The 286,177-nt window shown below is 52.7% G+C and overlaps 2 protein-coding genes across 33 annotated transcripts in view; both read right to left on the bottom strand.

The window, feature by feature from the left end:
* The window catches only part of CNTN2 (contactin 2), a gene marked incomplete at its 5' end in the record, with an annotated part of 29,151 nt that extends 1,271 nt beyond the window's left edge, over positions 1-27,880 (bottom strand). Inside the window, 25 exon segments of the mRNA XM_080647301.1 lie at positions 342-510; positions 942-1,054; positions 1,387-1,573; positions 2,733-2,845; positions 3,162-3,396; positions 3,670-3,740; positions 6,051-6,200; positions 6,641-6,799; positions 7,299-7,419; positions 8,061-8,236; positions 8,535-8,662; positions 8,782-8,932; positions 10,263-10,392; positions 10,848-10,984; positions 11,384-11,559; positions 12,607-12,706; positions 12,982-13,191; positions 13,569-13,664; positions 13,826-14,001; positions 14,404-14,548; positions 18,525-18,659; positions 27,661-27,733; positions 27,735-27,767; positions 27,769-27,850; positions 27,852-27,880. Of these exon segments, the coding sequence (XP_080503427.1) occupies positions 342-510; positions 942-1,054; positions 1,387-1,573; positions 2,733-2,845; positions 3,162-3,396; positions 3,670-3,740; positions 6,051-6,200; positions 6,641-6,799; positions 7,299-7,419; positions 8,061-8,236; positions 8,535-8,662; positions 8,782-8,932; positions 10,263-10,392; positions 10,848-10,984; positions 11,384-11,559; positions 12,607-12,706; positions 12,982-13,191; positions 13,569-13,664; positions 13,826-14,001; positions 14,404-14,548; positions 18,525-18,659; positions 27,661-27,733; positions 27,735-27,767; positions 27,769-27,850; positions 27,852-27,880 (3,295 nt within the window).
* A 19,113-nt stretch (positions 27,881-46,993) lies between these two features.
* NFASC (neurofascin) lies at positions 46,994-227,585 on the bottom strand. 32 transcript variants are annotated; one of them, XM_080648756.1, is made up of 34 exons: positions 227,397-227,585; positions 148,516-148,646; positions 129,002-129,182; positions 120,699-120,716; positions 119,862-119,967; positions 117,877-118,073; positions 117,292-117,414; positions 114,113-114,283; positions 110,064-110,114; positions 102,698-102,809; positions 102,145-102,329; positions 100,552-100,683; positions 98,088-98,231; positions 97,350-97,461; positions 96,815-96,981; positions 96,182-96,329; positions 94,865-94,989; positions 91,805-91,849; positions 90,586-90,687; positions 90,098-90,295; positions 89,333-89,403; positions 86,634-86,856; positions 84,316-84,431; positions 82,456-82,660; positions 80,705-80,827; positions 78,912-79,085; positions 76,464-76,478; positions 71,004-71,222; positions 67,541-67,705; positions 66,265-66,417; positions 58,642-58,773; positions 56,602-56,671; positions 52,940-53,213; positions 46,994-52,618 (listed from the first exon to the last, which is right to left on the bottom strand). In XM_080648756.1, the coding sequence occupies exons 3-33, from the start codon at positions 129,090-129,092 to the stop codon at positions 52,982-52,984; spliced, it is 4,125 nt and encodes a 1,374-aa protein (XP_080504882.1). In that variant the 5' UTR covers positions 129,093-129,182; positions 148,516-148,646; positions 227,397-227,585; the 3' UTR covers positions 46,994-52,618; positions 52,940-52,981. The 32 variants fall into 32 exon arrangements, with proteins under 32 accessions (XP_080504882.1, XP_080504855.1, XP_080504885.1 ...); XM_080648729.1 differs by having other exon boundaries at positions 46,994-53,213; XM_080648759.1 differs by having other exon boundaries at positions 46,994-53,213; positions 67,541-67,657.
* Positions 227,586-286,177: the final 58,592 nt, after the last annotated feature.

Genomic DNA, 286,177 nt, shown 5'->3' with positions numbered 1-286,177 from the left:
CTCCAACCACCACACCCCACTCTTGGGAGGGGACCCAGGCCTTTCTATGGAGACGCACGGAGGGCAGGCTTCAGGACGGAGAGGTGTTTCAGCCCCACTCCTACAGCATCTTGCAGGGCCTCAGGGGAGCACACTCACCTCCCCAGCTCTCCGAGGGGTGAGGGCTGGGGAGGGGGGGGCAAGGGCACTTCCAGGACTACTTTGCACTTGACTTCTGCCTGCCTTCCCCTTTCCCCTTGGGGTCTGGCTCCATGGGGGTTGCCTTGGGCAGGAAAGATTCCTCATCAGGCATCTGAGTGGACCCTGAGCCTCCTGGGGGACGGGGTGGGGGGAGGCAGCACCTCCGTTCCTCACGATGTGGACTTCTGCCGGGGTTCCGTCCCCTCCAGGCCCCGTGGTCCGAATCTGCACCAGGGCATAGCCGATGTCTTCGGGAACGGCAACTTCTATCCAGTTCTTGCTGGTGAGGTGGAGCGTGGGAGTCGGGTGTAGGTCATTCTGGTACAGCATCTGTGGGGAGGTTAGGCAGGTGGCGTCACTTACACCAGGGCCGATTCTTCCCTCTTCCTCGGCCCGAGGCACTGGGCCCGAGAGGGCCTGTGTCCTCACCCCTCCTGTTTCCTGTTGACCAGGACCAGGCTCTTGAACAAGCGCTTCATTGGTGGAGAAAAGCTGGCAACCAGCTGCACTGTTTTTGCAGACCCCTTAGGCTAGAAGGACCCCAGACTCCCCCCCAGTCCCTCACGGCCCCCCTGAACCCTGCCTTCCTGCAGCCCCCTTTCTTACAGTGGCCACTACAAGTGACCTGGAGACCCATTTGTGTATCTCCTGCTTACATCTAACGCGGGTCCCTTCTGCTACAAAGTGTAGCCCTCTTGTGTTCCCTGCGAATGCAGACGAGCAGTTCCCCACCGTCCAGCGCTTGGCCGACCCCTTCCTACCTTATAGCCAGTGACCGCAGACTCATTGCGGAGAGGGACCACAGGGTCCCACTTAATACTCAGACTGGAGCTCGAGAACGTCCAGGAGATGTTGCCGGGGGGTTGCCGTGGAGCTGCCAGAGGAGGGAGGAGTTGGGCCGACCTGGGAATGTGTCCTCACCACCCACCCCTTGCCTTTGGCCAGCCTTTTTCTGAGTGTCTGCCCTAGCCGCTGCACCCAGAACATCGCGCCACAGCTGCCTAAGGTACACACCCCGTGAGAATCCACCGGCGGGAGGAGAGAGGCTGGGAACTCCACGCCCCATTTTCACGAGGCTGCTGCCTCGTTTCCGTCCAGCCAGGCTTGTGGGCTAGAGCATTTGTCTTGCACTGGGGGAAAGGGGGATCCTAGAGACACCCCTCCCCCCAAACACGCCTGTCCCCCACCCCGGGCCGGCAGACTCACGGGGCTTCATGGTCGTGGCATTGGCAGAAGGGCTGGCAGGCCCAGTGCCCGCCCGGTTGTAGGCCCGAACGGTCACGTGGTACTTGGTGTTGGGGTGCAGGTCAGTGACTCGGGCACTGGTGTCCAGCCCTGCTGTCCTCACACGGTCAGCGGCTGCTTCTTTGTCCCCAGCTTTCCAGTAGCGGATCTGAAGGGGCCGGGATACCCTAGGTTCAGCCGTCAAGTGCAGGACTGCAGGGCTCCCCTGACTGCGGCCCTGGCCGCCACGTTCTGTCCCTCTCCTGCTCCCTGAGTGGGGAGTTACTCCTCAGTGGGGCCTGCTAGCCTGTTGTGCTAACACCCAGCTGACCGCTGGAGTGGCATTAACCACATCACTAGTGACCGGGCGGATGACTTCCTTAGGCAGTGACATCCTTGCTTCTTCGTCCCTTCCTCTGGGCTTCCTCGCCCCATGTCCTGCACAGGCACCCTAGGGTGGACTCATCGGTGGGCCCAGGGCTCAGGTCAGTCAGAAACTGCTGGCTCCAGAGTTCCATAGGGACAGGATGATCAACGGGTACATAGAGGGGGCCATGTGGTTCCCTGTAGCCCTGAGGATGCCAAACTAGCTGGGCTCTGGCATGAAAGGGGCAGGCCATGCCCCTTCAGAACCTGCCCCTCATCTCCTAGCCCCTCCTCTCCTCGGCCCCTCCTCCCCAAACTCCTCCTCTCCTCGGCCCCTCCTCTCCTTGGCCCCTCCTCTCCTCGGCCCCTCCTCTCCTCGGTCCCTCCTCTCCTAGGCTCCTCCTCCCCAAACTCCTCCTCTCCTAGGCCCCTCCTGCCCAAACTCCTCCTCCCCAAAGCCCCTCCTCTCCTAGGCCCCTCCTCTCCTAGGCCCCCCCCCCCCCCCCCCCCCGTAGCTCCAGTGCAGGTGCTAGCCTAGCATTACCTCAAGGCTGTCTAAAGGCCTGTCTTCCCCGTGGGCACCAGCCATCGGTCTCAGCTAGGGTTGCATTCACAGTGCTGCACAGACTGGGTGTTGTCTGCCAGGTTAGTGAATGAGTGCTCCAAAGAGGAATGACTAGTGCTCCCACCCAATCTGTATTTTTTTGTAATTTTTATTAATTTCAGAGAAGAAGGGAGAGGGAGGGAGAGAGAACCATGGATCGGCCTCCCGTCGCGGGCCCCACATGGGGGAGACCAAGCCCGCAACCCCGGCATGTGCCCTGACCTGGAGTCGAACCGCGATCCCCTGGTTCACGGGTTGACGCTCAACACGCTCAACCACTGAGCCCCGCCGGCTGGGCGCCCTCACCCAACCTTCAACCCCAGCATCCTCCCTCTCCCAGGCCCAGGTCAGTGCTCACCTCGTAGCCCAGGAGGACCCCATTCATGTCCTGCGGCACCGCTTCCCAGGTCACGTTCATCTCTGAGGCTGAGACCCCCTTGGCCCAGACCTTGGTCGGGGCCACCCTGGGCTCTGGGGACCGATACAGAATGGATTTGGATTCCCAGGGTCTCCTCGTGTCCTACAGAGCAGCCACCAACCCCAACAGCCCTTGCTAAGAACTTCAGGGCCCAGGGTCCAGGACAAAGGCTACGGGGGTCCCAGAGGGCCTCCCTCTCCTTCCCAGGCCTGAGGGGAGACCAGGTGACAAGGGCTAGAAATGAGGCCAGCGGCCTAGAACCCCAGGCCTGTCTTCCCCGTGGGCACCCCGTGTCCTCTCCACCCCACGGTGGGACTGAGGGGGGAGTAGCAGCTGCGATGGGGCAGAGGGTGGGCCGGGGTCTCCCACCTTCCTCTGCCGAGTACACAAGGGCAGTGAGGCTCTCGGGCCCATCCCCTCGGCGGTTGTAGCTGCGGATCTTGACCTCGAAGGGCGTGTAGGGCCGGATGCTCTCGTTGCTGTAGACGAAGTACTGGGCGTCGGCGCCGGGCACCCGCGCGCTCTGCCAGCCGGCGCTGCCCTGCCTGCGGAAGGACAGCAGGTAGCCGAAGCCGTCTCCGTTCTGGTACTCCCGTGACATGGGCTGAGGGGCAAGAGCGTGGCATGGGTGAGGGGCCGTGGGTGCGTTTCCTGCCCATCCTGTGCCCCTACCCAACCTTCACCAGGAGGGCAGCCCAGGACTGCGTGCGCGGCGGTGGTTTGTACCCTGTGTGGGCGCCCCTGCGGGAGGCAGCGGGTGCAGGGGAGGGAGAGGACGGCGGCTGCGGGACTGGGCAATGGCTCTGTGAGGAGGGGGAGCAGGACTTGTCCCCCCAGAGAACTGGAAGCACGTTTTTGCCTCTGTCCAAGCGCTTACCGTCCAGTTGACAATGAGCTCGCCAGGGGCTCCACCACCTCCGCTCAGCCCTGAGGGTGCCACGAAGGGGGCTGTCAGGACCAAGGGGCACAGATGTTAGTGGGCAGTGAGGGAACCAAAGCCCTGAGCCTGTGCCTGCAAAGTGACCTAGGGTGGGGACCCCCCTTCAGGTGGGCCCTGGCCTTGTCCTCTAACAGTCCCTCTGGACGTGGGCCCTGGAGTCAGGCAGGCCTGAGATCAAATCCCACCTCTGCCATGTGCTACTCTGCTTCCCTGAGCAAGTTACTTAGCCTCTGCGCCTGATTCTCCCTCTGGAAGATGAGGGTACTGTTTCTCTCAAAGGGCTGTAAAGAGAATACAATTAAAAAAGACAGCGGCGAGTGTGTGTGCGCGCGTGTGTGTTTCTCTGTGTGTGTGTGTGTGTGTATCCCATCAATGATCATTGCCTCCTTCCCTCCTGTCGCTGAAACTAAATAAGAGACCAGCTCCAGTGTGCTTTGAATTCAGGGGAATGAGTAACTCAGAATGCAATGGACACAAAAAGCATTTATTTTGGGTTGCAGGGTGTTTTACTTGTTTTCTTTTGTGGCAGAATTAATTCCCCAATCGTCTCTATTAGTCAGCTAGGCTGATACTAAAACAAGGATATATTTCATCAGCTCAGAAGCTTGACAGGGGGTAACTTGGCTGAGGATCAAAATATTTCTGCTGATGATCCAGCAATTAGACTTATCACTTGGTTTGAAGACCACAGCTTAGGGCCTTGTCACCTGCAAGGAGCACTTAAACTCCTTGGGTCCTGCGAGCTGGGTGTCCCCCTTTTCAGCGCGGAAAGACTAAGGGCCAGTGCGGTTAAGCAACTCGCCTAGGGTCACAGAGCAAAATGGCACAGCTAGAATGGGAACTCAGTCCTGATTCCGAAGCCTCTCATCTTTCCTCCGCATCCCAGCGGCCTCCGTGCTCATGAACTCGCGGGGCGCCAGAGTGAGGACACTGCTGCCCACCCACACCCGGCCCCGCCGGAAGCCAGGCCACGTGCTCCTGGATTCCTTACTCAGGAGGGTCCCGGTCAGAAAGGGCCCAGAGTCAGCCTGGGGCATCCAGGAAACTATGTGGAAGGGACAGGAGAAGGCAGACCCTCGCTACCCCTCCAGGGGGCAGGCCTGTGTGGGCAGGAGAAGGGGAGGCTGGGGCCTGGTTCCCTGCTGCCCGGCCGGGGCTCCAGGGTTCTGCTCTAGGACGTGACCACTGTCTGTCCTTCAAGCCAAAGGGTCCTTCCAAAACCCTCATAGAGACGGCATGGTGCCTATTCTGGCATACATCAGCACTCCTGCTTCTTGCTGGTTCCTGGAACAGGCCCTTGTCCTGACCTGGTCAAGCAGGGAGAGTAATTTCCGGCATCTGCACCTGTGAGTGCCTCGTTAGGACCTGCGCCTACTCCCCCGTGTACCCTCTCTAGCTCTGGTGCTGTCAGGCAGCACAGAATATCCACTTCCTCCTGCAGCTGCCAAGGCCACGCCCGCGTTGGCTTCCCTTCGTAAACTCTGTTCACGGCCAGGCAGTGTCCTGCCTCTTTCTCGGGCTTTTCCCTGCCCACTTCCCGAGGTAGATGTCCAGTCCTGGGACCCTGCCTGGGGCTGGTGCACTGACGGGCTCTCGCGCTGGGCCTCTGCCTGGGACAGGCTCAGAGGGCGGGCAGGCGCCTCTCGGCAGATGCTGACCAGGCTATCTCCCCCTCCTGCCCCACTCAGGTTCGGACACTGCCTTTCAGGAGGGCTGTGGGCAGACAGCCATTCCTCCTGCTCCCAAAGGAACCATCGGAGGACTGGGAGACACTGGCTGCTTCCCGAGGCCCCTGCACCACACACACACACACACTCACACACACACTCACGCAGTCATACACTCATAAACACTCACACATGCTCACACATGTTCACACACACTCCCATGCTCACACACTCGCACACACACACCTTCCTCATAGCTGATTTCTGCAGCTCGTGCACTTCCAGGGAGGACATCTGCCCACCACCCCAGCATCCTGGGTTCAAGTCCAGACTCTGCCAGTGTGACCCTTTCCTTCTCCAAACTTTTTTTTTTTGTTCAGTAAAAAACCCTTTCTGTTTTGAGATATTGTAGATTCACATGGAGCTGTCATGTGAATGTTTTAACGAGGGCCTTGGCCAGGCCGTGGTCAGTACAGAGGGCCGTGTGCAAGACAGTGGCCCGGCCCTGGCCTGCATTGTCTCGTGTTGCGTTAGAGTCTGAAGCCTGCTCAGCGGGGCTGGGACTCTGCGAATTGCTCTTGGCCGGGGCTCCCTCGAAGGAGGGTGGTGCCTGTGCCGGAAGCTACTTCACTTTGGGACACCGTGGCTGACCTGCTTCCTTGGTCCGGATTTTGCTGGAGGGCCCACTGGGCTCCCCAGTGCCCAGGATGTTGCTGGCTATGACCCGGAACTCATAGTCCATCCAGGGTGTGAGGCCCAGCACCTGGGCGGTCTCCGCGTTGCCCTCGATGTTGGCGGGATCTGCAAGGCACGGAGGAGTCGGGGGTCTGAACGGGGCGGGCAGGGCCTGAGCCTGACCCACCTTTTGGGCCCAGCCCTCGGGTGGGGCCTGGCACATACAAAGCACTCAATACCTCTTTCAGAAACGACCAGAAAACGAGTCCTCCCCGCCCACCCTGGAGCCTCTGCTGGCGTCGTGGGCACCCTGTACCGCCGTGCATGCAGTCAGTCATTGCCCAGCAACATTCCCGCCAGTGCTCAGGGTGCACACAGCGCCTCCTCCTCCAACTCTCCCCACGCTCCTGCTGTCCCCATGCCACTGGCCTGGGAGCTCTCTGCAGGCAGATGGCCCAAGCTTGTCCCTCTTTGAAGCTCCAGGCTCAGCCCCAGCCCTCTGCCACCTGCCCCCACTGCTGGCACACAGCCAGGCCTTGTCCATCCTGACAGTGCAGGGCACTTACTGGTCCGAACTTGCTTCCACTTCCCTGCAGGCGGAGTGCGAGCTTGCAGGGTGTACTTGGCAATGGGGCTGTGGTTGTCAAAGCCACGGCTCCAGCTGAGCTGGACAGTGGTGTCGCTGATGTCCCGTACCACCATGCCTCCCGGGGGACCCGGGGGACCTGCACCAGAGGTCAGAGCATTGTGGGTCAGAATTGGGCAGCTTCCAATTGAAGCCAACCTCCCCCGGGCTGGTTTGGGCTGGTGAAGTACCAAGTGGAGGCAGCAGAGGGCGCCACAAACACAGGCTTGGTGGGAGAGTGAGGAATGGGGTTTGCGTGGTGGGTGGGGCATGTGCAAGGCTGGAAGGGTCACAGAGACCCTCACAGAGGGATGTGTACTGACTTCCCAGCACGGAGAACTTCTGGCCTCAGCAAAGTTCTCCACTCTTGGGAGGTGTTTAGGAATGCTTTCTAAGATACTGGCTTTGGAGGAAGAATATTCTATTCATCTCTAGAGGATCTATAAGGAGCCGCCAGATAAGTTCAGCTCAGCGAACTTCTGTCAGAAACACTTCCCCACAGCTTGGGGAGAGGCGGGGAATTAGGGAGCGAAGATCAGAATAGCCCAGCTGGCCTCTGAGGGAGTTGGGGTGGGGGTGGCAGTGGGAAACCCCGTCACCTCGGACCAGGACTGTGGCCTCCTTGGATGCACTGTCCACCACCGTCTGGGCCATGCAGGTGTACTTCCCGCCATGGCGCAGCTGGGCATTCAGGATGGTCAGGTCTCCAACCATCTCCTTCTGCACACAGGGGACAGGGAGAGGGCAGGTCAGGGGGTGCAGCTCCGGCCCTCCCCGTATCTCGGTCCCAACTGTTCAGTGGAAGGAATCAGCTTTTCCCCGCTTAGTCCCACTGGGGACTAAACACAGTCTGTGACACCAGACAGTCAACAAGGGCCCAAGTTACTGATGCCATGGGCCTTGGGGGCAGGATCACCACAGTGGGAGTGAGTGGCCGAGTGCCTTCCGGGTCTGTCCTCATCTCTCCTAAGCCAGTGGTCGGCAAACTGCGGCTCTTTGGCCCTTTAAGTGTGGCTCTTCCACAAAATACCACGGCCTGGGCGAGTCTATTTTGAAGAAGTGGCGTTAGAAGAAGTTTAAGTTGAAAGAATTTGGCTCTCAAAAGAAATTTCAATCGTTGTACTGTTGATATTTGTCTGTGTTGACTAATGAGTTGGCCGACCACTGGCCTAAGCACACGGGCTCCAGAGAACCCAGGCAACTGCCATTCCAGGGAGGATGGTTATGAATCCGAGGACGAGTTTGCCCTGGCTGGCATTCCTGAGGGAGTGGGGAAGGGCTGTGGGTGGTCAAGGCCATCTTGGGTCCCTTGTCTACCCAAAAGGAGGGAGTGGCTCTGGGTTCTCGGCCTCGGGCCTCACCACACTGGCCCTCCGGTAGTGACCCCCAGGCTTGTCGGGGTCGATGGGGAAGTCGTCCAAGGCCCAGATGAAGGTGAGGTCCATGGTGGGGTCGTGGGAGGCATGGCACTGCAGGGTCAGGTTGTCGCCCAAGTTGATGTCGGCGCTGGAGGGGGCTAGAGTGATCTTGGTCGCATCTGCCAAGAAATACAAGGCCCCTGGGTGGATGAGGGGAGGGGTCTGTCCTAAGCCCCAGGAATGAGAAGGGGCAGCGTGGCCAATGTATCCGGACCTCCCAGCAGCCCCACCAGCGTGTGGGAGGGAGGGGGACTACATTCTGGATGGCGGCGGGAGGGTGATCCCCAATGAACCCGGTCCCGGGGTAGTCTCACGACCAAGCTGGGAGGAGCGTGGGAGGGACTACAGGGCACGGTGGTGAGGGGGGGTGGTGCCCCCTGTGGCTGAGTCCACCGGCCTCAGCCACCACACCCTTACCTCGCACCGACAGGATGCCCGTGCTGTTGGCTTTGCCCATGAAATTCTCCGCGAAGCACGTGTATTTGCCTTCATCTGACCGACTGATGTTTCTTATGATCAAGGTGCCATCCGGAGTTACTGTCACTCTGCAGCCAGGACAGAGCAAATGGGGCCACCCAGGGACACACAGGGTCCGGGGAAGGGACTCGGCTCCAAGGAGAACGCGGGGGAGCAGGAGTGGCTTGGGGAGGGGCGCAGGCGGTACCTGCTGCTGTTGACCAAGATCTCAGTGCCTTTGCTCCAGAGCACCACGGCCTTCGGGGCTGCCCGGGGCTGGCAGGGGATCATGACCTCTCCCCCGCGGGCTGCAGGGATCAGGCGCCTTACGGGATTCAGCCTGAAGTCGGGGGCCAGTGCTGGAAGGAAAGGGGAGCACCCCACAGTCATCCAGGGCGTCATGACAGGACCCATGACTAAGATGTCTCCTGGCCATGTGCTAAGCACTATGTACCCTTGTGGTCAGTCCATGAGTGACCCTTAGCACCACTTCCAAAATACACCCGGAATCCACCCCTTCCGATCACCCACTGCCCCCGCGCTGCTACAAGCCCCCACACCTCCTGCTGGACTGTGAAAAGGCCCCCTACTCGGTCTTCCTGTTTCTGTATTTTCTTTCTGCAATTCTTTCCCGCCCAGCAGCCAGGGATATCCTTTTAAAAATGTGAATTAGGCACTCAGAATGAAGTCCAGCTTCTCACAGGGATTCAGAACTAAGTCCCTCTCTCCAATCCCATCTCACTCCACTCTGCCCCTCATTCAGTGTGCTCCAATCACCTGGGCCATTTTTGTTCTTTGAAAATGCTACCCTTTTTCCTGCCTCAGGACCTTCGCACTGGAAATCCCCCAGATCTTCACATGGCTGGCTCCTTCTTAACACTTGGGTCACATCCTCAAAGCGACTGCCTCAGAGAGGTCTTCTTTGACCACTCCATCTCACTGGCCCCCCTCCTCCTACCTTACTACCGGCTTTTCTTTAGTCTGTTTTTTGTTTTTTTAGTCTGTATTTTTAAGGGCTGTCTGAAATTATCTTATTTAATGATTTGATTTTGTGTTTATTTGCCCTCTTTCTCTATTGGATTGTAAGATACTTGAAGGCAGAGACCTTATCTGAGGAGGTACTGAATAAATATTAGTAGAATGAATGAATGAATGAATGAGCCTTCCGTAAGCCTCACTACAACTTGATGAGGTAAGCATCACTGTGCCCATTTTACAGATGAGAAGACTAAAGTTTCATGAGCTCAAGTCACACAATAAGGATATGAACAGCTGCCAACAGTTACTGCGCACCTGTTATGCTTTGGGCAGGTCCCTTTCGCTTTACTTCTGTCATCTCATTGAATCCCACAACAGCTGTGTGAGGGCAGGACTACTGCCCACATTTTATAAATTAGTAAACCGAGACACAGCGCTGAAGGGGCCAGGCAATCTAATTGATCTGGTTTCCAATGACTTTTGCCATCTTTTTTTTTTTTTTTTTTCACTGCAACACAAACATTTAAATTGTGCCAGACATAGGACAAGCCACCTTATCTCCTTTCTTAAATCCCTGAGTTCTACTCAGAAGCTGTTGGAAAACGAAGGGAAACTGCCAGGTGTGTTGTGTGTTTAGTAATGCTGCATGTCGACTCCTAGCGCCCCACCTGTGCCCCCCGGGGGTGTCCCCAGCCTCCCTGGGCCCTTTACCTTGCACGGCCAGCTCAGCGCTGGCGTAGATGGTGCCATGCTTGTTCTCTGCCACACACTGGTACATGCCTGAGTCCTCCAGGCTCAGCTTGGAGAACCGCAGGTCCCCGGCCAGCACCTCCACTCGGGTCTGTGCAAAAGAGCCGGGCGCAGGGTGGGGCAGGGGCGTCGGGACCACTGGAGGCCCAGGATGGAGGGGCCCACTCCCTGGAGGAGGGGCTCACATGCCCAGTCCCATCTCATATGTGGTCTATACTGGAAGCTGACTGGCCCTCACGCACCCCCCCCCCCCCCCGCGCTGACCACTGTGCCTCTAGTTGTTAGTCCTGGAATTCAGGGCTTGATTCGCTGGGCCTCCCTGTACATCAGCACTGAGGTCAGAGGGGCGAAGTGACCCACCCAGGACCACACAGTGTTTCTGTGGCTGAGCTGTGCCTGGACTCCAGTCAGGAGTCTGTCCAGTTGACCAGCCTGTGGCCAAGTGACGCTGGGATGGAAAAAAGCACCTAGAAACACCCTTTAACCCAGAGGTGGGGGGTGAGGTTGGGGAGTTAGGGGTGTGGGAGGAAGCCCCAAGTCCCTTACCTGGGAGGCCAGAGGCTCCCCATTCCGCAGCCAGCGCACTGTGGGCCGGGGCTTGCCGGCGGCCGCGCAGCCCCAACGCAGGCTGGACCCGATGTCAGCCTCCATATCCGAGATCACCTTGAGCCACTCGGGCTGGGCTGTGGGTGCAAGGGAGAGAGAGGTTGGGGTTGAGCAGTGAGGAGCCTCTAGCTCATTGAATGGGCCGGGATTGCAGCACTGCAGTTCCTGTGACAGACAGCAGAGGGAGCTATCAGCACCCTGGGATGTGGTGAGAAGCGGCTCTAGCAAGTTGGCACATGCAGCCCGTGCCACTGGCTGTCTTAGCAACTTAAATCCTTCTAACGCCTTCCGCGTGCTTTCTGTAACACCAGCTGCAGCGCTGAGCTGGCCACGGCGCTAGCCTCTTCTGTCCCCACATCCAGGGCAGTCCTGGAGCCAGAGGCTTAAGCAAGGGGCCTCCCAGGCTCCTCCCTGACTTTTGGATGGACTTCCTCAGCCGGAGGCCAGGGTGAAGGTGGGGAGAGGCGTCCGCGTACCCTGCACGATGATGCGGCCCTGGACACTGTCTCGGCCCTTGGAGTTCTCCGCCTCACACTCGTAAGTGCCCTCATCCTCGAAGCCGACGCTGGGGATCTGCAGGGTGGGCTCGGCCGTGGCCCACTGAGGGGACAAGGAGCCATCCACTTTGCGCCACTTGATCCTGGGAACAGGGCTGGCGGGGAGACAAGGACAGAGGGGGTGCACTGACTCCCCTGTGCGGGCAGCTCTCCACACCCGGACCCTCAGGTCCTCCTGAGATGCTGGGCAGATGGGGGTGGGGAGGAGGGCATTCACCGGGGGCCTGGGAAGGAACCGAGGGAGGGAAGGGCCTCTCCCAGGTGAGCTTGGAGCACACACAGGGGAGGGGCAAGAATGGGGGTCCAGGGGGCCTCCTCCTCCCTCCACGCCCCTGAACAGTTGTGACACCCGTGAATGTGGTCTTCCGTGTGGTCAATACTGGAAGCTGACTGGCCCTCACGCCCCCACCTGCGCTGACCACTGTGCCTCTTCTGGGCCTGCCCTCGCCAACAGTGGCCTTGACCTGTGTCTTTATGGGCCCTGTCCCCCTCTCGCCAACAGGCCTGGCCTCTACTTTCCACAGGGCCTCTAGTTGTTAGTAATCTGTGCACTAAAATGGACTGAGGTAGCAGTGAGTCTTTACAGAAGGATTATCTGGAAGCCCAATAACTCTCCACAAAGCAGGGGGCAGCCTGGGCTTCCTCAAATGCAGGAGATATTCATTCTACAGACATTTATTTATTGAACACCCACAATTTGCGTCGCCCATTCCAGGGAACCCTCTTCCTGGGAGAGCATGATTCCTATCGCAGTTTTTAAAAAGGTAACGGTCAGCATCCCCAGAATCCTTACTGAACGCCAGGCTCTGTTCTGAGCACTTTACGTGTATTAACTCACTGCCGCCTCATAACGACCCTAGGAGGTAGGAGCTATTATGATCACCACGCACAAATAAGGGAACGGAGGCACAGAGAGGTTAAGTCATTTTCCCAAGGTCTCCCAGCCAGCAAGTGGCGGAGTTGGGATTTGAACCAGGCAGGCCAGGTGTTTAGGGCTCGGTGAGTGGTCACTGCAAACTGTGGGCCTGGCACCCTGCTAGACCCTGAGAGAGGCGCCAAGATGACTGAGTGCTGCCCCTGCCTGCCCCCTTTCTCTCTGGGGTCACCCGTGTCCCGACCACCCGCCCTCCTCCGCCACTCACTTCCCGAAGGCAAAGCACTCCAGGGTGACCTGCTGTCCCAGCAGCGCGTACGTCTCCGCTGGGAAGCGGGCCTTGATGCTGGGCGCGAAGAGCCTGGGATCTGGGGAGAGAGGGTTTGGCAGGTTGGATGCTAGAGGTCCGGGTCAGGTGCTTCCGTGCCAGGATCTCAGCCCAGCTCGGCGCTGACTCCATCCTAACTCCCTTTCCCCTTGGGGACCTGGGCTGAGCGGCTGAGGTCTTGTAGCAGGAGGACCCGGTGGTCTGGGCCCCAGACCCTGTGCCCTTGAGCTGCTTCACAACCTCTGAGGGAAAACCCCTTTCTCCACCTCCCCTGCCCCTCAGCTCTCTCCGCCCAGCCTGCCCGCCGACCCTGACCTTCAGCGGCCAGGTTGAGCTGAGCAAACTTGCTGAAGACGCTCTTGGTGGAGAAGTCCATGTGGCTGGTGGCCAGGCAGGAGTAGTTGCCCAGGTCGGAGGCGTTGGTCCGGGCGATGTACAGGTTCCCCGTGGTCTGGGACACGAAGTGCCGCCCGTCCGTCGGGATGAAGTTGGGGAACTCATTGAGGAGCCAGCGGTAGGACAGGCCTAGGACGTGGGGAGTATGAGGACACCAGGGGGTGTTGGGCTAACAGGCGACTCTGGGTGGGACCCCGACATGCTGGGGGGTGTCCTGAGAGCTGTTCTCTGAGCTGGGCTGAGGGGAGACCTAGAGGGAAGATTGCCCTTGATTCCTGCCCCTGGGGAGAGCAGTGCACCTGACAGGGAACGGCCCGCAGGGACCTCCCGCCGGAAGGGGAAGGCAGGGCTAGAAAATGATGGGCCCATCAGGGAGCTGTCACTTAAGGCTGAGGGCCCAGGGTGAGCTTCTGGCGTCACTCACCACCTTTCACCCACCCTCCTCTGTTGAGCGGCTGGCGCCCTCCTGGGCCCTCCGTCTAACTGCGGGCCAGGGCCCGACTCACCTGGGTAGTGGGCAGGGGGGTTACAGGGCAGCATCACTCCCCAGCCCTCGTGGGTTTTCACGGGGTCCCGCTCCTCCTTGGAGAATTCCTGCAGGACTGGAGTGAAGGCCAGGCCGTGCTCAGGCACCGTCCTCCCGCCCGCCGGGCCCTCCCAGCTCAGCCTCTGTGGGGGGCAGCCACCTGCCTCTTCTGGACACTTCTCCCAGTCCCTACCCCTCCCCCAGAATGTCCCGGCACCCCACGGGTCTGGGTCTCACAGCCGAAGCGCAGGACGGCCTCCCTGCTGACCACGGTGCCCACGGGGTTGGAGGCCAGGCACTGGTAGACGCCAGCGTCCTGGGCCTTGGTGGGGCTCATGATGACCAGGTTGCCGCCCACCAGCTGGTGGCGGGAGCCCGGCTCCAGCTTCATCTCGGTGCCGTTCATCTTCCACCTGCAGCGGGAGGAGGGCCCCCTGAGTCCTGCCCGTACAGCTTCCCGAGGTCTCACCACCGTGGGGTCTCACCACCGTGGGTCTCACCACCGTGGGGTCTCACCACCGTGGGGTCTCACCACCGTGGGGTCTCACCACCATGGGTCTCACCACCGTGGGGTCTCACCACCGTGGGGTCTCACCACCATGGGTCTCACCACCGTGGGGTCTCACCACCTTGGGGTCTCACCACCATGGGGTCTCACCACCGTGGGGTCTCACCACCGTGGGGTCTCACCACCATGGGTCTCACCACCGTGGGGTCTCACCACCGTGGGGTCTCACCACCACGGGTCTCACCACCGTGGGGTCTCACCACCATGGGTCTCACCACCGTGGGGGCTCACCACCGTGGGGTCTCACCTGTAGGTGGCCGGAGGGCTGGCCCGGGCACGGCACGCCAAGGTCACCTTCTCCTCCGTGGACTCCTCTGGGAATAGCAGACTGAGTGGCTGGTCTTCAAAGACAGGGCCAAAGGTGGCCGGGGATCCCCGGGCTGAGCTCCCAGCTGCGGATGGGACACAGGCCTCAGGGACTGGGGGCTGCAGCCTGGCCTCTGGGGCGGTGCCGCCCAGTAGAACTCTCGCAGGGTGGGAGGTTCTGTTTTCTGCACTGTCCAGTCCGGCACCGCTAGCCACCATGGAGCCTCAACATGTGGCTAGTGCCACCGAGGAACTGAATTCTTAATTTTATTTAATTGTAAGTAATTAAACGCTGAATTTAAATAGGGTGGGCAGGCCCGATCAGGGCAAGTTAGCTCAGTCGATCACCCATCCTGCACGGGTATTGAGCACCTGCTGTATACCTGGCTCTGGGCTATAGATTGTGTTGCAAACATGAGGAAGACACAGACCCTGTTCCCCCCAGGAGCCTGCAATCCAGGAACGTGGACAGGAAGGGCCAGCATGGGGGCAAGAGCCACGCCAACAGGTTAGATTCAAGATGCAGGGGGCCCTCGAGCGGAAGCAGGGGACACTGCCCAGGGGCTGTCAGGGATCTCTCGGGGTAGCTGGTCTGCAGGCTGTGAGGTCGGCCTTGGGGATGTGTGGGAAGTCACTGGTCAGAAGGGGAAGAGGGAATCTATGTCCCTGGGACAGGTTGTCCTGAGAGAAAGGGCCCTGGTTTTGAGCTTCTTACCAGCTGTTCTAGAACCTTCTGAGCCCAACATCTCCACCTGTGCAATGGAAAGAAGGTGCACGCCCCTCCCAGGGTCTGCGGGAGGCTTCAGCCTGGCACAGGCGTGTGCTCAGCAGATGTCCGCTGGACCCAGGTGTGGGTGGGGGAGGACGGGGGGAGGAGGGGAGGCTTTCTGATGGGTGGATGGTGTGCACGTTGCTTTGGGGGCATTTGTACTCAATCCCAGTGTGACAGCTCAAGGAGGAGAGGCACAGCCCTGGCTGGTTTGGCTCAGTGGGTAGGGCGTCGGCCCGAGGACGGAGGGTCCTGGGTTCAATTTCGGTCAAAGGCACGTACCCCCTGGGTTACAGGCTGGATCCCAGGCCCCGGGCCCCTGCAGGAGGCAACCCATCGATGTGCCTCTTTCACATCCATGTTTCTCTCTCTGTGTCTCTCCCTCTCCCTTCCATCACTCTACAAATCAATGGAAAAATATCCCCGGGTGATGATTAACTAAAAGGAAAGGGGGAAAAAAAACACAAAAAAGAAAAAAGAAAGAGAGGCGCAGAAGAGGGAACGTTATGCCGGGTCATGGGGCAAGTCTTACGCATGCAGGTCTGCACCTCGGTCTCCTGAATTAGCTGAGCGAACGGGCACCTCAGGGCCAGTGTGCAACCTCACCAGGGCAGGGCCCCGGGCGCAGAGGGGAGCGAGTCGAACCTGCCTTTCCTCGGGGGTGGGGAGCGGCTCCGTGTGCCGATTCCTGCGGCCAGGCTCATGCGCCTTCGTGGTGTCAGCCAGGAGCCAGGCCACCCCTAATTGCTCCACCCTCCGTGCAGCTGATTCCAGGCCCTCCGTGGGGGGGTCATGGGACTGTGGGGTCTCCACGAACCAATTAGTGCCTCCTCGCCCAACGCACCCAGCTGTCAGGCCTCTTCCAGGGATGGGGCTTGGTCCCTATGCTACAGCTGAGGCCCAGCCGGGACCCTGGGGAGCGAGGGCAGCTGTGAAGCAGCTCTCAGAATGAGGATGGAGGCAGGGCTCCCGAAATGCATCCCTCACCCCCCTCCCCACCACCCATCACCACCCTTCACTGCCGCCCCAGGCCTTGGAGATGGCGGCTAGGGCCCAGCCTAATCCCAAGTTAATGATGGTGGTGGAGGGGAGGGACCCCTGCCCCAGCTGGGACTGCAGAGAGGGGCTGGGAGGGGAGGGAGGGGGGCGGAGGCAGCCAGGCTGCTGGGAACCATCTTGCTCAACAGCAGCTTCCAGTAACTCTGTCTTCCAGGAACCCTGGTGGGGGCGGCTGAGTGGGCCCAGGGGCACCGATGCTTTCAGACTGGCCTTCGTCCTGGTAAAGCCTTCTCCTTGCACTCAGCTGCGTGCACACCCTCACCCCTATGTCTACAGATGCACGTGCCCACACCTCTCACCTGCTCGCACTCCCTTATGTGCACCCACATCGCGCGCACACACACACACAGGCAGGATTCCCTGTCCTGGCAGCACTGCTCCCCAAGCACAGGGGAGGGGCGGGCGACATGAGTGTGGAGGGGAGTCCTCTGGCCTTTCCCTGCACCAGGTGCAGCCCCGGGCAGGGCAGCGAGGAGGTGGAGCCCAGGCACCTTCCTGGGAGGGTGGGAACAAGCCACAGAATGTTCCACTCCAGTCTCTGGAGCTCTGCCACGTGGCAGACCGGGTCCCCTCTCCTGTGGCCTTCCCTGCATCTCTGGGTCTAAGGACCCCGGAGGCTGCCCATACCCCTGCCTCCAGTGATGGGGTCCCAGCACTGAGCTCTCCCTGAGGGCGCAATGCTGTGCGGCCCAGGCCCCTCTCTGCTCTCTGCAGGGTGGGTGACTCCTGCTCCCTCAGCCAGGGCTCCCCAACCCAGCAGCTCCTGGGGACCTGGAGGGCCCTCCTAGGCAGCTAGGCCTGGGGCTGGGGCTGGGAGACTCCTCCCATCCTCGGGCCATTCCTGTTTCCCAGCAGCCTCACTGGCCCGGGTGCAGGACTGAGAGGCACTGGGACACACAGACGGTGGGAAGCATGCCAGCCGAGTCCTTCCCTGGTGACACAGAACCTAGAATGTGTGGCTACAGCCTTGAGGGAGGGGTGGGTGCAGCCTGAGCTGGCGGGGACTCCAAGAGGACAGAGGAGGATGGGGAGCACGAGCACTCTTTCTCCCATGGAGATCTTAAGGAGAAAGGACCGCCTGTGATCCGGGCTGGGGGTCGGGGCACGAGCACTCTTCCTCCCATGGAGATCTTAAGGAGAAAGGACCGTCTGTGATCCGGGCTGGGGGTCAGGGCAGAGAGGCCAGTGGTGGGCCTAGCGAACCCCTCGAGTTGCAGCAGGTGGCCTGAGCACGCTCCAGCTATCAGAAGGGCTGGGTCTCCGGCACCCTCTCCAGAGTCCAGCTACCCTGGCCTCTCAGCCTACACTGCCCTCTTCTCCACGCGCCCCTCCTCCTGCCATCAGCCCGTCCTCCTCTTCCCCCACTTCTCAGCACCCCTGGCATGAGAGCCTTTGCTGGGGTTTTTCTTGCCTTTTGCCTGGGCCCCCGGGGCTCTGCCTCCCCTCTCCCCACAGCCTGCTCCACATGGTCTGCCAGGGGAGGGAAGAAAATAAATGTCACCCCCTGCACCACCCAGTAGGACTTCCTCTGGCCACGGGAATGTTCTGTAACCTGTGCTGTTGTCCAGTGTGGCAATTAGCCCTTGAAATGTGGCTAGTACCACTGAGGAACTAATTTTAAAACTGAATTGCTCTTCATTTTGCTCGTCCCGTGGCTATTGGCTACTCTACTGAACAGAGCAGCCTTTCGAGGCCTCCACTGGGGGCTGATGCTGTGGGGTCTGGTTGTGCCTTAATCCGGCTGGGTGACCCAGGGCAAGCCTTTCACCCTCTTTGATCATGCTTCTGTCTTTTTAAATATATTTTATTGATTTTTTACAGAGAGGAATGGAGAGAGATAGAGAGTTAGAAACATCGATGAGAGAGAAACATCGATCAGCTGCCTCCTGCACACCTCCTACTGGGGATGTGCCCACAACCAAGGTACATGCCCTTGACTGGAATAGAACCCGGGACCCTTCAGTCCGCAGGCCGATGCTCTATCCACTGAGCCAAACCGGTTAGGGCTGATCATGCTTCTTTCATCTCTACGTGGCAAAGACTCAGTCCATCTCCTAACCTCAAAGGGAAGGAAGATCCATAAATGGGGAAATTCTAGCCAGGAAATGCCTCAGAAACGTTAAGTGCCACAGCACTACAGAGCCAGTGACTTCTGTAGTCATCACCCCAATAATAGCAATGACATAATCCTAGAACCACCCTGCTGGGCTTCAGGGACCACACAGCCCTCTTACCTGGAGAGGAGACGAGGGCCACAGCCCGCAGCAGCAGCAGCAGCAGCGGTGACTTCCTCCCGGAGCGTGTCCCCATGGCAGCGTCCAGGCTGAGGTGGAGAGGAGAGGAAAGTGCGGCAGGACGCTGAGCAGGACCTAGGGAGGCAGGAGGGCAGGGGGCCCTGAACTGAGCGCCCCCCCAGCTCCAGGCTGTCTGGGTCTTGCCTGGGCGAGGCCGGAACTGCTCAAGTGCTCGTCCCCCCGGGGCCCAGAAGAAGGGGCTTGGCTATTACCAAGGAGCTCTTTCATGGCTGAGTGCCTCCTACGGCCCCCTGGGAGTCTGGCTCAGTCACTGCCCTGTCCTCCTCTACCCCCTCGGCCAGCAGGGACCTCAGGAGGGGAAACAGTGACCAACTGGGGTCAGGAGGCAAGGGCCAGCCGCCAGCTCTCCTGTAATAGCTCTTGGTGTGGGTCCTGACGCGAACAGGGCCCGGGCCTGGACTTGGGGAACTAGTAACATCTTTCTCTAGTAATGGGGGCCCACTCCCCCCATAGCTGCCTGGGCGGGGGCAATGCACCATCTCTCAGACCCAGCCTTGCTTCTAGTGAGGAGGGGTCTCACTGATCACCCTCCCTCTCCCCGGGCCCCCAGGTAAGGCATCACTCTTGTGCGGGTGGAGCCATATGGCCGGCTAAGCGGTGCTCCCGACCACATGGGCGAGTGGGCCAGAGAAGCCTGAGCTGAAAGCGTTCGTGTAGCTCCCAGGAGCCTCCTTCTGGCACGGAGATGAGCGGGGTCTTGGCTAAATCTTGGGAGCTCAGGGCAACCTGTTCCCTAGGGTGGGGGCCCCCGAGAACAACTCAGAGCCCCCTCTGCCAGTCTGACAGATGGGGCTGCATCCCTAGAAGTGAGGACAGGGACAGCCTCTCCATCCACTCCCCGTCTCCGGGCCAGCTTTCCAGGTTCTGGAGGGAGCGTGGCATCGCAGGGGGGTGCTTTCGGTTATTTGGGTCCCTGTCAGAGCTGCCACAGGAGCCAGTAGGCAGCCAGTCTGCGTCTCTGTCCTGCCTGCCCCCTCGCAGACACCTAAGAGGCGGGTTGGGGAGGGGTGGGGGGGCTTTGGGCGGGAGGAGAAGCGGGGCCTGGCTTGGGGCTCTTCCACTCACTGTGTCTGCAAACCCGTCCCCCTGGGTCTCGGTGCCTCATCTGTAGAATCGCTGCTCTCTACGGTCCCTTCCAGCTCTGAGACTGGGAGCTGGGAGCTGGCAGAGTGCAGGGCACTGAGGGCCTGGATGCTGTCCCCTGGGCGGGGGTGGCCAGGGAGAAGGCAGGTGCAGGTGGCTCTAACTCGGCCCCGGGTCAGCACAGGGTTTGAAAACCAAAGCATGCTCCGTACCTCCCAGTCTCACTTCATGCTGTGTTCTTGGAAAGAGAGTCCCCAAACCCTCTTAAGCCTCTCCGCCCAACTCCAGCCTCATGCCCACTTGCCTTTGTCAGGAAGGGCCTTGGGGCCACCTCTCACGACTACCTCCCTGCCCCCCCCCGCTCCCCCCCTGTCCTGGCCACGTTCAGTTCCAGACTTGAACTGAGAAATTCAGCACTTCTGGCCCCATGACCTTCCCCCAACACCCCATATCTGTGCCATTATCACGTGACTCTCCTCCTCTGAAATGCCCTTCCCAGGCCGGGTGCATGTCTCCGCATCCCACATGGCCCCATTCAAGCTCACCCAAGCCCCTAACATGCCCCACGAGCACGCAGTTAGAATTCAGCTCGCATCCTGACTGTGCCGTGGCCCTGCCCGAGGAGACGAGTCTGCCTCCACAGGAGGCTGTGAGCTCCCCAAGGGGAGAGACCAGGTCTCCTTCAGGTCTCACCTGAGCCTGGCGAAATGCCTGGCACGTAATAGCTCTTACTTGTGTGGTGCTGTTTGAGGACAGCTGTGTTATGTGCCTCCAGGAGCCTGTGCACATCACACTCACACTCACACTCACACGGTGGAGCTCAACAGACAACTGATTGGGCTAACCAGGCTCCAGCGCTCCCCAGAACAATCCCAACTCGCACATCCTCTCACAAACTCACACTCTTTCTCCCTCATACACACACTCACGTGCACACACTTTCACCCTCACACACTCTCTTACACTTTTTAAAAAAAGTTATTGATTGATTAGAGAGAGAGAGAGAGAGAGAGGAACATCAATTTGTTGTTCCATTTATTTATGCATTCCTTGGTTAATTCTTGTATGTGGTCTGACTGGGAATCAAACCCGCAACCTTGGCGTATCAGGACAATGCTCTAACCAACTGGGCGACCGGCCAGGCTCTCACACACTTTTATACACACTCTCTCACATATATTCTCACACACATTCCCTGTTTCACACTCACCTTCACACCTCACTCTCGCACACATTCTCTCTCCCACACACACTCGGGTCTCTAGGGTCACAGGGGGTTCGGTCACAGGAACCAGGAAGTATGACCCCAGATGCTGCACAAAAGCAGGGAGCTCTCCCAACAGGGAGGCGCTGGGGCTCTGTGAAGTGTCCAGGTTTGGCCTCCGCGGACAGGATTCGGTGACACTGACTTCATCTCCTAAGGGCTTTGTGAGCTTGGACAAGTTATTCCCCCGGTGGAGCCTGTTTTCTCACCTGCAAAGTGGAGATTACTTTGCAGAGCCGTTCTGGTGTTCAGTGAGGTACCGGAGTGCCTGCCGGGGGAGTTTTGGGGCCAGGGTCACAGCGGGAATGGGGCCAGAGAGAGGATGGGCTGAGACCTTCCTCAGGTCCAGCCAGAGCGGCCTCACTCAGCTCTGCTTCATCTACTGGACTTCCCCACAAGGTTCCCTTTAAACCAGGGGTGGGGAACCTTTTTCTGCCAAGGGCCATTTGGATATTTCTAACATCATTCATGGGCTATACAAAATTATCAACTTACAAATTAGCCTGCTGTATTTGATCAAACATTTAATTAACTCACCCCTAATGCCTTGGCAGGGCCAGACCGAATGGTTTTGTGGGCCTTAATCTGCCCAAGAGCCGGATGTTCCCCATGCCGGCTTTAAACCAAGGATCCCATGGTTCCAAAACGTTTGCAAACACCCCCTTAGCGCTAGTGTGGCACATCCCGAGCCGGGCACAGAGAAGGGGCTCCATCATTGCTTGCTCATTCCCGCCCTTTGTCTGCCAGTCTGGGAGCTCAGTGAGGGGCAGGGTGCTGGCTTGGACTCAAGGCACTTACCCTGAGTGTGCCAGGGCCAAGCAGAGACAGACTACCAGGGAGCTGGGGGCCCTGGACAGGAGCCACTGCTGCTCCCGCAGTGCTGGAGAGAGCGGGGTGGCTCTGCGTGTGCGTGCACGTGCGTGTGTGCATGTGTGTGATGTTGGTATGTGTCTGTGTGTCGTGCCTATGTGTCCCTGTGGATATGTGAGGTCTGGTCTTTGTGTCCCTATGTATATGCCTGTGTCTCTGTGGGTCTGTGTTTGGATATGTCTGGTCTTTGTGTGTGTGCCCATGTGTTCGTGCATGTGTCTGTGTGAGTCCCTGCCTGCACGGGGCATGAACCCAGCCCTGCCGTGTCCTCCTGCGGCCCACAGGAGGCCTGATCCCGGATCACTCACCTCCACCCACAGCGATCAGAATGATCTCACCACAGGTAATTATCAAGCTCTGTGAATAATCCAATTCTACTGCTCCTCCTAAAACTCAGCTTGACCCAGGCCTTTGTCAGTCACCTAAGGGCTCAGGGGCCCTGGGCACTCTTAAGGGACAGACCGGGGAGGGCTGGGCAGGGGCTGAGAGGGAGGAGCACCTGGGTGGCACCAGAGAGGCGTGGCAGCACTAGGGGCCCATCAGCCTGTCAGGTGTACACTGAGCCCCACTGTGTGCCAAGGCCTGTGTGAACACTCACACACACACGTGGAGTCTGGGTCAAAGGTTGGAGCTTATTGCTCCCTGAAGGTGAGGCAGTTGGCATCCAGTCTTGCCCTGTGTCCACCTCCTCCCAGCATTTATTGCCATGTGCCAGGCACTGTGCCATGCCCTGGGAGACAGTAACAAAACTGCCTTTACGGACCAGCCGCGCCACGAGGATGTGCTCATGAGCTCCACGGACCAGTCCTCCTCTCCTCACGCCATCTGCCCTGTGACATGTCCTAGAATGCTCAGGATGGAGGAGGCCTTTTTGTCAGGAGCAAGGCCAGAGTGGAGCTATGCCAGGCCCAGAGCTGGCCCTGTGAGCCCCGAGCCAGCCAAGCCTGGCCCAGGCCAGCTGCCCCGGTACAGGAGAGCAGGCACAGGCTGGCACAGGCGGGCACAGGCTGCAACCATCAGGGGGCTGGGCCTATGAGGCACTAACACATGGGGAAGCGGGCTGCTTTGGGGTTCAGAGGCCGCAGGGGGAGCTGGCTGGATTGCTGGCCCAGGGAACAAAGGGCCTGGGGGACAATGGGTGGGGGGAGACGGAGAGCTGGACTCTGGCACATGGCAGGGTCTGCTGGGCTCAGGGCCCTGCACAGAACAGCCGGAAAATGAGACACACGCCTCCTAAATGCTACCACTGGGGACACCCAGCTCCTGGCCTGAATCCGCCTCCCCACCACCCCCGGGGGAGATGTGAGCACCAAGGGCTGCTTTCTGATGGGTGGGGACAGACAAAGGGGGAGTTTGGGGTCCAGTGGAGGGCAGAGACTGTGATTTATTTTAAGGTGACGAGCACCGCCTGAGCCCTCAGGTCGCCCCGCCCCACCCCGCAGCACAGCACAGACTAGCAGGGTGGCCCTCAACCAACCTCCTTGGTGCTGACGAGCTAGCACAGCCCTGGTGACTGTGTTCATTACTTAGAGTCTCTGAGCATCAGTCTGCAACATGGGGGTGAGAAGGGGTAGCCACCCAAGGGACTCTGGTGAGGTTAGCACCATTCCTGGCCCATGGTGAGTGTTGGGTGGGGGTGGGGGGGCACAGACATGTGTCCTCAGACGCTGTGCCTGGCTGTGTCAGGCCCCCCTCCACACAGTCACGATGTGGGGGCTGCACTCACATGGGTTTAGGATGCTGACAGCCTCCCACATCTCCTGGGCAGGTGCCTTCTTCCTCTTCCGCATCCCAGGTGCGGGGGCCCGGGCAAGCCAGCACGCACACCACCCCAGAGGAGGGCGCAAGGATGCACAGTCACATCTAGACACCAGCTGTTCAGGAGAGCACCTGGCGAGGACCCACGGGGCACCCCAAGCAGTTGCTCCTCCGTAACCCGCCCCACCTGCTGCCCTCCCTCAGGTCTCAGAGAGGAGGGGGACTCTGCCTACGACAGGAACCGCCACCTGGGACAGGACCACTCCACGCCCCTCTGGGAGGACAGGGTCAATGGTGGCCTGCTGGGGCCACGTGGCAGGCAGGGTGGGTGCGGGCAGGAGCAGGACCGTGGTTGAGAGGCCTCGGTGAGGAAGGCAGGTACCCCCCTTTGGAGGAGGTCCTGAGGCTTGGGGACCTTCTCAGTCCCCAGGGGGGGGCAGGGGAGCTGTGCAGCTGGGTCCCTCCTCAGCCCCCTCTAGTGCCCCCTCCCTCCCCACACCCAGTGCTTCCCGCAGGCTCTTGCATTGGCAGCTGGTTCCCTGAGGCCCAGCCCTGGCACTGACTGCCCTGCCCTCTGAGGAAAACTGGGTGTGTGAGCTCTCAGCCTCGGGCCTGAGGGAATCTGGCCCTTGATCTTCAGCCTGAAGACCTTGGCCCTCCTGCCTCTGCCGCTGCACGGAGAGGCCCTCAAAGTGGGATGTGGACAGAGGGAGGGCCTGCATCCTCCTGGGAGGGGCTGGGATAGGGGCAGGCACGGTGCCTGGTATGATGGAAGGAGCGAGGCGTTGGGAGGAGGGTTCGTTTTTGAGATGTCAGGAGTAAGAGCAATTGTTTTAATTTGGTTCTGAAGAACCAAATCGGGAAGAAATGAGTGGAGTGATTTTGCATGTCCCCTCAGGTCTGCAGAAAGGAGACGCCCCAATTCCTAGACAGTGTCCTGCAGTCCGGTCAGTGCCAGCCTGATGGGGTGCGCTCTACCTGCTCCTCCCCTCAGGCTAGCTTCTGCTCTGGAGCCCAGCTGAACGGCTCCTCTGGGTTACACAGCAAGAAGGCCAACTTTGGGGCAGACACAAGGTGGGACAGCCTCTTGGTCTGAGGAGGCTCCAGACATTGAGAGGATGTGGGCTGGGGCCAGAGGAGGCCCCAAGGTTTCATCTGGATGGGTGCTCTGTGTGTGTGTGGGAGGGGGGGCGGGGGGGCATGGTTGTGTGGCTCATCAGATAGGAAGGACACTGAGCTGTACTTGGGGCTGCACAGGTCCTGGGATGCCACGGGCTCAGTTTTGGGGAGCACATCACACATCTTTGCTTCTGTTTGCATCCTCCTTTGATAAACAAGAAAACGGGCTTATGTTGTAGCAAGAGGACTCATGAACCCAAGGAAGGACTGCTTTACTCCAGGATGGCGGCCATCGAGACACAGAGCCCACGGAAACCCCACAGGGTGCAGGTTAGCAAACCATGGGGGTGGGGGGCCCAGGTCAGGGTGGCCCAGAAGAACGAGAGAAGGCTGGGAGAGATGGCCCGCATGGCAGGCAGCAGGGACTGAAAGGAGTCCTAGTCACCCCGCCTCTTACCAATTGAAAGAGGGTTACCTGAGCCTGGGAGAAATGTACAGGGTCATCCAGCCCAACTCCCACCCCCAAGCTACACTGTTTCTAACCTTGGACCAGACCCCCCGTTCCCCATGGCCTCTTTGGAAAGACTGCCCCGCCTCGGGCTCATCTTTCTGGTGAGGAAGTGCCTCCTGCAGTCTAACTTCAATCCCTCCTGCTTCACTGGACTATTCTTTGCTCTGGTTCTTCTTTCCATGAGTATTGACCACCTCTTGCTCAACACCCTGGTTCTGCCCCAGGAATCCCTCCAAAGGTGCAAACACCACCCACTCTCAGACCTAGATTGTCTCTGAGGTGCACTTTCTCACAAACCTTTGGCTTGAGGATATTCTGGGGGTGGGGGGGGGGTGGAGGACGTGCACCCTCCAAATCCCCCCTGATGAATTGCTTCCCTGATAGCCTTAGCGCCAGAGAGGATGCCTTGGGGTGCCCTCCCCAGTGCTTACTCCTGAGGAGTAAGTTTGGGTCAAAGACGGTCTGTAAAGCACCCCATCGAGCACAATGCTCAGAGGCCCGTCCCGCATGCGTCTCTATTTGAGGGCTGAAGGTGGAGAGCACATTTGACCAGGGAAGAAAGTGTGAGGGCTTGGCCAGGTGGGGCGTAGAGGATGAGTGGAAATGAGGGAGAGAGAGAGAAGGGGGGAGAGAGAGAGAGAGAGAGAGAGAGAGAGAGGAGCCTTGTGCTTCCCTCACTGCTCATGCTGAGCACCGGAAAGACAGGTGGATCTTGGTGACTGATGTCATGTGCTCAGGGGCCCCCTTCCCATCTCTCTCCCTTCCTGCCTCCCCTTTGCTGGCTGGGGACTCCTGATAGACCCCACAGGCGATCAGGAAGAACTTTGACCTTGTGGCAAAGCCTTGCTTGAATGGGTCTGCAGCCTGGCTGGAAAGGGTTAACTGGTGGTCACCCTGGAGAGGGCTGCTGTCCTGGCCAGGAGTCTGGGCTCCGCCCCCTGCCCCACCCCCAGGAGCCCAGGTCACACCAGCCTCTCACAGGTGGCCCACCTCTGGCTGCCCTGGATCCCCAGTGGCTGCTCTGGTCCCTCTGAGCGCAGCTGAGAGGAGGCGTAGCTGAGGGGACTGAGGGGCTCTCTGGCCAGAGAGCTGGGAGGGGAGACAGAGTCGGCTGCCCAGAAGGACACCAGGATGGCTCTGATGGGCTGGGATACTGGGCTGTACCCACTCCTGCCACCCTTGGAGCAGAGGAGAAAGGATGCTGGCTGGGCTGGGAAGGAGTGAAGCTGAAAGGAAAGGCGGGTAGGTCTGACCAGTCACAGGTTGGACATGGAAAGGGGGCAAAGCTAAGGACAGGTACCGTGGGGCTGGAAACCCATCCTTCTCCAGGGTTGGGCCACGGGCACTCACAGCTCCTCCCATCCTGGTCTGTCTGGATTCCCAAACCTCCAAACAACCTTGACTGACAGCTTTTCCTCCCGGACACAGGCTCAGCTCCCAGAGGTCTATGCTGAGCGTCCCTGGCTTTGTCCCGTGCGGCCCTGGGACTCTCTTCCCACAGGCACTGTCTCATCTCGCTCCCCCTTCTTCCTTCCCGGGCCTTGGAACCCCTCCTGGACCGGGTGACAGGATTCCGCTCGGGGCACTGCCTGGGGCTGCTTCCCCCACCGCAGATCCATTATGTAAGCCCCATGGGTGCTGGGGAGAAGGGTGGCCCTCTTTTCCTAGACCCCGAAACTGTGTCCCTCCCCATTCTAGCCCCAGCCCCTTTTCTTACCAACTTCATGCAAATCTTTCTCTCCCACCAGTGAAGATGAGAGGGAGGGATTTGGGGGAAGATAAAGTTGGGGAGGGGTGAGGGGGGAGGGAAGAAAAGAAATGTCAGCCCCTGTGGGCCCAGTCCTTACCCTTTGGGATCTGACTTGCCTCAGTTTCTCCTCCCTAAGTCCCAGCTCCTGGATAGGCCTTTGCCCAAACTTGTGGTCCACTCCCTCCTCTGTGGAACCAAAGCAAGACTTTGCAAAGAGGTCACCCTGCAGAGGCAGACCGGGGGGCCTCCAGCCTAGACAGTTAGTACCATTCCATCCGGGAGATCTGGGGGCAGGCCAGGGTCTGGGGCATGGCCTCTGGGACTTTCTGGTCCTGGACTGAGGGCCGGGGCAGGGTCCACAGCCACTGGCCCCTCTTAAGGCATTTGCTGCTGTCAGCCAGTGGCCGGACCGGCTTAAATTCTTGGACACACTGCAGGAGGCCAGCTTCCTGGCCAGGCGGGGCCTGCTGGGCCCTGCAGGATGCCACCCATGTAGACAGGGCAGAGGGGACTTCCAGTCCCAGTGGTGAGAAGTCAGACTGGCCCCCCGCCCAAAGCGGGGGTTCCCTCCCTGCCCCTGCCCCTCCTAAGTTGCAAGGGCACTGAGTGCCTGCCCACAATGACACCCTGGGGAGTCCCCCGGCAGCAGCCGCAGCGGCAGGCAGCGCAGCGAGAGGAGACAAAATTGGTTGGCACCTACCTGGGGTGAAAGAGGGGTGTTGGCTGGGGCAGGTGGACACTGCCCGAGGCGATGAGTCAGAGCTAGCCCGGCCACCAGCCCTCTGGGCCGGCCGCTTCTCCTCCCCGGCTCCCTCAGCTGCTCGCTGCTGTCCTGGCGCGGTGGCGGCAGCCCTGGCGGCGGTGGCGGGCGAGGGCGCTGGTGTGTGTGCGCGCCCGGAGCCACTGCAGCATCTCTGCATCAAGATGTGCTCCTCCCTCTCCCAGGCTCCGCTCACTGGCTGGCTCCTGTCCTCAGCCAACGCTCGGGCCCTGGAGATGACTTCCTCTGCCCCCCTCCCACCCCCTTCCCGTCCCCACCCTCCTGGCTTTACCTCATTTGCTGTCATTTAAGGACCAGAGCGAGCCAGAGTGCCCCCGTCTTCCATATGCATGGGCGGCTCAGCTCAAGGGCGCTGTCTGGCCTGCTCCCTCCACACCCGCCCCCCTCCCCCATCCCACCCAGCCCAGAGCTGAAGGGGCTGCAGAGGGGTGGGCTGCAGAGGGAGAAGAAAGTGGTTCTTGCTCTTCAAACCCCTGGAGACTCCTGGAGCCAAACTCCTCGTTTCCCCAGAAATCAGAGGAAGGGATGCAAAGCAGAAATCTCCAGCTTGTCGAGCAGGGCGGGTAGGGTGGAGGGCTCCTTCGAGGTCACCCCACATGTTCATCTTTATTGTTTCCCTGATCAAAAGTCACACGGCTCTTTGTCTAATGATCCAAACATGAGAGGAAAATTAAAAATAAATAGTAAAAGTCCCTTAACAAATTTGAGTTTCGTGCCTCCGTGTTTATTATTCCATGTATATCATTACATGGATTATTAGTATTATTTTATGAAAATGAATCGCACAATGCATCATGATTTGCAAAATACTTTGAACTATAATAGATCTTGGGACACGTCCCACATCAGCACCGATGGATCCACGCTTCCTTTTAATCAACCAGCAGTGTGGTGCCACAGAAAGCTCCCTAGGTGGGGGGCCTGGTGCTCTGAAGGGTAGGCTGGGCTCTGCTGATTGGCTGTGGGTGCTAGGCTAAGTGCGCTGTCCTCTCCGAGCCACACTTGGACCCGAAGGGCCAAGTTCACTGCCAGCTCTGAGATGCTGGGTGCTTGCCCAGGTGGGCAATATCTCTCCTGCTCTGCTCCTGTCATGAGCGGGGGGTGTGTGCCCAGAAGCAGAGGGACCAGCCATCTGTGGCAGCAGTCGGCCCCATCAGGCTGTCACTGTTGTCTCACCCCCCTCTGTCCACCTGCTGTCCAGTCACACAGGCAAGACCCGTGAGCGGTCCAGATGCTGAAACAGGACCGGCAGGACCAGGCTGGTCTCAGAGCCTCAATGGCTGTACCTGTCCAGCCTGGAGCGTGGCCGCGTGTCTTCCTGAGTAGAGCGGGTCACAGGGGCTTGGGACAGAGCGGGGCTGAGTGGGGAGCCTGGAGAAGGAGGAGTCGCTGCCCAGCCTCCCAGGGCCAGGATGCCTGCCCAGGTCCCAGGTGCTCTGCCCTCCATCTGTCTGCTCCCCTCCAAGTGCTTTCCCAACTCGGGAGACAGTCTTCTTTGTTTCAGGCGGAGAGACGTCCGATCGATCATGCCAGTGACCGCCTTTAGCTGGGAATGCCTCTCTACAGATCCCTCCCAGGTGCCTTCCCTTCCCTGCCTCTGCCCACTGAAGCCTTGTCTCTCTGTCTCTCTGTCTGTCTTACTGGGGCTGGCACATTGGCCCTGAGCGCCTGTGGTGAGTCTTGCCCTCTGACGCTGCCCAGGTTAGCCCAGGCCCTGCAGAGAGGCTTCAAGTCTCCCCAGGCAGAAAGTGGTGCCCAGGGAAGCGGCGGCACCTCTGCTGTGTGTGTGGGTGGGGGTGGGGAGTGGTGCTGGCCAGGGGCTTGGCTGACTCGGGGACCAAGGGTTTGGAATGCTTGCAAGGGCTGATTTCGATGGAGACAGCTGTTTTTGTGGTTATTGTCGGACAGCTGCTGCCCTGTGGTGAGGGCAGGGCCCTTGGGGTGGGTCACAGCTCCCTCCCAGTTAGGGCAGGTGACTGGTCTCAAAGGTCCCCTCAATTCCTCTGCAGCCTGCACACCCCCCCTGCGCCCCCGCCCCCCCCCCCCCCCGCAGGTGGGCTGGGCAGCTGCAAGAAGTGAAATCTGCCCTAGCCGGTTTAGCTCAGTGGATAGAGCATCCCTTGGTCTGAAGGGTCCCAGATCTGATTCCGGGTCAAGGGCATGTCCGTTGGTTGCAGGCTCGATCCCCGGCTGAAACCAATGGATGCATCTCTCTCACATCAATGTCTCTCCCCCTTCCTTCTCTACGCTCTCTGAAAACCAGTGGGAAAATGTCCTCAGGTGAGGATGAGCAACAACAACAAAAGTGAAAACTGAGAGCAGTGCTAAGCCCAGGCCTGGCTTTGGGGAGACACTTCCCAAGTTCTCTCTTCTCACTGGTTCCAAGCTCTCACCTGAGCCTGGTACAATGAGCTTGGAGGGTTATTGGGGTCCTCACTGCCAACCCCTGTGGTTTCTGACAAACAAGTGGGGTGAACATTTGAGGGTCCAGGCTGAGTTTTGCTTGTGGGGTCCATTAGCCTGATAACAACCAGAATATTTTATGATGTCGTATTAATTTTGTATAAATTATTAATAATTATCTGAGTGTCTCCAATGTGTCAGAAGCTTTGCTAAGTGCTTTACCGGAATGATCCATCACGGCGTAAGGGTTGTTGCTATTGCTTTCATTTTACAGGTGATGCTGAGAGACTGGGGAACTTGCTCCAAGCAAACAGTCGGCACATGGAGCCTGCTGGTCTGGCTCCAGCCTCCATGGCTTAACCACGATGCCCTGGGCTCTAGCTGCCGGCACCTGCCTTCGGAGGGGCGCAGCCGGGGAGGACGCTTTCCTCTGTTTTGGTGTCTGCCAGGTCCCGGAATCCTCAGTACAACTGCCTGTAAGGGGCACCTCTGCTCTCTGTGGCTAACCAATGCGTCTCCATGTTGTACCGAGCGGGACGTCCCATCCCAAGTGGAGTCCCCACAGACTCCCAGGCCGGACAAAGAAGGGCCAGTGAAGATGAGTGGGCAGCTAATCAAATGGGCCACTGGTCGCCTGTAAACATGAATTGGCTTCAGAGTGGGAGCTCCCAAAAGGCTCCCCGCCCCACCCCCCTGCAAAAAGCTTTATTGTTTCCATTTGGTCCAATGCCTGGGAGAGGGCTTCAGGGTGGTTAAAAGAATGGCTAGTAGTTTCGGGAGAGGCTCAGGCAAAAGGCAGACACCAGGGGATGCAGAGGGGCCCCTCAAAGGCCTCTGGGCTCCACAGGCTCCTAGCTGTGCTGGAGGGGGAGCCTTTCCAAGAGACACTCGCCCAGCCTGGGGGCCGGCAGCCTGTGGAGGGGAGCCAGGTGTGGCCCCTCTTCTTGATGAGTTTCACCTCCTCACCCGGAAGTGGCTCTGCAGGAAGTCAGAGCTGAGGGTCAGTGGGCAGAACCAGGGCACGCAGGTCCACAGGGCCTGGGTCAGGCTCCTCTCCAAGGCCAGGGTGGCTTCCCTGGCGCCCTGAGTTCTGCCCACTCATCTTGGGGGGGCCTCAGCACGTCCTGGGAGAGAGTGCGGCCACCGCGCTGGGTTTGCAACTTTAAGAGACGCTCAGCGCCCTCGCGCTTTTCAGCCAACTCGCAGAAGAAGTGGCCCAAGCCCTCCAGAGCCACATTGTCCAGGTCCAGGTCGAAATAGAAGCCCAGAGAGAGGTAGGTGTGGGGGGCCCGCAGAGGCAGGGGGGCCAGGCGGCTGACCACAACCTCCACCCTGGTAGAATAATGCTGACGGATTTGGGAGCTTGTGGTGGTTCGGCAATGAGGATTAAGGTAGAAATAAATCAGGTGTGTTGGCTGCTCTCAGAGGTGGTTCTGAAGGTGGTTGACTGGATAAGACGCAGGAGAGTGGCCGGAAGCTGGAAGAAGGGGCGTCCCTGGGTCTGTTCCATCCAAACACTGTCTGTTCCATCCCGGCAGAGCTGGGACCGCCAAGGGCACTGCCTCCCAAAAGGCATCTTGAGGGTCACCCAACCCTTCTCAGATCATCTGCTCCCGCCTCCCGCAGCCCCACCAAGTCAACAGCAAGGGAGTGCAGGAAGGGCCTGGAGCCCAGCCCAGGGACAGTGGGGCTCTGCGATGTCTTTCCTCATCAGTCTCAGCCTCACTCTCCTGTCCTGGCCTCTGACCACCAGCACCGTTGTCTGGGGTTCAGGCTTCAGTCACTTTTCTAGAGCTCCCGGAGACCACAGGTCCATGGAGCAGCTTCTGGGCCTCAAGCGGTGGGGGTTCGAGAGCCATAGGAGGTGGCCTGTCTTCAGTCTTTCTGGAAGCAGCCGGATTGTGGTCCCAGGACAGTTCACCCGCAGCTGCAGGGAAGAGCGACGAAGCAGGTTGGGCAAAGCTCCAAACTCAGGCCAGCTTAACAGGCAGGCGTGCTATTTATGAGTTGTGTGGCCCTGGGCCCAGCCACTCACTTCCTCAAAGGCCCAGGTCACTCACCTGGAAAATTGGGATTAAGACACAAACCTCACTGAGCAGCTGTGAGCACTGAGTTACCCTTGAAGTATCTAGCCCAGTGCCAAACACATAGCAAGTACTCAGTAAATGTCAGCTCTTCCCTTTGGGCCTTTTTGGGGTTCAGCCTCCCAGCCGCAGCACAGGGATGTATGCCTGCTGCCGGGCTCCTCTCTGCTGCGATGGCTGGGATGGCTCAGGCTTTGAGGGCAGGAGAATGGACTCCTCAGCTCCGTCACTCCTAGTGGATGACATTGGGCAGACCACTGAACACACTTAATGGATGGAGGAATCCTTTTCCGCATCTGTAAAATGGGAATAATCCTATTCCTACTTAGGATGGCTTGAGCATTTAGCCAAATGTCATACAAAATACAGATTTTATTCCCTATGCAGTCTCCCCTAAGAAGTCTCTGAAGGTAGCGATGATCTCATTATTGTCTCTGTTTTCCTGCACCCCTCCTGCTCAGCACAATGCCTGGCGGATGGTGGAGACTCAGTGAACACTGGCTGATGGGGTGATGAGCAGAAGGGAATAACCGCTGGAACAGTTCAGGTGGTGGGGAGAGAGCGAGCTGGGCATGGGTGAAGGCTTCGGTTGGGGTGGGGGGCACATCCTAAAGTAGGCCTGGACAGGCAGAGGGGGGTGGGAATGCAGTCGTGGCATGGGGTGTAGGGGGCTGGAAAGAGCATGAGTTGTGTGGGGCCAGGAGGAGCCGCGTTGAACTGAGCAGGGGCTGCTGAAGGGGAAATCTCATTTGCCTTTCTAATTTCACTGGAGGACCTGAAAGGTCTGTGGCCTGAAGGGCCTAATTATTCTCTTAGCCATTTCTACCCAGGGCTCTTGGAACCTCTTTTTCAGGCTTATAATAGACAATGCTAATGCCATTATTAATATTTAATAGTAATGATGCTAATAATGCCTTGCGTTTATGTGGTCTCTCCAAAGAGCTCAAAGAAACCCGAGTTCTTTTTTCTGAAATAATTTGGCCAGTGTGAGAGATGGAAGAGGTGGGGGAGGGAGGGGAGAAAGCATAGGGAAACCAGAGCCCAGAAGGTCAAATGATTGGGGTCAAGGTCACAGAGCAGTGGAGGGAGAGCTGAGACTAAGGTTGGGTTCCCTGATCTGAGCTCCGCAGCCAACATCACTGGGGCAGCTGGGTCTGCCAAGGACATCCGACATCCGGCCGGGTAGGGAGCTGCTGTGACCAGGCATGGGGGCTGGCGGCAGAGGCGCGGCCGGCGTGTTCTTCCCTCAGCCTGCATAGGGTGGCTGAGGGCAGTTGTGAAATGTGGGAGCAGGGAGGGGCAGGTGAAGACACTGGGAATCCTTGGCCAGATTCTGCAGGCCTCCCCGAGCCTCCGGCCAGATCCGTTTCCCTGCATGTCTGATGTCCAGCCTCCTGGAAGCCACTGCAATCAACCATGTCAGTGCACAGACCTCTCTCTAATTACTCCGACTTCCTGTGCCGACGTGGCTGTCTTTATATTTCCCCAATGCAATGTGTCGGGGCCAAAAACATACCCAAAATATGTAGCTACACAAAAGCTAGCACGTTAGACTTTCCTGGCTGCTGGGTCGCATGCTACCTGGGAAGCTGTATTTACTAAGAACAGGGAGTGGTGCCTGGAAGGAGACTGTGCAGAGCACAGTGGGAGTCTGTGGCTTTGAAGTCAGATTCCAGTTGTGCCCTCTGTTGACTGGCCATGTGGCCTTGGGCTTCTCATCTGTAAGCAGAGGTGAGACTGCCTCAAAGGGCTATGTGGACCAGGTGCGGTGGACAGTGGTGGAGAGGACAGTGGGGATGGCAAGGTTCTGGCTCCCTTGGGAGGAGTGTCCAGTGAAGGGATGTCATCTCTGATGGTTAGTCTCCCTCGGTTTCTGCCCATTTCAGAGTTGGCTCCTTTAGTCTTCCCAGGGATTCTGCAATTCACCTGATGGACTTCTGGTGAAATCTTTTTTCTGTTGTGGTGGCCAAAGTCTGCTGCTGTGGCCTGCAACCAAGAGCCTATGTTTATTCAGGACTTAGAGCTCCTAGCACAGTGCCTGGAACAAAGAAGTGTTGGCCAGAAATGATTAGAAAATTGTTGTATTCATCCATCAGTTCATCCATCCATCCATCCATCCATCCAATAGGCAAACACTGAGTACCTCTTGTACCAAGCACTGGACCAAGTACTAGGAGAATAAGACATGGTCTGTACTCATTTTTTAAAAAGAGATAAGCTTAATTAATTAATTAATTATTTAATAGAGGGAGAGAGAGAGCTAGAGAGAGAGAGAGAGAGAGAGAGAAACATCGATGTGAGAGAGAAACATGGATCAGTTGCCTTCCATACTTGCCCCAACCAGATATGGACCCTGCCACCCAGGCATGTGCCCTGACTGGGAATTGAACAGGCAGCCTTTTGGTGCACAGGACATTGCCCAACCAACTGAGCTACATCGGCCGGGCGTGGTGTGTCCTCTTGAGGAGATCACAGTGTAATGACTGGATGACATGTAAACATAATCAAAACACAATCGGGTCTAAGTTCTGTCACCCAAGTTTGCACAGACTATCATGCCTTGGCCTAGCGAGTCTCAGAAACAGAGAAACACATTTTAGCTGAGCTCACCAGGTAGACCAGGTGTATGTGGCACGGGCTGCGTGGAGGTAAGGAGGCTGTGGTCCCAGGGAGAAGCAGCAGCTGGGGCAAAGGCAGCCGCTGGCAGAGCATGGCGAGTTTGGGGAAGGAGTCCGTCGGCATGTCTGGAGCGGAGGGTTCGAGGAAGCAATGAGGCTCGGGGAGGGAGACAGGCCAGTCCAGGAGGAGCCTCATGAGCCCTGTGGGGGCTTTGCCCGAGAGCACCGGGGGCTCCTGGAGGGTCTGACCAAGCAAAGACTGGCTGGGATGTGTGCTTCGGAAAGTCCACTTTTGGTGGCAGGGAGGGTGGAAGGAACAGAGGCGGCTAGTCTAAGGAGAGGTGAGGAGGACCGGGAAGCACCCTGAAGCCTGGCTCAGACCTGCACTGGCCAGCTAGACATCTCCTGGATGCTCCTGGGCCTCTCACATCTCTAGAGGGAACCAAACCCCCACTCCCGTGGTCAGTTTTATGTGTGGGCTGGGCTAGGCGACCGTACCCAGCTGTTTAACCAAGCACTGAGCTAGGTATTGCTGAGAAGGTATTTTATAGATGTGGCTAACACAGCCGTGGGCAAACTACGGCCCGTGGGCCGGATCCGGCCCGTTCAGCTGTTCTATCCGGCCCGCGGAGCCGAAAGAGCAGAAGGTTCTCTTGCTCTCCCCTCCGCTCCTTTACTTTGAATTTATATTAGTTCACACAAACACTCCATCCATGCTTTTGTTCCGGCCCTCCGGTCCAGTTTAAGAACCCATTGTGGCCCTCGAGTCAAAAAGTTTGCCCACCCCTGGGCTAACATCATAATCAGTTGACTTTAAGTGGAGAGTTCCTTTCATAATGTGTGTGGGCCTCATCCAATCAGTTGAAGGGCCTTAAAAACACAACCGAGGTTTTCCTGAGGAAGAAGGAATCCCGCAGCACCAGCTCTTGCCTGAGTGTGCAGCCTGCTGGCTGCCTTCCGAAAACGAATCGCCAGCCCCCACAATTGTTTAAGTTGATGCCTCGAAATAAATCGTGTGTGTATATGTATCTATGCACACACACACACACACACATTATATATGATATGTGCGTATGACACGCACACACACACCCTCCTGGTTCTGTTTCTCAGGAGAACCGTGGTGACCACTGCTTAGTCCTGCCCCCCTGCCTCCCCAAGGCGTCTCCCACACATGCCCCCCAGCCTCCTGCCACAGTCTCACCCTGACCCTTTCCAGTTCCACCTGAACTCTGCCTACCTGTCCTCACCAGGCTCCTGGGGTCCAGGATCAGCCCCTCCCACCACCCTCAGGGTTCAGCCAGAGTGAGCTACCTAACACACAAGTCAGACCGGGTCACGCTCCTGCTAACAGTTCTTTAGCTTCCCTTGCCCAGGTTGCCGGGCTCCTTCCCAGGACACGGGCCTCACTGCCACCGGCCCCCTCTTTCGCTCTGCTCTCTTCCCTTGCCTTTCCCCAGCTCACTGCAGCCCTCTCGCCCTGCCTGTCCTTCCGGGAAGGGCCGGAGTCTCTCGTGTTACTCTCTTCATCCTGTTTGGATAGTCACCCCTCCCTTAGGTGTACCTGGCTCAATCTCCTTGTCCTCAAGAATTGGCCCAGGGGTCACCTTCAGGAAGCTAACGTGCCTGGCTCTCTCTTAGGCACCAGGTGTCCCTCTTTGGTGTCCTTGTCCCTTCCTAGGCTTCCCTCTGACTAATCTGTACGGTGATGGGGTGTCTTCACCCTGCACCTTGAGTGTTTATGTCCTCAGAAAAGCGTCAGGGGCTCTGCATCCATTTATTAAATGGATTGATGAACAGGTCATCTATTTCTCTCAGGGGATTAGAATGGGGGTAGAAGAGGACCCAATTGGGTGGAGTGGGCGACTTCTTTCCACTTCCTGGGTGCCTGGAGGCAGGGCCAGTACCTGCCCATTTAGTGCAAATTCCCACAAGCGGGTGTGGCATTGAACTGGATATGCCGCTTGGCAAGGGGAGCAGGGCTAGCTTCACGCCCCCATTCACCAACTCAGCCCATGTCACCTGCAGGACACAGTCGCATATGGCAGCGCAGCCTGAGGCCTGAGGGAGGAGCTGTCCCCCAGGGTCAGAGAACCAGCCTGAAGTGCCAGCCCCCTGTCCGGCCGAGGCTCTGAGCAGGACGCAGGTCTTCCTGGGAGAAGGCTGAGCGCTAGGGCCGCCTCATCGGTGTGCAGCCTGTAGCCTCACGGGTCTGTGCTCAGAAGGTCCCTGCTTGGTTGGACGCTCTCCTTTTGGAAGAAGGGCCCCAGCATTCTCCTTTTACGCTGGGCGCTGAAAATTATGTAGTGGGTCTTGCTGAGGTCAGTGGGGTTACCCCACTAAGAACAGTACCGGCATTTCTGGGCCAAAGCGATCTGGGGTCATTGACTCCCCCACACTCTCAAAGGAGCAGGACCCATTTTCAACTTGAGCCTCTGCCCTTGGCTTTGTTAAGGGGCCGTGATGTTTGATCCCTCTGAGATCCTGGAAGCCAGGGGTGTGGTATATGTGCTAAGCCCGGGTTTTGCATTTTTAAATGGTTGGAAAGAAAGGAAGAGAAACATGTTTCATGAAAATAATATGAAATTCAAATCTCACTGTTCATAAATAAAGATTTATTGGCGCACAGCCACGCTTGTTCATTTACGTATTGTCTGGCCGCGTCCGTGCTACACCAGCAGCTGAGTAGTCACAACAGGGACTGGATGGTGTGCAAAGCTGACGATATTTACCATCTGGCCCTTCACAGGAAACCTTTGCCAGCCCCTCCCTAGGCCATCCCTCCGTCACCTGCAGCCTGGGCATCAGAAAGGCGGGAGCTGGGGTGTCAATCACTGACACTCAGCTGTCAGGTTTCCTTTGTGCCTTAGCTCAGTGATTTTCAGCGAGGGGACATGTGGCCATGTCTGGAGATAACGTTTGGTTCTTGCGATACGTATTTCTGGCCTCTAGTTGGTAGAGGCTGTAATGCATAGGGCAGCCCACACCTAGGAATTACCCAGCCCCGGGTGTCAGTGGTGCGGAGGGCGAGCACCACATGCAGAAGCTCGGGACAGGGGCAAGCCAGATTCCTGGGGGGCTTTTGGGCTGAGGAACCAGCCGTAACTTCCACTGCTTTGGAAGCGAGCAGCCCAAAGGCCGTGTGTAGAGAGGGCAAGGCAAAGGACCAAGCATGAGACACCCTCTCTCCTTGGCCCCCCGAGGCTCCTATATCTAGAGGGGCCTTGGGCAGGCCACCAATGGAAGAATAGCCTCTTTCCCTGCAGTCCCCCGAGGACCAGGAACAGTACCCATCCGCTTGGGCAGGTGACATGGCCCCAGAAGGGGCGATGGTTATCAAGCCTGCCAGCCCTGGCCAAGGGGGTGCCGTGTCAGGGCACAGGGATGCAGAGAGGCACTGGAGGTGCTCCCAGGGGACCAGGTGAGCAGGGCACCCAAACTGGTGGAAGGAGTGTGAGGCAGGGGGAGCCTCAGGGAAGGGGCTGGCACGGTTCCCACCCGACCTTCTGGAGAGTGAGAGGAACAGATGCGCTGACTGTCAGATGAAATGCTCCTGGCACTTTGGGAAATTGCAGAATGAACAAAAGGACGGTTGCTTTCGGGGGACACGAGCAGGGGCGCAGTGTGTACAGCTGGGACGGTCTCTGGGGACTCCCTTTCCTTGAAGGGCGAGGAGCAGGGGTCCTCCTGCCTGGCCCCTGGCTGACTGTGGACTGGGATTGGGGGGAAGGGGGCAGAGGCAGAGCTGTCAGGCCTGGGGGTAGAACGGGGTCAGGTTAGGGTCAGGGCCAGGGCCAGGCCAGGCTGTGCAGAGCGTGGAGTCTGGTAAGTGGCAGGGCTGTCGGGAGGTCATCTCATCCATCCTCCTGCCTCTGGGTCCAGCCCCAGCAGATGGCTTCTTGCCGGCCGAGGACCCAGGCAGAGGGACCCTCAGCAAGAATGAGAATTCACCAGCTGCTCTTTGCAAAGCCCCAGCAGCAGCAGCCAGCTCTCTCGGACGCTGCATGGACAAAGAGGCCTGGGTCTGAGGACCTGCAGGAGCCTGCACCTTCTCCTGTGGAGGGCGGGCAATGGGAGTGGCCGGAGCTGGCACATCCTGGTGGCTGGCGGTAACTGAGGGAGGTTCTGGGTAGAGCCAGCTAGAGGCGGGAGGATTGGACTCCATGCCCTAAAGCCTATTAAAAGAATAGGAAAAGAGGACAATAAGCAGTTTCCCAAGGGGGGATGGTTTTAATTGCAACCTAATTGGCCTGAAGAAAACTCTTTCTAATACTGAGGTGTGGGATGCCTGGAAAGTGACAGAGAAGCAGTGGCATCTCTCCCAGGTGCCAGGGACCTGCCTGCCTGGTCTGGTGGCCGAGGCTGACCAAGGTTCTCCCAACCAACTGGTCCTGGGGCACAGCGTTGTCCTTAGGTGGCAGACCCTCTGCTTCCTTGCCCCTGGCATTGGGGGAAGAGGAGCCAGGGGTGCTCTGGAGGTCACTGGGCACTTGCCAGAGGGAAGTGCCCGGCCATCCGCAGAAGGCCATCCTGTGATTGGAAGGGCTAGCAGGGCCAGAGGGGCCGCAGACAGATGCAGGGGTCATGCCTCTCATTTGCTGGAGTGCCATCCTTCTTCCTGTCAAAAATCTCTCCAGGGGCCAGCCAACCAACAGATGCGCCGCCAAGGAGGGGGGCGAAGGGCCTCTCCCCCTTGGCCAGCCATCCCTGGCTTCTTCCCCTTTCCAGTTTCCCTGGGGCCCTGCTGCATTGTTAGCTGCCGCCCAGGGGACAGACTTCAGATAAAGGGAAAGCGGGTGTGTGTTTTGTTTTCTGGGGGGAAGTCTCTGAACCAAGAACCTATTTGGCTAATGAAGTCATAATTACTCCCGGGCTCACTAATAGGATGAAAGCCGGGGCCTCCTCTAAAAGCCGCTGATGGACCCGCGAGAGCGTGCCTGACAGCTCTGAGGAAGGGCTGGGGCATCGGAAATGGAAGGGGCGGATGTGAGGCTCGAGGAGAGGGTGCCCAGAGCTCCACCCTCCTCTGGGGTCTGCCTGCCCGTGGAAACTAAAGTTATACCTACATAGACTTCAATTTAGGATCGGATGAGATTGCTGAGAATTCCCTCTTTCAACCCCCACCTTCCCCAAGCCCAGCACAGCTCCCGTGTCTGCTTCCGTGGGAGGCTGGAGGACCCCAGAGTCTAGGGCAGCTGGAAATCCCAAACTCTCTCTATCTGGCTCAGAATGAGTATATTTGTAAATTTGTGTATTTTTGTTGTTATTAATCCTCACCCAAGGATATTTTTCCATTGATTTTTAGGGAAAGTGGAAGAGAGAGGGAAAGACAGAGAGAAACAAAGATGTGAGAGAAACACATCCATTGGTTGCCTCCTGCACGAGCCCTGACCAGGGCCCGGGGCCAGGGAGGAGCCTGCAACCAAGGTCTGTGCCCTTGACCCGAATCCAACCAGTGAATAGGCCGACACTCCATTCACTGAGCCAAACCGGCCAGGGCTGTGTGTGTTTTTTTTAAATAAAACAAAATCATTGTTTATCTGACATTTATCTGTATTCATCTGTCAACCTACTTTGGAATAACAGGAAGTAATTGCTTCTCAGGACATTTCATCTTTTCTTTGGGTGGTGTCCAGGCAAAGGAGGGGGGGCTCGATGACATCACAGTGAGGGTGGGGGACAGCTTATCTCCACATTTAGTCTGTGCTGGCTGCTGGGGACCTCTGGTTGAGGTGAGCTTATCCTGTAGCCCACGGGTGTGGGTTTATCTTTTTTGATCCATTGATGAACTTGTGATCATTTGCTTGGCTTGGGCGGTGCAGGGACAGCTCTGAGAATCTCACTGTCACCCTCTGATGATGGGCTCCCCTTCCTGGTACTGCTCGGGCCCAGGAGCATCCTCCCTCCTGCCCCAGCCCGGGGACCACGTGGGACACGTCACTGTGTCCTGACCCTGCAGCTGGGGTGAGGGAGGCTCTGAGCTGGACAGTCAGATTTTTCGGATGAGATCAGTGGTGAAACTAACAAACAGGGCTCTTTGATACTGGACTCACGGGCTCTGAGCTCCAGCGCTGGGGCAGCAGCGCGAAAGGTGCCAGGGACGTAGGGGAGGGACCGAATTGTCTGGCTTCAGGCCAAGAGCTGGAGGGGCAGCTTTCTCCCAGACAGAAGTGCTGGCAGAGGCCACTGCCCCTTTGCCCAGCATTCCCCACAGCTTGGCAGCCTGGCGCCATATCTGAGTCTCCATCAACCTCAAGTTTGTGCATTTTTCCCCCTAGAAAAACTCTCAGCCCTTTCAGATGCAGTCTAGTTGGCCATCCTTTGAAATGTGGCCATAATTTGAAATTCTTTCCCAAGGAGGCATTAGCTAATGAGGAAGGGAGGGGGGTTTACTTGCTGTGGGCGGGGCAGTTTTGGATGCAGCGTTAGATAATATTGGGAAACAACAGAACAAGGGGGTGGACCAGGGCTCGCCCCAGCCCTGGAGTCTGTGCCTCTGACCTGCGGCACATAATTGAGGGCCTCTCTGAGGACCCTGCTGACCACACTGCCTCATGGCCTTGGGCACGTCCAGTCCAGCCCGTGTCCCCTGCCTGGAGTTAGCCGGCGGCCTCTGCAGCCCAGCCACACCAGGGCACAGCCCTGCGGAAAACTTGGGAGGGAGGCCAAGGCTGTTCAGGAGGAAGGAACAGCCTTTTTGCTTTGTTTTAGCTCCTCTGGACCTCAGAGCTGACTGCGTGGATGACGGGCTACTCCCCTACCGGGGAGAGGCGCGGTCCGTGTGGAGAGTCTCATGCCGTGGTTTCTCTCCTGTGTTTAAATGGGAGAGTTGGGCTCCTGAATCTCAGGGCAGATGACCACAGGGAGGTTACGGCACCTACTGATTCCATGTGGACCGGAGCTGTGAGAGCTCAGGGAGGGGATCGCGTGCAGTGGTGAGAGCGGAGGCTGCAGCGTCAGACGGCCCTGGCAGCTAGTTCTGGCTTTGTCACTTACTTTGGGCAAATTACTCAGCCATTTGGAGCCACGGTGTCCTCTTGTGCGGCAGGATGTAGAGCTACCTGACTCCAAGGGCAGGTGTGAGGGTTCAAGGAGATCATTTGCATGAAGTGCACATCACTCTTCCTCACACAGTCAGCGAGCGTCAACATTATGAGTTCCCCTTTTCCCTCCAGTCATTAAGTGTGTCGTGACACACATGCCATCTGGTGCCTCTGGCCTCTTCGCCATCAGTCCCTGCCAATCCCATGGTCTGTGGAAGTCAGTCTCTCCCACCATTTTTGCTAATTCCGGGGGCTTGTTCTCTGGCCCCCACATTCTCCAGTGGTCTCTGCCTCACCCTGCATCCATGTGGATGTGGACTTCCCCGACTCTGTTAGTTTGTATAAAGCATCCACTCACATGAGGCCAATTCACTAACTGGGTAGACTTGATTGACAACTTGGGGGGCACAGGGAAGGGTCACACCCCAGAGTGCCCGGTGTTCTCAGGGTGTCTCTCTAATCGAGTGGTCCTCACACTTGGGCCTGCAGCAGGACCACCTGGAGGGCTTGTGAGACCACAGATTCCAGTTTCCCACACAGGAGACCAGGGCAGGGCCCTGGCATGCGCATCTCTGTAAGTTCCCGGTGATTCTGTGCTGTGGGTCCAAGGACCATACTTGGAGAATCACAACTCTTAATCTCTGCCAGTCTCGGCTCTTCATCTGCCCCTGGAGTTGCAAAATCAGCCCCTTCCCCTCATTATATAGGACTCTCGCCTGCTGCTTATCTGCAAACTCCCTGCCCGGATCAATCCCTGAACCCTCTATTTTATAGGATTCAGCCCTGTTAGAGGGTATTGTGATGATATATATATATATATATAGTAAATTTGTTTGTTTCACAGTGAAATACTCCCCTGCCCTCCAGCCACACAGCTCATCCTGTGAGGCTGAGGGGTCTGAATTCTAGTTCCCACCGAGTGTGGGTAAGGTGAAATCCTATTAAACCCAAGCCAGGGCTGAGAAGGTTCATGGACCCTACAAGACTGCTTCCTGGTCTACACAAAGCCAAGCTTCTCTGCCGTGGGGTCTGGGGTTAATCAGCAGCAAGTTCTAGGGCGGGGCTGGGGGTGGGGGCTGGGGGCCAGGCTGTTGGGCCGCAGCTGTGGCTCCAAATTGCTCTGAGGCCCACGGCCTGGCCCATGCTCCAGAGGAACCAACATCAAACAAATGGGCTCTGATGCATTAAGTGGAGAGGGGGAGGCTGAAATGGGCCCCCTTGCCTTCCCCCACCTAATAGGGGGTGAGCAGCGAGGCTGTCTTGATGAGCGGGGCTATAATGAATTCCCAGATTCCATCCCTTTGTAGGCAGCTGGGCAAGAGCGGGTTATAGCCTTCACTCCTAATAAAGATTGGACGATGCCTGTCCCCTCCCACTGGGCTGGTTAATCCAGCTTGGAGCTGGAGATCAGCATATCTAATGGGCTGGGAGGCGCAGCATCCAGGAGACAGGGATGTGAGATGACATATTCTGGGGGTCCCCTGGGCGCCGAGAGGCAGGGCTTTGTTTGGCCTCAGTTGAACTGAGGTTGGCTTTCTTCAAGTAAGAGGCTCGCTTGTCTCTTTACTTCTGTCCCCCCGAGTGGGGCTCCTGCTCTGAAGTTGGGCCAGTGGACCACCAGAACCCCGTCATGTCATATCCGAGTCCAATACCCAAATAGCCAGTAGCCGAAGAGGACGACACACAAATCTCGAACCCACCCAGCCACTTCTTCCGAAGGAACAGCTGTCTCCTCATTCATTCACTCATTCATTCCTTTTGTCCTTGCTTCGTGCCAGGCACTGGCCTGTGGACAGAGATGTTAAAAAATGGTCTCCTATAATGAGACAGGCGTGCATCTCCTAAGCTCTAAGGGACCCCATGAGACCTGCCACCAGGGCAGCAATGGGCAGTGGCGGTTTGTCCCAGACAATCCCCCTGACCCTGTCCCCAAGGCTCCCCTTTCTCTGACGTCTTAGCGAGCAAAGCAGCCCAGCCCAGGCTCACTCCCCCAGCCTGTCCTTGTTTCACTGTCCCAGCTTTAATCAACAGCCTCTAAAGTTCACCTGGATGCGTATTCTGAAACATTTCCTTCCTGCACGAAGTCAAGAACCCAGACACTTACCTGCTCAGGGCCAGGTCCCCTTTCCGGTAATGACGTTAAGATGCTCAGACAATAGTGGAAGAAATCGAAAATAGGTGTGCTGGGGCATAACGAGGGGATTGTAAACCAGACCTAGCAGGTGTGTGTGTGTACTTGTGTGAGTCGTACCAGGTATCAGGGAAGGCTTCCGAGACAGTGTCACCTGAGCTAGTGGTTAAGAATGTGTGATGCAGCACAGAGGCCGCAGCCTGCCTGCAAGGAGCCCAGGAGAGAGGATCTGTAATGAGAAAGGGGTAAGGGGTATTGGAATGAGAAAGAGGAACAGCTTGCCATCATTGTGGCCAAGTCTGGTCTCCATTGACCATGAATTATCCGGAGGAACACGGGTAAGGGAGGTCAAGAGGAAGCTGTGCCAAGCAGACCCACCTTTGGGTCATCGTCCATTTGTTGAACCCATTGATTGAGCCTTTTGTCCCAGACATTATAACGTTGCTTTTGCTTACTTGACTGTCTCCCGTAACAGTCTGAGCTTCCCGAGAACCGGACCTCTCTCCAACTTACCTGACGTCATTAATTGGCAGAGTAGGTTATTAATAGGTGCGTTTGAGCTGAATTAAATTGCAAAGCTGAGAAGTATATGAAATCATTGCATATCAGCAGGAGCTGGAAGTAGCGTGGAATGGTTAGAATTTGAGATATATGTAAGGAGTGGGGGAAAGGAGGTTTTAGAGGTAAGGGTCAGATCATGAAAGGTCTAAGATGCCAAACCAAGGAGTTTACAGCTTACTCAATTGCAGCAAGCTGAAGATATTGTAGCAAACTTGAAGGTTTCAAGTAAAGGAGTGACACATCAGATTTGTATTTTACAAGATCCTGTTGGCTGCAGTTACAAGGGGGGGAGGCCACAAAGGAGGCCAGGAGATTGTCAGGTTAGGACAAGGACTTGGAGTAATGGTGGCACATGAGTGCAAATGGACACAAGGGACAAATTCAGAGACAGTGAACTTGAGAGTGATGAGAAAGGATCTGTCTCATATTCCAAGGAGTGAATAGGGAGGTTTAGGGGTGTTGTGAGACACACCCAAAGAGTTATCCAATGATTCAGGAAGAGTCAGACCTGGACATAAGGTCTTATTTTTTTTTCCTTCTTTTTTTGTTTTGTTAATCCTCACCTGAGGGTATTTTGTCATTGCTTTTCAGTGAGTGTGGAAGTGGAAGGGATAGGGGAGGAGAGAGAGAGAGGAAGAGAGAGAGAGAGAGAGAGAGAGAGAGAGAGAGAGAGAGAGAGGGAGAGAGAGAGGGAGAGGGAGGGAGAGAGAGGAACACTGATGTAAGAGAGACTCATCAACTGGTTGCCTGCCCTGACTGGGAGCAGGGAGCAAACCCACAACCCAAGCACATGCTCTTGACTGGTTATCGAACCCTCGACCCTTCAGTGTGCGGGCTGACACTCTAACCACTGAGCAACACAGGCCAGGGCCATAAGGTCTTATTTTAATGAAGCAATAAATCCTCCCGTCAATGTTCTGTTCTGAGTATTAAAAATTTTTTTTTTGTCTTTATGTTGAAAGTATTACAGATGTCCCCTTTGTTTTTTGTTTCTTCATTGACTCCCTACACCCTGCACCCGCCCCTCATACCCTTCACCACGTTACTGTCTGTGTCCAGGGCTATGCCTCTAAGTTCCCCGGTTCTCTCTCTGTTCTGAGGAATTCTGAAGGGAAATTAAGCAGGTGGGTTGGATGGTTACTTGGCAGTCTTTTATCCAAGAGGCTTGGGTCTGCATTTTCAGGGAAACCTTTTTGCCCCTTCCTCCCCAATACTGCCTATAAACAATCATCTTTCCACCTGAGCAGAAGCACCTCCCAGCCCTAACCACTCGCAAGCCCCCCATCTCTCTGAGGACAGGGAGGCAGTCACATTGTCTGGGGCCCCTCACCATGCATCCTCAGTGAGAATTAGCACACTACAGGCTCCCAACCTTCAAAGCGGAGACGTAGAGAAAGGCGAGCAGGGCCCCTCAGCCACCAGCCTCTTTCCCCCTTTTCCGTTTGCTTGTTGATTGAGATTCCTTTGAGGCGATTGAGAGGGGGTTGGCCTGTTTCAAGCTATTGTACGCCATGAACGTCTGTAGACGCAAGCGAAGGACCTTCCCCACACGCGACGTGCATCTATTTTAAAAAAAAATGTTTTCCCTAAGTGGCAGCCCTGACCAACTCTAAACTCACTTTTCGTGAGAATTTTCAGCTGAAAATATCCAAGAACACCCGAATTGTGAGTAACATATTTATTTTATTATTTTTTAAAAATATATTTTATTAATTTTTTAGAGAGAAAGAGAGAGGAGAGGGATAGAGAGCTAGAAACATCGATGAGAGAGAAACATCAATCAGCTGCCTCCTGCACACCTCCCACTGGGGATGTGCCCGCAACCAAGGCACGTGCCCTTGACCGGAATCGAACCCGGGACCCTTCAGTCCACAGGCCGATGCTCTATCCACTGAGCCAAACCGGCTTCGGCTAACATATTTATTTTTATAATATTCATTGCAAATTGATTTTTAAAATGAAATTCAAAATATCGTGGCCTGTGGGGATGGTTTCCGTTTTGGACGCGTGGCAGTTAACTGGTTAAGCAGTTTTAATTACTCAGCGATATTCAATGTCCTCTGTGCCAGGCACAGTGCAGGGCATATGCTGGTGTTCTCTCCTCTGAGGGCAGGGGTGCAGGGGGAGGAGCGGCTGTGCGCGTTTCTCTCCTCCAGCCCCCTGCACAGCGCCTTCTCCATGGTGCCTGAGCATGGAATCCGTGTCTCCATGCCGGACACATTCAATCACTCTGCTTAAAACAGACTGCGCCAATGTTCTTGGGTAAGACCAAGTTCAAGATGGGGCTGGGATCACAGAATTCCAAAAGTGCATGCTGTCTCGGGCCCACGAAGAACCCTTTGATCTGTTCCTATTATTAACCCCCTGACATCTCTCTCCCACCCGTTAAGGAAAACGAACACATGGCCAGGGTCCATTTTGAACAACTTTTATTATATGTTTAGTGTTCTCTATACAAAAGAAATCAGTTTTTTTACAGTGATTCAAAAAAAATTCTGATAATTTGGCCTTTTCGTTGCTCATGCAGTCAGTTTATAAGTCCGTGTATTAGATGGTCCTCCATGGCCCAGACGTCTTCCCTGCTGAAGGTCGTGCGTGACACCCTCAGTCGCATCTGTCGCTGACAGAGTTGGTTAATGCAAAGTAACTCACAAAAAGGAAAGAACAGGATGTGAGAGGGGTTAAATCAAGGTCTGCATGGCGAGTGAAATATTTAACCCATGGAAACAAAGACCAGACAATTGGTGGGCGTGGGCAGGTGAGAAGGGATGGAGACAGTGGGGAAACGTTTTCCCGCTGAAAGGAACAAACTGGGATGGTCCAGCGCGGGTGGGAGGTGGGACCAGGACAGAAGGCGGCCACATCCCTGGCGACTGATGCTCAGCTCAGAGGGGTGTGAAGTTGGCAAAGAGCTGGAAGCCGGGTGGAGGGACAACACTGACTGGAGATGTTGCATTTGAGGATCAGAAAAAAAAAAAAGAGTGGGGCAGGGTCATCTGATCGGCATCATTTTTGGGGGGAGAAAAGAGAGTGCACAAAATCCTGGATTTCTTTTCCCAGATTTTTGTGTTTATTGCTTCGCTGAAGTCTTCACATGTGCTGCAGCCCAGCCAGTCTCAGGGTGCCAGAGCTTCCCAGGGCCCTGCTGCCCCGTGGCACCTCGAGGCCAAGGGCGGGGTGGACAGAGCCCTTGACACCCTCGCTTCCGAGGGACACAGCGTGCTGGGGGTCGATGCGCTACGAGCAAGAGGCAAGTCTGGGCTTCACAGTGACAAACGCCAGTCACCTCGTCACCCTTCCCCTGGCCTGGGTCTGCCCTCAGCACCACAGGCTGGCTCACACTGACTGGTCGTGGACTCAGAAAAATCCTTTGTGTCTTTCACTGTGGGGGATGTGGGAGAACAGGAAAGGGGTACAGAGGGTGACTAGCAGGGCGGAGCTAAGTAACACCAAGGAGGCAGCTGGGGGGAGATGCAAGAACACTGGACAGGGAGTTCGAGGGCCCGAGCTCAAGCCCTAACCTCCCCTTGATTACTGGCTGTATGGTCCTGGGCAAACCCCTTCACCTCCCCGGATGTTCGTGTCCTTGTCTGTACGATGAGTCATTTCAATGAGATCAGCTCCGATGCCTTCACCCTCTGAGATCTGAGCCCCATCCTGCGCTGGATGCCGCTGCACCTATTTCCCGTCCACCCTTATTTCGACACACCATTTAATACTAATTCACTGACGGAGGAGCACTGGTTTGGGGTGTGTCTTGAGACACTGGTTGGTGGGGGCTGTGGCTTCCCTGGAGGGTGGCCTCTCCCTCGGATCCGCCGCCAACCCTGTCTCAGAGAAGCCTGCTGACGAGGGGAGGGAAGGGAGGTCCTACTCAGGCTGCGGGTGGCCCAGGAGCTGGGCTCTGCCCAGAACCCCGAGTCTCCTGTCATTTCAAACTCTGTTTCACTTGTTTGACTCTGATTAAAAAAACCCCACACAAAACCCAGACACCTCCTTCACGCTACTCCTAAATCACAGCGCAAAGCTCAGCCAGGGTCTGTGGGGCGTTTTCTTTCTAGTGGACCTTTTTGGTTTGGCAGGGCCCCCCCGATTCGTGATCACGGTGTCATGAGTGGGGAGTGCTCTGTGCCTATACTGCGGGCACTTGCCACCCTCGCCCCGAGAAGTGGTTCCCTGGCACCAGCCCCTGCTGACTGAGAGCCCAAGGAACCTCACCTCTTCAGTGTGAGGGAAGCAGCGTCGCAAAGACAGGCCACGGCAGGGCAAGTCCCCCCCACCCCCGTCAGTCACTCACGAAGCTCTGTGACTTGGCTCTGACCTTGCAAAGGGCTCCCGGCGCCTTAAAGGGCCACTGCCTGCGCTGTGCCTGGGGCAGGCTCACTCTCCTTTGCATCAGACTTGTTCTCGCTTGGTTCTGCCCTCTGTGGTGGCCCAGAGGGGGCCCGGGCTGGGCAGCCTTTCTTCTGCCCCAAATCGCACACTGCACCCCACACAGCCCTTCACATCTCATCTCACGCGGGCTTGGGTGTGGACCCAGCCTCTTCGAGACGATGTCATAATCTGCATCGTTCTTCCCGAGGAGCTGCCCGCCGTGTGGCCTCCGTCTGCCGCGTGTGTCCATGTGAGGGTGAGCCCATGTGAGGGTGCTGGGTGGGGATGGGGGAGCAGGCCCTTAGCTGGGAAGCCCATAGATACTCCTGGGTCTGTTTCCACCCCTTTGCTAAGGCCAACTGCTCAGGGAAACGATGAAACTGTTTGCCAGGCAGCTGACACCCCTCTCAGGGCGAGCAGTATTGGCACCGGCTGCCGCTCAGGCAGGTGGAACCTGCTCTGGACCTTGGGCCTGGCCAGGAAGGGAGTGGACCCGATACTTCCAACCTTGCCGGCAAAGGCAGTGAACAAGGGAAGGAGCCAGTCTGGTTTTCCCTTAGGCTTAAACTCAGCCCTCTCCTCAAAAGCAAGGCGAGAAAGAACCGGTCCCATTCTCCGGGAGCTAGGCAAGGTGGGGGCAGCTGCCCGCTGGCGCTACAGCGGGATGCTCCTCTGACATTGGCCTCCTTGCTCCCCAGGTGGGCCCATGCCCCTCTGTAGGGAGAGGTATTCAACAGGGGACTGACTAGGGGAGACCGAGGCACCAAAATACACTTGCCCAAGGGGCAGAGGCTCAGGAGGCGGGCTGCTCCTCAGTGCCCCTGGGGGTCTGGATGCCCTGTCTTGCCCAGCCTTGCAGACCAAGGTCTCTCTCTAAAGCGTCTCCCTTTGAGCCTGGGCCACTGGCAGCTCACACGCTCAGAGGGCTCCCAATCAATGCCATTCTGTCCCAAGCTAGGCCAGGTGGGGGGCAGCTGTCCCGGACACTGGCCAGCAGCCCCGAGAAGGCAGGGGCCATACCTGACTCCACCATGGTATTCACGGCTCAGAGCCCGGCTCACAGTCAATGTTCAAGAGGAGATGCCAGTGTGGCTCAGTTGGTTGAGCGTTGGCCCATGCACCAAGAGTTGCCGGTTCGATTCCCGGTCAGGGCACATGCCCAGGTTGTAGGCTAGATCCCCCGTGGGGGATGTGCAGGAGGCAGCTGATTGATGGATCTCTCTCTCTCTCGCTCTAAATCAATAAAAACATAAAAGAGTAGATGCTGAGCGATCGTCGCAGCACAGGCAATAAACTTATAATAAGTCACTGTGAGATGACCTAGACTTCTCCCCACTCCGGGCCCCCCCGCCAGACAGGCCGAAGCACCAATGGTATTGCCCTCTCCCGGCATGGTTGTTGGGTGTTTTGGGGTGACTGTTTGAGAGCCCTGGCTGGCAGGGAGTGGGGACAATACTTTTCTCCTGCTGAGCTGGGTGGATTCTGGCACCGTGCCATGAAAAATGGGCTTTCTTCTCCCTGGAAGGGCTGCCTCCCTAACCTTGACCCTGACCCTGACCCACGTCTCTCTCTAAGCACCTGCCACCTGTGCGTGGGGAAAACTTGGTTCTTCAGGCCCAGGTTTGCTCTTGCCTGCCATGATGGCATGGTGGTGTGGGCGAGGGGTAGTACAGAGCTGAGCAGGGCGTAAACGAGGAGTGAAGACAGGCTGAGGAACCACTGCTCCCCAAGACCCAGTGGTAGCGGGGCCCTTCCCTGGCCACCAGCTGTGCAGCAGACTTTGTAGAAGCAGGGGGATGGGCCCGATGACTTCTCACAGTCCCGCCTGCCCTAAGAGACTGTTTCCGGTGCAGTAAGTTCATCAGTGTGTGTGGTGCAATATGGATGCAGGGCCTGAGAAACGATCTTGCTCGGACAGCATTTTCTGAAAAGGCTGGTCCTTTCATTCAGGCCACGGGCACTCTTCCCTGGCACTGCCTTCAGGGGCCCGGGGTCCAGGCTGCAGGAGTACCTGGCTGTGTCTGGGCAGATGTCAGAGGGAGGCCAGGGGAGGGGTCCCCTGAGCTCACTCCCCAGCCCCCTGCTATCCACCCTGTCCCCGTCCCCATGGGAGAGCTGCCCCTTGGGCTTCTAGGTAGCAAACCTGCCCGTGATTCCCAGGTTCAAACAAACCACTGGCTCAGCTCTGGGCTATGGTTTCTTACCTGCGGACAGAGTATGTGTATCTGTGGGCTTGACCTTCACTGACTGGTCACTAAGTGATGCAGGCATAGCTAATACCTTTGCGGCTTATACACGTGGCAAATGCTGCTTCAATAAAGTCTGCAGGACACAGCCCCGTTCCTGCCCAGGTCCCTGTCCAGCAGCTGGAGGCTCAACTCAGAGGCTGTGTCTGTGGCGGGTGGCCCATCTCAGGGTCAGCGTCCCCCTCCTGAACCCGACGCTAGCTGCAGCGACAGCTAAAGATTCCTCTCAGGCTCAAGCTCTCTCTCCTCCGAAACTAGGTACCTTTGGTTTCAAGAGCAGGTTAGTGGGGTGGACGAAGGCAGGACCTTCGGTCTTGGAGCACTGCAGGCAGGTCTGAGGATGTCTCCCCCGGGCCACGGGTCGCAGGGCATGTGTGAAGTGGTTGTTTCTGGTTCTGCTGTGATGCTTGCATAGGCTGCCCGTTCTCCTTGAGATAGACCTTGCTGGAGGCTTGCGGCTTGCAGGGAGGGCTGGTGCCCGGGACTGCAGGGACACGGCAGAGTTGCGTAAGGCATACGAAGAGAGGTGCACCGAGTCCTCCAGCCAGGCTTCACAGCACGGCTCGGGTGCTGTCCCGCGGGGAGCCGATAGAGAAACCCCCTACGGGAAGGACACCCCATCTGCACAGTTGCAATGTTATAGAGAACTGACCGAAGAGATGACACCGGCAGAGGTGAAGGGGGAGCAGTGCTTTACACCCCCAGACACACCAGCCAAGCTTCTGCACCACAAGGCCCCACCTCCTGGAGGGCAGGTGCAGACCCTGGCCAGCTGGGGGGCATCCTCTCCTCTGGGATACAATGGGCGTGGCCCTCACGCCTAGTCCTGGGTGTCCCCGATGGGGAGGAAGGAGTCCAAACCCAGTCTTCTCCTCCTCTCTCGAGGTGAGCACAGCTCCCCAGGGACCGGGAGCCTGATTTTCTGCTGCTTGAGGCCCCCGGTCACTGGAGTTGAAGTTCTTTCCATCAGCACCCACTCCTGCTCCTCACAGGCCTCCATCAGTCAGCGCAGCTCTTGTCCCGGACACTCTGGAGGATCGGGCAGGGTAACGAAGGAGCAAGAGGTAGCCCACCTCCCTCCCAGCTGAGCCAGAGCCAGGCAAGAAGCCCCGTCCGCCCTCTCCCTGCCAAAAATACTGCCATTTTTCCGGAAAGGAGCCAAGCCCAGCTCAGCAACTGACAAGGCCGAGGCGATGGGTCGCGGGCACAGGGAGGCATACGGCGAGAAAGGCATCCTTCGAAATCACGGGCCCCGCGCGGTTGGAATACTGCGGCTTTTCTGTATGGTCCTTTAGGGACCAAAGCTTTTTTACCCATCGTTGCAGTTTTTTTGGGGTTGGAGGCGGGGGTGGGGAGAGAATCCACCTCTTCTTTCTTTTCCCAGGGATACTTCAGAAGGAAAGTGGAGACATTGGGTCTGAAGGGGAAGATGCATAAAGCAAAATAAAGGCAATGAAGAGTACCAGAACCGACAGGGTGTGGTGAGTGTATGCTGAGGTCAAGGGCAGGCAGTGTGGGGGGGAAGGCTCAGGGTGGCTGTGAGGCCGAGAAGGGGCCCGGGTGCCCTCCAGCTGAGCTCGGCTGTGGCTTGAGCTCTCCCCCACCGATGGCACCTGGTGTGTGGGTCATTGGGAGGGGGCTTATGGTTGGCTGGGTGGTCAGTGGTCCTCACAGCTTGGCACACCCCCACGTTGTACCCTTGTCCACGAAGGTAGCAGTGGCTCTGTCGCCCGCGCACCTCTCCTCCCACTTGGAAAGCAGTGGCTGTGCCTGGGCTCCGCTAGGCCAGAGAGTAGATGGCGTTGACGGGCGACGTGGCCTCCGAGCTCTCGTTGCCTTCGGTCTCCTCCTTGTCCTTTTTGACCGTGTACTGGCCGATGAAGGAGCCGTCCTCATTGAACTGGCCCTCGCCGCCCTCGCCATAGTCCACCAGGCTGTCGTCACTCTCCTGCTGCTTGATGGTGCCGTCCAGCGACGTCTGGCTCCCCTGCAGGGGCTTGTTGTCCTCGTCACTGGCCGGAGAGAGACAGGGAATCAGAGCTGGCCCAGCCCAGTGCGGCCACACCCTGGGGCGGGGCAGGGCTGGCCTCTTGCCACGCACAGGCACTATGGGCTACACGGCGCCGAGAGGACCGGTCCTCAGGGACCACCCAGTCCGGCCCTCCCCGTCCAGACAGTTACAGACGGGAAACTATGGCCCGGAGGCCAAGCAGCTTCTCCAAGTGAGGGGGGAAGTTGGTGCAGAGCTGGGACAGGAGCCCACACTTGACTCCTGGTCTGGGGTCCTCTCCATGGGGCTGGGCCACGCTCTGGGATGGGGGGGAGCAGGCAGAGGATTGTCACCCTGGATGAGGCAGAGCCAACTGCTGGGGGAGCAGGCGGATGGGGAGGAGCAGGCAGAGGATTGTCACCCTGGATGAGGCAGAGCCAACTGCTGGGGGAGCAGGCGGATGGGGAGTCAGGATGGGCGAGCCCTTCTCTTAGCCTCTCCATCGAGAGGGGTTGGACTAGTTTAACTCCTGGTGAATTGTGACTCGTTTTTTATTATTAAACTTTTTTTATTCATTGATGAGGGGGGGAGAGAGAGAGAGGTTTGTTGTTCCACTTATTTATGCATTCATTGGCTGACTCTTGTATGTGCCCTGACTGGGGATGGAACCCGCAATCTTGGTGAATCAGGATGATGCTCTAACAGTGGTCGGCAAACTCATTAGTCAACAGAGCGGCAAACCGCGGCTCACAAGCCACTGTTTGCCAACCACTGCAACCAACTGAGCTACCGGCTAGGGCTAATGTGTGACTTCGGAAAGGCTCTGCCCTTGACAGAAAGCCAGGGTCTGGGCCTTAAAGAAACAAACCTCTGCCCTGCCCCTCCCCTTCTCAGCCCAGGTGTTGTTTCTCTCAGCTCACTCTCTCTCTGGTTTATTTACAAACAGATGCTGTTGCTTCAGGCTAGCAAGTGAAAGAGGGCATGACATGCAGATTAACAGGTGAGACCAGAAACACCGCTCAAAGGATCCTGTAGCTCCCTGAGGCCCCTCTTGTGCAGGGAGGGCTGGGAGGCTGGTGGTGAGAGTGACAGCTGCCCACTGTGCCTGTGGTCCCCCAGCAGGTGAGGCACCCGATGGGCCAGCATCTGCTCAGGCACCACATCTGGTCTCCCGGCTGGGAAACTGCCCTTTAGGTTCAGAGGGTGGCTGGGTGCTGCTGGCTGCGCTTCAGAGGGGAACCAGCTCCCAGGCAGGAGGCAGTGGGACCAGCAATGAGGATCTGGGTCCCGGTAGGCGGGATCATAGTGGTGCCAGGTGCTCTGAGCAGACACACACTGTCCCCTCCTCCGCAGTTCCCAGGCCACACTCAACACTCCTTCCTGGGTGGGTGGGAAACAGGCGGAGTGGCCATTATCCTGGGGAGTGCGGTCTGGCCTCTAACAGCAGTGCTGGGCGAAGGCAGCTGCCAGGAAGGCGCGAGTGAAAGCGGAGGTGCTGGGCATTAGCGGATGGAAGGCTATCAGCCCACGCCCCACAAGCTACAAGTGATGGAGTGATCGAGGCCCCATTCATAGCCCCACTGTGTTCTCTGAGGCCGTGCTGCGGGAGAGGGCCCGAGTGAGGGAAGTGGGGCTCTGGGGTTTGTGCGGGAAGTGGAGCTCATCTTTTGAGACCTAGCAGAGTTTTAAAAAATTTGAAGATCTAAATTGGTTTTATTAAGCGATTCATAAATTGGGTTGCATCCCATCTAGCAACTAGATTCTAATTACCAGGCCCCTTACCCCGCCCGCCAGGATCTTTCACATGCATTCCCTCCCCCACCCGCAGAAACACGAGGTTGTGTCTGTGACGAGGGAATTCCAGGCACCGAAGGAAAATGTGAGCACTGGACAGGAAAGGGATGCCCTCTCCGGGGGGGAGGCAGGTAAGAGGACGCAGGTCTGGAAGGGACAGCCCTCTCGAAGGGAAGATGAGAGAAGCCAGCATGACGGGGGACCCTGCTCTAGCCTCCTGTCGGCCTACCTTCCAAGAACCCTTCAAGGGCAGGTAGACGAGGGAGGGGGAGGCAGACGGAGCCCCAGCGAGAGGTGCTCCCCTTGCCCCAGGCCTGTGCGCCTAGAAACTTGTCTTTTCCTCTGATGTATTCATTTCAGCCCTTCGTCAGTGTAGGACTCTTGGACTCATCCCAGTAGGAGCTCTGGGATGAATGCTGCAGACTCCACCCCCGGTGGGGGGCGGGGGAGGTGCCTGTGCAAACAGCTTCTCTCAGCACAGGCTGCCTGGTCCGGTGTCTGAGGGCCTCACCCCTCCGCGGTGGCTACACTGAGGGTCTGGGGGAGAGGAAGCCCCACAACCTTGGGAACTGATGACCAGGGAACAGCTTGTGGAGGAGCTGGGCCCCACCAGGGTCCTGAGGACCATCGGGAGGGGCCTCTCCTGCCTGCCCCTTGGGAGGCTTACAGGGATGTTGGATGGATGTGGTCCTTAAGCCGCCAGACAGGCTCCAGTGTGGGCAGTGACTCTGCTGCCCATTGATCTGGTCTGCTGGCCAGACTGCTGATGGGCAGAGTGGCGGAGGCCCAGGAAGGGATAAGGAGGTCAGAGGAGGACAGGGATGACCTGGCCCCAGAGAGTGACTGGCTGGGGTGGGGAAGGAGGGCTCTGATGAGAGCATTTCCTCCCGCCCCACTTGGTCTGGGAATGACCCACCACACATTGTTCCTCAACTCAAAATACACTCGCCGTCAAAACAGGCAGATTGCCACTCTGTAAGCCAGACATGAAGGCCTGTCCAGACTGAGAGGGAGCGTGGGGTAGGACAACGGCAGTAGCGGGGCACTGCGCCCCAGTCCTCTCATTTGGGGCAGTCACTGGGCCAGATGCTTCTCTAAGGCCTATTTCAGCCTCAAGCCCTGAGATATTGTTCATGAGGAAAAGGCCTAGGACACCCCGCCCCACTACCACCCGTGCCCTTTACCCCTCACCTAGCCCACCCTTTAGGACAATCCAGCTTCCCCGGGGCATTGTCTTCAGGGTTGGAATGGGGTGTAGGCAGCGAGGAAGCCGAGAGCCCAGCTCACTTCATAGCACAGAGGACCCAGGGCTTGTTTTCAGAGTGAAAAGCTGGGAACACGTGTGAAGAGCCTGACCGATCTTAGCTGCGCAGCGGACCGATAAGAGGCCGTGCACGTGTGTCGGGCAGTGTGGGGGCAGCCTTGTTCGGCACAATCAGGATGAGCAGGTGCTGCCGGGGACAGGGGTGAACTCCCAATGGGCGATGGGGGAGGACCTCAGTCCAGTGGCCGTCAGCCAAGCCCCGCTGCTGAGGGGAGGGCCCTGCTCAGGGCAGCGAGGACAGCCACCTGACAGGGGGCACTGCGTGCCTTCAGGAGCCAAGGAGACCACCCACCTGTAGTCGAATGAGCCATCCTCTTCTTTGGGGTCTTCGGGGCCAAGGGGAACATCCTTCTTTTCTCGCACTTGGTCAATAAGAGAAGCAAAGACACAGACATGAGGACTGAGTGTGTCTCTCTCTGCAGGGCCCTGACCACCAAGCCAGGAGATGCCACCTTTGGGTTTATTCTCCCTTTCAACAGGGCGCCAGCGATGCCTCCCTTGCTCTTGCTTCCCCATTGAATCAGCTGCCAAGTGGATTCTGTTTCCTCCTCCTCCTCCTCCCCCCGCACCAGGGGCTTCCTTACATCTCCACCCACAACTACATGCTCCTCCCCCTGGCCCCCATACCTCTCCCTGAGGTCTTCCCTAAACACCAAATGGGTGAAATCCTCTCTTTGGCACCTTCCTTACTCTGCTCTGTGTTGTTGTGTGTTTCTTATGCCGGTGACAGATGACAGTTCTGTCCCTGAGGGTGGGGCACCATGTGCCTCTCCAAAGCTCCTCACCGCATGCTGTGGCCTCAGGTGTTTGCATGGCTCCCTCCCCTCCCCTCCCCTCTGCGATTTGAAAACATCCACCAAGGCCCTGTCTGGTGCTGTGCTCTTCCTTCCGTGCCCGCTGACATGTCCTTGAGGGAGAGGTGCCTTTCCTCCTAGAATCCTTAGCACCCAGCACGTCATGAAGGAATGACTCTCTATGTATCCTTTTTGGGGTGTAAAGAAGGATAATCACCCCCATTTTAGGGGAGGAAAACAGGCGTTGAGAGGTGAAGAACATGTCACCTAACAAATCGGCAACGAACTGAGTGTAGCGTGAAGACGAGGGCCCAGGCTTCATGGCTCCTGGGCCCTCAGCTTTCTAAGGGGGCCCCTTTCTCATGGACAAAGGCAGGCCCGGCGTCCACCTGAGAAGTTCTGCAGGGGGTCCAGTTCCATTTGGAACAGGGACGTGAACTCAGTAAGGCCACCCCTCTCCCTAACTCTGGCTTTCTCTCTTACAGAAGAAAAACAGTCCCAACACAGCACAACAGCGTGAAAGAAAACATCATTCACCGGAACAAGAATGAGGATTTCCTGCCCTCCCTCACTTCAAGGAGAGGCACAACTCTTCAGAGTCCGAGGGTCTGCGGGTAAGGGGGCAGGGGAAGGAGGAAGTGTCCGCTCTCTGAGTCTGGAGGAGGATGTGTTCTCTAGGATGGAGACAAGCAGGCTCTGGGAGCATGGGGCATGTGTGGCCACCGGGGCTATGGGGGCAAGGGACAATTTCACTCTGCAACCAGGCAGGGTTTTCACTCTCAGGGTCGTCCGTTACCCTGACTCCTGTCACCCTGCCCAATCCATCGCAGACAGAGGGCTGTCTTGCCCATTTGAAAACAGTATTTCCAGAAATAAGAACACCAGAGGTCCTTGTCCTTGACCTTGGTTTGTCTGGGCTGGAGGATCGTGAGGCCCACAGAAGAGAAATGCCCCCTTGGACTCTAGGGAAGCCCAAAGCCCTTGAAGGGCCAGGAGGGACCCTGTCAGTGCATCCTGCCCCTCAGCCTCTGCCTGCTCCTCACGTCGGACCTGCTGTCCTGTTAGGGTGTCTGCCATGGTGTCCTAACCATGCGGAGAGACCAATGCTGCAGCCTCTCTCCTGGCTATGCTGCTTCTGTCCAGACCCTCCTCACTACTCTCTCTCTCACGATTAGAGCATATACCTCTCTTCCTTCTTCTTGGACACAGGGTTCTAATGAGATTCGGTCTGAAAAAAGCCAATTTACCGAGCAGATGGATGGTGAGTCAAGGGAAGGAGGGTCATGCTTAACAGAGACCAGGGCTCCTCCCATGCCCTCTCTGGAGCTGCCTGGACTGCTCCATCCGCCCAACTCAAACAACTTAATTAACTCGAGAGCTTTCTGGAAGGTCTAAGATGCACAGAACAGGCAAGAGGATTGCTTCTTGGCTAGGGTTAGGCTCACTGAGAACAGAGCCCCCGATTTGGCAGGGGACCTGGTGACTCACAGGAAAGCTTGCTGGCCAGTCCCCAAGCCCCCTCCTCTGACACATCCTACCTGGGTACTTGCCACCACGGCTCCTCTTGATGAAACAGACAATGAGCAGGATCAGCACCAGGAGGGCTATGGCGCACATGAGCCCAATGAACCAGCCCTGGGTGGCGATGTCGGCCTGGTTGTTGGTGTAAGCTGCGGGGAGGCCAGAAGCAAACACGTGAAGGATTTTGCATGGGCGAAGGTGAGGAGGGAGAGGTGAGGAAAGAACTTCAGCTATTTCACATCGATGTTATTCCTAGAGCCTCATGCTACCATCTAGCAGCCCTCTGGCCCGAACTATGCGATACAGAGACAAAGAAAAAGTAATTCAGGAGCCAAGGTCAAAAGGTTGGAAAAGAGGCCAAGGAAGGGGGGCAGGGAGCAGAATAAGCGGCAGAAGGCTGGCAGGCCCTTTAGGAAGGAAGGTTCGTTCCTAAGGACAAGGCATGGCATTTGTGCAAACCACATGCTGGTCACAGCCTGGCGGGGGTTGAGGGAAGGCCAGGGATAGGCCCGGACAGGCCACAGCGGTACGATTCCCATGAGTGAGCCTGGGGGAGGAAACGAAGCCTGGGTGCCACCCATCAGGGAACAGGGCGTGGTCACGATGCAAACCCCCACTTATAAGAACACAGGCCCAGAGCAGCGGGTCGGGCAGGGTGTAGTGCCAGGACACCCTTGTTTTCTCAAGTCTCCCCAACTGGATTGCGTGCTCCCTGACAGCAAAGACCGTCCTGCGTCGGTAACCCAGATGGCTGGCGGTGAGGTTGGGCCATGCGTTCAGCGCACTCCAAACCACTTCCACACGTGAAGACCGCCCCCCACCCCCCTAGCTGTGACTTGCCCCCTGCCTTCCCCTGTGACAGAGAGTCTCTCCCTGTCCCTGCCTGGAATACGTAGAGACCTGTCTCCAGGTGGACAGACTCCTGTGTGATTGGAGGCCCATGTGGGTGATAGGCGTTGAGGCATGTGCTGGTGTCCTGAGGGCCCAATGGCTGCGGCTAGGGCTCAGGAGGGGGTGCGGGTTGGGGAGGAGCCACTGGCCATTCTCCTTTCTATGGAATGGAGAGCAAAAGCGACCCCTCCTGAGATGCAGCCTGCATGGAAACCAAGATGCAGAGGAGAGGAAGGACCTGAGAGCATGTGGAGTCAGAGCCCAGGCTCGGGGCCTCCTCTGGGGAGGAGCACAGGGAGCAGGGAGCGTGCTCCAAAGTCTACCAAGTGCTATTTGGTACAGCAGGCACCTGGATGCAATTGCACCCTTTGCTCCCCTTGGGCTGAGAACTGTCTTCTCAGCACCGTGCCAAGGACACTGTGCCAAGAGGGTCTCAATCAATGGTGAAGACCTATAATCGACTGCTGCCATGCCCTCTGAGCCCTGGCTGCCCGGGGGACAAGCAGGTGAGTTCCGTCAAACATGGCTCATTACCCTGACCTATGCACACTGTGGGGGAAACTCCCATCCCTGCTTCCACTTCTATTCCTATAGGCCAACCCCACAGTGTCAGAGAGACCTTCCCCATGTCCCCATAGGATCAAATCACCTCCTGCTTAGCCTCCAATACGTCTCATTCCTGAGGAAAGTCCCATTCCTTATCTGGACCCGTCAGGTCCCATCGAGCAGGCCCTGGCCGCCTCTCTAGTCCTAGTTCCTACTACGCTCTCCTCACTCTATACTCCAGCCACACCGGGCACTCTCATTCCTGCCCAGGGCCTTTGCTCTGTCTTCAGATCTATCTGTGCCAATGTCATCTTCTCAGAAAGGCCTTCCTGCATCTTCCAGCTAAAGCAAGTCCCTCCGCCTGACCCAGGCACGCGGAACACTCTAACTTATCTTCTTCGTAGCACTTATAACCGTTTGATAGTCACACACAAGTCCCTCTTATCAGCAGGAGATACGTTCCAAGACCCCCAGTGGATGCCCGAAACGGTGGATAGAACCAAACCCTACGGTTTTTCCTATCTATACATAACCTATGATAAAGCTTAATTTATAAATTATACACAATAAGACATTGACAACTAATAAACAGAACAATTATAACATACTATAATAAAAGTTATGTGAATGTGGTCTCTCTCAAAGTATCTTATTGTACTGTACTCACCTTTTTCGTGATGATGTGAGATGATAAATGCCTCCTTGAGACGGAGGGGAATGGCGTAGGTATTGTGACTTAAGGTTAGGCTCTACTGACCTTCTGACAACATGTCAGGAGGAGGATCCTCTACTTTGGGCGATCCTGAAGCACGGAGCCATGATGCTGTGGATGGTGGGATGTCAGGAGCGGGCGTTGCCGATGGTTGGGGAAATTTAATATTTCCAGATTGCAGTTGACTTCAGATAAGGGGGGACTACTATATTACTACCACTCACAGTTTTCACTTGTAAGCACTTCCCGTGGGCTAAGCTCTAAGTACTTTCCCAGACACTCTCTGATATAACCCTCACAACAACCCCATAAAGTGGGTTTGCATTATTATCCCTACTTTATAGGTGAGGACTGAGGCCCCGAGGTTAGTGATTTACTCAAGGTCACGGAGCTAGTAAGTGGTAGAGTTGAGAAGTGACCCCAGTCTGTGCTCTTTCCCGCTCTAGTCCTTCTCCCCAGAAGGTCAGCTCCTTGCAGGAGGGACTGTCAGGTTCAGTGCTGTCTCCCCAGTGCTAGGACCGAGCCTTACACACAGGAGGCACGCGATTTACCACCCACCTCTACTTCCTTCCCTCCATTCAGCCCACTCGCCCTCTCGGGGCCTGATGGGGCCTCTGCTAACCTTAAACTCCTCTGTCCTCCCTTTTGCCACCCATTCCAGCACCAACTCAATTCCAGATGTGGGTCTCCTTGGCCATTTCTACATTTTATTGCTCTTGCCATGCACCCTGCTGGAGGAAGAGGCAGACCCAGGCCCATCTCAGATTCACTGTGTCATGCTTCAATGGGGTCTTCACTGCTGCCTGGCAATCCCTTTACCATCTCCCACTGCTCTTCCCAAACTGTTCCCCTGACATCACCCCCAACCCAGTCAGCGTTGATCCCACTTACTCCACCCTGGAGGCCGGTGAAATCTTCTAGCCTCCACCACCATCCCTGCTCCTGTGTCAGACAGGGCTTTCTCTCTTTCCTCTGAAGCTACTCCCCCTCAGCTGTGGGACCCACGCCTCACTTTCTTGGCAGCTCAATCCTGAAAGGATTGCTGAAAACTCTAACATTTTCAATTTCCTCTTCTTTGCTCTCTCTCCTCCCTTCTGCTGTTACCAGTAAGTAAGTTGAAGCTTCCTGTATCTTAAAATAAAAACCCCGAGGAACCTGCCAAGCCTTTCAGCTCATGCACTGTCCTTTTATAGGTAAACTCAATCTTCCCTTGTCTCCAGTTTCTGCCAACTCCTTTTCCCACCCCCAACAAGCCAACTTTAAGTCCCTCTATGCTTGGCGCTTCATCTACCACCATGGAGTGGCTCTTTCCCAAACCTACCTCTGCATCCTTGACTCTTACCTTCACTGGCAATCCTTCTATTCATCTCTCATTATCCCTCCAGCCAGTTCCACCCCATAAGCCCAGCACTTCCTCCTAACAGCTCCTTGAATGGTCCATCTGCTTGAAATTCCTGCCCCTCCCTTCTGCCAGTGGCTTCACCATTCTCCCCATCTCTAAGGGCTATCATTTCTCCTTCCAAAGTGTCTCTCATATTCCCCTCACTGCTCCATTCCAGAGGGTCCCCTCACCCTCTCCTGTCAAATCCCGAGGATCCGATGACCATTATGTTGTATGTTCCTAGGACACTCCCATGAGGCCTGGCCTTCCAAGTGCTCCGGTCTTCCCTCCCTGCATCTTTCCCACCCTGCCCAAGAGCATCTGCACTGCCATCCCTCTTGCTCTCCTTCATTCTACCCACCTTCCGGAATCTCCCCTTCTTCCAGCTAACACCAATCTCTGAACTCCATTTACTTCGGGCAACATAATATTTAATTGCCGTATTTCCTGGGTCCTGCTTTCCAAGGATACTGTGAAAAGTTTGGGAACAGGGGGGTTCTTTGAGCCCCCTAGTACTTAGTATGATGCTGATCATATTAACAATTAGTCAGTGACTATTTATTAATGACCAAGTTAACCCTAATATGACATGATGAACAGCTTTCATTTCTGCCCCGATACTGCCAGGGGTCACAGGGATAATGGCTGGACAGAGAGCCACACCTGGGCGCTGGGATGAAGGAATCACATCCGCCTGCGTTTGGATGAGGTCCCCACCTTCTGCAGAGAAGCTGGTTTGCATGTCTGCAGTGGCCTGTTTGATCCGCCTGATGCTTGTTTGGATACAAGCTGAGAGCCGTCTCTACAAGTCCCCCTTTCCCTGGGGAGAAAGTCACCGTTCCAGGGCAAGTGGCCATATGGGCAAGGTGAAAAGCAAATGCAGCTTTTCATTCCTGACTTCACCTTGCAAAGCTCAAATGTTACCTTTAGTCCTTGCGAAAACAGTCAAAGAATTTTCCATGAAGTCTGGACACAGAAGGCTGTTCAAAACTAAGTGGGTTTTGTAACTATGTGTGGTGATGGATGTTAATTAAACATTGTGGTAGTCATTTTGCAATATATACACATGTAACAGATCATTATGTTGTACACCTAAAACTAAGTAATCAGTGTTATATGCCGATGATATCTCCATTAGAAAAAACAAACCCAAGCCAAGTGGGATCCGGGGTGAGGTGGGCTTCACCTGGCCAACACAGGCCCCAATGCCCCTTACTGTGGACCAGAGACCATATGCTATGTCTTCCACACTACACCCTACAACCCCACTCAGAACGAGCAAGTCAGCTGCAAGGTAGACCATTCCCATGACTCCTAACAGACCGGGAGGAGTTTGGTTTGGCCACGGAAGAGAGGGCAGCCACTCAAGGACGGCAGGAGAATTGTGTTTCAGAAATAAGGATAGATGAACAAATATGATAGGGATGGACTGTCTTCAAATGCAATTTGACTTGGCTGCTTTCACTGAAGCATCGGCTTACACCTCTCCATTCCCACCTCATCCTGTCCTGGGTCTCTCCTAAACACAGCAGAGATGAGGCAGACTACAGTTAGGGCCCCTAATGTCCCTCCTTCCCTGACATTGACGGTGGATGCTGTCTGTCTCACTGACCCAGCATCAGCATCCACCACGCTGCTGCCTCACCCCATGCCCGCCCCCGCCGCCTCCCATGATAGAAGAGCTGACTGGCCTCTTAGAGTCCAGGGCTGTGTGTCGGTAGCCCCTCGGGCCTCTTGGACTTCAAGAGCTCCAAGGAGATGACTGACTTCCCATGTGGGATCTTGTAGTGAGGCTCAGGGAGCCTGTCACACCCCACTGGTCTTCCTCCACCTCCTTCCTGAACCACCAGAGCATGTTTGAATCTGTGGACTAAAGTGATGGCCTGCGGTTGCCTAAGTGACCAGTGGTCAGGTCCAGAGATGCTCACAAACTGTCGCTTTGATGAGACACAGGCGCCTGGGGGACTGTGTGGACGGGGCTCTGGACTCCACCCACAGGAAACACTATATTTTCAAAGGACCTGGACACACTCACAGGCACACACGAACTTCAGAAAGTGACATTATTTTCCTTCCATGTAATTTCCAGCCAGCCAGGGAGGTACGTGAGCACTCTGCTCAGAGCTAGGGTCCTGCATTGCCGACTCCAGCTAAAAGGGAGCCACTGGGGAACATGTAGGTGCCGAGTTTCTCACTCGCTCTGAAAGCAGGCTATCGGGACCAGCCTCTCCCAGCCAACCGCAGGAAAAGAGAAACAAACATCCGAGTCAATGCTCAGAAGTGGATTATCCATCATCTTTTTTTTTTTTCCCTGTCCTATGAGTTTAATACCCCAAAGCAGACTGGGACATCCCTGAGGACAGGGCCTGGTCCTTTTCCCTGGCTCTCCCAACCCTCCCCCACAGCACGGAGAGCCTCACTCTGAAGCAGGCTGCGCAGGTGTCTGCAGCATCCCCAGGACAGAACCCAATCCTCGAGTCTCGTCTTTGCTTCCTGCCTCTGTGCGGGACTCAATTTCATAATGAAGCCACATAAATGCATGCACTGGTGGGCAACAGCTTGGGACCCCGACTGGGCCAGACAGAATCCAGCCACCTGCTCCACTTGGTCAACTGTCCAGTTCCCTGGTCTGTCTCCAGGACAGCCTGGCTGCTCCCAGACATCCTGCCTGAGTTGGCCTGGCTAGCTTCAAGTGGACAGCTGGACTCTCAGAGTCCCTGGGTCTTTTTTTTACAAAATATATTTTCATTGATTTGAGAGAGAGAGAGAGAGAAAGAGAGAGAGAGAGAAACATTGACGTGAGAGAGAAACATCAATCGGTTGTCTCCCATATGCACCCCAACCAGGGATTGAACCCACAACCTGAGTATATGCTCTGACTGGGAATCAAAACATCAACCTTCTGGTGCTGGGATGATGCTCAACCAACTGAGCCACATGGGCCAGGATGACTCCCTGAGTCTTGATGGCACAAACAAATGCAGGACAGGCGGAGACACAGGGAGGATGACAGGGTACCCAGACGAGGAGGGACCGGGCTGGAAAGGGTAGAACCAGACACTGATACAGATGGGCAGTGACCCACAGATGCAAGCTGCCAGGAACAGCCTCACCAGCCAGGCCCAGGAAGAGTAATGAATATTTAAGTCAACGTACAGAGTTCATATAAATCATCGTGGCATCTTTTCCTCTGTCCTCCTGTCTACTAACCTGCATCTGATTAGGGCATCCCTGGGGGCAGAGACGGGGCCTTTCATCTCTGTCTCCCCACCCCCACACCCCCTGCCCCAGCAGGGCTGAGCATACCACCTGCCTGTCTGATTTTAAAGATATACACAGACAAGCAAGTGCCCTCACGACTCCAGACTGCAGCTACCTGCCTCGCAGAGATGTCTGAGCCTCGGGACCTTTCCTGAGCCCCACCAGCCTGCTCACTGGGCCCAATGAAGATGCCTCTCCATCCCCGGCTGAAGCCCCTTTACAGCCAGGAGGATCCTAATCCTGGGAAGCGTCTTCCCCGCCCCCAGCAGGACAAACAGCCAATCACTTTTAAGCCACAACAAACTTAGGACCCAAATTAAACCAAAACAAACCCAAACAACCTGGGTCACCAACACATTTTGGAATTTTTAACAACAGATGACAGTGGCAAGGCGATAACACACATGCTGAGCCTTGGTTCGGTTCTTGGAGAGATTTCTGGGTCAAGGCTGCTGGATGACCCTGTCCCCTAATCCCACGGGCAGGAAGCAAGCCCGTGCCCATGGGACAGGGTCTAGCACGCTCCACAGCCCCACACCCACCACGGAGACCAAGTGTGCACACACACCCAGCCCTTTGGTTTGGAGCACAGGGAAACAGAGGTGGCGCCTCGTCCCTCAGTCTGTTTCCTGGACTCCCCACTGGTCCCCACGGGTCAGAAGCGCAGCTGACTCTCCACTGTGCATGCACTTTTGGCTCCTCCTATCTTGCTGGGAGCTGCAAAGTGTAAGAGCTAAGACACGCCATGCAAGGTGGGGATGTGGGGGAGGGTCTTCTTCCCGAGAGAGGAGAGGATGAGGATGAAATGCCCATGCTGGCAGGGGACGGCCGGGCCAGATCCCCTCTCACCTGTACTGGTCATAAAGGTGATGATGGTACTGCTGATGCCCTCGTTGTCCCGGGAATAAACTCGCAATGTGTATGTCATCCCGGGATAGAGGTCTGTCAGCTGTATAGGCTGGGCCTGGGCCTTAACAGGGACAGTTTTTTTCGTATGGTTGCCTGGGGAACAGAAACCTCAGTCAGCCTAGGGCCAGGCATGAGGAGCTGGAGAGGCAGTGCTAGGCTCCTGTCACCTGTCGAAGGTAGAAGCCTGGGAAGGGGCCAGGGGCCAGCAGGGCCAGGCCATTGTGCAGACTGGGAGGTCCCCAGGCAGCTCCGATGCCAGCCTTCCACACAGTGCTGGACTCCTGCATGACGGCCCTTCGGCAGGGAACCCTGTCCCCTCTCCGGGGGTTTTCCCTCCTCACCACAGCCTGCGCACTAAAAATATCTGACCTACTTTTGAAGAGGGTCAGATAGCATCTCACCATGTGGGGAATTCAGGAGAAGTGAGTGCCGGGTACCTGGGGCGTAGGGTGGATATGGGGCTAGGAAGCTGAAAAAATATGGACCAAACGCAGGATCCTGGATCCTATGAATGTGAATCCCCTCCGACCACACAGAAGTAAGGGTTGCTTGTTTTCCCCTCAGAGATCTTTAGGTGGCCAGCCCAGCGGGTTAGGTGGCTTACGTGCTTGGAGCACATGCCATAGAAGCCTACATGGTGGGCTGAACCTGTGCACCCCCTCTGCCCCCCCCCAAACAGGGGCCTTCACTCAGAGGAGGCAGATATCCTGATCGCTCTGCGGTTTAACAGATCTGCACACGGGCCCCAGTGGGAACACCTCGGCTCAGGCCACCAGCTCCCTGAGACTAATGACCCTGGTCTGTGAATGACTATGGCCACTGGCGTCCGTCTGAGCAAAGCACAGCTGTACCCCAAGTCTGAACCGGCCCCACCTGTCTCATGGAGACACCAGGAAACATGGATTCGGAGCTAAGAAGACCCATGCAGAGGGGGGGCCTTGGAGGCCCTTCAGAACCTTCATCCTGGGCGGGAGGCAGATCGAGGGCCCCATTACCCAGCCTCCCCAGCACATGCAACCCTAGACCTCACTAATGACTGCAGAAGGCCCTTCTTTCTCCTCAGCCTGCTCCTCCCACCTCATTGCCATCTGAGCACATATCAACTTCATTGTCACAATTAAGCCAGGCTGAAAGGCCTCCGGGCCTGGGGAGTTCCCAGGACCTCTGTAACGGCATCTACGCCACCCGCCACCACCACCCGCACAGCAATGCTTACTGTCAATGTACTCAACCACAAAGTCAGTTCCGGGCCCGAAATTGTGCTTCCAGGTGATGTTGGCCCATTTACTGTTGGGGAGCACCGTGACGTTCCATATGGACTGCTCATCGGGGGCTGAAGGGCGGGTTAGGAGAGGAGTTAGTGGTGAGGAGGGAGGCAGCGCTGGAGATAGAGAGACAAACAGACAGACAGACATGAGCAGCCAGGAAAGGACAGAGTCAGAAGTGGCTGTGCACAGGGCCTGACTGAGCTCTAAGCTGCAGCCTTGGTGGCCAGGCCAGAGGACGCCGTCCAGGTACGAGCAGTGCCGTCGGAAGGACCCATATGTAAGGAGGGCTGGAAACTGCCTGTGTCCACATGGAGGGGGCAGCTCACTCCCTTTTCAGGTCACCGCTGTGGATGTGAGCGATGCAGAGAAAGGGGCCAGGAAAATGCATGTTGGCTCGAGTGCAGACAGAGGGTTAGAAGGGTGCCCATCTCTTTCCCTCCAGCTCTGACGCTCTACAGGAAGGAGAAAGGGTATCTTTCAAAGTCACTCAAGCGTTATGGTGAGATTTGCAGGAAGGACAGGACCAAGAATGGGAAAACCTTTACGAGCTCCTAAAACTGGAGGAGAGTGGGAACCAGACAGGTGACTCTGGTCTGAGGAGCCCCCTGGCATCATTCTTAGTCACCAAATCCCTGGACCATGTGGAAATTGGCCTCAGGTTGACTCAGGGGGCTTGGGGTCTCAAGTAGAGATAGTCTGAACCCTTCCTCTTCTCTCGTGGTCAAGGTGGGACCAAGAAAAGATAACTCCTTCTTCACACCCAACCCACAGTGGTCCGGACACCAGAAGAATCCTGTTCTGTTGGCTTCTCAGCACCACAGTCTTGGAAGCTCGATCTCTATGCAACACAGAGACATTAATTATCTAGTTCCTATGAGCTACTTTATCAAAGCCATCGTGCTGTCTGAAACCATAGCCTGTGGACAGGAGAAGTGTGCTAATCTTCACACATAATCATTTTTCAAGAGTCCCAGCAGTGTGATTACCCCATTTCCGAGCAAAGATTGAATAGCGGAGTAACTAGCATGAGGCCTTGTATTTCAAAGACTTTACAAGTATGTCTGCTGTATATTTTATTAGCATGCAAGGGGGCCCTGTCACCAGCTCACTTGTCAAAAGTAAATGCATAGAGCACATGGGTGATGCATTTATTCATTATCTGTGTGACATGTGACTGAGTCTGCAGAGCTGGGAAGTGATAAAAGGTCTGGTCTTCACTTCAAAGAAGTGCCTTCTCCACTACAAGCTTGTCAGCTGCTGGCTGCCCCAGGTGAATAGGATTCATGTCAGGTGAGAGACCAAGAAAGAGATTTCATTGATGGCCCCATTGGGCATTCTCCATGGGGGGAGGGCAGAAGGTAGGCTGCTTTACTTATCTTCCAGATGTTTCCTTTGTACTGGCTGCTTTAGGCCACCCCAATCCCAGCTCCGTGGAATCTCATGGCTCTTGCTAGTGGGAATGAATTATGATTAGGGGACTTGAATTTCCTCCTCCTCAACTCTGGGCCCCGGAAATAGCCAGAGAATTGGGTTTAACAGTTTGGCCACCGATACAACATTGACACAAACCTCACTGCCTTAAAGGTCAATTAGATTGGAGCACTATTGGAGAAGGTCAAGGGATGGGAAACCAACACAATTTAGAGGTGGGAGCTAGAGGAAGGCATGACCACATAGAGAGAACAAGATGGTGACCCCTAAAGAACTGAAAAGCTCAGAGAGAAAGACCAAGAAGGTGAGCGATCCATTGCTAACGAAACAAGAAGGTAAGGGAGGTGGGGCATGGATTGTTCTGCTGATGCCTAGAATGTGAGAATTAGGGAGAATCCCTTGAAATCTGAAGGAGACGATACAAAGTCCCATTTTAGCCTGAAAAAAGTAAGCGCCTGGTCCTAAGATGAAAGACTTGATAAGGATGAGAATTTATTTTAGAAATCCTGGACATCGGAGCCATTCTGCTGCATTAAGGGGAGTGAGGACGCTTGAGGGCTGTCCCCAGGCTCTAAGGATAAGATTGGGGGCATGGCCAGGCCCTCCGCAGCGTCCCTGGCAGTTAGAAGTCGGGGAGTAGGAGTCCCGTGTGGCAGCAAGGCCAAACCTTCCAGAGGCAAGGTTCTGCTGGACAATGAGACCCACTCCCCTTTCTCATCCTTATCTATCAATTCTGTGAACGCAAAGCTTTCAAGTGGGACACGAAGCCCCACTTTAATGCAAAAGACACCTCACTGTGGGGTCCCAAAGAATATCCATCACCAAACGCTGCTGGCAGCTTCTAACAGCCTAGCAGGTTTCTCCTCCGCCAACTACTTCCTAAAGTGTATGTATGTTGTTTAAATCCTGGGTCCTGCGCCTTTAAAGCAAGTCAGCGTTTTCAAGGTCTGGGAGGCATGTCAGCTACGAACCACTTGCCTCCCCTTACAGTTCACATCACTCGGTGTAATTGAATTAAAGAAAACGCACGTGGGTGAGGCCCCCAGCTCACGCCAAGGGAAGTGGGCAAGGTGGGAGGCGGGCCTCAGCAGGGGAAGGGAATTGCCCAGGAAACAGCTGCTGGGAAGGGTCTGGGTGCTTCCCGCCAGCCCTCCGGCGGCATCACATGACTTTACAGTGGCCCAAGGGCTCTGCAAGCTAGAGGCCCTCCCCTCCGTGGTAAGAAGAGTGTTTGATGCTCGGTTCTTAGAAATATTGCCGGACTCCCAAGGGGTCTCCTCGTGTGGGAAGAACAGAGCTGCCGGACTGGCTCTGTGATGCGGGAACAGCACGTATCCGGGCCCAGCAGGCCAGCCTGGGATCGATCCTTACCGGGGCCCCTGGAGAGGCTGTCCCCCCTCCTCGCCCCCCGATATGTGCCTGTGGAGGCACTGGGAGTGTGAGTGGGAAGCGCAGAGCACCTTGCGGCAATACCGTTTCCTGGAAGCTCTGACTCTTTAGGAGAAGAGTGTGTGTGCCCTGGGGGTAGAGGGGCCAAGGAGGAGCAGGGCGCTGGGAACAGCTCCTTGGCATGGTCAGCCACTGCCCACTCCTTGGCCCTCCCTGCTGCAAGGCTGGCTGTGACATGGCCAGGGCAGGGAGCCTTCTTAGGACAGCTGTCCAGTGTCAGGCCCCTATCCTTCCCCACACTCCCTCCTGGAGCGGTTCAGCCCTGAGCTGACTGCTTGGCATATGGTTGGAGGGACCCCTACCATTTGGGACCCGGGGGTCCTGCCTGAGGAGTGTGGCCCTCTGTTGAAGGACAGGGATCTGAGGCTAGGGCGAGGGGTACCCTGTGCCACTAGGCTACCAGACTGACGATCCAGTTGTGTGTGTGTTTTCAAAGTAGAAACAAAGGGAGGTGCTGGCCACCACATCCCAGACCCCACCTGTCCGGGAAGCCTGTGGGCAGAGAACGGGAGCATGGACAACGGGCAGTACCGGATTCATGTGTCTTAGTCCCGGTGGTGGGAGGACTCTCCATGGTGGCGGCGGCAGTGGTGGTAGTAGTTGTGGCGACGGTGGTGGCGATGGTGGTAGGTGCGACAGTTGGGATGATGGGGACTGTTGTGGCTTCGGTGGCGGCAGCAGTGGCAGTAGCATCGGTACTGCTCACAGCGCCCGTGGCACCCACCGTGGTCGGGGGCAACGTGGGAGGAGCTGAGAGGAAAATGTAAAACAGCCGAGTCTGGTTGGTTTGGCTGTCGCCGCCTGGACACACGGCCCCCGCGTGCAAGGCAGGCAGCCCCGCGACGGGATGGGGCTCAGGGGTCAGCGTGCGGACGGACCGGGTCACCCGGATCCCAGGGAAAGGGCACAGCCATGTGGCAGGAAGAGAATGAAGCCCTGTGCGTTTCATTTTCTTCTCATGGTCTGTGTGGCTCCAAGCATCCAGCATGCATCCAGCCAAGGGCAGGGAAGAGGATGGGAAGGGACACGTATGAATCGCTCCGACCTCAAGGACGACGGCATGGGGTCCCAGGCCAGCGCCACCCATAACAGGCCAAGCAGCACCATGTCGATCCAGACCCGGAGCCTGGCCTTGGAGCGGGGTAGACGGCTGGTTCCTGTCCTACAGGAGCACCGGGAAGCCTGCCATTCCCAACCACTCACCCCAAATTACCTGTCTCTGTCCCCCGCCCCATCCCCGCCTGCTGAGTTCCAATGCCGCCAGAGGATACACTCCCCTCTGCGAAGCCTGCCCCGTGCCTCTCCCGGTCTCCGCTGTTGACCCTCCCGGCCTCTCCTCCCTCCTCCACCAGTGACTGTCCCCCCTGCGGTTAACCCATTCCACCCTGGACTGCAGTAACTGCCTTTCTCTCTAGGACATTTGGGGTCCAGGCACCCCAAGTCCTTTCCCTTTGCATTAGAACAAGAGAAAGGGCACGGATGGAAGCATCTCCTCCCAGCCCACAGCAGACACAAATTGAATCGCAAGCGAGATACAGGCTGTGTCTTCTTTTTTGCACAAATCGTCAGGGGCTTTCCCTCTGTGCTAACTCATGCTCTCATCTTCCATCCAAAGCTGACCTTCCCCGGAGGTCAGCCCTTGGGGCTCAGTTTATGTGTGGCCACATTTCCAAAAGCCCTCTCCCTCTACGAAGGGTCCTGGAAGCTAACAGAGGACTGCCCTACCGTCCTTTAGATCCCATCCTGCTATGGCTTGAGGGTCTGAGAAGACGGATGGGGCAAGTCAGAGACAGAGCCGCACCTCCATCTCTGTGGTCTGATCACAGTCTACCTGCTGGTGTGGATGCTAATGGGGCAGGGGGCAGGAGGCCAGATGTTAAGACATTAGCAGGTAGCTCTAACTCCCAAAGATCAGAGGTCCTGCCGCAAATCTCCATACTATCCCCACCCCCGTAAAAGGGGGCCAGGCCAGGGAGGGAGCCAGAAAGAAAACGGCCAGAGTGCTTTTCTCGGGGGAGAATGGAGATCCTAAGCTTTCTCAACAAAAGCCCTTTCATGCCCTGGCCTCCAATATTACCAGTGCCCCACAGAGGAGGGATTGTTCCTGAATCCCTTGTCACTTCCTTATTTGTAGCATCAGAGGCATTGCTGGGCCCCGAGGGTGCTGGCCACAGAAGCCACACTGGGCAGCTGACTCTAACACATTCCGGGGATTCCTGGGCAGAGGCCAGGCTGACTGTGGGATGTCCCTCAAGCCCCACTCAACCCACAGACATCAGGAAGGTGTGGGGGGTAATCTCCCTCTCACAGGCATTATTCAAGGATATATTCAGTCCCAGGTAGCCCCAGGCCTGGAAGGCTCAGTGCTATAAGAGCTCAGCAGAAAGGGTTTCATCTACCTCACCCACCAAGGCAGGCAGACAGACACATCCATGGAAGAGCCTGAGACCCACCAGGCTGGGTCCTGGCAGCTCCCACGGCCATGGAAACCCATGGGCCATGGACACACAACTGCTCCTGCTGTTGGGAGGAGCCTTCAGAGGCAGGGACCGCCCTGGCCAGGACTGCTCTAATTTGGTTCCTTAATAGTGTATTTTCTAAAAGTTTCTGGCAAATACAGTGTTCTCAGGCCTCTCTTTTCTATAGTTATTTAAAAGGTGTCATTAAAAACACACCTTAAATGACTCCCTTTTAACTTAAATCATCCCACTCTGTGTAGCTCAGAGACCCGGGCCTCCCTGCCCACACACAGTGGAGTTACGTTTCCCACGCTCTCCATACTCTCACGTGCTCCTTGGTCCTTGTGCAAGCAGAGTACCCACGCTCACACTCACACAGCCAGGCTCACGCACGCGACCCTGTGTGTGCCCCCGCGAGCGGCCTTAGGGGCGGACATGCTGAGAGAGGCGGGTTAGAGCGAGTTCTCCCTGGGCCTGCTGGTCAGAGACAAGAATGACAAAGGGCTTGAGGATGCTTCCACATGGCCCTGCCCCTCCGTCTGATGGTCCCTTTGCCAAGAGGGACGGAAAGGAAGTGACTCTCTCTGATGATGGTTACCTGGTTGCCTTGCCTGGGCTCAGCGGCAACAGTCTCAGGTATCAGTGAGAGGGGACCCCAAGGGGCGTGAAAGGAAAGGAATGATGTGTTTCCCAGGCATCACGGGAGTCACCTTGGCGGTTGCAACCTTAGCTGTCTGAGGTCACAACTGGCAAATAAGCACTCTGACCACCCACTAGCTGTGTCGCCGTTCCCATGGCTGGACAGGCCGGAGAGACAGGGACCATAGAGGCAAGGAGGGGCTCTGAGGGAAGGGCCGGAGGGTCAGATGAGTGAGTTTAGAGGAGCGACAGAGGGTCAGGTGAGTGAGTTTAGAGGAGTGACAGAGGGTCAGGTGAGTGAATTGTTAGAGGTGTAACAGAGGGTCAGGTGTGAGCGAGTTGTTAGAGGTGTGACAGGGTCAGGTGAGTGAGTTTAGAGGAGCGACAGAGGGTCAGGTGAGCAAGTTTAGGGGTATGTACAGGGGAAAGGAGAAGGAGGGAGGAGAAGGAAGAAGAAGGAAGGTTTCCCCTGGGGAACATGTCAAGTGCTCAGGTCAACGGGGGTTCAGGTGGTGCCATGCCCTGAGGCAGGGGCGGGGTAGAGGACAGATGGGAGATAAAGCCCAGAGTGGGGCTTATGGACAGAGTGGCCCACCGTCTGGACAGACAAGTTGCTAGGATGTCACCTCCAGCCACAGCAGGCACTATGGGCCAGAGAACCGCCTGGTCAGTGCTCAGTGGCGACCACCTGCCTGGCAACTGAGAAGAAGGGGGATGGAGAACTGGGAGCCCAGGACCGTGACCTGAAGGCAGTGTCTACCTAACAGGGGGCCTGATGCGCCCTGGAGGCAGCTCAGCCATGGCCGAAGGTTTCCCTCCAGGTTCGGGAACAAACACCACGTAGAAAACTGAGCCAACACCCCAGGCCTGTCATGGGTGGCCTACCCAACAATTACAGATGTCAGCCGAGTCAGAGATGAGGACAGCAGTTTCCAAACATTTACAAGTGGAAGGTTCACTCCAAAAATGCCCACATGGTGCACAGCCCGCCTGGCCAAACCACAGATGGCCGGGACCGATGGGCAGCAGTCCTGAGGACAGCAGGTACGGAAGCGCGAGAGGGATCATCTTCACCGGGTGGGACATAAACAGATCCGTTTGGGGAAAACCACCCAGGTTTGGGGAGGATGAGAGGAAAGGAACAGTGGGCTGGAAATCAGGTCCGTGTCAGAAACGTGGACTGGGCTCCATTGCCTGCCACCTGCAGGTTATGCAGAGGTCCTCATGCATGGGAAGCGGCGATCAGCTTTCCCCAGCACGGCTCCTTACAAAGGGCAGGGCCTCTACAACCATGTCCCAAGAAGCTAGCCTGGAAACACACTGACTGATGGACAGAGACCCTGCATCCACTCTGCATACCAGGAGCTTGGACCTTCTCCAGACGGAAGTGCAAAGTGGGGCGTTTGGAATGAAACCCATCCCCCTTGCAACTGCCACTCTGGACAGGGGCAGCACAGACTGGCAGGGATGCCCTGTGAGCAAGGCAGACTCCCTGCCACCAGGCCCACCTGCCTTGGGTCCCCGGGTGCCAGAATGGGGTAGATGGGCCAGGAGCTGCTTGACCAATGAGCTTCTAGCTGATTCTCCGGGCGCCCTCCCTGTCTCAGCCTCACTCAGCCTGCTCAGGCTGCCCTGTGCACCTGCTGAAACAGGCCCAGAAGAGACTCCTCTGCAACGTGAATCGAGAAGTCAGAGCAACCCCAGAGAACTGCGGGAGGGGCGGGGGATGGGAGCACACCACCCCCACATCTGGCCGACAAAACAAAGGCAAACTGAAGGAAGCAGGGTGTGCAACAGAAATAGAATCAACCTAAAATGGGGGTGGGGTAAAGGCGTGAGGGTGGGCAGGAAACCAAATCGGCCAAGGTGGCAGCCTCTTCATAAACCAGCCCTCAGATTCCTCACATGTTCTCAGCTCTCCCCGCTGCCTGGAGCCTGAGGAGGCTCTGGCAAGCCCTGGCCCCACAGCCTCTGCTCTGCCAGGCGAGCCTTGTTCTCAGCCTCAGAGGGCAGGGGACCGGACCTGGGTCTCCTGCCTACTGTCTCCAGCTGAGGAGAGGCCTTCTGCGCCAAAGCCCCCTCTGATGTTCCTGAAGCCCACACAGGAGGACGGGAGAGGAGGAACTTGGTTAGCAGGTCAGCTTCTAAGCTGGGACCTGCCTGCCCAGCGCCTCACTTGTGTGCATCAACCTCCCAGGACGAGAGTGGAGGCTGTTCTTAACAATGAACACTCCTGGAAGCTGGGTTTTGAAGGGTGAGGGCACCGTCAGCCCATGGCGCCCAGAGACTCCAGATCCTGGATCTGGAGCACCTGCCTCTGTCCAAAGATACGCTCACTGGTTCTCACTGACCAGAACCCACGGGAGATGGCAGAGCTGGTGCCGGGCCCCCATGCAGCATGCAAGGCCAGCATGCACAGTGTCACCCTTTCAGGGCATGCAGCCTGACCAGAGGACAGGAGCTAGCTGTGCCCACCCGGGGTGCAGTATGACTTCTCGGGGCACAGGGGCCACCTGAAGACCGTGACCCTCTTTCTGGGCTCTGAGATGTCAAGCCTAGGCAAGGACCCAGGCGGTGCAAGGAAGCCATCACTCAGCTTCAGAGAAGGCTGCGGTTCCTGAGAACAAGTCTGGGGCCTATGTGTGGGGGGCCCCTTCTAAGTCATCCCCCTTCGCAACAGGGGGCAGACAAATAGTAAGTGGAGGGATGAGGATATGTTTGACTCCAGCTCCATCCACTACACACATCCTCTTTGACAGTCTGGCTGCCCAGCCCTGAAAGGGTGAGTCTGGAGCATGCTTTCTTCCAAGCCTCTCCCTCCTTCTCCGCCTTGGCTGGCCTCCACCTGTGACATCCCCTGCCATGCCCATTACCTCCGCGGCTGGTACGGTACCTGCGGTTGGAGTAGCTTCAGAGCACAGCGCCCAAGATGGCCAGAGAGAGGGAGAAAGGATAAGAGAGGGAAGAGAAAACAGAATACAGGTGAAACCACAGGACAACAGGCAGAGAAGGCTCTGGCTCAAACCTGATCAGAAAGTGTGGTCAGGTGCTAACCACTTCCCTGAGGAGGCTGACTAGTGTTCGGGGCTCATGTTCAACTCCAATGGGGTCTGGTACTTTCTACAGAAAACTTTCCACCTGGGTTTTGGAGGCTTTTCCAATACACTCCGGTTCTACCTCTGCTCAAGGACTATTACCTGAGAGGTGGTGACAGGCACAGGATGTCCTGCCCTGGCTGGCTGGCCTGGAGGCAGCAGGCTGGGTGATTCTCCCAGATGCCAGGAATTGAGGGTGCAGGTGGTGTAGGAGGACACCATCCCAAGACAAAAGAATGGTCTTGGGATCTTAGCGGGGAGATGTTGGATAACGCTGAGGTGGGTGGGAGAAGGGGGAGCATATTGGCTGAGCCCTCCCACACTCTCTCAAGCCTGGGAAGGCCTGGGAGCGGGGACAGACCAGAGCCCCGAGGCCCCCGTGCTGCTCTGCTGCCCCGTTCTTTCCCACCAGCTGTACTTTGTGAAATCAGAAACCCAACTGTGGACGGAGCCCTAAAAGGAATCCCTGACTTTGCTGCAAATCCCTGGCTTGAGAAGAAAGTCTTTGTCCTCCTGTCGCCGGAGGCTGTGGAACTTGCCCTGGTGGTCACTGGGCTGGACAATGGGTCTTTATCTGAGTTCCATCCCGGGGTGGAGATGAGGAGAAGAGGCTCTCCTTATGTATCTCCTTCGAGCTAAGTAAGCAAGCAAGTGATCACCTCTGGTCGGGCCAGGCCTTAGGTTACAGCACCTACGGTATCACTTACCCAAAGTCCTCCGGCCCTAATAAACCACCCAGTGGGGTTGGAAGGCTACATGAGGAGGGGAGCTTATGGTGTGACGCACTCCTGGTTTATGAGACCAGAGAGGGCCACAGAAAGGACTGCAAGCCCTTCTCCAGCTCCTGCCGCCCACCTCCACCCGTCCCCCGCCCCCCACTCCCACCCCCCACCCTGGTGCTGGCAGCTGGCCAGGGAAGCAGGGGCTGGGAAGGGGTGCAGGGCTGCTTATAAAGCTGAGCTGGGAGCCCGGGTAAGGCAGCAGAAGCAGCAGGGCCTGGCAGCCCCGGGAGGGAGAGACTGGTGCTCGCCTGGGTGGGGTAGGGTTCTCTGGAGGTCCAATCTGGGCCAGGATCGGGCTGCCGAGCCTCAGCCTTCTGGAGAAAGCACGAGACATGATAGATAACCTGCTGCCAGCCTCAAGGACCCCCACTCACACCACCTCTCCTCTGGAGTCTCCCCTTGCAGCCTCAACGCCCCAGCCCCCGCACAACCATGGCACCTGCCCCATCTGAACATAACATTCCTCATGTTAAACTGCAACTGGGCATTCTCATGGATGTCGCCCTTCTAGACCGTGTGAGCTCCCTACCTAGTGTCCCCACTTCTGGAACAGTGTCTAGTACCTCACAGTGTGGGGGCTCAAGAAATGGGCTTGTGAATGGACCACTGTACCTCTGGAGAGGCAGTGGGGTTCCCCCTTTCATACGGGATCTGCTGATATCAAAGCTTCTATAGTCACCAACCAGAAAGAGGCTCGTCAGCGTGTGCAGGTGGGCCCGGAGCCCCCTCTAGTGGAGCTCTCTGGCAGTTCAGCTCTGGCGGGGATTGCTAGGCTCCTGGAAGACGCCAGGACCCAGGAGATGAACCCATTTGCTCTTTGTGAAGCCGGTTTGGCAAATGGCTGTTTCCCAACTCCCCTTCCTCTCCGCAGCCTGACAACTCGCTCAGTTCAGGCTGCAAGGAGAGACTACATCGACTCGTGCTCCGGGCAGGTGGCTGCAGTCAGGGCTCTCTCCCCTCCCTCCTTGAACCCACGTGCCCTTGGGAGAAGAAGGGGTGTCCCCAGAGCCGTAGTGGGCACTCTCAATATGCAGGCCAAGTTCAAGGCACAGAGAGCAGACCCCGTTTCAAATGTAATAACACTCCTGTCCCTAAACAGCCGAGCACTTTCACTGTTCCTTGGGGTTCATTAGCCTATTTACTTCCAACACACATCCTTCTCATCTCTTCCGTATCCCCCGCCAGAAGGAGGGATGGCAGATGTTAAGTGGCTGAGCAAGTCAAGGCAAAGCGGGGACCCGGGTCTGATGACAAGTCTAAGGGACCTGAGTTGTCCACATACATCGCCAGCACCTACCTACCTGCCAGCACACAAGACGGGTTCCCTGCTTCCCTTGAAGGACCTGTAGTCTCCTTTCCCCTCCATCCCAGGAGGCCGGGCAGCCAGGGGGCAGGTCAGAGTGTTTCTCTGGGCATCTGAGTTAGCTGGGCCCCGTCATCCTGAGGCCCCCACAATGCACCTACCTTCATTCGGGGATGCCGGCGACTCCTCCGTGACTGCCTCCCCAGAGCCCACCTGCGTCCTGGCACTCAGGGTGAAGCGGTAGCGTGACACGGGGTCTGCTCTCTGCACCGTGAACTTGGTCTGGTTGGGAGAGAAGTTCTCCACCATCTGCTTTCCTAGTTTGGTTCCATTAACTGGGGAGAGACAGGCACGCGGAACTGAACTTTAGCAGTGCTGACCGCGATGAGTTTCATAACCTGCAGCTGCAAACCTTCCGGGCTCAGCTGTAAGGAATACGGTGAAACCTGCCCCGTGTGATCACCTGACGGCTCGGGGGATGGGAGATTCGGGCAAAGGCAGCGTGCAGGGCAGGGGCTCTTGTCTGCTGTTTGAGGACACACCAGGGTTGCCACTTTTCACTCCTCCCGTGATCTCGGGCTCACTGCACAGTTACGCAGCTGATTCTGAAAGACTCCGTGTACCACCCCCAAGCCTCTTCAATGGGACAGAAATTATGGGTTTCTTTCCTTCCTTTCAGACAGAACTAGGGCAAACCCACTAGAGCAAGCATGTCAAACTCTCGGCCCGCAGGCCACAGGCCTCGTTTATTTGGCTCGTGTCAGCCTTTGAGTTTGACATGCTTGCACTAGAGCTTCTACTTAATGCTTCCTTTGTAAAAAGCCTGTTCAGTGTACCTCGAAGGGACATCTCTGGTCACTCCAGGCTGGATCTGGACAGGAAACAGCACACAGCTGGGTATTAACACATTGCGGACCAGTAGCTTTATTGCTAGCTTTACCCAGGGGCCAGTAAGTTTCTACTGAACAAGTACAAAAAACGTTTTACATAAATGTTAAAGGCACGCTTTAAAATTAAATACCCATTGCATTTTGAAGTTATTTATTACATGTTTTTACAAACTAATATCCTTTTAAAGAATTCTTGTGATTGGCCACAAGCCTTAGAACAGAGAAAACGAGAATTCTCGTGACCCGTCCGCAACGTGTTAAAATTATTAACACTACCCAGCCCTTGCAGGGGTCCTCAAACTATGGCCCGCGGGCCACAAGCGGCCCGCCGAGGACATTTATCTGGCCCGCTGGGTGCCGCTGCTTGTCCTGCTTAGCAGCTGACTCGTCCCAGGCCCGCAGTGTGCATAGGAATTTGTTCATAGTTTTTTTTAAAAACTATAGTCCGGCCCTCCAACGGTCTGAGGGACAGTGAACCGGCCCCCTGTTTAAAAAGTTTGAGGACCCCTGCTAGAGCTTACCACTGAGTGGCAACATCGCCTACGTTAGAGGGCAGAGGGCTTCACGTTTTCCAATGTAAGGACACTCCTGTCCTTGCAGGGTGACACTGAACTCCTGAGGCGAGGTCCTGATGGGGTCACTCCAAGTTCTCGCCAGGTCTCCATACAGCCGCCTTCCATAACTGACCCCTTGTTGAGTGGCTGAGTGCTGTGTGGACTCCTGTGTGGGCACTGTCTACCCCATCAGATGGCCGCACCGTCAGAGGAGGAGCCCTCTTCTAGACTTGTAGGTGTTGAGACTATAGGATCCCCGAGGACTGGGGTTGGACCCCTCATTAGACCAGAAGTTCCCTATGTCTCACAGGCGACTAGAGGCTCCCTGCTGGAGGGACCTGTGTTAGGAAAGCAGGGCTGGGTCTCACTGCCTCCCCTCATCCTGGGGGAACTGTTCCCCTGGCAGTGCCCTCTATCTACACCCCAGGGCCCCTGGGGTCCTCAGGCAAAGTGGTGAGCATAGGGCTCCTGACTCCCCGATTAGCTAAGAGCAAGCAGAGCGGAACGTACAGGGCACGTATCGGAGAGAATATCCAGTCAGGATGCCGTTGGGGTGTTCCGGGTGGTCCCACTCCAGGTTGATTGTCTGCAGGTTGGGCTGCCGGACTCGGAAGCGCCTGGGGGCGCTGGGTACTTGGGGAAGGAGGAGAGAGTGGGGGAGGTGAGGGGAGCGGGAGGGGGCGGGCAGGATGAGGAAAACAAAACAAAGCACAAGTATGAAGGCACTGATCGGGCGACCCCCATGCTAGGCAGCTGCCAAGCCAGAGCCCACGGCCCATCCAGGATGGGCGCCCCCAGTTCAGGACAAGCCTGGCTCCGACTCTGTTTAAATGGGAGAAGTAAATCGAGGGTTCCTGTAGCAACTGCCGTGGATTGAGCACGTTAGGCTCCGATGCTGCAAAGATACCTCCAAGAGGGGCAGAGTACGCCTCAGGCAGGGAATCGACGGTCACTGTTTCCTACAAAGGCCCGGCTGCTTGTCCCACCTCCAGGTCCCAGCAGCAGGCCCACACATCTGAGCTGAGGATGCTGGGCTCAGGGGGAGAGGAAAGCAAGCCCAGATGGAGCACGTGGACAGGTGAGCGGCAGGAGAGATGGGGGGAGGCTGATGATCAAAACCAAGACAAGCCTGGCCGGTGTGGTTCAGTGGTTGAGCATTGACCCGTGAACCAGGAGGTCCCTGTTCGATTCCTGGTCAGGGCACATGCCTAGGTTGCAGGCTTGATCCCTAGTACGGGGTGTGCAGGAGGCAGATCAATGATTCTCTCTCATCATTTATGTTTCTCTCTCTCTCTCTCTTCCTTTCCCTGAAAACATATTTAAAACACACACATGCACACGCACACACACACACGCACACAGACACACACACGCGCACACACACAAACAAGGTGGAGGGAAAGACGGGAATAAAGAAAGCAAGAGGGGCCCGGGCCGGTTAGCTCAGTTGGTTAGAGCGTCGTCCCAATACACCAAGGTTGTGGGTTGATTCCCAGCAGAGCACATACAAGAATCAACAATGAATGCATAAATAAGTGGAACAACAAATCACTGCTTCTCTCTCTTTCTCCCTCTATCTCTAAAATGAATAGATTTAAAAAAAAAAAAGCAAGAGGGAAGAACAAAGGAGAGTCGAGAGAGGAGGAAGAGAAGAGGAAAATAACAGCTGAGAAGGGAGGGAGGAGAACCAGAATGGGGCGAAGAAAGCGTGAAGCTGATGAGAAAAGATTGGCTAGAACAGAAGATGGACTGGGGACTTCATAGGGGTCTGCCTCCCAGGACCAGGGCAACCATGGACCTGCAGTTGGCAGGCGTCCCTCTGTAGGGCCACCATACCCACGGGCCAACGACCTCAGCGAAAGCTTCTTGATTGCAGTGGTGAGAGCTCTGCAGGTCCTGGCTGCTGGTCTACTGACCGATGCCTGTAGGTGGTCAGGGTGACTGACCGCTTCAGCCTCAGTTGGCAGGCAGCCCGGGCTCCCGCAGTGCCCTGGGCGTCAGTCTGTATGCCAGTCTGGAATTACATCATCAGACCACACAGTGTTCTCTTGAGGTACAACCTCATCAGGGCAGGGCAGAGAGGTGGCACGGTGCTGTGTGGGAATGGCAGGAGCTGCTCAGCTCACAGGTCATCAGCTCCTGGAGGTCACGCAGAGGTCAACTGGTGCTGTCCGTGCCACGCCACAGCGGGGCTGCTCCATGTCCACCTGAACGTGGTGCCTTGACCTGCCCCACCCTGAAGCGCTGCAGGTCGGACCTACCTCCTTCCGGGGTGGTGAACTCCTTGGTTTCACTGCGAGGCCCATCGCCTCTCCCATTGACCACAACCATCTCCAGCTTGTAGTTGCTGTAGGGAAAGAGGCGGGACACCACGCCCCGGAGGCGGTCACCAGGGAAGCCGGCTTGCTGTCTCTTCTGAGACACCCACAGGCTCTTCAGTAAGCTGCTCTCCCTCCAGTAGTAGGCCTTCAGGACAGAAGCAGGCCGGTGAGGGGGCGCCAGGCAGAGCTGGGTTAGTGGTTAGTGGTGGTGGGAGTGACCGGTCTTCCCTTTGCTGCCACAGGCTCCAAATCCCAAATGAACTCATCAGTCCCACACAGGGCCGGGGAGGTGGCCGACAGTCCCCATTCGTTAGCCACTAGCGAGTCTGAACTGATGTCAAACCAGCAATAGGGTGTTTGGTTTCAAACGCCTCTCTGGAGAAGAGGCAAGCTGGCCAGGCTCACAGCCGCGCTGTTCCACCATGAGCCTTATTTCGAAGCTGGGGACCAGGTTGCTCAGGGAGTCTGTGCCAAAACCGCAAATACCGGCCAAGGGTCCAAGCGTGGCAAGCTCTGTCCTGTGCTCAGAGGCCGAGTCCCCTGAGTGGGATTAGTACAGTTTAAGCCTGGCGGCAGGAGGAGTTGAAAAATAGCAGGTTACCCCCGCAAGTCTGACTATGAGAAAGGGCTGTTTTAACCCTTTGAAGTCAAATGTTGCTTTTAATATTGTCTGAAGACCTTAGAATCCGTGTCCAAGTCAGTGACATGCCAGGCAGCCTGGTGGCAAGAGCTGGGACAGGTTGGCCTATGGAAGGTGGCAGTGTCACAGGTAAGGCTGAGAGCGTGTGTGACACAAGGTCTGATTAGCAGTGGGTAGGAAGCGCCAGGTCAGGCTGCCACACCAGCGCCACCTAGGCCTCCATCGGCAAGGTAAGGAGGAAGTCCAGACTTAAGAGGGCACCCAATGGGACCTTTAGCCAGAAACATCTCCAGGCAAGGAGGTTAAAGGTACAAGCCAACTGTTAGGGGAGAGCTCGTTCAAGTGTGTACATCATCTTGCCTGCCTTCCCCCACTTACAGATTCATTTCCCAAGGAGAGACTGGCCCCTCCGTTCTGCCCCCGATTGTCCACCAGCCAACGCTCCACCAATGACCTCTGAGGTCACAGAACCTGTGTGAATATCCCGTGGCCACAGCCTCCCTTGCTTCCCAGGCCACTTTTAAACAGAGCCATTCCCAGGAAGAGCCTTGCTTATCCTGGGTTTTCTCTCCCTTTCCCCCAACTCAGCTCACCCTTTCAAAGAAGAGAAAAGACTGAGCAGAAACCACGCCCAGGCAGGAAGACCAGAAGCCAAGAGCCGGGATGACCCCTGTGTGGATCACCTGGCGTGGCTATGACCACAGGCAAGGCCTTTGCACCCTTTTAGCAGTTACACCTGTTAGTTGGGGCTTCACAAAACCAGACCAGGAGAGGCAAGCAGCCCAGCGGGGACCATTAGGAGCAGGCAGGGTGTAGCTCAGTGGTGCTTCAACAGAGCTTCTGTGAATGTGCGTGCATCCACTCCCGCCTTACAGGCATGGCGTGCGATGCAACATCCACCCAAGCCACCATGCTTCACGTGATTTCCTGCTGAGCAGCCTCTCTCAGCATATCCGTTGCAGGACACACCCGGGGGTGTGTGTCCATGAGTATGAGTATAATTTTGAGGAGCGAACCCTAGACATCATCTTCTTGAATCAACTGTGGGTTCCATAGCTACCCCGAGGCCCCCTTCCAAACATCTCCTGGCCTGCACCTGCTACCCCTTGCCCTGGTTATGGAGCGGGTGGTTAGGCGGGGCTGGGAGCTGGCTTCCTCACTCGGTACTCTCTGAGCTGGCCCTGGACCGTGTCGGAGTAGACGCGGTTCCACTGAAGGCTGATGGCTGTGCTGTTCAGGACTCGGATTTTAACGTCAGTGGGTGCAGCCCTGGGATCTGCAATGTGTTGGGACAGAGAGCAGGTTATGCTGGCAGGGTTGGCCCCAGGACCCCAAGTTCCCCTCGACTTTTCTCTGCTGCCCATAACCTCTACCCTGCTCTGCACCCTGAGGGCAGGGGCTCTGTCTCCTCCATCAGACTGTACGTGGACGAGTGGGGAAAGGCTCAGAACAAAAGGGTGGCAGCCCAGGTAGGAGGGCAGGGATCTGCTACCCTCAGGTGCCGGGTAGTCTCCGTTTGCCCTCCACTGCGTTCTCCACCCTTCCCCACCCCGCTCCATGTCCCAGGAGGCGGCCCTTTCTGGACCAAATCAGCTGGCTCCCTTGTTCTCCGGTTTCCGGATGGGTTTGCCCAACAGGAGGCGCCAACAGGAGATCCTGGGGCAGGAGAGGTAGCTATGCCCCTTGCCGCCTGTTTGTGGGGCTGACGGTTGACAGCATTGCACTTTTGTTCAAGGCCATGGCTCCTGTGGGTGGCCCTCGATGGCATGGTGACTCACCCACCCCCTGCCCCTTCAAGGCTCAAGGTTAGCCCCTAGCCCCCCAGGTGGTCACCATACTGTGCTGTTTCCCCTCGAGCCCTGTGCTTACATTAGAAATAGTCCGCTCTGAGTGGCATATGCTTCCTGCCAGGAAACATTACCACCAGAATAAGGCACCTTATCCATGACTACCTGGAATGGGAGGGCCACTGCCTCCCCCATAACTGATTCCCGCCCCCTTTCTCCATTCTGCTGCAGAAGCAGTTCGGCCTCATCCCCTCTACTCCATCAGAGCAGAGGCCACAGAGCAGACAGATGCAATGGCGACTATGGGGCGGTCCGTGAAGTTCATGACCAGATGCTGCCCATTCCATACTTGCCATCCAGTAGTCTCCTGTCCAGAAGTGTCTGCCACCACGGAGATGAGGAGTGAGATGGACAGAGGGCTTGCTGACCTGCCCCCTCACCCTCCCCCCCCACCCCACCCCCTGCTTATCTCCCAAGTGGGTTCAATCCACAATCACCTCCAGGAAAGTGGAGCATAGAGCCCAACCCTTACTTCTTCCCATCTCACTGTTCAAACATTGCTGGCCTGGCTCCTGACTTCAGCGTTGCCCCTGTGACTCCACACCTCCCTAAGACTCTCCCCAGCCCCCCTCCCTTTCAGTCACCCCATGATCTCTTCTTAGATCAGACCCAGACCCACTGGGGTACAAATCACCCTGATCTGGGGGGGCGGGGGGTACTCCACTGCCTCTCCTGCCTTGCTCAGCTGTCTACCAGATTGATGTGCTGGGGACAAAGAAGCCACCATCACCTGGGAAGCCAGGCTTCCACATATATGCCCAGAATCTCATTGATTAACCCAGTGCAAGCCCCTAAGGCAGTGGTCGGCAAACTGTGGCTCGCGAGCCAGATGCGGCTCTTTGGCCCCTTAAGTGTGGCTCTTCCACAAAATACCACGGCCTGGGCGAGTCTATTTTGAAGAAGTGGCGTTAGAAGAAGTTTAAGTTTAAAAAATTTGGCTCTCAAAAGAAATTTCAATCGTTGTACTATTGATATTTGGCTCTGTTGACTAATGAGTTTGACGACCACTGCCCTAAGGGAATTCTCTTTTTATGCTCAATTCTGAGGGCCAAGAGCATCCCTGGAATGCTGGCAGGAGGCTGGTCTGGGTGGCTCCAGTCTGAGGCTCTGCAGACCTTCTCCATCCCTGAAGGCTGCCGGGGCGGGGGGGGGGGGGGGGGGGGGGGGGGGGCGGGGAGCCGGGGGAGGAGTCTGGCCCGTGGCCCTGCTTCCTGGGAGGAGCTAATGGCTCCTCAGGATACACAGTCCTGAAGTCTTTCTTGGTGCAGCGAGGACTGGCAATAGGCAGATCAGAAGGCCTGGGTTCCATTTTCACGCCCAGCACTTGCTGTTGTGTAATACGGCCAACATTTTCCTCGCGGGGCCTGTGTTCACGTCCATAACATAGAGTACTGGACTAGGTGATGACGCGGAGTAATTTTAACTGGTGTCCAGATGATACACTTCCGCTCCCCACACTATGAGGGCCCATCTGTTGCTATGTAGGTCAGTTTCCTCTTTCCCGGGAACTAGCTGTCCTCCCAGTTCTGGGAAGTCCCATGACCCACCCCGAGGTTCCTAGTCTGTGAGCGTGGCCCTTACGCAGCCCAGCTGGGAGGGTCCTGGGTGGGGGCCAGGGGGAAGGTACTCACAATCTTCTCCAGAGTAACCGATGACCGTGTCTGGCTCAGGGCCCTTCCCAAAGTCATTTTCGGCCTGCACTCGGATCTCATAGGGCACGTAGACAGGGGTCTGCCCTACCACGTAGCGGGAGCCCCACACGGTGGCATTGTTCCAGGTCTCTCGAGTCTCTCTCCGCCGCCACTTGACGATGTAGCGCAGGTTGGGGCCAAAGGCAGAGGTGGCATTCATGGGCTGGGTGGGGAGAGACAGAGAGCAGAGGTGGAGGGGCAGGTGGGGGGCCCAGACCTACCCACAGCTCGTCTCTTTCTCCCCCAGGCACCCCTCCAGATCTGCCCAACACTGCCCAGTCCCCACCCTCCAAGAGCCGAGTCCCATGAACCCAGCAGCACAGATTTTCTGTGACAAAGGCGTCCCCCAAGACCTCATCACCGTGACTCCCATATGTGCAAGTGCATAGGGAGCAAAAGCCTTATTTTGGACAGGACCCTCTCCTATGGTGGAGCAACAAGAAGAAATATGGATGAAAATATAATATTCTCCGAAGTCAGAAAGGCATGAGCTCTGGGTTAGCACTGCATGCCTCCTGCCCGTGGACTCAGTTACAGAGCCGACTTCAGCTCTCCCAAGTGCAGGCAGGTCTGCTCTGTCCTCCCAACAGGGCCCAGCCTTCTCAAAGTGGGCGGAGCTCTACCCTCTGGTCCCTAAGGGCCTGCCCCCACAAGCAGTCCCAGAGCACAGGATGGAGTGTGGACCTCGAGCAGACCCTGCTCAGCCCCGCGGATGTGCTGGCATCTGGGATCAGCCAGGCCCCATTGCTGAGGCTGCTGGGAGACCAGGCCCTCAGCAGGATGGGGATGGTCTGGACTCCCAACACTGTGTGTCCTGTTTCCATGACGCATGGCCACAGCACAGAAGTGCATTTCAGCAGCCAAGTCTGCATCTCTCAGACTAGGATGTGGTTTGAAAACAAGTCATTCTGATGCCTGGCCGGCGTGACTCAGTGGTTGAGCATCGACCTATGAACCAGGTCACGGTTCGATTTTTGGTCAGGGGTCAGGGCACATGCCCAGGTTGCAAGCACAAGCCCCAGTATGGGGCATGCAGGAGGCAGCCCACCTCTGATTCTCTCTTATCATTGATGTTTCTATCTCTCTCTCCCTCCCCCTTCCTCTCTGAAATCAATAAAAACATATTTTTTAAAGAAGTCATTTTGAGGTGACACATCCAATTCTGATTTGGAAATGTAGTCAGTGAACCAAAGTGAAGATGGGGTTCTTCAGACCTGGCCTGGAGTTCTCTAGTCCTGACTGCGAGAAGGTCTACACTGACAACGCCAACCACCGGCCTCTCCTCACTCCCAGCAATCTCGTGAAAGGACCCAGAACATCAATGCAAGCCCAGTGTTCATGCCCAATCGTTCCCAGTCCAACCTCAGCCCCTCCTCCTCCTCCTCCTTCTTTTTTTAATCCTCACCCGAGGATATTATTTATTTATTTATTTATTTATTATTTTTTAAAAAAATATATTTTATTGATTTTTTTAAACAACATTTAAAAAAATATTTTTATTGATTTCAGAGAGGAAGGGAGAGGGAGAGAGAGAGATAGAAACATCAATGATGAGAGAGAATCATCGACCGGCTGCCTCCTGCACACCCACACTGGGGATTGAGCCCGCAACCCGGGCATATGCCCTGACCAGGAATCGAACCGGCGACCTGTTGGTTCCTAGATCAATGCTCAACCGCTGAGCCACACCCGGCTGGGCAATTTTATTGATTCTTTACAGAGAGGAAGGGAGAGGGAGAGAGAGTTAGAAACATTGATGAGAGAGAAATATCAATCAGCTGCCTCCTGCACACCCCCTACTGGGGATGTGCCTGCAACCAAGGTACATGCCCTTGACCGGAATCGAACCTGGGACCCTTGAGTCCGCAGGCCGACACTCTATCCCACTGAGCCAAACCGGTTAGGGCCCGAGGATATTTTTTTAAAAAATATATATTTTATTGATTTTTTACAGAGAGGGATAGAGAGTTAGAAACATCGATGAGAGAGAAACATCGATCAGCTGCCTCCTGCACACCCCCTACTGGGTTATGTGCCTGCAACCAAGGTACATGCCCTTGACAGGAATCAAACCTGGGACCCTTGAGTCCGCAGCCCAACGCTCTATCCACTGAGCCAAACCAGTTAGGGCCCCTGAGGATATTTTTTCCATTGACTTTTAGAGTGGAAGAGAGAGGGAAAGACAGAGAAATATTGATGTGAGAGAATCACATCGATTGATTGTGTCCTGCACACGCCCTGACCAGAGCCTGGGCTGGGAAGGAGCCTGCAACCGAGGTACGTCCCCTTGGCCGGAATAGAATCCAGGACCTTTCAGTCTGTAGGCCGATGCTCTATCCACTGAGCCAAATGGGCTAGGCCTCAACCCCTCCTTCTTCTGAAGAAAGAAGCCCCTTTTATTTTGCTGGCTCTCTATGGTTTTGCCAGACTGCCCCCAACCACCTCTGCTCCTCTTTCCTGTCTTAAATCACGTCTAGACACGCTCCCGCTTGGTTTGTGGATGCCCAACGCAGACGAGTGGCCACCAAACCAGCCAGGCTGTCTGAGCCACCCTGGAGCCTTGGGGCGTCAAAGGCATAAAGGGCGAGGGGTCCCAGGTGCACACTGCTGCCTTCGAGGCTGGGATGGGGGACACTCACCGTCCATGTGATCTCCATGTTGTTCTTTCTGGTCCCCTCTCCTTTCACGTCACTGGGATTGGACTCAGGGGCTGGAACCCAAATTGACACGAAGTTCAAGTCCAATGTGTCTAGGGCGTGGTGAGCGCCTCCCCCCCGCCTGGTCTCTCCTACGCTGTTCCTCTGTGTCTCTCTGCACTCCCGTCTCATGGGCACCAGAACACGCTCTGCCATGTCTCACGTGTGTGACGTGCCTGCCTAGCTTAACCCCTCTCCAGTGCAATGCCTCTCAGACAGACTTGTCATGAGGCCTTTCACACTTCAGATGCCCATATAGCCAACTCATGGATCATCCCCTTCGTGGATTAGCCGCTAAATATGTTTAATAGCAGGCGGGTTTATCCCAGCATTTAACATTTTGGGGATGTCAACGAGCCAGTGTGATTTCAGAATGCTAAATATTACCCAGGAAAAGAAATGTGATAAAATACCGGTTACACATTTCTGCTGCAAGTGTCTGCCACAGCTCTTCCCTTTCAAGCAGACCATCGACGTTATTAATGACATTAGTAATAATAAAAATGACAGTTAACATGAGTGCTCGCATTTCAAATGGAATCCTCACAGCAGCCCCTCTGGCACCGTGCTGATATTACAGATGAGGGACCAAGCCTTGGAGACGTTAAGCAACTTGTCCAAATCCGCACGGCTGGGGGCTGGGGGCACCCATTGGGAGCTCAGGGCGCCTGTTCCAGCGCCGTCGTGGGTGATCCCTTGGGTACTCACGGGCCCCGCTGGTTCTGTAGCGCTCGGACGGGAGGCTGGGGTGGCTGCTGCCGACCTCGTTGACAGCAATGACCCGGAACTGGTAGTTGACGTACGGGGACAGCTGCAGGACGGCCGAGTTAACGCTGCCTGGGAACTTGGAATGGTCGTGCCAGACCCCTGGTTGGAACTGGTCCTCTTCGAACTGGACCACATAGTCTGAGGGCAAGGGAGACAGTCAGCTGCGTCAGGGGCTGAGTCAGCTGCCTTCTTCCGGAAAGCATCCCCCATGGTTTTCATTCTCTCCATAACCTCCCTCGGTAGAGAGAGGCACAGGGAGGATTCCTATCAAGACTCTGAAAGGGAGACAAGGCTTCCGTGGGGTCTGCAAACAGCCCAGGGTATGGGCCAAGTGAGGCGGACGGGGACCGACACCAGGGCCAGGCCTCGGAGCTCCAAGCTGCCCCCACCCCCTCTTCTCTGGCCCGGAGCGCAGGGCCCTGGCTGACCTGTGATGGGGCTGTTGTTATCGTCCCCTGGGATCCAGGTCAGCCTCACACTCCTCTCGGCCAGGTCGGTGAGCTCCAGGTCCCGGGGTCTGTCCGGCCGTCCTGGCAGCAGAGGGAGAAGACACCGTGCAGGACTCCCGAGTTAGAGCCAGCCCGTCCTTGTGCTGGCCCCAGCCCCGGCCACGCCCATGGACTGGTCCCCGGAGGGCAGAGGCCACCACAGCAGGGCCCACCCCCTGCCTGCCCTGGAGGGTCAGCACAGGGACCACCCCCTTCCCTCAGGGGGTCAAGGGAGAACAAAGAGGAGACTCCAGTTCCACCTCCCTCTCCAAGAGTATCCAAGGATGCAGGGCACAGAGAGTCGGAAGGGCCAGCCCATTCCTGCAGGTATCTTGGAGTGCAAGCACTTGGCAATGCTTTTCACTAGACACATGTTCACATTTAGGGAAACCAGCCAGGAAGTGTGAACTCTGTCTCATTTTCTTAGGATTATTATTTTCTACTCTGTATGCCACGGCTCCGAGGGGCAGGAGCCGGAGGGTGTGTGGGTGCTGAGGGAGGCAGACAGCCTCAGGGGATGGGAGGGAGGAAGGGGACCAGGCCAGGGAGGAGATGGGGATGTGGTCAAGAAGTTCCAGGGACGAACACATCAGGAGCCCAGCAGGCTTCCTACCAGCGGGGAGGCAGCACCGTGTGGGGGCTCCAGTCTCACTGGGCTGCCTTAGTGGGGATGAGTGCCATCCAGGGTCGGGGATAAAGCCATGCCACCACCGACTGGTGGGGTGGCATAATCTCCCCCTATGTGGCTCCTTGAACCAGCCATTTCCACATGGTGGCTGATCGCAGGAAGAATCTGGAAAGTGAGCCCCCATTCATGAGTGCAGACTGTTTGTGGGTACATAGAGGCTGCAGGAAACGTGGGCCCACAGATGGTTCGAAGCAAGTGGGCCACAGGCATGTCCGAAGCCAAAGAAGAGAACAGGCCTCCCCATGGGCATGGTGAGAGGTCAGAGGTCAGGAACGCAGGTAAGGCAGCCAAGGATGTCTAAGCTCAACCTGCACCTGGAGCGGGAAGCCAGGGCTGTGATGCTCGGGGAGGGAGCGGATTGGGCAGGGCGTGGGAGCGATGTACCGCCCACATAGCACCTCCTGGGCAGTGCTCTCCTCTGAGACCCCACCTCCCCGGGCCTTGGCGAGGGTCCCGATTAGTATGAATTACCTTTGGGGAGGGCAGCCAAACGGTTAGTTGGAGTGGTCTGATCAGCTGCAAAGGTAAGATGGTTAACCAGGTTAGCTGGTTATCTGGGGTTAGAGGTGTTCCAAAAGGGTGGGAACAGGCAGCCGAGGCTGGGAGAGCCGCCCCTGCAACACGTTTCCCACGGCTTCCCCTCCTTCCACAGAGCCCTCACTACTAGAGGCCTCCTGTGGCCCCATCTCCTTCCTGTCCCAGGGCCCCATCACCCGAGCTCCATCGCCCTCCTGTCCCAGGGCCCCATCACCCTGGGCCCCATCTCCTTCCTGTCCCAGGGCCCCATCACCCGAGCTCCATCGCCCTCCTGTCCCAGGGCCCCATCACCCTGAGCCCCATCTCCCTCCTGTCCCAGGGCCACCATCACCCTGGGCCCCATCTCCCTCCTGTCCCAGGGCCCCATCACCCGAGCTCCATCGCCCTCCTGTCCCAGGGCCACCATCACCCTGGGCCCCATCGCCCTCCTGTCCCAGGGCCCCATCACCCTGGGCCCCATCACCCTCCTGTCCCAGGGCCCCATCACCCTGAGCCCCATCTCCCTCCTGTCCCAGAGCCCCATCACCCTGGGCCCCATCTCCCTCCTGTCCCAGAGCCCCATCACCCTGGGCCCCATCTCCTTCCTGTCCCAGGACCACCATCACCCTGGGCCCCATCTCCTTCCTGTCCCAGGACCACCATCACCTCCTTCCTGTCCCAGGACCACCATCACCCGAGCCCCATCTCCCTCCTGTCCCAGAGCCCCATCACCCTGGGCCCATCTCCCTCCTGTCCCAGGGCCACCATCACCCTGGGCCCATCTCCCTCCTGTCCCAGAGCCCCATCACCCTGGGCCCATCTCCCTCCTGTCCCAGGGCCACCATCACCCTGGGCCCATCTCCCTCCTGTCCCAGGGCCCCATCACCCTGGGCCCCATCTCCCTCCTGTCCCAGGGCCCCATCACCCGAGCTCCATCGCCCTCCTGTCCCAGGGCCCCATCACCCGAGCTCCATCGCCCTCCTGTCCCAGGGCCCCATCACCCTGGGCCCCATCTCCCTCCTGTCCCAGGGCCCCATCACCCGAGCTCCATCGCCTTCCTGTCCCAGGGCCCCATCACCATGAGCCCCATCTCCCTCCTGTCCCAGAGCCCCATCACCCTGGGCCCCATCTCCTTCCTGTCCCAGGACCACCATCACCTCCTTCCTGTCCCAGGACCACCATCACCCGAGCCCCATCTCCCTCCTGTCCCAGGGCCACCATCACCCTGGGCCCCATCTCCCTCCTGTCCCAGGGCCACCATCACCTCCTTCCTGTCCCAGGGCCCCATCTCCCTCCTGTCCCAGGGCCACCATCACCCTGGGCCCCATCTCCCTCCTGTCCCAGGGCCCCATCACCCTGGGCCCCATCTCCTTCCTGTCCCAGGGCCCCATCACCCGAGCTCCATCTCCCTCCTGTCCCAGGGCCCCATCACCCGAGCTCCATCTCCCTCCTGTCCCAGGGCCCCATCACCCGAGCTCCATCTCCCTCCTGCCCCAGGGCCCCCATCACCTCCTTCCTGTCCCAGGACCCCATCACCCTGGGCCCCATCTCCCTCTTGTCCCAGGGCTACCATCACCTCCCTCCTGTCCTAGGGCCCCATCACCTCCCTCCTGTCCCAGGGCCCCATCACCCTCCTGTCCCAGGGCCACCATCACCCTGGGCCCCATCTCCCTCATGTCCCAGGGCCCCATCACCCTGGGCCCTATCTCCCTCCTGTCCCAGGGCCACCATCACCCTGGGCCCCATCTCCCTCCTGTCCCAGGGCCACCATCACCCTGGGCCCCATCTCCCTCCTGTCCCAGGGCCACCATCACCTCCTTCCTGTCCCAGGGCCCCATCATCCTGGGCCCCATCTCCCTCTTGTCCCAGGGCCCCGTCACCCTGAGCCCCATCTCCCTCATGTCCCAGGGCCCCATCACCCTGGGCCCCATCTCCCTCTTGTCCGAGGGCCCCATCACCCTCCTGTCCCAGGGCCACCATCACCCTGGGCCCCATCTCCCTCCTGTCCCAGGGCCACCATCACCCTCGGCCCCATCTCCCTCCTGTCCCAGGGCCCCATCATCCTGGGCCCCATCTCCCTCCTGTCCCAGGGCCCCATCATCCTGGGCCCCATCTCCCTCCTGTCCCAGGGCCCCATCACCCTGGGCCCCATCTCCCTCCTGTCCCAGGGCCCCATCATCCTGGGCCCCATCTCCCTCCTGTCCCAGGGCCCCATTACCCTGAGCCCCATCTCCCTCCTGCCCCAGGGCCACCATCACCTCCTTCCTGTACCAGGGCCCCATCTCCCTCCTGTCCCAGGGCCCCATCACCCTGAGCCCCATCTCCCTCCTGTCCCAGGGCCCCATCACCCTGAGCCCCATCTCCCTCCTGTCCCAGGGCCACCATCACCTCCTTCCTGTCCCAGGGCCCCATCGCTCGAGCCCCATCTCCTGGGATCATGTGCCTCCACTGGGGAAGGGACAAGAGTGCACTAAGAGTAAGGGCAGTGGGGCCCAGAGAGAGGACAGAGCTGATGAGGGACAACGGGCACTTTGCCTCCCTGGACGGGCCTGGCTCCCTCCCCAGGTTTGGGATGGCTTCGTATGTCCAGCGCAGCCTGGACGAGGTGGGTCACCCTGCTGAGTGCACAGCGCCCATCGGGAAGCGGGGAGGGGAGGAAGGCCAGCAGAGGTGTTGGAAGGACAAACACAAAGTTCAGTCTTGCTTCAATGATGGATCGTTTTAATAAACTTAGTGGTTTAGAGTTAGCTGTAAAGTTGGTAAGAATGACCACCACAGGAACCCCTGTCCACCTTCCCACTTTCATTCGGGTGAGAACACGGGGAGTTAATAGCTCTACTTAGGAGGCAAGTCATGGAGTACAGCTTCTCTCGAAAGGACCAGCCCCCTAACCCTTAGGTCAAAGGGCAGGAGACTGCCACAGCTGGCGGGCTCGCGGACCAGAGAACGGTGCCGGCCCCCGGCCTCTGTGGCTGCAGGAAGGGCGAGGTCAGTGCCCTGGGCAGCGGCAGTTACCTAGCACGGTGAGGTAGGCCTTGGCCCGGTCTTGGTCCAGCTCCGTGCTGGCAACGCACGTGTAGCTGCCCTGGTCCCGCTCGGCCACACCGAAGATGGTCAGGGAGTCGTCCTCCTTCTTCATCCTGCAAAGGCACCGAGGGTTGGGAGGAGGGCGAGGGGGGGGAAATGGGAGAGACAAGGGGAGTGCCAGGCACCGCCTGCTGCTTTCTCCCTGGATGGGTGGCGAGTCAGAGGGGGAGGGGAGCCCCAGGCTGGGCTGGGCAGCCACAGCCCCTCCTAGGGGACATGAGCCCCATTGCGATGCCCGGGAGAGACAGGGTGTTCACCAGCACTTATGGTGCTCAATAAAGGGGAGAAGGAACACGGGAGAGGCCGACGTGGCCCTGAGCCGTGCTCAGTCCTCAAACGACACCTGCTCTCTGTGCCTTCCTGTGCTGCGCTCCCTCCCAACTTAGACCCCCTCTTCCCCAAAAGGCAGGTGGAGACCCCTCCCTCTCCCCATTCTCCAGCTCTATCTCCAGCCCAGACTGGTCTCTGCCTGGGCTTATCCGGGTGCCAGGCTCCTCTGAACTGTTTCCCATAGAAGGATGGCACCAAAGAGCAGGCAGGCATGAGTAGCGAGTGAGTGCCAGGATGTGCCTGCCCTGGCGGGGGGGGGGGGGGGGGAGGCGCACCCCCACAAAAAACCAGATGGTCCTTGGAAACAGCTGGTGCCTAAGGCAACCTCAGGGCCCTGAGGTGAAAGAAGGTGCAGCAAAGGGCCCTGGGGAGGGAGGCTCGGACCTTGAGTGCACAACAGAGACACCCGTGGGCAGGTGCACACACTGCTGGTGCCCAGCCTGCCCCCACACCCATTAAACCCGAATCTGGGATGAGGAAGGGGGCGGGCTTGGGGCTAGGAAAAGCATCCCAGTGGTCCTAGTCGGCTCGGGCCAACTCTGCCCTCTGCTGGAGAACAGGGGCGCTGCGGGCAGGGCGGAAGCTGGGGGGAGAGGGGGGCTCCTGGCTGTGATGCAGAAGAGGAGGAGGGGAGGAGTCGCAATAAAGGAAGAGGAAAAGAGAGGGAGCGAGGGGAGAAAAGTGAAGAGAGAAAGGAGTTGGAAAGAGAGGAGAAGGAAAGGGAAGCGGAGAGCTGAAGGGAGAGAGGGAGAGGGTGCAGGGTGGGGGTCTCCCCTGAGGCCACCTGCCCAACTCGGCAGCTCCTCGGGGACAGGCAGGACACAGGCTCCCTATCCCTGGGTTCTGCAGTGTCCCGAGAGGGGAAAGGAAAGGGCGTGGACCAGCACCAGGAAGGGGCTAGGGCGGAGTGGAGACCTGTTCCCGATGTAGAGCGGCTGGTCGTCCTTCAGCCAGGAGACCGTGAGCTTCAGGGAGGGGTCGTGTTTGACCCGACACTCCAGCTGCACGGTGGTGCCCCTTTTGACAACCTGGTCCTCGGGCATCCGGAAGATCCTGGTGGGGTCTGCGGAGAAACCCAGGTGCTCGGCGCTGACACGCTCTCTGCCCGTCATCCCAGCATGGACCCAGTGTGACATGCACGACCTCAAGGTTAGACCGATCAAGGGAAGTGGCAGAAACAGTCTCCCATTGCATGAATGGGGGAAAGCCTGGTGTGGGTGATCCCCAATAGTAAACCACCCCAAATCCTCTCTATCTGGCTCGGGATGATCGGATGCAATTCCTGGGGTGGTGGTGGGAGCCGGGGTGGGTAGGCTTTCCTTCCTAATGCCATGGGGACCAGGCGGACATGACTCCGTGTCCCAGCACCCAGGCCAGCTGGAAGCCTGGGAGAACACACAGACCCACTGGGAGTGTCCCGCTAGGGATCAAGCATTAGGTGTGTGCATTTCCAAAGTGAAAAACACACGTGGCTAACTCGGAGAAGACAGCTTCCTTTCCCAGCTCCACCCCTCTCCCCCGCCCTCCACCTACCAACCCCTTCTTTACCTTTGACCTCTAGGCGGACCTGGTTTTCAGCTTTGCCCAGGATGTTGGTGGCGACACAGGTGTAGATGCCTTGGTCCTCTTTGCGGATCATCTTGATCTCCAGGCTGCCGTTCTCGTAGACGTGGTAGTTGCCACCATCCAGGTTGCTCCCTTGCCCATTCTTAAACCTCACAACACAGCAGCAGAACACACCACACACTGAGAAAGGACTGGCCCCGGGGCGGGGGCCAACCACCCGAGACGAGAGAGACGGTGTGGGCAGTGGGAGGAGCCCCACGCTGGGAACCCGGAGCCCTCATCCTGCAGGGTCTGCCTCCAGCCACGGAGTAGTCCGGGCAAGTGTCTGCCCCTCCCCGGGCCTCGGCGTCCTTCTGTGCACAACACAGGGGTTGACCCAGCTGATCAGCCAACTTTCTCCCAGCTTTGCCCCTTTAAGGTGCCCAGGCCTTGCTCAATACTTACTATGGGCAGATGGGAATGACAAAGGGTGAGACAGATGGCCCCTGCTGGGGAGGCCTGGTCCTCTGGGACTTACCATCGGAGTGTGGGGATGGGGGACCCGAAGAAGGGACAGTCCAGCCGTGTGCGGTTGTACAGGATCACCCGAATGAGCTGGTTCCGTGGTGACATCATGCGAGGCGGCACGTCTGCAAGTCCCAGACAAGGGGTCTTGGGTGGGGGTCTCACTCTCCCATCCCTTTCCCGCTGGTCTTATCTCTACCTGCTTCCTCCGAACAGCAGCTTTCCAAGTGCCACCCCTGTCCTCCCCCGCCACATGGCTCCTCTAAAAAGCCTCGAAGGGGTAGGTGAGGGAGGAGGAAGCTTTTCTGTTCCCGACCTACCCTCTTTCCAATCCAGCTTCTGCCCACGGTGTCTGTCCCCAAATTATCCAGCAGGTTCTGCACCTGCCCCTCCCACCGCCCCTCCCTGCCCCGGGAGTGCTGCAAACATCTCAGAACCACTCCGGCTCTGTGACCCGCTGAGACCCCAGGAGAGTCAGCATGGACACCCCAAGGAGGCGAGACAGAGACAGGCCCGCTAGGTGACACCAGGGGAAGGAGGGACCAAGGCTGACTTCCGGCAGGGAAGTCACTCTGTCTGCACAGTGGCTATGTGGGTTTTAAGCCCTCCCTCCTCCCCACACATCTCATCTCCAGTCTCCACATTCCCCCCGCCAGCCTGGCCAGTCTCCGGCGAGGAACGTGAGCCCACGCGTGACATGACCACCCGGAGAAGTGGCGCTGCAGGGGAGCGGGGGGACAGGGACACACACCCAGCACGCTGACGAAGGCGTTGGCCAGCAGGTAGCCGTGCTCGTTGGAGGTGTTGCACTGGTACACGGCCCTGCTGCTGATCTGCGTGTCCCGGAAGATGATGGTGTCCCCGGCCACCTCGCGGTTTGGGTTGGGTGGTGCCGCTACAGAGAGGAAAGAGGCCTCTTGTGAGCAATGGGGGAGGGCAGGCGAGGGGAACCTGGGGCTCTGCGCGGGGGTCCCCAGCATGACTGGGTGTCGCGGAGGCAGCAGCGCTGGAAGGCTCGCAGAAGACCCCGCTCTGGCCCCACCACTGTGTGGCTGGGTGATGTGGGCCCATCATCGAACCTTCTGGAGTTTATTTCTCAGTCTGTCCAATGGGGATGTGAATTCCTGCTCCACCTACGTAGCAGCTTTGCAGGTGGGGCTTGATGCATAAGCTGTGGCAACAGAAAGGGGTCTGAATTCTAACCAGATTCCTGCAGCATCAATTTCCTTGTCGGCCGAAGGGGGCTAACTACTACTTTGTGTGGCTTTTATGGGGAAGGCCATGAGCTTTTAGGTAGGTGTCATGTCGCTGGCAGAGGGCCCAGCCCATACTGATGATCACATTGTTAATATTTTAATCCCACGTGCATACACTTAAGTCTGTTCTGAAAAGGACGAAGCACTAAGGAACCGGGTAGGCCTGCCACTTGCCCATCAGAGCAGAGCTTTCTGCAGACATTCACCAAGTTACTCCCGCTGAAGACCGCTCAGTCCTTCTATCTGCCAAAGCCACCCCACGGTCCCGGCAAGGTTTCCCACGCGCAGAGGGAACATTCCATGTGCACCGGTGCATCCGGGACAAATCCAGTCTTTCTGGGCCTCATTTCCTTCACCTGCCAAATGGGAAGTACTCCCACCGCTCCCCTGTCTAAGGAGGGTTAGGAGAAGAGAAAAGTAATGGGCTGTACAATAAAAGTTTTCTAGAAATGTAAGAACTGCTGCTTTTCTCATCTTTCATCACCAGAAGGCGACGTTCGTCTGTAAGATTTCTGGACTGGGCCAGAGGACTTGGCTTCCTCGATCTGTGAACTCATCCAGGATTGCTCAGACCGACCGTGGCAGTCGGCCGAGGAGGACCCAGGGTCTGGCCCGTGGGCGCCACTCCACAGATAGCGAGTCTGAGCCGGAACTGGGGAATCAGCAGGCGGTAAGTGAAGTCAAGGTCAGCATCCTTATCACCCTTCCCCACTCAGCAAAAAGGCCCGAGGCAGGCAATGCCAGCGACTTGAACGCCTTGCCCGGCAATTCCCATGGCCCCACCTTTCCTCCAGTCACTCCCCGTAAGTGACGGCTGCGCTTTCCAGGGCCAAGGCTCAGCGGCGAGTCTTGGGTGCTGTGACGTTTAGAGCTTTTGCTGGCCTTGTCCCCAGAGGCTGTCAGCACAGGGAGAACCAACGGCAGAAGCAGCAGAGGGCAGGCACGTCCCTGTCTCTGCTGCGTCCAGGGGAGGGACAGTCACTGGGGATAAATGTGTGCTCAGTACTAGATGGTGCAGGCCTGCTGTGTTCCCACAGCAACCCACCGCTTCCTCACTAACTAGCCACGTGACCTCGGGCAGTGGACACACCTTCAGAGCCTCGCTTCCTCATCCGTAATGTTTGAGGTTAAAGTGAGAGCGGGGCTGCAGCTCCTAGTGCAGTGGCTGGAACACAGTAAGGGTCTAGAAAGTGCTCTCACCCTCTCCTGCACCTGCCTCCCCTGCCTCTCCACCGGCTGTTCCTGAGTTAGGCTCTGAGTTCTTGCCATCTTTTTTTTTTTGCCCCCTCTGGTTGACATCACCTTTTGCATTTCCTCTGACCCCTTAGAGAAAGTAATGACAGGACATTTAAAAAAGTAAATGCACCTGGAGAGAATGATGGGAAATCTTGACCAAGCCCCCTGGCTGGAAGGGGCCTTGGACTCCCCTACTCCAGCCATCCCGGCAAGACGACCTCTCCCCAGAGTCTGTGTACACTGAACCCTGCATGGGCGCATCTGTTCTCCTGGGGAGGTGCTTCCTCTTGTCTGACCAGATTGTTTACATTGTCCCGTCACCCTGCCTCCTAGTTTGCCCTCAGCAGAAAGCGGACCCGGGCAGCCAACCACAATGGGTTACTGAGCTCTACTCTATCTCCCGAGCTCCAGACATCACTCAGAGCCCAGACTCTCAGGAGGTGCAGCCGCAGACCCCAAACCTTGAACTGGGCTCTGTCGTTGTTAAGGGCACAAAGCAGAGGTTGATGAAAACCCCAAGGGAGCAGAAATGCCCTCAACACAGAGAGAACCCCAGGCTCCTGCCCTCACACGCAGACACGAGGCAGGGTTCCTGCCTCTTGAGGTGTCCGAAGAGGTGGCTGCTCCCTCACTTCTGGAAGAACCAGGGGCACCACAGGGACAAGATCAGGAGCCTTTGCTGGCAGACAGAGCAGTCAGGGGAGACGATGGCTGGTTACTTACACTGCAAAGGTTCCCCATTCACCATCCACTGGACAGTGGGCTTCGGGTTCCCATTGGCTCGACACACCAGCCTCCCATCCTCGCCAGGAGCCAGGATAAGGTTCTTGGGCTCGTCCAGCCAGTAGGGAGCAGCTGGAAGACAAGGGCAGCACAGGCAGGAGTTAGATGGTGCGGACGGGCTTCCTCTAGGAAGACAGGAGCCTCCGAGTGCCAGCCCAGCCCTTCAGTGCCCACCCGGGCTCATCCTCACGGATGGCTCAGTCCAGCCTGCCTTTGGCCGGCTCAACACCAGAGATGCCGACCTGCCTATTTCGAGTTCACAGAACAAGAGTTCCAAACTGGGGCTGCTCATGAGCGTTTCCTGAAGAGCTTTTAACCAACACGGATGCCAGGGTCCATCTCAGACCCACTGAATCGGAATCCTCAGGGGAGGCTGTGGGGGCAAATGCTTTCAGAGGTCCTGGTGTTCATGATGGGCACCCAAGGGCCCAGCCAGGGATGGTGGGAAGGCGGGTGCTGGGTTGGCCCCTCTGGGTTTCTGTTGTTGCTGCTGTAAGATGAGACCTTTCAGGAAAGGCCTGCTACTTACATTCACTCTCTTAGGCACTGAGCTTTGGTTAGAGCAGAAGCTCATAGCTGGCATCCTTTTCAACTGTTTGGAAAATTTCACAAATATATGGATACTGGAGACCTGGTGCATGAATTCGTGCACGGATGGGGTCTGGCTGGCCCACCCCACCCCTGATTGGGGTGTGTGGGCCTGCTCGGGGTTGGGGGGGCCGATCGGGGTCACAGTGCGCGTCAAAACATCCAGTCATTCTGGTCGTTGTGGTGTTCTATCTATATAAATAGATGTGGATTTTTCTGAGAACAGGGTTCTTTGTACCAAAGCTCTTGATACCCCCTAAAAGATTAAGAACCACTGGTCTGAGTGGAGTGCTGAAACCAAGGTCACAAGTTCAACTGAGTGTGTGCTAAGCAAGTTCTTGCACTATGGGATCAGACTTCGTCACCCAGTCACCCATCCAGCCCGGTGGGAAGTGACTGGTGTCCCCGGCACCTGGGGCTGGAATCCACAAAGGCACATGTTCTGTTGCTTACTCGAGCTCAGGTGGGCCAGCTACGCTTGTACAGGAGGGGTGTGACTTTAAAAAAATAGTGTGGGCCATGATGACTCCCCATTTTTAGAAAGAAACAAGCACAGTACACAGACAGCACAGGGAGAAGAGGACACACCGTGAACAGGAATGCAAAATGAATAAGGAGAAGGCTCTGGGTGTGGATCACACAGACCATGACATTCACCTGCTGAGGGAGCCCCAGGGAGTTGCGCGATAGTCAGATCTTCTTCCCTCAACACCCGTCTCTCTCTCTCTCTCTCTCTCTCTCTCTCTCTCTCACACACACACACACACACACACACACACACACTCTCACTTCCAGGGTGACACCATCCCTGAGAGGTCACTATTGCCACCGACCAGTGTGTTGAGTTTCCCCCACGCACCCTGCCCCAGCCACCCTCAGAGGGAAGGGTGGTCGTGGTGTGTAGGGCTGGCAAAATCATCATAATGAGAAATACACACAACGTACCCTTTACTCTCACCGAGATCGTGTGCCGGATGCTGCCCATCTTGTTGGAGGCCAGGCAGAAATACTCCCCCGAGTCTTCCTCAGACACGCTGGTGATGCGCAGCGCCTTGTTGAAGTTCTCAAACTTGGCCTTGTCCGACGGGAGGTCCCCCCCTTTCTTGTACCACGCGATGTCTGGTGTTGGGCTAGGAGAGGGACCGGGCAGGAAAGAGGGATTTATTATAAACCGTGGCTCTGCAATTCTTCTACGGAGCCCAGGGGTCCTTAAAGGTACGTGGGCCCAGGGATACTTGTCTTCCGACAGCTGTTCTCATACAGACGGCGGCTCAGTGCAGAGCATCTGAGGGACGTGTCTAAGGCCACAGAGATCCTAACCTGTACAGCAAGCCCACCCGTCTCCTTTCCTCGCTATCCAGAGAGAGATGGCCAGAATGGGATGGAGGGCTGTCTGCTTCTCTTTCTGTACCCCGAAACGTGGCAGACAGAGCACGCACAAGCTCCCTCCCCAGCCTCCTGAGGAGGGTGGACAGAAGTGGGGTGAAGTGGTACGTACACTCCGGAGGCGATGCACTCCAGCAGCAGGTCCATGCCACGCAGCACCATCTGGCTGCTCGAGGTGCCCTGGGGGTACATGAAGCTGGGCGTTCTTTCTGCAACTCCTCGGGCTGAAATAGGACGGAACAAGCTGGCTGAGCCTCCTGCCCTGGCTGAGCCTCCTGCCCTGGGGGCTGGCCCAGACAGGCCAAGGCTGTCAGGCTAGGAAGAGATGTCATCTCGCCTGGCTGTCCCCTTCCCTCAGAGGCACCAGGGCCCGCACCCTCCCAGCCGAAACCACCCGAGGGCTGGGCATCATTAAGAGAGTGTGTTAGGAAGCTCAGGGCTCCTGGGCCCCTCGGGCACCTGTGTGAGCAGCTCTGCTTCTGAAAGGACCTGCCAAGAGGAGCCGCTTCCCTCCCCGTTCCCTGGAAAGGGGGTGGGGCTGCCTGAGCTGCGAGTGGTTTGTTCCCTGAGCATCTTGTGTTGGGACCCCAGAGGCCAGTTGGATGGACCCTGGGGAGGCCATCTCAGCAGCAGTGGGAGAAAGGGGAAGGCACGCATTAGGGCCACAGGGCAGATAAGCTGCTTTTGGGGACCGTGGAGACAGGAAGCTGAGATGAAGCCACAAGACCCCGATGAACAGTCAGAGATGCGGGGAGCGTTACTCATGGGTTAGCAAAGACATGGGGAGAATGAGCAGAGATGACAGGAAATCACAACTAATGACTTCGGAAGGGGGGGCGGGCAGGCAGGAGGGTGTGGATTGCACGTGAAGCGCTGGGGGAGGTGATCTGCAATTCAAGGAGCCGAAGTAGCCCCCGGCTGTGAAGTTAATGATGTGCACAGGTGTGAAGCCAGGTGGCCCGCAGAGATTGACACTGTCGGGGTGGCCATTTCCCAGTGGGAGGGGTGGGGCGAGTCTGGGCACACCCCAGCAGCGTGGAGCCCGCCCACCTGAGCTCAGTGCTCCCTCAGGGCTCTGTGTAGTTCTGTTAGATGGATCTGATGGAAGGAAGAGGAACCAGGGGTTTCCAACCAGGAGCCCAAAGAGGCGTACAAATAGACATACACGTGAGCTACTCATGGGCTTACTGGGTCTCCGACTCAGTGGAGAGGGGAGAGGTGGGAGGAGGGCAGAGCTGCCAGGAGCTGGGAGCCCTCAGAGTGCCCGCACAGAGAACAAAGGCATTTTCCTGGGCGGAGCCTGTGAATGGAGGCAGGCAGAGAGCGGACAGCGTGGCCGCAGCACTCTCTGACACTGGGGTTTCCTAAGGGAGCTTGCTGGACTAGCTGGTGCCTGGCTGGATCAGCAGAGTCTGGTCCCAGGGGCACTCAGCTTCTTTCCATTAGCCATTTCGTAGAGTTTGCGCCTTTGTCGGGGGAAGAAGTGATGAAACCCATGCAAAGGTAGGCAGGCCGCTGGAACAACACATGGCATGTAGCAAGTGCTCAGTAAACACCGGTGGGATGAACGAATTCAAGGGGAGAAGAGAACAAAAAGAAGGCAACTAGCCACCCCCCGCCATGTCACTTCTCCTTCTGTAGATGTCCTCATCTGTCCCTCATCAGCACAAACATTTATCCCAGTGGCTACTGAAGGGGTTAATCCATTATGTGGTTAATTGGTTACCATCCGTATACCTATAACTCGTGTAGCACCCAGCTCTCGGTACCAAGGAAGCCTGATACCAAAGCAGCAGCTCCCTCCCACCCATCGTCATGGGATCACCAAAACAGACAACACAAGGTCAAGGGCACCACAAGGAGAGGGGGAGTTCAAGCAGGAGGCTCTGGTGTCAGGAACCTTTGGATTACGTAGAAGAGGTCCCAGCTCAGTGGGCATACTCCTTCCTGCAGGGACACTATCTGCAGAAACCAACCTGTGACCCTGTGGACATGGAAGCCACACCACCGCACACAGCGCCACAAGCACACGTGACCAGCAAAGCATTAAGTGTGGGAAGGAGGAGGAGAGAGCACAGAGTCCCGCTGTGGGTGCCTTGACACGCTGTAGCTGTGACTATAAAAAGGTGACAGTGCCCGGCCAGAGGGGCTCAGTTAGTTGAGCATCATCCCATGTACCAAAGGGTTGCTGGTTCGATTCCTGGTCAGGGCACATACCTGGGTTGCAAGTTTGATCCCCAGTTGGGGCACATCCGGAAGGCAACCAATCAATGTTTCTCTCTCACATTGATGTTTCTCTCTCTCTCTCTCTCTCTCTCTCTCTCTCTCTCTCTCTCTCTCTCTCTCTCTCTCTCTCTCTCTCTCTCTCTCTCTCAGCATGTCCTTGGGTGAAGGTTAAAAACAAAGGTTATAGCAATACCTCATGTGTAAGATGTGGGCTAGCAACCACACAGAATTATCCTAAAAGGGGAGAAGCTACTGGGAAATAAGCCAACGCTCAACAATATAGGGAAGAGCATCTTAGAAGTCAGAGGTAATCTTTAGGGCTGCCATTGGGTGAGCCTTCACATGGACCAAGCACTGTGCCAGCACCTCTATCTACATCATCGTGGTCAATCCTCACAACACACCTGGGGGTATCACCCCCATTTTCAGCAGAGAAAACCAAGGCTCAGCAAAGTCAACAGACTTGCCAAGGTCACAAGCAGTTATGTTTTGGATTCTGAACCATTTAGCACCAAAGCTTTTGTTCTAACATCTGCTCTATATTGCCTCTCTCTTTAAAGGTGGATCCCTCACTTATCCCTACAGCTTTGGGAATATGTTTCATGTTCAAAGAAAAACAAAATTTAAGATTAAAAGAGAAGGAAGGTGTTTTCGTCTTAGTTTTGGTGGTGAGCCTCTTCCAGTATGTTTTCCTCAGATATTGTTCCCACTGTCTCAGGTAAGATGCCACCGCCACCTCTCCTCCGTGACTATTAAGTATACTCAGGCCCGAGCAGGGAATGAAGTTGGGCTGGGAACTAAGAGGCTCCAAAGGCATCTCAACTGGATACTTAATGCCATGAAAAGCTTGGAGAGGCATCAGGGTGACACGTGGTATCATACGGGACAAGAAGGCCGGACCCCAGGGGAGGTTGTGAAGAGATGGGGTCAGCGGCAGCAGGAGGGGTTTACATAAAAATTTATGAAGCACTGCCCTGGCCAGGTGGCTCAGTCGGTTGGAGCTTTGCCCCGTACATCAAAAGGTTGTGGGTTCGATTCCTGGTTAGGGCACATATTGGAGGCAACCAATCGATGTTTCTCTCTCACATGATGTTTTTCTCTCTCTCTAAAAAATAATAAAAATAGTTCCTCGGGCAAGGGTTTAAAATAAAATGTGTAAGAGACAATCCAGCTGCTGGAGCAGACCCAGGAAGAATCTCTGGGACAAAGGTGCTACGAGACGCTAATGGAAGATGACAGTTTCCAAGGGTGACACAGGACACCCTCTTTCACCACGGAGGCGGGGACCCCTGTCCGGCTGATGATGCTTCCCTTACGCTCCCTGATTTTCAGGGCTGGGTCGACCCAATACCTGATCGAACTCAGAACCCAGAAGCCGATTTAGGAAGATCTCCCACGTGGGCCCATCTGACCTTTAGCCCAAGGGCAGTCTCTGCTCTCCTGCTCTCACAACTGTGGCTCAAGAGCGGGCATACGGGCTTCCAGAGGAACCTGGGCAGCCAGGGACATTAGGCCATGGCACTGCCTCAAACACCTTGACTTCAGAGGGCCAACAAAAAATGCCTCCATTGTCTCCTGCAAGAGGAAAGGTGAGGCTGCGGAACACCCGAGCTGCTCCCCTCTGTCAGGAGCTGTCTGTTAGCAGAAGAGAGTTCAGTGGGTCAGATGTACCCAAGAACCTCTCCCCAAAACAGCTTTTAGGGGCAGCCGGGTCCTCCGTTGGTTGCTTTCAGTTCTCAGAATTGAGGACTCGTGGCTGGACCCCTGGCATCTCACCCACTCTCTGGCTCTAGGAACAGCTGACCAACCACCCAGAGGACAAGAAAATCTCCTTATCTGGTAACATCGGCTCCCTCCCACTGCCGGGAAGTCCCTTTGCAAGTCTAACCCCAACCTCTCAGGCAGCAGTGAGGGCTTTTTCTTCCCCAGCTCTGAGCACCACTGAAATTCGAACAGCTTTTGTCTTTACATCCTGCCCTGAAGCTTCTCCCTCCACAGTCCTTTCTTCCCATGACTGTGCCTACCTTCCCCCCCTTGGCTTGCCTTCAAGCACTCGGAGTTCTTCCTCATGTCAGAAGCGTAGGACAGTTGTACTTCGGACAGTCAACACTAAACCATTCCCTTCAATATCACTGGTGTGTCTGACACCATGCCAGGAACCATATGCATGTAACCCTATTTAATCTTCACAACAAAACAGTGGGGCAGGTAATAGACCCATTTTGCAGATGAAAAGGCCTGACACGCTAAATGACTTGCCCAAGGTCCATCAATGGTGCATCCTGGAGCCCGAGTTTAACTCATGGCAGTCTCCATCAGCGTGCACACTCTCATCTTCCTCCTCTCCTGGTCTGAGCAAGTCAGGGGGCATCTGGCATACATTCAGAGGATACCAAACCACTGCAGAAATCACTAGAACGAAATTTAATTATGGGGGGGGGTGGCCCCACTGCTACAAAAGGGACCTGCCATGTTTCACAGCCAAGCACAGCGATGCACTGGACATTCTTCACTGCACAGTCTCTCTGCCAGGTCTCTGCACTCAGGAAGGACCTTATCTCCTTTCCTTTCTTTTCACTTTCTCTTTCTTTCTAGAAGCATCCAACACAGCTGTCCTTTGTTCAGCACGTGCCGCACTTTGACTTTACAACCTTCCTAGCTGCCGTCATGCTTGGTCAGCCATTCTCCCTTGACTTCCAGAGAAGGGGTCCCTCTCATGTTGAGGCAGGATAGCAAAAAGCTGGGAAAATTCCTTGGCAAGTGGAATGGGGAAACTGAGACTGACAGCTGGACAAACTGGTTGAGCAATTTACAGTCAGATAGAGATGGTCCACAGGGGCAGAAAGCCCCGAGTGCCTGGCAACAGGCAAAACTGGTGCTGAACCTCACCCCCAGAGTGCCCTTTCCCCCCCTGGCATATCGCTGGCCATGCTGTTTGGACGCCCTGACCTTGCCTCCCTAGAGACAGCATCGAGGCCTCTGTTGTATTTCAGCTCCAGGCCCAGAAAGGCAGCTAGGCCAGGTGGTGATGCCAGGCCCAGCTGCAATGACTAACGATCCCTTCCCTGGTGTCCATCAGTCAATGAAGACCACGGCCCTGACAGGGCACATCTGGAAAGGTGATGACTATTCTATTGTGATTCTCCTCCTGAGACCTCCCCTCAAATCCCTGCCTTTGGAAAGCAGATAAAACCCCTCAAGACAAAGAAGCCAGTGCTCAGCTGAATCTCCTTTTTGAGTGAATTATCTTTCTCTTAAACGAAGTGTCCCAATGAGACTTGCAACCAGGGGAGCGAGGAGCAGCGGCAGCTCGTCCCAGGTTAACCCCCTGAATCTGTCTCCAAGGTCTCCTTTTCGCTGACTCTCCAGTGAGCTGGCCAAACTGGAGCCTCGGCACACTTCTTTCCTGTAACATTTCTAGAGAGACACAGCAGCCCGGCCTAGAATTTCTTCTGTAGCTCCTTCTATCCTAGCCCTTCCTGTTCCGCTCTCCCCAGCTCAAAAATCACCTGGACTCTGCCCTGGCCGCTGTGGTTTAGTTGGTTGTGTGTCACCCCTCGTAGGTCCGATTCCCAGTCAAGGGCACATTCCTGGGCTCAATCCCCGGTAGGAAGCGTGCAGGAGCCAGCCCAGCGATGTTGTACTCTCACATCAAGTTTCTCTCTCTTTCCCTTTCCCTCTAAAAATCAATAAACGATTCTTTAAAAAAAAAGAAAAAAAAAAAAAAGAAGAATCACCTGGACTCATCTTGTGAAATCTTTCCTGCATGAAGTCAAGAACCCACACACCACAGGCCAGCCTCAGGCAGACCTGCTCTGGGCTTGGTCCCTCTCCGGTAACAATGCGAGTACTTGTGAGTTTTGCTTGTTTTCATAGCCTTTGGTTCTTACAACTCCCACTCATTCACTTGTAATACTAAACTGGTTTAAGTGGCTGGAATCACCCAAGCCTACGCCATTGATAAAACAACTCCATTGATAAAACAACTCCATATGCTTATGCCCTGAATTGTTTATCTTATATAAAGCGAGGCGCTGGGACCAGACGGTCTCTAAGGGACCGTCTGGCTCTGATGTTCTCCAGCTTTAAGAATACTTCTTTAATAGATTACCCGAAATCCAATTTAGAAAAAGGCACATTCCACACCAGTGCACTGGGGTTCTGGACACCATGGCGGTTACCCCATCGTTCAGAAAACAAATAACACCCAGAATCCAGCAAAGATCCCCTGCTTCCTCAGGCAGTAAATCTCCTTGGCAGGATCTCAGCTGCTTGGCGCCAAGTTAGAGCCTTTGCCTCTCACCCCTCTTCCCATCCCCCACTCATTGTTTATATTAGCACATCACAATACAGACACTTCCTGTCTAGTGGAGCCCACAACGCCGCCCTGGGGACCTGCAGTTTCAGCTTTGGGGGCGAGGCTGATGATGGGGGCCAGCTGTCTTGGCAGAAAAGGACGATTCTTCTGGCTGCTCGGGAAATAGGGCATCTTGAGCCATGGTGGGAGTAACCCAGGTGTGGAAGGAGCCAATTACTCCACTAATCAGTTTGAGCAACCCGTTGTGTGATGAGTTAGTTATGCCTCATGGAAACTGTTCTGTGACTTGCAAATGTGTGGATGGGTGGGCATTGGATTTGCATGCACTCCCCGAGGAGAGAGGAGGGCCAGGGACAACACAACTTCATCCATATTCACCTTGAAACAGAACTCAGAGCGGGACTCTCACCATTTCCCAGGTGGATTTTAAAGAGGCAAGGGGCCTGTGATATGGTAACCCCACTAGCTATGGCTAGACTGCAAGGCAGGCAGTTCACACCCAGACACTTAAAAGAGTTAACAAAACACACACTGCAAGGCTTTCTGTGCTCTTTAAACCACTCTAGGACCAGACTTACTGCTTCTTCCTCATCCTCAGTTACCCTCCCCCCACCTACCACCGATGCCTAAGTTTCTGCTGAACCCTCCAAGAAGCCCTTTTGAAGTCCTCCCCTGGTTTGACCAACGTGTGCAGAATTTACCAACTGGAGGCCTGCATGTGGGAGGAGACCAAACCACATCAGCCACCTCAAACTCCCAAACTGGCCGCTGTCTTCCTTGCCAGCAGCGTTCTGCAGGTGGCACCTTGGCACCTTGGCCTGGCCAGCTGTCAGACCTGCCACTCAGCACGAGTTAAGGACATGGTATCAGTCAAGTTAGGCAAACTGGGGTTAGGACAGGCAAGGTTACTCCCAAGGTTACCACAGCGACTCACCACTGTACATGTCAGGGTGGTTTCTTAAGGACGAGTCATTATAGGGGTGGTCTGCAATAAACAAAAGAGGGTGAGCAAACAGGGGGCCACGGAGAGGTCACAGAGGCATAAACGGGAGAGAACAAACAGAAATGCGAAGCCACCAAACAACCGGGAGCGCACCGTGGCCTTTTGCAAAGGAAAGACACGGCGAACTTGGAAAGGAAACACACTTTGGTGAAGAACAAGCAACACAAAACAGCCCAAAAAAGAAAGAAAAGGTTAACTCCTGCAAAAGAAGGCAATAAAAAAATAAGTGTTTTTCTTTTTAAATTAAAAAAATTAGGCTTGGCCCTTAACTGCTTGGTCCTACTGTATTTTCAAACAAAGGAGATAAGGGTTAGTGATACCCCGTAGCCGTCTTTGAACAACTGCTTCCCATCAAAATCCCCAGTTGCCAGGCCTCTGGGTCAAGCCAGCTCTTGGGGGCTAAAGAGAAAGGGGTGTTCGTGAGCCCCGGGAAAGGGCCGAGTCCTGTCTGAGCAGAAGCCAGGTTGCAAGGGGTGGGAGTAAAGGAGCGGAGAAAACCGTCCAGAGAAACATGCGTCAGCAGAGGGGGAGAGAGGGACCCTGGGCAGCAGCCGACAATGCGTGCTGACCAGCAACACACACCCCCAGCCTGACTAGTGGGTGCCAGCCTGGTCTCCGAGATGTGTCTGTGGGCAGAAAGGCCTCCTTCTGAGGGGGCGAGGAGTGGTCCAGGGTGCAGACAGAACTAGGCTGAGGCTCAGATTTTAGGATCAGAAAGGGAATTTGGAAGGAGGGGGAAGAGGAAGAGAGGGAGAAAGAGAGAGCGGGGCGGGGAGGGGGTGGGGGGGGTACGTGAGTGCTTTGAGTTCGACACTGTGGACTGGGAGAGGCCTGCTGACTTAAGCCGAGACTCAGAAGCGAAGCCATTCCTTTAGGCGAGTAAACCCTTGGGCCTGAACCCTCCGTGAGAAAGCATTTTGAAGTAGGGCACATGATCATGCCGTGATGGTTAAGTCCTTCTCACTGTTGTAGTGCCATCCCTTCCAGCCACGGGGTTCAGGTTCTGTCAGTAGCACAGGCTGGGGGTAGAGCAGCCGACTGGCAGCCAGGCAGACAGCCCTGAGAAGCCGGAACTGCTCCTCGCTTCTCTCCACCGCCCCCCCGCGCCCCCCCCCTCCCTGCCCCTGGCCTGAGGGAGGAGAGGTGCCTGCCAGGACTTTGCCCTATTGGAGGACAGCTCAACCCTGTCACAGCTGACTGCACAGCTGACTGGACACTGGCCCTCCCTGGGGCTGCACGGCAGCAGGAAGATGCTCAGGACTTAGCACTGGCCCTTAAGGCAAGTGTGTGTGAAAGGCCTGGCCGGTGTTTGGAAGCCAGCGTGGGTCTCCCTGGAGCTACAGGTGGACGGGACCTGCAGGGAAAGGAGAGGTGGAGTGGCAAAGGGTAGGCCTGGCTGTGGCTGGACTCCTGGGGGAGGGGACGGGGACACGCAGGGGACAGGCCCTTGTTCTGTGCTCCCACCCAGAGAGGAGACCCACGCTCAGGCTGCGCCTGTGTTTGTGGACCTGGGAGCACATCTGAGGAGTTCAGGGAGGCCTCTGACGCCTCGGAGAGCGTCACTTAGACACAGATGTTAGAAGGAGGCGGTGAGTGCTCCCGCGTCTCCTCGGGGAGACTGCTTCCCTCGCTACGGCTGCCTCTCGTTGTCCAGAGGCACCGGGTGGACGGGACCTGCTCTGCGTGGGACTGCACCCCAAACAAAGTTTAAAACTGATTCCAGATCGCAGTGCTGTGTGTTAGGTACCCCTTCCTTTACTGCAGGAAATACAAAACCCACTGTGGTGAGGTTTATTCCTTCCTGGTGGGCGAGCTGTGACAGAGCCCTGGAGGGCTGAGTCTCAAAGCTGTCCCACCTCGGCCTCCCACCCGGCCTGGTCCTGAAGGCATAAGAAAAGGCCTGCGTCCTTGCCAGGCAGGGAAGGGGAGAGAGCACATGTGGGCTGTGCGAGTGCCTGGAGCTTGCTCCTGGCCAAAGCTGCCCCCCGAGACTCCAGGAAGCTGGCAGCGCCCGGGGCCCCTCGGCATTTGGAGGCGTTTTCAGTGGCACAGGAGACCCATTAGTGGAGCAGAAACAGACATCCCTTTTCTCAGAGAAAAGGATGTTTCTGGAAAGACCAACTTGTAAATGTGGCTGAAATCTCTAACTGCTTAATGCCACAGAGGAAGGCTCTTCCCCACCTCCATCCCCTGCCTCTGCCTTGTGTGACAGCGGAGGCCTCTGCCAGGACCACGGACGGTCACCTGACCCAGTCCTCAAACAGCAGGCTGACTTCCAGCCTGTCCCGGGCAGGGAGAGAGGGACCCGGGGATGGCACTGCAGGCATCCAGGGATGTGCTCAGTGAGCAGCTCCTGACTTCCCTTCCCTTCCCCCCACCTAACACAGCCAGCCGCGTCCTGGCCCCGGAGGCCACTGAGGTCCTGGGCAGACCACGCTGTCCTCCCGGCTCAGCCAGCTGGCAGGCAGTCACCCCTGGCATGTACCGAGGAGACACCTCAGACAACCCATTTCTTGTCTAGAATAAGAACGCCAGGAAGGGGCAGCAGCAGCCTGAAGCTGGGTGACCCTGCCAGGAACATGTGGGGCTTGTCCCTGGGTTTCTGGCCATCCTGTTGCTCAGAACAGAGTGTGGGGACCTGCAGAGGCACGAGGTGGGGGGGCAGGGGGGATTAGAGGCGGGTAAAACTGGGTCAAAGAGCGAGAGCAGATGAGAGGGGGAAAGAAGAAAGTAAGAAAGAGGAAAGGGAAATAGAGAGGAAGGAAGTGAAAAAGAAAAGGGGAGGAAATGAAGAGAAAGGAAAGAAAGAAAGGGGGGAAAAAGCAGGGGAAGCTGTTTTTGTGGCTCCATCTCGAGGCCACGTGGGAACAGCGGGGCCGGGCTGACACTTGGCACTGCAGGTCTCCATCGCGGGCAGGGTCTGGCGAGGAAAGGGGAGTGCTAGGGGGTCACCCCACTTGTCCTGAGTGAGGAGTGAGCTCACCCAAGCCTCTCCCCCACCTCCCACGTCCCTCCAGGAGGCATCGCCAGCCACCTGCACGTGTGGGCTCCAGGAAGCCAGGGTTCAGCCTCTTTTCTCCAACCTGAGAAAGCTTCCCTCACAATCGCCACTGACCCCAGTGTTGGAAACATCATTCACAGCTGAGTCAGGCAGACTGAGGTCTTTGGGGCGGGGGGCCCCTCCATGGAAGGCATGTTATAAATCCATGGGGACAACCCACACAGCCTCGTTCAACATCCCGAGCAGGCTGAGGACTCGCAGCCAAAGCTCCAAGCCAGTGAGTCCTGGCAGGAAGTGTGCCCGGAGCTGATCAGCTTCTCTCTCCTCCGTGCAGGGCCAGCAAAACGCTACTGTGGGTCAGGAAATGCCGATCTGCTTTGGTGCCCATCGGACAGAATCAGGGAATAAAAATGAAAACAAACAAGGCTAACCATAAACCTGCAACCTGCAAACACAGCGATTCCATAGGGTCCAACAATACACATGTCCCAGAATCAAATGCAACTCATGTAGGTGGACCCACTCATGTGGATGTTCTGTGCTGTGGCTTATTCTAGAAATAAAGATAAGCAAACAATGACGAAACATAAAAGAAGTAATCAAGCTGAGTACATGAGAGGGGTGTGGATGAGCACCTAAAACAATGCTTCTCAAATCCGGGCGTGTCCAAATCCCCCGGGAGCTGACGAAGCACAGAGAGGCGCCATCGGGCTGGGCCCGGGGACCGTGCCAAGTCCCCCGGGCATTCTGACTCCCACCGAAGTCTGGGAAGCACTGACCCAGGGCAGGACCAAGGTGAGCTCGAGGCTCCCGATCAGGAGGTGTCTGAGAGAAGCTGAAGTAGCTCAGGCACAGGGAGCTGGACAGGTTTCTAGGTCAGCCTCGGGGACGCATCTCCCCCAGGCCCAGGCACCCGGGCTGCTCGGCTGGGTGGGCTGCCGCCCCGGACCCCAGACCCCCCGGCAGGGCCTGCACTTACTGGTGAGGACCTTGAGGGTGAAAGGGTTCTTCTGCTGGATGGTGTGAGTGAAGTGGAAGCGGGCGTTGCAGCTGTAGTCGGTCTGCATGTCCTGCACCATCACGTTAGAGAAATACAGGTCCCCGTTATGGCCCTGGGAGACCCGCTTGTCTTGGGTGATGGGCTCCATGGCTGTGGGAAAGCAGAGGTACGGGGAGGTTAGCAGAAATGATAACAGTAACAATAATCATGATGTTTCTGGCGAGTGGGCACCTATGGAGGGCCAGCCGGGGCCCGGTGCTCCACATTATTTGACCCAACCTCACTCTCAACTCTGAGGGGGGCTTATTCCCATTTCACAGGTAAGAAAGCAGAGGACTTACCTGTTCTGTTGCATAAGCAGTGAGGGAGAGGAGGATTTAGACTCAGATCTGCCTGCCCACCACGTCCATGCTCTATGACCATACTTTTCTGTCTCCCGTTCATGCCACAAAAGATCAGGCTGGCCTGGAGGCCAGAGGGAGGGGACACGAACCTTCAGATGCTCCCAAATCAGGAGTCAAATTCACTTGTTTTATTTTTTTATACCCTGCCTCCCGTCCAGTCCCCAAGAAAGCAAATAGCACTACCAAATATAACTGATGCACGCCATCAATTTTAGGATGCTTCTCAGTTTTGGAGATGGGAAAACATGAAAATGTGTGCTTTTTAGAATTAATGGCATCATAGGAGTGGCAGAGAATGCTGACTACAGTGTCCATGTATTTTTCAAGCACTGCGTCTGATGTAAATGCAAACAGCCAATCTGGGTTGTAAAAGTCTACTTCTAGGGCTGACTACTCATAGCAAACTCCTTCCTATCCTCACGAGTGTTCTCTAAGCCACCATTTCTTCAAGCACCAGGTTAATGATGCCAACTCTCCAACAATGGCTGGTCAGCTCTTCAATTATCAAAGGTTTCCTGTAGGCCTACTATGTGCAGGCACTGTGCGAGGTGCTGGGGAAAGAGAGATGAGTAAGAAAGCCAAAGAGCCTGCAGTCTGGTAGGAGAGACAGGGGATAAATAACTGACTGCAATGCAGTGTGGTGAGTGGGCACCCCGGACAAGCAGGGGATGAGCTAAGAGAAGGAGCAGCCAGTCCATTCTAGGGGCTTGAGCTGTGGCTTGAAGGCTGTGTAACATTTATAAGGCATCAGAGGAAGGAGCTAAGACAGGGACAGTGTGTGTTAAAGCAGAGAGCCCCTGAGAAGGAGGGCAGGGGAGAGGAGGGGCCGAGGGGCGGGAGGAGGGCTGGAGAGGCGGAAGGGACCAGATCAGAAGGGAACTGTGGCCATGGAAAGGAGTCCAGACTGTGTCAGAGGTGATGGAGGATCGATGAAGGGTTTTGAGCCTATGAATGAACTGTCACATGTATGTTTTCAGAAAGACCAGGAAGGCCAGGGATGGGTAATTACTGTAACCCAGGGAAACATGGGTGGGGACATGTCAGTGGGGATGGAAAGAAAAAGACATGATCTCACTCATTTATAGAAAATAAAGAACATTATAACCTGATGAATAAAAAGATAGATACAGAGGCAGTAAAGCACCGAACAGACTGTCAAAATACAGCGGGAAGGCTGGGGAGTGTTGGGGAGGGAGGGAAACAGATCAACCAAAGGACTTGTATGCATGCATATAAGCACACCAGTGGACACAAGACACTGGGGTGGGGGGTGGGATGAGGGCATGTGACAGGGGCTAGGGGAGGCTGGGGGAAGGTCAATGGGGGAAAAAAGGAGATATATGTACTAATATATGTAATGCTTTAAACAGTTTAAAAAAAAAAGAAAGAAAAAGAAGGCCATGAGATCTGCTCAGAGGTACGAGTGTTGTGAGGCAGTGTGAGAGTGTGACGCAGGGGCTGAGAGAGGAGGCTCTGACCTGCTAGCTCACAGACCAATGCCCAGGCTGTGGCCAGGCAGCCTTCCCCACGGATGTGCTTGGTGGCGGGGGAAGAGATGGACAATGATTGGGCACAAAGCCACACGCCCTCTGCAAAACAGCTCACCTGCTGGCTCGTTGACAAGGCGACCTCTTTGGTAAGAATTCAGGAATGGAGAGCATGGATGACAGGCAGGAAGGCGGGAGGGGGTTTAGACTGACAGATGGATGCATACATAGGGAAGAAGGAATGGAAGGCAGGGGAAGCGGGGAGAGAAGTGGAGGGAGGGAGGGAGGGCAGCTGGGAAGACAGATAGCAGTCCTCTATGCACCCTCATAATGCCCCCCCCCCCAACTTTTAGTTTGAAAACAGAGGAAGAAACTGAGGTCCAGAGTGATTAAATGAGGCTCAGTCCAAAACAGAGCTCGGACAAGCTCTGAATGATGGTGCACTGTCCCCTGCTCCAGAGATCCTACCTCCCATCACCCCTCCACCAGAGGTTTCATTCGCGCATGCTCCACTCTGTCCTAACAGGAAGCTGGAATCCAGACCAACCAAGGGTTGAAAGAGGCTCGGTGCCAACCCACCTTCAATTGGCATATTTTAAAATAGTTTCTGCCCTGGCTGGTTTGCTCAGCGGTTAGGGTGTCGGCCCGAAGGGTCATGGGTTCAATTCCCAGTCAAGGGCATGTACCTCAGTTGCAGGCTTGACCCTTGACCCCAGTCAGGGTAAGGCAACCAATCGATGTGTCTCTGTCACATCAATGTTTCTCTCTTTCTCTCCCCTTCCTTCCTCCCCTCCATTCTCTCTCTAAAAAAAAAAAAAAAAAAAAATCAATGGGAAAAAAATACCCTCGGGTAAGGGTTAAAAACACACACAGTTAATCCTCTTTCTTATTCTTTTTACTTTTGCTCACAAATATTACCGAGTACTTACCGTGTGTCTGGCCCTGTTATAAGTACTTTGGATGCATTAACTTACTTGTCCTTATAATAATTATATAAGTGCAGTTATCAGCCCCATTTTCAAGAGAGGAAACTGAGGCCCAGAGATGTTAAGCAACTTGCTCAAGATCACACGGCGAATAGCAGCCGGGCTTAGGAAATGAACCCAATCAGCCTCTCCACAGAGCCTGTTCTTAGCCACGTGGCCACCTTACATCTGCTTCTCACAAGGCAAGGCCCCCGCCCCCCCCCCCCCCCCCCGCCATTTAACACGCCCACCCTAGTCCCTAAGATTAAAATGGACATAAAACACCAATCCCCAAGACTTACAGCTGCTCATCCAGAAGATGACTGGGGACGGAAGTCCGGGCGGCGGGTTGCACTGGAGTGTCAAGGGGGCGCCTTCTTGAACCACCACGGGGTCTAGATTTTCCTTGGGCCACAGGGGAGATTCTGGGCGAAACACAGAGGAGGATGAAATGAGGGTGATGGCTGGGGCCGGGCAAGGAGGGGGTTAGGGGCCGGCATGTGAGGAGGGGAAGAGGAAGCAGGAGGACAAGCGAGATAGGAGAGAGGGCCAGGCCTCTGGTCCAAGCAAGGCGGAGTAGAGAGGAGAGAGGCCTTTGTCTGAACGGATGCATATCTTCAAAGGCTCCTCTCCTTCCCCTCCTCCTGTGCCCAGAGTGGCCGGTGAACTTGTTCAATATTCGGGCTCAGAAGCTTCCTTCCCAAGGAATCGTTTTGAATTGGGGTGGTGCGCTTTGCTCAGAGGCAGAAAAGCAAGCAGGACCTGCAGGGCCCCAAAGCACCAACAGACCAAGGGCAGGGCAGAATGACCGTCCATGCCCTCCCACCCCATGCACCCAGGAGCAGGGCATCTCTACCCTGCCCCCCGCCCCCCGCCCCCCTACTCACTGGACACCTGCAGGCGGATCCTGTTGGACAGGGCTGTGCCGAATTTGTTGCGGGCGAAGCACTGGTACTCCCCCTCGTACTCCTCTGGCCGCCCTCCACTGCGGAAGTCGATCACCAGGGTCCCGGACCGCCTCCTCATCGACACCCGCGGGTCCTTGGCGACATTGAAGAACCTGCTGTTTCGAGTCCAGTGGAAGCTGTGGACAATGGGGGGATGGGGGTCAGGCAGGAGCCGCAAACGGTAACAGGGTGGGTTCAGGGCTCCAGGTGACAATCTCAGGACCCTAGTCCCTGACTCAGTCACAAAACCACACCTTCATACCAACGGGCCCAGCCGGACGCAGTGGCAGAACCACCTGGGAATCCTGAATGCAGCGTCTGCCCCTCCCCCGCAGGTGAATCTGGGGAGCAGGTCCCCGAAGCACTCGCACCAGCCAAGGCTGGGAGTCATGCTTCCACACGGTACATACCGAGCAGCCCCTGGGGACTGTTCTTTGGAGGAGTGGGCAGCGATATGTATTTTTTAAAATCCAGAGTCAGCTGCCCCCCACCCCCAGAGCTTCCCACCCTCCAGCTAGGAATGCAAACCCAAGTCCCCATTTCCCCCAGGACACTCCGGGGCGCTGGCTCGCTCCGCCTGCCTCCTCATTTCATAACAGCCTCTAAGCCAAGTGAGGTGGCTCCGGTTACCTGGGCCCCTGCTCAGTGGGTGGGATGTAAGGCAGTGGCCCCGTCGAGAGAGAAAAAGCAGCCTCCATCAACCTGAGCCCGGGTTAGAAGCATGTCCTTCTGCTTCTCCTGGGACAGTGGTTGGCAAACTCATTCGTCAACAGAGCCAAATATCAACAGTACAACGATTGAAATTTCTTTTGAGCGCCAAATTTTTTAAACTTAAACTTCTTCTAACGCCACTTCTTCAAAATAGACTCGCCCAGGCCGTGGTATTTTGTGGGAGAGCCACACTCAAGGGGCCAAAGAGCCGCATGTGGCTCGTGAGCCGCAGTTTGCCGACCACAGTCCTGGGGGACGCATGTCTAGTTGCCCAGGGTATAACCTTAAAGAAGCAGGAGCAGCCGTGGCCGCTCAGCGTTAGTCGTTGTCCCCATAACAGAACATGGGGCAGCCCAGACCTCAGAAGCAAGGTCACCCAAGCCCTGCCTGACCGTTCAGGGCGAATCCTGCTTCTCCCACCGTGGGCGAGGAGGCTCTGCTGTTCCAGGCCCACAGGCTCATGCAAACTTGGGTGGGGGGCAGGGCGGGGAAAGAAAGCTGCCACACACCTGAGGCTGCTGCACCCTGCCTCCTTTCTCCTGCTGACCGCCCCCCGCCTCCCCCCCCCCCCCCCACACACACATGGGGTCCTGCCATGTCTGGGTCTGAATCTGGCATGAGCTCCTGAAAGCTCCGGCCTGTGGAAGCTGCTTGCCGTCCAACTGAAACACACCTGGCCTGGGTGACCTTGGAAAGGCACTGAGTGTCTCTGTGCCTCCATCTCACCTCCCTGCACAAGGATGTAGGCCCTTCCCCTACACAACTCTGTGTGTGAGGAACAACTCGGACACACAGCCTGGCACGCGGCAGGCTTTCAACTCGAGTCTGCTGACCCACGTGATGCCGACGTGTACACACACACACACACACACACACACACACACACACACGAGCAGGGACGAGCTCAGAACTCACTCAGTGGCTGGGGAGAGGGACTTCCTCTGAGCTAAGCATGGCAACCCAGGCAGTGTTACGCTGGAAGCCAGAAAGCGTATCTAGTCCTGGCTTTTGGTGTGACCTGAAGCCTCTTAGTTCCTGGTCCCAAGTTTCCTCATCAGCTAAATTTCCTAATTTTCCAAACTGTACTTTCTGCCTAGTGCAGGCTGAATGGGTAATGCAATTTCTCAGAGGCCAGCTGTCATCAGGCCCGGAGCGCAGGAGGAGCTGAAATGGCCTCCTGTGGCCCCTTCCCTCGCCCAGCCCCGTGTGCTCACCTGGGGGCCGGGTTCCCCTTTGCTTCGCACTCGATCAGGATGTTATCTCGGGGATCCACAATGTGGTCCTTCACGGACTGCTTGGTGATGGTCGGGGGCTGGGACACTGCAACAGGGCAGACGGCAGGCAGTCAGGCTGCAGGAACCTGCCGGGCCCCTGGCTTGGAGAACGGCTGGAAGGAAGAGCTTCGGAAACCACACAGAAAAGCAAGCCAGCAGGGTGGGCAGGGCCCCATCCAGAGAGCGTGGGGAAGGGATGCGGGTCAGACACCCACTAAGAAGAATCCCTTTATGATGTCCCCGTATCCCCGTGAGAAACTGAAGGCCAGGCTTCTGTTTGACCCACTCTTCTGTCCAATGCTTAGGACAATGGCAATGTTTGTTGAATGAATGTAGGAACAAAAAGCAGCTAGATTTTCAGAACTTAGTGACTGTGATGGTTCTGAGCCCTGGAGGGTCAGCAGATGGCCAACCTGTGGCGAGGATGGAGCTGAAAGAAGCTTTAGTCCCCAGAGAATTTCCCAGGGACTTCTCTGCAGGCCAGAGAGCATCTCCTCCCTCCCGGTCCTGAGCTGCACTTCTCCGGGGGCTCCTGTGCCAGCCGCCTGAGGACCGGGAAGCACGGCCCTTCTCACCCGCCTGCCTCTCATAGGCTGAGCCTCTCCCCTTCCCGGGTGGTAAGGGGCCTCACTACAGAGCGCTGGTGTCAGGAAGCCGCAGCAGGCAGGGCGCAGAGGCCAAGGATCCCGGCGTGCCCTCACCTGGCCTCCGCCCGCCCACCTTCCTGCCCTCCTACCCCCCCAGAGGCAAAGGTGCAGAGAGGCGCCCGGGACTTACGCTCGTTCTGAATGCTGGCTGTTAGTCCGGTGGGTTAGCATTGTGAGGGGAGAGAAGAAGACATCAGTTATCACACAAGACCAGTCGCCAGGTGTCCTCAGGGCCCAGCACGCAGGGAAGAGGGATATGCAGGGTGGGGTGGGGGGGAGGGCACTGTGCCCGGGTTCTCTCCTGCCAGTGGCAGAGCTCAGTGGAGGAGCCACGCTGGAGTGCGGGCACCCAGCAGGTGCTTCATGGGGAAGGCGATGCCTCCCCCGAGACCAAACCACGCAGTGGAGCAGAAAGACCCGCTTCTGACAAATGAAGGTGCCACCAGGTGAGGCCAATCGTCAAAAGTGGCAGCTGCTCCTAAGAGGCTGGGCTCTGAGGATGCCACCTGCCACCTCTAGGTGCTTCTCGGCCAACCGTGCCAGGGTGAGGCCGAGTGCCAGGGAAGGGGTGGAACCACTGTTACCGGACCAAGCCCCAAGGGCCCAGCGAGGCCCACGGACCCACTCCCCCACTGCCCCTTGCTCTCTCTCACACATGAAAGTACCACCTTCCCTCATCGTCTCCTCCTTTGCCGGCCTCTGGACCACTCTTAGGGACAGGCGAATGGTGAGTGCCCTGCTCCCGGCAGAAGCACCCTGCCCTACGGAAATCCCCCTTCTGAACCACGGCGGGTGAAGCAGGGCCCAGTACCCCCCTCCCTGCTTTTTACAAAAGAGACAAAATGGCCGGTGGCCACACCTGAGATGCCCGTGAACAGGCGTGTATGTTTCTCAAACGCTGACAAGCACAGGGACCACTGGGGGTGATGTTAACATGCAGGTTCTGATTTGGTAGATGTTGCATTTCTCCCCAGCAGCCAAGTGGTGGGCTGTGGACCGCGATTTAAATGCAGGGTTTTAGATGGTACGTTCTTGGTGGGGACAAGGTCTTGGTTGAACTTGTCCGCAGAAAGCAGCACACCTGTTGCTGTAACTTTTAGAGAGATCTTTCCCCCGTGATTATATCAAAAAGACTATGCCTTTCCCATTTCACGTGGGTGTGGATGTCAGTGTGGTGCCGACTTGTTCCGAGGGAGTGCTTCCCGGGAGAAGCGGAGGCTGCTGCTGAGCTATGGTGACCTTGATGCTTTCTGATGGGACCATATGAGACATGGACGAGGAGTTCAGGGACTCAGAAGGGGGCAGTTGCTCAGAGAGGCAGAGGCAGAGGCAGAGTTAAGATGGGACCAATAGTTGCAGAAAGAGTCACAGGAGAGAAGATAGGCACCAGAGAGGGGAGGTGGCAGGTGGCAGGAACGAGGGCCTACTGCACACGCTATCAGTGAGTGTAAGTCTTGAGAGCAAGACCCATGAAAAGGCTCAGAGTAATTCTTTCAAGTGGCCCGGGTTTGTGTGGCCTGCTCGGGCACAGAAGAGGAATTCTGTCTGGCCCCCTGGGTAGGAAACAATAAGAAATGTGACCTCTCATGGGTGTGGGAAGTTGGGAGAAGGGGCCACTTTCAGGAGAAGCAGGGCTGCCACCCCTTTGGCCACAGCCCAGGCTCCTGGTTTATCATCTCAGGAGACAGTTGGTGTCTCCTGGGTCCTCACTCACAGTTGAAGGCTCTGGCCTCACCCAGGATGGGAAGCCGACAAAGGCTCTGCTTTGCCCAGGTGGGCTTTGCGCCTCTCTTTTATCAACTCAAGTGCTGGTTCAGTGGAAAGATCCCTAGACATTCTCCAGGGAGTCAAAGCCAGGGGAGGGAAGTCCTTGGTCAAGATCCCCCAGGAAGTCTGTTACAGGACGGGGGTGAGAACCAGCTCTTCTGCTGCCTGACCCAGAACTCCTGGCACAGACCCAGCCTTGGCCCGATGGGGCCTTGGCCTCCGTTCTCCTTGACATTCTGGACAAAGGTAAGTCAGAGGGAAGACCTTGAGGGAGAAGAGATGCACAGGACAGTTAGAGCTGCTGGGATACGGAAACCAGGCAGCTCCACTGTGCCCCAGCCACACACTGAAATCAGGCCAGGGGCTTCTTGAGAAGCTACTTGCCTCAAGAGGTAATGACATCTGCAGCCACACTGTGCCACCAAGGAATTTATTACAGGGACACAACCAACCCAGAAGACAAGCTGCCACAGGGAGAAGACAGTGGGGACCGCCTGCCTAGTCCTGTGCCCCTCCCACCCCCACCCAACCCATTCTCCATCCTGTGTCACACCACCTGCCCTTCTCTCCTACAGAACTTGTCGGATGATGACTGTAGAGTGAAGAATACATTTGTTCTTTTGGCTCCCAAGATGGAGGAAAATCTTCCAACAGACTCTGCAGGGGGGGAGGCAGATGCGACCCAGTATTCATGCACCCCTTTTCTTTCCCTGACTCTGATCTGTGACCTCTGGGCTCATCCCTCGGAGGATGGAGTGAGTGTGAGTGTGAGTGTTGAGCCCTCCTGCAGCACCGTTTGGGATGATGGTGAGGAGTACCACGCCACTGCCCTCCTCGGCGGGTTCCTGGGAGAAAAACGCTGAGTCCCCTGATGTGGGGAGGGAGACAGGGAAGCTGCCAGCAGACTCACTTTTTGGCAAGCCCTCTTTGGCTGATGAGGTGACTCTTTGCTTTCTTCAAAGGTCACACTGTTCTTGAGGCTAGGGAGGGGAGGGGGTGTGTGTGACTCCGTTGGCAGAGTGGTGGTGACTGGAGGCTGGGCACTTCGATGAGGGGCTGTGTAGCAGCCCAGGGCTCTGTTCCTGGAAGCCTGCTGTACCCAAACCCCCAGAGCAGGAGCAATGCCCTATCCTCCTGCACAGAAAATGCCCCCGAAGGGGCAAGGGCGCAGAAGGGCACACCTGGCGGGGCAGCCTCTGGCCTGAACCCCCTCACTCCCCCTACCCCCAACTCACAGGGAAAGTGAAGTGCCTAATCTTAGGCTGTCCCCATGTCCTGGCTATTAGGAAGAATGCTACAAGAAAGAGGGGGTGCCGATATCTCCTGCCTTAAGCCACAACATGGATGGGCCTGGAGGGCATTATGCTAAGTGAAAGAAGCCAGACAGAGAAAGACACATCCTGTATGTTCTCACTTATATGTGGAACCTAAAAAAGTCAAACTCAAGGAACAGAATAGAATGGTGGCTGCCAAGGTCTAGGGGGTGAGCGATATTGGTCAGAAGGTACAAACTTCCAGCTATAACATGGATACATTCTGGGAATCTAATTTACAGCATGGCAACTCTAATAAACAATATAGGCATACCTCGCAGGGGGTTGATTCCAGACCACCACGACAAAGCCAATATTGCAATAACGTGAATCACAGGAAGTTTTTGGTTTCCCAGTGCATATAAAAAGTGATTACACTATTCTAGAGTCTAAGTGTGCAATAGCATTATGTCTGAAAACAATGTACATAGCTTAATTAAAAAAGAATGTGTTGCTGAAAAAATGCAAACCATCACCGGAGCCTTCAAGGGTCTTCTTGCCCTGACGTTGATGGCTGCTGAATGATCAAAGTGGTGTTTGCTGTAGGTTGGGTGACTGTGGGAATTACTTAAAATAAGACAATAATAAAGTCTGCCGTATCGATGCATTCTTCTTTTCACTAACAATTTCTCGTAGCATGCGATGCTGTTTGCTAGCATTTTACCCACAGAACTGCTTTCAAAACTGGAGTCAGTTCTCTCAAACCCTGCTGCTGCTTTAGCAACAAGTTTATGTGACATTCTAAATCCTTTGTTGTCATTCCGACAGTCTTCATAGCACCGTCACCAGGAGTAGATTCCATCTCAGAAAATCCCTTTCCTTGCTCATCCATGAGAAGCAATTCCTCATCCTTTAAAGTTTGATCATGAGATGGCAGCAATTCAGTCACACCTTCAGGTTCCACTTCTAATTCTAGTTCTTTGTTATTTCCACCCCATCCGCAGGTACATCCTCCACTGAAGCCTTAAACCCCTCAAAGTCATCCAGGAGGGTGGAATCAACTTCTTCCAAACTCCTGTTAATGTTGATATTCTGACCTCTTCCCACGAATCATGAATGTCCTTAATAACTTCTAGAATGGTGAATCCATTTACTTTGCCCAGATCCACCAGAGAATCACTATGTATGGGATCTATAGCCTTACAAAATGCATTCCTTAAATAATAAGAGTTGAAAGTGAAAAGTATTCCTTGATTCATGGGGTGCAGAATGGATGATGTATTAGCAGTCATGAAAATAACATTAATCTCCTTATACATCTCCATCAGGGCTCTTGGGTTCACTGTCAATGAGCAGTAATATTTTGAAAGGAATCTTTTTTTTTCTGAGCAGTAGGGTGCAAAAGTGGCCTTAAAATATTTCGTAAACCATGCTATAAAGAGATGTGCTGTCCATTTATGGAGCACAGGCAGGGTAGATTTGGTGTAATTCTTAATGGCCCTAGGATTTTTGGAATAGCAAATGAGCACTGGCTTCACCTTAAAGTCACCAGCTGCATTAGCCCCTAAGAAGAGAGCCAGCCTGTTCTTTGAAGCTTTTAAGCCAGGCATTGACTTCTCCCATCTAGTTATAAAAGTTCTGGGTGACAGCGTCTTCCAATAGCAGGCTGTTTAATCTACACGGAAGATCTGTTGTTTAGTGCAACCATCTTTGTTCGTTATCTTGGCTAGGTCTCCTGGATAATTTGCTGTGGCTTCTACATCCGCACCTGCTGCTTCACCTTGTGCTTTTATGTTATGAAGACAGTCTTTCCTTAAAACGTATGAACCTAACTGTGCTAGCTTCAAACGTGTTGTCTGCAGCTTCCTCACCTCTCTCAGCCTTCATAGAACTGGACGGAGTCAGGGCCTTGCTCTGCATTAGGCTTTGACTTAAGGGAATGTGGCTGGTTTGATCTTCCAGCCAGGCCACCAAAACATGCTCCACATCAGCGAGAGGCTGTTTTGTGTTCTTACCATTCGTGTGTTCATGGGAGTAGCACTTTTCCTTTCCTTCAAGAATCTTTCCTTTGCATTCACAACTTGGCTCTGCAGTACAAGAGGCCCCGCTTTCGGCCTGTCTTGACTTTGGATGTGCCTTCCTCACCGAGCTTAATCATTTCTAGCTTTTGATTTGAAGTGAGAGACGTGCGACTCTTCCTTTCACTTGAACACGTTGAGGCCATAGTAAGGTTACTGATTGGCCTAATTTAAACACTGTTGTGTCTCAGGGAAGCAGTGGAGCAGTCAGAACACATGTAACATTTATCCATTAAGTTTGCCATGGAATATGGGCATGATTTGTGGTGCCCCAAGACAGTTTCAATAGTTAACACCAAAGATCACTAATCACAGATCACCATAACAAACATAACAATAAGGGAAAAGTTTGAAATACTGCAAAAATGACCATAATGGGACTCAGAGGCCCAAAGTGAACAAATGCTGTTGGAAAAATGGTGCCAGCAGACTTGTTCAAGGCGGGTTGCCACACACCTTCGATCTGTAAGGAACGCAGCATCTGTGAAGCACAATAAATGAGGTTGCCTGTACTACATTATACTTGAAAGTTGTTGAGAGTAGACCTTATAAGTCATTGCCACACACACACAATGGTAATCACATGAGGGGATGGATGTGTTAACTAACCCTACTGTGGCCATCATTTCATCATTTACACACGTAGCAAATCATCAAGTTGTACTTCTTAAACTTACAGATGCTATATATCAACTAGAGGCCTGGTGCACAAAAATTCATGCACTGCGGGTGGGGGGGTTCTCTCAGCCTGGCCTGTCCCCTCTCACAGTCCGGGAGCCCTCAGGGGATGTCCCACGGGGAGCAGGCCTAAGCCCTAGTCTGGCCTCCCTCTGCGAGAGGTGACTGGTCGATCAGGGGAAGGCACCATCCCCATCACCCCCTTGCTGCTGCTGCTTCTGGCCTCGCTCTGCGGGAGGTGACTGGGCTAATCAGGAGAAGGCGACACCCTCATCACGCCGCTGCTGCCACTGCCAGCCGCTGCGGCTGCCTGAGCCTCGGCCTGGCCTTACAGCAGCAGCTGCCATCACAGCTGCGGCTTTGTCCAGTCTAATTAGCATATTACCCTTTTATTAGTATAGATAATATCTCAATAAAGCTGGGTGGGAAAAGGAATAACTGATCTTTCCCCAGCCTCTTCCACTGGGCAAGAAGGAAGGATGGACGCAGATCATCTGGGAAGGGGGAGGGGGAAAAAGGGCTGTAGGGGGACCTCTCCCCAGGGCAACTGGAGGGCTTGCCTTTCTCTTGTCTTGTGTTCAGCTTTTGTAGACTCATTCTGGAGAATTCACTATGGCAACTGTGCCCGAAGTCATCAGGGAGGTGCATGAGGCAGTGAGTTTCCTGAGACAGCCTGGCGCGCCAGAATGTGTCACAATGGACTCACCTCCTGGTTCGGAGGGGCGCTGTAGTCACATGCTGGCCCTGCCACTTAGGAGCTGGAGAAACAGCTCTATTTCTCCCTACCTCAGACTTCTCACCTGTCAGCTAAGGACAACACATACTTCATGGATTAGCTGTGAGAATCACAGGACTCGATGCTGGAAGGTACTCAGCTCTCCGCTGGGCACTGCTACTCCGGGAAGTTCTAAGAACTGAAAGGAGGCAGGTTTGCTAGAGGTCAGTGTGGGGCATGTGCAGCGCCAAATTGGGGGTCGTTAAGAGACCTGGGTTCTTCTTGTGACTCCATTACCCATCTGCTGTGTGACCCTGACCACGCGAGGGCCTGAGTTTCCGTAAACGGAACACAGAGAGAATGGACCCTCCAGGCTGGGGAGGGCAGGGCACTCCAGCTCTGGGCTCCGTCGAAGAGATTGACAGCTTGGTCACCTGCCTGTGGCTTGGCAGAGCTTTAGAAACCCAGAGTCCTAGCCCAGATGTCAAGGCCATCTATTTATGGGTTCACCTTGCAGGAACTCCTCACCTACCAGCCCTGGGGATCAAAGTGGCAGGTGAGGGAGGAGAATCGGTGGAAGAGAAATGAGCCTTCACCACTTCCTTGATAACCAATTTCCTCAGCAGCCCCTCGTCTCCAGGGGGAGGGAGGGCCTATCGTGCTCCTTATTAGATTGTCTGCCGGGCCTGTTAATGAGAATCTCCTTGAGCCAGCTGTACAGATGGTCTCCCTGGAACAGTTCCTCTCACAACTCCCCTGCCCCCATCCCTGAGTGTCTGTGTGTATGTGTGTGTACCGCCCGCCCGTCCCCCCCACCGCCACACACACACATACTTGGGGCTACCAGAAGGAGAGCAGGGGCCTTGTCCATCTTACTTCCGGGCCTACCCTATAGTTTCTCTGGCCTTCTCTCATCCAACGTGCCCACTCCTCGGGGGCAGCTCCTATTGGTGAAGTGGGTTGGAGGGGGCTGAGACACCTGCAACTCTTCTCGAAGCCCTGCTACCTCCAGGCCCCAGGGCCTAGCTCTGGAGAGCTCCATGGAGATTTCTTGGAGGTGGTGTAACTCTCTCACCCCTCCCCAGACATCTGTCACCTGGAGAGAGCCCAAGTCAACGTTGGCATCATGTGAGCTCCATCTATTCCTGGAATCAGGGGACAGGGCACGAAGGTGGTGTGCCCACGTCTCAGCACGGGGATGCAAGACATCCTGATAGGAGTGTCAGGGCTGTGGCAAAGGCGGTGGGTGCACCTGGAAATGCAGGGCCGAGGAGCATGGCTGCCAGTCAGTGGGCCATCAAGAACGTACCACAGATATGGCTGGTGGAGACACGGTGAGTTCAGCATGCCAAGCCCCTTACTTTGTGGTTCTGAGGGCCAAGTGATGCCCCGCCCATAGGAAACAGAACGGCATGGATTTTACTTTTCAACTCTGCTGTGGGAGAGCTGGAAGCAGCAGGAATCAGTGACTGGTTCTCCCACAGTGGCATTCTAATGGGCTCTATTTCAATGTCTCATGTAGCCACAGTTGTCTGCAAAATAATCCCCTCCCCAACCCGCTCCCAGCCACCCGTCCTCCTGGTCAGTCCAGCCAACAGGGCCTGGAGGATCCAGCTCAGGAATGAGGCAAATAACCATCCACTCACTTGGTCCCTTTCATGGGCAAGTGAAGACCACAGAGGACACTCAGATATCCAAACTCTGCCACTTCTAGTCCTGCTCAGCAGGTTCCAGGCTGCCTGAGCCACAACCACAGCCATGGAGACCGCTGCAGATTCACAGTCTCACTCTCCAAAGCACCAGCCCGCCTGCTTCCATTTTTGGGAAATGCAGCTCTGCATCCAGTATCCAGTTTCCCCCTAACCCCCCAACCTTCTTCAGAAGTGGGTCTTAACTTCCTTCTGCCCCAAATCGGAAGATTAAAAGAGGAAGGAGAACTCACGATCCATAGGAATCTCGATGGCCCCGCCAAGGCCGAGGAGGCAGAGGAGAACGGCTGCGTGGACCCAGGGTGGTGGCTGCGGCCTGGCCATCCTCAGCGCTGAGCCCCGCTCCCCGTTCCCCGGCCGGCGGGGTCTTGCTGCTTCCAGCTGCTCTGACTCAGCCTCCCAGACAGAGCTCAGCTGTGGAAAGAAATACAACAAGTGAGTTATTTCTTAAACTCACGGTTTGTTCTAGCAATCCTACAGGGTCGGAAGGATGCAAAGGTCCCCTTGGTCACAGACCACTGTTCTAAAATAGGGCTTCTTGCCCTAACCAGTTTGGCTCAGTGGATAGAGCGTCGGCCTGTGGACTGAAGGGTCCCAGGTTCGATTCCAGTCAAGGGCATGTACCTTAGTTGCAGGCACATCCCCAGTAGGGAGTGTCCAGGAGGCAGCTGATTGATGTTTCTCTCTCATCGATGTTTCTAACTCTCTATCCCTCTCCCCTCCTCTCTGTAAAAATTCAATAAAATATATTAAAAATAAATAAATAAATAAAACAGGGCTTCTTAACCTTGCACTATTGACATTTGGGACCCAATAATTCTTTGTGTGGGGAATATTCTTAGGTACCGTAAGGTGTATAGCAGCATCCTGGCCTCTACCCAAGAGATGCCAGCAGAGCCCACTTCTCCCACCAATCAAAAATGTCTCTAGACATTGCCAAGTGTCCCCTGGGGGACAAAACCACCCCGAGTTGAGAACCATTGTTCTAGAAGGAAGGGCAACTCTGGATAGAACGGTCCTGAAAACAAGGACCCAGAGTCCTAGCACAGATGTCAAGGCCCTCGATTTCCTAGTATGGGTTCACCTTGCAGGAACTCCTCACCTCCAGTACCATCGGTGGAGCCCAGAGCTGGAGTGCCCTGCCCTCCCCAGCCTGGAGGGTCCATCCTCTCTGTGTTCCATACACGGAAACTCAGGCCCTCGCTTGGTCAGGGTCACATAGCAGGTGGATAAAGGAGTCGCAAGAAGAACCCAGGTTTCTGGACAACCCCCAATGTGGCGCTGCACATGCCCCACACTAGCAAACCTGCCTCACTTAACAGACCTGGCAGCAGAATCCCATTGGCCCAGCACCTGGAAAATGCCGTAAACCTGTCCAGCAATAAGTGCACCAATCTCACAGCTCCTCTGAACCACCCGTGCTGAGTGGGTCTGTGTTTGAGTGTTTGGGGTAGGGGCCCAGCGATAAGATCACACTGATGTCCTGTGATCCAGGGAGGGGGGACAAGGTGAAGGTGGCAGCACTGGGGGTCAGGGGTTAGATAGGTGAAACTTGGTTGCTCAAAGGACTTTGTTTTATTGTTGTTAAATCTCACCCGAGGACATTTTTTTCTCTCATTGATTTTTCAGAGAGAGTGGAAGGAAAGGAAGTAGCGGGGGAAGAGAGAGAAATATCAATGTGAGAGAGATGCATCGGTTGGCTGCCTCCTGCACATGCCCCGACCAAGGCTGGGGATGGAACCTGCAACCTGGGTATGAGCCCTTGACCAGGAATCAAACCCGAGACCCTTCAGTGCATGAGCCGACACCCTAACCACTGAGCAACACCGGCCAGGGCGCCCAAAGGACTTTTAAAAAAGTGCATGCTTTCTGCAGATATTGTGTGCAGCTGAGGTGTGTCAGCCCCTGACGTGTCCCTTGAGAGATACTGGCAGTGCTGAGACGATGGCCCAGGAAAAGGGGGCTCCAGGGGGCTGGTAGAAGGAGCAACATTACACTAGCCCAAGGTTTACAACCTCAAACAAGAAATCATTCCAGAGCCGAGAGGGGCAAGGGGTGAACGTGGCAGCCCGGGGAGCCTGGAGTGGGTCCTTAAGAGACAAACCTTCTCCTTCCTCCCGAGGGACAAGATCAAGAACGGCCTACAGCTGACCCACAGACGCAGAGCTTTAAGATTACCGAGGTTTTGAAGCACAAGTCTTCAAAAACTGGTCCCGTTTGCTGTTCCACCATGAGGTTGGGTCAAACAGGATGAGAGCAGGTTTCCGCAGAATGCTTCCAGCTTTTGTGGACTAACAGCCACCTATCAAAATGGATACACTCTGTCCTCCTGTTAGGCAGCAACTGGAAGCCTGCTCTCATCTGTGTGCCCACCATCTCCCACCTACCCCTACTGAGGGTGTGGGGTGAGGAGCAGGGGGTCAGGGCCCCAGGGCTTCTCCCGGGAGACAATGTCACGTTTCTTAAGGCCCGGAGGCTGAGGTGCCCCCGCTGTGCCAGAACTAGGGTGGGGTGGGGGTGGGGTGGGGACCTAAAGGATTCTGACTCAGATTTTAGCAGTTTCTCTCCTGGAAGCTGGGCCAGCACCAGCCCCCAACCTCAGGTGTATTTCTGGGCTCCCTCCCTCTCCCCCCTCCCCCTTCCCATTGCTTCCCCCTTAGTGTTGGTCACCATCGTTTCATGCCAGTCACGGCAGAGAGACATCAGTGGTCTCCCCACTTCTACTCTTGCCCCTCTGACTCATTCTCCACCCATACCCAGAGTGGTCATCGCTAAAGTGCAAATATAAATACTGTGCCACTCCCCTAGTCAAACTCACTGGCTCACGACTGCCTGAAAGTTAGAGCGGGAGTCCCTGGCATGGCTCAGAGGCCTCGAATGACAGCCCCCACGGCACTCCCGTCTCTCACCTCCTCCCCCACGTCTACGGGGCTTCTACCAGCTCTCCGCAGGCATCGCGCTCTGTCGTGCTGACTGACTGCTGCACAGATTAACGTCTGTCTTCGAACCTGCCCTCTCTCAGTAGGGTTTGCCAGGTATGACTTATGTGCCCCTTGTCTGCACCCCTGAACACCACTTATGCCCCCCGCCCCATCAAAGCACTTGTCACTTGGTATTCTTCCCAGAAGCCACTCTGTATCCCCATAAAAAGGCTCTGTAAGGGCGGTGCCTGGTCTTGGTTATTCCTAGATGCTCACATAGTGCCTAAACCAGCCGTGGGCAAACTACGGCCCGCGGGCCGGATCCGGCCCCTTCGGCTGTTCTATCCGGCCCGCGGAGCCGAAAGAGCAGAGGGTTCTCTTGCTCTCCCCTCCGCTCCTTTACTTTGAATTTATATTAGTTCACACAAACACTCCATCCATGCTTTTGTTCCGGCCCTCCGGTCCAGTTTAAGAACCCGTTGTGGCCCTCGAGTCAAAAAGTTTGCCCACCCCTGGAAACCATAGCGGCACTCAAAAATATGTGATGGATGGAGGAAAAATGGACACATGACTGATGGATGAAGTAAACCACTTAGTACATTCGTGTTTTAGAAACCTCATATTCCCCCAGAAAACCACCAGGTGGTACAGGAGAACACACAATGTGGGCCCTTGCAGCATCCTGTGGAGGAAAACTCCCCCTCCCTACACAGGCATGCGCTCTGCTGGGGAGCCACTCAGCGGGAGGAGGGCAAAGAAAGGAGAAAGTCTCCCCAGGAGGGACCCTCTGGCTAAAAGGCATCACAGGGGGTCTCCCGTTCTTCCTCCTGACTCTCTCAGACAGTCCTTTTGCCATCTCAGAAAGTCTGCTGCCTCCTCTCGACTCCCACCTCTCCGAAGACCAGACCCAGGTTACCCAGCTGAAACCTCAGTGCGGAGAGAAGCAGCCTGGGCAGGCGCAGCCGCCTTCAGGGAGGACAGTGGGTTGGCTCCAGTCTCGGCTCCGTGACCGCCAGGGAGCTGCCAGGCAGTCGGAGTGATGGGGAGAGGGATAGCTTATTCTGGGAATCTCCATGGGAAAAGGAAGCCAGAAGCTATTCATTAACTAGAAACACATTGGCGGGGGGTGGGGGGGGGAAGCCCAATTATTTATGGTGCTTTTAACTCACAATTTAAAATCACAGCAGAAAAAGAACAGAGTCAATCACCTTTAGCTGTTTGACAATTCTCCCTGGGATCCATTTTCTCCCAATAAATTCTTAAAAGTGGAGAGAATTTAAGAATTATTTAGCTTTATGCTTTTCAGATGAGGAAACGGGAGTCCGGAAAGGGACAGGGTTTGCTCAAGATTACACAGCTGGTTAGTGAAAAAGCGAGGAAAAGAACCCAGATCTCCTGACTTCTACCCAGGGTTCTCCCCCGCCCCCCAATTTTCCTAGTAAAGTTACTATTTAAAAAAGAAATATATATTTTGGCAGTTCCTCAAAATATTAATTACCATATGAGCCTGTATTTCTACTCCTACCCCAAAGAATTAAAAACAGGTTCTCAAACAAGTCTGTGTACACACATGTTCACAACAGCATCATTTACAACAGCCAAAGGGTGAAAACAGCCCATCGAGGGAAGAATAAATCAACACACTGCATTATATATGTACTGTGACATAGTACTCAGACATAGGAAAAAATGTTCTGATACATCCTACCATGTGGATGAACCCCGAGGGCATGATGCTCTCTGAGAGAATGATTTCATTTATATGAAATATCCAAAATAGGTAAATCCATAGAGACGGGACACCGAGTGGCAGTTACCAGAGGCAGAGGGGAGGAGGGTGGGTAGGTACTGGGTTTCCTTTTGGCGTTATGATGTTTGGAACCAGACAAAGGTGATGGCTGCACACATTGTGAATATACTAAACTAGAGGCCCGGTGCATGAAATCGTGCACAGGTAGGGTCTCTAGGCCTAGCCTGCGATTAGGGCCATCTTTCCCTGCTCACCAGTCCCCAGTCCTGCCCTGCCACCACCACCCACTCCAGGTTCCCCATTTGCCATCCAGCAATCAGAGCCTGCGGGCCGGTGTGGGGGTGGGGAGAGAGGGACCGAGAGGTGGTCAATGCACCTCATAGGGACTAATAGATATGCCATTATGGTCACTGGGCTTTTATTATATAGGATATCCCTGAATTGTTCACTTTAAAATGGTTAATTTTATGATATGTGAATTTTGCCTTAATAATAAAGAAATATGTATACAGCATTGATCTCCAAAATGTGCTCATGAAGATGAAGAACAGAGGATGAGGAGGGTGGCTTATTCCACACAGTCATATAGGTGCCCTCAGTGCCCTGAGCTCGGTCCGCTTAGCCTATCTTGTACGTAGCTTGCAATCCTGCCTGTACATTCTGAGGAAATTTCCTTCCAGGTCGAGAAAAGGAGAGTCAACAGCTGTCTGGGCACAGGGGTTCTGGGACAGTGCACAAAGAACCCAATGCAGAGTGGGGACCCTTTGGGTATTTATAACATCATTCTCGGGCTATACAAAATGATCAACTTAAACATTAGCTGGCTATATTGGGTCAAGCATTTAATTAACTCACACCTAATGCCTTGCTAGGGCCAGACCCAATGATTTGGAGGGTCTTATACAGCCCAAGGGCTGGATTAGATGCCGATTCTTAAATCAGTCACAGGGTTGAGAGGGTAGGGGATGCTAATTGGCTTAAACTAATCAGAACCTGGGTAGGTCACTCTGAGAAAGGAATAGAGATGAATTCTCCAGAGAAAAGCATGTGTACTATGATTGATTGAATTGGATCTCCCCAAATCCCAAATCCTCCTTCCCCTGAGGCACCTACTAGAACCGCCACCCCCCCCCCCACCCCCGTGCCGATGCCCTAGTCACAATGGATCCTCTTCTTCTGCTTGCTGTTCTCAGTGGCTCTGAAGGGGTCCGGTCCCCCCATCTCTATTCCCCAGCTCTGTTGGTGGCACTCACCCCGGTAATTTAAGGCAGATGTAGGGAATCTCTCTGAAATCCCACCTCTTCTCACCCCCAGGCACCAAGGCCCTTGACTTCCCAGTGTCTCTCATTCCCCATCCCCACGCTCCCGCCCGTCTAACCCTTGATATGTATCGAGTCGCATGGGCTACTGCCGTCACTTCCCATCTGGTCTCCTTCCTAGCCATTCTCTGTGTTGCCATTACAGTGATTTTTCTAAAGCCCCATCTGATCATGTCAGTGCCCCGCTGAAAGCTCTTTCATTACCACCCCATCAGTCTTTGAAGATCAAATCCAAGCTCCCACGTGTCCCATCAAAGGCTCGGGCTCCTGTGGGCCTCTCCAGCCCCATCCAAACCCTAAATGCTCCCTAATTGAATGGCATGTCATTTTCTAAGCAGGCCACTCCATTTACTATCTCCGTACTTCACATGTGCCCGGAAAGGCCTTCTCTCCTTGTCATGTGATTAGTTCCCACTCAATCTTCAAGACACCGCTGTTCAGACAACTTCTGCTCAGTGAGGAATTCCCAGTGCTCCCCGTGCCCACCCCACCCCAGCGGAGCCGAGTCCGTCCCCACTGTCCCTTAAACCTGCCTCCACACCCGGGGCACTCGGCGCACTGTGGTAAGACCAATGCCTAAAGTAAGAGTCGAAGACCTTTTACATAACTATTTTAGGCCTGTGAGACATACCGTGTCTGTCACAACTACTGAACGTTATGATTGTAAAGTGAGAGCAGCCATGGACAGGAAGTGGGCCTGTATGCGTTCCAGTAACACTTTATTTACAAAGCAGGCAGTGGGCTGGAAGTGACTCAGTTTGCTTACCACTGGCTTAAACTCCCTCCCTCTCTGTGGAATCCTTGGGGCTCAGACCAGGCCCTGGCCATTCTTGTGTCCCCAGCGCTGGGCGTGGTCCTTGGCAGGGAATATGGATGGAATGGAAGATCCAAGTAAAGGTCTCAATCCTGCCACTCACTTTTTGTAAATTACTTGCTTTCTAAGCGTTTTTTTTTTTGAAACCTCAAAAATGAAAACAAGTATTCCTGTTTTGCCTGCTTCAGATGGATAAAATGGATAATGACGAGATAAGACAGATAAAGATGAGATCAAATGGTAATGCACAGGAACACGAAGCAGGAAACAAATGTAGGCTTGACTATTCTTAGTGTAGTCCTTCCTGATGAGCCCAAGTGACTCCAGCCAGACTTTATGTTTGTTCTGAACAGCGCGTAAACTTAAGTCCAAGAGTGGGCCTGTGGTCTGCCCAACAGGTGGCTGGTCTGGGGTTAGCCACAGGCCACCCTGCCCTACAGCATCCTCCTGCTCTGGGAGCGAAGTGCAGGGGTGACCACGTCCCCTCTCATTGCCACTCCACTCGCCTTCTCCCAGATTCCAGATCTACAGCTGCCCTTGCACAGGTGTGAGAGAGAGTGCGTGAGACAGAAGGATGGCTTAACCGTCTCCGGGGGCTGGTATTTGCGGAGAGTTTCTGGGTTAGAACCAATAGGATCTGATGACTGACAGGCAGTGGATGAGAAGGATGGCATCACAATTTCTAGGTTGGGCAAGTGAATTAGGATGATGCTAATAATTAACATAAAAACACAGAAAGGGGCCCAGGTGGCGTGCCTCAGTGGTTGAGCATCAACCTTATGAACCAAGAGGTCACCATTCGATTCCCGTCAGGGCACATGCCCAAGTTTCAGGCTCAATCCCCAGTGTGGGGTGTGCAGGAGGCAGCTGATTCTCTCTCATCATTGATGTTTCTATCTCTCTCTCTCTCTCCCTTTCTCTCTGAAATGAATAAAAAATGTATTTTAAAAAATACAGAAAGGGGATGAACTCTGATGGTGGTTGAGGTACAGGGAGACCATAACCTTGGAATTAAATGCGTTCAATTTAAAATGCTCAGAGCCATGAACAAAACAGTTCTGCAGTCCTCCGAGGCTGTGCTCCTGAATGAACGCCCAAGGACACAGCAGATGAGCCCGGTGGAGCCACAGGCCAGCAATTAGTTCTCAGAATAAACTATCAAGCGCCTGGGATAGTACTATAGGTCCAACTAAGAAACACATTCACACATCACTGCCACAGGGTATTGTGGGGGAACGGAGATCCTAAAAGCCCAACGGAGCCAACACAAAACGCAGGCCTCCCGCAAGACAAGAACAAAACACCAACAACGCAGCAGGGCTGCTGATAGCTGCCTGGAAGCAACCTGCTCAGAAATCAGAGAGGAGCTGAGACAAAGGAGGGCATAGTGGGACATCAAAACAAGGAGTGGGGAAGGGGCAGGCGGGGAGATCGGAACAGCTCAGATGTGTCCCCCACGGGGCAGACAGGCAGGCGCGATCCCAGGACTCGGGTGTAAGGGTTTATACGGAACTAGAAGTCAGAGTGACTCAGGCTACCTCCATAATAGTCACACTCACTCACGTTCCATTTTCTTTCTTGAAGACGAGAGAAGGAGCAGGGTGCCCTGGCGTGCCACCCTCTATCCTATGTGTCCTGCAGAAAAGGGGAGCTGGCCTACGATGCAAACTCCAGTCTCTGCTCCCGCCTGTGACCAGGTGACCTGGCTCCCACCCCCTGCGGCCCGTCTCCCGCAGCATCTCCACGCGTGTTTCAGCCTCACATCGCTCCCCAAACAGGCCACCTCCCCTTTGACCATCCTTGCTCCCCCTTTGCCTGGGCTGGAAATGTGAGTCCCTTCCTTCTCTACTGTGCCAATTCCCTTCTTCGCCAAGACCCTCAGCGGCGATCCTCCTCGTCGCTGACCCAGCACGCCCACACCCTCTGTCCCGGCGGTCATTTCCTTCTCCAGTGGGATTAATTGTTCTCACGCCATCTCCTGCCTCAGACTCTGAATTTCTTGAGTTCAGAGTCTGTGTCTTGTGTCTCTCTGTAGTGAGACAGTATAATAAATATTCATGGGACGAGTGAACAGCCATCTCATCAGACACTTCCATTACTGGGAGATATTTAGCCCATCAACAAATCAGTATGTTAGGAACGCTTGGTTAATAACGCATATGATAGAACTGTTGTTACAGTAGAAGCCTGTGTAGTAAACACCAGCAGTAACCTACACTGACAATATCTATTCAACAAACCCTGTCCCTGCTCGGCAGACACACTCCTCTCCTCTTCCTGAAATCCCTCCCTCACTCCCTCTCGGACCTTCCTGTCTAACCAGGTCAGGGTCACCCAGTTTTCTCACCCTGCAGGTGGCTTCTCAGAATCCAGGGATTCGGCTGCTCCTGGCACTGCCCCAGAACTGCCATCACCTCATTCCCCCCTCCCCTGTCCCTCATCCTGAGGGTCTCCGTTAGCTGCGCTGGGTTTTGAAATCCACTTTCAGAACAGGGATTGTCCAGGCATGGGCACTATGGGGGGCCCTCCTCCCTCACCCTCCTCTTGCCCTCCAGACACCCCTGCCACCTCCCTCCGTCTCTCATGCCGAGGAACGATGCCACAGATGCTGACCCGAGCCTCCTCCACTGCCTCCACTCACAGGCATCTGAAGGTGGGGGCAGGGGGGGGGGTTTCCTTGGAAACTCGAAATGCCTCCTATTGATGAGCATTAGCCTGCCCCAAAGAGACCGAGTGCCAAGCAAGGGGGAGAAAGACAGGGATCTCTGGAAGAGGGTAAGACCAGGGCAAGAAGCAGCAAGGAGCTCCCTGAATTTCCCTTCAGAGAGCACCTGCCAGAGAATTTATGTCTCCCCAACCTTTCCTTCACCCCCTGAAATGAGCCGTGTCTCAGCATCTTTAAGAAAGTCTGCCTGCCCATGCAATCCTCCCACCTCTGCCTTCGAAGAGCTGTAACGACACCGACACCGAAAGAATCTCCAGGGCACAAGGACTTGACAGCCAGGAAAGCACTCACCAGCCTGTGTCTATAGTCCCTGCCCATGCCCAGGAGACACCCAGCTTTCTCGCCTGTGTGGGTGCGACCAGTTGTCTTCTGGGATTTTCCGAGAGCCAAGGAAACCTCGCCTAGGGGTTTAACTCTCCCCTCCCCCTCCTCCCTTCTCAGGGTTGGAAGGGGGTGGTCTCCATCTGCTCTGTGGCTGTGCGTCAGCTTGGCTCCTTTTCACTGCCATGGGGAGGGACCTGGGAGGAGTGAGGGGCTGTGTGTAACCAGGGATAGCAATCTGCTTGGTGGTGGTGGCAGGGACACCCAGCAGGCTTGGCTCCTCCGCTCCGGCTCAGCTAAGTTGGGGGTCTCAGGAGTATGGGTGTAGGTTGGGGAGGCGGGGGGATGATAATATCAGGAGGCCCTGATTCCCACCTGAGGAGGAGGTGAAGGGGGGATTAGAGATTTGACTGAAAATAGCTGTTTCAATACCCAGAACTAATCTCTAGGTTGAAACCTGAACCACTAGGCCAGTGGTTGGCAAACCATGGCTCGCGAGCCACATGCAGCTCTTTGGCCCCTTGAGTGTGGCTCTTCCACAAAATATCACGGCCTGGGCGAGTCTATTTTGAAGAAGTGGTGTTAGAAGAAGTTTAAAAAATTTGGCTCTCAAAAGAAATTTCAATCGTTGTACTGTTGATATTTGGCTCTGTTGACTAATGAGTTTGCCGACCACTGCCTAGGCTATTGAGTTGAAGGTAAAGGGCAAGGAGGGAGGGGGTGGGGAAGAAGAAAGGGAAGGAGACCTTTCTATCAAGGTGATCACCACGAATATCTAGTGTCCGGACCTGGCTCTCTAGGGGCACAAAACACTCACAGAGTGGCCAGGTATTCAAGACACAGGGCGGGCTGAGACCCCACACGAAGGCTGTACCCATGAAAAGTGCTGCCACTTCAGGGGTGGGAGGTCACGTGTCTCTGCCACGGCACAGAGCCGGATGCAGGGACACGCGTGCCCTTTTTCCTAGCTGCGTGTGTGGGTCTACCGCGAGGCTGCCAGCCGTCTGCTTGCAGTGCGCCACCGGGCTGTTTCTTTATTTTTCCGCCTTACAACACCGCTGCGATGCACATCCTGTGGGCTCAGCCTGATGCAGGAAGGGAGTGGACTGTTGCATCGCTCAGTCTCTCTGACCGCAGGCCAACTGGAGCCTGGCTCATCTTATCCTGGCATAGCAAGGGAGCCTGCCATATGCAGGTGGCGTGGTCCACAGCCTGGTACTGGGCACGCTGCGAAGGACATGTCTGTGCTACAGTCCAGCCAGATTTCTAGGGTTCCTGGGGCTGTGTGTGTCCTCATTACTCTTGTTTAACCATTCATTCCCCGAGGGGCAGGGCGAGGAAAGAGACAAGGAATGGAGACTCTCCTATGTAGTCGGTGCAGCTGCCGATTGGCTGATCTGACGGGCTGTGCAGGGCTGGCTTCAACTCTGTGCGTGTCTGTGAATTTCCATTATTCAGGCTCCACGCAGAGGCCCTGCTCGTGATTAACTGAGTTCTCACCAGTCTCATTCCTGAGAAAGATGAGCAGGTAAAGAGGATGGGGAAAAACACGCCCCAGCAGTTAACGTGTAGGGTATGCAGACAGCTTCCACCTCAAAGTCATCAGTGAAAACGAAACAGACACGAGGAAAACCGGCCTGAGAGGAAGAGCAGGAAACGACCCCCACTTCCGGAGGAACTGTGGCCCCTGTGGGAAAAGAGGAGCCCCACCTCCAGCTCAAGATCCTCGCTGCTCCCCTGAGGGAGTAAGTTTCACAGCAATTACATGCATCTTTCTTCACAGCTGGGAGACAGGGTGGTGAAGCTCCCGCCCCTCTTCAAGGGGGTGGGAAAGACACCAGAAAGCAGCAGCTGCCTCCCAGGGTAGCAGCAGCTGCCGCCCAGGGCCATCATTAAAGGGAAATGGCTCAGAGGAGCTGGAGGGGAAGTGACCATAATCCTCTGTGACGTGACGGGCCTCCAGGGAAGGATCAGAAGGAGGGACCCCGGAAGAGAGAAAGTGGAGACTGAAGGCAGAAGGCCAGGAATGGAGACTTGGATTTCGTATGAAAAGACGAAGGAGTCCTCAAAAGGTGGCCCCCGGAGTTATCCTGGGGCCCACAATCCCACTCCTGCGTGTTTACCCAAGAGAACTTATTAGTAACCATATGTCCACGTGAAAACTTGTACATGAGTGTTCACAGCAGCATAATTGATAACTGCCCAAAGTGGAAGCAACCCAATGCCCATCGATGGATGAATGAATAAATAAAACGTGGCCTACCTAAATATTGGAATATTATCCAGCCATAAAAAGAATGAAATACTGCACCTGCTACAACATGTATGAACTTGAAAACGTCACGCTAAGTGATGACACTGGAAGATTCCATTTATGTAAAGGGTGAGGAGGAGGCAAGTCTGTAGAGCTAGATTGTAGATTAGTGATTGCCTAGGGCTAGAGGAGACCAGGGTGGGGGAGGGGGGACTGTGAAAGGGAATGGGTTTTTGAGGGGGGAAGGTAAAAAAATGTTCTAAAATTAAGTGTAGTGATGAATATGCTAAAAATCACAGAGTTGCACACTTAAATAGGTGAACTGTATGTGAATTATACTTCAATAAAGCTGTTGTTTAAAATATTAACGAGAGAAAAAAAAAGAATTACATTAGGACTTGGAAGACTTTGTCACGAAATTGTAAAACTTCAAACAGGAAAGTGAATTTCTTCCGCCACGGCAGCCATTCAAGAGCAGCAGCCACAGCTCTGTGCTCTCATGGCCGTGGCCTCAACAAGGGCCACAGGGACCAAGAAGGTGGGCAAGCCAGGCACAGCCACCTCCTGTGGGGAATGGTGAAGGGTGCACCACAAGCTGCTCACGGCCTCCAAGGACAAGAGGGCAGAAGGTAATCAAGAAAAGGGTGGGGATCTCAACTGTAATTGGAAACCAAACAGAGAGAGAGAGAGAGAGACAGAGAGAGAGAGACACACACACAGAGAGAGACAGAGAGAGGCAGAGAGAGACACAAAGAGAGAGACAGAGAGAGAGAGAGAGAGAGAGAGAGAGAGACAGAGAGAGAGAGAATCAGAGTCAGAGAGAGAGAGACAGAGAGAGAGAGACAGAGAGAGAGAGAGAGAGACAGACAGAGACAGAGAGACAGAGACAGAGAGAGACAGAGAGACAGAGAGAGACAGAGAGCCAGAGAGAGAGAGAGAGAGAGGGAAGAAAGAAAAGACTAAGATAAAGGAAGACAAAACCAAAAGAATGGGGACACACATCCCAACCCAGAGGAAGGGAGAGGAGCTGACCAGGGTCCTGGCGGCCTGAGGGAGGCAGCAGCTGCTGAGCCCCATCCCCTCTGTGGGTAATAAAACCTTCTCAGATAAAAAGGGAAAGTGAATGATTACATTCATACATGCGGTTTCAAATGTTCAAAGGAATTTATGAACCCAGTTTAGTAATGGAATCAAACAAGTGATTGTTAAAATGTATGCGATTTAAGAAGAGAACTGAAAAATCTGTCAGTTTAAACGAAAAGGTTTTGGGGTTTATTACTTTAATATATTGAATATTGATTTTTTTAAAGGCCCAGGGCTAAGTTCTCATATGCTACCTTGAGTAAGTCACAAACTATACACATCAGAATTCTGAAGGAAGATCAGCCCGAAACCACAGTCTCTGGGCCTCAGTAGCTTCTAATAAAGACGCCTGTTTAACCCCAGCCCTCTTTCTTTCAAGCCAGCTTCCTCACCCCAGGCACCGACCAAGGGGCTCCCAGGCTCCCTGAATGAGGCGTGCACCTAGAGTCAGGCCGCTGTCCATCTGCTCACGATGTCACTCACGCTAAGCTGCTTATTCCAGCCTCTGTCTGTGGGATTCCAAGCCTGGTTTCAATAGACGAAGGTTCTAAAGCCATTTGAAAACCATCCACTGAGCTAAAGCAGGAAAAAAAATGAGGGGCAAGATTACAGGAGAAGCTTGGAGTGGGGGAAAGAGAGATGACCTTCACCCCTTACCCAGACCACAAACTTCTTTTATTTAAAGAAAAAAATTTTCTGTAAAAAATATATATATATTATTAAGGGAGAGGGAGAGAAAAATAGAAACATCAATGATGAGAGAGAATCATTGACTGGCTGCCTCCTGCACGCCCCACACTGGGGTTCAAGCCTGCAACCCAGGCATGTGCCTTAACTGAGAACCAAACCGTGACCTCTTGGTTCATAGGTTGGTGCTCAGCCACTGAGCCACGCTGGCCGGACGACCATGAGCTTCTCAAGGGTGAGTGTCTTCTACCTTTTTTCTGCGTCCTTCACAGGAGCAAACACCAGCTCAGAGCAGAACAGGGCTGGGCTTAATAGAGGTGAATAACAAACCAGCTAGGAAGCCACACAGACCAGGGGAATCACCAGTCATGGATTCAGGGATGAAGTTCCAAGGGGAAGTGGTGTATAAGCCCTCTGGCACACGGAAAGGGCAAGGACTTGGGGCCAAACACCCGAGTTTCAGTCCCACCTCAGCCATTTCTACCTACCGCATGGCCTTCAGCAATCTGTTTACTCTCTCAGAGCCTCAGTTTTCTGCTCTTTGAGTGGGACAGACACACATGTTACAAGGTTGTTGTGAAGATTAGTAATTAATTTGAATTAATTGGTTTTATCTTCCGAGTTAGTTTCTCTTAAATGAATGGGCTAATGTATACATATCGCATCTAACCCAAGACTTGACACAAACTTGGCATTCAAACACCATTGGTCCTTACCCTTCCCCGCAAGTTACAGCTGCTGTGCTGCTTCGCTAAATGCTGTTGGACAAGTTCGGCTTTCGAATCTACAAATCTACTTTGGAGATCTACAGAAGACACAATGCCTGTGCAAATAACCATATGCTGGCTCTGGGCCCAAGGAGTCATTACTCATTCTTAGAGCCAACATATGGTTATCTGCACAGCCACCAGAGGAGAGGAAGGCTCCCGCAAGATCCCAGGCCAGCCAGAGCAGCTCTGGGCTCCCCTCTCTCCTGCCTCTGCCAGGGTCTCCTTAACCAAAGCCCTTCACATCCCCTTATTCATGCCAGCTTCTTCCACCAATGCCCCTTGACCTATGACCTTAACTGCACCTGCCTGGAGGTGGTCCTAGAGAGAAGCCGGGTCAGTTCTTCAGAGGTGACTCCTATCCTGCTGGCGGTATTGATCTAGCTACCAATATTCCCAGGATAGCATATCCCCAGTTGCATCTTCAAAATTCCTTTCTGACATGATGGGGAGGGGGCGGGGGGAGGAAGGGCTAAGACAGCAGGAGGAAGCAGCATCTGTTCCCCACTCCTCCCTCTGCATTTACATCCAACACAGACATCAGTCTGGGTCCAACCGCCAGCCCAGCAGGCTGCTACAGGCCGGGGGAGATGTGAAAATACAGGAGCCTGGAGGGGGGAGGTGGAACCCACAGGGAAGGCTGCCTCCTGCATTACAAGATGCACCATTTGTCTAGGAGTCTGGTGCAAAGTGCTGGCAGCCATAAACCAGACACTGTCGGCTCCAGTGGCAGAGGAGAGCTTTGTGTCTCATGCCCTGAGTAAGCTAGACATCAGCGTGCAGAGGGGTCTCCCTTTGCTATAGTCTATGGTCCTCCCGAGAAACTGAAATTCAGAGGGTGACATGCGACATGTCCCAAACCCATCAGCCCAGCCTCCAGTGTAAAGATGGGTTTAGCCCTGCCGGTGTTGATAAGTGGTTAGAGCACCAGAGCGTCTTGGGTTCAGTTCCGGTCAAGGGCACGTAACTCGTTTGCAGGTTCGATACCCAGCCCTGGTCAGGGTGCATGTGGGAGGCAACCAATCAATTTGTCTCTTTCACATCGATGTTTCTCTCTCTCTCCCTCCCTTCCACTCTCTCTAAAAAATCAATGGAAAAGATATTCTCGGGTGAGGGTTAACAAAACAAACATACCAACAAACAAACAAAGATGGGTAGAAGCAGGAGGTAACACCAGCTACTGAGGGGAATAGATTTCACTGCTGCCACCTACAGCCCCTCACCTAGTCCTGCGGATCTCCGCGCTCACCAAAACAGTGGCCAAGCCTGGGTGCTATTTCAGGGGCCTGGACTCGGTCCTGGGCAGGGGGTGGGGAGCAATACAGACCATTCCTAATGCAGCTCCATGGGCCCTCCCCCAACCAACAGACAGCTGCCCTGAGCCCCTGCTGCCTGTGATGGCCTGTGGTCATGTTTCTGGAGAGATGAGGCCCATATTCTCACCAACAGGCAGAGGGGGCTTAGGAGTGTGAATGCAATCAACCAAATGCATCCATTCTGGGGAACTGAAGGCCTGGGGCACCTGGGGGTTTCTCTGCCCTGTGTTGAGGACAGGAGCTGAAGCACTGGGGGTGGGGAGAGGAGGGTGGGGGATTAGCCTGAGTGCAGGAAGGTGCTTGCCTGGAGCTGGGGGGTGGGGGAAAGTGGGAGGAGTGAGCTCCTGAGCAGATGCCTGGGGCGGCTCCAGATGGCAGCGGGCTCCCAACAAAAGGACAAGAGCCAGAGGGAAGGAGGAGCACTAAACCGAGGACTCGCTTTTCAGGGCTTCCCACAAGGAGGGGCAAATCAGAGTCCCACCGGAAGCTGCCCAGAGGCTTGCTCAGAAACAGTTACGCAGCGTTTGCAGGGAGACCTGGAACAAGCCGCTGAAAATACACCGCAGCCCAACCCAAATGGTCACACTGCGGGTCCCAGGGTGCGCGCTGGGAGTCGAATGCAGGTGCTGCACTTGCTTAGATATGAACTTCGAGCACCTTCTTTACTCTTTCTGTATTTCTGTCACAGGAAAATGTGGGTAATGATGGGCCCTACTGCACTGGGTCGTTGTGAGGAGAATTCTAAGGAAAACACATATGGAGCACAGCACACAGTGCCTGGTGCGTGGGGAGCACCCACTATGCTGATTATTGTAATGATGATGATCATCCTCCAAAGAAACCTGGATCAGCTCCCCTTCTCTCAGAACGTATTGTCCCCTCAAAAGCTGCAGGTCCCTGCTTTGCATATTCTCTGAACTCTTTTTTCTTTCCTTTTTCTTTTTTTAAAAAAATATATTTTATTGATTTTTTTACAGAGAGGAAGGGAGAGGGATAGAGAGTTAGAAACATCGATGAGAGAGAAACATCGATCAGCTGCCTCCTGCACACCTCCTACTGGGGATGTGCCCACAACCAAGGTACATGGCCTTGATTGGAATCGAACCTGGGACCCTTGAGTCTGCAGGCCAACGCTCTATCCACTGAGCCAAACCAGTTATGGCTCTTTTTTCTTTTTTAAAGCTTTCTCTGAGTGCCTCCAAGTCATTTGACCTCTCATGAGCAGGTGCCTCAGACCCGAGGAGGCAGTGTGGTGTCACAGCAGGGAACACAGTCCACTGCTCACGGCATCGAAGTTCTCCTGCGGCCCCAGTTGCTAATGAATGTTGTGAGCCTCGGAGAGAGAACTTTGTGAGCCTCAGTTTATTCGATGATGACACCAGTGTTGCTCACATCACAGAACTGTCGTCAAAGTGAAATGGCACCATTAATGTAAACAGACATGCCATAAAAATAAAGCTCTGCACCAACACTGGGGTTTGCTGATTAGAGTGAAATGCCCAGAGGTGCGAGGGGAGAACAAGCTAGCTGCAGCTGCCAGCAGGTGTGCTGCTGGGCAGAGCTGCCGCCACCATCAGAGGAGGGAGTGGCTCCGGGTTCCTCAGGCAGGGATCTGGTTAGGCAAGCGGAGTGTGTGTGCCCAGGGAGGGCGGTGGAGGGGCTTGGGGGGTGGGCATAGGGATAGAAAGGAGGGAGGGCACATGAAAAAGTGCCAGGAGAGGGGGCACAATGTCACAAAGCTGGACTGACTCCCAGTTCTGTCACAAACTGGGGGATCTGTCCCCACACTGTTGTACACATCTTTGCATGCCCCTTAAAATAACCTGGTAGACCATGTTTGCAAGCAGAGTCCTCCAAATACAGCAAAACTAAAGAGTGGGGCCCCTCCCCACCACGGTCAGTCAGCACATTCAAGCTCAGAATCCAGTAACAATGACCAGGTGAAAAGCCCTGTGGGCGGATGGGTTTCCCGCTGGTCCTAAAGCCCGGAACTGTTCTACGTGAGCCGTGGCCCTCACAGGGCCACACAGAAGCTACTCTGATAGACAAGTACATCCGAGCTGCTGCTGATATGATAAGTAACAGTAACTCCCATTTACTGACCACCTACTACAGTGGTTGGCAAACTGCGGCTCGCGAGCCACATGCGACTCGTGAGCTGCGGTTTGCCGCTCTGTTGACTGATGAGTTTGCCGACTACTGACCTAGACTCTCAATTCCAATAATTACAGGCTGTTGTTGTTCCTTGTGATTAAGCCCCTATCCCAGTGGTCGGCAAACTCATGAGTCAACAGAGCGGCAAACCGCGGCTCGTGAGCTGCACGTGGCTCACGAGCCGCAGTTTGCCGACCACTGACCTACTATATGCGAGCATTGTGCAGGGCTCTCTACATGTTTAATCTTAATTTAATCCTTACAACAAGATGCTCATTGTTAACCCCACTGTATAAGCCAGAAACTTCAGGCCTAGAGTCATTAGAAACTTTCCTGTGGTCACAAAGCAAGTCGAGCTGGATTTGGTCCAGATCCCAAATCCACGTTTCTGCTCCCACTTTGCAGCCTCCTTCCTGCAACCTCCCAGCACCACCTCCAACTCTTTCTGGGAGAACAGAAGTCATCGGAAAGGGAGCTGGAGGAGAAAGACAAACTGCAAAGAGGCCCAAACTCAAGAATATGGGAACCTTCCTCTGTTCAGACCCCGGGTAGACCCCCCCGCCCCCCATGTAGATCCCCCGCCTGCAGCCTCCAGGCTGCTAACGTGGGGCCCACTGTCAGTTACTCCTTGGTTAAAATTGTGGCCCTTGAAGCATCCATCTTATATAAAAACTGCTGTCTGAAATTTTAACCCTGCTATTTTGGCTTCTGTAAATGCTTGCTTGCTTAAATGATAAGGAAAATAAGACTACTCCAGAGAGGCCATAAACATTCCCCAGACGAAGTTATCAGTGCTGGCGCCAGGCCAAGCCTTTGGTTGAGGTCTCAAAGCCCCAGCACATAGGGCTCTTTAAGAACTTGCAAAGGGGACCGGAAACACCCCATATTTGGAAGACAAAGAAGGTAAAAACATATAAATAGGGAAAATTCCTCCATGTTGGGGCCGGAATTTGAAATACAGTTTCTCTCAGCCCGCGCGTAATAATAACGGGTAACTCCATCTCTCTAAGCATTGCTTGGTTCTTCTCCGGTCTTCTTTAACACCCTCACTTCTTGCACAACCTCCCCGGCTGAGACTAAAACAGGAGATTCTGTGAGCAGCAGGAAGCTCTAACCCAGATGGGAACATTGCCAACCCTGGACACAGAGTGTGGCTTCAGTGACGTGAGCCTTGGCCTCTTACTGCTCCCTGGACAGCTGTCCATCTGGCCCAAAGCTCTGCCCAGGGGAGGGGTCCTCAGACTGCCCCCCATATGCCGGGGCTGTCACTCAGGAAGCTCCCAGGTTGTGGAGGCCAGGCTAAGGGGGAGAGGGGTGCAGGGCACAAACACAGCTGTTTCCAGACTTTTCCATTAAGGTGGGCAGTCGTGACAATGGCAAGACTAAGCCAGTTGACAGCACCTGCTGGAGAAAAAGGAGCAAACACTCTCCCAATGCCAGCCTCCTTGCAAAGGAGAGCCTCGAGGTCTGGCTCTGTGTCCTACTCCGGGGAGAATGAACATGTCCCCTTGGAAGATTCGGGGGGCGGGGGGGGCAGGCAAAGAACCTCCTCTCAATCAGAGAGCAGGAGCAAGAGTCAAGAACTGCCCCCACCCTCACCCCTCCCGGACCAGCCCCAGGCCCAAGCCCCACTCACCGTCACTGCCTCATGCAGCCTCCTTCTCACAGCACCAGAGGAGGTAGCGGGAAGGAAACCTCCAGTGTCCCAAACTGCACATGCGTCTATCAACGTCGCAAAGCACACACAAAGAAGACCCCAGGGTCACTCTAGGATGAAAAAGAACAGGCTTTGTGGTTTGCGGCTTGTCCATCCGCTGGGAAATGACATCTTGGCCCACTTATTTGGAAGATTCTGCGCAGCATAACTGCATCTTTGTTCGATGTTCAGAGCACTCTGCAGAAACGGAGAGGTTCTGCCAGGTGCCTACACTTTAGCCTCTGGGGGTGAGGGCATCTCTTCACCTAGATCATTATTACGTCCTGACACCATAATCTAATTGCTGATTCCCTGTTCACCTAAAGGAGCTAAGGCCTATCTCGAAGAATCCCTCCTCCACCCAGGGGAGAATTTACCCTTAATCATTGCATTCATTTTCTTAGCTTACTTAGGAGAACTATTATGGTTTTCTTCCCCATCTACAGATAATCAAACGAGTTCACCATAAATGATAACACGTTGAAAGGAGATTTAATTTAGTGTCAGGTGACATGGATTTTAAGTTCTAGCTTGTTATGTCATACTAGAGACCTGGTGCACGAATTCGTGTACCAGTGGGGTCCCTCGGCCTGGCCTGCGGGATCGGGCTGAAACTGGCTCTCCAACATCCCCCAAGGGGTCCCGGGTTGTGAGAGGGTGCAGGCCAAGCCGAGGGGCCTCACTGGTGCATGGTCGGGGCCGGGGAGGGATGTGGGAGGTTGGCCAGCCGGAGAGGGATGCGGGAGGGCTCCAGGGTGAGTCTGGCCCTTCTCACTCAGTCCCTATCAGCTGGACCCCAGCAGCAAGCTAACTTACCGGTCAGAGCGTCTGCCCTCTGGTGGTCAGTGTACATCATAGTGAGCAGTTGAGTGGCCTTAGCATATCATTAGCATATTACATTTTGATTGGTTGAACAGCCAACTGGTCGACTGGACACTTGGCATATTAGGCTTTTATTATATAGGACTAGAAGCCCAGTGCATGGAAATTCATGCACTGGAGGGGGATCCCTCAGCCCAGCCTGCCCCCTCTCACAGTCCGGGAGCCCTCAGGGGCGGGAGGTGACCCGGCGATCAGGGGAAGGCAACGCCCCCATCACACCTCTGCTGCTACCACTGCCGGCAGGCAAGCCTCAGCTGGCCCTGGTTACCTGAGCCTGAGGCAGCCCTTGGTGGCTGGGCAGCCGCCATCCAAGGCTTGCCTGCTCCTCAGGCCAGCCCTAGGCAGCTGGGCAGCCGACATCTGAGTTTGCCTGTGCCTCGGGCTGGCCCTAAGCAGCTGGGCAGCCAACATCTGAGGCTTGCCTGTGCCTCAGGCTGGCCCTAGGTGGCTCGGGGCTGAGGGGACTGGGGGACTCTGGAGGAAGGAGCATGGAATGGCTGGACCCACCTGGAGGCCGGCCCGGCCATGCCACACACCTGCCGTCCCAGTGGGGCTGAGGGGACTGGGCGCCGTCATCTTTGAGGGTGTGGCAGTCAATTAGCATATTCCCTCCTTATTGGCTGTAGGCGCCACCATCTTGTGAGGGCATGATGGTCAATTAGCATATTCCCTATTAGATAGGATAGGATGGACCGATTTCCTACATGTGTCTCAGATTCTTCACCTGGTGCAATGGGGAGAAGGCACAGTAGGGAGGGTCAGACCACTGGGCCTTTAGTGAGGATTCTGCAGGCTCAAATCCCAGCTCCAGTCCGCCTGGGCAATTATTTAACCTTTCTCAGTACAGATAACATACCTCATTTAATTATTTGCTTTAACATCACAACGTACCTGCAGGAAATGGTAAAAGCCATCTTTGTAGAGGAGAGTGTGGCATTATCTAGCAAAATAAGTATGCACTTACTTGTTGACCCAGAAATCCTAGTTCTAGAAATCTATTTGAAATCTATACTATATGCTTCTGTTGTAATCTCAAGGATTATTGTCAAGTGAAAAAAAAGGAAAAAGTGTGTTTAATATGCTAACATTTATTTTAAAAAAAGGGGAAGAAAAAACGTATATATGTATTTGCTTATATTTTTAATAAGACAATAAAAGGTAAAGCATAAAATAAATTTCAAAGGCCTATAGGTATGAAGGAGGTGGAGGGGATAAGGGAGAGAAGCTGGATATCCCTTGTTTTGTGGATCTGCTTTGGAATGTGTATCTGCCATAATTATAAAATACAATTAATACTTTTAAAAGAAATCTCTAAAATTAAAATAAAATGCAACAAACGAGTCCATGTGTCCAATTGGTTGTTACAATTACACACACAGAAATTAAAACACAATAATTGGACTGCATATCCTTAGAGGCAAATGCCATAAAGATAAAAAGAACTTTTGCCCCCCTCTCCCCAGTCTTAAACTGTTTTCAATAATGTATTGATGATATTATGGTATTATTATTATTATTGAGACTTCTGTATGTGATTTTGGGATAAATTAAATCTATAGTAATAAAAGAGTAATATGCTAATTAGACCAGACATCCTTCCAGACGTCCTTCCTTTCAGACAAAGCTGCGAGGGCAGGGGCTGAGGCAGAGGCGGCAGCAGCAGGGGCCAAGGCCCTTGCATGAATTTCATGCATTGGGCCTCTAGTGAGTAAATAATATTGATGTTGCTGAGAAACAAGTTTCTTATTGAAAGAAGACACAAATGTAAGATTGATGAGATCAGACAATAATTCTGTAGCCCTGATTGTGAACTGGAAGTATCAGTATGTTTTATCTTCTCTCTCTCTCTCTCTCTCTCTCTCTCTCTCTCTCTCTCTCTCTCTCTGTCTCTCCCTCTCTCTCTTATATACACACATACACTCTTCCTAGTTCTGTAAGGCCTAGAAACAAGGATTATTCTAGTGGAAATGAACACCCCTATTAATCAGATTATAATTACCACCCCCCACAAAGAAATCAGGCTTCCTTGGAGAAATGTCTGATGCAGTAAATGTACAAGATGAGCCTAGAACACCTTGTCACACAAACAAGTGTCAAAGACTACTACAGCCATGCCGAGCGGACTCAGCGCCAACCAGAAGAAGGCTTCCCTGGCCAAGCTGAGCACCAGTGAGGATCATAACTGCACAGAATGAAGCATAACAAATGTGTTTAAATCTTACAAATCCCTAATAATATTTTTAAAACTCCAAACAACTCATGAGTCACTTTTTGGAGACGTTAGGGAAATAGTTCATTATTTTGAAAACTGGTTGAATAAAGAAAAAAAAAAAAAAAAGGAGTGGGTAGGGGTATAGCTGAGACAAGATTGGCATTGGACCAATAATGGGTACATTGGGTTCACTATATTATTCTCTCTTCTTTTGTAAAACATTTAAAAAATGTTTTGAAATCATTAGAATGCTAATTCTTGCATAGTCATTTAATCTGAATGATGATGTCATCAATCCAGTATGATGACAAAGGATATTGAGATTATTGTCCCCAGTTTACACCAGAGGGAAACGATATAAAGAATCCATTGAACCAGGATTCAGTCCCATGTGTTCTTACCTCCAAAGGCCCACTATTTCACAGCTGCCTTTTCAATATCCTCATTTGTACATCTGGGTTAATAAAACTTTCTCTGCCTATACGACAGTGTTGAGGGATTGCAATGAGATAATGTATGGGAAAGTACTTGGAAAACAATTCTTTGTACATATATTTACGATTATTTGAAAATTGGGGATCAGATCCATCCTTTGGGGATTGCTGTGAAGATCAAATGGGAGCTATGATTTGCAGGAAGACAGACAGACAGAAAGAGAGCCCTTAAAGATGAGTGAGATTACAATCACCACCAATGCTTTTATGGGCTAAATGAGTCCAGGAAATAGACCCTCCCTCTGACCCAGGGATAGGAAGGTTCCAGGAAGGATGCCGGATGCTCTGGGGAGAAACAGGGATCAAGCCAGATCCCTGCTATCCCGAAGGCTGCGAGAAGAGCAGCTCTTAGTCACAGACGGGTGGGGACCGGGGACAGGTTGCTGGGCACCTTGGACACTGCCTGTAGATTCCAGAGGCCAGACACCTACTGGGTTCCTCTGAATGAGGCCTGGGAGGGAGGGTAGGTATGGCAGGGGAAGGCACTCACCAAGGACAAGAGGAGGCACAGCACGTCAGCCTGACAACAGGAAGGAGTGCTGGGCTGCTCACCAGTCCCCCGCTGCTCTCTCAGTGCTCACATCTAACGTCTGCCCCGGAGTATTTACAGATTTCCTCTCAGCAAATGTTTGTTCTTAGATTGTTTTTCCCTCTGCCACACGATAAAAGCGGGTCTGGGGGATCTCTAACACAGGGGTGGGGAACGTCCAGCCTGTGGGCCATATAAGACCCGCTAAGTCGTTTGGTCTGGCCCTGCAGAGGCATTAGAGGTGAGTTAATCAAATGTTTGATCAAATATAGCAGGCTAATTTTTAAATTGATCATTTTGTATGGCCCGTGAATGATGTTATAAATACCCAAATGGCCCTTGGCAGGAAAAAGGTTCCCCACCCCTGCTCCTCCCTGAAATCCTTTGATTCTATCCGCGCATATTTCTGAAGAAGTACAAAATGTAACTTCTCTGGGCCCTGGGTCTTGTGCTTCTGCCCCTGGATATCCAGTCTGTGCTCAGGGAACAAAGACTCATTCTCTCTCTCTCTCTCTCTCTCTCTCTCTCTCTCTCTCTCTCTCAGTTCTTACCTAAGCATTTAAAAAGGAATTTATTGCTTTTTTTGAAGAGTTAATCTCTTCACATGATATGGAACTCAAAAGATACAAGTGACTACGCAGTGAAAGTATATATAAGTAAATTTCCCTCCCAAACCTGTCTCATGCCTCCCAGTTCCACTCAGCCCGCTCCTGCCCAGCCGCTGTTACCAGGCTCTCGCACATACAGTGATACATTTAAATAACTATAGCAAAACATGTACAGGACTTGCATGCTGAAAACTTCACAACACTGATGAAAGAAATCAGAGATCTAAATAACTGGAGAGACATATTGCGTTCATGGAGTGGAAGACTCAACATAGTAAATATGTAAATTCTCCCCAAATGGATAGACTGGTTGAATGCAATTGCTATCAAAATCCCAGCAACATTTTTAGTAGATATAGATTATTCTAAAATAAAAACAGGAGAACCCGGCTGGCATGGCTCAGTGGTTGAGCGTCCACCTGTGAACTAGGAGATCAAGGGTTGATTCCTGATCAGTGCATATGCCTGGGTTGTGAGCTCGATCCCAGCTGTGGGGAGTACAAGAGGCAGCCAATCAATGATCCTCCCTCAACACTGATGTTTCTATCTCTCTCTCCCTCTCCCTTCCTCTCTGAAATCAATAAAAAGCCTGCCTAATATGCAAATTGACAGTCACTCCAACACATAAGATGGCTGCCCCCATGTAGTCAAAGATGGCCGCCACAAGATGGACAGCAGGGGAGGGCAGTTTGGGGGGACCTGCAGGTGAGGCCAGTTGGGGGGGACCAGGCCTGCAGGGAAGGGCAGTTGGGGGGGGACCCAGGCCTGCAGGGGAGAGCAGTTGGGGGGGACCAGGCCTGCAGGGGAGGGCAGTTAGGGGTGACCAGGCCTGCATGGGAGGGCAGTTAGGGGTGACCAGGCCTGCAGGGGAGGGCAGTTAGGGGCAATCTGGCTGGCAGGAGAGCAGTTAGGCATCAATCAGGCTGGCAGGGGAGTGATTAGGGGGTGATCAGGCTGGCAGGCAGAAGCGGTTAGGGGCAATCAGGAAGGCAGGCAGGCGAGCAGTTGGGAGCCAGTAGTCCTGGATTGTGAGAGGGATGTCTGACTGCCCGTTTAGGCCTGATCCTACCGGGCAGGGCCTAAACAGGCAGTCGGACATCCCTTGAGGGGTCTCACATTGGAGAGGGTTCAGGCTGGGCTGAGGGACACCCCCCCCATGCACGAATTTTGTGCACTGGGCCTCTAGTACTAAAATGAAATAAAACCAGGAGAAAATCTCTGAGATCTAGGGCTAAGCAAACAGTTCTTAAATTTGATGACAAAAGCATGACCCTGAAGGGAAAAACTGATAAAAAGAACTTCATCGAACTTCATCGAAATTAAAAACTCAGCTCTGTGAAAGAGGGAAGAGTGGGAGCAACCACATGTCTCACAAAGAACCAGTTCTAGAACCTACAAATAGCTCTCAAAACTCAGCAGTAAAGATGCAAGCAATTCAGCTAGAACCTGGCTGGAAGACACGAAAAGACATTTCACCAAAGCAGATATTCAGATGGCAGATAAGCACTTGAAAAGGTGTTCGACATCATTAGCCCTTAGGGGAATGCAGATTAAAACACACGGAAAAGAACCAACAAATAGTGAGATATCACACACACGCATACACACACCTATCAGAATAGCCTAAAAAAGGTGACCTAGCTATCCCACTCTTACGTATTTACCCAAGAGAAATGAAAATATATGTCCATACAAAAACCTACATGTGAATACCACATCAATACTAATAAAAGGGTAATATGCTAATTAGACCAGACATCCCTCCAGACAAACCCCGGTGGTGGGGGCTGAGACAGAGGTGGTTAAGGGCTACCAGGCTGGCAGTGGAGGGCAGTTAGGAGTGACCAGGCTGGCAGGGGAGAGCAGTTAGGGGCGACCAGGCTGGCAGACAGAGTGGTTAGGGACGATCAGACAGGCAAGCAGGTGAGTGGTTAGGAGCCAATGGTCCCGGATTGTGAGAGGGATGTCTGACTGCCGGTTTAGGCCTGATCCCACTCAGGCCTAAAATGGCAGTCAGACATCCCCTGAGGGGTCCTGGTTTGGAGAGGGTGCAGGCCAGGCTGAGAGACCCTCCCTCTCTCCCGTGCACGAATTTCATGCACTGGGCCTCTAATTTATTCATAATTGCTAAAAAGTAGAAATAAGCCAAATGCCTGTCCACAGGTGAGTAGATAAGGATATTTTCTTCTATTGATTTTTTAGAGAGTGGGAGGAAAGGGGGGGGGGGAGGGAAAGAAAGAGAGGGAGAAAGACAGAGAGAGAAAAAGACATTGATGTGAGAGGCACATCAATTGGTTGCCTCCTGCACACTCCCTAACCGGGGCCAAGGATCAAACCAGCAACCCAGGTATGTGCCCTTGACCAGGAATTGAACCTGAGACACTTCGGTATGTGGGCTGATGTTCTAGCCACTGGGCAACACTGGCCAGGGCAAGAACTTTTTGGAATGATGGAGATATTCTGTAGGTGGTTACATAACTGTATGTGTTTGTAAAATTCATAGGCTTGTACACCTAACAAAGCTGAATTAAAAAATATTTTTTTATTGATTTTTAGAGAGAGAGAAAAGGAGAGGGAGAGAGAGAAACATCGATGTGAGACTGGAATGTCAATCAGCTGCCTCCTACACGCCATCTACCAGGGATTGAGCCTGCAACTGAAGTATGTGCCCTGACTGGGAACCGAACCAGCAGCTCTACAGGGTTGACACCCAACCAACTGAGCCACACCAGCCAGGGCACAAAGCTGGATTTTATTTTATGTAAGGTATCCTATCTAATAAAAGAGTAATATGCAAATTGACCATACCTCTGCTACACCCACAAGCCACGCCCAACCAGCCAATCAGGAGCCAATAGGCAAATAAACCCAACCAAGATGGCTGTGGCCACAGAGAGCAGGAGGGAGGCTTGGGTTTCCCTGGCGATGGAGAAAGCCAAGCTTTCCGCACACCCTGGCCGGCCCAGGCCTCCACTCCAGGCTACGAAGTTTCAATGATAGAAGATACATAAACCCAAACAGAAATGGCGGCAGCCACGGAGCTGGAGAGAGCAGGAGGCTAGGGTTGCCCACGGCAATGGAGGAAGCCAAGCTTTCCGCACACCCTGGCCTGCTTTGGCCTCTGCTTAAGGCTAAAAAGTTTCAATTATAGAAGATAAATAAACCCCAGATACCAGGGCCTCCGCTTGGGTTGCTGGGGGGCGTGGCTGGCCTGCAAACCACCACAGGCCCCTCGCCCCAAGGGAACCCCCACCCTGATCCGGGACACCCTTAAGGGCAAACCATCTGGCCCCCACCCATGCACCAGACCTCTATCCTATCTAATAAAAGAGTAATATGCAGATTGACCGTCACTCCAACACACAAGATGGCTGCCCCCATGTGGTCAAAGATCCTGCCCCCATGTGGACACAAGATGGCCACCACAAAATGGCCAGCAGGGGAGCGCAGTTGGGAGGGACCAGGCCTGCAAGGGAGGGCAGTTGGGGGTGATCAAGCCTGCAGGGGAGGGCAGTTAGGGGTGACCAGGCCGGCAGAGGAGGGAAGTTGGGGGTGACCAGGCCTGCAGGGGAGGGCAGTTAGGGGCAAACAGGCTGGCAGGGGAGCAGTTAGGCATCAATCAGGCTGGCAGGGGAGTGGTTAGGGGGTGATCAGGCTGGCAGGCAGAAGTGGTTAGGGGCAATCAGGAAGGCAGGCATGTGAGCAGTTGGGAGCCAGCAGTCCTGGATTGTGAGAGGGCAGTCAGACATCCCTCGAGGGGTCCCAGATTGGAGAGGGTGCAGGCTGGGCTGAGGGACACCCCCCATGCACAAATTTCGTGCACCGGGCCTCTAGTCCTATCTAATAAAGAGGGAATATGCTAATTGACCATCACTCCATCACAAAGATGGCTGCACCCACAGCTGAGGCCAAGTTCCCATCAGCAGCCTTAACGAGCAATCAGCAGGGACCTGAGGCTATGAACTCCCCCACCCCCGTGGGGCTTGATGGGGACTTCAGGCCGCACCCCCTTGCCTGGCAGGGCTTGACAGGGGACCTCAGGCCATGTCCCCCACCCAGCAGGGCTTGATAGGGGACCTCAAGGTGCGTTTCCCGTCCTGGTGCTGGGCTAGGGGACCTCAGGCTGCTCCCCCCGCCCCAGCACCAGGCTGGGGGACCTCAGACTGCACCCACCGCCTGGTGGGGCTTGACAGGGGACCTCAGGCCATGCCTCCCACCCAGCGGGGCTTGACGGGGGACCTCAAGGTGCACCCCCAGTGCTGGGTCAGGGGAACTCAGGCCACGCCCCCGCCCAGTGGGGCTTGACAGGGCACCTGAGGCTGCACGCCCCCGCCTGGCAGGGCTTGGCAGGGGATCTCAGGCCGTGTTCCCCCATCCTGGCGCCAGGCCAGGGGACCTGAGGCTACATCCCCTGCCCAGCAGGGCTTGACAAGGGTGGGACTGGCCGGGTCTGGATCTAGCCCAATGAGTGGGGGGGGCGGCTGGGTCTGGGTCTCATGCGATTTTGAGGCGCATGTGGGTGGGCGGGGGCTTCACTCTGGATCCCTTGGTTAGCCCCAGTCTCTGACAGGAGGAAGGTTTTCATACACATTTTACTAATTTTCTTTCATCTCTGACACTTCTATTATGGAGAAAGGGCAAATAGCAATATTAAATTATTTCCTCTAATTAATCCCCTTTTAATGTGCACGAATTTCGTGCACTGGGCCACTAGTACCTCTATAAACCTACTTAGAAAAAAACCTTAAGATACATGGCAAAGACATATTACAACCTAGGAGAAGATACTGAATATGCACACACCTGACAAAGGATTACTACCAAGAATAGATATAAAGAATGACTATTATCAGAAGAACAAAGTGTTGGTGAGGATGTGGGAAAAAGGAACCTTTGTGTGCTGTTGGTGGAATTGTAAATTGGTGTAGCCACTATGAAAAAGTTTAGAAATTCCTTAAAAATGTAAAAATAGACCTTATGACCCAGCAATCCAACTGCTGGGTATCTATCCAAAGAAGTAGAAAACAGTAATTTGAAAAGACATATGCACCCCATGTTCACTGCAGCATTATTTACAATGGCAACTTAGGTGTCCATCGATAAGATGAGTGGATAAAGAAGCTGTGGTACATAAGGGAGGGGGAGGGGGGGCCAAAATAGGTTGTGAGCATGCAAAACAGTTTATTCTTGTGTTATTACTTATTAACTATTGTATTATTTATTTGTATTACAACTGTAAACCTACTTCTGTCCAATCCTGTATATACAATGGACTATTACTCAGCCATAAAAAAGAATGAAATTTTGCCATTTGCGACAATATAGATGGACCTGGAGGTGTTATGGTAGTGAAATAAGTCGGACAGAGAAAGACAAATATCATATGATTTCACTTATATGTGGAATCTGAAAAACAAAATAAATGAACAAACGAAACAAAACAGAAACTAACTCATAGATACAGAGAACAAACTGATGGTTGCCAGAAGGGGATGGGGAGTGCAGATGGGCGAAAAGGTGAAAGGGATTAGAAAGTATAAACTTCCAGCTATAAAATTAGTCACAGGGATGTAAAGTACAGCACAGGGAATATAGTCAGTAATATCGTAATAACGATGTGTGGTGCCAGATGGGTACTAGACTTATGGGGTAATAACTCTGTAAGGTATAAAAATGTCTAATTGCTCTGTTGTTTATCTGAAATGAATATAATACTGTATGTTAACTATAATTTAAAAATAAATAATGCCCTAGCCAGTTCAGCTCAGTGGATAGAGCGTCGGACTACAAACTGAAAGGTCCCGGGTTCGATTCCGGTCAAGGGCACATGCCTGGGTTGTGGGCTCGATCCCCAGTGGGGGGCGTGCAGGAGGCAGCCAATTAATGATTCTCTCTCATCATGGATGTTTCTATCCCTCTCTCCCTCTCCCTTTCTCTCTAAAATCAATAAAAAATATATTTTTAAAAAAGTGTTAAATCTCAACAACCTTTAAATTGAAGGAAGGAAGGAAAGAAGGAAGGAAGGAAGGAAGGAAGGAAGGAAGGAAGGAAGGAAGGAAGGAAGGAAGAAAGAACGAACTTCTTTACGTAAATAAACCAATCAAAATAAAAGCAGGAGAAAAACAGGAATACACAGTGGTGATCTGGGAAATACAAATCAAGACCATAATGAGATATCAATTTATACCCATTCAATTGGCAAAAGTTATTAAGTCTGACTTGTATCAAGTGCTGAAAGAGGTTGAAGATCCAGTCTCTTATGCATCACTAAGGGTACAACCACGTTGGAAAAAGTTTTACATTACCTTGTAAACTGAATATTCACAAACTATCGTTTAGCAAATCTACTCCTAGGTATATATGCATGAGCCACTCTTTACATGTACCAAATGTTCCTTGCAGCACTAGACACCACAGCAAAAACCTAGAAAAAGCCGCAAAGTTCATCAACAGAGACACTGGTAATTAAACTGCATTAGAGTCAAACCATGAAATATTATATTACACAGCAGGCAAAATAAGCAAATCTGCAATAAAACTATATAATTAGCAAAACCACACTCCCTTTATGCCATATGTTCACAGCAATCAAGCAAAAAACCAACTATGTGAAAGACCCTGTAGAAGATACAAAGATGAGCAAACTACACAAGGGATTTCTTTAAAACGTTCTCTTTGTAATTGTCTCAGAAAATTGTTATTATTCCCAAGGGAGAGGGGGAGAAGGTGCAACTATACTTAGTTTATATATCAAATACGTCTTGGTTTGAAATATTCCATGAATCAGACACAAATTGGTACTGATAACAGGACCCAGGGAGAGAAATGTTTTGACGTATGAACTATCTCTTCTTGAGGAAAATAAGGCAGGTAACTGGACCCTGGTCCTGTGACTGGGACCTGGGAAGAAAGATGCAATGAAAGACAGGCTCCTGCTTCAGACGGAACAGTCTGGAAGACCACAACCTGACGGCCAGGCGGGGCCGAGGGGGCACTCTACAGAGGCCGAGCTGTGATCAGGATGTGGGAGATACTTGTGTCGTTAGATGCTGTTTGGATTCCCAACTGTATCGCAGTGACTTCCTCCACAGAACAAGCGAACAAGTGAGAATGGGGTTCTGATGCAGAGAAAGTTGGAACATCACTCCTGTCCCAGCCACGCGCACATGGGGAGCGGCCACTCAAACCAAGACTAGCCCTACCTGGGACCAGAGGGGAGGAGCATGGGACACAAGGCAACTGGAACCACTGCTATTCCCACCTTTTCTTTCTCTCATAGATACAGCCAAATAAACGCCTCATTTATTCTGGCTCACATTAATCTCTTACATTTTAATAAACTTTTGTTTTCATGTATGACCCCTCTCTCCTCCCACCCCAATATTACCAGCACCACAACCCTGTGAGGAGAAAAGGGAAGGGTGTCTATCCATGTCCTCTTCAAACATAACACTGTAAGAGTGACAGGAGCCTCACGATGGAGTGAGAAGTCCCCTTTAAATCTACAACTAGTTAGACATCTATAACCCAACAAAGGTTCCTCTGCTCAACACACTAGCACACCTGAGTGATCTACACATCAGTGCCTCTGAAGGTGAGCAAATTGGAACACGTAGGGGAGGCAGGATGAGGGGAGGACAGGAATGGTGCCACAGACTCAGTTCCCCAGCCCCTGTGGCTGTGCTTGTGGCCCCAGCTAATGCAGTAGCAGAGGGGAAGTTGGGATGTGGCCCACCCACTGATGAGAGGGGTAGAGGCAGTGTCAGCACCTGAGACTCTGTCTCCCTCCCCCAATTGCTAGCAGCAGAGCCTGGTAGTATCATCTATGGCCTCCCGGCTACACTAGGAGCCAGAGAGAATAAAGCAGCAGTGCAGAGGGCTTATGAACCAGCTTCCCCTCACCTGCCACATCCCCCAACCAACGTGGTGATGACCCAAGGCCGAGGCAACCCAGACACAGCAAGGACACTCGCCACCCCAATCACCCAGGCAGCACCTCCTCCATGACCACAGTGATGTTCCCTCCTCCCCCCAGGACGTGTGAGTAGCCCAGGTAAGAGAAAACAAAATCTTGCACTATAGCGCCATCTCCTGGAATACAAAGGGAAGACCTCGAATTAGCAGCCTGCTGAATTGTTAAAATCAAAACAGTACCTAAGAAAAGCGTTCACTACTTCAAAATGTGCTGGCATATGAACAATCCATCAAGCACCACGAGCAACTAAGGTAACACAACAACACAGAAAGGAAATGAAAATTCCCTAGAAACCAAACTCATGGAAGATTGTGATCTAAATGATAGAGAGTTCAAAATAGCATTCATAAAAAGAAAATCTCAATGAAATACAAGAAAACTCCAAAAAGCAGATCAAAGAGCTCATGAGTAAAATTAATGAAAAGAAGAGATTGAAATTATTTAAAAAAAGAACCGAACAGATTTTCTGGAATTGAAGAACTCAATAAATGAGATAAAGAATGCATTAGAAGCACTGGAAAGAGGGCAGACCATATGAAAGACAGAATTAGAGAGCTTGAAGATAGACATCTAGCAATGATTCAGATGGAAGAAGAGAGAGAACTAAGATGTTTTTAAAATGAAAGAACTCTACAAGAACTACCTGCCTCCACTAGAAAGGGCAACATAATGATACTGGGCATTCCAGAAATAAAGAGCCAATTCAAAGACATATTTGATGAGAACTTCCCAACATAGGGAAGGAACTGAACAATCAAATGTAAGAAGCTAGCAGAACGCCTGATTATCTCAATGCAAAAAAATGATATTCTCCAAGAGACTGTCAAATGTTAATGATAAACCCCGCTGGAGCGGCTCAGTTGATTGAGCATCATCTTGTGCACCAAGGGGTTGCTGGTTTGATTCCCGGTCAGGGTACAACCTGAGTTGCGTGTCTGATCCCTGGTTGGGATGTGTACAGAAAACGATTGATTGATGTTTCTCTCTTACATCTATGTTTCTCTATCTCTGTCTCTCCCTTCCTCTCTTTAAGGATGTCCTCGGGTGAGGATTTTTTTTTTAAAGTTAATGACAATTCTCAAGGCAGTAAAGGAAAAAATAAAAAAAGACGCTAACCCCATCAGATTTCTCACCAGAATTCTACAGGCCAAGAGAGAGTGCAATGATATATTCAAAATACTGAAAGATAGAAACCACCAGCCAAGAATAACATATCAATAAAGCTATCCTGCAGATATGGAGGAGAAATAAAGGCTTTCCCAGACAAACAAGAGCTGAGGGAATTTACTACCACAAGACCGGCATTACAAAAAAATTTTGAAAGGCATTCTTCTACTGAACCAAAGACAAAAATACACAAAACGCTGAGTAATGAGACAGACAGAGACAGCAGCAGGAAAGTGTGACTCTATATCAAAACAGGATATTAAACACTTAACTATAACATTAAGGTTAAAGGGATAAAAGCATTAAATACAACCAGAGTTACTGCTTTTGATAATGAATGCAGATATAAAAAGGAATAATTTGTGAGAGCAAGACATAAAAGGGGAAGAGAAAAAGAACAGAACTTGTATAGGTGAATGAAGATAAAATGCTGTCAGAAGAAAAAGAACTATTTTATCTATGAAACATTTTATACAAACCTCATGGTAACCACAAAACAAAAACCCAGAGCTGAGATATGAAACAACCACCAAACAAATAAACAAAAAAGAAATGAGAAAAACATCAAAGAAAACCACCAAACTAAAATAGCAGACAGAAACGCAAGGGGAAATAAACAATGCAGATCTAGAGCATCAGAAAGCAAAAGACAAAATGGCTACAGTAAGTCCTAACTGTAAATGGACTGAACTCACAAATCAAGATGCACAGAGTAGCTAGATGGATTAAAAACAAGACCAACTATATGTTGCCTGAAGGAGACTCATCTCAGCTCCAAAGATGAACACAGGCTCAAAGTGAAGGGGTGGAAGATGATACTATAAGCAAATGATATCCAGAAAAAGTGGGTATAGCCATACTTATATCAGATAAAATTAATTTCAAGATATAAAAGGTAATGAGAGACAATTATGGACATTTTATAATGATAAAGGGGACAATTAATAAAAAACCATAACATTTATTAATGTATATGCACCCAATTTGGTAGCACTAATATATATACAAAACAATTATGAACAGATCTAAAGGGAGAAATAGAGAGCAACACAATAATAGTAGAAGACTTTAACATCCCACTTACACCAATGGACAGAGCATCCAGACACAAAGTCAACAAGGAAACATTGGCCTTAAACGACACATGAGACCAGATGGACTTAATAGATAGATATATACACAGAACTTTCCATCCCAGAGGGACAGAATACATTCTTCTCAAGTGCACATGGAACATTCTCAAGAATAAAGCATCTGTTGGGACACAAAACAAGTCTCAATAAATTTAAGAAGACTGAAATCACAACAAGCATCATTCCAACCACCTGGTATGAAATTAGAAATCAAGCCCTAGCTGGTTTGGCTCAGTGGTTATAGCGTCAGCTCGTGGACTGAAGGGTTCCAGGTTCTATTCTGGTCAAGGGCACGTAACTCGGTTGTAGGCTCGATCCTCAGCCCTGGTCGGGGTGTGTGCGGGAGGCAACCAACTGGTATATCTTTATCACATTGATGAATGGAGAATAAAGAGACAATAGAAAAAATAAAATGAAGAGCTTGTTCTTTGAAAAGATAAATAGTTGATAATCATTTAACTAGACTCACTAAGGAAGACAGAGAAAAGACTCAAATAAATGAAATCAGAAATAAAGGAGAGAAGTTACAATGGATACCACAGAAATACAAAGGATGATAAAAGAATCCTGTGAAAGGCTACATGCCACCAAATGGGACAACCTAGATATTTGCAAATGATACTACTGATAAGGGATTGATATCCAAAATATAGTTGAAAAACTCATACAACTGAACAACAACAAACAATCGGATTTTAAGATGGGCAGAGCCCTGGCCACTGTGGCTCAGTTGGTTGGGCATCAACCTGTATACCAAAAGGTTGGCAGTTCGATTCCTGGTCAGGGCACATGCAGGGGGTGTGGGCTCAGTCCCCAGTAGGGGGCGTGCAGGAGGCAGACAATTGAAGTTCCACTCTCACATCAATGTTTCTCTCTCCCTCTCCCTCTCCCCCTCCCTTTCTCTCTCTAAAAAAAATCAATAACAAATATTTTAAAAATTAAAATAAATAAAATAAGAATAGGCAGAGGATCTGGGTCAACTTCTCCCTATGGAAGACATACAGATGGCCAACGGGCATATAAAAAGATGTTCAACATCACCAATTAGTAGGGAAATGCAAATCAAAACTACAATGAGTTATCACTTCACACCTAAAATGGCAGAGAATGTGAAGAAAAGAGAACGCTTGTACATTGTTGGTGGGACTGTAAATTGGTACAGCTACTATGGGAAACACTATGGAGATTCTTTAACAAAATTAAGAATGAAACTATCATATGATCCCCAATTCCTCTTCTGGGTATTTATCTAAATAACATGAAAAGATACATGCACCCCTGTGTTCACTGCAGCATTATTTACAATAGCCAAGATATAGAAGCAACCTAGGTGTCCATCAACGGGCGAGTGGATAAGCAATATAATGGAATATTATTCAGCCTTAAAGATGAAATACTGCCATTTGTGACAACGTGGATAGCTCTTTAGGGTATCATGCTAAGTGAAATAAGTCAACGAAGGACAAAAACCTTTTGATTTCACTCAAGGGTGGAGTATAAAACAAAAAAGAGTAAAAAATGAACTAACAAAACAAAAACAAACTCATAGATACAGACAACAGAATGGTGATTGTCAGAGGGGAAGGGGACCAGGGGAGGGCAAAATGGGTAAAGAGGGTCAGATACATGGTGACAGATGGAAACTAGACGTTTGGTAGTGAGTCCACAACAGAGTATACAGATATTGAATTACGATTTTGTACACCTTAAATCCATATAATATTATTAACTCACCTCAATAAACAAACCCACACTGGTTATTAAATGTTCTAAAATGTTCAAACCTTTTCAACATATTCTCTACAACTGATCTTCACAACCACCCAGTGTGGCAGGATTATCATCATTCCCATCTTACAGATATGAAATCCGATGCTCCAATGATTTTTAAAGATCTCTTATTTGAGGAAAAGAAGAATCTCCTTAAGTAAGGTCCTGCAGCTAGGAGTCAGGAATTGACCCTGAGAGCCATGACTTCAGGTCACATGGTCTTCCTGCACACCACGCTTCCTGTGTAATACTGATGGGAGTGTGGTGGTCCTGGGAGCAGCAAAAAGAAGTGGAGGAGAGCCCTAGCTGGTGTGGCTCAGTGGATAGAGCATCAGCCTGCGGACTGAAGGGTCCTGGGTTCAATTCCAGTCAAGGGCACATGCCTGGGTTGTGGGCTCGATCCCCAGTGGGAGGCATGCCGGAGGCAGCTGATCAATGATTCTCTCTCATCATTGATCTTTCTATCTCTCCCTCTCCCTTCCTCTCTGAAATAAAAATTAAAAAAAGACGTGGGGGAGAATTTGCTCAAGGTGACAAGGTAAGTCATTCGTGGGACAAAAGCAAGAACTTTCTGAAGCCGACATCCCTTTCAGATGACTTCAAGTTCTCTTTCTTCCTTGGGAGGCGCTGGGGGGGAAGGGCTGGCAGACAGAAGGGTTCCATCTTTGCCAAGGCCACGCAAGCACACCACGTGCTCTAGACAGTGCTCTGGCACATAAGCTGGGAGGCACAGCTGTTCTCCAGAGGCAGGGGCTGGCAAATGTGTCACCCCCACTGGTGCCACCGGCCTGGGCTATGTGGCAGAGTGTGAGCTGTGGGCCAAGCGGGGGGTTGGATGAGGGGGAAGGGGAAGAGGCGGCCTGAGTGGGGCCCAGTTACCTGTCTCAGCTTTTAGCAACCTGAAAGCAATCCTGGGCAGAGAAAGCCACTTAATTCAGAGGAGCACCACCTGGGACAGCACGGGCTTCCCTGCTTCTCATTTCGCAGGTGTGATGAGCACCTGCTGCTTCTGCGGCTGGTCAGGACAAGGGAAGGAGAAGCAGGCGGACATATTCCAAAGTCCCCTGTGGCAGCGAGAAGCCAGGAGCGCTGTGGCCTTTTTACGGCTTTGGTAACTTAGAGTCTAAGCTAGATAGACCAATGTGCTCTTTCTATTCTATGGCTGCTTTCTGTCTCTCCTGGGGGCAGGCATGTTTCTCGCCTTCTGTCTGGACTTCATTAACCCGGGAGCTGTGGCTCCCCGATCTTGGAGCTGTCTGAAGGCAGGAGCTGTGCCTCTCCCATTAGACTGGAAGCTCCCCAAGGTTAAAGGTCATGCCTCCAATAGCTTTAGAATCCCCAAAGCCCCAGGGCTCCCATCTCCTCCTTTAACCTTCCCCAGCACCGAGGTCAGGGTCTGCTTGCACTGCTCCCTGCAGTGGCTGGCCTGGCCAACTTGAGCTTAGGAATCAGTGAGCCACACAGGACCTGGAGAGTCTCCTCAGAGGGGACTGGGCATCTCAGTTGATCCTCTGAGCTGGTGCCAGTGCCCAAATCTCACATGTGGCCTGAGACGCAGAGCCACAGGCTGCGCTTGGTCTCCTGTGCCTCCCGGCCCCTCCCTCCTGCCCTCTGGCCCATGAGCTCTGCTGCCGGGTCACACCTGAGCAGACGGACCAGAAGGTACCAGGCTCGCTCAGGCCCGCAGCGCAGGGAAGGAATCTGATTGAACACCAGCTTAATCAGAGTGCTTTATCCTCATAAGTAATCGCTCCATACTTTCTCTTGCAGTTTAATAACAGGAAAAAGAAAAAGGTTCTTTCTGAGAAAGGAGCCTACTTCATTTTTTCAGATAACCAGAGTTACCTACATAACTTACAGTGTCTCCTTTAATACTGTATCTCCTAAGAAACTCAGGGGGGAACACGGCTCAGATGGAATTTATGTCACCTCTTGGTTCATTCATTTTATTGCAAATTTACTCCTCTTATTTTATTGAAGCCACTACATGATTCTTCAACTCCTAGATTATACAGAGATGCATTAAAACTGTATCTTCTTATATTTTATCTTCTTAATGTCCCGAGGCGACAAAATAATGTAGCGATTCAGAAAATGGGTTCTGGAACTAGAGACCTGGATATAATTCCAGCTCTTACTAGTTTGCCAGTGAGTTACCAGCTAGCTGTGTGGCCTGAGAAATGGTTTCCTCAGCTGCAAACTGGGGACAGTGCTGCTCTTCAGCACATTCTCCCTGGGTCTAAATAGTCACCCCGGTCTGCGAGGCCTTCCCCCAGCGCCCCGGCCTCCCCACGCTCGGCTGTCGTCCTGGACTCACAGTCCCAGAGGCCCACAGGCTGCTCTGCACGCGCCCCCATCATCTCCTTTCCTGCTGGGTCCTCATCACACCTCAGATAAAAAGTCACTGCCTTGGACAGGCCTTCCTTCCTCCTCTACTTCAGACCAAGCTAAATCCCAAACTTCAATGTGCAGAGAAATACCTCACCCACGAATCTTATTAAAATGCAGCACCTGCGGGGGCGGGCTCTCCATTGGTTACCTCCATTTATTATTTATTTCTAAGAAGTGCCAGGTGATGTGCTGCTGCTGAGAAGAGCATGCACCCTTGAGCGTGGCCAGGCACCCTTACACACCTGGAATGACCTGTTTGATGTTACCTGTTTCTCCTGCCAGACTTAGCTCCTACTCCAGCCCCTAGCACTGTGCCTAGACAGGAAACACTCAAGAAATGTTTGATGCCTAAACTGAGTAATAGCTGTAATGGCTCTGCCTGGTTTCCTGGTCAGAGTAAAGAAACCCCTTGTCAAAAATACTCCTCAAGGATGGCTGACACATTAAATAAGTGGTGTCAGCCATTATTATTTGTGATATTATTATATGCTGACTACAGATTTTTGAGGCAAGAACCATGCCTTTTACTCTTCCACCCCACATAGTTCCCAGAATGGTCCTGGACACACAACCAAGGCCTGGAACGTGTTTGCTGAGCGGATGTCTAGAGGAACAAAGGAAGGAGCGACCCTCATCCGTGGCCCTTTGTGAGTCCCACGTAAGTAGAATGGCACCATTAATGCACCACCAGCCGTTCACAGAAACCCAAAGTCTCCCTTCTACCAATCCCCACCGTGGCTGGGAGCGGACTTCAAACACAAACAACCGAGACCAAAGAGTTACTGAGAAATCCTCAGAGCAAACCAGCAGTGACGGCGCAGGAAGGAGGGCATTGTTTTAAAAACTATTTCCTGAGTCCTCAAAGGACTGGAACAAGGCAGGATTGTGTTCCTGCCTCCCCTGCAGGAATTCACATTCTGGGCCTGTCTAAATGCCAGCTACATGCTGCTCAGAATACAATGACTAGACCCAACCAGCAGCAGCCACAGGCGGGGGCTGCAATGCTCCCCTCCCACTAATTTCGGGATGTCAGGCCTTGGACCTCGGTTCTCCGCATTCAGCTTTTCTGATCCCCCCTCTGGCTGTCCTGCCTCCGTTTCATTCCTTTTGGCCCACTCTGTGTTCTCTCCTTACGACCGGAGAGTGGGCAGAGGTGAGTGCAGTTCAGAAGCTTCTAAACAACAGGATCTCAAGGGAACCAGTGATCGGGCCATTTCCAGGTGACCTGTCCCCTCTGCAGAACCCATCCCCTTCATTCCCAACCTCCTAGAGATGAGAGAGGAAACTGAAACCCGGAGAAGGCTCTTGAAGATGCTGTACCTCCATGCAGGTGACTATGGGGTCAGAGGAGTCAGTTGCATAAGAGGGGGCTGAAAACATCAACCCTGAAATTCAAAGGTGGGGTCTGAAGTATTTAAAAAATGAGCAAGTCTGTGGGTGCTGTTTTGAAAATATAGCAACGAAGAAAATATAAGGAACTAGTATTAAAATCAAACCACCAGATATTTATTGAAAAATATATGATAATGTCCCATTTTTTTTATAAAGATGGCATTTCTTTTTATTTATTGATTGATTTTTAGAGAGAGAGAATGAAGAGCGAGAGAGACAAACATCAATTTGTTGTTCTACTTATTTATGCATTCATTGGTTGATTCTTGTATGTGCCCTCAACGGAGATCAAACCCACAACCTTGGCACATTGGGATGACTCTCTAATCAACTGAGCTACCAGGCCAGGGCCAATAATGTCCCTTTATTATCTTGTTATGAGGGTATGATTAATAGGAAATAGTAACAATGTGGCATTTAAGTAATGCTTCTAGGCTCCAATATCAGAGATATTAGCAGGAAGTAAACATCTGAAAGCCAAATGAATAGTTCAGGTGTTCCAGTTTATAGCAATGCCTTTCTGACATCTTAACACCCATTTTGCAACGGAAATCCTGTCTCTGTCACCCCAGCCACATTTAGGGTCATCAGCAGAATCAGAGAGTGACTGAATAGAGGCAGTGGGAATGGATGCTCCACTCGGCAGCACCCAAAGAGCAGGCTGATGACACAAAGGGGCAGACATGTTTGGAGACCTGGTATATAACAGCGAAGTGCACCAGGAGTTCAGAGAAGGAAGAGACCATAGGAGGTCTGTGGGGAGGTGTGGGAGCTGCAGGGGGTGAAATGGGTTGTTGGTAAGTCATTCCAAGTTTAGGTCTTGGGAGCTCAGAGAAGGTGTAGAAATGATGTGAGTCAGGACAGAAAGGCATGGGTCATTTGATACTGGGTTTTGAGGAGCAAGTCAAGGCTCTGGGACAGGAAGGATGCCAACTGGATGGAGAGGAAGGTTCATGACGAATAGTGGGAGAGGAGCTGGAATGCGGAAAGTTCTGGATGCTAGGCTGAAAGCTTTTTGTTTTGTTTGTTTAATCATGCAAATAACATACTCTTGCAGCGAAAGACTCAAGTAACAGAGCTGACGTTAATGAACGCCTTAACACCCTCTCTCACCCAGGTCACCTCTGCAGAGGCAGCACGGTTAGGGGCTACGAAGACATCCCGTCAGGCCCGAGACTCCATGCATCAGGCATGGGGGACTCACGGGAACTTTCTGAGCCAGGGACTGTGTCCATAGTGGGGACAGTCAGCAGAGGTGAACAGATGACTCCTGAAGAATGGAATAATGCAAGACACAAGGTGGGAGAGAGGGGTAGGGGGAAAAAAAGAGAGCACACAGAGGTAGCTACACCCACCAAAAATGGGAGGGAACTGACCACAAGATCGGTTTAGAACTGAACAGAACTTAGAGAGTTGGTCCAGTTTTCAAGCAGGAAAGACCTCTGTGAATAACAGAGGCCAACAGGAGGTGGTAGGAAGAGGATCTACTCACTTTAAAATCTGACCGGTGGTGAAATAACTGTTCTTGATATGTAGTAAGCACTCAATAAATGTTGAATTGAATGTTTGCAAACCTACGTTACAAGGACCAAAAATATGGGTATAGAAGATACCATTGGTTTGCTACCCAACAGCCATTCCCTCCTTCTTCCCTCGTGTATAAGATCCCAGTTTGTTTTTGGTTGTTGGTGGTACCATGTTCAGAGAGATGGATCTTCCTCCAGCTCCAAGGGATGAGCCATGACTTGGCTAAGCCAGCATGGTAATACCATTTCTCTTTGCCAGTTCTTGGTTTAAGGATGAGCGCATGGCCAAGTTGGTCAATTAAGCACAAGAGGATGTGAGCTGGGGAAGCTTCTGACAAAGATTATTTTCTCTGTCAAAACACAGTACAGGCCCTGGCTGGGTGGGTCAGTTGGTTGGAGCATCGTCCCTGTACACCAAAAAGCCTGTGGGTTCTATTCCCAGTTGGGCACATACCTAGGTTGCGGGTTCCATTCCTAGTTGGGGGTGCATATGGGAGGCAACCGATGGATGTTTCTTTTTCCCTTCCTCTCTCACTCTTAAAAAAACCAAACATACATATCCTCAGATAAGGATTAAAAACAACAACAAAAAACCAACAGTATAGGCCTGACATTGTACTCCTACCAAGAACTTGGCTATTTCAGAACATGATATTTGGAAATATGGCTGCCATCTCATAACCATGAAGCGATAAACCTCGGGACTACGAGCTGATGGTCCACTGATTCACCAAAGTGAAAAAAGAGAAAAAAGCCGGGGTCCTTTGTAACTGAAGTCCTGCCCCGAACCCGAAACCACTGCCTTCAGAATGTTTATGACGAGAGGTAATGAAATGTCATTTGAAGCCCGTTATCTGGGCATTCTGTGCAGTCACCTGAAGGCAGGCAAATGGTAATCGGTGAGATCATCTGCCCTGGCTTTTACTAAGATCCTGAAATGTGTAATTGGGCAACACAGTTCTTGCTGCACACTGGCCTTAGTGAACAAGAGGAAGAAAGGGGCAGCCGCTGGCAGCGGGGGCGAGGCCTAAAACTGCTGAGCAGCCCAGGAAGTAGTAACTCCATGCGGCTCAAATCAGCGCAGAGCAACGTGGCCCACGCAACTTATAACCACCATTCATGGCCTGTCCTCTCTGTCCAAAGACCTTTGGGGAATAAGGTGATAAAAAGCACATGGCCCACTCTGTTCTAGGAGTCTTTCTCCTCGTTGGCAATTCCAGGTTGAGGCCCTGTTGCGAGATTACGTCTTGGTTTCCTTCAAAGATCCTGCTTCCCTTCCCTGCACTCCAAACACAGCCATTTCCCAGGGTCTCCCTCCCAGCTGTGTCTTCCTAGTCTCCACAGTACCCCTGGAGAATCTTATCTCCACCAATGGTTTCAACCACTTCCTACTGCATAATGACTCCATATCCATTTCTCTTGTCTTTCCTTCTCTCGCACAATTAAGTCCTTATTTCCAGCTGTTTACTCACCACCTTCACTTGGATCTCCCGCAGGTGCCTTAAAAACACAAAGCCCAGGATAGTCTCTGCCAAACCTGCCCCGCCCCTCCTCCCTCTGGTCACATGATCAGGGGACGGCACCATCATCCAGCATTCCTCTCTCTTTTGGCTCCTTCGTGTCTACTCTGTTCCTTACTACTCATGCTTTAGTTCAAGTCTCCTCGGGATCACTATAAAACTGGTCGTTGTTTTCCTACTGCCCAGCTGTATTTATCTTTGAGCTTCTTTCTACAAGGTGTTGGTACAGTTCCTGCTTTGCTGTGGCCACAGAAGCTGCAGACTTCCCGTGGCCTCGGAGCATTTGGGTCTAAAGGCTAGGTGGATGTGCTTTAGCCCAGCCCAGTGACTGTCCGGAATTATAGTCTTAATTTTCATTCTTGGTTCCAGGTTGGCGTGGGTGCCCTGCTCCCAGTCTTGTCCCACCCGGTCAGGTTGGGTGAATGCACATCAGCCGATTAGAGCGGGATGTGGAGGAGCAGGACTCCGAGCTACTGCATCTGCTTCTGGTGCTTGGGGTTGAGTATCAAATGTCTGGCTGCCTGTGGCACGAAGGCATGATATGTGTGATAGGGTCAGTGAAGGTTTTGGGGCGTCTGGAAAGAGGAAAGTACCTGAACTGGAGAAGCAGATGGTCCACTGATTCAACCGAGCATCAGTGAAGGGCATGAGCAGCAGAGCCAAGCCCTGGGCAGCAGAAGTCCTGGCTTCTAGTTCTCCCCAAGTCACCTAACCCCGAGCTTTTGTTTCCCTCCTTCACACAACAAGAATGCATCCAAGCCCAGGCTCCCCCATCCTTACATGATTCTAGATCCTTTTTCTATCAGAATGAAACGAATGGGCCAGAAGTGAAAGGTAGCGCCATATGTCTATTTCATCTATTTCATCATTTTTATGTGTAAACCGTGAAAAATAAGCCATAGTTCCACTTGACTACAACTATATGTTTCATTCAGATGGTATAACACTATCCAATTGAAATATAATAATGCAAGGCACATATATAATTTTTAAGTTTCTAATAGTCATAGTAAAAAAACTAAAAAGCAAGTGAAATAGAAACAGGTGAAATTAACTTGGATATATTTTATTTAACCCAAATTCAAAATATGACCTATCAATATATAAAAATTACATTAGACATAGTTACTAAGTCTTTAGAATCCGGTGTGTATCTTACATTTACAACACCTCTCAAACCAGGCCAACCACATTTCAAGTGCTTAGTAACCACACGTGGCTAGTTGCTAGCATGCTGGACAGCATAGCCTCGACCAAGCAGCTGACAGCAGCCCACGCCAGACGTCTGAGGCCATCATAGATCACCTAGCCCCATGTGGGCCACCAGGTGACTGTAGCCACATAAGTGGCTCTAGGCATGACACCCAGAAGAATGTCCCGGCCAGGTCTGGCTTCAATTTTTGACCCATAGAATTATGCATAAGTGAAATGGCTGCTGTTTAAAGCCCCTAAATTTGGGGTGGCTTGCTGTAGAGCAGGGGTCCTCAAACTTTTTAAACAGGGGGCCAGTTCACTGTCCCTCAGACCGTTGGAGGGCCGGACTATAGTTTTAAAAAAAAACTATGAACAAATTCCTATGCGCACTGCAGGCCCGGGACGAGTCGGCTGCTAAGCAGGACAGGCAGCGGCACCCGGCAGGCCGGATAAATGTCCTCTGCGGGCCGCATGTGGCCCGCAGGCCATAGTTTGAGGACGCCTGCTGTAGAGCAATAAATACAGTAGTAGTGTTGCTACTTTTACTAAGGAATTGAACATCTGAAGAGTACCAGGAAGGAAGGGATTAACTATTCAAGAGGGCAAAGCAATGTTCAAATGTGTAGTCAGTGTCAGAGAATTCACGCTTATTCAACATGTGTCCATTTTACCAACCCTGAGCCATCCTGTTATGCTTATATATTGCTTGCCATGGGGTTCACTTATAAAAGCATCGCATGTCTACACCAATACAAGGCACACCCTTGGCGCTCAGTACTAACAGGGAAGGCCACAGCACGTTTCCCCTGGCCTGGACAGGTGCAGGGCTCCATGAAGGCCAGGACCAAGGAAGAGAATGGTTTCTTGAAGACTAGGATAGTGTGACCAGAGGTTTGGCCGCAGCGGACTAAGTGGCAGCTGCTGTTGCTTACCTGGGCATCTTTCCCCTTCATCCCCATCCCCCATAGACATCCAGTGGTGCTTCCTGATCCCCACCCCACCCCACCCCCCACTGTTGCAGATATTAAAAGAAAAGCTGTCTTGCCTCCTGCCCACTGCAGTGCATGCAGGTGTGAGGTCCAGTGCCTCCCGGCCACAACCGTCTCTGGGCCTGTGGCCTTTTCTCCCAGACACTGCTGTCGTGACCAGCTCTCTGAGAGGTACCCACTTCACAAGGCACCACCGACAGAGCCCAGACCTACCCTGCTTCCTGTACCCCTGCTTCCCGCGCTGTGAATTCCAATCCACACTGCAGGGTGAGACAAAGCAAGCCTATCCACGTGCAGCCCCGAACGGCAGGGCATTAATGCCCAGTGGGACGGACCCGTGACTAACGGGAGAGGCAGCCCTTCCTCTCCTGACTGACTGTCCTGAGGAGCAGTCATTTCCTACAGCCCTTCAAGCCCAAGCCATGGGCTGGGCTCGATACCAAGTGGCGGCCAGATCAATGCCATATCCTCCCGGCGGCCCCCCCCTTCCTCACTCTGTTCTCTGGGGTTGAATCTCTAACAAGGGGGAGCACCTGAGCCTCTGCACTCTGGGGACTCCGGGCCAAGATGCCAAGTGCTCTAGGATCCCCTCCGAGAGGAGAACCGAACCATCGTCCCTCCAAGATGACTTGGGGCGCCTTGTGTCCAGGTGCTTCAATGGAGACCCAAATTTTTCTTTCACTCTCGATTGAGGTGATACCTCTGTGACCATCTTACTCTGCTTGCCCAAGAAGGCCGGCACACGACTGGACATCAGACCACCTGGCCCACTGATGGGTAAGCCCCAGGGAAGGCCTGCATGTTACTCCCTCTAACACCCCCCTTGGAAAACACACACACATTGGTGGTTTTTTTTAAGTATCTTTCCTCAGGAGGCTTAAAATGCTTCCCTGCTCCCCCTCTGCTGCCATTTTTTCATGCCTAGTTAAGGAGTAAGAGCTTGGGTTTCACCCATTCCCTTTGTTACCTATACAAGGAGGGGCTGGTTGCCCTAGGCGCAGGGGTCCTCAAACTTTTTAAACAGGGGGCCAGTTCACTGTCCCTCAGACCGTTGGAGGGCCGGACTATAGTTTAAAAAAAAAACTATGAACAAATTCCTATGCGCACTGCGGGCCCGGGACAAGTCGGCTGCCAAGCAGGACAGGCAGCGGCACCAGGCGGGCCGGATAAATGTCCTCGGCGGGCCGCATGTGGCCCGCAGGCCGTAGTTTGAGGACGCCTGCTAGGGCCTGCCTTGTGCTGCTGCCCAGATGTTCGGTGGGACAGTGGTTTCAAGCACACCAGGGCCCTGAGAAGGCACAGGCCAGGTCTCACAGCGCTGCCCCAGGCCCACTGCCAGCACGCGCACACGCTTAGCAAACACCACCTGGATGAATGGACGGAGGAGAGATGGATGGTTCCAAGGAGCCGCCTCTGGCCTCCATCTCAGAGGAGCTGAAGAGCTGAGCTCCTTCCTGCAGGTCTAACGCCGGCAAATCGGCCACATGGACCTGGGTGCTCTGCCGCAGAGGTGGAGGGCAGCCCTCAGACAGGGTGCCCACCAAGACCTCGCTGGTCTCATCTGATCAGCCTGGAGCAAGAAACATGCTCTCGCTTTTACACACAGAGCAGCAGGAAAGGGGAGGCAGCTGCCAGAGGGGAACTGCCTTTTAAACAGCGGCATGATGCTGAGATAAGGCGGGGTCTGGTTACAACCAGCAAAAAGCACTGATGCTAACAGATTCCACCGACGTGTTCTCGGAAGACCTGATGACAGCTCCCAGCAGCCAGCGAGGTATCACCAATTACCACCCGGGCATTCACCCTCCCTGATTGTTCCCGGCACCTGGCACCTCTTAGATGCCTCTATTCCAGTGGTCGGCAAACTCATTCGTCAACAGAGCCAAATATCAACGGTACAACGATGGAAATTTCTTTTGAGAGCCAAATTTTTTAAACTTAAACTTCTTCTAACGCCACTTCTTCAAAATAGACTCGCCCAGGCCGTGGTATTTTGTGGAAGAGCCACACTCAAGGGGCCAAAGAACCGCATGTGGCTCGCGAGCCGCAGTTTGCCGACCACTGCTCTATTCCAACCTAAGGAAAGGAAACAAGGGTAATACACCTTGGAGGGGCCCTACCTACTTGGGGAAAACGACCTGGAGGAAGAGAAGCACAGAGTCCCTGGATCTGACAAGACATTTATTATGTGTAGAGATGCTTGGATGAAGGTGAATCGTTAACCGTAAAACTCTATACAGAAAGGCGGCAACATCTGCTGACACAAAATAAATAAAACGTTGCTATTCTGAGCCAACAGGGATTCTGTGGATTAACCACCATCTGCTCCACGCTCCCCTCTGTTAACCTGGGTCATGACCACTAAAACTAGGCCGAAAGAGTAATTTCTGGTGACATCAATAATGGGCATCGTACGGCTTTAAAATAGAAATAAAAAATGAAGTAACCTAGCCCCTCAGCTAACTGCCCCTGGGAGACGGGTGGAAAAGTGATGTGGACACATGCCTTTCGGGAATTCTATACCTGCTGCCGTCGGTTTAACTTCACGGATAGAAGGGATTTGTACATCAACCAGGAAGAGCATGCGGTGTCGCCTTAGCTTCCCTTAACCTTAAAAGGATCATACATTCGGTTGTGGAGAGTCACACATCCTCCCGAGTCAGCTAAAGAGACACTGGGTTTGCAGAGGGCGGGAATGGTGAGCTGGCGAATCCGGAGCCTGTTCTTTCTTCTCCTTCAGTTCCCCACACGCTGCTGATCTGGGAGTCGCTGCTCTGGATCCCTCCGAAGGAGGGCGGATCCCATGGAAGACACATACTCCAACCCTCATGCTGGCACCGACTTAGCAGCAGAGGCACTAGGCTTCCCAGTGGGTCCCTCTAAGTCCAGGCAGCACACGATTCTCTGGAGCTGGTGCAGCCCCAGAGGCTGCTGGGCAGTGGTAAAAACCAACCCAAGTAGTTGGTTATTTCTTGTGAAGCGCCAGCCCTAGAACCCAGCCTGACTGCATTCTAGCCCTCTCATCGCTTTCATTAATTCTGCATGTATTTCTAATCTCTACTCCCTGTGTGGTCTTCCCTCTGCACCCCTGGCACCCCCCCCCCCCCCACACACACACACAGAGTGATGCTCCATAGAGAGAATGAAAGTGCAGTGTAATGGGCTGGACCCATTGGCTCCAGACTTCATTCTGCAATGCAGTAGGCCAGGGTGGGCGCTGTACGATTTGGTGGACGGGGCGTCAGAGAAAGACAAAGACAAAGAGGAGACAAGTCCGGTGACTGGTGACAGCAAAGTCAGAGCAGAGCCAAGGAGGAGAAGAGAGCAAAGCCGGAGGCCATCTGCAGGCCTCAGGGCAGCTGACTCACCTTCCCACCTCAGCACCAGATGCGTAGGAGACAGCGACTGTTGGGGCTCTGTTTACCCACTACAGACAGTCCCCAGCCCCTGACTTGACTGACACGGTTGACTTAAGATTTTTCACCTTTATGGTGGTGAGAAAGCAGTGCATACTCAGTAGAAACCAGCCAGGCAGAGCTACGATATTTGGTAGGTTAGATGCATTAAATGCATTTTCAACTTAGGATATTTTCAACTTATTTGGGGTTTATTGGGTCGTAACTTCATCATAAGATCCATATTTCTAGCCTTAAACGTTCAGAATCGAAAGTAAATCAGGTTCCTAAAAAAAATAAAAAATAAAAAAATTGCCATATAATCCAGCAATCTCACTTCTGCGTATTTACACAAAAGAATTGAAAGGAGGGACTGAACAGGTGTTTACACACCCATGTTCATAGCAGCATTATTCACACAACAGCCAAAAGATGGACGCAACCCAAGTGTCCATCAACAGATGAATGGATAAACAATATGTGGTAAATTCATACAATGGAATATTATCTAGCTTTGAAAAGAAAGTAAATTCTGACACGTGGTACCACACAGATGAACCTTGAAGACATTATGCTAAGCGAAGTAAACCAGTCATAAAAGGACAAATATGTGGAATTCCACGTACATGAGGGACCTGGAGCAGTTAAATTCATAGTCAGGAAGTAGAACAGGGGTTACCAGGGCCTTGGGGAGTGGGGAGTGAGGAGTTATTATTTCGTGGGCATAGAATTTCAGTTGGGGAAGAGGACCAAGTTCTGGAGATAAATGGTGGTGATGGATGCACAGCAATTGACTGTACTTAATGCCACAGGCTGTACCCTTAAAATGGTTAAAATGGTAATATTTGGGTCATATATATTTTATCATAATTTTTTAAAAGGCAAGTCAAGCATGAGATATTCCCATAGTGATATAAAAATCATGGCACAATTATACTAAAGGGGTTAAGAGGCAAGGTTATTTGAAATCAGGAAGGTCCTGTAAAATCCTGAAAAGGTACAGTCCAGTTAACTGGACCAGTGGTCGGCAAACCGTGGCTCGCGAGCCACATGCGGCTCTTTGGCCCCTTGGGTGTGGCTCTTCCACAAAATACCACGGCCTGGGCGAGTCTGTTTTGAAGAAGTGGCGTTAGAAGAAGTTTAAGTTTAAAAAATTTGGCTCTCAAAAGAAATTTCAATCGTTGTCCTGTTGATATTTGGCTCTGTTGACTAAGGAGTGTGCTGACCACTGAACTGGACTAAAACTATAAGCGCCTGTGTTCTACGGATGCAGTTCTTGCTCCAACTAGACTGGGCAGCTTTGTCACTAAACTAGTTACATAACACCTGGCGAGGGAGTTACGTCTCCCTGTGCTTCCGTTCACCGATACGTACAATAAAAGGGTCAAATTAGATCGCCAAAGCCTCTTTCCTCCAGGCCAGGGGGGGTCCCCGAGGGTCCCGGAGCGGTAGCCCCACCCCAGACTCACCGAGTCAGAAACTGTGAGAGCCCAGCCATCTAGGTTTGAGCTTTGAGAACCACCGAGATAGGACATTTTGTGGTTTTATAACTGGTAATGACTTGGGTAGACAACACTTTTAAGAAAACAAATAGCACAAACATGCAAACACTTAAGACAGATGCATTAGAATGACTAAGAATGAATAGATTAATTACTTTTAAAAAACACTAGGTATAAACATAAAGTAGCAAATTCACTTTTTAAACATCTGAATTAATGTATCTAACTGAGTGATGTCCTTAAAATTATAAGCGCCTACCACCTGTGTTCTAAAGATGCAATTCTTGCTCAAAATATTTTGGACATTTTATTTAGAACCGACTTCTGAGTCAGTTTAGAAGCCAGATGAGATCTGCTCCATTTGTTTGTAACTAACAGTATCTCCACCCAGCTTGACCATATACCTACTGTCCTGATTAGGCTGCTTCCAAAACACAAATCCCCTGGAAGGAAGAAGACTGCCCATCACTAAGGATACTGAAAAAATGTGCCACAGGCTTGAAGGCGAATTCCAAATGGGGGCCCAGACGTGTTTGGGAGAATGACAGAATTCTGTGTTTGGCATCCCAGGGTGCCCATCTGGAAGTGGGCAACACTCACTCATCCAGCCTCAGGCCGAGAGCCGGAGGTGGAACGAGAGACCAGCCGGTCGGCACATGCCCTTCAGAGCGAGTAGAACTGTCATCACCTTTTCTCAGGTGAAGCCACGAAGGCCAGCGGGGCTGAAGGCTTTGTGTAAGGCGATGACACTCAGGTGGAACCAGGCACGAACAAGCATGTCAAACTCACGGCCCTCAGCGAATATTTTTGTGGCCCAGCCAATACAACGGTATGTAAGAAATGTTTTAATAAAAAATTTGTAACTTAATTTTTACAATATCCTGTTATACATAATTATTAATAACGAACTACAATGTCGCTAATGACTGATTGCTATAATCGTGTTGCATCTATTTCCCTTATGCGCCTTCGCACAGGCGCACCATTTCTCTCCACTAATACCAGCAGCGAATATTTTAGCAGCCGATGGCCACGTCATTAGTCTTGGACTGACTTATTTGGTGTGCGCAAGAGGAAATATTTCACTTTCGGAGAACAAGAAAAATAGGTTTATTTGCGCTACACTTATTAACTTGTGCAGTTATTCAGTGTCTGGTAAGTTAATGTTCAAGAAAAAATATTAATTTTTATGAAAATGTTCTATTATTTTATGTTAACGATGACTCATTTATTTCAGCCCTTTGCATTCAGCATGTCTCTATCGAAATAAACCTACGTTTCTATGAAAATTGAAGCTTTTGTTTTTTTGCGGCCCGCATACACTTAAACCTTGTTTACTTGGCCTGTGTTAGCCTTTGAGTTTGACAGGCTTAAACAAGCTAATTACCTTTGAACCAGGGAGTGGACGAGAATGGGAGGCCCAACCCACCAGGCTGTGATGTCAGATCAGAAGAGGAGGCTCCAGCCCCGCCTCTTTCTCCATCACCCAACAAAAGGCCCTTTTGAACTAACTGAATATTTTGGCACCAGTCTTGGTCGATTCTTTCTCCTTTGGTGGGTTGACACATATTTCTAGCATCCCACAGAGTCCAGGGAGAGCGAGGAGGGTGGCACAGTCCTTCTCCATGTGGCCATGCAGACCTCTGGTCTTTGGAAGGAGGCCCCAGTGGACTGCTGGGCCCAGAACTTCTGCCTGGCCCTCGGGCGGAGGCCTCCCTCCTTGCTCCGCTCTGTGTTATTCTAAAGTGTTCACTTTGGGAGAGAGGCGAGGGGGAGATACTAAAAGTGGGATATTATTTTGGAAATATATCAAGCTTTTTCCTAATCCCACCCTCAGCTCCTCAAAAGGCCTTTAAAGTCATCTTCCTTTATGGCTGCCTCCCCAACACCCTACGGTCTAAACCTCGCATTTTATCCTTTTACATTGCTCTCTCTGTTGTGTGTAATTCTCTCTCTAGTCAGAGGGCATGCCCAATGGCTGATGTGTGAAATTCTCTTTATTTTCCGTAACATCCAGAATAGTGTTGGGCAGAGCAGACACTCAGCCATCACGTGGTGATGGCGATGATGCTAAGTCACAAGACCATGACTCCCTAGTGGTGTTGGGCACTGGCCTAAGTGCTCTGTTGATGGGTATCATCTCATGAGCTACACAGTTGTCCTCATTGCAGTACAATGTATGAGTTGCTATTACCTCCACTTTTCAGATAAAAAAGGTTAAATAGCTACTCAAGGTCCAGGGGGAAAGCTTGGTGCCAATCTATGTCTCCTGAACTCCAAAGGCAGAGCTCATAACACTTTGTCACTGCTCTCTCCTCAAGATCCCAGACTAAGGAGTGAGGACACCCCCTACCTTGTCACCACCCCTGTGTCCGCCATGCCCCAGCCAGGCTCTCTGCTTCCTGCTGAACCTCCACATTCTCCAGGTCTCCAGGCTCGGGGGAGCGGCAGGAGGAAGGGACCTCAAAACCAGGGGGTGATTTTAGGAACCATCACCAAGGTGACTGAGGCTGAAAGACTGGGGAGGGGGAGAGGGAAGCTGCCTGCCAGCCAAGGGCAGAGCCTTGCTGGGCACAGACCTCTTCTCCCTTAGGCCTGGCTGCCTTCCCATTTGGGGGCCACTCTATCCACACACATTACCCACAGGGCTGGAAGTCCCCCAAACACGGTCCTGCCTGAAGCCCAATGCCTTCCATCACCCCGACAGGGTGAGGGGGCCACATCATAGCCATGTGCCCACAGAGAATAACTGTCGCTCCAGCAGAAAGTGGGATACATTGATTTTAACCCCCAAAGCAGAACTCCATGTTCTGAGTGAGAGGCATGGGTGGGGGCCGAGGTGCTGAGGACTCTGCCCGTATCTCCCCGCCCATCTGGGTTCCTGTGGCAAACAGGACAGGGCAGAAGGAGCACTGAGGTGGGCATCAGGATACCCCGGTTTGGGTCCCAGCCCTTCAGTAACGCTCTGGTCCTCAGGCACCTCACCCTTCCAGCTGGGGGGTCGCTGCACAGCTTGTAAAGGGCCTCCCAGCTGCCCGGTCTACAGCTCTGGGACCAGGCTGCGGAAGCCGCCCTGCCAGTCACATGCTCTGGCACCAGCCAGGCTGCAGACATGGAGAGCTGATGCGGAGATAGGCCCTTCTCCCGGCCCACTCCTGGGGAATTTGACCCCGCTCCCCCTCTCCCACAAGCCAGCTCTGACAGTCTTCCAAGGAAAATGCTGACCTCTGGCCTGCTTGATTCCCAGTTAAACAAAGAACTGCAAGCTGGTGAGCTGGGACCGTCCTCCCGAGACCGGGTCATCTTCCACCTGCCAGCTGACTCCGGCACTCCACACTCCAGCTGCACCGCCCCAGGAGGGGCCCAGAGCTCCCAGAGGGGCCACCAGGCCCACGTGACCTCAGTGAGAGGTGAGGGATGGGTAGGGACCAGGAAGCAGAGTTTATGGGTCACCGCGCCAGTGCACCGCCTGCCTTGCACAGCTGTCACTCAAATCAGGCTTTCAGGGCAGGATGCCCTCGACTTAACCGCTTCGGCTTGTTGTAGCCAAGCTCAGGCTCCATTTCGGCCAGGCGGACTCGTCCCCGGTGCCCAGGAGGGCTTGCCCGTGGTGCCTCTTGGCTTTACAGATGAGGCTGCAAAGGGAGTCACCCAGTGCTCTTCTGTAGGTGCTCCTTCCCTCCAACTATGCTCCAGATCTGCTTTGCAGAAAGTCCTCCTTCCCGGTCCACCTTCGACGCACCTTACCTCATCAGCCCTCATGTACATGATTTCAACAGCTATGTGGGTGTTTCTGAACTTGACTAATGTACAACATCTTGCAAGAGGGGAAAAAAAAGCATCCTCAAACTCCCATATGTGTATCCAAGAATCCCCAGGGGTCTGCATACCCCAGTATGAGAGATACTATCTTAAGAAACCAAAATCTAATTTTAGGGAAAATGTCTTTTAATTGCAAATTAGAACTGCAAACGAGTTATCTTTATAACTGGTAGACTAACAGAAAAGCATAGTGCAAACACTCTCACAGAATCCAATGAGAACCAAGAGCTACACAGCTGTCACTCATTCATCCAATATTTACTGAGCCCTCCCGTGCGCCAGACGATGCCCCTGGCCCTGGGACCCAGTGGGGAACAAGACACTGTCCTAGCCCTGCAGGAGCTGCTCCCAGTGGGGGAGGCAGTGAGGGAGGCAGCACACAAGTAAATAATGGCCTACCTCAGTGACACACCCACAGGGATGGGCCACGTGGGGCCCTGAGGGGCCCAGGTGGAGGCTCAGGCAAGGCTGGTCCCCACCCCCCAAGCTGAGGCTCCATCCTGGGGAATGACTGATACCAGGCCCTGCATCAGCATCACTTCAACAAACAACCTCTCACCTCCAGTGCAGCCACAACCCCAGGGGAGCCTCAGCGGCCCGTATCCATAGCAACCGGCCTCTGTGAGTTGCAGGCCCCAGAGGGAGGCGGCAGCACACTCCTGCTGCTGGTCCTGAGAAGCGTTCCGCCGCCTGTCTGGGAAGCCCTCGGCTCCTGGAACAGGTGTCACCCACGGTCACCTGCTTCCTCTCTCTGTCGGCAAGGTGCAAATGGGGACCACGCAGTGATGTGAAGATGGGATGTTCTCTGGGGTCCTATTTGAAGCTTATCCTGCACAAAATCTTGCTTTTACATTTAAAACCTGGGAGGTCAGGGTGGGGGCAACCAGGAAATAAAACAAGATCACACAGCTGGAAGAACTTGAGATGTTCGGTCCTCGGCGTCTCAGATGACACCCCACCCCACCTTGCAGAGAAAACCCACGTCTTTACTTTTTAAAATGAATTAAAAATAAAAACACCAACAGTAAACACTTCGCTTTTTTCTCAGTTTCTTATACGAGATTGCAGCCTGGGGACCCTCATTTCATCATGACACACCCCTTTTTGGTGAGGCCAGCAGAGCCTTCTGCTCTACCTCAACCCCACAGGTTATGGCTCAAACCTGGGCAGGGATGAGGGGCTGCCTGGGGTGACTGCAAAAGAGAGAGGTTCCTAGGTTTTCTTTTAAAATAAGTCATTTACTGCCCCTGCTACAGAGATACGGGCTGACTCTATTTTCCAACCCTAGGAGGGTATGTTCAAACTCACAGAGCAGGCCTGGTTCAGACACTGGGCACATCAAGCCAGCCTCACTCCAGGGGCGGTTGGCACCACCAGCTGCTCCTGAGACCAGGGCCCACCCGCCATGAGAATCCCAACCCATCTGATCACTGAACAAAATCAAACCAGATCAGAAAACACTCCTTCCTGATACTTAAAGTGAACTCATTCCTGCAACTCCTCTCTCCTGAAAGATGCCACATCTTTAAATAAAAGCAGAACTAAGAAGCATACCCAACTTGATTCTCTTCTCTCCGTCCCTTTCTGCACCCTAAGGAAATAACTATTTCTCAAGTTCCAGTCTTCACTCTTCCTCTTTTGTTTTTGTTAACCCTTACCTAAGGATATTTCTTTTCCATTGATTTTTTTTAATTTTTTTTTTTAGAGAGAGTGGAAGGGAGGGAGAGAGACACAGAGAGAGAAACATTGATGTGAGAGAGACACATTGACTGGCTGCTTCTGGCATGGGGACTGAGCCTGTAACCAAGGTTGACTGGAATCGAACCCGAGATCCTTCAGTCTGAGGGACGATGTTCTAACAACGGAGCTAAACCAGCCAGGGCTTCACTCTTCCTCTTGCCAAAGAACTATCCCGTCTTTGAAATAAAAATAAAGCCCACCGTCCCTTATAAAGGTGAGAGAGAAAAAATGCACCATGTGGCTGCCCCAATCCTATGAGAAAGCACATCTGGTGGGACTCACAGAAGCAGACACCTACGGCCTAGGAGAGGGTCCCTGTCCCCTCTACACTCTCCATCCCTGTCCTTCCCTCCCCACACGCCTCGTTCTGCAGGCACAGGTGGGGTGCGGTGAGCCCAGCTAACTGTACCTACCTCACTGCTCTGGGGTACAGAGACCATGCACATCAGGTGCTCCGACAGGGTGGACACACAGTGGTGGTTGTTATTAGCTACTACAGGCCCGGTGCAGGAAATTCGTGCAAGGGGCTCAGCCCTCACAGCCATGGCGGCTGCCTCGCCCCCGCAGCCCCAGCTTTGTCCAGAAGGTCGTCTGGTTGTCCGCTCTAATTAGCATATTACGCTTTTATTATTATAGATTCTTTAGAGGACCACAAATTTTCTGACAGCAGATTATTGACAACGATGTCAATAATGTGTCATAGTTGAATCCCCACATTTAGCTCAGTTCTGGGCACATTTAAAAAATTAAAAATGAAAATGTTCATTAGCTCTCGTTAAAGAGCTGCAGACTCCTTTCCTACTGGTCCCTGCTCTGTCCCCAGGCTGCCTTGGCTTGCTCCCCCCAGGGGACAGTTATCCTCACATGACCTTCCCTCTTCCCATTCAGAAGAATCCCCATAAAATCAACCAGTGAAACGCTCTAAGAAGGCCAGTCTCTCCGCATCCCGCCCCACCAGGTCTTGCCAGGCCTCCTGGATGGTGCTCAGTAACCAGCAGAACAAGGAACCGGCAGAGGGATTCCAGCCGGTGCAATTAAGACCCTCCCAGCTGGGAAGGTTTCCCTCCAGGATGCCCAGATCTGCCGATTCCTCTTCCCGCTTCTGGGAAACACCACTGCTGCCACTGCACTGAGAAGACCCCACGGATCAAACAGAAGAACCCAATGGGTCTAGGAAACAAGACTGGCCAAGTGGTGACGGTTGAAGCTGAGTGATCGGAACGTAAGGATTCATGTCACTATCCTCTCTCCTTTTGTATGTTGTGAAAAATAAAACAAAACATTAGTAATATTTTACCAGAACCAGGGCAAGAAGACGCAAAGGGTTTTCTTTTCAAATCATAGGGCGAACTCCAGGCCTACACTTCCAGTTAAAAGAAAAGGTCCGGGAAATTTCTCTGGCTCGTTGGATTGGAAGGGCCAAGGAGCATTTAGGTGGTGTGTGGACATTGGCCTCTGTGAGCTGGGGCAAGTCACTTAGCTCCTCAGCTTCCTCACCCTTAAAACGCAGGTTCTGTCCTCCTCACCCTTAAAACGCAGCTTCTGCCCTATAAACATGACAGCCCTTGAAGAGTGCCTACCCAGCCAGGGTCCGGAAGCAGCCCCATGCCCATCAGTAGATGAGTGGTGAGGGATGGGTAGGGAGCTGGGGTACATTTACACAATGGAATACTACTCAGCCGTAAAAAAATGAAATCTGGCCCTTATCCATCCTTTGCTAACTGAAATAAGCCAGTCAGGAAAGACAAGTATCCCATGATGTCACTTATATGTAGAATCTAATGAACAAAATAAACCGGCAAACAAAATAGGTCCAGAGGCATGGATGCAGGGAACAGACTGCAGCGGGGAAGCGGGTGGAGGGGATGGGAAGAGATTAAGCAAAGAACTTATAGACATATATGCATAGCCCAGAGACGCAGACAACAGTGTGGTGAAGGCCTGCGGTGGGAAGGGGCTGGGTGGAGGGGGACAAAGGGGAGGGAAGTGGGGGACAACTGTAATACCAACAAAAAAATATATATTTTTTAAAAGCTGTGATACATTTACACAATGGAATACTACTCGGCCATAAAAAAGAAGAAAATTTTATCCTTATCCATCCTTTGTGATGGCATGGATGGACCTGGAGAACATTATGTTAAGTGAAATAACATTATGTTAAGAGAAAGACAGTGCCACATGATTTCACGCATATGTGGAATCTAATGAACAACATTAACTAACAAGCAACATAGAGACAGACTCCTAGACAGAGAGCAGGCTGCCAGCTGTCAGGGGAGGGGGTGCTGGAGGGCTGGGTTGGGGGTGGAGGGATTGAGCAAAAAAGAAAAAGAGAAAAAAGTCATGGACACGGGCAACAGTGTGGTGATTGCGGGGGGAGCGGGGTATGGGAAGAGGTGGAGAGTGTAGGGCGGGTGGGGGGAGGCGATAAATGATGATGGACGAAGACTTGACTTGGGTGGTGAACACACCACACAGTGTACAGATGGTGTGCTGTAGAATTGTGCACCTGAAACCTGTATAATTTTGTTAACCAGTGTCACCCCAGGAAAAAAAATCAATAAAAAGGAAAAAAAAAAGAAGCTTAATGGAATCAAACTCCAGAAGTCAGCTAGTGGCCAAGAGTAACTCAGGTACACTGGGGGGATAAAACATGTAGAGAAAGGAACCCAAAACTCCACTGCCGGGGGACCCCGAGTCCGCAGGCCCCGTGGAAGACGGAAGTGTCTGAAGCACAGCGTTGGCCACAGGCACTCAGTGAGAGGATGCAGGGCACCAGGCTGGGGGAGAGGGACGCCCACCACGTGGGCTTGGGACGGCAGTAGGTTTAAACAGGAGGCATCGCCAGGAAGGGCTGCTGAGCATTTAAGTCCCATAATGACTCAAAGAGATATCTGTACACAAATGTCCGTAAGAGCCGCACTGTTCACATAGCCAAAAGGTAGGAAAAGCCCAGGCGTCCCCTGTTAGATGAATGCATAAACAAAATGTGGTATATCTGTAACGGAATAGTATTCAGCTACACCATGGATGAGCCAGGAAGCCATCACGCTAAGTGAAATAAGCCAGACACAGAAATACTGTGCGATTCTACATATATGAGGTTCCTAGAGTAGTCACAGTCAGAGAGACGGAGAGTGGGAGGATGGAGGAGCTGCCGTTTAACGGGCACAGAGTTTCAGGTGAGGACGAAAAGTTCTGGAGGTGGACGGTGGTGATGGTTGTACCACAGTGTGAATGCACTTAATGCCAGGGAAGTGTTCGCTCAAACATGGTTAAAACGGTACATTTTATACTGTGTATATTTTACCCTAATGATATAATAATAGAAAAGAAAAAAAAATACCATAATGACAACATCTCGATTTTAGTTTGTATCCGTTTTTTCCCAAGAGCTGAAGCAGCCTTAAAATATACCCACTTGTAAAAATAGGTCAACGGGATGCCGGAAAGGCAGTGTCCCCTCAAATAGGATGCCTCCTGTGATCGCTGCCACCAGGTCAGGGTCAGCCTTATCCCTGCCCATCCGCCTGCCCGAGGAGAGGAGGAGCTTCAGACCCAGCATGAGGGGAGTGGTCGGCTCATCGGCAGGACAGGACGGAAGCAAGCGGGACACAGCCTCCCTGCCAGACCCCACAGGCTGGACCTGACTGTACCACGCATGAGGAGCTGGCGTTCCTCTTTCGCACCCCACCTGGAGCTGCCCTCTGAAGTCTACTGTCGCCTCCCCGCCCCTCACTTAGCTCAGAAGGACCTGGAACTCCAGGGTAATCGGTCCCCAGGAAAGCAGCTTCCATACCCACCTGGATGCAAAGAATGGTGGTGACAGTAAACACTGGGACAAAGCCGGCAGCAGGAAAGGCCATCCCTGCCGCCTTTCCTCCCCCACATGACCCAGGGCTTCCCTTCCAGAATCCCACATCCATTTCCTGACTGAGAGCCATCCTCTACATCTCGAGTTCCTCAGCCACAGGCCAGAACTCCCGCAAATCTCTCTCTACTACTTCCCTGGACTGACTGCCGAGGCAGAGGGGGTCCTCCCGGCCGCGGACCCTGGTACCCAGGTCCACAAACCGGGGAGAGAGGAGGCGGAAGGACTCAGGGCAGGATGAAGAGGGTGCAGAGGGTATGAGTCTCAAACGATTCTCCCCTAAGGAGTATCTGGCGCGGGAAGGGACCCCAGGACCACACTGCACACACGGAAGGTCTGGAATGAGCAAACCCAACCCACACTGGCAGAAAGCTGCGGGGGCTGCTGGGGCAGGGCCCTGGGGAGGCTGGCTGCAAATGGGATGAGGGAACATGTAAGGCAATGCAACCTTCTACATCTTGATGGAGTGGGGGGTTACATGGGTGCATACACTTGTCAAAACTCAGCTAACTGCCCTTAAAACGAGTACATTTTATTGAGTGTAAATTATACCTCAATTCAGATTTTAAAAGTTAAAAAACAAAACCCCTAAGAGCTCGGGGAAGAGAGTCGCATGCTTTAGTAGTAACTTAGGAGGCAGACGTACATGCTCTAAAGATGACAATAAATCCCAGAGGGCTGTATTCACCCCGAGATTGTACGTTACATCTAAGAGGCCTGCAGGCCCCGCCTGCCTCCACCTCTCCCACCAAGCCCAGAATTTCCGAGTCAGGCAAACAAGGACCCCATCAGACCTGACTCAGGGGGATGGAAGTTAGAGCTCCAAGGCGCCCTCGGAACTACTTAGTAACATCCTGTCTTCGTCGGAGATTTGTGGAGGGGGCAGGGGGGCAGGTCCTACCCTTGGCTCTTGGTGTATGCTTAGCCCATTGCCTGTCACTTAACGTTCTCCTGACAAAGAGCGTGGTGAGGGGAGCTGAGGGCTGTGGGAGGGGAGATCGGCGAAGAGCGCAGGGCCCAGGACTGAAGCAGTTGTCGCCATGGCCCGTGCAGGCTTCCAGGCCTCCTGGACAACCTGCAAACAATTTGCACCATGTTCCCTCACAGCTTGTTTTTCAGGAGGTGAAGTACTCTGACTCGCATCCTGCTTTATTCAGGCACTTCCAGGTCCCTATTCTGTTCTTCTTTCCCTCCACATAGTCCATCTCAGGCCTGTGGACTTCGGAGTCTGCCCACTCCTGGTTTCACCTGGAGGCCGAAGGAATGGGGAGGCCGGGTCTGCCCTCTTCTCTTCACGGGTGCACAGCCAGGGGATGGGGACATAGGAGGAAGGGACATGAGCAAGACGCTTGGATTTGCTCAGTGGGAAAGCCAGCTCCAGGGGAATCAACATTCAAGGTGCCTGCATTAACATCCGCTCCCCAGCCCACCTTCTTCTAGAAGCCGCACTCCAACTCCGCCTCTCCCCCTTAATCATTGGGCGACCTGAGGCAAGTCACCACCTTCATCATTTCCCTCCTACAGACAGACGGGACTTCAGCATCTGCCTCACCAGGTCATGGAAGGGATGAGAAGGACATACATCCCAAGCACATGGAAGTGATGGGGGACAGCCAGAAGGCAGAAGCCATCCTCCTCTACCCCCACCCCCCGAGTCTGACCCTGCCCACCTAGAGCCAAGTGGGAAAGTTATAATATATGTGGGCTGACCTCATCCCCCGGCCTGCCTTTAGTTTCCAATACCAGGAGAACATGCTGTGTTAGCACGGAAATGAGAATGTGGGCCTCCAAGTCTTTCTAAATGTCAACTGATGTTTGCTTTCGGCACGAAGTGTCCCGAATTCCTGAGATGATGAACTGGATGGTGGGCCTGGGACAAGGCAGAGGTGGGAAGGGGAGAAGGGCGCTGGCAGGGAAAGGGAAGCTCTGGGCACGTGCAGTCAGGAGGAGGAGCCGAAGGCGGGGAGAGAGAGGTGGACACAGGATGGTGGGTTAGAAATGCAGGGCCCTGAAGAGGCCATCACGGGGCAGAAGTGGGGAATCAGCCATGATTTGATCCTCAGGCCCCCAAAGAGCTGGACACCAGCTGAGCTGTGTCCCAGGAAGTCAGAAATGAGGCATAAGCTGGCAGAGGGCTCTCACCTCCAGGGACCAGAAATAAATGGGGCGGAGGGCAGCCAGGGAGCAAAGACCTGCACCTTGAGCATCTCCCTCGCACTGGCTCCTGCGGCAGCCAATGGGGGTGGCAGCAGGAGCAGCCAGGGGACTACTGGGGGGTTAACCTGGCCCCAGATGAGCGGCAGGAAACAGAACAACTGGCACTCGGTGTGTGTGTGCGTGCGTGCAGGCCTGGGCCCAGCGTAGGACAGCGTAGGACCCTGGGGGGTGAGGGGGGGAGCTGGTGGCAGAGAGACCCAAATGGCCACACGGCCCTGGATAGAGGAATCTTCCTCTTTTCCTCCTGTGCTAAATGGTTTCATAGATGAGTTTATTTATCTTCCAAAAGTCCAAGAGGCAGGCGCTATTAATATCACACTCGGCAGACGAGGAAACCGGGAGTCACGGCTCAGGGTGGAACTGGGACTGGAACCAGGCAACCTGGCTCCACACCCACGCGTCTGGCACTCCACCACCCGCTCTGGGCTGCACCCACCCATCGCTGCAGCAAGTCACACAAGCACACACACATGTGCACACACACAAACACATGCACACACATGTGCACACACACAAACACATGCACACACACATGCACACACACAAGCACACACACATGCACACACACTGCTCCAGCACATTCTTCCCCGAGGCTGAGGACTTCTTCCTGGGTGAAGGAGGCATATCTGACCAGAGGGAGGAAACAAAACTTCACTAATCCCAGGCTGCCCAGAGCTCCCTGGGGGTTCTCTCTGGCTCCCTGTCCCACCCTGGGGATTCTCCAGCTCCCCAGCCTTTCCCACCCCAAATCTCAGCAGCTGGTGGGCCTAGAAGCTGCTGGTGGTTAATCCCTGTGCTGCTGCCACTGGCCCAGCACCTTCTGTGGACAGGCCACTGAGAGGAAATCCCTCGAGTGGTCGCCCACACGGAGTCCAGCAGGAAGGCTGGACGCTTCTGAAAGGTCTCTGAGGAAGAAGGCCCCGCTCACTGCCGATGTCTTTCCTTGCATCGGACCTCACTCCTGTGGCCCCAGAACCATGCACATTGCTGCCTTCAACTGGGCGGCCACATGACATAAGGGCTCCAGGAGAGGCCCAGCCGGTTCGGCTCAGTGGACAGAGTGTCAGCGTGTGGACTAAGGGGTCCTGGGTTCGATTCCAGTCAAGGGCATGTACTTCGGTTGCGGGCTTGATCCCCTGGTTGGTGTGCATGCAGGAGGCAGCCAATCGATGCATCTTGCTCATCATTGATGTTTCTCTCTCCCTTACTCTCTAAAATCAATAAAAATATATTTAAAAAAAGGGGAAGAGGGATCCAGGAGACCAGGATCTGGGGCCAGGTGGAACCTGGCGGGGTCTGACTGTGCAGTGTAACTTCCTGGGGCTCAGTTTTATGGATTCAGGAAGGAGGACGGCACAGGTTGTCGGGAGGGTTACCTGAGAGGACCAACGTCAAGTGCTCGGAACAGTGCCTGTCCCAGAGGAACCTCCGAGAGAACAGTCGCCACTGTTACAGCTGTTGGTGGCGTTCCCATCACTGGGAAGGCCACCTTCCTCCTGGGACACCACGAACGGACAGCCTCAGAGAGGGCAGTGCCCCCGCATGACGCAGCCTGCCTGCCTGTGAGGAAGCCCTTGTCGCTGAGCCTCCTACAGCAACAGACACCCAGGAAACGTGGCCAGGAGGATCCCTGAAAGGCTTGGTGGAGGATGCTGGGTCGGTCTTCCAGGCCAGGTGCCCGGCCGGGCGGAGTCGGTTGGGTAAACCACACCCCCCCCCACTCCTGTCTCCAGCTGTTTCAGCAGCTCCCACACCCTCTCTACGTAAGTGGAAGAGACCCAGCACAGCACAGTCATCACAGACACGGTGCTCTTAGGAGCATGCAGATGCTTCGAATAGTCACTGCTTCTTCAGACTGACGGGGTGGGGGTGGGGGTGTGAGTGTCCACAGCGTACGCAGGAGTGGAGGGCCCGAGAGGGGCTACACTGCTTGCAGAGCCTCCTCCTCAGCCCACAGCCAAGGCTAGGCCAGGCGGGCAGTGCCGGGGTGCTTGCCAAGGAAGCTGCACTGTTTGCTCCAGGCACAGGGGTGCAGGGGCAGCCCGGAGTCCCTGGCACTCTGTCCGGGGTGGGGGTGGGCGGTTCTGGCCTGCCTTTGGGACGGTTGTCCTCTTCTGGTTTAAGCCAAGGGATGCAGTGTTCCTCCAATAACCTAGAATCAGCCCATTCTGGCGCCAACGCAGCCCCAAGCCTTCCTTGGTGAAGTAGGGTAACTGAATCTTCAATTCAACCCAAAACTTAAAGTCACTGTCCAACCGCTGCCAGAGGAAGCCCTGCACCCCTCAGGAGGGCAGGACAGACTGTCCCAACCACTGGCCTCCTTTCCCTCCCAACTCACAGCCAAATCAGCGCACATCTTAGACAGAGCTGCCTCGGGCCGAGGGTTTCCTGAGTCAGGGTAGCTCTGGGCCAGAGCCACTCGCAAAGGTCAAAGCGGGCAGCGCCAGCTCCTGACGGAGCCAGGAGACGTTGGCCCTGGCTTTCTCCTTGCTCTGGCTCAGCTCTAAGTGACAGACAACCAAGACTCCCTTGAATCCGGACCTGCTCTCTATCCCTAGAAGCCAGCTGAGAGCAAAAGGACCTATTCTCATTTCTTCCTAGCCAGGAGCTCTAAATTCCGAGAGCCAGAGATACACAGACTGAGAGGGATGGCCGGGCTGGAAAGAGAGGGCCGGTTTGGGATGTTGGAGATCAGAGCAACATCCAAGGGCTGAAGGAGAGAAAGGGAGAGGCTCAGCATTACCTGGACACGTCGCCGAGTTAATGTGGCCTTGGCAATGAGACGCACAGCCTTGAACTCTCCCTCTGCCAGAATGCTCTTCAGCATCTCACTTTCCCAGACACCTTCATGCCTCGGACCGGAGCTCCCCTGCCCACCCACACCCGGGCTTGGAAGCCTGCGGCCTGCCTCTCTTCTCTTACAGATCAGCACATTCACTATAATCGCTAGGAAGCGTCTTACAGACCTTGCACATGATTCCAGCAGTGTTAGGAAATGATGCACAATCTAACCCATGCCACTTCGGAGCCACTGAAAGCCAAAGCAGAGGGCTCACCTGGAAGGGGAGGTGGGGGTGGGGCGCGGAGTCGACCATCCTACCTCTCTCCTGATGGAGTCGTGGTCCAGCTCATGCAGCGTCTTCTCAGACTCCCTCCATGGGGATGAGTGGGGATGGAAAGCTAGGCATTTCTGAGACCCCAGGCCATGCAGTAGACAGATGTAGGCCTGAGCCAAACCCCTTGGATGCTGGCCTCTGAGCAAACACAGCAGCCCTGCCAGACGTGGAATCGAAATAGTCCCTGGTCTCCCAGCTCCTTGCCACGCCCACCCACCACCTCCCCAGCCCTCCGTGGCATAAACAGGGCTTTATTATCTCAAGCCCACCATGTCCTCTGAGAGTGCCATGAATGGAACTCCACACAATACACTTGTTTATTGATACCCACCCCACTCGGGCTTGCTCACTCACTCACCACTGGGTCCCCCTCATGCATAATGGAGGAGTTGTATGGCCCATGACACAAGCCAGGCTGTGCTGTTCAGGCTCCGAGGGGATAGACGGAGAGAGGTACCAGGCCGGGCCAGGCTCCTCGAGGCAGGGGGTGGGATGGGGAGCAGATCCCCCAGTTAAGGTTCAGAGACGTAATGTTTTGTGGGGGGGCAGCGTGGCATGGGTGGTACCAGCCCTCCCACATATGCACGCCGTACACAAACCCAAGCCAGCGATGGCAGCAGGCCGTGTAACATTTACCCAACACCCACCCTGCCTGTCCAAGGCCATGTGCTGGCCCCGAACAGACAACAGCTCTCCACAAGTTCAAATTTAGCCCACTGGCCACCTCTGTCCTAGGGCCTTGGACTCTTCCACTCGACAGCCTTCACATGTTTGATTACAGCCATGACGATGGCCCTCACCCCGCCAACACTCCATGTCTTCTTCAGGATAAATAACTCCATCCCCTCAGCTGCACCTTATGAAACTGCTTCCGTTCACTGCATGTCCCGTCTCCCCTGTGAGGGTCAGACTTGAGTGGGGCAGGCTCCCTCTCAGTCCTCCTATCCTCTGCTGAGCGTGTACTTTGATAACATCCTGAAGTCGGAAATTCATTGAAAAGTCTGAACAATGTCGATGCCCTTTGTTCCCTAAATTCCATTTCTGGGAGTAGATAGTAAGTAAGTAATCAAGGATAATTATAATATTGAAGTCACACAAATGCTCATCAGAATATTGTTTATAACGGTAAAAGATCAGAAACACCCTAAACAGCCATCCCTGGGGGAAATGATAAATAAACTATGGCATGTCTGTGGTTTGGCAGACAGGAGAGAGTGGAAAGAAGGGTGCTACAGCCAGATGAACGGGGCTCTGTCCTGTGTTGCTGTGTTACCTCAGGCAAGTTACTCAGCCTCTCTGGAACTCACTCTCCTTATTTGCATAATTGGGATAATAACAAAAATATCAACCTCCATTTACGAAGAGTCAGTGCCTGACACATATGGTAAATGCTAAGAAAAGAAAAAATCTCCGTTTCTTACTACTGTCATCAGCAATGAAATATTATATCATTATTAAAATGGTGAAGCAATACGTAAGAATATTAGCAATATGAAAAATTATGAAGTAAAAGAAAAAGATGACAAAAATAGGACAACCATGGCTATCCTGGGTAGTGAAATTATGGATAATTTGCATTCTTTCCCTGGTGCTTATTTTCATTTTCTAAATTCTCTGCAAAGAACATATATTACTTGTGCTGATAAGAAAAAGTATTTGTAATGTGTGGTGCCCAGAGCAGAACGTGATTCCCGGCACCGAGCACAGGGCGGTCCTGGTCCTGGATGGACCCTCCCCTGAGGAAGCGCACCTTGAGCACCTTTTTGAGGATCACATCACATTGCTGCCTCCTATTGAGCTTCAAGTCAGCCACCCAGGCACCTGGCCCCGGCCCCCTTTAGCCCCTCACCTGGCCCTCGCCCGGCCCTTCCCAGGGGCTCTTCAGACATTTCTCTCGCCTCTAATGAGCACAGGGCTAGTGCAGCTTGTGAGAGCGTGGGAAGGAGAAAGGTACAACCAGGGTGAAGGTGCCTGCCCAAGGCTCACAGCTGAAATGGGGGGGGGGGGGTGCATGGCAGGCAGAGCACAGAGGCAGCCCCTTTTCCATATCCACAGGTTATAGAAGGGTTAATGGAGAGACCGGATTTATCCCGCATTGAAGAGGAATACAAGGAAGTAAGATTCTGAGAAAATCAGGCAAGTATCCATAGTGGGGGGTGCCCAGTGGGTAGCTACCCCCCCACACACCCCTGCCCCCACCATCCATTGCTTCGGGATGGTTCCCTGGCTCTCTTGAAGCAGCCATGCTGGCCACCCCCTCAGAGCCACCTGCAGGTAACAGCCCCTTTCTCGACCCACGGAGATTGCCCAGTGGCTCTCAGGGGTGGGGCGGGTGGGCAGCCAGAGAGGAAGAATGCAGTGGGGCAGAGCACTGCCAGGGCTCTGGGTGGCCAGAAAGTGGGTCACATTTGCAGAGGGCAGCCCACACCAGCACAGAAGGCTGGAGCAACAGCTGCGTGCCCGGGGGAGCTCCATGCTGTCCCAGCAGGCAGCCAAGTGGCGCTCCTCACCCCACCCCCACGGGGTCACTCCCGTGCCAGCCACAGCCCCCTCCTAAGAGGACTGGTATGCCACACCCAGCCCACCCACTCTTCCACACCAGGACAGAACAGCAATAATGCCACGTGGCCAGGGACTACCCAGGATTCAAGGGCTCGGGGTGAGGCTGGACGAGCCTGAGGCCCTCAAACTGTGTTTGCGAACTGCTGTGGCGAAGGGTCCGGTCTTGTCTCTGGGTGCATAATCCTCACTTTCTAGAACGGAAAGCCGATTCCAGTACAACAGGAAACTTGCTGCAGTGAAGGATTCTGCCTGAGGTGTTTAAACAGAAGCTGGTGAACCCTGTCGGAGGAGCTGCTGAAATCCCAGCACTGAGCGGGAGGCGGGCACCTTTGAGGCCCGCCTAGCACTGAGACCCCGGGTCACCCCGCTGCGAGCAACCGTCCAGAAGCAAGTGGCTCAGACGTGAGTCTGGGAGGAGAATGGGAGGGCCCCTGAGCAGCCTGGCCTGAGTCTGTGTGAAGCTCTGAATAGCCAAAGCGTTCTTGAAAAAGAACAAATCAGAGACTCATTATTTCCCCATTTCAAAGCCTACCATAAACTAGAGTAGCCGAATGGGTGTGGTGCTGGCATAAGAACAGGTAAGATCAATGGAATAAGTTGAGAATCCAGAAATTAACTCACATCTCTATGGCCAATAGATTTTTGACAAGAGTGCAAAGTCCACTCAATGAGGTAAGAACAGTTTCTTCAAAAACGAGGCGGGGCTAGCTGGATTTATACATGCAAAAGAGTGAAGTTGGCTCCTACCTCACACCACATATAGCAATGAACTCAAAATGGATCAATCAACAACCTAAATATAAGAGTCTAAACCATAGAGGTAACTCTTCATGGCCTTGTGTTTGGTAATAGATTCTTAGATGTGGCATCAAAAGCACAAGCAACAAAAGGAAAAACCGATAAATGGGACTTCATTAACATTTAAAGCTTCTGTGCATCCAAGGGCATTATCAAGAAAGGGAAAAGACAGCCTGCAGAATGGGGAAAATACTTGCAAATCACACATCTGCACAGGGTTCACTACACAGAATATAAAAAGAACTCCTAAAACTCAACAACAAAAAAGACAGGCAACCCAATTTAAAATGGGCAAAGGATTTGACAGACATGTCTCCAAAAAAGACATACAAATGACTAACAGCAAATGAAAGGATGCTCGATATCACTCATCCTTAGGAAAATGCAAATTAAGGCATAAGGAGATGTCGCTTCATACCTGCTAGGATAGTTATAATCAGTAAAATGGAAAATAACAGCACTGGAGAGGATGTTGACCTATTGGCACTCTCCTACGTTGCTGATGGAGATGTAAAAGGGTAAAGCCACCGTGGAAAACAATTTGCAGTTCCTCAAAAGTCAAACATAAAATCTTCATATGATCCAGCAATCCCTACTCCAAATAACTGGATACAGGGATTCAGATACTTACACACCAGGGCGCACCAAAGCATTTTTCGCTGTAGCCAACAGGCAGAAGCAAGGCAAGTGTCCATCAGTGGATGAATGGAAAATAAAATGTGGCCCATCCATGCAACGGGATATTACTCAGCCATAAAAAAGGAAGAAGTGCTGATACTTGCTACATCAATGAACCTTGAAAACATGATGCTAATGGAAATAATCCAGAAACAAAGGGACAAATATTGTGTGATTCCACTTAGTATGAACGATCCAGAATAGAATTCATAGACAAAGTAGAACAGAGTTCATCAGAGGTTAGAGGAAACAGGGAATGAGGAGTTACCGCTTAATGTCACAGTTTAGATGTGGGATGATGAAAAGGTTTGGAGATACAATAGTGACAGTTGCACAACACTATGAATATACCAAATGCCACTGAACTATATATATACTTGAAATTGTTAAAATGGCATTTTACGAGATATATATATATATATATATATATATATATATATATATTCACTGCAACATAAAAATGTTTAAATCACGGCAGCGTCCTTCTCTGCTTTGCTGTCAAACCCACCAATATCTGACCCCAAATAAATGATTGCCGGGACAAAGGAGACAATGACATGAAACCGTTTTCTGAGGCGGCATTTCCCTGAGGAAGACGCTCTTCAAACCTTGGAGTGAGTGACTGGGTGATGGGGTGGCGGAGGAATCTATTCTTGGCTCTGAGATTCTGCTGACCTTGTCATCCACTTCTCGGGCCTGCTTGTAAAATGGGGACAGTGCCACCAGCCTTCAACCTGTTTCCGAAATCCCATAAGAAACCAACTACACTCCTCTGACCCTTCACTGCTGACTTCAGCTTTTTGAACAAGGAGGAAAAACACCACCACCCAGTAGGTCAAACAGACCCAGCTCATTGGTCTGCTGGATTTGCCCAAAACTTCTCTGCCTGACTTCCAACACCGGCTAAATAAAACCTTGGAAGGACAGCCCTGGGTTGTCCAGGCTGAAGCAAGAGGCATGCTATTTTTCAATGTGTAAACCAACTCACCAAGCTACCAGTTCACCTGTACTTCTCACCAGCTCCCTTCTCCTCACACTGCCCCTCCCCCCAAATGGAGAACATTCCAAATGCAAAGTCTGGAAGGGTCCCTTCCCCAGCCAGCCTCATGGCTGGGTAACTAGCGGCCCCACTAACCCTTAAGGAAATGGGGAGCTTGTTCTAAGCTTTGGGCTCCTCCCTAACCCCTCTCCTACCCAGCAGCTGGGCAATACTATTTTGTGTTAACCGTCCCAACACGTTCCCAGGTAGTATTTTGGACTTCATTTCCCTAAAACTCCTAAAATGCATATCTTTCTTCGATTTCCGGGAGGTGTACATAATTCAATAAGCATTCACATCGCCTTCTTATTGTAGGCGTTAAAGCCTTCCCACGGATCTTTTAAATGAGCACACCAGAATTTATACATTGAAATGAGTGCTGTCTCTTCAAAGAAATCCCCTCGGCGGGCGGTGTGCATATTCCAGCAACGCAGGGCCTGTGCTCAGAACATTCCTGAAGCTTCCTTTTGGAACTGCTTTCAAAGCCTAGAGCGTATTCTTTTGATGGGGCCATGGTGGCACACGTCTTTTTTCTTTTCTTAAGCTGAAGGATAGAGCCAGAACAGGAAAGATGGTGAGTGATGTAGTTGGGGCTACTGTTTAGTGTCAAAATCAAAGAATGATCACTAAGGAAAGATCTCCGAAGACTTTCCTAGAGCGTGAAACAAGGTTCTGAGCCAACTCCATCTCAGCCCCCAAAAGGTGCAGCTCTGGGTGAGGAAGATCGGGTACCACCATTAAAAACAATTAGGAATCATTCCTTTGTCACCTAGACTATGTTGTGTGCACCCACGCCGTGTCCTGACCAGGGGCTAAGGACCAGAAACTTTGCACAAGTGGCTGCCAAAGGTGAGAGCCTGGAGTGGGCTGCTCCCTCTCTCAAAAGAAGACAGACACTGTAAAGAAGTGGGCAGAGCCCTAGCCGGTTTGGCTCAGTGGATAGAGCGTCGGCCTGAGGACTGAAGGGTCCGGGGTTCCATTCCGGCCAAAGGCACATGCCAGCGTTTCGGGCTCGATTCCCCAAGAGGGGGCGTGCAGGAGGCAGCTGACCAATGATTCTCTCTCATCACTGATGTTTCTATCTCTCTCTCTCTCTCCCTTCCTATCTGAAATCAATAAAGAAATATATTTTTTTTAAAAAGAAGTGGGCAGAGTCTGGTGGTTCCTCCGTAAGTTAAACATTGAATGACCTTGTGACCCAGAAATTCCACTCCTAAGTATAAACCCAAAAGAACTGAAAACAGGTGCGTAAACAAAAACCTGTACACAAATGTTCGTAACAGCACTATTCACAAGAAACAACTCACATACCTGTTAATGGATGAATGGCTAAAGGAAACGTGGTGCACAGACCGTGGCATATTATACGGGCACAAAACGGAATAAAGTATGACACCGGCTACAATGTGGACAGACCTTGAAAACATGGTAACTGAAAGAAGCCGGACACAAAGGCCACATACTGCATGATCCCATTTACATGAAGCACGCAGCTAGGCCAGGCGGCAGAGACAAGAGCAGAGTGGTGGCTGCTAGGGGCTGAGGGCGGGGGATTGGGGAGCGACTGCTCAGTTGGTAGGGGGCTACCTTGTGTGATGATGAAAACATGCTGGAACTAGACAGCGATGATCGTGTACAACATGGTGACTGTACTAAATGCCACTGACTTGCACACTTTAAAATGGTTAAAATGGTAAGTTTGTGTATTTTACTACAAAAAAGGGGGGGGCGCAGAATTCCCATGCTAATGTCTGGCAGGAGCGTGGCATGCGGAGGGCAGCGGTGCAGCCCTGGCAGGGAGCGCTCGCAGGCAGCAGTGCTGGGACCCCCACAGGTAGGCGTAAGGGTGGTGCGGGGACAATGGCCTGCACACCAGGGACAACCAGCCGTGTGCCTGGCCCTCCCCACAGCAAAACTATCAAACTCACAATAAACGCTTTTCAGTGAGGACTCAACAGAGCGCGTGTGGAAAAGCGTCCCCCGTGGGGAGAAGGGGGGACACTGCGGGAGATAAACCCAGAGGATGACGTTTCTGACACGGTTGGGTTCCCTATCGACTCTAATCTCTGCCTGCAGCGGCGGGGCCATCTGACTAGGGCATCTCTGCTTTCTCTCCGGGCCATCAAGGCCCGAGCTGTGGGCTGAGGAGGGGGCGGGGCAGGAGCTGTCCCTGCTCTGGAGTCAGGCTCTTTCACCAGCAGCTGCTTGTCATGAGGGCAGCCCAGGCCATGCTCCTCTGCAGGACACCCCTCCCTTCCCGCTCAGCCCTGTGGGGCTCACAGCTGCTCCCAGGCCCATCTGCACACCCAGCTCCAGCTCCATCAGGAAACTCACACCAGCCAGGCAGCTGAGGCTAGTCGCCAAGCCCCAGCCCCCTGGGCAGCCTCCAGCTTAGGGGTATGTTGTCTTAATCTTTGTGCATGAGGGTTTACAAATTCAGAGAACAGACCAGACCCTTAGCAGCGATTACAAGACTAATAACATTAAGTCTTAAATGGTTATGAGAGACCCAGATCCCTTATTCATTGTGACAGCCAGTGAACCAGGGGAGCAGTGAATTGTAATGTGTATGAAAAAATAACTTCAGAAATTCAACGGTCTCAATGGGTGAGGCTCGGAGCAGCTTTCAGACGAAGACCCAGCTTCTGGGAAAGTCTGAGAGGTCCACGTGGGAGCCTGCGTGGCGTGAGGGGTGATTCCGAGGCCCTGTGCAGACTCCCTTCTGTTCCCTGCGCTCCACAGCACAGATAGTTACTGGGTCCCTCTATGCTGCCCCATGAGCATACAGCAGGCTGAGGGTCACAGACGTTCTGCTAGCTGCACGCTCCTGGCATTTTCCTGTCCAGCAAGGCCGGGAGGAAGGAATGAAGGACCACTGCCGTCGCCGATGATGGGCAGCGCCAGGGATGGGCAGTGCCGAGATGACTCACCAGGGGACTGAGGCAGGGGACGGCCCTCCCAGCTGCCCTGCTAGAGCAGACCTCTCCCAGGACGAAGGCACCTAACCGCGAGTGTGGTCAGAAGACAATGCATCCGACTTGGGAGAAGATGTTGCGAGACGGGCTGTGAGAAACAGCAGCACCTGGAAAGCCAATGAGATGACTCCAGAGGGTCTTTCCAAAAAAATACAAGTCAGGCTATGACCCTGGTCATCTTCCCGGGGTCACGCAGGGGTGGGGAAGGGGCTGCTACGGCTGTTGTGAGCCCCACACTGAAAGCAGGCAGGCAGCTTCCACTCCACAAAAAGGCTCCCCAGACACACAAGAAAAATGAGGGGGCAAGGGAGGGAGGGAGAGAGGAGTGAGTGAGGAGCAGCCGCTCTGAGAGGCGACTGTCAGGCCAACCACTCAGAGCTGGCCTGTTGCCATGACGACGCCCTCCTGCAAGGTATCCAGGAATAAATTATTGATCATGGACACTGCTTCCCGCCTCCCCAAAACCCCCAGTGCCCTCTTTGTTGCCACCATCACTCTCCCTTCCCCCACATGTTCCGTATTTGCCTGAGAGTCACTCTAAAACCAAACAGGAGCCCAGAAGAATCTTCAGGCCCCTCCCCCCACCCCCTCCCAGCGTCTCTGCCTCCCTCGCTGTTGGGCATCCTTGCTGCTCTGTCCACCTGCTAGGGGCTGAACTGAGTTCCGCACAACTCACATCCTGAAGTCCTAACCCCCAGTAACTCAGAATAGCCCTGGATGTGCACTGAATTTTGGCCCTTTCAAGAGGTTATTAAGGTAAAATGAGGTCCTTAGGATGGGCCCAAATCCAATATGACTGGTGTCCTTGTATAGAGAGACACAGACATGTTCAGGGGGAAATCCATGAAGGAACGAAGTCGTGTACATCTATCTGCAACACGGACTCGTGAAGCCCGGGTGCAAGAGGCCAGACGCAAAAGGCCACACGCTATCCGGTTTCTTCAATGTGAAATGTCCAGAACAGGTAAATCCATTCAGAGGGAAAGCAGATTAGCGGTTGCCAGGGAACGGGCCCAGTCTCACATCCTCCCTAGCGCTTATCTTGTGAGTTGAAGATCACCGCTCGCCGTTTCACACGCTGGACCTAGTACAGCAGGGGCTGCCTCTATTCCAAAGCGGTCCTTGAGCCCACCCACCTTGGGCCAGGCGCCTCAGCTGCTTCCAGCGCTGGTCCCTCCATGTCTCACACTGGCGGGTTCCGCCGTCCTCAGCTTTGGTTCTCTTAGGTTGGGGACTGGACCTTGAGAAGCTGGGTGACTGTGTGGTCACCCTGAGCGGAGGCACTGGGGCAGCTACAGCTTTCTGCACAGCCAGTCCCTGCCTTCCCAGCCCCAGGTCTGCTGGCTGGTTTCTGGGCTGTGGGGACCCCATTATGTGGGATCTCAAAGTTCTTGGCTTCACGGCTAAAATGATGTTTTCCGTCTGTTTGGGCACCCCAAGACCACAGCTGGCTTTCAGGGGGCCGACGCAGGTGGTCTATTAGTTTTCTAGAGCTGCCATAACAAAATACCACGGGTTGGGGAGTTAAACGACAGAAGTTTATTTCTCCACAGTTCTGGAGGCTGGAAGGCCAGGGTCAAGGTGCTGTCTGGGTTGGTTTCTTCTGTGGCCTCTCTCCTTGGCTTGTAGAGGGTCATCTCCCTGTGTCTAAAGTGCAACTCATATGAAAAGATGTTCAACCTCACTGGCAATTAGGGAAATGCAAATCAAAACTACAATGAGATACCCCCTCACACCTGTTAGCGTGGCCACTATCAATAAGACAAGCACTAACAAGTGCTGGGGAGGTTGTGGAGAAAAGGGAACCCTCATTCACTGCTGGTGGGAATGTAGACTGGCACAACCGCTATGGAAAGCAGTCTGGGGGTTCTTCAAAAAACTGAGAATAAAGCTACCACACGACCCAGCAATTCCTCTCCTGGGTATATACCCGAAAAAACTCAAAATCATATACTCGCAGATACATGCACCCCTGTGTTCATGCAGCATTATTCACAGAGGCCAAGACATGGCAACAACCGAAGAGTCCTACGATAGAGGACTGGAGAAAGATGTGGTCCATAGACACAATGGACAGCTACTCAGCCAGAGGAAAGGATGAAATATCGCCATGTGCAACAACATACAAGGACCTTGAGAACATGAAGCTAAGTGAAATAAGTCAGACAGAAAAAGCTAAGAACCATATGATTTCCTCATATGTGGGATATAAAACTGAAACTCATGAACAGAAACAGCAGCGTGGTGGTTGCCAGAGGGAAGGGAGTCGGGGGAGGAGGGGGCCCAACATAAGGTGACAGGAGAAGATCTGACTCTGGGTGGGGGGCACACGGTACAACATACAGGTCTTGCAACATAGAGACCCACACCTGAAACCTATGTTTTCATGTTGACCAATGTCACCAATCAATTTAATAAATAAATTTTTTTTTTTTTTTTAAAATTAAGCACATCTGGATCCCTGCTGCTGAGCTGCACGAACGGGCCTGGCCCACCACCCTCCAGGATGCAGCTCCCTGCAGGTGGCGTGGCGGGTCTGGAAGCGTGGCTGTCAGCCCCGTGAGGCCAGGTAGGGCTCGGTGAAAACTGCTTCTCACCAGGGACTCCCCAGGGAACCAAGCGGCTCCTTGCCTGGCCAGGGTTGGGAGGGGACCTGGGAAGCAAAGGTTAGGGCTTCCGGCTAAATACATCCTCTCCTGACGATCCCACCAAGAGAGAGGAACAGAAATGCCAGGTGAGGCAGACCTGTGCTAAGCTGGGACTGTGATTCCTTGAGATTCCTTGATGCCTCAGGCAGGGCAACCAGCCCGGAACAACTCCAAGGGAGTTCACTCCCACTGGACGGCAAAGTAAAGGAATCACTTGTCCTAGGAAGGCAGCAACCAAAGTGTTAATCCCAGCGTGGCACACCCATCCTGTCCAAGGATCCCCTCCTCCTCAAAGTGCAGCGTCTGCTGGGGATCAATAGCCAATGGCTCCCTCACTCGGGTAATTAGGTCAGCTTAGACGAGGATTTCACAGGTCGGAAGGGTGGGGGAGGCAGCCCAACTCACTCTCTCAAGCCAAGCTCCCAGGTGCTCAGCCAGTGCCTCCCCGCGACAGACACTCACCTACTGGGTGAAGTGTTGGCCATAAAATGAAAGGGCCTGGGATAGGGAAAATGGAAGTAGGTGAAGTCACCTGTACAAAACCTCCATCATAGACCCTCTGGATGAGCCCACTGCCCAGGAACAAACAGAAAGGCTGGTGCTGGGAATGGGGAATGGCAATGGAAGGCTGTCCGCGAACAATCTAACTGCCAGAGTCTGCTCATGGCTAAGTGTGGGCGAGAGCCAGTCAGGAAGGCAGAGCCCCTCAGAAGGCGGGCCAGATGCCAATCCACTGCCCTGCAGCCGTCTCTCTGCTGCCCCTCCCCTCCTGAGGGTGGGTTCCCCCGCCAGCATCCATCCAGGAGCGTGTCTAGATGACCCAGTAGCTGGCAGGTATGTCCTGAGAAGCCACTGAGAATCATTCACCCCCCTCACCAGGGACTGCCTTCTCACTCTCTAAGTGGGCACGGCTAGAGCATCATAGATTTCCCCAAGTTGTCAGTGAGATACGGAGGGGCTGGCACGGGTTCCCCACGATGCCAGGAGGTACAGGCCATGTGAGAAGCTGTGTTCAGGACACACACATACACAGCAAGCGACTCTCCCAGACAGGGCCAGGACACAAAGGACTGGCTCAGGGTTATAAATCTCTGCTTTCGTTGGGTTCACTTTAACTGCACCCCAAAATAGTATGGGAGCCAGTTACTGAACCCTGGTATAGAGATATGCAGAAAGAAGGCTCTAGGAGGCCAGTCAAGTCTAAATGGGGTATACGGCTCACACACACACACACACACACACACACACACACACACACGCACACGCACACGCGCACACACACACAGAATAACCAAAGTTGAAAAGGATTAACATATAAAAATACCAGTTAATGTGATTATGGGGAACTAAAAGCAATCTCCATGATCTGTAGGACAGCTTATTTCTGAGCCTGAACACGCTCTAGGCCACTCACTTCTAATATGGACTCCAAGTATATTAAAGCATTTGTTTTCAGCCTCAACAGAAGAAAAACTAGGAGGATAATCAGTGTGAAAAGGGCATGCAGTAGATCACTCCTAAACCACAGGCAGATTATCTGGGGCTCATGCTTGCCGTGGCACTGCTCCATCTGTTAATGTGGTCAGAAAAGCAGCAAGCCAGGGCAGGAGGAAGTGGCGTGCAAACAGAGGTTTGGGGCTAGGTGAGGCCACAGGTGTGTCATCAGCACCCCTTTCAAAGGCTGCTGCTCCCTCCCCCGAAACATGGAACTGAAATTCGGAAGCCACTGAAGACACAGCAGCCAGCTCACCCAGGTGAGGCATGCCCAGGAGTGAGAGCCCCAGGTGCCACAGCAGTGCTACCCGGAGTCCCCAGCCCAGGCCCTGAGCTCATCCATCCACGGACCCACCCTCAGCAGAGACAATTTTTAGCTGCTGGAGAAGGAGGGGAGATAGTACTATCGATGTGGCTGCCCTTGTTTCTGAGCCCCACCGCCAGGATCCAGCTGTGGAGGCCAACAGAGCAGCTATCATCCCAGGCCTGGGGTCAACTGGCCTCTGCTTGGCCACCTAAGACCCAGAACTCACTCCTCACAAGGCTTCTCACTCCACTTTCTATTGGGGGCAGCTCTAATAGAATCCAGTGATGTCTAATGTCCCTTCCAACTCTACGATCCAATGATTTTTTTAAGTTACTTTTAAAAAATATATATGTTTTTATTGATTTTTTTTTTTTAGAGGGAGGAAAGTAGAGGGAGAGGGAGAGAAGAAGAGAGAGAGAGAGAGGAACATCAATATGAGAGAGAAACATCAACCGGTTGCCTCCCGTATGTCCCCTGACTGGGGATAGAACCCGCAACCTCAGTATATGACCTGACTGGGAATCAAACCCTCAACTTTTTGGTGAATGGGATGATACTCCAACTAACTGAGCCACCCAGCCAGGGCAATAATACAATCTTTAATAGTGGTTATTACATGCATAAATTCAACTCCCCCCATTTAACAAGTGGTACACACTGTCCAATTTAGTTCAGATTAACGAGACAAAGAAAGTATGATTTACTGACACACTTTTACATGTCATGTATCATGTCGGGCTTGAGGATCAAATTACATTATTACCATTTCACCACATGTCAAAGTATAAAAAGAGTCAGAAGCTGCTCTCACAACCTCAAGTTGGAAATTCTTATCTTCGGTGCTTTGTGAATTTAAAATTCTGTTTCTAAAAGAGGGAAGCTTTCAGATGGATGTATATGCACTTCTCTTAGGCGTGGACAGTGTTTACTCCCAGCGAAGGAAAACCCACTTGGATATAACTGTCACTTCTCTTGAGTACCAGAAACATCTTGAATTGCTATATAAAAATTCTGGTCAAATGAATACAACCCGGTAACCATCATCGTCAGGCAAATTTGTAGAATTATTATTATTATTACTGTTGTGTTCCTCACTAACTCTACCATATGGTCCCTGTCTCCACTTATGATTCATTACGAATAAACTAAACAATAGATGACTAAGAAACACAAGTTAGAACTGTGAGGGGAACCCCCTGCAGTCAGCAGTGTGCAGCAGACAACATCCCCCCATCTCCTCGGACTCCGCACACTGCACACCAGGACAGCACCAATCTGCTTCCTATTCAGGAGGGAAAATGGAATAAAGGTATTGATGATGGGTTAAAACCAGAGGTTTAGAATCACAGGCTGGGAAAGGAGTCTTGTTCAACAATCGACGGCCTCAGTGAATTTTCTAACGAAGAAACTTAGGTCTACAGAAGAGAAGGATTTAGCTGAGGTCACCGGGTAGGTCAGAGGAGAGCAGGAACTGGCATCCCTTCTCCTGACCGAGTCCTCTCTCTCACTGTGCGCCCGGCAGTGCTAAGCTTGCTCCAGAGCCCACTGGACAGTACAGCAGGGTCAAGAGGTCAGACAGGAAGCGGTGGGAAATAGCTGCCACCCAATCAGACTTTGTTGTGTCTGCCCAGTTACCCAGCACAGAGCCAGGCACAGCTCTTTGCCCACAGGAGGTCCTTGGTAAATGTTTCTTGGATGAAATTGCAGCAGGGTCAGAATTGACACTCCTGGCAGCTCCGACAGTTCCCAACCCAGCCTGAAGAAGGAAATGATGTTGACCTTGATGATGATGGCATGGGTGAACACCTGCAGCATCTCAGCACCAAGCACTCTTCTGAGCACTTCACATAACGTAATTCAATACCCAGCAGAAGCCGATCAAGGCAGGGAACTCCAGATACAAATGGTTTGAGGCCAAGCCCAAGAACGGGGCCACATACGTCCCGCCTCTTTGGGCTCTCACTCTTTTTCAAAAATATATTTTTATTGTCTTCAGAGAGGAAGGGAGAGGGAGAGAGAGAGAGAAACATCCATGATGAGAGAGAATAATTGATCGGCTGCCTCCTGCACGCCCCACACTGGGGATCGAGCCTGCAACCCGGGCATGTGCCCTGACCAGGACTTGAACTGTGACCTCCTGGATCGTAGGTCAGTGCTCAAGCACTGAGCCAGGACGGCCGGGCCTGTCCCCAAGCGCTCCAGGACTCTCGTCCCAACCTGTAAACCTGACTTTTGTATTTTGAACAATGCAGGCTGTTCAATAAATAATGGCCTGCCAGTGTCATCGCTGATTATCTGACTTCTTAACAGCTGGGGCAAAAGTGATCGTGTTTCTAAGCTGCAGATGAACATCAGAGGCCAGGCATACCGGGACGGCGCCGAAACATCCTGACGAGGGTCCTGACGAGGCCACAGACCCTCCACGACCCCGTCCCTGTCCTCTCAGTCCTCAAAGCCAGTTTCTAGCAACAATTCTCAAATCAGATAAGGGTAACTAAAAACACACACATCAAATCTTAATAGTTATTACCAAATGTTCAGGGGGTTCTGCGTGTATTTTTTCAAAACTTGTAACTTCTACGTTTATTACCAGAAAACCAATGTTTAAGAAATGAAAAGTATGGATTTGTATACTTTACTGTATGTTTTACTTTCATAAAATGTACAAAAGAAGTAATGACAAAGGGACTGAATGGCATCCACTCCTGCTAAGAGGTTGTGCCAGGTCCTGGGCAGAGGAGGGATGAGAGGGGGAGGGGGAACCCCAGGCTTTCATTAGGGTTCTGAGCCCCTCTGAGTCTCAGTGTGTCCCTCTGAGAAATGGGAAATCATCGCTGCTTCCAGTGGGTTAATGGGAAGACAAAGGCAGAGGCAGGGGTGAGTCCCCTGGACCCCACACTGCCCTCCACCTGCCTCTGTATTCACGTTATCAGAGCTCTGACTAGTGCAAGTGAGTCCCTCTGCCCTGGGTCTTGCGAGTTCCACCGCAGAAGGAGACAGGCAACCCTGGTAACTGCCACCACCACCCCTCACTCCCCAGGCTTACCGCTCCCAGGGAAGGTGGCCTGCCTTCAGAGGGAGATGGAGGTACATGCCACACTGGGCCAGGGAAGAGCCACTCATATCTACTGGAATTTTCTGGTTTATAGAATATTTTGGAGAGAAAAGGTAGAAGGGGATGGGGAGTGGCAGGAGGGAGTCCCATCCTCTACAACCTCTGACTTCCCAAGCACGCCAGTGGCAGTGGGGACATAAAGGAAAAGAGGCTGGTGGACTTTGGGGGAAAGATCCAGTTGGGACCCTCCACTGCCTGGGTAGCCCACAGCGAGTCAGTTGCCTGGTGGTAAAAGAGAATTAGGCCCGGCCCTCCTTCCTCCCTCCTGTCTCACGCTGGCATCTTGGGTAGGTGGGTGGAGGGTGTGGCAGCAAAGGCATTCTACACACAGAGAACCTGGCCACCAACTGGATGCTGGGTCTACTCCTGGCTGGGCCTTTCGCTGCTGCACAGCTCTGAGCGAGGCCCTTTCTCAGGCTTCATTTTCTCTGTGCAAATGAGGGACTCAACATGGCCACACCCAGTCTCCCAAGTTCAGACTTCTAAGAATCCCATGAGATGCTAAGGGCTTCCGTGTAGCCGGTCAGAGTGGTACTTGTTCTCACTCAAGTGGGAGGACACGGGCTGGAGGCTGGGTTACAGTGCACTCCGTGGCTGGGAGGAAGGATCTGCACAGCATCCAGGACAGCACAAGGGAAAGAGCTCAACCTGACGGAATGGGACTGGGATCAGAAGGGTCTGAATCCAAGCCCCAACTGCATAGCTACCAGCTGAGAGACTTCAGGAAAAAGCAATCAAGTCCCCATGCTTCACTTCCCTGTAAAACAGGGCCACTGAAAATACATCCTATATGGACAGGGGAGTGAGACCACGCTAAAAGCCCTTAGCATGTTTCCCAGCACATACTAAGCTCTGACTATCTATTAGCTGCCATTGTTCTAACCTTACTCTTCTTCTTACTGCTGCTGCTGTTGCTATGACAATAACCAGGGATCAGGGAAGATGCGGGCCATGCACACCTAGAGCTCCTGACCACAGCACACCTCCTGCCCTCCCACACTGGTGGCCAGGCTGACAACCATGGTCATTTACTAGTACACACATCTGCAAGAAGACAACAGGGGCTCCCAAAAGACAGCCACATCTGTCTGGAGTCCTCTCAACCCAGAACCAGTCCCATTGACAAGAAGGTCTCCTACAACTTCAGGCAGTTTATACAATCCCATCCCCTCTCCCTTCTTCTCCTCTTCTCCCCTTCCTTCCCCTCCCCTCCCCTATTCTCCTCCTCCTCCCCTTCTCCTTCTCCTCCTCCCCTTCCCCTCCTCCTCCTTGCCCTTCTTCCTCTCTCTCTCTCTCTCTCTCTCTCTCTCTCTCTCTCTCTCTCTCTCTTTCTCTCCCTCGCACACACAGCCAGCAGTCTTCCATTGGGACCATGGAGAATTCTAGGGCTGACTGGGGCAAAGGTTGAGCAGGTGCCAGCTGCCCAGCTGCAGCTGAATATAGGGCTCAGAGCAGCCTACATAAAACAAAAAATGAACAAGCAAGCTAGCCAGCAGCCACACAGCCAGCGGCAATGCAGGAAGACAATGAGCTCTTCCCAGGCCTGGCTACCAAGTCCTGTCCATGGCTGTTGAGACCAGGACTTGAAACCCTGCCAGGGCTAGGGGTCGTGCAGTGATGGTCACATGGTGTTCTGGGCCAGAGCTACTTGCACTGGAAGATTGGGTAGATTGCTCTCCATCCCCCACCTAGGATTCCAGGGCTGACGTATGCTAGACACCAGCTGATACCTGAGTCACAGCAACCCAGGAGGGAGCTACACCAGGAATCCATGACCAAGAGTAAGGAGGTAGATGCTCAACTCGGCTGCACCCTGATTCATGCTGCCTCCTCAACTGGCCACCTAGCTCTCTGCTTCGGTGTCCCCACCTCTACAGTGGAAATGATACATTGGCTCCATGCATTAACTCAGTGTGGCCAGAGGTATGCTAAGGATACAATTATTTATTTATTTTTTATTTTAAAAAATGTTTTTATTGACTTCAGAGCGAGGAAGGAAGAAGAGAGAGATAGAAACATCAATGATGAGAGAGAATCATTGTTATCAGTTGCCTCCTGCACACCTCCTACTGGGGACTGAGCCCGCAACCCGGACATGTGCCTTTGACTGGAATCGAACTTGGGACCCTTCAGTCCATAGGCCGATGCTCTGTCCATAGAGCCAACCCAGCTAGGGCATATTTATTTATTTATTTATTTATTTATTTATTTATTAAACAAATAATAAATATGACTTTTTATTTTAAAAAATACTTTTATGAATTTCAGAGAGGAAGGGATAGGGAGAGAGGAATAGAACATCAATGTTGAGAGAGAATCATGCCCATGCTGGGGATTGAGTCCCCAACCAGGGCATATGGCCTGACCGGGAGTCAAATCATGACCTCCTGGTTCCACTGAGCCACACCGGCTGGGCCTGATAAGGATACAGTTAGATCAGGGAAGCAAGACAAGGGGACCAAAGTTGCTTATTATGAGAAAAGGACTCTCATTCCTTGGTCTGAGATGTCCATCTCACTTCTCCCTCTGTGTTGTTGACTGCCCTTCTTGTGTTGGTTTCCTCACCCTCAGAAAGGTCATCCCTCTTCCCCAGCATCCTTTTCCCCCATGGGTGCCACCAGCATGAGATTAGGAAATTAGCGCATGAGGACAACCGGATTGTCCATTTCTGCTGAAGTCCCTTCTGTTCGCTTTGGAGACCCTTCCTAGGGAGCCTGTTAGGAGCCCAGAACAAGGAAGAGCGCCATTGGTCAACGTTCCACGTCAATCCCCTGCATAAAGTCTTTCTAGGATGTCACAGATGAAAACATACTCTCTCCTAAACTCCAAGAGCTCTGTGATCTACACATACACCTGCATGTATCCTGCACTGCTTTGTGCCGTCAGCTGTCTTGACCACACGTGGATACCTGGTATGCTTCCTCAATTAGCGTGCGAGGTATCTGAGGACAAAATTGCTTCTTGTCCACTGTAATTCTCACAGTACTTAGCACACGACTGAGCACCTACCTGAGGCCCAAAAATAGTTTATGATTGCTCTCCAAAGTCATTAGGTGTACTTGAACAAGGCAGGGCATGAAGCTGGGATGAGGAAGGCAAGTATCAACAACCACTCACTTTCAAGGGACACTTCCTATGTGCCAGGCACTGTGCAAAGGGGTTCATGTGCATTGTCTCATTGGATCCTGGCGACTCCACGCAAGGCAAGCTTACTATTTAACTCCCTAAGTTCACAGACAAAAATTAGAGGAGATTTACGGCATCTGCCAAAGGTCACTCAACTAGTGAGTGCGCCCAGGCAATCTGATTCCAGGCTCTCGCTTTGAACTACCTTCTACTTCCAAAACCAAATGCATGCACGCCACAGCATGAGCTGAGAAAACAAACCTGGGGAGGGAAGAAAGGGGAGAAACCCGACCATCTAAGACACATGAACGGTCCTAACCAACAGAACATCCTTCAGGACCAGTGAGCAGTCCTTGGCCTGTTTTGGTCTGTCCCCGACGTGTCAGCATCTGGGTAGACCCCAGAGGCCGTCACCAGCCCGCTGAGGAACAAAGCATTCTTGCTCTCAGAAGCCCCAGCTGCAATTTCGTATGGTGCCATCTACGAGCTCCCTCTTCATTTGTCAAGGTTTCAGGAACACCGAAGAACCATACACTATGTTCAGAAAGGGGTTTCCCAGCCTGACTCAGACTGGGGCCAACACCTACCCAGGCCCTGACCCCACTCTTGCACCAGCCTTCCAGAACCATCTAGCAGGGCCCAGTACACAGCATTCATAGTCTTTTGCCACATCTCCCTTAACCTCAGCCTTCCCCTAGACTCCCAACTGTCAGTTCAGCATGACAACCCATTGATGACCCTGCTGCTGAAGGCAGCCAGACAGAGAAGAAAAAGGGTCAGAGACCTCCGGGATTGGGGGAGGGGGGCACCAGCCAAACCCATCCAAGTCCCAGGACCCCAGTGGGCTTGCTTCATACTGATTCCTAAAACACTCAGGATGGGCTGTGCTGGGGTTGCCATGGGCCTGAGGGAGTGAAGAGATTAAGCACAAAGACCCCAGACCTCTGCAGTCAGATGGGGTGTTTGCTGGTGTCACTCAGGCGGGTCCAGGGGTGATGGGGCCAAACTGGAAGTCCTTATTCCTATCAGAGGAGCAGCTTGCTGACCACGTAGAACCGGAGACAGGAAACAATTCTCAGAAACAGAAAACCCCAGGGACATTCAAAGAGAAAGACAGAGGGACAAGAGCCAAAATAGAAAACGGGGATTCAGCAGAGACAATACTGAAGCCACACAATGGATAAACCCTCTGTACTTAACATCAAACTCTGAACGCTTCATAAACAATGCTTAAGAAAGTTCTGGATGTTGCAACCCTGGCTCCCACACAGGAAGGCAATGTCCCAGCAGTTTCATGGGAGACAGAAGACAAAATCAGCCAAACCAGAACCCGGCAAGAGGACGAATGTGGACCAGACAGGAGCAGTCAGCCGTGTCTCGTGATGAGCACTAGAAATCCCACGTGAGGCCCCCATGAGCTGGGTGTAGTGCCCGTGTGGCCAGGCTTGCGTTCCTGTCTGCTGAAACGTACGTACTTCTCCTTCTCCGTGAGGACTCGGTGAGTCTCAGCTCATCGCCGATAAGGCCCGGAGTGAAAGAAGTCTTCCAGGTACAGACAGATAAGCACCTGGACTGGCTGGGTCCCCCCTGTAACTGGTCAGACCATGCAAATCCGCCCTCCCCTCTCTTTTACTGACCAGCTTAGTCAGGCTGACTTCTGCCAGAACGTGCCCTTGCAATGCGGCTGCATTGCTGGCGCTGGCGAGGGGGCAGGAGGGCCGCCAACATTGGGCCCCCCTCTCAGTGCTAAACGTATGGGAGGAGAGGGTCCCGCTCCAGGTGGGAGCACAGCCAGGAAAATATTCTGTTGACATCCATCTGGACGAGGGGAGGCTTGTGGCTCTGTCCCCTTTCATGCTCCCATTTCCTTTTCACACCAAGTGAAAAGTAAGCCTATGTAGGCAAGACGAACAAGAGCTGGGTTCAGTGTCTCTGTCGGCAGAGGGGGCCGCGAGGGCAGGTGGCGACTCTTCTATGAGGAGGGTGTCCCAGCCTCAGCCTTGGGGACAGAGGCCTTACAGAGCGGTATCGCCAAGACTCAGAGAGCTGGGGTGCCATGAGACCCTGACATTCCTATGGCAGCCTGGAGTGTCCGTGATGCCCAGACTCTTCTGTCACCCTTCAATACAAGTGACTCGCAGACCACGAAGCTTCTCAAACACAGGTGCCATCAGCCCGTGTGGGAGCCCAGACTTGGGAATCAGATCCAATCCCAGCTCTGCCACTTAAAGCTGAGCCACTTGGGCAAGTTGGTTCCCATTCTGAGCCCCCATTTTCTCAGTGTCATGAGAATAACATCCAACCCAAGGGTTGAGATGAATCCGTGGGATGACAAAGCCAAGCATCCAGCACAGTCCCTGATACATAGTAGGTGTCCAGTCAACGGCACCCTGAGCGCCTTGTTCTGGAGACCGAGGCACGTGGTGGGGCAGACCTGGGAGGTCAGTTAGAACAAGGGTTAGAGGACTGACAGCTACGGCTTACTTGGCCCTGCCAGTTTTCAAGTGAATTCTTAGGTGACTGCTTATTTGTACAGCAGCAGCGCCGACAGAGCCCTTTGTCCTGTGTTATTCTTACTTAAATAGCCCTGTTGGGTAGGCATGATGATCTCCATTTTACCCCTGAGAAAAACCAAGTCTAAGGAAGATGAAATAACTCACTCTTTAGATCCCTATCCTTCTGGTCTTCAGCTCCCCACTCCAGGGCCCTTTCGGCCACCCACCCTGGAATAACCATCACTGAATACGTATCTCCTGGAAGTTTACCAGGTTCCAGGCACTGGAAGCCCCTCTGGTCTGTTCCAAGCCAGCCTCCTTCTTTGGTCCCACGTGGCTGATGGTACATCCACAGGACACAGCCCTGGGCATCACGCTGTCACCCGCGGAGTGAACCACCACATGCTGACCCAGAACTACTAAGGGCCAGCACTAGTCATGTGACAGGAGACATTCTCTGCCCTCCAGGCCCTTACAGTCTCTTGGGGAAAGGAAGGTAAAGCCGGCGGAAACATCAGAGGGAGGAGGAAAACCATCCAGGGTGTGGGTGCTTCTCAGCCTGGCTGTGGATCAGAACCACCTGCAGAGCCTTCCCCGCATCCCCCCAACTCTCGGAGATGGTGGTTTACGTAGGGTAGAGTGGGTCCCACCAACAGAACATTTTTTTTCAATCTTCACCCAAGGATACTTTCTTCATTGATTTCAGGGAAGCGGGGGAGGAGAGAGGGAAATATCAACATGAGAGACACATCGATTGGTTGCCTCCCGAAGGCACCCCGACTGGGGCTGGGAAACCTGCAACCGAGGTATGTGCCCTTGACCAGGAATCGAACTGCGACCCTTTGGTCCACAGGCCAATGCTCTAACCACTGAGCAAACCAGCCAGAGCCCAGTACCAGAACATTTTAAAATCTCCCCAGGTTGGGCTAGCACAGTGGTCAGCAAACTCATTCGTCAACAGAGCCAAATATCAACGGTACAACGATTGAAATTTCTTTTGAGGGCCAAATTTTTTAAACTTAAACTTCTTCTAACACCACTTCTTCAAAATAGACTTGTCCAGGCCGTGGTATTTTGTGGAAGAGCCACACTCAAGGGGCCAAAGAGCCGCATGTGGCTCGCGAGCCGCAGTTTGCCGACCACAGGGCTAGCATATTACCAGGTTGAAAACCCATGTGGCATTACCTGGCAGGCTGTCAAAAATGCAGAACCCCAGGCCCTATCCAGACCTCCTGACTCTGCATCTGCACTTCAACAAGAACCCAGGTGACTCAAGTGCAGGAGGATGGAAAAGGCCAGGCTCCTCCCTACAAGTCCGCCAGAGAAGTCCCTCCCCAGCCCCAGTTGGGAGACGCAGCCCATCTGCTCCCTGCCAGGCAGCGTCCATCCCCCAGCAGAGCAGGGGGCTCAGGTGACTTGTGGGAGCCATGCTCCCACACGGTGCCTCCCATCTCCTCCAGAGCAGCACCTGGGCCTGCATCACAGGGCTCCATGCACAAGAACTGCTGGAGTCCCAACAAGCCCCTTCTGCAACCAGGCTACGCCTTGTCACCATGTAAGTGATAAGAAGAAAAGGGAGCTTCTTTCCCTTCCACACAGTTCTCTCCCCTGGACCCCTTCCCCTCCCCTCCCCCTCTCCCAGAGCTCAGGACAGTAGGGCCTCAGCACAGCCCCAGTGCAGCAGCGAGCTGCCTGCCCCACCATAAAGGCGGTACTGTCCCTGCAGGCACGGAGGTGGCTGGTACCAGCTAAGCCTCATGAAGCAGGGAATCCTCAAGAGAAGCCCAGACAGAGACACACACATAATCTGGCCTCTCAATCACGCTGCACCCCACCCCCAGCTCCGTATCCTGGCTACCACGTCTTTGTTTCTGTCATTTGTGTATGTGTGTGTGTCATTTTTCACACACGCCTGCCTTTGCTCTCTCCCAGTAGACTGAGAACAAGCATCCTTGGCTCCTCCTTTGTCACTGTCCACAGTCCCAAGTACAGAGACTCACACCAGCAGGGGTTCGATAAATGTTATTTGTATGCACGTGCACACACTTCCCGGGAGTCAAGGCCATAGCTCCAGGCTCACAAAGGGCTGCTCGCAAGCAGGTGTTTATAAAGGATTACTATCAGCATGCTGAGATTCTGTAGGAGGAAACAATAAAACTATAAGGCATGGCTACAAAAAGCATGCACTCGGGTTTAGGAAATCAGACTTACACAGGGCAAGCCTTAGACAGAGACCCAGGAAAGCCGGCATGTTTGTGATAAGGTTAGGCAGGCCTACGGGCACTGGCATGTGCCAACACAATGGACGCTCCCCTCCAGTCTCCCTACAGGCTATTATTACTTACTTATTGATGGGTATTTAACGCATTTTCCCTCTGGCACCTCTACTACTCACCCATTCCCCCGTCCTGAGCCATATCCACTACACCAAGTAAACAGGACATAGAGATGCCTGGGGTTAGATAGAGATGCCAGGACCAGGAATTTCTCCCTGCTGGATGCCCACCCGACTCAGCAGCACATCATCTGTGCGCCACTTCGCCCTGAGCAAACTTCCTGGGCCATACACACTGCATTGCTTGCCCATTCAAGGCTCCAGCATGTCTTGGATCAGGTCCTGGTACCCCAGCCAGAATTCAAGGGGCCTGCTCTGCACCATTGGAAAGAAAACTTCGGTGCGTTTTCACTCTGACAAGAAGAAAGTTCGGGCAAAACGCACAGCCGCAGGCAGATCTCCGGTTCACATTCGGCACGGGGCTTTCTCCAGCAAAGTTCAAACTTACCCTCATTCAAAAGCCCACTTTCCTCTACATCACAGGCGTGTAGTTGTGAAGGGCCAGAGGCCAGGGGCAACGTTCTGACTGTAAAGCTGTGTGGTGCAATACAGCAGCCACTAGTCGCCTATGGCTGTTTAAATTAGATTAAAGTTAAATAGAAATTCCGTTCTGAGTCACGTTAGCTGCTTGTCACGCGCTCGGCAGCCACATGTGGCTGGGGCTGCCTTGTGGGACAGCACGAATGCAGAACATTTCTGCTGGATGGCACTGGTATTGAACATTTAGGCGTTTCATTTGACGGAATGAGTAGGGTCTGCCGGGAACTTCTGTTCCTCTCTCTGAGTTTGCTGGAGAGGTTATAGGAATACTAAATGTTGGGTAGGAGTGCATTTTTCACAGTGAAAGAACGCATGTGCTAAGATTCTCATGCATAGAAAGACTCTAACAAAACTTACGGGGCTACAGATCGGGTCATTTTAGCATGTACATGTGCACACACATGGTCTCTCCCTCTTAAGAAGGCATTTATCAGTTCCCAGCCCACACTTTTGCTTTCATCACGAGGAGTGTGAAGTCAGATGCTCTAAACCAGTTTACAGCCAGAAGGTGCACATGCAACCTAGTCCTGGACACACGTGTTTTCTGATCCTTTTGGGTGGTTCTAAGCATTCCCTGGCTTTACCTTTGAGCCTGGCATTATTGGGGGGGGAAATCTTTCAGAGGGCATGTCAGCACCCTGGACAGCGACAAGCTCCCTGCCAGTGCCCAAGAGCAAGTCCCTGCACTCCCCTTTCCCCAAAACACCCCTGCAGAAGCAAGAGCAAGCTCAGCTAAGAAGCTTTAAGGGCTCCTCACCAACCCTAAGAAAAAGACCAACTCCTCAGTCATTCTCTTCCGCCGGCCCCTGCCAGTCCCTCCAGCCACACCTTCCACTGCTCCAGACTGGCCAATTCACTGATCACACCTTCCCTCCTCTACATCTTTGATTATGCTCCCTACCCCACCAGAAAGCCCATCTCCTTACCATTACCTATTCAAATCCTACCCATTCCTAGAGACCCAACCCAGCCCCTGTTTCTTTTCTAAATCTTCCCAAAGGACTTTACATTGATTTCCTCTCTTCTCTGCCATCGCAAAGCACTTCTAGTTTAATCATGCTTTAGGGAACTTCATTACATAACGTCTTGTCCAATTACTAGGTTCAGACGTAATTTTTTTAAGTTCCAGTATGTGGAAGAACTCGCTCTGTCACCACTAGCCATGCAGCCACCCTTCTGAGTCTGTTACTTGATCAGGAAAATAATGATCTTGGACTAAATCACCTCTAACTTGCTAGGAGTCGAGAATTCTCTCAAAACAAGTTGCCACCTAGGCGTGTGCTGTGCACAGAGTAGAAGCTTCAAAGACGAACTGCAGACACAACAAGCCTTATGTAAAAATGCCCCCAGGGCTGGGGTCAGCAGAACCCTGGGTGAGCTCCCAACATGAGTCAGAAAGGCTTCAATTCTTCTCAGTGTGTGATGACGCTCGGATAGCGATCCAGTTTCTGTCCTCGCCTACAGCAGCATAGGAAAATTGCCTGTGGCCTCTGAGGCATTTCCTTCATAAAGAGCATGTCACCTCCAGCATGTGGAAAAACACCACACAATGGATACTGTAACCGTGGCTTTATAACAATGTCTCTCAGACAAACACACATGAATAGGGCAATCAACACTTGACAGCAGTGGACTGACTGCACCATTCATTATGCATAAGCCCACAGACTGTGGAAAATAACGAAAAGCAGAAACTTTGGTAGTCCCCCAAAATAAAATTCCGGCGCGTCTCCCAAGTCAAGCAGTTCTGAGGCAAAGGGATCACTGACTTAACATTTCAGCTCAATATTATACTTCTTGTCGAAATGGTAGTTATAATGCCTCCCCATGTTTAAAACCCTATTCTCAAAGCATTCAGCTTATGAATATAGACACAAAAATTAAGGCCCAGAAAGGTTTAATAACTTTTGTATTACAGATAAAGATCAGACTGGAACCAGAGTCTAGTGGGAATGATTTTGCTAACACCGGCAGCGCACACACAGAGACCTATGCACACACGCATGCACAGAAAGCACTCAGGGAACTCTCAGCAATATGAAGGATGCGTGATGAAACTCGCGGACCCCGGAGCTGGAAGACTCCACTGAATACTTGCACAAAATGCGACTGCCAAAGCAAACTGGCCACCATTGGTGAAGAAGGAGGGACTTCTCATCACTGGGGAAAGTCCTTGGAATTGTTCTGCCAGCCATTCACTCTCATCCCAGAAAGTCACAAGATCTGAGAACAAAACTTAGCAACTGGTCAACCCACCCCAGGTGGCCTGAACTGGATCCAGGAGAGTGAGCTCAGCATGAAGGCCAGAACCATCCAGTCGTAGGCCCTTCACCAAGCTGGCCATCCTAAGTGCTCAAAAAAGGAAAGCAGGGAGACCCCAAGACAGCCAGGGTAGAAGAGTACAGACTCCAGTGCCCAGGTTCCTGTATGATTATGCCTGATTATACTGCTCCAGACATACCCGCACCACTGAGTTACATGCACCCACGCCATATATTTAGTCATCATGATTCAGAGATACCCTGTGCAGTCCTGCCTTTGCATCTGCTCTTCCCTCAGCCATTCTGATTATTAAATCTATATTATTATCATCTACACTAATAAAAGAGGAACATGCTAATTGACCGTACCTTCGTGATGCCCACCAGCCAATTAGGAGTATGCAAATTAACCCAACAAAGATGGTGGGTTAATTTGCATATGCAGGCGCTGAGCGGCCGGGGGCGTTCCGCATCACCCCAGCCGCTTGGGGCCTCTGGGCAGCGTGGGAAGGTGGAAAGGGGGCTCTGGCTGGAGCGAAGGCAGTGCTGGCAGCCAGGGGAAGGAAGGCCCATTCTTGCATGAATCTTCGTGCATCGGGCCTCTAGTTATTATTAATTATTATTACTTAATCTTCAAGTCTTCAAGTCTCAGACCTACCTCAAGTGCTTTCTCTTGCAAGAGGCTTTTCAAGATCACCCAAGCCCAACATAGTATCGTATCCACCTTCTAGCATTTACTGTCTAGAATTGCAAATGTTTCTTATATTTGAACATATGTCTCTTCTCTCATAGCCTCCACATTGTTCCAGACAATACCCTTGACCCACACAGCAGGTGCTCAGTAAGTGCTTGGTGGTGGTGATGGGAATAAGACCTTGTCCAGAGGGTCACTGCCACCCGAGGGCAGAACTAGGTCTGAAGCTAAGAGCATGGGCTGGGCGGGACAGGCAGAAACAGCCCCAGGACAGCTGACACAGCCTTCTTCCAACTCCGGTGCCAGGTTTCTTCATCCTGGGACTAAGCTGGAAATCCTCCCTTCCTACCCTGAGCTGCTGATCCCAGGCTGTTTATCCCCTTCACTCTGTTTATTGTGATCCTGGTAAGAGGTTCAGAAGCCCTCCAAGCCCTTCTCTAATTAAATTCATTAGAACAGATTGGGGCTTTCCTTCTGCATCTCAGAAAAATTAACAACACGATTAGCATCATAATGATGGGGAGAGGGGCTGGCGCAGCCAGGGAGGGGAAGAGTGTGGAGGAGCAGGTGAAGGAGAAAACAGATGCCCAAACAGCTGCTTCCCAGAAAAGGGGAGCTGCAGGAGTGAGAGAGGATGAGAACCACCCCCGGGGATGACCCTACCAGGCCCCAGGCACTCCAACGTTTTCATGGCATGGCATGGCATTTGGGAGAGGAAAGACAGAATGAGAAATTGGTCAATGAAATCAATTCCAGAGACATGGGCTTCTGGGACAAGAGGCTTTCGGCAATCTTTTGGTTTTACAGAGAGAAACACATGTAAGCCCTGTTCATGATGGGGCCGGCGGCAGAACACAGGCCCTCCTGTTTTCATGACGAGCTCTCCTGCAGGAACCTGGGAGAGCAGACAGATAGGGCAGGTCACTTCTTTCCCAGAGAGCCTGCACCCACCAAACTTCTGCTTATGCACCTGGCGAGTTCCCTCCTCTAGAATACCCTCCCCTGGCCTCCCCATCAAAAGCCCACCAGGTCTCCAAGGCTCATTCCCATTCCCACCTCCTCTGTGCACAGAAGCCAGCATTTGACTATTGACTCCCTATTAGGCACTGTGCTGGGATCTTCACGACCGTATCGCATTTAGTCCTTATAGTATTTCTGCAAGGTTCATGTCAATATCCCCGTTTTCCAGAATGGCAAACTACAGCTCCTCCGATTAGTCAGGAGAAGAACCAAAGTTTGAATGTAGTTTGGTCTGACCTCAAAGGTGAGCAGTTTCTACTAAGCCTGACTCCAACAGCCATGCTTAGGAAATGTTACTGCTCAGGGTCTGAAGACTTAATTAGAAACTGTCTTGTATTATCCCAAGAGGTTTCACCTGTTTCTGTCTTCTCTCCCCTATGTGAAAGCATGAACCACATTTCTGTATCCTTCAGAAGGACGTAGTAGGTCTTCAAAAGTGCATGCTAGCTGAGCCCTTCTAACAGCTTTTCTAGAGGGCCCGGTGCAGGTACATAAAGAACATCCTAGTTCTTTATTTTTCTACCAGGGAGGGGAGCTCAGTACAATACATAGGAGAGGAGCTTTGACACCAAACACATATAGGTATAAATTCTAGCTTTGCAACGCACCTGTTCCACATTCTTAAACAAATAACCACCTCTCTGAGTCTGTCCCCTTATCTGTAAAACCAGAATCCTAACACTATTTCTTTACGTAGGGTTAACTCCTATGAAGGTTAAATGAGATGATGTATATAAAGCTCAGAGTAGGGTGCCTAGCATGTAGTAAGCACTCTATAAGGGTAACTGTTGTATTATTCCACTTTAAATTTTCCTGGCTTGCCTCAAGACCTAATAAATGTGGTTCAGGAGGAGGGTGGCTGGCACAATCTGACCAATGCCCCGGGTCAGCAAAGCTGCAGAAGTGCCTACCCAAGCACCCAGCTCAGCCATTAGCTCCCAGCCCTCCCTTGCAGTCCCAAGGACCAGGCCATAGTATCTGGTATCTGCCCTTGCTGCTGGGCCTCCGCCCTAACTGGGCATTTTGAGTAAATGCTCAAAACTTTAACATCAAGCTGCTCTGGCCAGAGCAGAGGTTTATCCGAAGAGCTTACTGCAATCACTCAGCCATGCTCCTCCAATGTCAGGAGCCCACCTAATCTCTGTTATTTGGTATTCTGTATAACACCTGTTATCTTGCACTATATCTTCATTTTCCATCTCTGTATCTCCAACATGACATATTTCAACACCTAGCACTGACCCTGGGATATACCCACAGGCTTGGTACACGCTCATGACATGAACTAAGTTAGGTGTGTGGGGAAGAAGAGGGGTCCTCAGAAGATGAAGCCAGGTGTCTCTACCCTCAGTCCTTCCAGATCAGCTGTGGATGTTCACAGTGACCTCTGCTCAAGTGTCTACTTTCTAAGGATCTCCCCTGCTCACCCACTTCTCTGATGACTCCCACCCGACTGACTGCCCCAGAACTCCAGGACCTTCCACCCACAGAGCTCACGATCTTTCCATTCACCTTGCTTCTGAGCACAGACCTGGGCATGACTTGCTATTTTCCCTTCAGACAGGAGCTTCGAGGGCAGACACTGGCCTCCATCCTCTGACTCACTGACATTCTCAGCACATCCTGACCACTTTCCCCTCAAATGCAAGTGCGTAGGAAACAGGAATGGGCGAGTCAAACAGCTTCAATCCTGTCCCAGAGTTCCCTATGGGTGCTCCCTTCAGGCTGAGGCATCCCTCCCCCTCAAGCCAGGGATCTGGTGACATCTTTCACCTCACCTCCTCCTCCACCCATTCCTCACAGTCCACTTCAGAGCCAGCCCCGGCCTACCACTCAGGATAGCATCACCCCAGCCCCCTCGTAGGTGTGGAGGAGCGGGGGCTAATACCACTGGGGGAAAGGCGCTGCTGTTCAACACCCCTGGCCACCCCTGGCCCGATATTCTCATTCAAGCGTGTCTGTTATTTGTCTGATTACTTGCCTCTTCCATTACACTGGGAGCTCTGAGAGACCAAACCTGGGTTGCTTTTCATCTCTAGGATGCCGCACCCAGCAGAGCAGCACATGGTAGGGGTCAGTGAGTATTTGTTAAAGGAGTACGTTTGGAACTGCCTGAAGTTCCTCTCACCTCCTTCACCCTCCTCCCAAGGCAAACAGACAGAGGTCTGAGTGAACTTCTTTGCCTCTCCCTGTCCGGTTTCCTAAGAATTTCTTTTTCTAAAGACGAAGTGATGATCCTTGTGCCCAGCTCTTGGATGGTCTTGGAGGACAGTGGTGCCAGGGGAAGGAAACGAGTTGCAACCACAGAGTGATGGGAGCCTTGAAAGCCTGTCCCTCAGTCACTGCAGAAATAGGACTCTCTTCTGTGTCTCCGCCCCTCAGATATCCAAAGCCAGAACCACCACCCCCCATATCAGCCACCTCCTCAACGTGTCCCTGAGAGAACCAGCCCCACAAGCCAGCCTCTCAGCCAGCGGGGAGCTCTCCGGAGAGCTGGCTCCTCTTTCTGAGTGCCTCAGAGTATCTCCGTGTAGCCTGCGTGATGTCAAACAAGGCACGTGGGCTGAGAGTCACTTCACAGAATTAGGAAATATGTACACTGTTATCAGAATCCCCCACTTAACCTGAGCTCCAATCAAGCATTTCAGTGGCAGAACCTTAATCCAATCAGCTCTCCAGGATGGCTCCAGGTGATGCCTCCTCCTGGTCCAGGAAATGCCAGGCGAAGCTTCCTGTCCCACCCCCATTCTGATGGGAGGGGCACAGAAGGGCAACAAAGCCGAATGCCCCCTGCCAGGCACTGTCTGAGTCCCGCTCAGAGTTGTGGCCCATGTGCTGAGTCCAACCACTAGATTTGTAAAGTGAGGGAGCCTGGCGGAGAAGGGACAGCAATTTGCTCTTCACCTCCAACTTAAGGCTCCGGGTTTAGCTGAGGTCCCCGAGACAGGAATTGGGCTGCCACTCCCTTTTCATGGGGCAAACAAAATTTGTGGGGCTAAGTGTAAATGTCTCTTTCCTCATATGTGTTATTTTCATTCTCTCTCTCTCTCTCTCTCTCTCTCTCTCTCTCTCTCTCTGTCACACACACACACACACACACACACACACACACACACACTCAGTGAAATCCAAAGACAAGTAGGGGAAATTACTCTCAGAAATGCCAGCTCAGTCAAAATAAAAGGTAGAAAGTACTAGATTCATAGCACCCCCAACTCACCTCCTTCAGTCTTCCTGCAATGCAATTCCACCAGATCCACTGATCCCCAAACCAGGGGGAGGACAGGCCTCTGCCTTCCTTCATCTCTCTGCCCCCCACTCCCACAGCTGGTATGGCCCCTCTCCCCAGGGCCTTCCTCTGTCCACACACATTTTCCCTGGGCTTCTCCCACTTAAGTCTCAAGTTTGTTGGGCTCTGACTGCAAGTCTGCCCGGCTGAAGATTTGAATAAGACCCAGCAGGCTCACCACAGTGCCAAGGGTAGAGAAGACATACCAGGCCCTCATCCCAGGGAGACAGACGGGCAGAAAAAGAGGCACCGTCATCCTCTCCTCCGGACTGAGGGGGTAGGCATCTCCGCCCAACACACACTCACACACACTCTCACGCACACACACACTCTCACGCACACACACACACACACACACACTCACACACACTCTCACACACACTCTCACACACACTCACACACACACTCTCACACACACTCACTCACACACACACACACTCACACACACTTACACACACTCACACACTCACACACACACACTCTCACACTCACTCACACACACACTCACACACTTACACACACTCACACACACTCACACACACACTCACACACACTCACACACACACTCACACACACACTCACACACACACTCACACACACACACACTCACACACACACACTCTCACGCACACATACACACTCACACACACACTCTCACGCACTCACACACACACACACACTCTCACACACACTCACTCACACACACACTCACACACACACACACTCACACACACACACTCACACACACACATACACACACACACACACTCACACACATTCTCACACACACACACACTCACACATACACACTCACATTCACACACACACACACACCACTGCCAAATGCCAAGAAGGAACCAGAAGCAGTGCCTGGCTCAGGCTGGCTGGAGAGGGGCTGCCGTGGGCACCAGTCTGGTGATTCAGCACTCTGCCCACTCTCAGCCCAGCCCATTGGCCACACTCATGACAGCTCCTAAAGCCAAAGTGCTGACTGGGAAGCTGAGGAAGAATCCTTTCTAAAATCCTAAATTCTCCAGCCCCGCATCCCAGGGCCTGGAATAACCCCAGGAAGAGGCGACTCAGCTGTCCTCAAACCCAGCTCTTCCCCACCCCGGTTTCCCCACGCTTAGCACCCCTCCCCCCGTCCCTCTAGGAAACAGACCTGAACAGCTAAGGGGACAGTGACAGGAGAGGCCTACCAACCCCAAGCATCCTTTGCCCCCAAACCATGAACAGGATCAAACATGCCGAAAAGTACCGGGGGCCTGCAGAGCCGGAGGCCTCCCCAAGCAGGGAAGGAGGGCCCAGTGGCAGGTGAAAGGCTCAGTACAAGCCCCGTGGCTCCAGGCATCACCAAGAAGGGCAGGTGGGGAAGGTGATGGAGGGCAGGCCGGATAACACCAAGGAGGAGAGATAAGATGGGGTTCCTTATAGAGACAGTGAGGCAGCTGGGAGAGGCTGGGACAGGTGTGCAGAGGAGACCTGGAGAGGACCGGGAGAGAGCTGGGGAGACAGCACACAGTGATGGGGGATGCGGCAGGGAGGAGAGCAGGGAGGGCAAGGAGAGCGCCTGGTGGACAGGGAAGGAAAGATGGAAGGGATGGGGGTCATACAAAGTGGGATGTGGAAGTAAACAGAGGTATCGGGGCAGGGGCGCGGAGGCAGGGCTCCCAGACACCGGGGCAGAGGAAATGGGAAGGAGGGTGAGGATGCAGGAAGGGGGAAGGGATGTGGCCGATGAGATAGAACGGGTGTGGGGTGTGCAGGGGGTCGGGAGCTGGAAGGGAGTGCGGTGTAGACATGGACAGAACAGGATGGATTCAGAGCAGGTGACGGTGTGGAGAGAAAGGTCGGGATGTGGACGGAGGGGGATGGGGACAAGTTCGGGGATGGAGACGGAAAGGGGAGGGCGGGAAAACTGGGGTAGTCGCTAACTAGGTTTCCATGTTCTCCGTTGCGCCCCAACCCCCATCTTTCCGGTGTCCGAGCTCACCTACCTCCAGGGGCTCCGCTCCGGCCCTGGGCGCAGTCCGCGCGGTCCGCTGCCGGCGCAGCCACTACCCCCGCGTCGCAGCGCCTCTTGCCGCCGCATTAGGGCAGAGACCGGCCCGGGCGCGTCCCCGGGCGCGGCGCGCCCCCGGCACCTTGCGTGCGCGCGCCCGAGCCACTCCCCTCGCGCGCCGAGCGGGACCAGGGCGCGGGAAGAGGAGGGAGGGATGCTCCCGCGCGTCCCCGCCCAGCGCGCCCGGAATGGTTCGCGGAGCCTGGACCAGGAAAAGCCCTTCCTCTCCTCACCCACCCACGGCCTCTCTGCGCACCGGCTTTGAAAATGATCACAAGTAGCGCCCGTTTCGCTGAGCGCCTGCTCATCGCCGCGCCCATGGAGAGCATATGCTGAGGCCCCATCGTATCACGTGTTTGTCCTGTATATGCTCCACCACCATCAGACTGTGGCTTCTTGGGGGCGGCAATTGGTCTTCCTTCGGAGACCTGCTTATGAAAGACGCTCCAGGAATGTTTGTTGATTGAAGAGTTGTTGGATCCCAAATTGGGAATGTGAGAGAGGTTGTGACACCTGCTGGGGGAAGAGTGGTCCTTAAAAGGGGGCGGTTTCCTCTGCCCCAAGGGGGGTCAGGTCTTGTCCCATGCTCGAGTTAGTTGGAAGAAGCCAAGACCCGAGAGACAGAGACCCAAGTGCAAGTCCTGGTGGGTGACTAACCTCTCACACGGGCAGGACACGTCTCTGTGAGCCTCAGTTTCTGCAACTGCACAAGGAAGAGTTGGTTGGATGATCCCTTCTGGAACCTTCTAGCTCAGACATGGAGAGTGCATTCAGCCCTGGCTAACGTGCACAGCCGGGGACGGAGCTCACTCATAACCTGGAGCAGCGGAAAGATCTGGATCCAGGTGTAATCTTACGCTTGGAAAAGCACTTGGACTTCGGGCTCCCTGTCCCAGCGTCCCATTCTCGGCCACATTAGGCTGCCTCTCTGAGTTCACACAGCGCCTGCCTGACACCACCTTCGCTGAGCTATACCCACCTGCCTGCTATACCCACCTGCCTGCCTCTCTGTCTCCCTCGCCACGCCCCCCCCCCCCACCGCCCCCAGCCTGTGATGTGAGCTCAGGAGAGCAGGAATCGTCTTGTTCGCTATGCTCTCCCCAGCCCTTTAACATAGCAGGTTCATAAACACTTGCTGAAGGAATGATGACTAATAATGATAGATAACATCACCCAGGAAACTGACAAAACGTTCCACTCTTCAGTTAGGTGCTTTGAGATCAACAATTACAACTATGGGCCAAAGGCTGAGCCATGGGAAAAGGGGGAGAGGGGGATATGGCAGACCCGAAAACACAGCTGCTCACAGGTGTCAGGGATTCTGGGCAAAAGTTTTGTTTTTTGCGGGGTCCCTGTCTATACAAACAATTGTATTTCACTCAAAATCTTGTCTCAGCGTCATTCTGGCAGCCTGATTGCACACAATCCTATGAATGAAACAGCACCTGAACAAAGTAGTGCATCCTCCTGGAGCTGGCCCTGACCTCAGGGCCTCATCCCAGCCAGTCCTGGGGCTTGTGGGGGTGTCTGGAGAGAGATAGAAGGGAGTGAGAGGATTGGGAAATTCTCTGAAGGGCAGAATCTGGAAACTAGGGAGGCCTGTCCAGATGGCACCACGGGCCTCAGCCAGTCCCAGGCACTGGAGGGGTGGGGGGAAGGAAGGAAACTTAGAAAGCGTAGAGGAAGGTGCTTCAAAGCACAAGTGCTCCTCAGGCCTGGATCCAGGGCAGGATCCCCCGTACGCCCCTTGCTGTGCAGCTGTGGCTGGCTCTGTGGGACAAAGAAAATGATTTCCCTTTTCTAAGCACCAGTAGTATGTCAGCTCCTGGTTTTCTTGTATACATCATTCATTTCTTTTTCACAGCACTCGGAGGTAAATATTTTATTACACAGTGGTTTGATGGTTAGAACTGAACTGGAAGTTGGGTGTAAAGAAACAAAGCCTGGGTCTTAGGGAAATGCAGAGCTTCGGGGCCAGGAGGGTGGAGAGGGAGGCTGTCCCCAGCCACAGGCCGGTTCTGATCAGGTGCGGGGCACCCCCTGCTGGTGGTGGACTCTGGGATGAAGCAGCCTCGGCCTGTGCAGGTTAGCCTACAAGCTCATCAGGAAAAGACTAAGTGCCAAGGCCACGAAGTGGTCGCTTTTTCTTTCCAGACATTGGTCTGGCCTTCCTGCTTCCTTTTCTTCCCTGAGTTTGTATCCCGAGTTCTGTCTCCAACCCCAGCCGGCATGGGCTCTGCTGGCCCTGGACCTGAAACCTCACTCGCTGTGTCCCTTTGTCACGGCAAATGGCAAATCATTAGTGATTCTTACATTCCCGAGCATCTCATGGCTCCCAACCAAATGTCACAAGCCCAGCCTGCCTTACCCTGGGCTCCGGCCCAGAGAGAGCCCCCAGGCACTGAGTCAGCAGTGCTAGCAGAGGACACTGGGCACAGGCATGGTAAACGCTGAGGGACAGGGCTGGGCCCCCAGCGTCTGGTACACCTTCCAAGCCACCCTCCTCCACATGGTCACCAGAAGGGTGGGAGACAGGCAGTTTCCTACATTTTTGTGGAGGTTTAACTTGTTACAGCCTTTTGAGAGAGCAGTTTGGAAATACCGTTGAGGCTTTGAATGAGCCTTTTGACCTGCCAATGCGTCCTCTGAGGATGCACCTGCAGAAACACTAGCAGGTCACGGGGATGTGTGTGCGCACACGGGATGATCCGCGGGCCCGCCTAGGGCACAGTGGTCAAGTACTTGGTGGTATCTGTGCAGGGGAGACGTGTGGAAGTGCTTGGCCTTTAAAACCAAGCAGGCATGAGCAAGACCCCCTCCCCCACAGCTGAGAATCCCGGCATTTAGGAAACCTTTGTCAAGAGCTTTTTCTTTCAAACACATTTGTGCAAATAGTCTTGAGAGTGATCTCGCGCTGCTAACCACAAAGGCATCCGTTTCACCGTAATCAGATGGCAAAGACATATTAAACAATCCCTTCTCCTGAAACCTCTCGTTCACTTTATCTTTGTGGTGTGCAGCTCTCCTAGTTTAAGGCTCAGTTTAAACATCTCGTGTGGGAAAATGTCTCCCTCGACCAGACCCAGCCTCTCACCTGGGTAGGCATGCACACGATAAAGGCCCCCTCGCCACGTGGTGTTTTTTCACAGGCATGCCGCCCCGACTGGAAGTTTCCTGAGAGCAGGGAATCCTGCATCCACAGAGCCCAGCACAGCATGGTACCGGTTGCTGAAGAGCCATAAACATTTGTCGAAGGAATGTCTGAACGAATGGAAGCAGAGCTGTTCTGAACCTAAACTGTACTGTCTGGGGATGGTAGCCACTAGCCTTGTGTGACTACTTACATGAACCAAAAGGACAAATTCAGTTCTTCCGTCACACCAGCCACATGTCCAGTGGCCAGTGGCCACGATGGTACTGGCTGACGCAGAGGGAAGAACAGGTCCAAGGTGGCGGAAGGGTCTATGGGGAAGGCTGTGCGCGGAACTGGGAGGTGCCCGGCCTGCACAGCGGCCCGAGTGCGCCTGCGCAAACCGAGTGCCTTTGCATACCTGGTGCTGTGCTGGCTGCGGCATCCGTGGCCTGAGGCGGGCATGGAACCTCTCGGAGCGCACTGGGAAGAACACTCCCTGGGCGAATAAATGCAGGCCAGATGGGGGACGCAGGTATTGTCAAGTACAGGAAAAACGCACAGACCCAAGGACGGAAGTAAAAAGAGGTGTGAGTGTCCCGGTCGCCTAAAAAGCAATGTTTCCTTCTTATATTTTAAATGGACATGACTTTGCCAGAATTATTTTTTGGAGAAGTAAACATATTATGCAGAAATAATCATGCTGGCTATGGAAATACAGCCAAGGAAAATATTTGTCTTCATGCAGCAACCACAGAAGGTCTCCATGTGGCGGCCACTGGTTTTCTGGGTAAGATAAGACTTGCAGTGGTATTTCCTGTTGTTTCCCATAACCAGTGAAATGCCCTAAACATTGCAACAGCTCAGCCTCCAGATCATCTTCCTGACACTGCCTCTGGCACACGGCAAATGGGTAAATATGTTTCCACCGTGTGTCTGGGTTTTCTATCAGGAAAATGTACCCACGGGTCCTTTCCATTTCTGCCAAAGGAACTCTAAGTCGAAATGATTAAGGATACCTCCTTGTGGCTGGACCAGACCCAGCAGGCTGGGGCACAGGGTCCCCTGCACTTTTTTTCAGGCCCAGGCTGGCCCCCAGGCTCCTCTGCTTCTTCCCCATTCCCTCCCCCCTCCCCCCATAAGTCCCTGTGGCTGCCAGGATCCGCAGGAGCTGGGAGCCAGGAGGTAGCAGCTGAGAACCAGCCTGTGGGCCTGGCTTTTCCAATTAGTGTATCTTATTGATGCCAGTGTATTAGCATGGAACCCCTGGGAGGTGAGCAGGAGGGGGTGTCTGTTTTAAATAAGTGTCTATACTCATGTCTGTGAGCTTTACACCTGAGCTCGGTGTGGGAGGCCAGGCCAAGATGGGTGCCCCTGCCTCCCGCCTCCTCTGGGTGGGTGGACCCAGGAGAGTGGGCGTGCCGGGGCAGATGGGATGGTGAGCACTCCTAAATGCAGATTTGTCATGGGACAAATGCCTCCTGTGGACATTAATTACAACCAAGAGTTTGTCTGTGAAATAGCAATGGCTTTGTAAAAGGAGCCGTCATCATGACAGCTTGCTCCCTCTCAGGTTTCAAACGAACCAACTCCTTCCGTCCTGAAGTGTTAGGAGCTGGGGCAATGCCAGCTTCCGGGTTTGTAATGAGTCCTCACACCATCATTGAAAGGGGGCTGAAGGAAGCGTGCCACAATCTCTCAGACACAAGAGAGCATTTTAAACGGGTCGATGAACAGCCATCATTCAAGACTTCAAACTTTTTCATGGGCCAGGAGCTCCTGCTCCACAGGGACCAAGTCCCATGACTAGGATCCTACCTGCAATAGTAAGGGGACGGGGCGGGGGGGTGGGGGGGAAGTGGGGGAGGGGAGAGAACTAACACCCAGCTTTAAAACTTCCAAGAACAAACAGAAACTCCTCCCCTTCTCCTCCCCTTGCCCAGGGGGAACCATCCCGGGACCTGGCATCTGACTACTGGTGGGTGTTTTTGTGGGCTGGGGAGAATGAGTCGGTCTGAACCAGTGATGTGCTGGGTAATGTTTAACCGTGGGTTCGCTGGATAAGAAGGAAGCCCTGTTGTGTAGGGGTCTCTGCGGTGTAAAGTCTCCCACAGTGATCAATTTCAAGGTACCAACACGAGGCCATTGAATGTGGAGTTGGAAAGAGACACACAGTAGCTCACCATTATACAACATTTCCACCATACCAGCACAGCAGGCCTTGTCCCGAGGCCCACTGGCTGCAGGGACAGCCTCTCCCTCTCCCTCTCCCTGCAGGTGGCCAGCGATTACTCATGCAGGTGCAAAGCCTGGCCCCTTGCCGGAGGGACTATGCTGCGGAGTGAGTTACACCCAGAGCATCTGTGGGTCAGGCCAAGGTCTTCACCTGAGATGCACCCGATCCCTGCCTCAGGCTCAGGGAACTTGACCGAAGACACCCAGCTTCAGAGGGACTTCCTGATGCCCCACAGTGACCACGGCAAATGGAACCCAGGTCTCTAGATTTCCAACAAAGTGTTCTTGCCATCACCCCTCAGCTGCTGCTTCGACTCAAGACTTAGTCCCTGTGGAATGAAGCTGTAGCCCAAACACCTGAGAGTGGTGTTCAAGCCTCTGCTGCAAGCATGTCAAACTCGGCTAACACAGGCCAAATAAACAAGGTTTGAGTCTATGTGGGCCACAAAAAACCAAAAGCTTCAATTTTTATAGAAACGTAGGTTTATTTCTATAGAGACATGCTGAATACAAAGGGCTGAAATAAATGAGTCATCATTAACATAAAATAATAGAACATTTTCATAAAAATTAATACTTTTTCTTGGACATTAACTTACCAGACACTGAATAACTATACAAATTAATAAGTGTCACGCAAATAAACCTATTTTTCTTGTTCTCCAAAAGCGAAATGTGTCCTGTTGCACACACCAAACAAGTCAGTCCAAGACTAATGACATGGCCATCGGCTGCTAAAATATTTGCTGCCGGTATTAGTGGAGAGAAATGGTGCGCCTGCGCGTAAGGCGTGTAAGGGAAATCAATGCGACATGATTACAGTCACCAGTCATTAGCGAACATTGTAGTTCATTATTAATAAGTATGTATGACAGGATATTGTAAAAATGAAGTTACGAATTTTTTATTAAAATGTTTCTTACATACCGTTATATTGGCTGGGCTGCAAAAATATTCGTTGTGGGCCACCTGTGGCCTGCGGGCCGCGAGTCTGACTTTCTTGCTCCAGTGCTTTGAGCCCGGCCGCCCTTTCTAGTCTCGCTTCTAGGAATCCCTCTCACACCGTAGACTTCAGCCAGAGCCTTCTGTTCCTCAAACCTGCCCTGCGCTTCGTGTCTCCATGCTTTCCATCCTGTTGTTTCTTCTTAGTCCTTGCCCGCTGCACTCAAGGCATTTACTCCTAAGAGCAACCTTACACATGGGCTGTCTGTCCTTGCAGACAGCAGAAGTCTTTCCAAGAAGCATGTGCACAAGGGAACTGGTCCCCAGGTCCTCAGCTTCCTAAAATAGGCGGCCTGCATCCACAATGGCCCATTTTCCACCTTACAAAAGAAAGGGAAACCCCTCATCTATCTCCGTTTTTACCAGGGTGCATTGCCCTCGAAGCCTGGAATATAAAAATGGATGATTCAAAATATTGGCTTGGGGGAGAAGGCTCCTTAGGGTTTTCAAGGTCAAAGAGACCGTGATGGGAACCCATGGCCAAGCACCGATGGCCTGGGCTTTAGGGCCAGGCAACGGGTTTTAGCCTTGGTGCTGCAGGAAATGGGGTCAGTTGGCACCAAACACCCCACCACAGGGACTTTGGCGGGATTTGCTCTAGGGCAGTGGTCGGCAAACTCATTAGTCAACAGAGCCAAATATCAGCAGTACAACGATTGAAATTTCTTTTGAGAGTCAATTTTTTTAAACTTAAACTTCTTCTAACACCACTTCTTCAAAATAGACTCGCCAGGCCGTGGTATTTTGTGGAAGAGCCACACTCAAGGGGCCAAAGAGCCGCATGTGGCTCGCGAGCCGCAGTTTGCCGACCACTGTTCTAGGTCAAATTTCCCCCATGTCTTTGCTTTACAACATGAGGCCCTCGGTGCTGTACTGAGGGTTCTAGAACATGGCAAATCTTCAGGGATCATCACTTATGCTCAGATTTGATGGGGAAAGAGATGGGGTGGGGAAGTTTAGTAATGCAGCATAAGTAATTGTATACATTTGATATTAGAGTGATAATCGCTAACACAGGTAGTGCTCCGTGGGCCTGTCCCTGGTGTAGGAACTCGCTCTCTATTAGACACGCTGAACCATTACATCATGGCCACGAGGAAGCCAAGGCTGTGAACAGAGGTACAGAGTCTTGCCGGGGTCTGCAGCTGGCAAATAGAGGCTTCCAACCCACATGGGCTCGAGAGTCTGTGCCTTTAACACAAAACTAGATGTCTTAAGGCAAATAAATGCAAGTTGACGATTTAAGCTGAGACTCGGCTTTCTGCTTCCTGTGGCCTGCTTCCTTTCCCAGCGGGGTGGGGGTTTGGTCACTCTGCTGTGCAGTCGGCGGAAAGACTTTTTCGTCATCTGGTCTCGGTTTATTCTTCTGCATGGAGATAAGACGGGAGCAAATGGAGGAGAGATTGAGGGTGTTGCTCAAAGCAGAGATGAGGGTAGACACCAATCCTGGGCATGCCATCTGCATGTCCATGGAGTTAATTTTCCTCTGTCTCCCAGCTCATAGGGATGCTGGGAGGGGCCAGGGAACACCTGCTGGGGTCAGGAGGGTGAGGGCACCTCTCTCACCACCTGGGCTGTAGCTGTTCTGGAGAAACCCTCCACCCAGCAGGGACAGCTGGGGTGACCATGAGAGAGGACAAAGGGGCAGGACAGCCCCTAGAATGATGGGTGGGCGGTCCAGGGGCAGAGAGGGAGGGTGACAAGTGGAAATGGAACCTCTGACTGGGTGCTGCTGGGAAGCTCAGGGAGTCACACTGGCTCCCTTGCCCGTGGCCCTCGACCTTGGAGAGTGCCCCCATCTCCAAGAGGGACTGGCAGCCGCAGCACACTCCTCTGCAGAGGGCACTCAGCAGCCACAGGGGCACCGAGATGGGGTCACCGAGATGGGGTCACCGAGATGGGGGCACCAAGATGGGGGCACTCAGCAGCCACAGGGGCACCGAGATGGGGGTACTCAGCAGCCACGAGGGCACCGAGATGGGGGCACTAAGGGGCCACGAGGGCACCGAGATGGGGGTACTCAGCAGCCACGGGGGCACCGAGATGGGGGTACTCAGCAGCCACGAGGGCACCGAGATGGGGGCACTAAGGGGCCACGGGGGCACTGAAATAGGGGCACTCAGTGGATATGGGGGCACCGAGATGGGGGCACTCAGTGGCCACAGGGGCATCGAGATGGGGGCACTAAGGGGCCACGGGGGCACTGAGATAGGGGCACTCAGCGGCCACAGGGGCACTGAAGTGGGGGCACTCAGCGGCCACAGGGGCACCAAAGTGGGGGCACTCAGCGGCCCTGGGGGCACTGAGATGGGCTCACGGGGAAGAGTGAGAATGGTACCAAAGGTCTTGGCATTCGGGGTCCATTTGGAGTCTGACTTAGGGAGGAAGCTGGGGCTGCTCGTCCCCAAGACTACCTGTAGGTTCAGCGATGACTAGAAGGACTCACAGGAGTCAGAAAGGCTCTTCTCCTCCTGGGTACCATTTACCACAGAGCGACATTAAAGCCAGCAGCACACAGGGCAGGGCCCAGGAGGGGCCCCGAGCCTACCCAGCTGCCCGCTCCCAGGGAGGATGTGTGAACAGCACTCACTTTCCCAGCAATGATACCTGGCGATGGGGACAGAGGACTGGCAGCCAGGGACACTCACCCACGGTCTTGGTGTCGGGGTTTTGAATTGGGGCTCAGTCATGTAGATCTTGGCTGACCTTGGAGTGCAGCCCCTCCAGAGGTGGAGCAGACTGTGTGTGGCCCAAGGCCCCACCACATGCCTCCGTATTAGCCTAACCTACCCGGCACGGTCCAAGGCCCCCAGTACACGGAGACGCTGTCACCAGACAGCATATTCCAAGGGCTTAGAGGTCAAGTCCCAGGAGCCGGGCAAGGGCCCAATCTTTCCTTGGGCAAGACTAAGACTCCTCTGCCCCGCGACCACCCCAAGTCACTGTGGTCTCTGGAACGAGAGGGTCTCCTCATCCCCTTCCCTGCGGGCCCTCCGTCCCTGCTGCCATGCCCTGCCTACAGGGCGAACCTTCCAGAATCTCATCCATGTTCAGTCTCAGGGGGCACACTAGATTCTTAGGTTGTCCCAGCTCCCTAGTCCGCAACTCAGCAACCGGCAGCCTTGCTCCCGAGACCCAGTCCCTGCCTTCGCCCCAGGCAGGTGCCTGGTCTTCCGAGCTGCCTCCACCACCTGAGCTCTTGTCCTGGCAGCTTTCAGACCGAGCCCGGGTTGCCTTGCCTGTGCCCTTCGCTGGGATCCCAGCCCCGCCCTGAGCCCCCTGTCTGGGGCTTGGACCTTGCGGCCACTTCCCGACCTGGACTCCGCATTCCTCGGCCTGGGTTTCCCATTCCTGGGCGCCCCCAGCTGCGGGGAGGATTGCTCCTGCGGTCGGAACCTGCCCTGACTCAGCACTGACTGCTGGACAGAGGCTCAGCGCCGCAGCGGGACGTGGGTTGGGCAGCTGTTCTGTGCCTTTGGCCAACACCGCCGGCTGGTCAGGCCATCTCCTCGTGGTGTCATGGGGCTCCGGAAGGTTCTCCAGGCAAGCATGGCCCAGCGCTCTGCAGCAGGGGACGCTCAGAGGGCCGTGGCTGACTGACCACACAGCAAGGCCGGACCTCTTCCATTTGTATCCAGTGCTCGTTCACAGGCTCTTTACGGGGAGTCTGGCTTCGCTGCGGACATGAACTTGAAAGCTCTGGGATTCCTTTAGACCAGGGGTGGGGGTTGTCCAGACCGCAGGTTGGCCGTGTCCTTTGGTCTGGCCCTGCCCAGGCAACCACAGGTGGGACTCGAAATTCAATAAATCTAGGAGCTTTTTTTCATAGCAATGTAAGCTTTAGGTTGATAATTGTGTATGGTCCACGAATGATGTTATAAATATCCAAATGGCCCTGCTGTTACATTTGGGCCTCAGTTTCTTCACCTGCTGGGTAAGTGGTCCCCCAACTTGTGGGTCATCATAGTCACCTGACTATGGTAGGTCTGGGTGGAATGTAGACATCTGAGCTTTTTAAAAACTCCTTGCTATTACAATGATACCACAAAAAGGGGCGGGGGGTATTGATGCAGGAGAAACATGCCAACATGTCATTGGAATCAAGCTATTATAAATCTGAAGCTGATTCTAATGAGTTAAGATATTTATGGGCCCAGCTGGTGTTGCTCAGCGGTTGAATATTGACCTATGAACCAGGAGGTCACGGTTCAATTCCTGGTCAGGGCACATGCCCGGGTTGTGGGATTGATCCCCAGTAGGGGGTTTGCAGGAGGCAGCCCATAGATGATGTTTCTCTCCCATCCATGTTTCTATCTCTCTATCCATCTTTTTAAAAAGATGTTTATGGTAAGGCCTAGAACAACCGTTAAAACTATAACCAAAAAAAAAAAAAGTTAATTTACCATGGGGAAGATTTGGAAACAGCCTAAGTGCCCATCGGCAGATGAGTGGATTAAAAAACCGTGGTACAGCTACACAATGGAATACTACGCTGCAGTAAAAAAGAAGGAATTCTTACCATTTGCAACAGTATGGATGGACCTGGAGAGCATTATGCTAAGCGAAATGAGCCAGTCAGAAAAAGATAAATATCACATGATCTCACTCATTTATGGAATATAATGAACAACATAAAGTGATGAACAAAAACAGATCCAGCCCTAACCGGTTTCGCTCAGTGGATAGAGCGTCAGCCTGCGGACTCAAGGGTCCCAGGTTCAATTCCGGTCAAGGGCATGTACCTTGGTTGCGGGCACATCTCCAGTAGGAGGTGTGCAGGAGGCAGCTGATGGATATTTCTCTCTCATCAATGTTTCTAACTCTCTATCCCTCTCCCTTCCTCTCTGTAAAAAAATTAATAAAATATATTAAAAAAAAAAAAAAACAGATCCAGAGACAGAGAAGCATCGATCAAACCGTCAAACCTCAGAGGGAACGTAGGGGAGGGCAAGGGTAAGGGGGAGAGATCAACCAAAGGACTTGTATGCATGCATATAAGCCTAACCAATGGACACAGACACCAGGGGGGTGAGGGCATGAGTGGGAGGGGGCAATGGGGGGATAAGGACACATATGTAATACCTTAATCAATAAAGAGAAAAAAAGTTAAACATCATGAAAGAAATTAAAATGCTATATTAAAAGATTCACTTAATGCAAAAGAAAGCAGTAGAGGAGGAACAGGAACATATGTGAGACATGAGACATAGAGAACAAAAAGTAAAATGCAGAGGTAAATCCAACCAGATCAATAAAACATTAAATGTGACTGGGTCAAAAGGCAGGGATTGTCAGAATAGATAAAATGCTCCAACTGTATTCTGTCCACAGGAGGCATATTTTATATCGAAAGATATAAACAGACTGACAGTAGAATGGAAAAATATATAATCATGCAAATAGAACCACAAGAAAACTAGACTGGCTATACTGACTGATAACAGACAAAACAGGCTTTAAAACAAAAAATGTTATAGAGATAAAGAAGTGCATTGCAGCCCTGACCGGTTTGGCTCAGTGGATAGAGCGTCAGCCTGTGAACTGAAAGGTCCCAGGTTTGATTCCGGTCAAGGGCATGTACCTTGGTTGCAGGCACATCTCCAGTAGGAGGTGTGCAGGAGGCAGCTGATGGATATTTCTCTCTCATCAATGTTTCTAACTCTCTATCCCTCTCCCTTCCTCTCTGTAAAAAATCAATGAAATATATTTTTTTAAAAAAAGAAGTGCATTGCAGAGTGACAAACGAGTCATTCCATCCAAAAGATAAAAAAATCATAAACATATATGCACCTCATGACAAAGCACCAAAATACATGAAACAAAGACGGACAGAAATGGAGAAAGACAATGCAACAATGTCCACCTTTCAAATATAGAGAGAAAGACTAGACAGAAGATCAACAAGGAAATAGAAAACGTTAACTCTGTAAAGTGTACAGTGTAAACCAACGGGATCGAACAGACAGCGATGGAAGGCTCTACCCCATAACATAAGGTACACTCTTCTGAAATGCACACAAAACAGCCTCCAGGGTAGACCAGATGCTGGGCCGTAAAACAAGCCTCAATGGTACCCTCGGGCATTTGTGTCAGAGAAATGAAAACTGATGCTCAGACAAAGGCCTGTATGGGACCATCCATAAAACTTGAAACAGCCCAGATGTTCTTCAGTAGGTGAATGGTTAAACGGCATTTTTATCATAATTCTTAAAAGTATTTTTATTATGGAAAACCTGAAAATCTTACCAGCCGGAGAGAACTTCAGCTACCACTCTGCTGCACATCCCACCAACATCCCACAGGTACACACATTTCACACCAACAGGTACGTACACCTCCAGCAGTTCCCTCACCTGTTCCCTCCCAGCATAAATTCCCAAAGGGAAGGGGCAGGCCACCATTTCCTGGCTGAGGGGCTGGGGAAGGCTGTGTGATTTGAAAAACTCCCCAGGTGACTCTGAATATCCCTTCTTCAGGGAGGCATCCCACCTCACCCACTATCTAGAAAAATCACTGAAAACTACACACATGGGGTCATCACACACGTGCTATTTTGTACATTGCTTTTTACATTCTACATCATTACATCTAGTGGCTACATGGTATACATTTTTTATTGTGGAAGCAGAACTTAAAAATTAATTCCATGTTGATATAATTTAGATACTTTTCATTAAAAATAAAAAATTTTGCAGTGAACATCTCTGCATAATTAGCACCTTGTATTCAATTCTCCTTAGAATTTCTGGGTCAGTGAATTTGAACATTAACAATTTTTGGAACACAATGACAATACTTTCTAGAAAAATATTGAATGGATTTATATCCCCATCAATGCTCATGCAACAAATATTGCATCAGGCGTTGTTTAATCATAAGAGTATCCCCCACACCCTTGAATCTCTAAAAGTAAGTTCCAAAGATATTTGATAAAATACTGCCTCTGGGCTTCAGAGCTCAGGTGAAGATGCTAATGCTACTCATTTACCGCTGAAGTTAGGACACCTGCCAGGAGGCACCACGCCTTTTCCCCCTTTCAACAAGCAAGGCTATTTGCTGCGCTTTACTGCCGCCTTGTGGTGAAACAGGAGAAGTTCATTATGGGAGGACCTGAGAGAGGACAGCTGACAACCGCTGACTTCTGGACATGAAGGACACTGCTAATCTGTCCTAAACGGATCAGAGACACAGAGAGTGGACCGCTCTGGGCTTCCGTGCAAGAGCCCTGGACAGAGCCTAGAGGACGCCTTGGAGTGAGGGCAGAATATTCAGTCCCAGTCCGGCTCTGCCTCCGATTTACTTTGGGGCAAGTTTGTTCTTTGCCCCGTTTCTTCTCAGTGAAAGGAGGGTCTGCCTAAGTTGGCGTTTTGTAGACTGCAGGTGGTGACTCATTAATGAGCTGTAAATTCTATTAAGTTGTGGCAATTTTTTTATGGAAAGGACAGGATAGAAAATAATGGAAATGTCCAAATGCATTGAGCACAGTAAGAGTCGGTATTGCTTCCTGAACCTTCTGGACAGAGGGTGTCCTTGGTCAGTGTGGTTTGAAGGCCATTGCTCCGGACTGGAGCTTCCAGTTCTCGCTGGGACTCTTCGGGTGAGAAGGCCCCGCCCTTGCAGGGAGCTTTGGTGCTGTGACATGGTCTTTACTCCTCCCCGCCCCTCTCAGCTGCTCCAGATGACAGCGAGCCCAGCTCTGATGCAGATGACTGGTGAGTCTCTGTGGGACCCCAACGCAAAAACAACACTGCAGCTCTGGGGTGAGAATTCCCTCAGAGCGGCTTTCTCTCGGGGTGGCTGGGTTTGGGGCTGACAATGCAGCTACACATATGCGACTGCTGTAGCAGGGGCACTGGCTGGAGTCAATACCTGCAATCTACAAAACGCTGACTTGGGCGGACCCCTCACTTCACCATACCAGGTAAGGGCCGTTTGCCCTGCTCGTCGCCACCCCTGGGAACTGCAGAGGGCCACGGGAACCTGTGAATCCGGGAAGTGAGCGGAGCAGCAGGGCCTGGACGCTCTGGCCTGCCCCCAGCCCCACCCCCTGTTCCAGAAGGCTGGTGTGGGAGGGGGGTTATTTAACTAGACCAGGAGCCTCTGGTCCTCAGGCAGCCGCAGAGGGCAGGAGCTGCCACCGGGGGGCAGTGGAACTCTGAAGTTGGAAGTTGGGGTGGCGCGGGTTCTGGTTTCAGGATGAGAACCACAGGAAAGGGGGTCTCAAAGGCTCGGGGGAGCAAAGGGCCTGCAGAAAAGAGCGGCCTTGGTTGCTCTCTCCCAGAGGGCTCAGGGAGGAAAGAGATTCTGACTTTCCAGATCGGCGCCCACCAGGGTGTTCCGGAGCTGGCCCGCACAGGCTCATGAGAGACGATGAGCACATTTTCAAAAGATTTGCAAGCCAGTTGTTTACACACCGCCATCCATAAAAATGACAATGAAGTAAACAGAATTAAAAATAAAGATAATCAGCACAAGCGCATCACTGTGTTATACTACAGTCTGTTGTCTGTGTTCTCGGAGCTACAGGTGCTGTCCTATGAGTGCAGTGGGGTGCTACATAGCGTTCTGTTCCCGCGGGGTAACTCCGCAGGGCTCACCTGACACGGGTCACCATGGAAATCAGCAGACGCTTCAGTCGGGGTGGCTCCTTCTTTGGGAGAGCTAGCTAGCACTTAAGCACTGACCAGCTTATCTCCAGTTCTGGGATCTCTACCCCAGTCCACCGGTCTCAGAGCCCTCTTCAGAGCTGGGGAGATGCAAGACATGGCTTTGACCTTCAGCACTGAGAGATTAATGGCCTTGCCTGACAGACACATGTGGAGCCTCGCACCCTGGACTGGAGTTCCAAAGGAGGAGGATGGGCGGAGCAGTGCACTTCCCCTCGCCCTCCCTGCCCCAAACCTCAGCCACCAGGGAACAGGTGAGGAAGAGATGTTCAGCCCGGAGCAAAGACCCTCCCTGCCCCAAACCTCAGCCACCAGGGAACAGGTGAGGAGGAGATGTTCAGCCCGGAGCAAAGACACATGACGGACGCCTGTCCAGCAAGCAAGGGCAGGGCCGGCATGGGAGTGGCGGCTCAGAGCTGGGCCATCCAGGTCAGGATGTACAGCGAGGGGCAAGGAGAACCTCAATTGGAGCCATGCAGAGATGGAATGAGATGGTTCCGAAGAGCTACTTCCTCCCCAGTGGATGGGGTGAATAAAATAGAAGTTAAGAATCATATGAGAACTTAACTAAACTCTTAGTGCTCAAAATGTGGTCCACGGCCCAGCATCATGGTATCACCTGGGAACTTGTTAGAAACGCAGGAGAGCAGGCCCGCGCAGACCGCTGAACCAGAACCTGCATCCTCATAAGACCCCCGTGTGGTTTTAGAAGCCTTAAACTAAATCACCTTTCAGATGGCTTTGAGGAGTTGCTCACCACATTATTGTTTATAATAGCACATTATGTGGAAATAATCTATCAATCAATCATTTGGAGAACTGTTAGTAACTGACTCCAAATTCATATGGTAGAATAACTATTGGCACGGTGAAAAGAACGAGATGACGTTCATACACTGGTAAGAATGAGATCCAAGCCACATTGTGACATGAAAAAAAGTCAAGTCGTTTCTAAATCAAAATTTGTTCTAGATCATCTGTCAAATATTTTAAGATAAGATGGAAACTCTACAAATACTAGAAGAAAATGTGAGAACATATTTTTATAATCGTAAAGTGTTCAAGACCTAAGCATATCCCAAACTAAAAGGTCGTAAAGAAAGAACTGATAAGCTCAGACACATAAAGATCACATTTTTATGACAAAACGCACTATAGTGACTGAGAAAGAACTTGAAACATCATAAACAAGAAGTTACTGTAATAAATAAAGAGTTCCCACTAATCCGTAAGAAAAGACAACCCAGCTGGCATGGCTCAGTGGTTGAGTGTCGACCTATGAACCAGGAGGTCACAGTTCGATTTCCGGTCAGGGCATATGCCCAGGTTGTGGGCTCGATCCCCAGTGTGGGGCATACAGGAGGCAGCTGATTGATGATTCTCTCTCATCGTTGATGTTTCTCTCTCTCCCTCTCTGAAATTACTAAAAATATATATATATATTTTTAAAAAATCAAGTTCTTGGCTCTAAGACTAGTGCTCATTTCTCTGTGATGGGGCTGCCTGCCCAATCAACTCCACATACTGCAATGTCATGATCCTGCCTGCAGGGGGCGTGCCACTCATCCTGGAGACCTGCTGCAGGCATGCTTTGAAGATGGGGTGGGGCCCTGTGAGTTGGATGCACAGCACAGAGACCTGGAAGGTGTCTCACCTGATCTGACACCTGATTGGAAGCACAGAGGGTGGCAGGGTAGCAAGGCTGGACTCTCTGTGCTCGTCTGGAGGTGTCAGCAGGTGACCCACAGGGCAGTCCCCAAACACAGCCCAGGTAGGAAACCAGGAGCAATCCTCTGCTGTCCCTCTATAGTAGGACAGCCCAGGGGTAGCATGAAGGGGGACTTGGGGGATCTTAGAGTCCATCATCTCCCTCAGTTCCTCCAAAGCTCTCATCCCGATAAGCATAACTCAGGTGCGCTGGCTGCTCGAGGAGCTCCTGTCTCCTCAGCTCTGTGATCTGTGACTTCGCGTTGGTCCATGAAACTGGTGGGCATGCTCACACTGAGGAAACCGCATCACTGTGCATCTTGCAAGGCAACCTAGCCTCCTCCAATGACCATCCTTAAGTACCTTCTTTTCAAATGTTTTAAAATTTATTGATTTAGAGAGGGGGCGAGGGAGGGAGATGGGAGAGACAGAGAGAGAGAACGAGAGAGAGAGAGAGAGGAAGAGAGAGAGAGAGAGAGGAAGAGAGAGAGAGAGAGAGAGAGTTGTTGTTCCACCTGGTTACGCATTCACTGGTTGATTTCTGTATGTGCCCTGACCGGGAATTGAACCTGCACCCTTGGCATATTAGAACGACTCTCCAACCAACTGAGCCACCTGTCAGGGCCTTAAGTACCTTCTATAGAGAAGTCTGGACCCACTGGCACACTGCTACTTGCTCTCATAGTGCCCTGCACTACATATGTATTACATATGTATTAAAAGTGAGGTTTGCATTTAAAATAAAAGCACATTTCAATTACCTATTGAAAGGCTGTCTCTACACTGGGCTGCAGGCTCCATGAGGCAGTTGCTCTCCCGCCTTCCTCACTGGCATAGCTCCAGCACCCAGCTGTTAGGTGCCTTCGTGACTTCTGAGACATGCTTGTTGAAGGAGTGCCCAGCTCCTGCCAAGCCACTGCTGCCACCCTGAGGTCCCGTTGTAGAACCAGAGGCCTTGGCGTAAAATGACTCTGCCCCTTGGTCTCTTGACCTTGAACATTTGCTGAACCTCTCAGAGCTGCCCCAGAGCTAGCTGCCCTGCCTTCCCCACCAGGTTGTTGTAAGGAGTGAGTGACAGCATGCATCTGAGGTGCCTCAATCCGTGTGTGGCACATAGTAGGTACTCAGCAAGCAGGGGTTGAACAGGAGCAGACCTCAGGTCCCCTCCCGCCTCTCCCCAGGGCTGACCCTCAGATCTGGCCAGGGATGTCTCCTCTGGGGACCCTGTCTGTCTGTACCCTTCCCTCCCCCAGCTGGAATAGCCTTCCTCTCCCTCTTCACCAGTCGCACCCCACGCATCCTTCAGCACCCACCTGTGCCTTCATGACTTCTGAGACAGCCCCGGGCCTCACTCCTCTCCTCCTTCTGGAAAGGCTTGATAGTGGTTTCAAGGCTATTGTACAATCCCTGCGAGATTATGAACTGTCTTCATTCCAGCCCAGGAGCCTTGAAGGCGGGGACAAGTCTTCTAGCTCTGAGCACCTCTCGCAGGCAGCACCGCCCAGAGCCGGCACCCAGCAGTCCGTGCCCCTGCGGAGGGGGCAAACCGAGGCGCTGGCTCCTCCTAAGGGCCCTCTGTCAGGGGTCCTCGGCCGGCCAGGCATCGGGCCAGAGCAGGGAGATGACCTCAGAGAGGCTCATCTCTGCCAGGAGACGAGCCGTAAGAAGCAGTGATTAGGCCAGGCCAGGCCACAGGGCCATGAAAAGGGATGCCCTGGGCTCTTGGGAGCACACAGGAAGTTGTGAGCCAAGTCTGTGTTGGGGGAGGGGAGAGGATGGAGAATGGGAAAGAAGGAGGGAGGAAGGAAGGGAGGGAGGAAGGGCATTTCCTCATCTTTGCCTTTCACGGGCTCAAAGGGGAAAAGCAGCCTTGTCCCTGGCTGACGGGTCAGCAACTCCACTTCCTATGTAGGAGGGGACCACGCTGAGGCAAAGTGTGTGGGAGCTCCTTATTCCCAGGCCCCTGCTGCCTTCCCCTCTGCCCACCAGATGTCAGGTGAGGCTGCCCCACAGGCCTGCTCTGCCCAGTGCAGGGGCGGGGGTGGGGGGAGGGGGAGGGCTCCAGCCAGAAGGCTAGGTGCTGAGGGGCGCAGCTCGGGGGCCTTGCTCCCCTGGGCACTCTCAGCCCTCTTCAAGGCCCTCGGGAGCCTGAGAGCCCCACAGACGAGGTGCTGGCAACCGGCAGCTCCCCCTCAACCCTGCCTTTCCCCGGGGGCCAAGGAGTGAGTGCGGGGCCCAGATGATGCAGGGGTGAGGGGAGAGGCACCGGGGAGGGTGTCTCTGTAAGGTGAAAAGCGGGTGGCATCATGAGTAGCTCTCAGGGTTAGAGCCCATAGTCCTGGGTTCGAATCCTTGCTCTTCCATTCGGTTAGCAGTGTGCCCCCCGGGAAGTCCCTCGCCTTCTCTAAGCTCAGAATCCTGGTGGAGAAAGGGCTCTCCGATGGCCCACCTCACCCAGGTCTCTGTGCAGGCGCCTGGCACCGAGCACCATGGGCCACGCAGACTCAGCCAGCGTCGGCCTGTTCATGCCCCACGTGGGCCTGGCACTGCCCGGGAGCCCCATGCTCATCCTTCAGTGCCCGCAGACTTCCTAAAGTGCGGGGACTGGGGTCCAGCCCTGAGGTCCACCAGGCAGGAGAGAGGCCTGTGAGGCTGGGCTGGAGGATGCACACCGCCCCGAGCCACGGGGACCCTTGGCCTCCGGCAGGCCCTCCCTTACTGGGGATCCAGAAAGCTTTGTGCATACGTTTGCCTAGGAAGCTGCCCGGCCTGCCCGCTGGCACCAGCAGGCCACACTGGGTGTGATAGGGGACCAGCGCTTCCCGGCTCGCTGCGCCTAGACTGGAGGAACACAGCCTGAGAGAAGGTATGGTGAGCAGCGGAGCGTGGGAAGGAGTCAGGAGGCCTCAGAGGACCCAGAGGAGCTCACCCCGCCTTCATACCCAAGAAGAGCAGCAGGACCCCAGCAGCAGGACCTGCAGGGCCCGCCCTCTCCTGCCCTCACCAGGGCTCCCCCTGGAAGGCCCGGGATGCAGACAGAATGCCTGCTCCTGCTCTCCACCCCTCCCAGGACTGGGGCAGCAACCCAGGCCAGGAAATGTTAATTCCAAACACTGAACACCTGCAGGTTGGTTATCTCTCCCCACCTCTCCTTTCAACAAGGAAAATGTGAGCCAGAGAGGCCGAGTGACTGCTAGGTATGCAGAGGTGGCTGGTGCAGAGCTGGGGGCGGGGGGGGGGGGGGGTGAGAGCGGGGGTGGTGGTCAGGGCAACAGCCTGCGGCCTCTGGCCTTGGGGGTGGAGCCTCAGGAAGCTGAGATGACTGGCTCGTCCCTGGGAGCAGCCCTCTCTCAGGTCCACCCAGACAGAAAGCCAGCCAGACACACTGACACTGTCCTCAGCGAAGGACAGTGGGCAGGGACCTGGGTTTGTTACCTGTGTAGCCTGAGCCCCTAGTGCGGTGCCTAGGTATACAGTAGGTGCTCAGCGAACACCCAGTAAACCAACAAGTGCATGTGTGGCAGCTACGATCCCTGAAGAAGAGAGATGACCCTCAAACTGGGAGAATGTGAGGAAGATTGAATGAAGGGACGATGACAGGCGTATGGGCAGGGATGGGGGAAGCAGACACCAGCACAGCGGGCACTGCTGGTTGGTTAGCGCTCCCAACCCAGGAGGCTCGCAAGGCGGTGACCTGCAGATTGTGAGCAGCGCCTGTGAGGAGAATGTGGGGGCCCAGCTCCAGAGGACCTGCAGCCCCCGCTGAGGGTGCAGCCAGCCTGAGGCAGCCCTCAGAGACGGCCTGGGGTCCAGGCCCCTTCCTAGTGCTCCCTCCCTCTGACCCTCTGCTGGGGCTCCCCTTGGCTGAACAGAGCTGGAAGCTTTGCGGGGGGTGGGGGGGTTGGGGGGCAGCAATGGAGGGGTGACTGGAAGATACCCAGTGCAGAATGAAGGTTCCCCCATCCTGACATGTGACCCGCCCTGGGGACCCTGGAGAAGTCCTTTCTCCCACAAGTTGTTCCTGCTTCTCTGTGACCTGAGTGGGAGACCAGGTCCCCATGGTAACTGAGGAGGTAGGTCCTCTCCGCCCTCCTTCCTCTGGGCTGGTAAGAAGGCGGCCACCCTTGATAGCTATGAGCCTCTGCCCCTCCTCCCTTCTGGGACTGGCCTCCCCGCAAGTCAGGGCATCTTGGCCTCGGCACAGGGGACATTTGGGACCGGGCATTCTGGCTGTGGGGGCTGCATTGTGAGATCTTCAGCTGCACCCTTGACCTCTGCCCACCAAATGCCAGTAGCAAGGCCAGAGGCTCCCCTCCCCTGCCTGAGCTGTGACAACCAAAAATGTCTCCCGATACTGCTAAATACCCCCTGGGAAGCCGAACTAGCCCCCGTTGAGAACCACGACCTTAGCGGACGCTTCTGAGGGCGGAGACCTGGGCCCAGCCCTGCCTTTTATACCGAAAATGAAAACAGTTTCCTTGCTTCCTGAGTACCATCAGAGCTCGCGGTTTCAAATCCAGTCAGCTACACAATTAGCACACGCAAACAGCCGTTTGCAGGCATCCGCAGGCAGTAATTTTTGGAAAAAAGAAACATAAGAATATATACATACACAATGAGACACTGTGTAAATACAGATAGGGTGTATTTATTTATTTTCCACCTACTTTCAAAATGGTTTTAAAGCAACTTAAATGAAAACCACGGAGGGGAATGAGACAAAGGGAAATGAGACTGCACGTGGAGATGGGGTTTCGAATGAAACGGATTACGTGCTTGCTCAAGATGCGCCACAAATTTAGCTCCATGCTCTTAGCACCCGTCTCTCAAAAGGAAGCAGGACTAGTCACCAAGACCCTCGAGCTGTGTGTGGCTGGGATGCGCAGACTCACTGTGGCCTGTGGTCCAGCAGGTCACGGACCAGCCTTGGAAGGGGCTGGCTGCCCAGGCCACGCCCAGGATTCTTTTAGGAGCCGGAGGGATGAGCAGGCAGTACTATCTCCCTGGTGGCTCCAGGAGTGAGATGGAGCCCCGTGCTTGGGGCTTTTTTCCTTCCTTTTGGTATTGTTGTGTCTCTAGCATACAATTTGTCTCATGTGGGGCTGAGGACATGACACCTATTTTACAGGTAAAAATAATAACGAAGGTTTATTGAGCACTTACTATGGGCCCGGCCCCTTGTTAAGTGCTTTCTGCACATTATCCCACTTCATCTTCACCATATAACCCACGAGGCAGCTAGAAATCAGAAAATGGAGGTTTACAGTAGGATACTGAGACTTATAAAATGTTAAGCCACTATCCCCAAATCCCAAAGCCAGTGAGTAATGGAGCAGGGACTGCCAGCCAGCCGTGCCTTACCCAGAGCCCTGAGCAGGCTGCCAGCTCCCTGCCTCTAGGGAAAGCTGGAGGCCAGAGAAGAGGAGGTGTTCTACCCTCAACGGAGGGACCCACAGACAAACTCCCAATAGGGGGTCCCAGGCGGTGTTTCTTCCTTCCTTCCACCTCTGCTCCCAGGGGCGAGAAAGATCTTGATTTATGAAATGAGGGCTGACGGATTCTGTCTTTATTTAAAAATTAGGTATTTTGTTCATTATAGATATTTGCATTAATTTTGATTTTAAAAAAATATTTCACTAAAATGATTCCTCTTGGTTACTGATATTTAGTCCCCCCCACCACCACCACCCCGGCTTAAATCTTGCATCCCAGAGGCAAGTGCCTCACTTAGTCTCCACTTCCAGAGAGGCTAACACTAACCATCACCACAACCTGCTCCTGGCTTTCCACTCACTCCATCACTCAGCCATTTCCTGGTCACGTGAGGGGACAGAGCCGGCTCCCTTCTGCCTGGCAGTCAGGGCTGGTGCGAGGACCACGGGGAGGAGGCTGGAACAACAAACCCATGGGCTGTTCTTCTAACCATCACACCAAACACTCTCCACCCTGACATACCAGCGAGGATGGCCACCCATTTTACAGGTGGAGAAACTGAGATTCAGGGTCAGAATGCCTCACCGAAGGCCACGCAATCAGGCTGGGACTCTTGGTGCGAGGCTTTCTCCACCCACCCCTCCCATGTCCAGTCCCAGCCCTTGGGTCCTGCAGGAGAACAAGGCGGGGTGGTTCTGGTCCCGGTCACTCCGCTCGCCAGGACTCTGACAGCTGCCTCCTTGCATTGCCTCCGAAGCTGTGAGCACCAGTCCAACCCAACCTGTAGGGAAAGCAAATGGGCTTTATGGAGAAACATAAGACGTTGTCTGAGTTAATAAGATAACAATTTATTATGTACTCTACCCTACCCCAGCCTCCGTCTTAAACAAGCTAGCAAGGGTTCAGTTTGCCTTTAAGTAATTTAGGGAAGGCATTTGAAATTCCCATCTGCCCTACTCCCCAACCAGCGATGTTTCTTGTCACGGGTTAACAGCTTTTAAAATATTTACAGCCCTTTCTTTGCCCTGGGGATATATCAGAATAAATCATTGTTACCACCAATAAATCAAAAATTAATCTCCAGAAGCTCAATGCCTGTCCTATCCCTCAAATAACAAGTAGCAGAATCTATCCCAGGAACTTGGCATTAGCTGAGTCCTGGTTCCCCAGCATCCCCAGGGAGGGGGTTTATAGGCAAAGGAGCTGGGCTCCACACTGCCCCCTGGTGGAGCTGTGCCAGAGCTGTGGCCCAGCCCTGGGATTGGACCCCATGCCAGCAGCACCTCATTATACCTAATTATACCAAATCCTACCAGACACCACCTTTCATCCTGAGAGCGCCTGGGAAAGTACCTTTTCCTTTGCCATTTGCCCACTCATGTTTTCTCTTCTCAGTCCTACTCTTTTCCCTCTTATCCAACTCCTTCCGTAAACTTTTTCTTTTCCTTTTTATTTTTCTCTCCCCTTCCTTTAAAAGCTCCCTCCCTCCACTTCCTTCCACCTTTCTTGCCTTGGAATCCAGGATAGAAGAGTTAGAAATCTAACATGTATGTTATATGCCAGGTACCATGCTAAGATGCAGAAGGGCAGCAAGGGAATATTAAGAAAGATCATCAAGAGAAAGAAAAGGAAAAAGATCACTAAGAGCAAAGATATGTCATCAGATCATCCACACCTTTGTCTTCCTGATTACTATGCATGGATACGAAAGTTGGACAGTGAAGACAGTGTCTGACAGGAAAAGAACTGAAATATGGTGTTGGAGGAAAGCTGTAGGGACCTCCTACAGCATCAGGAAAAGGAACAAGTAGGTCCTAGAGCAAATTAAGCCAGAAACATCGCTGGAGGCAAAGCTGACAGAACTGAAGCTGTCCTACGTGGGGCACATCGTGAGAAGAAGGTAGGGTTCTTTGGAGAAGACAATAATGCTGGGAAAAACAGAAGGCAGCAGGAAAAGAGGAAGACCATGTCAAATCTGAGATGGATTGACTCCTTGAAAGAAGCCTTAGGCATGAGCCCACAGGAGCTGAGGACAGGACACTGTGGGCATCACTTGTTCATAGGGTCGCCGGAGTCAGAGCCGACTCAATGGCGTCTTAAAAGACAGGTCAAAAAGTTTGGAAGTTATGTTGAGTGCAATTTAGATCCACTGAGTCTTTTTAATTAAAAAAAGTGACATTGTCAAAATTTCAAATCTGTGTTTTAGAAATATCTGTGAGAATAAAAGACAGAAGTTGTGCTCATTGGTCCATCCTAGATTGGGGCAGTATACAGCTATTCACTGTGTTATTTATTCTCAATGTTCTTCCTGTAAGAAGAAGAAGTTCATACTCTTTTTTAAATTAGAGAAAAACATATTCTTGGGGTTTTATGGAAAACAGAGGGTCTGGACTGTGATAGAAATATGAGGGAGATATAGTGACCTGAACAGAGGCCATAGCATGGGGATGAAGGGAACTAGATGCATTCGAAAGATATTGAAGAATAGAAGGGCCTTGAGAAATGAGGCTAATCTTTGGGTTTCTTTGGGTGGAACAGTGGTAAGATCGGGTCCCCGGAATATAGTGGGAAATAGTAGAATTCTACCGAGATACATCAGAGGCAGTTGTCCATCTGGGTTTGGAGCTAAATAAGTTGGGGGTAAATTTGGGGAGACATTGGAGAGCAAGGGAGTGTTGTGAGGAAAAAGAAAATCTAAGGTTAGACCCTTGAGGAACTAAAATAATGGGCAGAGAAAATGCAAATTAAAACCACAATGAGATATCACCTCACACCTGTCAGAATGGCTATCCTAATATATAAAAACTCTGGGTCCATCACATCCGCAACGACCGGGAGGCCCTACCATTCGCCAGACTGCACGTGCAGCAGGCAAGTGGGCTGAACAGCTGACCTTTCGGGGAGAGAGAGAGTAGGGGCTGATCAGCAGTGGCAGCAGCTGCTGGTGAGGCTGGGAGAGAGAAGCAGGGTGATCAGACCCGGCTTCTCTCTCCCTCGCCAGCAGCCAAGCCTCTCTCTTTCTCCCAGAGGTCAGCAGTTTAGCTGCTCACCAGCAGCCTGGGGTGGCTGCTGATCAGCCCCACCTCTATGATCAGGCCTGGAGATGCTGACTGGCATAGAAACCGACCAATCAGAACCAAATCTGGGTTAACTGTGAGGAGCCAATGGCTACCTAGGAGGCGGTGCTTGTGACACTGACTGGCATAGAAACCAACCAATAAGAACCAAATTGGCCTGTAGAGGAGGGCAGTTGGGGGCAAGATCAAGCTGGCAGGGCAGGGCAGTTAGGGGTGATCAGGCAGGCAAAGGCAGTTAGGGGCAATCAGGCCAGCAGGGAAGGGCAGTTGGGGGTGAGATCAGGTCGGCAGAGGAGGGCAGTTGGGGGCAATCAGGCCGGCAGGGGAGGGCAATTTGGGGTGAGATCAGGCCGGCAGGAAAGGGCAGTTGGGGGCAATATCAGGACAGCAGGGGAGGGCAGTTGGGGGCAACTGGGCTGGTAGGGGAGGGCAGTTGGGGGAAATATCAGGCCAGCAGGGGAGGGCAGTTGGGGGCAACTAGGCCAGTAGGGAAGGGCAGGTGGGGGCGATCGGGCTGGCAGGGAACAGTTAAGTGTTAATCAGGCTGGCAGGGGAGCGGTTAGGAGCAATCAAGCAGGCAGGTGAGCAGTTGGGAGCCAACAGTCCTGGATTGTGAGAGGGATGTCTGACTGCCCATTTAGGCCCAATCCTACCGGGATCAGGCCTAAACAGGCAGTCGGACATCCCTCGAGGGGTCCCAGATTGGAGAGGGTGCAGGCTGGGCTGAGGGACACCCTCCACCCCCCGTGCATGAATTTCATGTACCGGGCCTCTAGTCATCAATAAATCAATAAACAGCTAGTGTCGGTGAGGATGTGGAGAAAAGGAAGCCCTGTGCACTGCTGGTGGGAATGCAGACTGGTGCAGCCACTGTGGAAAGTAGTATGGAGTTTCCTTAAAAAATTAAAAAAGGAACTGTTGTTTGACCCAGAGATCCCGCTTCTGGAAATGTATCTGAAGAAATCCAAAATGCTAATTTGGAAGAATATACACCCCTATGTTCAATGCAGCATTATTTACCATAGCCAAGATTTGGAAGCAGCCCAAGTGCCCATCAGTAGATGAGTGGATTAAAAAGCTGTGGTACATTTACACAATAGAATACTACTTGGCCCTAAAAAAGAAGGAAGCCTTACCTTTTTCGACAGGATGGAGGGACCTGGATATTATTATGCTAAGTGAAATAAGCCAGTCAGAGAGAGACAAATATTGTATGATTTCACTTATATGTGGAATATATAATAGAAACAGACTCACAGATACAGAGAACAGACTAACAGCTGTCAGAGGGGAGGGGATGAAAAGGTGAAGGGATTAATAAAAAAAGAAAAAACACCTCATAGACACGTTCAACAGTATGGCGATTACCAAAGGGGCAGGGGTGGGGGAAGGCAGAAGAGGGTAAAAGGGGGATACATGGTGACAGGGGAGACTTGACTTTGGGAGGTGAACACACCACACAACGGTGCACTCTAGAACTGTACGCTTTAAACTTATGTAATTTTGTTAACCAATGTCACCCAATAAATTCAATGAAACATTTTTTTAAAAGAATGAAGTTTCTGCTCTGCTTTGTGGAACTCAGTCTGGTTCCCCGGGCGCGAACAGCACCGGGCAGGACTGGGCAGAGGGTAGGTAACACTTTAGAAAAAAAGTGTCAGTTTCTTATCAATTAAACCTACATTCACTATACAACTCAAAATTCTACTTCTAGGTATTTACCCAAGGGAAATAAAAATATGTCCACACAAAGATTGTAAAGGTATGTTCATGGCCATTTTATTCATCATCGCCCCAAGCAAAAACAACCCGAAAGCCCAGGAGCAGGTAAGTGGAAAACCATGTTGTACTATCTCTATATAATGGAATACTACTCAGCAATAAAAAGGTGAACTATTGATATGTACAACGTGATCAGTCTCAAAAATATTACGTTGAGCAAAGGAAGTCAAACATAAAATATTGTATTCTATGTGATTCCATTTACATGAAATTCTATTACAGCCAAAATGAATGTAGCGTGACAGAAAGCAAATTTGTCGCTTCTCAGCATAGGTGGCTGGGGAGGGAGTGAATTTGAGAGGGAATTGACTGAGGGGCAGCTTTGGGGCAAGACTGAACTGCTCTATATCTTGATTGTGGTGCTAATGCTCACCTGGGTGTATTCAGTTGTCAAAACTCACCCATTTGGAATGCAGATTGGTGCAGCCACGGTGGAAAGCAGGATGGAATTGCATCAAAAAATTAAAAATGGCCTGGCCAGCGTGGCTCAGTGGTTGAGTGTCAACCTATGAACCAGGAGGTCACAGTTCAATTCCAGGTCAGGGCACAGGTTGTGGGCTCAATCCACAGTAGAGGGCATGTAGAAGGCAGCCGATCAATGATTCTCTCTCATCACTGATGTTTCTATCTCTCTTTCCCTCTCCCTTCCTCTCTGAAATCAATAAAATATATTTTAAAAAATTAAAAATGTAACTGCCTTATGACCCAGCAATTCCACTTCTGGGAATTTATCCAAAAGTATCCTAAACACCAATTTGAAAGAATACATGTACCCGTATGTTCACTGCAGTGTTATTTACAGTAGCCAAGATTTGGAAGCAGCCCAAGTGTTTATCAGTAGATGAGTAGATTAAAAAGCTGTGCTATTTTTTTTATTACACAGTGGAATACTACTCTGCATAAAAAGGAAGAAAATCTTACCCTTTGCGACAGCATGGATGGACCTGGAGAACATTATTCTATGTGAAATAAACCAGTCAGAGGAAGACAAGTATCATATGATTTCATGCATATGTGGACATTAATGAGAAAACTGAACTACCAAGCAAAATAGAGACAGACTCATAGATAGAGATAGGCAGACAGCTGAGGGGGGTAATGAGGGGGTGAGGTGTTGGTAGGAAGGGTGGCGGGATTGAGCAAAAAAGAAAAAAAAAGAGAGAACTCATGGACATAGACAACGGTGTGGTGGTTTTGGGGGTGGGGATGCAGTGGGTAGAGGTGGAAGAGGGCATAGAAGGGATAAAGAGTGATGGAAAAATTAAATTAAAAATAATAAAACAAAATAGCCTCAAAAAACTCACCCATTTGTTAAAATGATTGCATTTGCTGTATGTAAATTATGCTTCAGTAAAGCTGATTAAATAATTTTTTTTAAAAAAAATATAGGAGAGAGAAAGAATAACTGGAAACTAAATCTTAAGTGTGAGGGTTTAGATTGAAGGGTTAATCTTGAATAAAACAAAATATACTTTTTCCTTTGAGCTTTTCCTGGAAGGAAGAAAGTGAGAGTGCAGAATAGTAGAGAGAGCCCTGGACATAGGCGTTGGGGGCACGTGGGTCGTGGGGGTGGAACAAGAAGTCTCAGGGCCACGGTGAAATGTTACCTTGTAACCTCCACAGCCCAACGGTCCTGTCTCCCTGAGGAAGATGATGATGGCTGGCATTTTACTTATAGGTGTAAAGGTTGACCAGATGGATTTCAAAGGTGATCCAAGGACGCTACCTACTGAATGCAGGAGTGTGGGTTGCTGGGCTGGGTGTGCACCCTTAGCCCATGTCGGATTTGCACAGAACCATTTCAAAGTTGCAGGAAAAGCAGCAGGTCCCGCACAGCATCCTGGTGCGTTAGCGATCTCAGGAAACCTCTGACCAGTCATCACCATGCAGGTGGAGCTGCACGTTGGCTGTTGTTGCCTTGGGTTTAGGGCAGTGGTCAGCAAACTCGTTAGTCAACAGAGCGGCATACCATGGCTCACAAGCCGCATGTGACTCGCGAGCTGCAGTTTGCCGACCACTGGTTTAGGGGAAAGAGGCAGCCCCGTGACGTCTCACACATGTTTGGAAGTATTGTGACAGCTGAGAAATTGGGCTGGTGTCAAAAACCACACTGGCTGTTTCCTTTCTATTATTTTTCAAAAAGCAATTTGATCTTTCAAGTCCCATGACATAAATATACCTCTGTGGGGGCGTGTATGGATTCAAGTGTTTATCTTGTCTTGGATCCCAGAGGACACATTCCTCTTCCCGGGGCCTCTCACCCTCTGCCACCACACAGGTCTCCTCCACGGCCCCTCCCCAGGCTCCCCAGACCCTGAGGGATAGGGGAGAAGGCTGCGGCTCTGTCTGGAGAAGGCAGGCCAGCCTCACCTTGCCACATTTGCCTCATGATTACAAAAGACGGAAACCTGTATTAAGCAAAAAAAAGAAAAGTGAATTTGTGGCTTATGTAACAGAAGTGCAGGGGTGGACCAGCTGTGCTATGGCTGGATTCAGGGTTCCAATCTGCCCCAGGACATGACTTGGCTCGTTTCTCCATTTGCCACCCTCTCTGTTGGCTTTGGTCTCTGTAGAAATCGGGCAGCAAAAGCTGTACCCCAGTTCCTCTCAGGTTCTTACTCCTCTAATGAAATTTCACGAAGTTACTTTTTTTAAAGATTTTTTAAATGTTTTTATTGACATTTTAGAGAGAGAAAGAGAGAGTGAGAGAAACATCGATCAGCTGCCTCCCAACTGGGGATTGAGCCCATAACCTGGGCATGTGCCCTCACTGGGAATCAAACCAGCAACCTTTCCGTGCACAGAATGACATTCAACCAATGGAGCCTCACCAGCCAGGCCAGGAAGTTCCTTTTGTTGGTTCCTTTTGGTCTAAGGTCATGCGTCCATCTTTAACCAATCATTGCCACTTAGGAAATGCACTGTTTTGGCTTGCTTAGGACCTCAACCCAAACCACATGGCCTGAGAGGGGTGGAAGGAAGGTCCCCCCAAAGCTTTATCATGGAGTAATCACTCCATGAAAGGAAATGGATAATGGGAGGCCAGACAGCCGGTGTCCACCTCACTAGGAGCCCTCGGCAGGCTCTTCAGGGCTCTCTGCTTCAGGATCCTCAGAAGAGAAAGTGAAGGTCAGTGGGTTCCCTAATTCCCACAGGGCTGGACAAAGCGCTGCAGGAAACTGCTACCTGCCAGCCCTTGGAGAGAACGTGAAGGATTCCTTGGACCAGCTCTCAAGGCTTTCTCTACCGTGGCAGCAACCTTTGTCTCCACTTCTCTGCCCCCTCCACCCTAACTACTCTCATTTAGCATGATATAAAAGCTCAAGTTCAATGCCCGGCCAGGGTTGCTCAGTGGTTGAGCCTCAGCCCATGAACAGGGAGGTCAGCGTTTGATTCCCGGTCAGGGCACATGCCTGGGTTGTGGGATCAATCCTCAGTAGTGGGCGTGCAAGAGGCAGCCAATCAATGATTCTCTCCCATCACTGATATCTCTCTCTCTCACCCTCTCCCTTCCTCTCTCCGAAATCAATAAAAACTTTTTTTTTTAAACTCAAGTTCAAATTGCCCAGGTTCAAGCTGCAGCCCTCCCATTTTACTCTTTGTATAATCTTGAGCAAGCCTGTTTCCTCATCTGTGAAGTGGAGATAACAATAGTACATGCCTCATCGATATTCGTTTTAAAGGTTGAAAGAAGGTATTGTTCATGTAAAGTGAGATATCCACAAGGCTTTTCTTCTCCTTTCACGTCCTCCCTGAAATCCCATCTCAGCCCTTCTTTGCTCAGTTTGAGCCCAGGCTACTCACGTTTTTTGAACTGTAACACCTGGGCTTCTTTGTCCTCTGGCTTCCCGATGGGTTTGATGAGGAGGTTGGAGTATTTCTTACCTGCCCCTTCCCACACTGTAACACGTCTCCGCCCCCTCCACCAAGACTCCACCTCCCACTTTTTCCTTCAGTGACACTATTTCTTTCATTGTCTTTTCAGCCCTGGATAGTGCTGACTTTGCATGGTGGCTGAGCCCTGAATTCCTTGGCCTCCCTCATTTGGTCTCTTAACCCGGCCTGCACCTCCACCATATCTCTTCATTAAGGTATCTTTCTCTTCACCATCTGGCATAGGTGCTGTTCTGCTGAAACCCTGACGAATACAATAGTTGGTAACAGGAGTGGTCTCAGGAAACAACCTGCAGAGTGGGATTCTGGACCAGGTCTCTCACTTACTTCATGGATGCATAATTGACCTTGTTGCTGGGCAAAATGGGACACTGCGATCTATGGCATGGAGGAGCATTAAAATATTCAAATTACCGCTAAGAGTGATGTAGGATGGAGAGTCAGTGGAAGGTGAGGTTTTAAGTGATCAAGTGGCAGCTGCACTTGATTGCTAAAGCAACAGTGATAATTATAATAATTGCAGGATGGGCTGGCTACTTCTGACTTTGGAAAGTTTATGGGGAAGGGGGATGGGAAAGTGATAGAAACATTAATGATGAGAGAGAATCATTGATGGGCTCCCTCCTGCACACCCCCTACTGGGGATCGAGCTCACAGCCTGGGCCTGTGCCCTGACTGGGAATCGAACCATGACCTTCTGGTTCATGGGAGTGTGCTCAACCATTGAGCCACAATAGCCGGGTGAGGTTGAGGAGTTTTAAAACTTGAATGTTCAACTCAAGACAAGAGTATAGAACCAGACATGAGTATAGGCCTTAAAAGCATTCTTATTTCATGTAGCCCCAGAGAAGACAGAACTGTGGGTCAGGCCTCAAGTCTAACTGTGTGGGTTGAAGATTTGCAATGCCGGCTTGATGTACAACTTTACCAAGTCTCTACGATAGTGTTAGGGTGCTGGCAGAGAAGGAGTTGGACATTGAGATTGGGATAAGAACATGTGAGGTGACACAAATTAAACTGAGATAGATGAACCCCTAGTCGTCCTCAAATCTCCCTTACTAGAGAAAGCGGTCCCTTGCATAAACACTGTCCTATGATTTCACACAGGGCAGTTGCCTAGCAAACCTATTGTCCTCAAGACCTAGCCCCACCTTCTCTCATTGCCTCCAGGCTCATCATGAGAATTACAGCTCATGACAGCACAGAGAAAAATTTGGAAGATCTTCTCCAGGAGGCGAGAGCTAAACTCCAAAGGACTTGCAATATCTTTCTATTTGTATTGTCGGGAACCTCGGGAGCATTATATGTGAATAGGTTCCAATAGTATTAGGCCAAGGATGATGAAACATGGTTGGATTGGATCAAATTTGTCAGTCTGGGTGAATTCACCTGGAATTCAAGATGTAATGTGGTAGTTAAGCAGTTGGCAGTGGCTCTAAGAGCCTGCTTGGTTGTGCCTGGCCGGAGTGGCTCAGTTGGTTGTGTGTTATCTGTGCACTGAAAGGTTGCCTATTCGATTCCCAGTCAGGGCACATACCTGGGTTTTGGGTTTGATCCTAGTCAGGGCGGGTATGGAGGGAACAGGTCTCTCTCTCTCTCTCTCTCTCTCTCTCTCTCTCTCTCAGCACGTCCTCGGGTGAGGATTAAAAAAATATTGTCTGCCTGGTTGAGGAATTAAATAGTAGATGTACTAGTGCCTTGGTGCAGTGCTTTCCTTCATGGGACTAGATACGTATTCCGTATGCAAATTCACCTCTTTTCCTGAAACTCTTGCCAACGCTATCGTCAGGGGAGCTATTGAATCTCTTTTTCAGTGTTATCTTCTACAACATTGTCTCTGACAAAGGGATTCATATAAATATAAAAAATTGTGCAGTAATAGCCTCCTGTCTACGGCATTTGGGGATCCTGCCCTGTACCCCATCACCTGAAGGCAGGTAAAAGAGAGGAATAGCAATCAGAGGCTCACGTAAGACTCTAGCTGAGTGACTGCACCCTGAGACATTGGGGTGTTGCTCTACAGGATGTCATATATGCTTTAAACCTGTAACCAAACCAGTGGTGCCATTTCCCTCAAAGCCAAAACATAAAGGTCCAAACACCCCAAGGTGGAACTCACGGTTATCCTATCTAATAAAGAGGGAATATGCTAATTGACTGCCCCGCTCTCAAAAATGGCAGCGCCCACAGCCAATAAGGAGGGAATATGCTAATTGACTGCCATGCCCTCAAAGATGGCAGTGCCCACAACCACAAGATGGCCCCACCGGGACAGCAGGCCTGCCTCCGGAGTCTCCCAGTCCCCTCAGCACCCCAGCCACCCAGAGCCAGCCCGAGGCACAGGCAAGCCTTGGATGGCAGCTGCCCAGCCGCCCAGGGTTGCCCAAGGCTCAGGTAATCAGGGCTGGCTGAGGCTTGCGCTGCCAGCAGTGGCAGCAGCAGAGGTGTGATGGGGGCATCGCCTTCCCCTGATTGCCAGGTCGCCTCCCACCCCTGAGGGCTCCCAGACTATGAGAGGGGGCAGGCCAGGCCAGGGAATTGTCATGCACTGGGTCTCTAGTATCTAATAATACATTTCTAGAACTTTTTCTTGATGTGCACATTCTCTTAGTCTTGGCAGGTTGGGGGCATTTCGTTCTCAAGGAGGAGTGCTTCCACAGGGAACATACACAGTCATGTTCTCATTAAATTGGAAGCTGACACCCCCCACCCCCTAAACATCTGGGATTCTCTTGTCACTAAACAACAGCCAGGGAAAGAGGTTCCATAACTAGTTAAGGTGATTGGTTCAGTCACCGAGACGAAATTAGGCTGCTGCTATACCCCAGGCCAACTGCCTGTTTCAGGGCCCCGGGAGATTGCTCTAGATCAAGCATGTCAAACTCAAAGGCTAACACGGGCCAAATAAACGAGGCATATGGCCCAATGGGCCGCGAGTTTGACATGCTTGCTCTAGATAAATGCCGCTCCAGGACCTTGGCAATGGCAGAGGGGAGCCTCCAGCTGGCGCAGAGCAGCACAGGCTGCAGGGCCCTGGCTGGTCCATTCTTCAGCCTCCTCCAGCTCTAGTGAGTGAGAAGACAGGGTCTGTGGAGTTCAATCCAATCCAGCAGCAGCTATTGGAAAGCTTTTGGAGGTAACAGTGCAGCATAACTGACTAACCAGACATTCAGGAAATGAATTGTTCTGGTAAATTGAGTTTCCTAAGTAACTACGTTTCATTCTGAAAACTCTCGTTAAATATCTTCCTGAAATGTCCTACTCTGCTTTCTTCCCACTGTCAGCACAGCCTCGTGAGCACGGCTGATGCTTTCTTTGATGAACAGGGATCTTAAAGGCCCTCAAGGTGATTATTTCCAGAAGAACAAGTCTCCAGGCGATACTGCAGATGAAGGAAGGAAGGTGATGTGGCTGAGTGAACTGCACAGGACAGAAGATACTTCATCGAAAGATAAATTCCTGATATCAGCTTGATTTGCCAGCGTTTGCCTTCTTCTTCTTTTTTTTTAATCCTCACCTGAGGATATTTTTTTCCTTTGATTTTTAGAGAGAGTGGAAGAGAAAGGATGGGAGAGAAAGAGAGAAAGAAAGGGAGAGAGAGAGATTGGTTGCCTCCAGCATGGGACCCTGGGGATCAAACCTGCAACCCAGGTATGTGGCCTTGACCGGGAATGAACCTGAAACCCTTTGGTGCACGGGGTGATGTTCTAACCCCTGAGCCACAATGGCCAGGACTTGGTTGCCTTCTGAAAGGGGTGTTTCAGGAAGCTCCAGTTAAGAGAAAGCTTGGGGAGCTGAGGATTGATTGCTGTAATGGTAATGGCTGCTCACCCATGATGCTGGTGTTTATATGGGGCTCTGCATCTTCATGCCTCTTTCATATTTATGCTCCCATTGGAGTCTCACACCAGCCCTTTGAGATGGTGAAGGCATGCTTTGTTCTCTTCATTGAACATCTGAAACAAATGAGGCACAGAGAAGTGGCAGACTCGGACACAAATACCTCGAATTGCTGCTCTTTATTTGGTGTCTGTTCTGGGGTATTCTCTTAGGGCTAGATAATGGGAAGAAGGCAACACATTTTCATGGATCTTATGGATCTTGAGAGGAAAACAAAAGGAAGAAAAAACTCACTGTGGTGGTTACATAGCAATGGGAAAGTTGGGCTGCTGGAAGGCTGGACAGTCAAGGGATGTCCCCCAAGTTCCTGTGAGCGGAACTAAAAGTGCCATGTCCCTGTCACATGGCCAGCACCCCATGCCACGCAGCACAAGGGCCATTCTTCTCCCACGGTGGCAATCTCCTGCCATCACCCTGACGTTCTTGGCCTGGTCTCTGGCATCTGCCATGGGGACAGTCAGGAGATACCTCCACCTTGGGAGGCAGACTCTGGCCAATGAGATGTGCCTTTTGCTTCCTGCTTCTTCCCCAAATGGAGGGAAACTGCCCTTTGGGGCTGACAAAGTGGTTCTTCCTAGTGGAGCAACCGGGAGTGCAAAGAGCATGGAGGTAGTAGTTAGGGACCTGAGTTCAAAGTCCCAGCAATACAACCGCGGGCAAGTCACTGAGTTTCCTGTGGCTCAGCTGATGCCTCATGTACACAGGAGGGGAGAATTACCCATGCTCCCCTTGAATTCCAAGACTTCTCTGAAAGTAATCCGAGGGAAAGAAAGGCATTCTGTGCTTTTTAGAAACAGAAGACTGCACACAGCCAGCTAAGTCACTCTTGGAAATCCGCTGCATCCGTGGTCCACAGTTTCTGAGGCTGCCTCCTCTTCTCCCTGCATTTCTGCTCCCTGTCTGCGTCCAGCTGTATGTTATCTTGCGCATCTCTGCCTTGGGTCGAACTGGTATCGAGGCTGAGGTGCACCTCAGTGTCTGACTGTACCCTAAGGAATACAACGAGTCACTTACTTTGCACATCAGTTTTCCCATCTTCAGAATGGAGAGGGGGAGGCTGAGCCGGTAGTCAGCTCTATCAGATGATTTCTAAAGCCCTTTCTCTTTATAGTCTAATATGGCCAGGGTGGACACAAGCTTTCATCATCAATTTCCAAGATGGCTGGTGGAGTTTTTCTTATTATTTTAAAAAAATACACACACACACACACACACACACACATATATATATACACACACACACACACACACATATATATATACACACACACACACACACACACACGCGCACACACACACATTGATTTCAGAGAGGAAGGGAGGAGAGAGAGATAGAAACATCAATGATGAGAGAGAATCATTGAACGACTGTCTCCTGCACGCCCCTACTGGGGATTCAGCCTGCATGCAACCCGGGCATGTGCCCTTGACCGGAATCGAACCTGGAACCCTTCAGTCCGCAGGCCGACCCACTGAACCAAACTGACTAGGGCGTTGTTATTCTTCTTCCATGGAAAGGCTGGCTCTTCACAATCCCTACCTTTATGAGGACAGCTCAACTTTATTACATGGGGCCTGCAGCCAAACTCCCTCCCCAGTCAGGCACAGCACTTCAGCCCCCGCTGATTTGATAATTCCCTGAGACATTTTGTTCAGCGACCCGCCAACCGCTCTGACTTGGAGTCTCCTCTTGGTTAATCTAGCACTGAGGATTTCTTTCCCTTCACGTTGAACACGGCCCTGCTTTCGAATTTTCTTTGACTGTATGTTACCCAGCTTGCCCATGTGTTTGGAGAGGGGGTGGGCTGTGGCGGTAGCGACTTCTGTTGGCTCAGTGTTGACCAGAAGTGCCCAGTCCTTGTTTCACCATGCACGGCTCCTTGGCAGGAGACGAGACTCAATTCATGTTCTATTTTGTTTGATGGCTGTTCAGAGGAATAAAGGCCCTGTTCCCTCAGAAGCCAGATGATAACATGACGATTTCTTTCATTAGAAGGAAAGGAGGAAGCAAGTTAGAAACAGCCAAGAGAAGACGCTGGCAGGCGTCCCGCGTGAAAACAGAGCTTCCGAGCTGCTTGGGAGAGGCTGGAGGGTGGGGAGATGGAGCCGATCTCTGTCTCTGCGGCTTGGCGTGCTGAGCAAAGAGGCAGGGGTGCCGAGGCGATCATGAGCATCAGTAATCTAAGCAGAAGCTGCGCACCCACCGGCTGCATCAGACCGGCGAAAGGCCGGAGGCTGCCTGGAGGTGGGGAAAAAGATAAACAAGCAAATGCCTGGAGAAAAGGAATTTAGAACAGCTCTGTTAATGACAAAGCATTTAATTTGCACTGTGGAGGTTTTATTTCTTTTAACCCTTCTCTAACTGGAGCATTTCACAGCTTCGTGGGACAGTTTCCATGGCGCTGGCTAATTAAATACATTTTAAAAAGAAACACAAGAGAATATATCTGGTGTTATTTCTCTCTTCGATCACCCCTGCCTGAGGTATCCAGCCACTGCTTTCATGCTCATTTTAACCAGGCAACACCGGTCACATGGGGACCCGGCTCTAGAAACCTGCATGGGTCCAGGAGCCCCCTTGAAGGTGGGACGTCCCGGACATGACAGTGGAGATGTGTCCGTAGGAGTGGAGTCCACCCAACACAAACAAGGGGAAAGGAGGCCGTTCTCTGGTTACCTAATGCTAAGGGGGTGAGCTACTTCAGCAGATGCTGCCAAGTCAGCAGAGGGATGAACCCCACCCCCTACCCCCGTCCCCCCACCTCCAGGCTGTGAACAGCGGTAGTGAGTGTGGTCTCTACAGGAGCGAATGACCGTGAATTCTATTCTTACCCCGTTTGTATGACTCCAATCACTACAGAACAAGCAGCCTGATTATGGGAGCTAAATAAACACCAGGGACACAAATATCCCCAGAGAGAAGGGGTGAGGGGAGAAGGGGAGAGAAGGGTCCTCATTCCTTGGCTTAAAGCAGGCAGGAAAGTTGAAGATGTCTTCTTGGGGATGAAGAGGAGAATGACAGAAGCTTTTGAGTCCTGCTGTGCAAGGGGTGGAGGTTCAGCCCCTGTCAGGGCAGGGAGGAGGGCCCTCTTACTCTTTATGCTGGGGCGCCTTAGGTTGAGCAACTAGCATGATGCCTGGATACCAGGGATGCTGAAGGTCAGGGGATGCTGGGACCCTGTCCTGGTCCTGATGATGATGATGATGATGATGATGATGATGATGATGAAGATGATGATGATATAACACTTGCACAGTGCTCACTATTTGCCAGGCACTCTTCCAAGTACTTTATATATAACTCATTTAATTTTAAGTTAGATAAACTGAGACACTTCCCCAAGGTCACATAGTAAGTGACAGAGGTGGGATTCAGACCTTGGCAGACTGATTCAGGTACCCATGTTCTTAAACAGGAAGCTCTGCTGCATTTTTATGTGGAGATACATGTGAATATATAATAGAATATCGATACTAGCAATAACTGCTATTGATCACTGGCTCTATGCCAGGCACTGTGCTGAGTATTTTAGATGCATGACCATAGCTAACCCTTAGGACAACTCCATAAGGAGAGTAGCAATATTACTCCAGTTCTGTAAAGGACACAGGAGAGATTCTTCATGGGTAAGGAGCTGGGAAAAGGTCACCCAGGTAATAAGTGGCAGGAGGTGAGAGGCCCACCTCTGTGTACAGCACATGCACTCGGCCCCAGAAGTCTCCACTAACCTTTCTCGAGTTACTTCTGAAGAGGATGCAAGGCTCCAAGGATAGGTTTTTTCCCTCAGCACAATTTTCTTTTGCGAAGAACAGTTTTAAGATAGACTAGGCAGGGGTGGGCAAACTTTTTGACTCGAGGGCCACAATGGGTTCTTAAACTGGACCGGAACAAAAGCATGGATGGAGTGTTTGTGTGAACTAATATAAATTCAAAGTAAAGGAGCAGAGGGGAGAGCAAGAGAACTGGATAGAACAGCCGGATCCGGCCCGCGGGCCGTAGTTTGCCCAAGGCTGGACTAGAGGAAGGTTCTACAAAGTAGGCCAAATCCTGTCCACGCCTGTTTTTGTAAAGAAAGCTTTATTGTAACAGCCACACCCATTCGCTTATGTGATGTCTATGGCGGATCTCATTCTATAATGGTAGAGCTGAGTAGTTACAATGGAGACCATATGGCCCATCCACCTGCCATATTTACTATCTGACCCTTGACCAAAAAAGCTGGCTGCTCCCTGCCACAGAGGTAAACACTGAAGGCTCTGCTAGTGGGGTGGAGGTGGGAAGAGCAGGAAAAGGAGAAACCCAGAGCGACTTTTAGGTTTGGGGGCACGCCATACTTCATCACCCTTTTATTGAGTCCCACGTATGTGTCAAGCAATGTGCCGCTACACACTGAGGATTCAGACACGAGAAGTGTAACATTCCGGGCAAAGCACACGCAAATACAAGCGACAGGTGGCGATGAGATGAGCCTGGGGAGGTGGGCGCAGCACCACACCCGTGAAGAGGAAGACGGCAAGGATTTCATGTTTCCTCATGATCTCAGGTGCTTCAGCCAACATGATGGGCTCTCCCTCCCTCCCATTCAGAAGGTGGTAAACAATGAAGATTGACCTGCTAGATGGGGAAAGGATGGATAGTCATGCATCCATCATCAGTTCTGTGCTAAGTGCTGGGGACAAACAGACCCGGTCCATTACCTCATGGAGCTTTTCTAAATTTTTACTTCTCACTGGAGGATAAGTTTTTACTGGTTTTAGAGAGAGAGGAAGGAAGAGTGAGAGAGAGAGAGAGAGAAATTGATGTGAGAGAGACACTGATAAGTTGCCTCCTGTATGCACCGACCAGGGGTTGAACCCTAAACCTGGGCATGTGCCTGACCAGGAATCAAATCTACAACCTTTCAGTGTAGGGGGAGATGCTCTAACCAACAGAGGCACACCAGGCAGGGCTCATGGAGCTTTCTTTTAAAAAACACTCACACAAACAAACAAACACCCACAGATTATTGACTTTTAGAGAGAGGAAGGAAGACGGCTAGAGAGATAGAAACATCAGTGATGAGAGAGGATCATTGATCGGCTGCCTCCTGCACGCCCCACACTGGGGATCAAGCCCGCAATCTGGGCATGTGCCCTGACCGGGAATCGAACCATGACCTTCTGGTTCATAGGTCGAAGCTCAACCACTGAACCACGCCAGCCGGGCTCATGGAACTTTCTTGATTGTAACCAGAGGGCAGGAGAAAAAGAAAGAGAAAGGGGGGAACGTTCCAGAAAGATGAGGTGGTTTCTATTCTCCCAATAAAGTTAGAAGTGAGAGGCTTGCGGCAAGAAGAAAAGATATCAAAATAGGCATCTCCAGTAGAGGAAACATTTTCCCCAGGAAAAAACAAAACCTACTGGAATCGCCAGGCAGAACTGGGTGCCAGTTGGAGGGTTGAGATCAGCAGGAGGCTTTCTTCCCACAACGCTGCACCGCTCAGGTGCACGCACAGGATGGGCATGTGTGGGAAGGACCAAGGGGGAGGCAGCCTCAGGCAGGGAGAGCCACTCGAAATGCGGGGTGTGAAGTCCATTATGCAGAGGAAGCCTTTGTTGACTGGAGTAAGGTCCTGGGTATTGATGAAGTCCAGGTCTGCTGAGTAAAACACCCTGCTTCCTTGTGGAAACCTGAAGGCCTTGTCTCTCCCGATGGGCTCTAATGATCTCAGTGCAGGGAAGACACTTCAGTTCCAAGAGGTGATTAGCATTGTCAGTAAGGCCCGGAACACGGATTTTCTAATTAGCCTGGGCGTGTGCTGTGACTCTTCCCCGGCGTGGCTCTGTGAGCTCAGGCTGCCACCGACACAAGCGAAATCCTCGTTCAAGTGAGGACTCAGCCAACGTGTTTCCTCCGTAAACAATGCTTTACCTTGAAAATGATAAGTGAACATTTTTTGATGTAGGAACATGACCTTTTATGTAAGTATCGATCCATTGTGTGTGTTTTTTATCCTTGTCTTTCTTCCATGAGTCACAGTGTGAGGCATCAGTGACCAAGGACTTGAAAACATTTGTGTAGCCACCTGAATGCAGAGTCCTTGGGGTTTCCCCATACCCCTTCCCATCCCCGCCCCGCTCACCTTACCAACAACTCGAGCTTTCCTACTCCCTTTTATAAAAAAAAGTAAATCGCTTTTATGGGCTCTTTCCAACTTAATTTTCACAGAAACAACTCTTTGGGGGTTCATATTTCATCGGTTTACATAATATTTAATTAAAGTATGTAATTACAAAAGAGTATGACTGGCGTGCACAGATTTTGGACCAAACACAGCTGGCTGTAAGGAGGCAGAGAATGCGAGGGGTGGGCGAAGGTGAGAGGGATGAAGCACAGGCCCGCCTTCACGGCCATCAGTTGTGTGTGTTTTCTGAGGGACGTGGTGGGCTAAGGAGGCTTCTGTAAACTCCCTCCACACCATGGAGCCTGAGCTCTGGGAGGCCAGGCAGATGGCTGACTCTGTGCCGCCCACACTGATGCCTCGGGGGTAACACAGTCAAGTCCTTTCTCCAGGCCCAGAACCGCCCCTTTCCTCCATCAGCTTTCAGACTACACAGTGGCCAGCTCTGCGCGTCTTTAATGTGAGAGAAATAACCCTCAAGCTTGCGTAAGCCCCTGCTATTCTGAGTTTTCTATTGTTGGCAACCGCGCCTGTGGCACCTGCTACATCTGCCAGTTTGACTTTCGTGCCTCCGGGCGGGCGCTGTGCAGGCTGCTGCTCGGCCTGGGTTGGCCTCTCCCTGTGCTCCCCTGTCTGTGCATCTCGCGTAGAGTGACATCACAGCTACTTGTTGGACCATCTGCCTCCAAGCCGGGAGGTCACCTTTCTTGTATACTCTGTACCCACAGAAGTTAATCTAATTGAATTGAATTGCGAAAAATAACACCTCTAGTCTTATAAAAGAGCAGGATAAAATAGTGTGAAGTTGCATGTATTGGGGTGCACTACTCTCCTCTCCTCCCTCTGACTGATGTTGCAAAAAATCTTTTACTTACTGATCCTTCAATGAAGTTTGTCTTTTATTCCATGGTGAAAGGAAACTTACTTTTAGTGAGTTCTTACTGCACATTGGGCACTTTACATATTATTTTATTCTCTACAACACTGAGAAGTTTGTTACAGATGAGGAAACTGAGGCTCAGAGAGGTCAAGTAATACTCCAAGGTCACACAGCTGGTAAGGGGCAAATTTAGGTGAACCAGGACTATCTTATACATAGACTTACATTCTTATAAATGGCAGGTCATTGTTTAAAACAAGCACATGGCATCACAAGTACTAACCTGGGGTTCCACAGGCCTGGTTTCTAATCAAGCCTTGTATCTTTGGTTGGACCTCGCTTTCTTCCGCTATAAACTATGGCTGATTTCTGAGGACCCCTCTCGCTCTAATGGCGGATGGTTCTGTGAAAACCATCTACAGGAAAAGAAAGAGAACAAATGATATACAAAAGAAGTACCCGGAGGGCTCTGATTTAAAGGCAAGATTGGTGTTAATTCTCTAGTCACTGACTGTTTGGCCTGCCTGGATCTCAGATGCCATTAAGCTCACCCCCCTCTCCTCATGTCATCTCTGACACGGTCACACGTCGGTGAGAGGACAGCAAACAGAACACCAGCTGGGAGAAGCCTCGTCTATAAAGAGATGCGTTTCAGCAGAGTCACTGGGATGGAGGGCGCTGTCCAGGCTGAGCTGTGGGCCCCCACGGACCCGTGTGAATTGACATTCACCAGTGGAGCTCCCACTGCATCAGGAATCCAGGGAGGCTGTCACCGTGGGCGTCTGGATGAGGTGTAGAGAGTGTGAACAAACACAGTGTGTGCTCTTAGAGGAACCAGAGTTCAGGAAAGATCCCCCAAGGGGTTCCGAGAGCCAACGAATGCTAAACGCAAACAAACTGGGAGACTGGCTACTGCTGTTTCAGATCCTCCGCACTCTGCCAGGCATCCCTGTGCTCCCCGCCCTGGCCTGGGGACCCACTGAGGCCCAGGGCCCTTCTACTCACAGTCCTGAGTTCAAATCCAGCTTGATGCCACCTGTAGGTGAATTTAAAATTTTAATTTGTTTCTACAAATTCCCATTTATTACACAAAGAGAATTCAATGAATTGATTCTTCTACTCTAATTTATCAACTCAAGTCTGCCACACATATATATACTAATAAAAGGGTAATATGCTAATTAGACTGAATAGACCAGATGTCTTCTGGATGTCCTTCGGGACAAAGCTCCAGCAGCTGCAAGGGCCGAGGAGGGCCAGCAGCGGGGTGATGGGGGCAGTGCCTTCCCCTGATCGGCCTGGTCGCCTCCTGCAGAGGGAGGCCAGACTGAGACCAGATTATAGGAAGCAGGCCTAAGCCGTCAGTAGGACATCCCCTGAGAGCTCCCGGACTGTGAGGGGCGGGCAGGCTGGGCTGAGGGACCGGCACCCCCCCGCCAGGGCACAAATTTTCGTGCACTGGGCCTCTAGTTGGATAATAATAACAACCTTTGTATGACCCCTTTAAAGCTTATGAGTCACTCTCACATCCATTATCTCATTTGGGCTTCCCTTCAGCCCTAAGATATAAGAATTGTGTTGAAGCAAATAAAATTGTTGTAGGTCTATTGTTTATGACCTACAAGATGGCTCTTTGTATGGTTCGGCTTAATATTTGAGCTCTTATCCTTATTGTGCCGATGAGAAACTGAAGCTTCTACTTGGCATGTGACTTGCCCATGGTTTTTATTTTTTTATATATTTTAATTTCTTTATTGATTAAGGTATTACATATGTGTCCTTATTCCCCCATTACCCCCCACCTCCCATACATGCCTTCACCCCCCTGTTGTCTGTGTCCATTGATTAGGCTTACATGCATGCATATAAGTCCTTTGGTTGATCTCTCCCCCTTACCCCCACCCTCCCCTACCTTCCCTGAGGTTTGATGTTCTGATTGATGTTTCTCTGACTCTGGATCTATTTTTGTTCATCAGTTTATGTTGTTCATTATATTCCACAAATGAGTGAGATCATGTGATATTTATCTTTCTCTGCCTGGCTTATTTCACTTAGCATAATGCTCTCCATCTCCATCCATGCTGTTGCAAATGGTAAGAATTCCTTCTTTTTTACCGCAGCATAGTATTCCATTGTACCACAGTTTTTTAATCCACTCATCTGCTGATGTTGCCCATGGTTTTTAGTAAGTGGCGAGCTGGGACTGTATCCCTGATTCTGATCCCAAACATCATTTGTTTATCCTGCAAGTATTTACTGAGAACCTGCTAGATGCCAGGTGTAGAAACACACAGAGGGTGGTGCACCCTGACCTGTCTGCTTGGGCACATGCACAGAATACCAGGGGGTGAAAGGGCACCTCATAGCAATACCTAGCACATACTGAGTGCTTACTGTGCTGCTCCCAAGTCTCCTTTCACATGTCTGCTTCTGTGTTATTTACTTATCTATTTATGTCTTGTTGCTTATAAACATAATTACTATGTATTATTGTGTTATATTCATATTTATATATGAATCTTCACACCAGCATTGCCCATTTTACAGGCAAGAAAATAGAGGCACAGAAGGGCGAAGTCACATGCCCAAGGTTAAGTGACAGAGCCAGGACTGAAGCCCGAGCAATGTAGCTCCAGAGGCTGCATCTGGGTGGCTGCCGGAATCTACCAGGGGGCATCTGGCAGCCTTTCTGAAGAGGGTGGTCTCTGAGCTGAGGCCTGGCGGGTGAAGAGGGCAGAGTCCTACTGGGCCCAGGGAAAAACATGTGCAGATGTCCAGCAGCCTGAGAAAGAAAGACATGCTTTTGGGAATCAGCTGGAACATAAAGTGTTAGGGAAGGAACTGGTAAGAGAAGAAGCTGGATAAATAGACGAGGCACAGGTTATGTAAAGGGCTTATATTTTATCTTCTAAGCAACATGGAGTCATTAAAATTCTTGTCAGGGGAATGACAGGATCAGATTAGCCTGCTAGCAAGATTACTTGGAGGGCAGGGTGGGAGTGTATGGGAAGCGGGAGGGAGACTAGAGAGTATTGTAACTTGGGGGTCTGGGTCCACTCACAGACCCCTTCCCTAAACCTCCTTGTCACTCATTCCCTCTGAGTCCTTCCACATCCCTGGCCACCCGGCCAAGCCATTAACTACTGCTCACGAGTTACTCTGGATGCTTCCCTCATGACCTCTCTTCTCTTGAAAAGAGTGGTCAAAACATAACACTGGCCTGCCGGTGTAGCTCAGTGGATTGAGATGCACCCAGAGGTTGCTGGTTTGATTCCCGGTCGGGGCACATGCTCAGGTTGTGGGCTTGATCCCCAGTAGGGGGTGTGCAGGAGGCAGCCTAACAATGTTTCTCTCTCATCAGTCTCTCTCTCTCCCTCTCCCTTCCTTTCTCTCTAAAACCAATAAAAACATTTTTAAAAATATATACCTCTGAAAGTTCTGTCCCTAGGATGATTTGCCTTCTCTGATGTCCTTCAAGACTGGCCCTGAGAGCACTTCTAATGCCACAGCAGTCCCGTATGGTGTCATACCAGCACTGTGTGGAGAGCTACCTGTAAATCAAGCTCCAATTTTTCCTCCACAGTCAACTGGTCATAGGGAGCTCTCCGTGAGGTCATAGGTGTGGCTGAGGGTGGGGAGGCAGTGTGAAAGTGGCAGGTAGGTTGGAGTGTGGCCACGTGCAACTTGCTCATGTCTTCAGGCCCAGCTTGACCAGTCCCAAATCTACTGCTTCCACCTAATGGCATGGTGGTGCTGGGCACACCCTTCTTGGCTTGTTGGTGAAGTCACACTCAGTTCCTTGATGGACAACTTTGGGTTGCAAGGTCACCAGGTGTCCTATGTTCTGATGTTCAGTCTACTAACAAGTCAAGAGCTGTTTCTCAGATGAATAATGGATGGATAAAGCGTTAACAACATTGTTCCAAACCCAGTCCGATTCTCCAGTTGGTGCTCTCCAGTGGCTCCATGTGAAATCCTGATGGACCACAGACACTGGTCATCACTGGATCTGCTGGCTGCACTGATCTTGGGCTGAATGTTCTTCTGTGGCTTTGGAGCAAGCCTTGAGGCAAAAAAGCAGAGACACTGGCACATGCTGGCATGTGACTGTCCCAGCTGCAGTGCAATCAGAAGGGCAGGGATGTGCCAGGGGCACCAAGAGCATCTACTACAGAGGCTCCAGATCCTTGCCTGCAGGGGGCGCTTCCCTCCAGGGACCTCTGGTGATAACTTAAGGAGCTGTTTTGCCACTTGAGCCACAGGCTGCTAGAGTTCCCGGCTGGGTTTCCCCTGCCTTCGGCTCCTATCAGGCAGATTACCAATCCCTCATTTCTCTGACAGTTTGTTTTTTTGTCACTGTCTAAGACAACCATTTCTAGATCTGTTAGGGTTTCTCATTGTAAACATCAGGACTGACTTAGACTGATATAATCTGAAAAGGGAGTTTACTGAAAAATACTACCTAACAAATAAAATGTTGAGAAGACTGGAGATCCACACTCAAATGACAGGCAGGCAAGAAGGCAGCCAGACCTCAGCCAAGCTAGCCCTCCATTCAGAATTTACTACGGGTCTCCCAGGTACTGGCCTGGGATGCTCTACGGAGAGCTTGGGTGAATGCATTCAGGAAGAGCTGGACAACCCAACCATTGAGTAAGAGAACAGGAGGATCTGTTGGTCTGGAGTCCTCAGGGACGGAGGCACGCCCCCTGGATAGGTGGGGAGAAGAGGTCTGAGAAACCTCTCAGGGCATAGTCACCAGAAGACACCCCACACCCACCATAGCTGTGGGTGTCGGGGAGGGCTCCTCTCTCTTCTTGTACCTCAGGATACAGGCCCTTAATTCACAACCTTTCATATGCTTCCATTCTAGGGAGGGTTATTAGATTTAACAAGCTCAGTCATTCAGACTGTAAATCTACTTTGCTATGAGGAAAGAAAATCTTTAAAATGTATATACATTAAATCCAGTGGAGTAATTTATAGGCACCCAGCCTGAACACTGAATCCAGCGTGGCAACCACATTAGTCTGTTTTTCACAGGTTTAACTTTTAATGTCTTCTGGCTCCCTGAAGGCCCAACTTCCCCCTCTCTAGTGGGGACTGCAAGAGACTCTAGACCCTAGAATCTAGCACCTGAGTCCCATCTGCATGCTTGATCCTGCCTCAATCCCAGAGATCATCCTGGCTTCAGTCATGGGAGTTTAAGAAGCCTGACCTAATTCAGGAGCTTAGGCATACTAGTAAGTCACCCAGTCCTGCTCAGATGGCATGACCTGGTTCTTGGGCCTTGTTTGTGTCCAGATTCCCACCAAACACCCCCATGTAGGCCTGACTACCTGCCAAAAAAACTTGGCAAGGATCCAGGTCCTCCAAAGTCTTACTCCCATCCATCCTCCAAGAATTCTTAATTCTATCATTCTGTCCAGAAACCTTGCCCAGAGCCCAGCCTGCTTCCAGTTCCCCTTGCTCATAGCCCTCCTTCCACCCTCCCTCCTTACCATGGTCCAGTAATGCTGGGGTCCTCTCTTTTTCCCTTTGATAAGCTTCCCTAAGACCACCACCTACACCATCCCCTATGCCCATCTGCACACACTCAGCATACACTGCCTGGCTGGATTCCCCCACTGCCTCATGCCCGCCCTGCCCCAGCGAGTAGGACTGATTTCTCTATTCTGACCACCCCTGGTGTGTCCCTTCACTGTTTCCTGAGCCCTAGCTTCCCATTTATAACACAGCTCATTTCTTTCCTTGAGCCTGCCTGCTTATCGCCCTATATAATGGTTCTTTTGTGCTGGTCTCCAGGAATGAACAATCCACTGATTTCAGGTAACAGCTGCTCTCTCTACAAGAGAATGGCTCCAATCAAGTTGTTTATTCTTTTGAGAAAATAATCTTTTTCTTACCTCTCTGTGTGTTGTTACATTTTGTTCATTCACTTAATTCAGATTTATTGAGCAATGCTACATACCAGCACTATTTTAAGTGCTAAGAGGATAGCAGCAATTAAAGCATGGTTTGCACCTCAGAGGGCTTACAGTCTGGAGGGATAAAAAGTCCTATATCAAAAGAAGTACAAAGCAACATGGTAAGTGCTATTTTATTTGGAGCATGAGCAGAATACGATTAATTTTTTAAAATTATTTTTATTACTTAAGGGATATTTGACTAGGATCATGCACACAGAAAAGACTGGAACTGGATCCTAGGAAGCCTTGAAAATACCTACATCCTGCCCCAGCTGGTTGGCTCAGTGGATAGAGCGTCAGCTTGCAGACTGAAGGTTCCCGGGTTTGATTCTAGTCAAGGGAACATGCCCGGGTTTTGGGCTCGATCCCCAGTAGGAAGCCTGCAGGAGGCAGTCGATCAATGATTCTCTCTCATCATTTATGTTTCTATCTCTCCCTCCCTCTCCCTTCCTCTCTGAAATCAATAAAAACATATTGAAAAAAAACCTACGCCCCAACCTCCTAAACAGCACCCAGGGCACAGGGGTGGAGGACAAGCTGCTGAGTGAGGCAAGCATGGTGCAAAGGAAGCTAAGAAGCCCCAGAAGTGGATGGAAGTGAGAACATTAGCTAAGTAAATGTATCAAGTCCAGGTATGTCATTCATCATTGTTCAGCAAATGATCTCTGACAGAGAATCATTCTCTATATTAGAAATGCATTTTCTATTGTCAGGAACTACACCCAAGGGGAGAGTCCAAGGAGTTAAGGAAAAATAAGTCAGCTAGTTCCCCAATGTCTTTAGAAGGAGAACATACAGGATGACGTGACTTGCTGGACCAGGTCAAGATGACATGCATCATTTTATGTGATACAGACCAGAAAAATGAGCAAAGAATACCACGTAAAAGCTGAGCGTCACTAAAAACAAACATTTAAAAGCCCATTATTCTTTTTTTAGAATCATAACAATTTTTTAATGAGGTGAAATTTACATAACATTAACCATTCAAAAGTCAACAATTTAGTGGCATTTAGTACATTCATGCTGTCCTGTAACCACCAAGGTTCAAAACATGTTCATCACCTCCAAAGGAACTGCTGTGCATAGAAGCAGCACTCTCCACGCCCCCTTTCTCTAGCTCCTGGCACTCACTAGTCTGCTTTATGTCTCTATGGATTTCCCTATCTGGACATCTATATATATATATAAAGAGGTAATATGCAGATTAGGCCGGGATGCCATAACAGGTCACGACTGACAGGAGGAGGTTGTGAGCACAGGTGAGGCCCGGAGCGGAGACAGAGACAGAGACAGGGGGGGCCTGCCAGAGCCGGCCGGTGCTGTGGGAGTCAGGTGCAGGTCCCGGCCCCCCCCACACAGGGTGCCTCCTTGCACGGTGGGAGGCGGGGCACCTCCTCACGTGATTTCAATAGCGCACTGGGCCTCTAGTCCTATCTAATAAAGAGGGAATATGCTAATTGACCATCACTCCATCACAAAGATGGCTGCACCCACAGCTGGGGCCAAGTTCCCATAAGGAGCCTTAACAAGCAATCAGCAGGGACCTGAGGCTACGCCCTCCCCCGCCCCCGTGGGGCTTGACAGGGGACCTCAAGGTGTGCTTCCCATCCTGGTGCTGGGCTAGGGGACCTCAGGCTGCTCCCCCCGCCCCAGCACCAGGCCGGGGGACCTCAGGCCGCCCCCCCAACCTGGCAGGGCTTGACAGGAGACATCAGGCCATGCCCCCCACCCAGCAGGGCTTGACAGGGGACCTCAAGGTGTGCTTCCCGTCCTGGTGCTGAGCTAGGGGACCTCAGGCTGCTCCCCTGGCCTCAGCGCCGGGCCGGGGGACCTCAGACCATGCCCCCGACCAGGTGGGGCTTGGCAGGGGACTTCAGGCCACACCCCCCACCCCGGCACCAGGCCGGGGGACCTCAGGCTGCACCCCCGCCCCAGCACTGAGCCAGGGGACCTGAGGCTGCGCCCCCCTGCCTGGCGGGGCTTGACAGGGGACCTCAAGATGCACCCCCAGTGCTGGGTTGGGGGAACTCAGGCCGCGCCCCCTGCCCAGGGGGGACCTGAGGCTGCACCCCCCTGCCAATGGGGCTTGACAGGGGACCTGAGGCTGTTCCCCACTCCCGGTGCCAGGCCGGGGGACCTGAGGCTGTGCACCGCCCCCCCTGCCTGGCGGGGCTTGATGGGGGACTTCAGGCCATGCCCCCACCCAGCGGGGCTTGACAGGGGATCTCAGGCCATGTCCCACACCTGGCGGGGTTTGACGGGGGACCTCAAGGCACGCCCCCCATCCTGGTGCCGGGCCAGGGGACCTGAGGCTACATTCCCTGCCTGGTGGGGCTTGACAAGGGTGGGATGAGCCAGGTCTGGATCTATCACAATGAGGGGAGGCGGGGGGCCAGCTGGGTCTGGGTCTCACGTGATTTTGAGGTGCATGTGGGTGGGCGGGGACTTGACTCTGGGTCCCATGGTGTGTCCCAGACTCTGACAGGAGGAAGGTTTTCATATACATTTTGCTAATTTTCTTTCATCTCTGACACTTCTATTATAGAGAAAGGGCAAATAGCAATATTAAATTATTTCCTCTAATTAATCCCCTTTTTAATGTGCACGAATTTCGTGCACTAGGCCACTAGTTTTATATAAATGGAATCATGCAATATATGATTTTTTGTGTCTTTTTTTCATTTAGCATGTTTTTGAAGTTGATCTACATTGTAACATATATCAGTATTTAATTCCTTCTTATGGTTGAAATAGAAATATACATACATACATATACCACCATTTGTTTATTCATTCATTCCATTGATGGACATTTGGGTTGTTTCCACTGTTTGGCTATTGTGAATAGTACTACTGTGAATGTACGTGTATAAATATTTGTTTGAGCACTGTCTTAAATTCTTTGGGTCATATACCTAGGAGTAGAATAGCAGGGTCATATGGTAATTCTATGTTTTACTTTTTGAAGAATGAGCCATTTCTTCTTAACCATGAAATTGCTGTATACCAACCAAAACTGGTAGAGAAAAGAGGAAAGTGATTTCTAAAATCTCATACCTGGAGAGATTTAAGCAGATGCTGCTGGTTGATCATCAAACCCAATTCTTTGTCTTCCAGGACACACAGACTACATTTCCCAGTTTCTCTTTTGGCTAGGTGAAGCCATGTGTCTGTTCCTGCCAAAATAATATGAGCAGAGGTAATAGTGGCGATCCATGTCTGGGCCATGAAGAGCACCCCAGGCAGGGCGCCCACTGACACACAAAAATCTGTCATCTGAAAATGTTCTCTCTCACCCGGCTGGTGTGGCTCAGTTGTTGAGTGTCGACCCATGGATCAACAGGTCACTGGTTTAATTCCTGGTTAGGGCATATGCCTGGGTTTCAGGGTCAATCCCTCATGGGGGATATGCAAGAGATAGCTGATTGATGTTTCTCTTCTCTCTCTCTCTCTCTCTCTCTCTCTCTCTCTCTCTCTCTCTCTCTCTCTCTCTCTCTCCCCCTTCCTCTTTCTCTAAAATCAATGAAAAAAATGTTCTCTCTCACAGTACAGATCAATAAATAATCAATAAAACATGCTGACTACATTTACTTGGGAATTGAATCAGGCAATTGGTTTGAGTATCTCCCAATTACCATTTTCTCTTAATTATAACATGCATCTCCCCCTTCCCCTACACACATTTTACATTTCTAAAATAAGGATGTCTTAAAATAGATGTACATGTTTATTGCAAAGTTTCCCTTTTTTGAAGCAGTTATTAAATCCATGATGCATCTTATAATCAATGGCATGTTGAAATCGAGGAAATGGGGTAATTACCAGAATTGATTTCCCGTTTTGATGTAATATAGACAGGATTACTCATTGGGCACCTGGAAGCACCTGTGCTTGCTGTTGCATGCAAACTGTTTGTGGAAGTCCTCAGTTGGACTACATACCCAACCCCCCGCCACACACACACACACATAGTACATGCACAAGCATACACACACGCACATGCACCACCCGCCTTTGAGGTGCCGGCTGGCTGTGGGTTTGGATGCCATGGGACTCCCAGGGAGCCCAGAGAAATGCACAATGAGCTAAATCCTACCCTCCCTCGGAAATGTCATGGAGAAATTGCTTTTGGCCCACTCTGCTGCTGACTGTGCTGCTGATTGGTCCCGGCAAGGAGCAAAGACTCTATTCCTGGCAGGACACAAGGCCTGGCCAATGAGATTCTAGAAGGCAGAGTTGATGGTTGCTGCTGACACAGAAGCATGCTGGGAGCAGAGGTGCTTCCCACCTTGGCACACCAGCTCTGGTCCCCTCGGAGCCTCAGCCACTCCACAGGAGCCCTCACTGCTTAACTGTCTGCTCTCACTTCCCAATCCTTCTTCCTAGGAGAAAGGAAGGGCGTGCGGGACGAGGTAATCAAGGCTTGTCATGAGGAGCAGAGGATGATGGATCACCATTAAACCCCGTTGGCTAGGCCAAGGCGGTGGAGAACGTGAGTAAGTGGTGTGACGAGGCAGTAGGGCCTCTGCTGGAGATTCCAAGAAATCTCCATCAGGCAGAGTCAAGAACTGTGATGAATGACACGCTGAAAGAGATGGGAAGTAACTCAGCTCGCCAAGACTCTAAGTCTCTAAGTCCCAAATGGGCTTCAGAGTAGGTTCCCAGCCCCAGAGCCTGGCCTGGGAAGGAGAAGTGGTGCCCAATGGATGAGGGCTCCCTCTTCGCAATCTGAGCCTCTGGGATTCTCAAGGAACCGAGGCTCAGGCTCTGTTCAGGAAAAGGAAGTCCCACCTGGTCCCATTCCATAATGAGTTCTCTGTCCAACCTAAATTTTGTGGCCATGGAAAAACAGTATGAAGGTTCCTCAAAAAAATTAAAAATAAAACTGCCAGCCTGGCCAGTGTTGCTCAGTGGCTGAGCGTCAACCCATGCACCAGAAGTTGCTGGTTCGATTCTAGGTCAGGGCACATGCCCGGGTTGCAGGCCCTTTCCCCAGTAGGGGGCATGCAGGAGGTAGCCAATCAATGTTTCTCTCTCATCGATATTTCTATCTCTCCCTCTGTCTCCCTTCCTCTCTCTCTGACATCATTAAAAACAGGTGACAGGAGAAGATTCGACTTTGGATAGTGAGCACATGGTGCAATATACAGATTGTGTAATCTAGAAACCCAAACCTGAAACCTATATACTCATGTTAACCAATGTCACCACAATAAATTTAAGAAATAAAATAATAAATCAATAAAAACATTAAAAAATAGAAATGCCATATGACCCAGCAATTCCACTTCTGGGTATTTATTTGAAGAAACCCAAAACACTAATTTGAAAAGATATGCAGCACTATGTACAATAGCCAAGATATAGAAGTGATCTAAGTGTCCATCAGGAGATGGATGGATAAAGAAGGTGTGTACATATATACAATAGCATATTACTCAACCATAAAAAGAATGAAATCTTGCCATTTGTGACAACAGAGATGGACCTAGAGGGTATTTTGCTAAGTAAGATAACTCAGACCGAGAAAGACAAATATCGTATGATTTCACTTATATGTGGAATTGCAAAAAAAGGAAATAAATGAACAAACAAAATAGAAACAAACTTACAGGTACAGAGAACAAACTGATGGTTGCCATATGGGAGGTGGGCTGGGGGAATGGGCGAAAAAGGTAAAAGGGATAAGAAGTACAAAGTGCCAGTTATAAAAATAGTCACAGGGATGTAAAGTACAGCACAGGGAATACAGTCAATAATATCGTAATATCTATATATGGTGTCACGTGGGTACTAATCTTATTGAGGTGATTACTTCGAAAGGTATATAAACGTCTGATTACTATGCTGTACACCTCAAACTAATATAATATTGTATGTCAAGTCTAATTAAAAATAAATTTAATGAGCACATAAATAAATTGTGTTCTCTACCTGGCTCCCCCTTGAAAGGTGGCTTTGTGCTGTGGGGTGGGGTGGGTAGGATGGGATAAAGAAATAAGCTTTGACCAGATCAGAGGAAAGGGAAGGAGCCAAGTCGACCAAATGCTGCAGCTGCTGGCAGAGAAGCAGTGGCAGCCCCACGGAAGATTATCCCTACCCCCACAGCAGTGTCTGTAGAGAAACCCCAAGGAGATTGATCAGCTAGCATCTCTGATTTGTAGTTTCACTTAATGCTATTAAGAGGGCATTTGGGGCCATCTTCTGGAGAGGACTGGCAAGGCTCCAGCATCCTCGGCTAATGAATGCCAAGTATTAATCCCATTAGTCTCCTACTGTCTGCCACTTCTGACTAGGTCTGTCCCTCCCCGCCTCTTCCTCCAACCTTCCTTCCCCTGGAGGAAGCTCCCTGATGCCCAAGGCTCATGACATGTTCCCATCAGCCAGGACTGGGTTGCCTTGCTCACCAGGCTAGTTTTACCAGAAATTGAAATAGCAACATAGACTATCACCCCTGTGGGTTGACCAGGGCAATTCCCTCAAGAGAATCACAGTCTTAGTTTGAGGAGCTCCAAGAGGTCATGGAGTTTTCCCTAAGTTTTTCTTTGTAGCAGTGATTAACAATTTTCAGGGGACACACGCACACGCACACACAATCACCTCAGTATTTGCATTGCTAACCGATATGGTTAACCTTCTTATGCAGATGGTCCATGAACCAACCATGCCTTTAGAGACCCTGTTTGGTAGCATCGCTGATGAATGGATTCTGCTCTCTGATTGGACAGCTCTTCTCTGTGAATCCACGAGAAGTAAGTCTAATCTTTATCTCATATAACCACTCTTCTTATATTTGGATCTCGGCCCTATGGGCTGTGTGGCAGAGGAGAGAATCAGGTATAGAGTCACACCAATGTGAGATCACATTCCATTCTGCTTTTTACCTGCTGTGTGATATGGGGCACACAGCCTGTGGTAGGTTGGGGTCTCTGCTGCTGGTTCTTACATGTTATGGGACTCCCTGGTTTCTGGTAGGAGGAGTAGCTCATGGTAATTATTCTGTACCCTACTTCGAATCCTGTGATTTGGGACACACATAAATGAATCTGTTTCCTCATTTATGAAATGGAAAAAATAACGTACTGGGGACTTCTGCTTCTGGGATAATGGAATAGATGTACTTTTCCTGTTCCTCCTGCTAAGGACATCTGAAAACTCTGGACATCACGTACAATACAAACCCGAGAAGACTCTGAAGTGTGAGGAGCTGAAGGCAGAGTGGCCAGGAACCTCAGGGCCTGAGGAATGGCATGGTAGTAAGGTCCTTGGGTTTTCTTCTGGCCTCATACATTCCAGACTTAGAGCTGAAGAAGCCATCAACCCAGAAAAACCAATCGGCACAGAAAAACAAAGAAAAATCTGGTGGAGCTAAGGAACCAGGAGGGGGCCAGCCAAGAGAAACAGAAATGTTTAGACAATAACTACACGACTCCAGCCAAACATCACAGAAAAAAACACGACCCCACTTCCATCCAGGCCAGCAAAGGTTGAATGAGAAGCGTAGGTTTCACCCTCACAAAGCTGTGATGAGGTGTCCCAACATTCCTGCCAGGGTTTTGTCAGAGGCGGCCAAGTAGGAAGCTGGGACTTTCATTCTGATGGCTTGGAACATGAAAGCCCACCTCAGTGTCAGTGGAGATCACATGGGAAGCCTGGACTTCCACCCCCTCCCCGCCCCCGCAGTAGTGAAGCTCCTCCCCCCTTCTTGACTGGAGTCATGCCAGAGGAGACCTAATGGAAACTCAGGACTGTCACCATCAGTGAGTACTGACCACGCCTCCTCACCACTGTGCTAGAGGAGACCACGTGGGGAGCTGGAATTCCTACCCTTGGAATCAATGAGGAATCTCCCTCCCTGGGCTGTCAACAGAGGCCAAGTAGGAACTGGACTTCTACCCTCACCTAGCAATAATAAGGTGGTTAGCTGTCCCACCTACCCTGTTCCCCTGCTAGAGCTTTATCAAAGAAAGTCTGATAAAACAGAAGGTTTACATAAGATCTGGAGTCTCATAACAAAATATTAAAATGTCCAGGTTTCGCCCTGGCCAGTGTGGCTCAGTTGGTTGAGCATTGTCCCATGCACCAAAAGGTCACTAGTTTTGTTTCTGGTCAGGGCACATGCCCAGGCTCTGGGCTCAATTCCCAGCAGGAGGCAGCCCACTGATGTTTTTTACATCCATGTTTCTCTCGCTCTCTTTTTCTTTCCCTCTCCCTTCCCCTCTCTCTCTCTAATCAATAAAAACATATTTTTAAAAAAATGTCCAGATTTCAATAAATCATTTGTCATATCAAGAACCAGGAAGATCTCAAACTGAATGGAAAAATACTGACATCAATAGATGTCAACATTGCCCTGGCCAGGTAGCTCACTTGATTAGAGCATTGTCCAGATACGTCCAGGTTACAGGTTCAATCCCTGGTCAGGGCACATACAAGAATCAACCAATGAATGCATAAATAAGTGGAACAACAAATCTCTCTCATTCTCTCCCTCTCTCTCTAAAATCAATAAATAAAATTTTTAAATAAATGTGAACAGCAAGATGACAATGATCTGAGATTTTAAATCAGCCATGATAAAATGCTTTAACAAACAATCATGAACATGGTTGAAACAGGTGAAAAATAAGTCTCAGCAAAGAAATAGGAGCTATGAAGGAGAACCAAATGGAAATTTTATAACTTAACAATAACAATACTTGAAAAAGAAGACACAGCAATTTAAAATGTGTACACAGAGAACAACAGAGCTAAAAACACATAAAGCCAAGCCTGATAGAGCCGAGTGGAGGAACAGTTACACTACAATTGTAGTTGAAGATGTCAACATCCCTCTCTCAGCAATTAATAGAACAATTACACTAAAAATCAGCAAGGGTGTAGAGCCTGGAGATTTCTTTTGGGGGAATGTTTTAATTATGAATTCAATTTCTTTAATATTAAAGAGCTACTCAAATGATCTATTTCATATTGAGTGAATTGTGGTGGTTTGTTTTTTCTGGGAAATGGTCCATTTCATCTAAGTTGTCACATGTATGTGTATAAAGTTATTTGCAGCATTTCCTTATTATCCTTCAGTCCTGGTATTGGTAATCTGTGCTCTCTCTTTTTTGTCAGTCTTGTTAGAGGTTTGTCAATTTTACTGATCTGTCAAAGAACCAGATCACTGGTTTTCTGCATTGTTTGACTGGTTTCAATTTTATTGATTTCCATTGTTATTTTTGCTATTTCCTTCCTCCTGCTTTTGTTTTCTAGGTTTTTGAGGTGAGAAGTGGGGTTATTGATTTGACAGTTCTTTTGCAGGAGGTCCAGAACCTGTAAGAACCAACGTTGGGGGCCCCAACTACCTACAGGATGTGACAGGGAGGGCATATCTGCATCTCAGCGAGGATACTGCCAAAGGATGTGGGATCACCTTCTTCAAAAGCGGTAATAACTCCCATTAAAACACGACAGAGTCATTACACACACTTACCTAAGCTTCTTTCTAATTCCTCCCTAAAGTTAGAGTGAAATGATCTCAAGTCATAGCCCCTCAAGTTCAAAGAGAGTAAGGTCAAAGGTAGGAGAAAAATGTTTTGAAAGATTTAGAAACTGAATTGTTGGTGTGCAAATGATAACTGACATAGCAGACCAGGAAAAGCGAACCTTTAAGGAAAAGCCCATTAGCCCTCCAGAGCTTTGCAAAGGTTTTGGAATTGAAGACACCTGGGACCTCTGAAATGGGAGTTTGTGGGGTGAGGCTGAAATAGGAGGATCGGTTGAAATCATTTTTTTTTTGTATGACATAAATATACAGGGTGTCCCTCAAAATGTATATACACTTTAACAGCTGATAGCTTAATTTTGAAAATGAAATGTATTTTAATAAACACTGCCTTTATAATTATTCAAAGTGTGTGTATCCATTTGGGGGGACGCCCTATATATACTTTCTAAATTAGTTTTAATGTCACACAAGCAGCTTTTAAGTCTAAGTGAGGAAAAAACAGAGGTAGCTAAGACAAGCCCGTGGCGGGCCTCTGGTCTCCCCAAGTGTGTGGCGACCAGACCAGGCTCAGCAGTTGACAAGGGACCAAGTTCCTCAGGAAAAGCCAGGGGCGTCCCTGCCCCTTGGGAACCTGGTTTCCCAGGGGAGCGCAGGCATCTCCGCCCAGGCCACTGTCCAGTGAGAATCCCCTCAAACCCTGTTCACTGAACTCTGACCAGAGCGGGGGTGCTCTCCCCCACAGACCCAGAACCAGCTTGCCCTGCGGCTGGTGGGGTTCAGTCAGCACGCTCATCTCCCAGGATGGTGAGGGGGTGGGAGAGGCAGACAAAGAGAGAAGAGAGTTGGGAAACGTTTACTCTTAGAAAGCAGGAATTAAAAAAAAGTGGAGAAAAGGATTGCAATATCTTCATTGTAGACTTAGTGGCACTATTGAATTTTTTAAATGTACCTGTGCATTGGTATGATTTTTAAAGAAGAATAAGTAGTTTCTAAAAGAAGGTGGATGGTGGTACAGGAGCTCCCTCGATGCATCCAGCCTCTCCGGGGAGCTCCTCAGCTCTGCCTTTCCTGGAGCCCCGCCAGCTTTTCTCCTCAGGGATTGATGGAGTGCCCTAACCACCGGCTCTGGCCCACTCTGGCTTCTCCATCTGCTTCTCACAGTCACCCAGCCCATTCCCTGTCTCTCCTGACCCTCCCTTCTGCTTTAGAATCCTGGCCCTGTGCCTGGCCCAGCTTGACTCTGGACCTGCCAGCCTCAGCCAATTGCTCTGCTCCAGGCTGGCCCTCTTGGCTGCTGCGCCAGCCTTGTAAGCACTGTGCTGTCTATACACCAGCAGAAGCCGCCCGCCCTGCCTCTCTCTCCCTGGGCCGAGAGTGAACTGCACCA

Source organism: Plecotus auritus (genome assembly GCF_963455305.1).
Source record: "Plecotus auritus genome assembly, chromosome: 12".
In the NCBI taxonomy this organism is placed as follows: Eukaryota; Metazoa; Chordata; class Mammalia; order Chiroptera; family Vespertilionidae; genus Plecotus; species Plecotus auritus.
Note: the sequence above shows the minus strand (reverse complement) of the source record. Positions and strands in the feature narration are given on the sequence as shown.

Coding starts and splice junctions, on each gene's coding strand:
- NFASC (XM_080648729.1), bottom strand. CDS start 129,092: ATGGCCAGGCCGCAGCCACCACCCTGGGTCCACGCAGCCGTTCTCCTC. Junction 90,688..91,804: donor TTTGGCTGCCCTCCCCAAAG/GTAATTCATACT, acceptor CTCTGCTGCCAG/GACGGCCGGACAGACCCCGG. Junction 84,432..86,633: donor CGGTTACTCTGGAGAAGATT/GTGAGTACCTTC, acceptor AACACATTGCAG/ATCCCAGGGCTGCACCCACT.